This window comes from Vitis vinifera, chromosome 12 (assembly GCF_030704535.1).
Source record: "Vitis vinifera cultivar Pinot Noir 40024 chromosome 12, ASM3070453v1".
NCBI lineage: Eukaryota > Viridiplantae > Streptophyta > Magnoliopsida > Vitales > Vitaceae > Vitis > Vitis vinifera.
In genome coordinates this window covers 15,957,525-16,245,882 of record NC_081816.1, presented here as the reverse complement: position 1 = coordinate 16,245,882, position 288,358 = coordinate 15,957,525, and the positions used below count along the sequence as shown (strand labels likewise).

Sequence of the window (288,358 nt, the reverse complement as noted above, 5' to 3'; positions counted from 1 at the left end):
CCAAACTGACAAGATGATGACCGATCGATATAGGTGCGGTCCCGACTCAAACTGAACATGAAAGTGATAGGAACATGGCTTATCGATATAGGTGCGGCCCCGACTCAAACTGAACTAACATGATGATGACCGATTGATATAGGTGCGGTCCTAGAAACTGACATGGAAAATGACCGATTGATATAGGTGTGGTCCTAGAAACTAAACTGACATGACAAGGAGATGGTCGATCGATATAGGTGCGGCCCCGACTCAAACTGACACGATAATGACCGATCGATATAGGTGCGGTCCTAGAAACTGAACTGACATGAAAAGGAGATGGTCGATCGATATAGGTGCGGCCCCGACTCAAACTGACACGATAATGACCGATCGATATAGGTGCGGTCCCAGAAACTGAACTGACATGACAAGGAGATGGCCGATCGATATAGGTGCGGCCCCGACTCAAACTGACATGATAATGACTGATCGATATAGGTGCGGTCTCAAAAACTAAACTGACATGACAAGGAAATGGCCGATCGATATAGGTGCGGCCCTGACTCAAACTGACACGATAATGATCGATCGATATAGGTGTGGTCCTAGAAACTGAACTGACATGACAAGGAGATGGTCGATTGATATAGGTGCAGCCTCGACTCAAACTGACACGATAATGACCGATCGATATAGGTGCGGTCCTAGAAATTGAACTGACATGACAAGGAGATGGCTGATCGATATAGGTGCGGCCCCAACTCGAACTGAACTCGAACTGATAAGATGATGACCGATCAATATAGGTGCGGTCCCAAAAACTGAACTGACATGACAAGGAGATGGCCGATCGATATAGGTGCGGCCCCGACTCAAACTGACACGATAATGACCGATCGATATAGGTACGGTCCTAGAAACTGAACTGACATGACAAGGAGATGGTCGATCGATATAGGTGCGGCCCCGACTCGAACTGAACTCGAATTGATAAGATAATGACCGATCGATATAGGTGCGGTCCCAAAAACTAAACTGACACAGAAAATGACCGATCAATATAGGTACAGCCCCGACTCAAACTGACCCGATGATGACCGATTGATATAGGTGCGATCCTGACTTGAATTGACATGGAAAATGACCAATCGATATAGGTGCGGCCCTAAAAACTCGATAACTCAAACTCAAACTAATATGATGAATGACTTGATCAAGTGGTCCAAAACCAATGGATAACCCAGATAATGATGCAAGCAAACCCGGCCGGAGGGGATATGCCCCAGTATGACAACTCATGAGGATCGACAACTAGGTCGAAAGATAATGAAGCATGTGAAAGGTCCAATGATCCTAGGGAATGAGGGTATGCCCCAGTATGACAACTCATGAGGATCGACAACTAGGTCAAAAAGTAAATGAAACCTATGAAAGGTCTAGTGATCCAGGGAAGGAGGGTATGACCCAGTATGTGACAGTAAACAAACTGAGATATACAATGTCTCAAAACTACTATACTCTAAAATATGTTCATCCATCATGTAATGAAAATGTCCAACCTCAAATAGGTAAAGCCAAACAGGACCATGTATCGTGACACCATGCTGACACTACAAAACTAACTGATGAATAAAACAATGATGACCAATGCTCGAAATGCAAAGAACAAACAAAAATCAACACTCATCGTGCCAACTGTCAAAATGAAAGCATCATCACTAATAAATTGGCAATTTGTTAGGCCCTGCCATCATGGAAGATGTTGAACCTAAAGTTCGAAAGATGTATGAAAACACAACCAAAGTGATCAAGGACTGATCCACGTCTCCTTCTAATCGAGATAGGGGTGAAGTCATGTGTCACGGTGGGATGTGTAGGATAAAAGAAGGTGATGATCAGGCTCTGGTAAGATAGAAAGTATGAAAGTATCAAGGGTGAAATGTCTGAGTATGAAATGAAAGGTAGGGAGATATCCTAGATCATCCAAGTATGCCGAGAAGACTAAACCCGAGGTGTCGATAACTCCATAACCCATCGTAAGCAGCAATCACAAACAGGAAGTCAAGCCTCAATGTCAAAACCTCCAACAAGGTGGCTATGCCCCAGTATGCAATGAGGACAACATGAAATATTTGATGATCACCATATCACTCGGTAGATGCTCCAATGTAAAGAACAAATCTGATCTCTCTCCAAAAGATGGATATGCCCCAGTGTAAAGTAGTGTATCTGAGTCAACAAAACAATCAATCCCTACTTCTGGTGCTAAAAATGGAAACATCCCAAAATAATCCATATGAACCGGAATCCCCTAGCTCTATGAGTATGAATGAACTGGCTATGACCTAGTATAAACCGACTGAAATGACTATGCTTTGAGATAAATCAAAGTCCATCATTGAGGAGGGGGCTATGCCTCAAAATAAATCGTGATCTCAAAAATCAACCATCAATGAGTAGAGTGACTATCAATGCAAAATATCGAGTGGGGTGACTGTATCTCCAATAAAAGTGCTCTCTGGAATGGCTATGCCCTAGTGTAAGGTCATCCCACAACTCCCAATCCATCATAAACCGAATGAAGAAACCAACTGACTATGCCTCAGTGCAAAGCGTCATCCTACTAAGAAACTGTCATCGATGAGCGAGGTATGCCCCAGTGTAGATAATGTCGCCTCTGAAAATCCATCACTGATAAGAGGGGTATGGCCCAATGTAAATCATCATCTCAACTCCCCATCCATCATGCTCTGAGAAATAATATCTGACCAAGCTCGAGTATTGCCCATGTGGGAGTTGTCAAACACGATGTAAAGTAATGGCCTCAGGGTGGTCTTCAGACATAGGACGTAACATAGGCTAAGGTAATAGGGTGAAAGAAATGAAAGGAAACTAGGCTCAAAGATCCCAATGATATAATCCCCATACCCCTCGTGCATGAAATGCAATGCATAGAAAACGTCATGAGTCCCGAATCTAGGGGTCCCCACACCAAAAGTGATATTAAAGGGATGAACATATCGAATAAGCGAGAATAAAGTGTAGATGCTGAACTCAAGTCAAACATCCAGAAAGATGAGAAAAGAAAGAAATCAGATGAGGTAGAGTGGAATGGAGGAACAAAACAAAGATACAAGAAAAAAAAGAGGCAGAAAAATGAGTGATGGTCAACCTGCATCAAAGCATAGAAAATAGTCACACCCGAAATAGATGGAATGATGAATAGAACAAGGATCCAGAGATACTAAATAAAAGTCGCTCGTCTCTCTCACAAAAATCGAATGGATGACTCATACTCTCACCCAAAATATACACAAAGATAGAAACTCAGAAAGAGGCTCTCATACGAACTCTCTTTGACACAAAAACTGAATGAAGCAAACCGGCACGTCCATACACATGCCCAATGGAGAATGATACAATGAAGAATGCGCCTTTTTTTTTTTTTTTTTTTTTTTGCGCATACTCTGATCAATAATGAATGAACTCCCATGAAAATACATACCCAAATGATCAAACCCTCTCCACATATGAATGTAACATGAATCCTCACTAACAAGACAACCTCTCAAAATAACATCTCTGAACCACTGCCCATGGGGTGAATGATAGGAAAGGATGTGACAATCCTCCATGCAGTGACGTGTGAAAAACCACCACCCAAGGTGAAACAAGGATAATGTCGAGTAAGCAATAATGAAAAAAAAGGCAGAGAACAAATATCACAAGTGGTGATATGTGATATAAGAAAAATAGTGATGAAATGATGTCCAAGTGGAAAATATCACAGTGAAGAGTGAAGAATGAGGCTCGAATATGTATGTCAGGTCTAGAACTCATGACGTATCCAAACATAGCATGCAAGCACTACAGGGTCCCCAACCCGGTGTAATAGGTAAATGAGGTGATGAAAGAAAAGGCTATGTGCTCGTGTGAGGCTCAAAGGGCTAGCAACGGGTAACTCTATATGTGAAGGTGATAAAGTAAATAGGCTCATGAAATGATGGCCACCCATCCTTTGACCAAAACCTCGAACATCGTGCTTTCTCACATGGCCAATACTAAAGACTGGCATCCATCCAACATAGTCATGGCGACTCCTCTGAAATCGTGCAAAAGCTCCCACTGATGCTCTATGACAACCATCAATGTACTCTGAAAATCAACTCACTCTATCATCACAAGCCACTCACCATCATCTCATAAAATCACCATGTCTAATCATCCCGACTCTCTGAAGTCATGTGCAATGGCTCAAATCTGGATGTTCCCTGATAACCCCTCTATCTCAACAATATCGTCAAACAATCAAGCCACTCTCTCATCATGATCCATCTATCATCGTGTAAAGCTCACCTCGGGTCTAACCATCTCGGACTCTACCTAGTCAGATCAAGGAAATGATGGAAAGGAAAGACAATGATACTATAGCATGATAAGGTGAACAAGGATAGTAAAGTCGTGCAATGGTGCCAAGGGGTGGTGTCATGTCAGGCTCAAAATGGGTAAGTCATCAAGTCCACAAAGTCAGGGTATGGATATGGATATGGTACTGCTCTGAACGGAAGGTGAAATGGGTCACAGTCTCGAACTCTCTAGGTCAATCTCCTGATCCTAAGTCAATAGGCTCAATATCCTCCATGATAGGTCAAGCTCAAGTGATCAATGATGCCAAAGTGAAAATATGTCTCATATTGAAAGCATAACACACATCAACACAAAATATGTAAAACGTACTCATGAGAAAAGAGAATAACACATACTCAAAATAAAAGATCATGTCACTGAATGAACCAAATGAGTACATCATGTGTGAAGCGATAAAGGACTACAAACGACTAGAAAAACAACTACTCTGAACCAAACTGGACTCAACAAAGCCACTCTAATGAACTAAAAACTGGACTTGACAGAACGGGAATGACTCTAATGACGACCATAATCAAAATGAAAGGTGCTCTGAGCTAGACCGCTGCAAAATGATGTACCCATGTCAACTGAAACAAAGTCCCCAACCCGAGGTGTCCCAAAATACCATGCGACCATCAATACCATCAACATCCAAATCAATCTACTGAAGACTAGGAGGAGGAGAAACCGCATGTGTAGAATGCGTAGGCAGAGGATTGGTGGTCACACTTGGCCCAACTAAGTTGACCAACCCTGAACAACGCTTAGTATCATGTCCCTGAATCTGATGATACAAGCAATGCTCATGAGAGCGAAAATGTGGAGGAATAGGATGTGGTAAAGGGCGTGGCGCCAAAGGAACGATCAAACCACCATCTCTAAGCTTCTCAAAAGCTCTAGTCAAAGTCATGCCCAATGGAGTGAACTGCCTCGCTGGCCTCTGTGCATATGGTCTAGGTGGCGGGTGAGTAGCAGCTCTCGGATGTGGTGGTCGTGGCTGCATGCTGGTCTGAGCAACGTAAGGCTCCTGAACATAATCCGACTGATACTAATATTGTGGATGAGGGAAATGAGCCCTGTCTGTAGGAGACCTATAAGGTGAGTGATGCGCAAGCCTCTGATGCTAATAGCTAATAGCACCAATCTCCCCAGATCTACTAGGTGATCCAAAAGGCTTCTTCCCCTTACTATCAGGGGAAGTAGCAATATCTACCCATAATCCTCGAGCAATGGCCTCCTCAACACTGAAAGCTGCATGAACCAGACTCCTAAGATCCTGAAATGGGATGCCCACAAGACGCCTAGCAAGCCTCGGTTGTAGGTTCCGAAGAACCATATCAATCTGATCCTGTTCCTTAGGTCGGTCTATCATACTAGCCACTTTTGCCCTCCAACGAGTGACAAAGGAAGAAATAGACTCATCTGGCCTCTGTCTGGTGGCCTCCAACTCTCGTCTAGATACATCAATGTCAGCACTGAAAGCGAACTGAGTCAGGAACTCATGAGCCACATCCTCCCAGGTGCGGAGTCTCGAAGGCTCAACTGAAGCAAACCATCTCTGAGCTGCCCCACTAAGTGACATCGGGAAGAGGGCCACCAACTGCGCATCATCTATACCATGTGCTCTCATGACCGTGCTGTATAGTCTCAAGTGAATCTTGGGACAACCAATCCCACTGTAACGCTCAATGTCTGGTATGCAAAACTTGGAGGGCAAGCTAGCCGCCGGTATGCCATCTCTGTCATCCCAAGTCAAACCTCCGTCCTGCAATCTGATCTGTCTCACCTTGGACTCAAGCCTCTCAACCCTGGATTCCTGCTCGGCTAATCGAGTATCCTCAATAGTAGGAACCATGGGAGGCGGCACTGTGACAGTAGGTGGTGGAATGGTCTCATAATGATCTGCCAGATGGAATGGAGTACCAAGTGAAACCCCAGGTAGACGAGTCTGTGCTATATGAGATGCATGAGGAATCGTCTCATCAGTGACCATGCTAGTCGGATGAGGATCCTGGCGAGAACTCTCTATCTAATCCAAGCATCTACTAACTCCAGCCATGAACTCCTGAATGGAAGCAAGTGTGGAAGCTAGCTCGTCTGACATCTCAACTGAACTGTCTGAACTCAGAGATGAATCTGCTTTGATCAATCGACCTCCAACTCTCCTCCAAGAATATGACTCCAAACTCAACTGACTCTTAAACTGACTCCCTACAATGCAAACAAAATGGATGAAGGACACGAGATAAAACTCTAAAAAGCGACAATACAATCATGCAAGCACATGGTCCTGAGATGGCAATCCGAAATCTGGATACATGACGAAAACTCTAGAGTCATAAAGATATCCACTACGAGATGGCTACAAATGTGACCAAAGAATCTCCATCAATAATCCGAGATAAAAGAGGTGCGAAAAACACACTATCACGAGATCGGTACTCCATCAATAAACATATATCTTTAACTCAACTTTCGACTCGAGCTCCATAAGAGAAAAAATGGTAAGGTAATCAAGGCAACTCTCTCGAAAAAAAGTGTGAATGTAAAAATGTGCCTTTCACCTTTCTGTAATGAAAATATGAGCGTCAAGTCGAAAATTGAATCAAGGATCCAACAGAAAATAAGGTACTGAGCCCGTGATAGGTGTACAATGCAAAAACAAGATGATCATGATCGATGAACATATCCCGAAGCATCAAGTAAGTGTCAACAAAGTGAAAGGATGTGTCGAGCCAAAAAAAGGAAGACGAAAACCCTGAAGAGAAAAAATGCTAAACTCATCGAGTGACAAGAAAAAACTAAAGTGATGTGACAAAGGTGATCCAACTGATACTCAAAACTCAAATAGATCTCCGAGCACTCTCAACTGGAGACTAAAAAGAGGGAGTGTCGAATCCGAACTACGACTACAGAGGCTCTGAAGATCCTCAGATGCACCCACGTGTAGGAAAGGAGTCCTAATCGAAGGATCTATGGCTTAACCTACGAGGTCATGGTGGCTCTAAATGGATATGGGTGGACTTTAAAAGATCCCTAGCAGAAGCTATCGTACCCTCCAACGGTATGCAACCCTCTGCACACCTCCTAAGAGACGGGGCGCTTCCATGCAAGGTGGTCATCACCTCTACACATGCACTACCTCAACATCCCAGGGGGTTTCCTATGGTGAAACCTCTCAAAACTCTCAATGCTCAATGGTCGACTAGAGTGCACAATGAATAGTGTGGGTGCATCCGAAAATCCTATAAAACTAAAAGAAAACACACTATCTACACAAATATCCTGAAATCTAGCTCTGGGCTATACGAGTCTTCAAAGTTCGAACTCCAATCAGGATCAATATGTCGACCACCTCCAGAATGCTCCCAAACATAGACATAGCCCATCGCTAGACCCTATTCCTAATCACTAGCTCGGTCGAAGAGCAAACAAAGCAAACAAGTCTCGTATCAAATATGAGAGCAAGGAAAACAATGTCGACCAAGACTAGGGACTTGGAAATAAGGGGATAAGTGTGTGTTCCACATAGACACACAACTCATGCAGTCACATCAGGATGAGAAGAGTCACGCAACAGACAGTCATGCAAAACAAGTATATATCATCCAAATCTACACACAAGCTAATCGAGAAGAATATCTGACAAATGATAGCATGCTCTATGATAAACAACATAATATATAACTAAGAGAATCAATCATGTCAAATCAAATGATATACAGTGGTGAGTCTATACATGTGAGGTAATCAGAACAAACATGGCAAAATCAGAGTCACTATGCTAAGCAAGGTAAGATGAGCTATCAACATAATCAACATATCAATGTCCCAAACATATATAGCTATGAAGCACGGAAAAAAAAAAAATCGCCACAATCGGAATGCTCAATCAAGATAAACAAGCATCATAATCAGCATGTCCATGCCCTAAATGAATACAATATCTAAGCATGCATCCAATGACATCTAGAACTCTCAATACGCAATCAAGAGACAAGTATCCACTGACCGACCAATCAAACGCCACATTTGCCTCAATTTATGTTCAAGCTTGACCTTCCAGTTGTCCCCAGTAGAGTCGCCATTTTGTGGACCCCGCATTTCGGCTCATGCATTTCCCACTCGATGGCGAAACTCGATTTTTATTTGAAAAATGATTTTATTTGATTAAGAAAATGACTTGGAGTCGCCACTTATTTTTGTTTTATTTTTAAAGGGTAAACAAAATAAGAAAGAAAAACCCTAAGTGTGACTCCTTGTTTTGGAAAAGGTTGGTCTACGAAAAATCAGATCGGGTCTGGGGGTCGGGTTACTTATCGGGAAGGTACGGTAAAGACCGTAGCACCCCTCTAAGCCCCTAAAGTCGGGTTTCTACTAATAAAATGAAACAATTGATTACTACTCAAAAAGTGATATTTGATAGCTTACAATTAATCCTTTTAAACACTTTTGAGTAGTAGTTTTGGCCTTTTAACTCAATTGGCATGTTAAGGACCCTTGAAAGCAATTTTAATCACTTTGTGTAAGTTTTGGTGTTTTTGTTAGTAATTTGATCACCAAAGCAATTCAAGATTGAGGAAAGTTATGTGGAATCGAGGGCAAATCTTGGAAGTCATTTCCCAAGAGTAAATCCGGAATACAAGGAGAAAAAGTAAAGAGAATCTGCCATGAAGCATATTCTTGATAACAGTCGTGGCAGCCACTTTTGGAGCACTTTCTAAAGTCCAATTGATGCATGCTATATACCATTTCAAAGCTCAGGAAGTCAAAAATCCAATGCTTCAAACGGTGCACAATTCGGAGTTGAAAGGAAGAAGTTACAGTCATTGCAAGTAAATCACTCCAAGCTGAAGGAAGCATTTTGCAAAGTGTTGCGAAATCACCCTTTTGTTGCGAAGTGATTTCGCAGCCTTTTTGTACAGTATGGTGTATTTCCTCCTGAAGTTGCCCGATATATGCCGCAAGCTGGAAGCTGGGAACCTCAAGGTGGAAGCCAACTTCGCAGCCCTGCGAGAATAGCCTTTTGCTGCAAAGTGATTTCGCAGCCCTTCTTGAGTGTCTGCGAAATCTCGCAGACGCCATTTTCTCTTGCGAAATGGTCCTTGGAGCATCCCGATATTTGCTACCGACATTGGGAGATATTTTACATCAGATTTTTGTTGTCTAAATCCCAAAATACTCTTTGTAAGCCACCAATTACAAGATTCCTTAGCTTTTAAGTTAGTAAAAAGAGAAAATATCTATGTAATAATTAGTTTTATATTATGTTCATATAAATACCTCTCGGGAGCCTGTTCTCAGAGAGGAGACCCTTTGTAAAGTTTTGAAAAGAAAGTAAAGTTCAGGCCCTTTGTTTTGCCTTACCTTCTCACTTTGTATTATTTATTTTCTTACTAAGTTATGCACTCTCTGAGGAATTTTCCCCAGAGAATGAGTAACTAAACCTCTAGTTCCTTGGAGCTAAGGTTGCCGGGGAAGGTTCCAAGTGCAAGAATGCAAAGCTTTGTGGTTTCAGCCATCAATGAAGAGGAAGTGAAATCCTTTAGTGATTTCTATGTTTTTAGTTAACTTAAAACACCTTAGAGTCACTTGGGCCAACACTTGGTAAGGCAAGTGATTTCCAACCATGGAGATGCACTAGTTTACCCCTTGCGAGCCTTTGGGAGGTGACCTTAAGGTAGGATTTTCTGGAATTGCCAACACTTGGTAAGCTTTTGGACTCCAAGGAGACATCCATTAGTTATCTCTTGCGAGCTTGAGAAAGGAAGTCCAAGGTTAAAGATCACCTTGAATGGTTAAGGCTTAGTGAAAGGCTTGAACCATTGCAAGTTGCATTAGTGAGAGAATTAAAGCTGAAATCTAATTAAAGGATGAATCTGTACAACACCGGTTAGAGAATTGACTATATGTTGATTCTCTCACGCGAGGAAATGAACCAACTGACCTGAGCTATGTCTTTTGCATGAGGAACCACCCTAGTGAACCTGACTTTCCAAGGAATGTTTTTCTTCCTAAGTTATTCCCATTACTTGTTTTGTTAGTTAGTTTAAATCTAAATCTTTACCAATTAAAGTTTGTGTTTTAGTTCTTAAGCTAACCTTGAAATGAAACACTACCAATTCACTTTGAATTGATATCATTGATAATTTGGAAACCCTTCCCAGTGAACGATCCTAGAGCCGCTATACTATAGTAGCTTTGTCTTTGCTACCCTAGTATATGGTGTAATAGGTTATAAATTTTGTTGATTACTCCCTCCATCAAGGAGCACCAGCTGCACATGAATCAGCTGAGACACCAATTGGGCATGAATCAAATGGCGTCGTTGCCGGGGAAGGTGTCAAGTTTATAGTGATACCATTTTTGGGCACTTGTGATTTTCATCACAAGTTGGTAACGTTTCTTTCACTTTACTAATTCTCATTCTTTCTTTATTTATTCATAATCCAAGTTTATCTTTTAAAATTTAGCCTAGTTTAATTTTGTTGTTGTAGCCCTGTTTCTGTTGTTGTCCTTTATTTTCATTTAAGTTGCAGATAGATACTAGTTGTGTATGCCAAAGTGGATACGAGACAGTGGAGGAAGGCTTGTTAAGTGTGATACACCTCAGAACAAAGAATTCGAATTGAGCTTGAATATCATGGAAGCTACACCTGAAGATCAGCATAGTCACCAAGGTCGTCAAGACAATCTCAATGAATTCAGATCAATGAGGGACCGTATGCATCCACCTCGTATGAGTGCACCATCATGTATAGTGCCCCCTATAGAGCAGCTAGTGATCAGACCGTATCTTGTTCCACTTCTACCAACTTTCCATGGAATAGAGAGTGAGAATCCGTATGCACACATCAAGGAATTTGAAGATGTTTGTAATACATTCCAAGAGGGAGGAGCTTCAATTGATTTGATGAGGCTTAAGTTATTTCCTTTTACTTTAAAGGATAAAGCCAAAATTTGGCTTAATTCTTTAAGGCCAAGGAGTATCCGTTCTTGGACTGACTTACAAGCTGAATTCCTCAAGAAATTTTTTCCCACTCATAGAACAAATGGCTTGAAAAGGCAAATTTCAAATTTCTCAGCTAAAGAGAATGAGAAATTCTATGAGTGTTGGGAAAGATATATGGAAGCTATAAATGCTTGCCCTCACCATGGCTTTGATACTTGGCTATTGGTGAGCTATTTTTATGATGGTATGTCCTCCTCAATGAAGCAACTCCTCGAGACAATGTGTGGAGGAGATTTCATGAGCAAAAATCCAGAGGAAGCTATGGATTTCTTGAGCTATGTAGCTGATGTTTCAAGGGGATGGGATGAACCAACCAAAGGAGAAGTGGGGAAGATGAAGTCTCAACTGAATGATTTCAATGCAAAGGCTGGGATGTATACCTTGAAAGAAGATGATGATATGAAAGCAAAATTGGCAGCTGTGACAAGAAGATTGGAGGAGCTGGAGCTGAAAAGAATACATGAAGTGCAAGTTGTTGCTGAAGCACCAGTTCAAGTGAAGTTGTCCTAATTGTCAATCATATGAACATTTGGTGGAGGAATGCCCTACAATTTCAGCTGAAAGGGAAATGTTTAGAGATCAAGCAAATGTTGTTAGACAATTTAAGCCCAATAACAATGCGCCTTATGGAAATACCTACAACTCAAGTTGGAGGAATCATCCAAATTTCTTATGGAAGGCTAGAGCAACTCAGTACCAACAGCCGGATCCACCATCTCAACAATCTTCAAGTCTTGAACAAGCAATGGCTAATCTCAGCAAGGTAGTGGGAGATTTTGTTGGAAACCAAGAAGCCACCAATGCTCAAATCAATCAAAGAATTGACAGAGTGGAGAGTATTTTGAATAAAAGGATGGATGGAATGCAAAATGATATGAACCAAAAGTTTGATAATATCCAATATTCAATTTCAAGGCTTACAAATTTGAATACACTGCAAGAAAAAGGAAGATTTCCTTCTCAACCCCACCAAAACCCCAAAAGTGTCCATGAAGTGGAAAGCCAAGAGGGAGAATCATCACAGATGAAAGATGTAAAAGCCTTGATCACTCTAAGGAGTGGTAAAAAAATTGAGTAGCCAACACCCAAGCCACATGTTGAGAAAGAAGAAGAGATAAAGAAAAAGAATGAAATGGAAGATAAAGAGAGTGAGATCAGTGAAGAAAAGAAAGACTCTGATTCAACAATGAATGCAATTCCAGAGAAGGAACTTCTGAAGGAAGAAATGCTGAAGAAAACAACTTCTCCGCCTTTTCCTCAAGCATTACATGGGAAAAAGGGGATTAGAAATGCAGCTGAAATCCTTGAAGTATTGAGGCAAGTGAAAGTAAATATCCCATTGTTGGATATGATTAAACAAGTTCCAACGTATGCAAAATTCCTAAAAGACTTATGTACTATCAAAAGAGGGTTGACTATAAACAAGAAAGCCTTCTTGACTGAGCAAGTAAGTGCAATCTTACAATGTAAGTCTCCTTTGAAGTACAAAGACCCGGGAAGTCCTACCATTTCAGTCATGATTGGAGGAAAGGTAGTGGAGAAAGCTTTGTTAGACTTGGGGGCAAGTGTGAATTTGCTTCCATATTCCGTTTACAAGCAATTGGGACTTGGGGAATTGAAGCCAACAACAATCACTCTATCTCTAGCAGATAGATCAGTGAAAATTCCAAGGGGGGTAATTGAGGATGTCTTGGTTCAAGTGGATAATTTCTACTATCCAGTAGATTTTATTGTTCTTGATATAGATCCTACTGTAAAGGAAGCTAATTTAGTTCCTATCATCCTTAGAAGGCCATTTCTTGCTACCTCAAATGCTATCATCAACTGCAGGAATGGGCTGATGCAACTCACTTTTGGCAACATGACACTTGATCTCAATATTTTCTATATGTCTAAAAAGCAAACCACTCCGGAAGAAGAAGAGGGACCAGAAGAGCTGTGCATTATTGACACTTTAGTGGAGGAGCACTGTAATCAGAATATGCAAGACAAGTTGAATGAAAGTCTTGTGGATTTTGAAGAAGGTTTGTCTGAATCTCCTACTGTGCTTGCTACTCTACAAAGTTGGAGAAAGATAGAAGAGATTCTACCTTTGTTCAATAAAGAAGAAGAGGCAGCTGCTGAAAAAGAAACTCCAAAACTCAATCTGAAGCCTTTACCTGTGGAGCTGAAATATACATATCTTGAAGAAAATAATCAATGTCCTATTGTGATATCTTCATCTCTGACCAGTCATCAAGAGAATTGTTTAATGGAAGTTCTCAAGAGGTGTAAGAAGGCAATAGGATGGCAAATATCCGACTTGAAAGGCATTAGTCCTTTAGTTTGTACTCATCATATATATATGGAGGAGGAAGCAAAGCCAATTCGTCAACTTCAAAGAAGATTGAATCCTCATTTACAAGAGGTGGTGCGAGCTGAGGTGCTGAAGCTACTTCAAGCAGGAATCATTTACCCTATATCTGATAGCCCTTGGGTGAGTCCTACTCAAGTGGTACCAAAGAAGTCAGGGATCACAGTGGTTCAGAATGAAAAAGGAGAAGAAATTACTACACGCCTCACTTCAGGTTGAAGGGTGTGTATTGATTATAGAAAGTTGAATGCTGTAACCAGGAAAGATCATTTTCCATTGCCATTTATTGACCAAGTGCTGGAGAGAGTCTCTGGACATCCGTTCTATTGCTTCTTGGATGGGTATTCAGGGTATTTTCAGATCGAAATTGATGTGGCAGATAAGGAAAAGACCACTTTTACATGTCCATTTGGAACATATGCTTATAGGAGAATGCCTTTTGGTTTATGCAATGCACCTGCTACATTTCAAAGATGTATGTTGAGTATTTTCAGTGATATGGTGGAGCGAATTATGGAGGTTTTCATGGAAAACATCACCGTTTATGGAGGTACATTTGAGGAATGCTTAGTTAATTTGGAAGCAGTTCTTCACAGATGCATTGAAAAAGACCTGGTGCTCAACTGGGAGAAATGCCATTTTATGGTACGTCAAGGAATTGTCCTTGGCCATATCATATCTGAAAAAGGCATTGAAGTTGATAAAGCAAAAGTGGAGCTTATTGTCAAATTACCATCCCCAACAACTGTGAAAGGAGTAAGGCAGTTCCTTGGCCATGCAGGATTCTATAGGAGATTTATAAAAGGTTTTTCAAGTCTTTCAAAACCTCTTTATGAGCTGTTAGCTAAGGATGCTAAGTTTATATGGGATGAAAGATGTCAAAATAGCTTTGATCAACTGAAGAAATTTTTAACAACAACTCCAATAGTGAGAGCCCCTAACTGGCAACTACCCTTTGAACTGATGTGTGATGCCAGTGACTTTGCTATAGGAGTTGTGCTTAGCCAAAGAGAAGATGTGAAGCCCTATGTGATTTACTATGCAAGCAAAACACTGAATGAAGCTCAAAGGAACTACACAACTACAGAGAAAGAATTGTTAGTTGTGGTATTTGCTTTGGACAAATTTCGTGCTTATTTAGTTGGGTCTTTCATCATTGTCTTCACTGATCATTCAGCCTTGAAGTATTTATTGACAAAGCAAGATGCAAAAGCAAGGTTGATTAGATGGATTCTTTTGCTACAAGAATTCGATCTCCAAATCAAAGATAAGAAATGAGTGGAGAATGTGGTAGCTGACCACCTTTCAAGGTTAGTTATAGCACATAATTCCCATACCTTGCCTATTAATGATGATTTTCTTGAAGAATCACTCATGTTTCTAGTAAAAACTCCTTGGTATGCTCATATTGCTAATTATTTAGTAACTGGTGAAATTCCAAGTGAGTGGAATGCACAGGACAGGAAGCACTTCTTTGCCAAAATTCATGCTTATTATTGGGAAGAGCCCTTTCTTTTTAAGTATTGTGCAGATCAGATCATAAGGAAGTGTGTCCCTGAAGATGAGCAGCAAGGGATTCTATCTCATTGTCATGAGAATGCATGTGGAGGCCACTTTGCCTCTTAGAAAACAACCATGAAGGTATTGCAATTAGGGTTTACTTGGCCATCTCTTTTCAAAGATGCCCACATCATGTGTAGGAGTTGTGATAGATGCCAAAGGCTTGGAAAGTTAACAAAAAGAAATCAAATGCCTATGAACCCCATTCTAATAGTTGAGTTATTTGATGTATGGGGTATTGACTTCATGGGACCTTTCCCAATGTCTTTTGGTAATTCTTACATCTTGGCGGGGGTGGATTATGTTTCTAAATGGGTTGAGACAATCCCCTGTAAACAAAATGATCACAGGGTGGTTCTCAAATTCCTTAAAGAGAACATTTTCTCGAGATTTGGGGTGCTCAAAGCCATAATCAGTGATGGAGGTGCTCATTTTTGCAACAAACCTTTTGAAGCTCTATTATCCAAGTATGGAGTGAAGCATAAGGTAGCTATACCTTATCATCCTCAGACTTCCGGGCAAGTTGAGCTAGCTAACAGGGAAATAAAGAACATATTGATGAAAGTGGTGAATTCTAGCATAAAAGATTGGTCTATTAGGCTTCATGATTCATTGTGGGCATATAGAACAACTTATAAGACTATTCTTGGCATGTCTCCCTATCGTCTTGTGTATGGTAAAGCATGTCATCTCCCTGTGGAAGTTGAATACAAAGCTTGGTGGGCAATAAAGAAGCTGAATATGGACTTGATCAGAGCCGGAGAAAAGAGATATCTAGACCTTAATGAGATGGAGGAATTGAGAAATGATGCTTATATCAATTCCAAAGTTGCAAAACAGAGGATGAAGAAGTGGCATGATCAATTAATCTCCAACAAGGAATTGTAGGAAGGGCAAAGAGTTTTACTGTATGACACAAGACTCCATATCTTTCCTGGGAAGATCAAGTCAAGGTGGATAGGCCGTTCATTATTCACCAAGTATATGCCAATGGAGTGGTGGAATTATTGAATTCCAATGGCAAAGACACCTTTAAAGTCAATGGATATCGTCTCAAGCCATTCATGGAGCCATTCAAACCAGAAAAGGAGGAAATCAACCTCCTTGAGACACAAAAAGCCTAAGCAAAGAAGGGTTTGGTGGACGTGGTTTTACCACAGTCCAAAATTTTTGTAAATTTTGTAAACTTTCAAGTTTTTTCCATGCTTTTGATCTTAGTTTTTTATCTTAAATCATGTTTTTATGTGTGTTTTAATCTTTTTGAATGATCCTAGGGGGAAGAGATTGCAAAGAAATTGAAAGAAAAAAAATCGGAGCGAAATCGGAGCAAAAACGGAGTAAAAACATAGCAAAAACAAAGTTCTACGAGATTTCGTAGCCTAAAGAAAACTTCTGCGAAAAGAGCATTTTGTTGCCAAACCATTCCGCAACACTTTGGGATTCTCTGCGAGAATTTTCGCAACTGCGAAGGCGAGTTTGGCACACGTGTGCCACTTCGCAGCACAGGAGCCCCCATTTCGCAGTTGCGAAACGGCTGCGAAGCGATAAAGCGTGAAAATCCCTGATTTCGCAACAAAAGTCCCATTTCGCAATTGCGAAAGCGGTTTTGGCACACGTGTGCCACTTCGTAGCACAGTGACATTCATTTCGCAACTGCGAAACGGATTGCGAAATAGCTGCGAAAATGGCGTTTTGCTGCGAAATTGTCATTTTTCTACGAAACTCAAATTGACCCTTAGGCTTCCATTATTTTTATATATACCGATCATTTGAGCTGCGAAAAGGGTTTCAAAATAGAGCGCGCTATTCTCGTAGACTGTTCATCTCCTTCCTCAAGCCTCACCGCGCAAGCCTCCGGTCATCTTCTCCGATCATCCATTCCGGCCAAATTTCGGCAACCCGAAATGGCGCGAACCAGAGGGGCCAAGTCTTCCTCTCCTTCAAGCCGCAAGAAAAGCCTGCGAAAGGAGCCAGTTCCAGATCCCGTTTCTAAGCCTCCGCGGCCAAGAGCAGTTTCTCCTCCAGTGAAGCCCGCACCGCCAAAGCCTCCGACGAGGCGTTACTTTACCAGGTCAGGGGGTCGGTCACTACAAAAGAGACCCAGGGTTGAAAGCTCAGAACCCATTGACTTGACTGAGCAATCTCCAGAGCCTTCGCCGGTTCCATCTCCGGTATCCTCTCCAGTATCCTCGCTAGTTCCATCTTCGGTGCCATCTCTGGCGTCGCAAGCAGAACCTCAGGAACCTCAGGCGCCACTTCCCGAGCCCCAAATTCCATCTGAAATAGCCCTTAAAGCAGTAATCAGGCGACCGATGCTGACGCAGCCTCTAATTGAGGGGAATTTGGACTGTAGAGCCAGGCCATTCCACTCCGAGCTGTGCTTTGACACAGCCACATTCCGATTGCAGCCGGAGCTTGCACAGTCATTCAACCTGCTGAGAAGATACCACATGGAGCACCTGTTGACTCCGAGAGACTTTTTCTACCCAAGAATAGCCATGGATTTCTATCAATCCATGACAACCAACCAGGTCAGGGATCTAACTTTAATTCATTTCACCATTGATGGGAAGCATGGCATATTAGGAGCGCGCCATATAACTGAAGCCTTGCAAATTCCCTACGAGCCAAGCCATTTCGATAATTTTAGAGTTTGGACCAGTCCTACTAAGCTGGAAATGATGCACACCCTATCCAAAGGAGCTGCCACACGATCACATTTATTGAGGGGGGAGCTTCCTCCAATCATGTTTCTGATTGATGCATTTTTGCGTCATAACCTCTACCCACTGCAGCATTGGACTCAAAGGAGAGAAGTCCTGTTAGAAGCCCTGTTCAAGATGTCTGAGGGATTTTTCTTCGGCCCTCATCATCTAATTTTGGCAACCCTTCTCTATTTCGAAGAGAAGGTACACAAAAAGAAGCTTCAAAGAGCTGATACCATTCCCCTTCTCTTTCCAAGGCTGTTATGCCAAATTCTGGAGCACTTGGGGTATCCTTCTAAGCCTCAGTTGGAGTGCAAGCGCATTTGCCGTGAGATATTTACTCTCGACAAATGGAACAACATGACAGCCTATAGAGTTGACTAGCCTGAGCGCCCACAGCCAGCTACTAGGAGAGCATCACCACGACACATACCTGAGGGCATAACTATTGCTGCTCCTGCCACTCCCAAAGCTCCACCAGTTGCTCCAGCTTCATCTCAGCCATCCACTTCAGCTGAACCGAGGATGGCCATTCCCATTTCTGAATACAGAGAGTTGTGCCGTTCATTGGAGACCCTCACAGCATCTCAGAGCAGCCTTGCTTAAGAGATGGCAGCCATTCGAGCATGCCAAGAGCAGATGTTGGCCACTCAGGCTCAACACACTGCCATCTTAAGGCAGCTCCAGCTTCATTTCGACCTGCCACTAGCTGTTGAGCCCTCCACTTCTACTACAGCAGTGTCACACTCTCATCCCATAGAGCCTCAGGCCCCATCTGGAGCACCAACTGAAGAGGCAGACCCATCTGCTTAGCCCCAGCACCACCCACTCATCAGATCATTATATCTATATCTACTGCTTTTGTTTTATGTATTTCGTTTTTTTTTAGTTTTAAAGAAATCCCATTATTTTGGTACCATATTTGGGATTGCTTGTATTGCTTGTATTGCTTTTCTTTTTCATTGTACTCAAATAGATTCAAAGTAATATAAGTCTAATATTTCTTGTTAACAGTTAGCATTAATTTATCCTTATTTCCTTTTCTCACATATTTTATTCTTTTTGAAACATGTGGTTTCTCCAATCAATATGCGAAATTGATATCACTCAGGAGGTACCACGTCCTCCCTTTAATTACAATCACTCATATCACATTGAGGACAATGCTCAGTTCAGTTGGGGGGGGGGGGGGAATGAGGAAGGAAGTATGCTAAATCTTTTTGATAATGCAATTAGGTTGGTAATCAGTTGTAGTTTTTGCTTTTTACTCTTTTTACTCTATTCTCCATGAATTTTGAGGAAAAATTTTCAAATTAAACCAGGAGAAATTGAACTGTTGCTCTTCATTTGACTTAGAGTATGGATTATGCTCACTAAAGTGGTTCAATTGTTGAAACTTCTATTGAAATTGAATTTAGTTCTTCCACTTTAAGCTATTCACACACTGTGCACATTAGATTCCGATTATAAGATGAAAAGCTATTTCCCTCTTGACTTAGGATAATTTTGGGACTTGGTACATTTGACCTCATTTGATAAAATTGAAACACCCTGCAAAAGGCCAATGAGCCTTTGAAATAAAGAAAGTTGTTTGCTTGCCTTAAAACCCGAGCAAGGTCTGAGGGGTATATGGTGAAAATCTTTAAAACCTGGTGCCCTAAGCCTTAATTGGTTGGGAGTCACCGACCTCAATGCTCGTTATAAGGGTGAATAGGTAGAGTTAGCATATGGTAGGTGCTTGGGTATTAGAAATTCATTCTCAAAAGTCCAGGGAAAAATCCGAGGAGTTAGTGGTTGAAATATCCTTAAAACTTGATGCCCTAAACCTTAATTGGTTGGGAGTCATCGATGGACCCCCATTACATGGACAATTCAGAAAGAGTACCCCATAAATCCTCCTTAAAAAAAAAAAAAAAAAAAAAAAAAAAAAAAAAAAGTGTGTTCTTTCTTTATTGATTTTGGTCAGTTTGCTAAGTGTTAAAAAGAGATAGGTTGGGGTGAGAGATTAGTTTAGCATATTATTCTCAGAAGCTAAGGAACCAATACACATAGATTTTTTAGGAAGAATAAAGTTTGGTTCTGCGAAAGTGGAAATGATTTTAAAACTTCAGTTTGCATAATGCATTCCCTTGTTTGACAGTGTTTAGCATAGTTTGTTATAACTCTTGTTGAAATTTGGGTTTGTATTTCTTTAATGTTTCATGAGAGAATGAGATCATCATGCCATTTGAGAATTGTTTTTTTTTTATCAGCATGATGTTGTAAATTTTAGTATAGGTTGCTTTTTATTTTCATTTTTCTCTCCTTCATTGCTAAGGGACTAGCAATATGTCGGTTGGGGGGACTGATTACTACTCAAAAAGTGCTATTTGATAGCTTATAATTAATCCTTTTAAACACTTTTGAGTAGTAGTTTTGGCCTTTTAACTCAATTGGCATGTTAAGGACCCTTGAAAGAAATTTTAATCACTTTGTGTAAGTTTTGGTGTTTTTGTTAGTAATTTGATCACCAAAGCAATTCAAGATTGAGGAGAGTTATGTGGAATCGAGGGAAAAGCTTGGAAGTCATTTGCCAAGAGTAAATCCGGAATGCAAGGAGAAAAAGTAAAGAGAATCTGCCATGAAGCATATTCTTAATAACAGTCGTGGCAGCCACTTTTGGAGCACTTTCTGAAGTCCAATTGATGCATGCTATATACCATTTCAAATCTTAGGAAGTCAAAAATCCAATGCTTCAAACAGTGCGCAATTCGGAGTTGAAAGGAAGAAGTTACAGCCATTGCAAGTCAATCACTTCAAGTTAAAGGAAGCATTTTGCAAAGTGTTGCGAAATCACCCTTTTGTTGCGAAGTGATTTCGCAGCCTTTTTGTATAGTATGGTGTATTTCCTCTTGAAGTTGCCCGATATATGCCGCAAGATGGAAGCTGGGAACCTCAAGGTGGAAGCCAACTTCGCAGCCCTGCAAGAATAGCCTTTTGCTGCGAAGTGATTTCGCAGCCCTTCTTGAGTGTCTGCGAAATCTCGCAGACGCCATTTTCTCTTGCGAAATGGTCCTTGGAGCATCCCGATATTTGCTACCGACATTGGGAGATATTTTACATCAGATTTTTGTTGTCTAAATCCCAAAATACTCCTTGTAAGCCACCAATTACAAGATTCCTTAGCTTTTAAGTTAGTAAAAAGAGAAAATATCTATGTAATAATTAGTTTTATATTATGTTCATATAAATACCTCTCGGGAGCCTGTTCTCAGAGAGGAGACCCTTTGTAAAGTTTTGAAAAGAAAGTAAAGTTCAGGCCCTTTGTTTTGCCTTACCTTCTCACTTTGTATTATTTATTTTCTTACTAAGTTATGCACTCTCTGAGGAATTTTCCCCAGAGAATGAGTAACTAAACCTCTAGTTCCTTGGAGCTAAGGTTGTCGGGGAAGGTTCCAAGTGCAAGAATGCAAAGCTTTGTGGTTTCAGCCATCAATGAAGAGGAAGTGAAATCCTTTAGTGATTTCTATGTTTTTAGTTAACTTAAAACACCTTAGAGTCACCTGGGCCAACACTTGGTAAGGCAAGTGATTTCCAACCATGGAGATGCACTAGTTTACCCCTTGCGAGCCTTTGGGAGGTGACTTTAAGGTAGGATTTTCTAGAATTGCCAACACTTGGTAAGCTTTTGGACTCCAAGGAGACATCCATTAGTTATCTCTTGCGAGCTTGAGAAGGGAAGTCCAAGGTTAAAGATCACCTTGAATGGTTAAGGCTTAGTGAGAGGCTTGAACCATTGCAAGTTGCATTAGTGAGAGAATTAAAGCTGAAATCTAATTAAAGGATGAATCTGTACAACACCGGTTAGAGAATTGACTATATGTTGATTCTCTCACGCGAGGAAATGAACCAACTGACCTGAGCTATGTCTTTTGCATGAGGAACCACCCTAGTGAACCTGACTTTCCAAGGAATGTTTTTCTTCCTAAGTTATTCCCATTACTTGTTTTGTTAGTTAGTTTAAATCTAAATCTTTACCAATTAAAGTTTGTGTTTTAGTTCTTAAGCTAACCTTGAAATGAAACACTACCAATTCACTTTGAATTGATATCATTGATAATTTGGAAACCCTTCCCAGTGAACGATCCTAGAGCCGCTATACTATAGTAGCTTTGTCTTTGCTACCCTAGTATATGGTGTAATAGGTTATAAATTTTGTTGATTACTCCCTCCATCAAGGAGCACCAGCTGCACATGAATCAGCTGAGACACCAATTGGGCATGAATCAACAATCATGGCATCTAATAAGGAAATCAATGGGTACCTGAATCTATCATGCACGTATGAGTATCAGAATATGCATAGAGAATAACCAAAGTGGAAGTGGATGCATACCTGATCAACAAACGGCAACGTGCTATCACAAAACAGGGTTAGTGCATAGTAATGAACATAAAGTATGTCACTCATATCACCGAATAGAAAGAATCACCAATAGCACGCATGACATTTCGTTCAAATTCGTTTTATTTTGAAGAAAATTTATTGATGTAAGGCACCCACCAAAACCCGTTTATTTTGCATGAATTAATTCCGTAAACTCCATCACTCGGAATTACAAAATTTAAATTCATGCTTATTTTAAATCATGAAAAATCATGAAAAATTCGGAAGTTGCTCGCCGAAAAGAAAATGGCGGCCAAATTTATTGAAAATGGGATCTTGTGAACCTCAAGAAATGCTCTAAGGATGAAAAAAAAGGTGGAACGTCGGCCGGACAGAATTCCGGATGCGAGATATCCGGGGAAGGTGGAACGTCGGCCGGACAGAATTTCGGATGTGAGATATCCGGAGAAGGTGGAATGTCGGCGGGGAAGAATTCCAGATGTGAGATATCCGGGTGGAATGTCGGCAGGGAAGAATTCCGGATGTGAGATACTCGGGTGGAATGTCGGCGGAGAAGAATTTCGGATGTGAGATATCCGGGTGGAATGTCGGCGGGGAAGAATTCCGGATGTGAGATATCCGGGTGGAATGTCGACGGGGAAAAATTCCGGATGTGAGACATCCGGATAAGGTAGAACGTTGGTCGGACAGAATTTCGGATGTGAGATGTCCGGGTGGAATGAGTGAGAATTTCCGTCCGGGTGGAATGAGCGATGCCACGTGTCGTAAGGGGCTGTCCGCGTGTCCAATGGAGAGGGAGTCACGAGTCAATTTTTAGGGAGGATCCCACATACACATGGTTATTGATGATGAGTTAAACGGGCATGAAAGGTGAGAATATGGTAGTGATTAATTCCCCTTCTTTCCGCAAATTCAAATACTAGCTTCCTACATCCTCTTGAGACATCACCTCCCGGTATGAGATGCGTGGGGGTTTACACATGATGAAGATAAACGGGTATAGGAGTGGAGTGATGGATGGGGGTGTGGGCATGTTGGATAAAACAATGAATAATAAACGAGAATGGGTATGGGGATGCTGATGAGGTGAGCTTTGCTGCCATGACAACTACTCCAGATTTCCTAGGATCTCTTTCAAGCAGGAATGAGAAAATGGATGCGTACCATGGACGGATATCAAGAGCAAAGGAGGATAACAAAATAGAGCACAAAGAGTAGATACAAGAAAATGAGCCCGACAATCTATGCTTCATATCATACCAACAGACTTAGATGATGGTGGGTAAGATTAAATGAGTATCAAATGAAAGGTAAAACGTGGTTACAAAAATATCTCATAGAGAAATCAAAACCAGAGCAAACTAAACCACTACAAAACCATTAGCAAAAATATGAACGTATTCACTCCCAATCAACAATCATCATCCGAGAATCAGTAAAAACAAAGTAGAAAAACACACCATTAGAAGCTGACGAAGAATACACAATAAACGTACCTTAAAAATAACTCTCTCCAGCTAGGTGGGCAAAAAATTGGACAGCTATCCTTCCTCTCAAGCAACCAACTAAGGAATTCCTCTTTCCCACCAGTCTTCTCAAGTTAAACTCTCTCTTCTCTTCTTTTTCTCCTTTTCTCTCCTCCCCCTTTTTAGAAAACCTCCTCTGTTTCCCGAATTTGCTTTCCCAACGATCTCTGCTGCAGCCACCTTTTTTGTCACCTTTTCTGCCCCACTCCTTCTGCAGCCACCTAACGACCTACGGGACCCCCCTCCAAAAAGTTCCTCCACGTGTCAAAGTCCTACCGCAACTTCAACAAGCGAGGTTGATTCCTTATGGCCACTAAGGATGTGACATGTGGCCCGCTGGGATAGTGACACCTGGCTAAAAATGTGATATGCAAAAACAAATAGAGAAAAAGTGACCCATGCCTAAATGGGGGTCTACACCATTTTGCGCAGTGTCGCGGTGTTCTCTTGAAGCTTCTCGATATGTGCGACTGACATTTTGAGATATTTTGCTTTAGATATTTGATGTCTAAATTTTGCACAGTGTCGCGGTGTTCTCCTGAAGCTTCCCGATATGTGCGACCGATATTTTGAGATATTTTTCTTTAGATATTTGATGTCTAAATCCCCAAAATCTCCTTGTAACCCACCTATCATAGGATTCCTTAGTCTTTAAGTAAGAACAAAGGGTGAATAACCCCTTATATATAGTTTGTAATCTTTTTTAAAAAAGGGAGTCGGGAGCTTGTTCTCATATCATAATGTAATCCGACGGGAGGAAGATATATATTTTACAAAGCACTTGCTCTGTTTTTCCTTCATATATATATATTTTTGTTTTCTCATTCTTTTTCTTTCTAGCCAATCAAACTCTGAGGATTTTTCCTCAGAGGATGAGAGGTTAGGCTCTTCGTCTCTTGGAGTGAAGAAAGCCGGGTAAGTTTCCAAATGCATAAATTGGAAGTTTTGTTGTTTTAGTTTTTAATGAAGAGAAAGTGTGACCCGTTAATGGTTTTTATCTTTTTAGTTAACTTAAAACGCCTTTAAATCACCTGGGCCAACACTTGGTAAGGCAAGTGATCTCCGTCTATTGAGATGCACTAGTTTATCTCTTGCGAGCCTTTGGAGGGTGGTTTAAAGGTAGGATTTTCTAGAATAGCCAACACTTGGTGAGCTTTTGGACTTCAAGGAGACATCCATTAGTTATCTCTTGCGAGCTTTTGACGGGTAATCCAAGGTTAAAGATCACCTTGAATGGCAAATGCTAGGTGAGAGGCACGAGCCATTGCAAAATGTATTAGTGAGAGGGATTTAGTGTTTGAACCCATTAATGGGAAGCATCTGTACCACACCAGTTCGGGAAATAACTATATGTTAAATCCCCAATGCGAGGAAAAGAAACAAGTGACCGGAACTCCCTTTTTGTATAAGGAACCTGAGCCTAGTGATCTAAACTCCAAGAAACACTTTTCTTTGTAAGTAAAATCAGTTACTATTTTTGGTTAGTTTAAAACCAAACCTTTTTCATTCAAACATCTTTATGTTTTCTTTTAAAACTAACCTTGAAATGAAAAGGCACCAATTCATATTTGAAGTAATATCAATTGTGAAGTGAAAACCCATCCCAGTGAACGATCCTAGAGCCATTATGCTATAGTAGCTTTGTCTTTGCTACCCTAGTTCATGGTGTAATAGGTTATAAATTTTGTTGATTACTCCCTCAATCAAGGAGCACCAGCTGGACATGAATCAGCTGATACACCAAGTGGGCACGAATCATATCTCATGTTCTACCAAGGTTTTATTGATGAAATAGATGGGCTTCTGATGTCTATCTTATTGTTTGAGCAAGACTACACTTATCAAGAATGAAGAAACAACCAAATACATGAACAGATCATCACCAGGCACTGACTAACTTAGTATAGGTGGGTGGTTAAGTACTTTTTTTTATGGCCATGAAGGCTTACTCACATTGTTTCGACCATCCTTTACTCGAGGATCCTTTAAGTACCATGAAGAAGGAACGCAGCTTATCTGAAGATCATGAAATGAATCGATTGAGTGCAGCAAGTTGCCCTGTGAGTGCTTGGATTTCCTTCTTTATGGTAGGTGAAGGCATATTTAAGATAGTCTAAAGTTGTTCAATGTTTGCCTCAATACCTCATTTCGTCACTAGAAAGCTTAAGAATTTTCCTTATTGGACTCCAAATGCACACTTTAAGGGGCTCAATTTTTAGCTTGTATTTTCGAAGGAGTTTGAAAGATTCGTGCAAATGGCTCAAATGTTCTTCTTGTTTCTACGACTTTACCAACATATCATCTATGTACACTTATATTATTTTGCCAATTAAGGATTAAAAGATTTGCCATGTGTTGATAGGTTGCACTTGCGTTCTTCAAACCGAATGACATAACATTATAGCAGTAGATTTCATATGTTGTAATGAATGTTGTTTTCTCTGAATCAAGGGGATGCAAGGGGATTTGGTTATACCTTAAGTACGCATCCATAAAGGACAACAGATCATGACCAGTAGTCACGTCCACAATTTGGTCGATTCAGGGTAGAGAAAAATAGTCTTTGGGACAAGAAGCGTTTAGATCTGAATAATCTGCACAAACCCTTCATTTACCATTCTTCTTTGGTACCACCACAACATTTGAAAGCCACTCAAGGTATTGTATTTCCCAAATGAATTCGGCATTAAGGAGTCGTTTAACTTCTTCTTGAATTATTTCCTATCATTGAGGATGAAATCTCCTTATCTTTTGTTGCATAGGTCAATTGCTCGATTTTATGCTTAATCGGTGCTCAGCAACCGAAGGGTCGACCCCGACCATGTCAGAGTGTTGCCAATAAAATACATCCAAATTATTACGAAGGAAAGCAAAAAACAAAGCTACTTCAAAATTTGATGGATGAGAGCCAAGTAGTACTTGCGTATTCTGATCTAAGTCGAATAGCTAGTGAGGGGGTAAAGGTTCGGTTGTATGAGACTCGTTTTCTAGGCCATCCCAAACTCCATTTTGTAATTTCTGTTTGGCTTCATTTACGGGGGTCCTCTCTCGTCTTTCCGAACCTTCTCGTGCTATGTTGTAACATTCTCGTGAGGTTTTCTTATTGCCAAATAGATCGATTTGTTCTTTCTCCGTTAGAAAGCTTATCTACTAATAATAAGTAGATAAAATGGCCTTCATTTTATGGATTCACATTCACCCAAGTATGACATTAAATTAGAATGGGTCACTTACTACACAAAACAAAATGAACTTAGTAACCAGGCTTTTTGTAACAGATAAGACGATTTCCCCTAAGGAAATAGTTTCGAACCCATTAAAGCCAATTAGTATTCTTCTTAGAGAATAAAGGACGTTAGCTTTGAATCTCATTTAGATAAGTGTGGGGAAATGCAACAAATCTACAAAGCTTCCTGGATCGACAAGAATGTGTTGTATTGTATGTCCTCCTATTGTTAGAGCTAAAACCAAAGCATCTTCATGCGGAGTTCTAATGGTTCATAGCATCGAAGTCTGATGCTATTAGTTGTAAAAGTGTATTGGATACTGGATACCAATGATCGAGGAATGATATTAGAGACCCCACTCCAAACATGATCTTTTCGCTTACTTGAAGGATGCTCAGGTTTTCTCCCAAAAATAACTTTGATAACTGGTCATTGCTCAACTGTGTTTTGGGCTACGTTGTCAAGTACTTCTTGAGCCAACTTTATGCTTGTTTTTTTTATGCACTATGCTAACTTTCTAGTCTGGATCATGTTTTCAACCAGATGCTTCAAATGTCTACATTGATCCATACAGTGCCCATTGTCACAGGATATTTCAAATGAGTTTTCCTATGGGTTTATATAGAGCCCAAGAAGCTTCTGGAGACTTCTACACTTAGCCATTAGTGGGAAGAGTGTGGAAGGTTCTAGAGATGCCTAGAGAAGTCCACACAACTCTACACTATGGTGGAAGGCATGAAAGGAGTCCAAAGCTTTCTAAAGAATTCCAGAGGTCTCTTATATATTATTGTACATAGGTTTGTACATAGAATGGAGTAGGGTGTTCTAGAATATTCTTGAATTGTAAGGAACCCTCCAAGGTTCCAAAGAGTTCCATTGGTACCAATAAATAGGTGAAGACCTCATTTGGCCAAGGCACCAAGCAAGTGAGTTCTTAAAGCACTTGTAAAGGCTTTCTTGAGTAATAAAAGCTTTCATTCCTTAAGAGTTGCCTACTACGCCTTCTCAAGCTTCCGAGTTGTGAGCATCTTAGCCTAGCAAGCTAAGCGTTGAGAGTAAGGCTGAATTAGCAAGATCAAACATCTTGACTTGTCTAAGTGTCGCATGAGCTTAGGAAACGACTAAGTCTGTGACAAGTGGTATCAGAGCGCGGCTACGAAGCGGGCATAGTAAATGACGCATGTCGGGCTCTAACGTGGAGGAGACTAGCGAAGAAACCCATGTGAGGGAGATTGAGCCTACTGCACGAGGCAGGGACAGGAAGGATAAGTCTCGGGACGCCATAACCAACATGGAGGCAAGGCTAGCCAAGGTGGAGTTAGCCATGGCAGACACTCGGGAAGGGGTGGACTTGATCGAGCAAGGCATGGAGAAGGGCTTAGAGGATCTAAGGGAGTAGATACAAGACTTTCGTGAGGGAGTGCTAGGCTCGCAAGTTTAGTCGGTGTCACACAAGGAGTTCATGTCCTTCCAAGACAAGGTCATGAACATGTTCGCTAGCGTGGAGTCAAGGGTGGAGGCCCTGGCTAAGCGTATGGAGGCCCGAGACCAGGAAATTTGATAAGAGCTAACCATCTACAAGAATGCGGTATCAGCACGAGTCATGGCCACTCATGAGGCACCAAGGGTGGAGGTGCCCAAGCCACACATGTTCAGTGGCAAGAGGGATGCCAAGGAGCTGGATAACTTCTTGTGGCACATGGAGAGCTACTTTGAGGCTATCACACTGACGGATGAAGCCACTAAGGTACGCATCGTAACCCTTTACCTCAATGAAAATGCTACTCTATGGTGGCATCGAAGGTTTGCCGACATAGAAAAATGGACGTGCACCATAGACACATGGGATGCCTTTAAACGAGAAATCAAAAGGCAATTCTATCCTGAAAATGTGGCTTACCTAGCAAGGAAGAATATGAAACGTCTCAAGCACACGGGCTCGATCCGTGAGTTTGTCAAAGAGTTCTCTATGCTTATGCTTGAGATAGCTAACATGTCCAAGGAGGAGCTACTATTCAACTTCATGGACAACTTGCAAAGCTGAGCCGAGCAAGAGTCAAGGAGACGTGGTGTCCAAGACCTAGCCACGGCATGTAGATTATAGAATGGGAGACTCCTCCAAGCCCAAGCCACCATCCAAGGGTAACTAGGCCAAAGGTGGGAGAGACAAGGGATCACGAGGCTACACTTCTAAGGAATGATCAAGCAAAGGCCCTAGTGGCAAGGATGGCAAGGGTAAGGATAAGCGGAAGGAGTTCACACCCAGGACCAATTGCTTCCTATTTGATGGTCCACACTAGGCACGAGACTGTCCCAAGAGGAAAAACTTAAATGCTATGATTGAGGAAAATGAGAAGGAGGGCGATGCTCATGTGGGATCGTTACAACTCCTAAATGCCCTCAAGGCCAAGCCGGTACCTAAGACGCCTCAAAGCAAAAGGCTGATGCATGTGGAAGCCCTTATAAATGGGAAGGCCACCAAGGCCCTAGTGAACACTAGTGCCACTCATACTTTTGTCTCGGAAAATGAGACAAAGAGGCTGGAGCTCCAAGCATCCAAGAAGGTTGGCTCAAGGCAGTCAATTTAGCTGCCAAGCCATCACATGGAGTAGCTCGCGGGATAACTATGCACATCGACTCATGGGAAGGAAGGGTCGACTTCACAGTGGCATCCATGGACAACTTCAAGATGGTACTAGGGATGGACTTCTTACAAAGGGTCAAGGTTGTGCCACTACCTTTCCTACACTCAATGGCTATCCTAGAGGAAGAGAAGCCATGCATGGTCCCTACAGTCACCGAAGGTATGCTCAAGACCCCTATGTTATCAGCTATGCAAGTAAAGAAGGGCTTACAAAGGAAAGAGATGACCTATCTAGCCACCTTTAAGGAAGAAATGGATGACGGGTTGGGAGAACCCATACCTAAGGAAATCAAGGGGGTCCTTGATGAGATCAAGGGGGTCCTTGATGTGTTCAAGGACGTGATGTCGCCCAAGTTGCCTAAGAGACTTCCTCTTAGGAGAGAGGAAGATCACAAGATTGAGTTAGAGCCGGGAGCCAAGCCCCATGTTATGGGGCCATACAGGATGGCACCGCCTGAGCTAGAGGAGCTAAGGAGACAACTTAAGGAGTTTCTAGACGCAGGATTCATCCAACCATCCAAGGCTCCCTATTGCACCCCGGTCCTGTTTCAGAAGAAACATGATGGGCCCCTATGGATGTGTATTGACTACCGGGCACTCAATAAGGTGACGGTAAAGAACAAGTACCCTATTCCACTCATTGTTGACTTGTTCAATCAACTTGGTAGGGCGAGATACTTCACAAAGCTAGACTTAAGGTCGGGCTACTACCAAGTAAGGATTGCAGAGGAAGACGAGCCAAAGACTACATGTGTGACCAGGTATGGCTCATATGAATTCTTAGTGATGCCCTTCGGCCTCACCAATGCCCTAGCAACGTTCTGCACACTCATGAATAAGATCTTCCACCCATACTTAGACAAGTTAATGGTGGTGTACTTGGATGACATAGCCATCTACAGTAACACCCTGAAGGAGCACGTAGAGCATTTAAAGAAGGTCTTTAAGATCCTAAGGCAGAATGATTACTACTCAAAAAGGGCTATTTGATAGCTTGTAATTAACTCTTTTAAACACTTTTGAGTAGTAATTATTGCCCTTTAACCCAATTAACATATTAAGGACCTTTGCAATCACTTCTAATCACTTTGTGTAAGTTTTGGTGTTTTTGTTAGTAATTTGATCACCAAAGCAATCCAAGATGGAGGAGAGTTATTTGGAATCCATGGCAAAGTAATGGTAAGCTCAGGAACATGAAGAATCAGAGCTTTGAAGCCTTAAAGTCCTTTACCATAACCAATCCGGAATGCAAGGAGGAGAAGTAAAGAGAGAATCTACCTTGAAGCATTCTTGATGACAGTCATTTCAGCCACTTTTGGAGTACTTCCTAAAGTCCAATTTATGCATGCTTTATGTCGTTTCGAAGATCGGGAAGTCAAAAATCCAATGCTTCAAACGGTTCGCAAATCAGAGTTGAAATGAAGAAGTTAGAGCCAATGGAAGCAAATCACTCCAAGCTGAAGGCCAATTTCGCAGGGCTGCGAAATCAACCTTTGGCTGCGAAATCAGCCTTCGGCTGCGAAATGATTTCGCAGCCATCTTGTTCGTCTGCTAAATTTCGCAGCCATTTTGTGCGCCTGCGAAATTCTCCCGAGTGCTTCTAGATATTTGCGACCATCGTTTTTTGTTATTTTGCCTCAGATATTTGTTGTCTAAATGCCAATTCTCTCCTTGTAATCCACCAATTAGATGATTCCTTAGCTGTTGAGCAAGGATGCAGGGGTAAACAACCTGATATGTATTGTTTTGTAATTTTTCACTTTAAAAGGTCGGGGAACTTTCCCCAGGAGAGGAACTTATGTAAATTTTACACTTAGTGAAATACGAAGTATCTTTTGCTTTCTTTTTCTCTCTACTATTTTCTATTTTCTTAGTAGCCAAACATCCTTGGAGGATGAAATCCCCAAGGATGAGAGGCTAAAACCTTTTAGTTTCTTGAAGTAATGGATGCCATGTGAAGCTCCCGTGTCAGGATGGAGATTTCCAAGCCATGAATGTAAGTAGCTGAGCGTCATAAATGTTTTCATTCAAAGTAAAGCTTTTAATCCCTCTGACTTGCTTTGAATGGCCAATACTTGATAACCTTTTGGTCTCAGTGGATTCTTATTGTTAGATCCACTGACGTTCATTAGTTATCTCCTACGAGCCATTGTATTGCAAGTCGAGGTGATGACCTATATCATTAAAAGAGCATTTATGAGGTTCAGCTACCCTTTTTGTAAGTTTTGAAGGACTAAAACTCAGTTGTTAAACACATACCGGTTCGGGAAGTAAGCATCACCTAAGTTGCTTCCCCAACTCGAGGTGAAAAGTTCCAAAATCTCCATTTTTACACGGTGAGTTAAGCATGGCTATCCAAAGCTTTGAGAAACTTCTTTTTCCATCTTTTAATCTATTTGCATGTTAGTTTAGTTTACAACACCTTCATCTTTTTATGTTTTCATCTTAACCTAATTTTTATTAAGAAAAGTTCACTCCATCCTCCGAACTTCATCAGTTAAAGTAAAAACTCTTCCCAGTGTTCGATCCTAGAGCCACTATGCTATAGTAGCTTTGCTACTTTAGTGTAAGGACGTTAGGTATAAATTTTGTTGATACCCTTACATGCCAAGCTACCAAGAGTCGGGTTATCACAGAACGAGTTATATATAAAGATGGAGAAGTGCTCATTTGCTAAGGAAGAAGTAAGCTTCCTAGGGCATCGTATCAGAGATGGCAAGCTAATGATGGATGACAGCAAGATGAAAGCCATCCAGGAATGGGATCCACCAACCAAGGTACCTCAACTCAAATCTTCCTTGGTTTAGTTAATTACTAATGGCGGTTCATCAAGGGTTATTCGGCAAGGGAAACTCCACTCACTGATCTTCTTAAGAAGAATAAGGCATGGGAATGGGACGAAAGGTGCCAACAAGCCTTTGAGGATATGAAGAAGGTTGTGATTGAGGAGCTAGTGTTGGCACTACCCGACCACACCAAGGTTTTTGAGGTACACACGGATGCCTCAGACTTCGCTATAGGAGGAGTCCTTATACAAGAAAGACACCCAATCGCCTTCGAGAGTCGCAAGCTAAATGACACGGAGAGGCACTACACGATGCAAGAAAAAGAGATGACCGCCATCGTCCATTGCTTGCGCACCTAGAGGCACTATCTTCTAGGGTCTCACTTCATAGTGAAGACCGATAACGTGGCCACTAGCTACTTCCAGACGCAGAAGAAGCTAAGTCCTAAACAAGCTAGGTGGCAAGACTTTTTGGCCGAGTTCGACTATACGCTGGAGTATAAGCCAGGAAGTGCTAATCATGTGGCCGACGCCCTAAGCCGTAAAGTGGAGCTAGCATACATGACGAGTCAGCCCCAATGATACATAATGAATCTTCTAAGAGAGGGACTACAACATGATCTAGTGGTTAAGAGCCTTATTACCCTGGCTCATGAAGGAAAAACTAAGCGGCTCTGAGTGGAGGACAGCTTACTCTACACTAAGGGAAGATGAATCTATGTGCCTAAGTGGGGGAACATAAGACGGAATCTGATTAAGGAGTGCCATGACACCAAGTGGCCTGGGCACCCTGGGCAACGACGCACGAGGGCACTACTTGAGTCAACTTACTATTGGCCTCAAATATGGGATGAAGTTGAGGCCTATATGAGGACTTGTCTTGTGTGCCAACAAGACAATATGAAGCAACGACAACCTAAAGGCTTGTTGGAACCACTATCGATAGCAGAGCGCCCATGGGATAGCGTCACCATGGACTTCATCATCAGGCTACCCAAGTCGGAGGACAACGACTCTATCATAGTTGTAGTGGACAGGTTCTCTAAGTATGCAACCTTCATAGCAGCCCTGACTGACTACACTACGGAGGAGACAACAAGGCTATTCTTAAAGCACATAGTCAAGTATTGGGGGTTGCCTAAGTATATCATTAGTGATCGTGACCCACGATTCATTGGGAAGTTTTGGATGGAGCTCTTCAAGCTTATAGGTTCGGAGCTTCACTTCTCCAAGAGCTTTCACCCACAGACTGATGGTCAAACTGAGAGGGTGAACGCCTTACTGAAGCTATACTTGAGGCACTTCGTGAGTGTCAACCAGAAATATTAGGCTAAGTTGCTAGACATAGCCCAGTTCTCATACAACCTGCAAAGGAGTGAGGCAACCAATAAGAGCTCATTCGAGCTAGCCACAGGGCAGCAACCGTTAACTCCTCACACTTCAACGATAAGCTATACAAGGAGAAGTCCAGTGGCTTTCAAGTTCGCGAAGGGGTAGCACAAGCAAGTTGATATAGCACACTCATACTTGGACAAGGTCGCTAAGAAAATGAAGAAGTGGGCTGACAAGAAGTGATGTCACACAGAGTACAAGGTCGGAGACATGGTACTTGTCAAGCTTTTTCCTTAACAATTCAAATCCCTAAGGCCGATACATAAGGGCCTTGTGAGGAGGTATGAAAAACCCTTCCCCATACTTGGAAAGGTCTGCAAGGTGTCCTATAGAGTTTAGTTACCACCAAGGTTGAAGATTCATCCCGTCTTCCATGGAAGTTACTTGAAACCATATCACAAAGACAAGGATAATCCAAGCCGAGGGTTTTCTAAGAGGGCACCTACAGCGATTGTGACCTCCTATGACAAGGAGGTGGAACACATCATTGCATACCGACTCATCAGGAGACGAGGTGTGCCTCCTGCTACGTAGTACTTAGTGAAATGGAAAAGACTACCAAAGAGCGAGGCTAGCTAGGAGCTAGTAGATGTACTATGGCAGTTCCAGGAGTAGATTGAGCGGTTCCAAGCAGAAGGCGCGACGAGGACGTCTGCAACCTAGGTGGGAGAAAGTGTCACAGGATGTTTCAAATGAGTCTCCCCATGGGTTTATATAGAGTCCAAGAAGCTTCTGGAGACTTCTACACTTAGCCATTAGTGGGAAGAGTGTGGAAGGTTCTAGAAATGCCTAAAGAAGTCCACACAACTCTACACTATGGTGGAAGGCATGAGAGGAGTCCAAAGCTTTCTAGAGAATTCCAAAGGTCTCTTGTATATTCTTGTACATAGGTTTGTACGTAGAATGATGTAGGGTGTTCTAGAATATTCTTGAATTGTAAGGAACCCTCCAAGGTTCCAAAGAGTTCCATTGGTGCCTATAAATAGGTGAGGGCCTCATTTGGCCAAGGCACCAAGCAAGTGAGTTCCTAAAGCACTTGTAAAGGCTTCCTTAAGTAATAAAAGCTTCCATTCCTTAAGAGTTGCCTACTACGCCTTCTCAAGCTTCCGAGTCATGAGCATCTTAACCTAGTAAACTAAGCGTTGGGAGTAAGGCTGACTTAGCAAGATCAAACATCTTGACTTATCTAAGTGCCGCACGAGCTTAGGAAACGACTAAGTCTGTGATACCATGCTCTTTATGGAATTTGCAGAACCAAGTCTAGACCATTTGTTCTAGATCACTTCTCATTGGTTGAGGCCACCCAAATCCTACGACTGCTTGAATCAGAAGGAGCAACTAAAGATAAGAAAGTGTAATGAGAGTGAACGGGTGTCCTCTTTTGACTACGTGATCATATTTCATTCAGCACCATTCATTTGATATGGATGAACTTCTACTGCTACCTCTTCTTGTACCATGAAAATCGTTGCCATGCATCATAGTTAAAGCTTGATGAGAGGTTGCATGGAGATCATCTTCCAATATAGAATATTTGTTTGCTCTTTGAAACAATTTGTCCATTGACATAGGAGGATCGAAAGATATTGAATTAAAAAAGAAGTGTTCAGGAAGATTGCTTTTTTGATTGCCTGCATGATTGTATCCATGCTTGCTTCATCTAAACGAAGGATAGGTTCCCCGAATCGTTTCATGAAACTTCTGATCAACTCTTCCCATTCCATTTTTACATGGAAGATGGTTGTTACACTCTACTTTCTTCTAACTGAACATAATTAATGAGTAGTAAAAATTTCGAACAACATTCTAAATGATGGGACCAAGTTAGTTGGTAGACAATGAAACCGAGACAAAGCGGGCCCTTGAAGGCTAAACAAAAAAAATTTGCACTAAGACGAGCCATTATGGCTTTCTAGAGTCATTTCCTATCGAAAATGCATGAGGTAATCCAAAGGATCTTCTGATTCATCGTACATGTTGAATTTAGGCATAGAGAAGAGTCTTAGAGCCTCTTGACATAATATAGGGTGCATGAACGGTGTTTCAGCTAAATCATCTAAGATGCGAAAAGTGGTATTCACCTATTGCATACCTTGCTGAAAATCCAGTTGCCTGATAAAACTCGAGGCTCAAATCTTAGAGGTAGTTTTGGTAGCACTCTCATACTCTTGTTCATCACTTGAGTAAATGTTGTCAATTGTCTCCACTAATGGTGATTGCGGCAGGACCAACTCTGCCATCGGGATAGGTAGCTGAAAAAACGATAGAGAATCTGGAGCTGATGGTGCCATTGGTGTACATTGAGGAGTATGAACAATTGTGGCCTCTCAAAGAGTTTCATTTTCCTATTGGAGTGCTACAGTTGCTGCAAGAATTGCTTCAATTTGTTGTTGATGGTCTTCTTGCTATTCTTTCATCCACTACTCCATCGTGGATAAATGGTCCTCCCATGACCGCGATCCTTCTCCTTCCTTCCTATTTTCCATGGCTTTCTAGCTTTTTTGTTCAAATGGTTCCCATAGACAACACTGAATGTTTTCGTTATAATTTTGCTTGATCTTTTCCCTGGATAAGGTTTCTTATTTATAGTTTTGTAAATTGGACACACGGATCACCTTGGAAGGTGTGCTTAAATAATAGAAAAAGATTCCCTTTCATGTTGATCCAATGTTCAAACTCTCGTTTCCTATTAGAAATGGTTGCCTGGGTTCTCAAGGAAACGACAATTTTGATCATCCCAGTTTGGTTGATAAACGGGAACATTAGTATGTTTTGATTCAATTCAGGTTGATCGAGTTATGTAGCCGAAATTCCTTAACCAATACAAGGAGGAGCTTGTGTGGAACAAGTCAAGAGCTTGTGAGCTGCTAAGAAATTTAGGGAGGATGCTAATGGAGAACATCAAATTTCACAAAGATAACCAGAAGGTTTTGGAATCACAAAGAATGCTATATTATGTGAGCTTTGTTATTATTTATATGCAATCTATATACTGAATCTAGACAAGAAAAACTCTATTACTCTATTACAGTTTGTTAGAAATTATATTATCTTAAAGATGCTAAGTTGTATTCTAACATATTAAGCTTAACCAATTAACTAAAATAGCTAACTAATTCTATCACTCCCTCTAAAGTTGAATGGGAATAGAGTCACTATCAACTTATTTTGAAGTTGGTCAAACCGTGCTTCTGAAAGTGGCTTAGTGAGCACATCTGGAATTTGCTCTTCAATGGAAATATATCTAACATTTAACTCTTTAGCCAATGCTTTTTCACAAATAAAATGCACATCTATCTTGATATGCTTTGTCCTGAAGTGAAACACAAGGTTGAAAGCTAATGAACCTATTCCAATACTATCGCACCATAGTACAGGGCAACCTACAATTTTAATTTCCAACTCATGAAACAAAGACTGAAGCCAAAGAATCTCAATGGTATCTTGAGCTAACAACTTGTATTCTAATTTTGTGTTAAAGCAAAAAACAACCTTTTGTTTTTTTCAGGTCCATTGAATCAAATTTCCACCTAAGTACACATAATAGCCAACAGTTGACCTTCAATCATCTAAGCTACTGGCCCAATCTACATTTGCAAACCCTTCAAGAAATAAACCTTTAATTGGTTTGAAATGTAAGCCATAACCAACTATCCCATGAAGATATCTAAAGGAATCTCTTGCAAGCCTTCCAATGATCAATGGTTAGAGTATGTAAAAATTGACTTACTTTATTAACGAAAAATAAGATGTCTAGCCTAGTCATAGTTAGATATTGTAAAACACCAATTGTGCTATGGTATAGGGAATGATCTTCAAATAGCTCTCCTTGAGATAAAGATAATTTATTTCCAAAAAGCATAAAAGTAGAAATGCTATATGCTCCATTCATAGCAATTTTCTTCAATAAATCTGTAACATACTTGGTTTGAGTAAGGTAGAGACCAGAAAAATCCTGATAAACTTCAAAACCAAGAAAGTAATTCAATGACCCAAGTGTCTTGAGAGCAAACGTTTTGTTTAATTCTTTAACCACTTGATTGACCTGAGAAGCATTAGTGCTCATGATTAGGATGTCATCAACATACAATAGCAAAATGATAAGTGTGTTACCTTTCTAGTGAATAAATAAGCTAGTGTCAGATACAACAGTTTGAAATCCCCAGTCAAGAAATGCATTCTTTAACTTGTCGAACCAATCTCTTGGAGCTTGTTTTAACTCATACAAGGCCTTGTGTAATCTGCAAACATAACTTGGTTTGGTTGCATCAACAAAGCCTATAGGTTGTGCCATGTATACCACTTCTTGCGAATCACCATTAAGAAATGTATTGTTGATATCAATCTATTGAATGTCCCAACCCTTTGTAACAACCAATGTTAAAATAACTTTGATGGTAGAAGGCTTAACCACAAGACTCAAAGTTTCAAAATAGTCTAAACCATGTGTTTGTTGAAAACCTTTTGCCACCAACCTCGCTTTATCTCTGAATGGTTCCATCTGGTTTGTATTTAACTTGAAACACATATTTATTCTCAACCACATTCATTCTTGTTGAATAAGGCACCAAACTCCAAGTCTTATTGATCATAAGAGCTTTATATTCATCCGTCATTGTTGATTTCCAGTTTGGATCATTTAGGGCCTGAGTAATATTAGTTGGTTCTGATCAAGATGATGGCTTACATGTTGGTGTTGTGGTAGTGGAGTTAAAGACCTTGGGTTTGTAGATACCAATATTTGACTTTGTTTGCATGAGATGAATGGAGGTTGAAAGAGGATGGGATGAATTAGAAATAAAAATAAGCTCAAAATTAGGTTCAAATGCAGGAGAAGAAATTCTGATAGTGGACAAAACAAATTTTGTATGCTGATTGTGAGGAACTTACTCATATATATGCAAGGACTTCTCTTAGAATGGTTGCTTTAGTTATTGTACCAGTTACACAATTTGAAAAATGAGATGTAGCTAAATGGAAATTATGAGAATAGGTTGGAATTATAAAAGGAATCTGAGATAAAGATGTATCATGTTTGGGAGTTGATGAAGAAATGAAGAGACTAGTGGAAAAAGGAAATTCAAACTCATTAAAATTAACATTCTTTGTAATGTAAAGATGACCAGATGAATGAAGGTACTTATACCCTTTGTGGTTTGAACTATATCCTAGAAAGATACATTTGGATGTGTGAAAGTCAAATTTATGTTTGTTGTAAGGTTAGAGGAATGGATAGCAAGCACAAACAAAAGATTTTAGGAAATGGTAATTTGGTTTTTATTTAAAAAAGACTCAAAATGTGAAAGATGGTTGAGAACCAGAGTTGGAAGTCGGTTTATCAAATACACAGTAGTTGAGAATGAATCCCACCAATATTAAAGAGGCATATGAGCTTGAGCTAAAAGAGTCAAGCCTACTTCAACTATATGTTTGTGTTTCCTTTTGGCTTTCCTATTTTGTTGATGTGTGTGGGGATAAGGGTGTCTAAAAACTATGTCAACTTGATTAAGATAAGGTGATAGACTTCAGTACTCACCCCCCAATTAGTTTATAAACACTTCATCTTTTATCAAATGATTCCATTATTATATTCATTTTGTGGACGATTTTACTAGGTTCACATGGATCTACCCCTTACATACAAAATTTGAAGCAAAAACAACCTTCTTGCATTTTATACCATGCTAAGAAACTTATGGATGATGTTAATGGAGAACATCAAATTTCACAAGGACAACCATAAGGTTTTAAAATCACAAAGAATACTCTATTATGTGAGCTCTATTATTATTTATATGCAATCTATACACTGAATCTGGACAAGAAAAACTCTACTGCTCTATTACAGTTTATTAGAGATTATATTATGTTAAAAATGATGAGTTGTATTCTAATAAATTAAGTTTAACCAATTAACTGAACTAGCTAAGTGATTCTAACATGAGCCAACATGTGTATTTTTTTAGTTGTTTTTTTTTTAATTAATTTTGTTGATTAGTTTAACATTTATAGGAGAGTCCTATTGAACTCTGCCTATAAAAGGCAAACCCCTTTTAGAGTTTCACATTGCTTCTTCTCAGCCACTATTGCTCTCTCTGTAGTTTTCCCTTCTCTTTGCATTTCTACTAGCAATCCCTTTTTGAGGTTCATTAGTTGCAATAGCCTTGTCATGTACCCTTCACCAAGTTGCCATCCCATGCTATATCCACCATGTTGCATCCACTAGTGTTGGTGTTGCTGCCATTCACTCACTCATCTTTTCTTGTGTTGTAATTTGAAATTAGATTTATGTCACATACTTGAGAACAGTTTGGTACTTCCAACCACACTATAGTAGCACTCTCATACTAAGTGTTTTCTACAACTATTCACTTGTAGCTCAAGGCAACACCTATTACTGTACTTCCTTGTTGCATCCACTTGTGGTGCATGCTTGCAAACTCTCTACATTCTTGTTGTAGCCCTAGTGATCTATCTGTGGAGGTATATATTTTAAACTAAGTTGTATAACATCTCGTCTACATTATATAACATCTCACCTATGAAGTGCACCTAAGGCAAGATTTCTTTGGCTATTGAATCTTGGAGGTAGAATGTTGGTTTCCTTATGCATCGAGTTCATATTCGAGAAGAGCAAATCTACTTTAAGGATAGTGTCTTGTCACGCCTCAACCAATTTATTTTGATAAGTATTCTATTTATGCTTTTTGATTCCTATTTGTTGGTGTTTGTTTGTTTTAGGTTAAGTCAAATTTGTTTATTTATTACATCCTTAAACTAACAAGAGTCACTTAGGTCATCTACTTCACTCATGTTGTTGGCCTCTTCATACCACCTCTTTTCTTAACGTACAATTGTCCATTATAGTTCTTTTTTGTTTTTCTTCTATTGTTGTCTTTGACACTTGGTGATCATACACATTTTGGACGTTTTTTTTCTTATGCACCAGTTATATGTCGAAAGTAACATGTAGAAAGTTAAGCGAGTGGCACACCACCTAGAAATGCAACTCTCTGTATTAAGATCATCCTTTAAGTGACACCCCTAAGAGAAGGATCCAACTTTAATCTTCTTCTATCATTTTTAATGAAAAAAAAAATTCTCTTTTTAGTTGGTATTATTTATGGGAAAGTCCAAGTTTTTTTTTTATGGAAGCACCGCAATTTGATTATTTTATTTACAAATTTTCTACCTCAAGTCATGGATGAATAATACTAATACAAAAATTATTCTAATTTTTTTCATAGTATAAAAGCTTTAATCTTCAAGTCATGAATGAAACTACAAATATGAAAATTGCTCTAATTTTTCATGTCATAAAAGCTTTAACCTTCATTTTCATGAAGAAAACTAAAAACTTCAAGAGTTCTTTTTAGAAGAAAAACTATGTTCGTTCTATCATTTTTCAAAGATGAAGACACTTTGTCCTCTTTATATTTCTTCTATATAATGGTTTCCCCATGTTTTTTTCATTTATTGGGTCGGGTTACTTTGATACCCAACTCATTTCCAACATCTTTCACTCATGCAAGATGAATTGAAATAGCTTAATCAATAACATCCAAGTCTATCATATTTTGCTTTTGAAGGTCATTCATACTTATTTCACTTTTAAGGGGGCATATCTGCAATTTAAGAGTTATAAACTTACACGTTTGTTAGAGATACATAATAGCTCAACCCCAAAATTGAAGAGTAAAAAAGTAATAATCATATCTCAATCTACCCCCAAACTTATTTAGTTACATTTTTAATAAATACACTTAGTCCCTCGAAACTATATTCTATATAATATTATAAATGTATTCATAATATATTAACTACAATAACAATATAATATATTGATTGGAAATATAACTTGTCAGTATTACTAAAATATTTTTCATTTTGAGCTCATATCTTTTAGATTCAAATTAATCCCTTATCAAATATGTTTCATAAGAATAAATTATTTCATTTTGATTGAAAACGTGTCAAAATAATAATATTAGTTTGTCACCTCAAAACATAGTCAAAAGCAAGGATGAAAATTTCTCAAAATATCATAGAAATTTCAACGAAATTTTGTATGTCAAACACTAGCCATGCGGTAAATGGTGGAGAAATGTCCACCAAACCCTTTTAATCAATTTTTCTATGGGTTCAATAATTTTGGATTTTCATCAAAATTTGGTGATTTTCATATGGATATATCAGTCAAGACTTTGGCTAAGCCAGTTCAAGTTTGACTAGTCAAGGTCAAAGTTGATAAAACTCCAAAAAAAAGAAGAAAAAAAAAGGAGGATTGAGGCTCAAATAAGAGTTTTCTTTTATTTCGCATGAAAGAAAAAAGAGTTGTTATATATATATATATATATAAACAATTCATATTGGTGGGTCATAGTCTTGTTTGTGTCATGTCAAAACCTTGACATTCTATTATATAGGTCAACCCAAACCCAACATAAATAATAATCTAGTTAAAAACATAAATCTAAACCTTTTATTATTCTATATTATTAATGTCTTATCCAAACATCTTTATGTTAAAAAAATTAAAATGAATTAAATATAAATTAAATGGTTTAACATGATAATTAAGTTAATCAACACAATTATTGAGTCAATTCTAACTGACTTCGTGTTATATAGGTTGATTAAAAAACTATCTATTTATTAAAGGAGTTATATGGTTTGACACAAATTTGACCCAAAACCAATTATACTCAATCCAAACCATAAAAAACGTGTCATGCTCAAGTCGTATTGGTTAATCATATCAAACTTTATCACCCCTATTTTTTAATACATTCAAACCAATTATTTTAAATCTATTTTCAAGTTGTACAAAATTATTATTGAAAGTCACAAATTATATATATTGATTTCTTCAACAAAACAACTTTAATATATATGTTTTTTTTTTGTCATCTTTTTGGAGTTTTATTTTTCAATATTTTTATTAATTAATTTACGTATCATCAAGAATTTTTTTAAAAAAAAAATTTCATTGATAGTTTATGATTTTTATTTTTTTATGTATCCATAAAATCTACATTAAAAATAGAAATAAAGGTAATTTAATAGAAATAAATTCTTTAAAAATATTATCAAGATAAAATATTTATTAAATTGAAATTTTCGTAAAAATCAATATTTTGATCATTTGTCAAAAGTACAAAGAATATTTATATCAACTATTATAATTGTAATTAGACATAGGGATCTTACATAGTAAGGATATAAAGATTAATCAATCACTTTTTTTATCCATCAAGTTCAAACATATGTAGTATGAAATACATGTTATGGTGGTTTTTATTTACTTTGAAAGTATATGTCAAGCTTCCACCACATGAACCTTAATCTAAAACTCTATACTAGCATCTTGCATAACTTCCGCATCTATCACTCTCCTTAAACCTTTTATACTAAAACTCAAGTCTGATTTAAAGAAACAAAAATAATTATAGTTAATTAAATTTGGTTAAGATATCATTTATTTTACATCTCATATTGATATAATTAATCAAGGTGACAATCATCATCTTTGTATACTTTTCACTTATTTATTATTGAGTCTCGTAAACACATTGATTAAGATGCTTGCTCAAGTGAGAGAGTCAACTTGTTCGTAATGACATACTTTTAAGTGTATATTTGTGTAAACACTAATTTCATATTTAATAATATGAATAACAAATACTCATCTCATTTTATCACGGATAGAGTATTGTATATCAAAATAATAATGATCTAATTACATGTGATAAATATAAATTATAACTTATGCAATCCTTATAATTCTATGTATGCACAAATTTCGTGAAGTTTTGCAATATAAGCAAAACAATAGGAAAAATAATGCGAAACAAAAATTTTATTAAAATTGATAAATTGTCAAGTACGATCTTTATGGTTATATTCTTTTACAAAAGAATATATCCTTATAATTCTTTCACCTTGATCACAATTTGAATAACGATGAAGAAAATACTTCATTGATTTTAGAGATCAATTGAAGACTACAAGTGGCTTATTCTTGAATGAACTCATTGAAAGACGAAGATTGCGTGTGTAGTACTTTTATCGTTTCTTAGACTTGAAAGAAGATTTTGTGAGGATTTTTCTTCTTTGTGAAGTCTCTTTTCCCATGTAGAGTCATTTTTTACTGATCCCAATAAGTCCCCTCACATAAAGAAGTTACCCCTATTTATAGGCGAAATTAAGGAATTAAATTTCGAAATTCCCTAAGATTTAGTTATTTAATTCAAATAATTTGGTTCCTTGAATTTAGAAATTTGTCTTTTCCATTAAGAAAATTTATCAATAAAAGAATATTCATATTTTTTTTTTCTTTGGACTTCATTGGGAATATTTATTTCTTTTATAAATTTGTCAATGAGAAAATATTTATTTATCAATAAAATTTTGATTAGTTTTGATCATGGGTGAAAATTTCGATAGCAATTGATAGGATATTTCAATGGAAATATCTAATTTGTTGGTTTTTGTTAATTTTGACCAATATTTCGTTTTTTTCACCAATATTTTGGGATTTTTCAGCATGATTATAAAAAGTGCTTTTAATCTAAAAAGCGTTTTTGAAAAGAAAAAAAAAATCGATATTTGACAAAATTTAGGAAACACTTTTAAAAATGTGAAAAATCACCCATAATATTGAAAAATCACTTCTAATATTTTCTAAAGAAACATTTGAATAGAAAATATACTTCTATTACAAACACTTTGAATAGAAATACTATCAAACACATTCTTAGTGTGATTAGTTACCATATATATTAATTTTCACCTTAATCAGTTCCATTCACATATCCACAAGATAAATAAGCTTAACTTGCTCATTTCTGGTTTGTACCGGCCTGATCGCCCATTAATATTTCTTTACCAAATTAATCAGGGCACTAAAAGCTAATGTCTTGATAGCAACTCAAGAAGCCACGCTGAAAAGTTCACCTTCATGACTCCTATAAACTGAATATGAATGATGAGCAAAACAAAACCCACAACTTCAACCAAAGTTCATACAAAAACATTCAATCCTAAATGTATGAAAATATAAAGATCTGACTTAAGAGACAACCTATACATACTTGTATACTAAACACACATACATGGTAAGAAATCAGAGAATTTATCAGAGTTGTGTGAAACAGCAAAAATCACACTAAAGCAGAAAAGAAACACTATTCTTCACCTGCCCTCTCCAATAATCTCATGGATTCAGTTTTATTGACAGTTAATGCAGAACAGTCTGTATCAACTGCCATGCTGATACTTGGTGAACTCAAATCACTATTTTCACTCATAAAGCTGGATGCATCATTGAACTTCCAATCCGTTAAGTATCCGGGCTTTGTTGTAACTCTGGACACTTCAATATCTCCTGAAAGCATTGCCACCACATGGGACATTGGTGGGCGTAGTGTCGGTGATGTCTGAGTGCACAGAAGAGCGACTCCTATCATTCTTGTTGCTTCTTCTTCACTAAATTCTGATAATCCTGAGTCTACCAGTTCAAGTTCACAGTTGGTTTCATGTAGCTGCCAAGCCTATGAATAAGGAAAAGAACTAGTTCTTACATCCTAATAAATTTGAAAAGGGACTAAATTCAAATGATCTCTGAACCAAAATGGAAAGATCCAATTTCCACAATCTGTCTAGAAATGACCTTAACATGTCCAAGAGATCTAATGAAGCCTAATTTTCTTTATAAAATATCAGGGAATCAGAACATGTATGCTTAAGTACGGTAGAGCCCCTAATCAGAACATGTATACCATAACGATTACTGGTATGAAGACATTTCATAAGATAAAACAGAGTCCAAGGGGTAAAAATATCATACCCATTCAAGAAGATAAGTCTTTTCTTCTTCCAAGCTTGTATCAGAATTTGGCCTTCCACTGACAATCTCTAGAGCTACAACACCAAAACCAAACACATCGGCCTTTTCTGTGAGGTGACCACGCATGGCATACTCTGGTGCAAGATACCCACTACATCAGTAGCATAAAATCTCAGTTTTAAAACTTTGATGATACCTGAAAAAAGAATTCAAAAAAAAAAAAAAACAGAACAAAAAGGGGACTAAGGGCCTTGACTCTCAAGGATCTTACATTGTGCCTGCAACACGGGTGCTTATGTGAGTCTTCGTGTCATCATACAGTTTGGCCAAACCAAAATCTGAAATCTTAGGGTTGAGATAATAGTCAAGCAGAATATTGCTGGCCTTCACATCTCTGTGTACAATGCGAAGTCGCGATTCCTCATGAAGATAGGCTAGACCCCTGGCTACACCCAAGCATATATCATAACGGGTTTGCCAAACAAGGTCCAAATTTCCCTCTCCTGTTCATGAATAACAACCATAACTGTATTCATTTTGTTTTCTTAAGAAAATGTCACGATGGCTAGAGCTGCTAAGGTGCTAACTCTTACCAAATAGTGCTTGATCAAGGCTCTTGTTTTCAAGATACTCATAGACAAGTGATCGGTTTACTCCTTCAATGCAGCACCCATACAATTTCACAAGGTTACGATGCTGCACAGCTGATATGGTTTTAATCTCTGTTACAAACTGATTCTTTCCTTGGTGCGATGATACAGATAGTTGCTTTACAGCAACAACTCTTCCATCAGAAAGTGTCCCCTAACGAATTGAATATATATATAAAAAAAAAAAGAATGATTGAGAAAAATCCCATGTTTGTAATCATACTCATAATCATAAAAAAATATATAAGCTCAACAGGATAATGACCTACCTTATAGACAGGTCCAAATCCACCCTCTCCAAGCTTATTAGAAGGACTGAAGTCTCCAGTGGCATTTTTTAGTTCAGCATAACTAAAAGTGTATGGCCTAGCCTCCATACCTAGGAGCTCTGCAAATTCCAAACAAAGCACAATCAATTGTGAATCTGTTCACTGATTTCTTACCTAATCAACATGTCTTTGCAAATGCAAAATTATCTTTGACAACTGGATGTTGATCTGCAAGAACTTGTATATTCTTTGGCAAGATGTTTGGATGCCTCTTTTTAACATGCATCAGAATACACGTTATTGCAAAATATTTTAATTCTAGAACTGATCTTTAGCTTAAATGTAGTTCAATAGGAGTTAAATAGATAGAAGTAACTAATGTCCCTCTCTAACCGTCAAAAAACAAGTGGGTTCTTTAAACTGCCTTTTATCTCCGACTTTTGGTATAAAAAAAAAAATGTTCCACAAAGACAGCAGTGGTTTACACCTCTGTTTTATATCTAAAACGATAATTAGAAAAGAAAAAAAAAACATAGGTATACACTAGATGTTAAATGTCCTATGCAAGCATCTATACACCAACACCAGTGAAAACATGAAAAAGCACTTGCAAATAACGGGCATCTATACACCAACACTAGGGAAAACAAGAAAAAGTACTTGCAAATAACGTCAAAGTGGGCTTTGAAACCCAATTCAGAAGTCAGAGCACCAACAATATGAACACAACATAACGTTTTGCATTACCTTCGTCTTGGTTTTCATATGGCTTTTTTCTTCTTAGAACGAAATAATAAACAGAGAAAACAGCTAGAAAGCACACAAGTCCAAGGGCAACAGCAATTCCAACTATCAAACCAGTCCTATGCTTCTTCCCATTTGGAGCAGTGTTAGGCACAGTAGGCTCAAAATCTGTGTAAATTTAGCAATCATTCAGTATCAGTATGAAAGTAGATCAACATTTTAGTTACTGATTTGCATCAAATAGTTTCTAATTACATTACTTGGGGTAGCACTGATTGCTGAAATAGAAGGTCCATATGTCCCTTGAGCAGGTACACAGCAAGTCCCTTTTCCAGCCCAAAAGAGATGGATTTCAATGTAATTTTCCAATACCTGAGCTGTGAATTCTTTCTTAACAGCTTGGAAAGAGACCCCCCCTGCCTCCTTTCTTATGTCAAAATCTTTTAAAATTAAATCTCCCTGGAATAAATGAATTAAAACATAGATAAAAAAAAAAAAAAAAAAAAAAAAGGGAAACATATTGGAGAATGTCTTCTTAGGAATTTGGGAATAGAAGAATTCATTTAAGTTTCATTCATTATGCCACAACCTGAGATTATATCATGAAGGAATCAGGATATTGATGGTTGAGGGAACATATTTTGTATAAGAAAGAAGCTGGAATTTTCATTCTATAATTGTTATTGTTAAGAAAACTTTTAGGAGTTATTCTCAATATTCTGGCACTTTAAGTACCTATTGAATCAATAAATCACCAAGAAAAAGATAAATAAATAACAATAAATTGCAATATCAAGATCTGTCGAAATTTTTCAAAATAATTACAAATTGATTCGAAGTAATGATGAATTACAACCTACTACTAGGAAATAATCACAATGTTGGTTACTCTGAAGCTTGAGTTTAACAAAGAACAGTCAAAACACAGTTTCTTGCACAAGTCCTTGTTTCAATACTAACCTGGATATAAATATCGAAGACACGCCTTCCAAGAGTCTTCCAAGAATTTGAATTAACAATTGCTGTCTCTGCAAATTGGAGGGTCAAAGTATAGTTTCCATTCTTAAGGCCTAAGCCATAGTATCTTAACGATCCAGCAGAGATCCTTGCTGTTTGGAACAGCTCTGAGTCTAAAGTATTTGTGAATAGAGATGAGGACGTGCTTGTGTAATTGTTGCTTCCGGAAAACTTTCCAACATTGCTAAATGCCCACCTGTTTGTGTCAGTCACATAGTATGTAGCTGGACCAAGAGTTTCACTATCCCTCTCAAACACGATCTGATCAGAAGATGTAATCTGAGGACCACCACACTTGATTGCGAAGTTGTAATCTGTACACCAATATAAAAAGCAGCATTTATCAAAGTTAAAGAAGTGATTTGATTTTTTCACTAGACAAGTTAAATTCACCTCTATCCTTTTGTTTTTAAATGATTATACTCAAGAATATTGACGATTAATGAAATAATTCATACTTGAAGGATGCATAAAGTCATTTTTCAATGCTCAAAACTGACATGAATCAGCAGCAAACCTTCATATCTGTTTGAGTGGCAATTCCAAAAAAAAATTCTGACATTTGTTACTTCATAATATCATTTTACAACTCTCTCATCCCAATTCACCCCTTAAATTGATAACCTGTGAATTTTCCACTAAAGGAGAAACTTGTGCTATGATATCTATTACAAGGCTCTCCCTGGACCTAACTAATCAAATGTCTTGACCCACAAGAAACAAACCTCATTAGTTTCCCTTTCTTGAGTCTTTGAACAAATGTGTCCTGGAGAAAGAATAAAACCCAAGGCAAGAACACCAATCACTAGCATGACTTGCCCAGTCTAGATTAAAATCGGCACTCGAGTAAAGAAACGATTTTCCTACTCTTAACTCAACACAAGTTTATAGAAATGAGAAATACAGTTTACAATATTGACTGTATTCTTTTTGGTGACACTGATACTATAGTATATTTCTCTCCTTTTCATGCCATAATACCTAATAATATGTTCCACCACTGAAATCATGAAAAAGGGAATGGTTCTGCATTGAACTTACAAATTCCGGAACCTCTATTGCAAGGAAAATTTTGTTGAAGGCAGTTCAATCCTGAAGGAAGAACACTGTAAACACAAGAAGAAGAACATACTTAGTTAAGCCAGAAATGTAATGAAATTATTGGAGCACCATACATTCACTATTTTAGAATATTCTGCAATTTTCAGACATTAAGCATTGAGAGAAAACATTTGCATATTTTTAATGAATAAGCATATCTTCATGGGTTAAAATATGGAATTGAAAAAATCACCTGCTGTTTGAACTGTCTAGTGTGAAGTTGTTGGCGACCAAATTACTGCATATTCAACCCCATAGAGAATCATAAAGTACAATGTTAGTTTCAATATCAATTGATACAGAACATAGCTCATGTTACAAAATGCAAGTTTCATATGATCATTGAAGAAGCAACGAAATATGCCAAACCTGAAAGCTGGTTGGTTAAAATATTACAGGCTTTACAGCATTGCAATTTGAATATCAAACTAGAAACTTTTGAGCTACAAAATTTTGGAAAATAAATAAATAGGAAGAATAGGATTTTCAAACATACAGTTGTAAATTCTCTTCATCAACCCAAGAAGGAAAGCTCCCTGATAGTCCATTGTATGACAAGTCACTGCAGGCATAACATAATGGGAATGTTAAGTATATAGTCCACCAACTGATAGCCAAAATTGTGGTCAGTCTTAAATTTAGATATTGGAAAATGTTAATTTAGTCAGTGGAACTATATAAAATTGGTCAAATTGAGCTTAAAGCAGTGATTTTTTCACACTACAATAATCTCAATCCAGAATCCTCATGTATGTTTCTCCATTTTTCTTCATATGCATAAAATATTTAAATGAAAACAATGGTACTGTACTATTCTTCTGGGCTTGGTCTTTGATCTGTTGCCCACATCGTGACCCCTGATAACCATCTGTATGCACCATAATTCTTTCAAACTAGCAAAAATGACACCTAAACCTACATAATGCTACCTTACATACTGAACGAGATATGAACGCTCAAACTTTTGAGAGGGGGAAAAACCAAATCAAACAAAAGGATAGACCTCAGGACTAAAATTCTGTCCTAGGGGAACTTGAGGAAAAGAAATTTTCTAATAGATTTGTAACTGATGAAAAAGCAGGTACCACCTTCTTATTGGAAGAAGTAGCTTTAAATGTTTCACCTTCATAGTTTAATTTCAAAGACATAACATTAGATACCACATATAATTGAAGCAGAGGTCTTTTTTTTTTTTTTTTCTTCTCCAAAGTTGCTTCCACATCACAATACAAACAATATATTTCAGCAGCTAGTAGGATCCTGATTCTTATTTTAGTATCACCACATATCGGCAGCTAGACTAGTTCTTAGTGCACATTGGGAGAAGTACTAAATGATTTTTGGGGCCTACAATATATAGATCTTTATTGTTTCACATAAGATATTTTAGAAATGAAACTTGCCATTCAACAGAATTCATAGCCCTAGTCCCTAGACTTAGCATAATAATGAAATAAGGAATGAAGATATTTGCTAGATACATCGATTTTGAATACATTTTAATGATTACGGACATAAATATGTTGAATATACTTACATATTGAGAAGAGATGTACTTTTCAGTGAAGGTAGAGTACCAGTTAACTGATTATTTCCCAGGAACCTGATAAAAAAGACAATAATACATGCTTCACAATGCGAAGGAATATCTCTTGGAAGCATATGAAAGAACTAAGGAGGCAGGGACCATTACAAGTAAGTGAGTTGACTCAAATTGAAGAGAGATTCTGGAAGTTGTCCACTTAGATTGTTGAAACTCAAATCCCTGCATAAATAATCCAAAGGCTATAACAAATAGGAAGTAGCTGTCATTGAAAAAATAAATATAGATAAGAAAAATGATCTCCATGTGGCTAAAACTAATAAAATCTCCGTCACCCCAGCTGAATCAAACCAAGAAAAATGGGCTTCTGTTGATGGCTAACTTTTTTTTAATGCAATCACAAACATGCTGAGCTCTACTTAGACCCTGGATTAACTTACCTGGCAAGTATTTACTCATTTAGAATTTACTAAAATTAATTGTATTATAGATGGATTGTTGGGTTGGTTCCTTGTGACTATAAAATGAGTTGTGCTCCAGAAAGTTGGTTGTTTTGGAGCCAATCCTAAATTTAACCTGACATGTTGTTAATGCACAAAAGCAACAACTATAATCGTGAATAACTTACAGCTGAGTCAAACTTCCATATTCTCCAATATTTGATGGAATAGAATCAGAGATATTATTATTCCTTAGTACTCTGCAAACAACAACCATCTTGTTATATTGAAATCCCATATCAGAAGCTTAAGAGCAAAAGGAAAAAACAAAATCCAACTGTTTTATAAGCTAGAAGCATGTTGCCTTACAAGGTGCTTAGCAACTTCATATTCTTTATAAATTCCAGTGAAGAAGAGCTCGCATTAGATATATCACTTACTCTCCTGAATTTTATATAGCACGAGAAAAGGTTAATCATACAGATCTGCTACATATGAATGGAAATAACTGACAGATTCTACACTTACAAATCGGTCAAAGAGGTTAAATTGGAAAATGATGAGGGGATGGGACCTTCAAAAGAGTTCCCCTGAAGCCTCCTACAGAAACAGTTTGAAGAAGCAGATTATAACTATGTGGAAGTACTCTATAAAGTTGAATATCATGGTAAATATGAAAGGATCACATCCCTTAAAAGATGTACAGTTACTTTGAGTTTATAGCATAAAGTAAATTCAGGCATGTAATCTAAGCATAAGTGAAGGAAAATAATGATTAAAAAACTGATAACATTGCCTTACAAGACAGTGAGCTTTGACCAATTCCCAATGAAATCAGGTATGTTTCCTGTGAGTTCATTATCTGACGCCCACCTGAGAGCCCCAAAAATTCTTTTAGAAAATTATATGAGGACACCTTTTTCTCATCAAGATATAGTACAACAATCCCAAAATGTGCAGACAGAAGGCCAAGAAAACTCTTACACTATAGTCAGGCTCTGTAGATTAGCAAATGTTGAAGGAATCTCACCACTTACCCCAGAGCTATCAAAGTAACTGTCAAGGTAAACAGCATTCATTAATTTAAACAATATTGAATTTCTTTTCCTTAATACCAGCAAAACTTTTCTTCAAAGATGATCAGTCAAGTTAATGAAATATGGTCAGTGTACCCTAGAAACAACTCAAATTTTGTACCCATGCATGTGTAGACAAATCTACCAACAAAAGCCAAGGAACTTCTGCATTTTGTGTGAAGCATATCTCAATATTTGTTTGTACTCCTCTTTTAGAATTATACTACTTTTAGCCTTTGTGTTGTACTAAGTGATCAACAAACCAATAATACCCCTTCAAAATCAGCCATATGATAGAAAGAGATCTATTCATCAGTTGCATCTGAATCAATCTAAACCTGTAATAATAAACCACTGAAATTAGGTGGAAATGATAGAAATAGTTACCCATCCTCTACCTGACCTAATTCAGAAGGAACTTCTATTAGTTCAAACAGGTGCAATTGTTTCCCAAACTTCTTACCAAATTATGGTGTGAACCAAGCATTTATTAACCTTTAAAATCTCATAAGAGGTGCAAGCACTTCAGCAGTTATAGCTAACAAAATGTGGCCTATAATTTTTCCCTTTCTTGCTTTTGGTGAAGAGCTATATATGGAAAAACAGAGAGCAAAAAGAGAAGGAAGTTCCAGACCAGAATCATTGAAAGACCAAATTTATTAGTGCCAAAACCACCAGGTTCAATTGACTTGATAATCATGCGTATGGAAAAACCTAAAACGAAACAAAGTATGTCTCATGGAAGAAGAATGCTTCATCCCTTTCCCAAATTTTGAAAACATTACCATAGTGAAACCATTGATTGGTTAAACAATAATAACATATCCTGAACATTTGTGGAAGCTACACTACTAAGATCCTATTAAGCTGTCACCCTATCTACAGCAGCTGTCTTGTTTTTCCATATCATAGGTTGTCATCTATGTGCTTATTAGTTCAAACCATGTCCATTTTGTCATCCTTCCCTCCACCTCATAGTCCTTTCAATTCAAACTGAACATGTCTCTACTACTATTGTTCTTCGGGTCTATGTTTCACACAAACAACCATCTCAACCAACTTTATCTAATCTTCTCCCCAATAGGTAGTTGGTGCTACCCATCTGACTGAATATGATCAATTTGCCGTACATCCTTTTATCACAAATCATCTTTAGCCTTAATTTGGTGGTAGGTCTGAAAAAATTGCATTAGACCAAAAAAGAGAAATATCTCCAGTTCAACTATAGCCCTACAAATCCATAGGCAAATTCCTATCTTTATCATCCTTCCTTACATCTAACTAAGATTACAAAATGGTCATTCCTCAATATATTTTGAATACCAATCTTCATTATCATCTCATTTCCACTCCTTACCACAAAAACGGTATTCCTCATACCTTGTTTTGATCTTGCTTGTTTGAAAGCCTATATATAGTTCTATATCCCCAGCATGTACATTACTACATTATGACTAAAAATCCCCTTCTAACCCTACCAAATATCTTATGCCTGTATTATGCTGTTGATCATGACAATATATTAGTTTGATGCTAAATTACAGTTGTCACAAAGGATTATCTTCTTTGGCTAGAAACAATAGCACTGGAAACTCTCAAGAACCATTTCCAAAATGTGAGACCAAATAACTAATGTAACCTAACAAGATTTTCAGCATGTATGATAGACACATGATAAAAAATCAAAATTATATTAGAACTTACAGTTGCTCTAACTTCACCAAATTCCCAATCTCAGACGGCAGGGAACCAGAGAAGTTGTTTGTCCCAAAAGCACTGCAAATTCAACAAATAAATGGCTTCAAGTTAACTCCGATTGGTAATATTTTAAAGATTATCTTCTTATAGGTTCATATCATCAGCAAAAAGTACATGAACATGGTTTTTATAACTTGACAAAGCAACACCTTGTTCTGACATGGTGGCACCAAGCCAATCAACATGTGAAATATAAAGAAAAAAAAAAGTGGGGGGGGGGGGCATGTAAAAGAGTTGGTAAGACTAGCATCTTCCTAAAATGAAAGTTATATGGTGTTGAACAGGGAAATTTGGATTGAAGAATAGTACCCGAGGATTACTAAAGAAACCTAGTATAAGAGGATGGAAAACTTACAATGATCGTAAATCAGTAAGCTGTCCAAGTTCCTTAGGAAGCTCCCCTGATAGTGCATTAATTCCCAGGCTCCTAACAACATGAAATTAAACACCAACAAAGATACCAATAAATTTCAGTGTACTAGGAAATTTCAAATAAAAATTTCTAGTGATGGGCTTACAAGTACTGCATGCTTGTTAGATTGCCAATGGATGCAGACAGGGGACCTGTCAAATAATTTTGACCCAAATTCCTGTTAAAAAAAATGGAGAAAAGTAGTGTTACAAATAACACAGAATGCAATTGGAACCCTAGTAAAACATTTCAATGGGTTGATTTTCTGCATTAATAATATCAAAGAAAATGAAGAGATAAAAATGCACAACCATAACTACAAACAACGAATAAGTGAAATATGAACTCATACAGACTGGTGAGGAAAGTCAAATTCCATAGCTCATCTGGGATTACACCAACAACGTCCAATGCATAAACTTTCCTGTAAAGAATCATTAAATTAAGTCTTTTAGTATATAGTAAAAGCTTAAGAAGCTCTAGAAGATGAAAAAGACCCAGACATGGAATATAGATTTGAAGTGTTGGTTTATGGGAACCAACTTGAATGCTGTGGTCTAAGCATCAGATTGAGCCTCAATGTCACTTGGGCAATGACCACTAAAAACCAAATATCAAGCAGAAGGATTGCATTTATAGGAAATATACCAACAATGTTCAAAATCAAACTGAGTAATATTCAACAATCCAAGCACAAAAACATGTACATACAGTTGAGTGATATGGCAAGTAGAGGCATTGTCGTAGGAACAATCACATTTGATTCCAAAATTATAGTCAGCGCTATCAATGCTGGTCGAGTCAATGGCAGCGCCGGTGCATGGTTCCCCAATTGTTCTCCATTGGCTCGATGCTGAGATTCCCCATTGTCGAAATATAGAATTCAAAACTCTCACTGCAATCAAAATTCAAAAGCTAAGTACAAATTTGGGGTTTTGATCTTTCTCATGTAAAAGTCAATTGGTGCGGGTAGGAAGCCATCAAACCCTTCCCAACATGAGACTCCAGTGACTCACCATGACCCTGTTGGACAACAATTTACTTCAAAATCATTTCTTTATAAGTGTTAAAATCAATTATTTGTAAGTGTGGATGCACAAACTTTTTATATCAAATATTGGAACAAAAAAATCAATCAAATCAATATAAATTAGCCATAATTTTAATGGAAAACCGAATCAAACCGAATCATTTAAGGTTTTTGTTTGATTAGATATTTGTTATCAGTTTTTGGCTTAACAACAAAACTCATGCTGGGATTTAGGCCCAATTAAATTTTAAAATGGATTTATTTTATTTTGAGTTTGTCTATTGATTTAGGTTTAGTTAATCAAATTGATGTAATCGATTTTGCTTTTCATTAAACCAAACTAAACATTTTCACAATCTAAAAACAATCCAATTTGATCAATATGAATTGATTTTTGATCTAATTTGAATATTTGACTTACACTCCTATAGTTTGTCACCTAAAAAATTACATAGATGTACATGTCAAGCTGTCAAGTTGAATTTATATATATAGAAATTAATTTGATTAAGTCCGTCCTAATTCGAGTTATTAAACAATCTAACGGCTAACAGCATAACAGTATAACAGCTCCTAGAATGCTTATCATTAATCAAGTTTTGAGATTTTTAATCAAAAGCTATGAGAGAGAGGTGAGACCACAAGAGAAAAAACTAAGAGAAAGAGAGGTGTAGGACTGACAGAAGGGCACCTTCAGACGGATCAGTGGTAGCATTGGCTTCAGTGGTTTGAGCAGCAGCTATGTGAAAAAGCCCAGTCACATAGACACTACACAAGGCAACAAAGACGCAGCTGACTGATTGAACTCCGGGTACCAACTTCATGATCGACCTATGACAACCGATAACCGAGAGGGAAAGAGAAAAAGGGAGGCGCAATCAGACAAAGGAGCAGAAAGTCTTATGAAGCTCTCTCCTATTATAATAATATCTCTGCAACTTTTTAATCATAGACACCTCCCGCAGAAAGTCCACCCCGCAGGCTTTTACACGGAGACGGGTACCCCAGATTTCAATGCTAAACAACGGTTTTGAATGACATTTTAAAAGTCAAAATCTGTCTTTTTCTCCCCTTTTTTATTATTTTATTTTCATATTTAAAAAGAAATTGATTATGAGATTATATTTCCTGAACTTTAGTGAAAAACCCACCTACTCAATCAATCATTTATTTAGATGGGTAAATTTTCTGATTCTTAGAAAGAAATCAATTGTATATTTCCCAGTTGAATGATGAAACGAAATTGAGCTTCATGATTTCAATGAATTAAAAACACAGTGTTGAGACGGATGTGGACGGCTGTTACAGCATCAGCGTTAGATTGGTTATGAGGAAATGGGGGCGAAGGAGGCTGAGGATCAACATTCAGCTTCGGCTCTCATGTTGTGGGCGACAGAGAAAGCGTTGTAGGAAGAGTGCATGAGCTTCAAGTGTCAACTCTCTTAGACTGATTCTTTCTTTGTTGGAGTCTCAGACTTAGTCTAATCGAGGAGGAGCCTATGTGGAACGAGTCAAGAGTTTGAGAGCTGCTAAGAAACTTAGGGAGGATGTTAATGGAGAACATCAGATTTCACAGAGATAACCAGAAGGTTTTGGAATCATAAAAAAATCTCTGTTATGTGAGCTCTGTTATTATTTATATGCAATCTATACACTGAACTGGACAAGAAAAACTCTACTACTCTGCTACAGTTGGTTAGAGATTATATTCTTTTAAAGTTGCTGAGTTGTATTCTAACAGATTAAGATTAACCAATTAACTGAACTAGCTAACTGATTCTAACACTCCCTCTCAAGCTGAACGGGGGTAGAGTCACTGCCAGCTTGTTTTGAAGTTGTTCAAACCATGCTTCTGAAAGTGGCTTAGTGGGCACATCTGCAATTTGCTCTTCAGTGGAAATATATCTCATGTCTAAACTCTTTAGGCAATGCCTTTTCAGGGAACAAATGCACATCTATCTTTATATGCTTTGTCCTAGCGTGAAACACAGGGTTGGAAGCTAAGTAACCTGCTCCAATACTATCTCACCATAGTATAGGGTGACCAACAATTTTAATTTCCAACTCATGAAACGAAGACTGAAGCCAAAGAATCTTAGTGGCAGCTTGAGCTAACGACCTGTATCCTGATTCTGTGTCAGAGCGAGCAACAACCTTTTGTTTCTTTAAGCTCCATTGAATCAAATTTCCACCCAAGTACACACAATAGCCACTAGTCGACCTTCGATCATCAAAGCTACTGGCCCAATCTGCATCTGCAAACCCTTCAAGAAATAAACCTTTAGCTGGTTTGAAATGTAAGCCATAACCAACTATTCCACAAAGATATCTAAGAACTCTCTTGCAAGCCTTCCAATGATCAATGGTTGGAGCATGTCAAAACAGACTTAGTTTATTAACAGAAAATGAGATGTTTGGCCTGGTCATAGTTGGATATTGTAAAGCACCAATTGTGCTACAGTATAGGGAAGGATCTTCAAATGGCTCTCCTTGTGATAAAGACAATTTATTTCCAAAAAGCATAGGAGTAGAAATGTTCTTTGCTCCATTCATGCTAGTTTTATTCGATAAATTTGTAATATACTTGGTCTGAGTGAGGTAGAGACCAGAAGAATCTCGATGAACTTCAAAACCAAGGAAGTAATTCAATGACCCAAGTGTCTTGAGGACAAACACCACCTAAGTCTTTAACCACTCGATTGACCTTAGAAGCATTAGTGCCTGTGATTAGGATGTCATCAACATACACTAGCAAAATGATAAGTGTGTTGCCTTTCTTGTGAATAAATAAGCTAGTGTCAGCTACAGAATTTTGAAATCCCCAGTCAAGTAATGCATTCTTTAGCTTGTCGAACCAAGCTCTTGGGGCTTATTTTAATCCATACAAGGCATTGTGTAACCTACAAACATAACTTGGTTTGGCTACATCAACAAAGCCTATAGGTTGTGCCATGTATACCACCTCTCGCAAATCACCATTAATAAATGTATTGTTGATATCAATATGTTGAATGTCCCAACCCTTTATTGCCAATGTTAAAATAACTCTAATGGTAGAAGGCTTAACCATAGGACTAAAAGTTTCAAAATAGTCTAAATCAGGTGTTTATTGAAAACCCTTTGCCATCAACCTCGCTTTATATCTTTGAATGGTTCCATCCGGTTTGTATTTAACTCGAAACACCCATTTATTCTCAACCACATTCATTCTTGTTTAATAAGGCACCAAACTCTAAGTCTTATTGATCATAAGAGCTTTATATTCATCCATCATTGCAAATTTCCAGTTTGGATCATTTAGGGCCTAAGCAATATAAGTTGGTTCTGATGGAGATGATGGCTTACATGTTGGTGTTGTGGTAGTGGAGTTAAAGACCTTGGGTTTTTAGATACCATATTTTGACCTTGTTTACATGGGATGAATGGAGGTTGAAGGAGGATTGGATGAAGTAAAAGCATAAATAAGCTCAACATTAGGTTTAGATGCAGGGGAAGAAATTCTAACAGTGGACGTAACAAATTCTATATGCTGATTGTGAGGAACCTGCTCATATGCAGGGACTTCTCTTGGAATGGTTGCTTTAGTTATTGTACCAATTACACAATCTGAAAAATGAGATGTAGTTGAATGGAAGTTATGAGAATGAGTTGGAATTACAAAAAGGATTTGAGATAAGAATGTATCAGGTTTGGAAGTAGATGAGGAAAGGAAAAGACTAGTGGAAAAAGGAAATTCACTCATTAAAATTAACATTCCTTGCAATGTAAAGACGACCAGATGAATGAAGGCACTTATACCCTTTGTGGTTTGAACTATATCCCAGAAAGACATATTTGGATGTGTGAACGTCAGATTTATGTTTGTTGTAAGGTTGGAGGAGCAGATAGCAAGCACAACCAAAAGATTTGAATTAGGAAATGGTAATTTGTTTTTTGTTTAAACAAGACTTCTAAAGGTGAGAGGTGGTTGAGAACTAGAGTTGGAAGTTGGTTTATCAAATACACAACAGTTGAGAATGAATCCCACCAATATTGAAGAGGCCTATGAGCTTGAGCTAAAAGAGTTAAGGCTACTTCAACTATATGTCTATGTTTCCTCTTAGCTTTCCCATTTTGTTGATGTGTGTGGGGACAAGGGTGTCTAAAAGTTATGCCTACCATTACTACACTTTCCCGTTGCATCCACTTTTGGTGCATGATTATTGTAGACTCTCTACATTTTTTGTAGCCCTAGTAATCCACCCGTCAAGGAATATATTATAAACTGAGTTTTATAACATCTTGCCTACATTGTATAACATCTCAACTACGGAGTGCACCTAAGGCGAGATTTCTTTGGATGTTGAATCCTGGAGGCTGAACGTTGGTTCCCTTGTACACCGAGTTCATCTTTGAGGCGGATGGTTCTACTTTAAGGACGGTGTCTTGTCATTGCTTAGCCAACTTATTTCAATAAGTATTCATTTTTCGTTTTTTTGATTCTTGTTTGTTTGTGTTTGTGTTTGTTTGTTTTGGGTTAAGTCAAATTTGTTTATTGATTATATCCTTGAACTAACAAGCATCACCCAAGGTCATCTTGGAATCACTCATGTTGTTGGCCTCTTCATACCGCCTCCTTTATTAACGTATGATTGTCCATTATAGTTGTTTGTTGTTTTTTTTTTATTATTATTGTTGTCTTTGACACTTGGTGATCATACACATTTTGGGCGTTTTCCTTATGCACCACTTATATGTCAAAAGTAACATGTAGAAAGTTAAGCGAGAGGCACACCACCTAGAAATGCAATCCTCTATATCAAGATCATTCTTTAAATAACACCCTTAACATCCATGGATTATGAATACCCAATGAACTATGTGAAGGGGATCTAACTTTAATTTTTTTTTTTTCTCATTTTTAATGAAAAAGAAATTCCCTTTTTAGTTGGCGTCATTTATGAGAAATTCCAAGTTTCTTTTTTATGGAAGCACTGTAATTTAATTATTTTATTGACAAATTTTCTACCGCAAGTCATGAATGAATACTACAAATACAAAAATTACTCTAATTTTTTTCACTATATAAAAGCTTTAACTTTCATTTACCTCAAGTCATGAATGAAACTACAAATATAAAAATTACTCTAAGTTTTCATGTTATAAAAGCTTTCACCTTCATTTTCATGAAGAAAACTAAAAACTTCAAGAGAAGTCCTTTTTAGAAGAAAAACTATGTTCTATCATTTTCAAAGATGAAGACACTTTGTCTTCTTTATATTTCTTCTATATATATAATGACACTATTTGGGTAATTTTAAAACTCTTGTTTCCTTATGATTTTTCATTTATTGGGTTGGGTCACTTTGACACTTAACTCATTTCCATCACTCGTGCAAGATGAATTTAAATAGCTTAATCAATAACATCCAAATCCATCTTATTTTGCTTTTGAAGGTCATTCATACATATTTCACTTTTAAGGGTCATTTATACAAACAAATAGATCATGCAATGAGCACATCTACAATTTAAGAGTTATAAACTTATATACTTGTTAGAGATATATAATAGCTCAACCCCAAAATTAAAGAGGAAAAAGTAGTAACCATATCTCACTCTACCCCCAAACTTATTTAGTTATGTTTTTAATAGATACACTTAGTCCCACAAAATTTTATACTCTATAACATTATAAATGTATTCATAATTATATTAACTACAATAACAATATAATAGATTGATTGGAAATATAACTTGTCAATATTACTAAAATATTTTTCATTTTGAGCTCATGTCTTTTAGATTCAAATAAATTGCTTATCAAATATGTTTCATAAGAATAAATTATTTCATTTTTATTGAAAACATATCAAAATAATAATATTAGTTTATCACCTTAAAACATTGTTAGTTTATCACCTTAAAACATAGTCAAAAGCAAGAATGAAAATTTCTTAAAATATCGTGGAAATTTCAACGAGATTTTGTATGTCAAACACTACCCATGTGGTAAATGGTGAAGAAATGCCCACCAAACCCTTTTAATAAATTTTTCTAAGGATTTGATAATTTTGGATTTTCATTTAAATTTAGTGATTTTCATATGGATATTTCAGTCAAGGCTTTGGTTAAGCCAATTGGAGTTTGACTAGTCAAGGTCAAAGTTGATAAAACTCCAAAATAAATGAGAGATTGAGGCTCAAATAAGGGTTTTCTTTTATTTCGCACAAAAGAAAAAGGAGTTGATATATATATATATATATATATAAACCATTCATATTGGTGGGTCATGGTCGTGTTTGTGTCATATCAAAACCTTGACATTCTACTATATAGGTCAACTCAAACCCGACATAAATAATAATCGAGTTAAAAACATAAATCTAAATACTATTTAATTATTAGATAGGTAATACGCTGTGTAACCCCTTTAACCCATTTAATAATTAGTCTCTCCTACTTAATAATCAAGTTGAGTTATATCTTTTATTATTCTATATTATTAATGTCTTATCCAAACATCTTTATGTTAAAGAAAATTAAAATGAGTTAAATAAGTTAAATAGTTTAATGTTGTAGTTAGGTTAATCGACACAATTATTAAATGAGTGAATTCAAGTCGACTTTGTATTATATAGGTTGATTCAAAAACTATCTCTTTATTAAACAAATTATATGAGTCGACACAAATTTGACCCAAAACCAATTATACTCAACCCAAACCATAAAAAAAACATGTCATTCTCAAGTCATATTAGTGAATCATATCAAACTTTATCACCCCTACTTTTTAATACATTCAAACCAAGTATTTTAAATCTATTTTCAAGTTGTATAAAATTATTGTTGAAAGTAACAAATTATATATATTGATTTTTTCCACAAAACAACTTTGATATATGTTTTTTTTTTGTCATCTTTTTGGAGTTTTTTTTCAATATTTTTATAAGTTTCAATTAATTTACGTATCACTAAGATTTTTTTAAAAATTCCGTTGCTAATTTATGATATTTTCTATATATCCATAAAATCTACATTAGAAATAGAAATAAAGGTTTAAGCAAACTTAGGAATTTAATAGAAATAAACTTCTTTGAAAATATTATCAAGATAAAATATTTATTAAATTGAAATTTTTATAAAAATCAATATTTTCATCCTTGGTCAAAAGTACAAAGAATATTTATATGGACTATTATGATTGTACTGAGACCTAAGGATCTTACATAGTGAGGATATAAAGATTAATTAGTCATTTTTCTTATCTGTCACATTCCAACATATGTAGTATGAAACACATGTTATGTTGGTTTTTATTTACTTTGAAAGTATATGTCAAGTTTCCACCACATGAACCTTAATCTAAAACTCTATACTAGTAGCTTGCATAAGTTTCGCATCTATCGCTCTCCTTAAACCTTCTATACTAAAACTCAAGTCTGATTTAAAGAAAAAAAAATGTAATTATAGTTTATTAAATTTGGTTAAGATGTCATTTATGATACACCTCATATTGATATAATTAATCAAGGTAACAATAATCATCTTTATATATTTTTCATTTATTTATTACTGTGTCTCATAAACACATTGACTGAGAAGCTTGCTTAAGTGAGAGAGTCAACTTCTGCCTAATGATATACTTTTAAGTGTATATTTGTGTAAACACCAATTTCATATTTAATAAGATGAATAACAAATATTCATCTCATTTTATCATGAATAGAGTATCATACATCCAAATAATAGTGATCCCATTACATGTGATAGATATAAGTAATTTTAAAAAAAGAAAGAAAGAAAGAAAGAAATCACTTTAACACTTGATGAGGAATTTTTAATAAACTTAAATATCCATAAAAAAATATATAAATATTTAAAGTTTGACCCTTAAGTAATCAAGTTGTAGCCCTAACGCAAATTGATGTCATATTTTCGGCATTCGTGTGCTAAAGTCTTTACCCATGCAAATTAGTTTGATTTGAATGCATAGTGGTATCCAAGATTTAACATTTAATTAAAACTGAAATTATATTTAATACTTACGCAAACAAGTCATGACTTTAATGTTGCGTGGTGTTGGACTTTCGACACTTAATACAACTTAAGTGTTAAGGTCTTTACTCATTCGAATTAGCTTGACTTAGGTGTATAGTGATGTTTGAACTTTAATATTTAATTAAAATTGGAACCACACTTAATACTTATTGATTACTACTCAAAAAGAATACATTTTAAAAAATAATTCTCATGAATTTCATATATTTTGAGTAGTAATTATGCCTAACATACCCAATTAATACATTGTTGCCCTTGCAAGAGATACTAATTATTTTTGTAAAGTTTTGGAGCTATTTCAAGGTGATATTGATGCATTGAGTGACAAAAGAAAGAAATGAAATTGAAAAGGAAAAATAATCTTTTGAGGAAGAGGCAATGTAATTGGATTGGGATTTGGAGTCAATTGGAGGTAGTTAAAGTGGAGTCAAAAGAAGAAAATGAAGGAAGTACCAAAGAGGAGCTTAAAAATCATATGGTGCAATTTCGCATGATCATGCGAATATTTTGCATGATTGTGCGAAATGGACTAGAAGAGAGATTTGTGCTATAAGCTAAGGAGAATTTGCAAGTTGATTTCGCACGACCATGCGAAAGTTTCGCACAATCATGTGAAATGGTCCAAAAAGTTGTTGTTGTTACTCCTCTTATTTCACATGACCATGTGAAATTGCTAAGCTCCTGCGAAATGATCATTTTGTTGTTAAACTCTAGATTGCTTAATAGAGAAACTTCTAGAAGACTTTTTAGATGATGTCAAGTGTCCACTTGACCTTGGCCTATAAATAGAAACTTGAATTTCTCATTAAAAAAATAATTTTAGACACTTTTGATTGTAGAATTTTCTATATTCTCTCTTAATAGAATTTTCTATTTTTTCTCATTTTCTCTTATTTTCTCACTAGCCAAACATGCCTTGTGAGACTAAATCTCCAAGCATGAGTGACTAAATCTCATTTTTCTCAAAGGAATGAGGATCTAGAGGCAAGATCCATGGTGAATTAGAAAAATAAGCTTTAATTGTCAAAGTAATTTGATCCAATTGATTGATTACTTGAATTTTGAGGATTTTTCTCTTCAAATTATCTTGAATGACTATTACATTGCAAACTAAATAGATTCATTAATTTCTCAAAGCTAGATTTAATGAGATCGAATAGTTGCATTGTATGAATCATTGGAAGATGATTTAAGATTAATTGAATATATAGTTTAAATTGATCTCTTGGATTAAATAGTCTAATTTGAAGAGAAATTAGGTCTAGACTTAAAGCTAAATCTAAAATCAGTTTAGATGAGAATTTAGGTTTTTAATCTAACTTGATGAAAAATAGATCTTTACATCTAATCACCATGGAAATTGTTTTTTAGAAAATCCTAACTTCGAGAATTCCTTTTCCTTCTTAATTTTCTCTTATTTTACATTCTTTTGTTCTTCTCAATTAGAAATCATTGTTATTTTGAATTTTCACCATGAATTGTCAAATCAATTTCACTTTATCACAATCATTTCTTTTCCCTCATTCAAGCCTTAATTACCAAGAATAATCCATCCTAATGGACGACACTTAAAAACCATTACACTATGAAAGTTTGTATTAAAACCATTTTTTATCAGGTACAAGCTATTATAGAATAGTGAATTAGCTTATAAATTGTGTTTTGATGTGATAAAAGATGACAAAATCAATCAATCACCTATGTAAACAAGTTATAACTTGGATGCTACACAGTATTGTACTTTTGGCACTTAATGCAGCTTAAGTGCTAAGGTCTTTACTCATGCAAATTGGTTTGACTTGGAAGTGTAGTGATGTCTAACTTCTCAAAACTTAATTGAAATTGGAACTACACTTAACATTTATGTAGGCAAGTCATAACCTTGATGATGTGCAATGTTGTACTTTTAACACTTAATGCAACTTAAGTGCTAAAGTTTTCAGTCATGCAAATTGGTTTGACTTGGGTATATAGTGATGTTTGAACTTTAACTTTTAATTAAAATTGGAACCACACTTAACACCTATGTAGACAAGTCATGGCTTTGATGTTACGCAACATTGTAGTTTTGGCACTTAATGCATCCTAAGTGCTAAGGTCTTCACTCATGTGAATTGGTTTGACTTAAAGTGATACCTATATCTCAAAACTTCATTAAAATTGGAATTACACTTACACCTATGTAGGCAAGTCATAACCTTGACAATGCATGCTATTGTTACCTGCGACACTTAATGTGGCTTCAGTGCTCAGATTTTCACTCATGCGAATTAGCCTGACCCTGATATATAGTGATATCCAACTTCGTAATTTAAATTATACTCACATTTTTTCTTTTCCTATTCATTTTTATTTATTTATTTATTTATTTTGTGATAGTAACTAAACTAAGGTGGTTTCCATAAATTGCCTACATGCCTTTCAAAGAAAATGGATCATGTCAATCATAGTTCAATTTTTTTTTTTAAATGTTCTAACTATTACCAAGACTAAAAATTAATCTTACGAGCATATGTCATAACTTTTGCCTAAGTCACTATTTCAAGTTTTCAATTTAGTGGATTTTTTTTTTTTTTTTGTGTTGTAAACAGTTTAAGCTCATGCAGGTCATGAGCGATATGCATTTTAGGCTCATAATTTAAGGAGCATCACTTATCTTGATTTTGATTAAAAAACAATAAATGCATGTTCTTGGAACAAAGTTTAACTAAGGATCAAAGTTGATTTATTTTTAACCAAACTTGTGAAGATATTTTTTAAGTATTTTGGAAAACAAAATAAGGATTTTTGAATATATCTTGATTTTCAGCCTTGAAGGTGGATGAATAACACTTTTGTTTCATGTTTGATACTCTTTCATAAGCTTGTTGAAGAATGTACTGAGTTTATACTTGATTTTAATCCAATGATGGTAAACATGTGTTCTTCGAGTAAAGTTTAATCGAGGGTCAATGATGACTTGATCTCAATTAAACTTATCTAAAATCTCCTTGAGTGTCCTGAAGAACCCGACTTTGTCTTCTTTGGCTTTGAAGATGGATGAATGACACTTTTGATATTCTTCCATGAGTTTGTTGAAGAATATTTGGAGTTTGATCCTGTCTTTTAAAGCTTCATTTTGTGGATTTAGCTTTTGAGTTACATCTTTCTTTTGATAATGCTTCATGTTACAGAAAAACACTTACATTTAGAGAAATTGGAGATTTAAATTTAGAATCTTTGAATTTGACTTCTCTAATGCAAAGAGTTTGTTCCTTAATTAAAGAAGTTTGCTAAAAAAGATTTTTTTTTTTTTTTTCCTTTGGCATAAGTTTGATTATTTTTTTCTTTTTGTTACAATTTAAGCTCTTATAGGCTAGGAGCAATATGCAATTTAGGCTCATGCTTTAAGGAGCAACAATGAAGTGCCAAGGTTTGAAAACAAATGTAGTGAAATTTGATGACACACTCCCTTTATAATCGTTGGTGATGTTTTTGCCCCCATTGATATCATCTTCAAGTTCTTCAATAGACATGTTTTCACTTACTTTTGTTTTTACAACAACCTTTATGTCATGTGCTCATGTAGCCAACTCTTCGAAGGTGCGGGGTCATATCCCTTAGAGAATGTACAAAAGACCCTAATGCATGCCTTGTATGCACATTTCCACACCCAACACCTTGGACAATTTATACTTGCAATCAAGGTTTAAGGAACACCAATGATTGACGTGGTCAACAACTAGTTTGTCTTTCTATTGTTTGGTATTGGTAAGATCCATCATGCTTATAGTTCATCGGGTGCTATAGAAGCGGTTAGGGAATTCACGCTCCATTTGGTCCAATTCTAGTTGGTGTTTAATGGTGTTGTCTTGCAGCCGAGCTGGAACTTACGTAGGTGGATGAATGGGCTTATGCAAGCCCAATCCAAGTTGTTAGAGATATTCCACTCTTGGTCAGTTTTGATTAGTTTTCATCATGGATTAAAATTTTGAAGGAAATTGATAAGATATTTTAATGGAAATACCTAGTTTGTTGGTTTTTTGGCATGATTTTAGAAAGCACTTATAGTCATTTGATGATGAATATAGAAAACACTTTTTGCCTAAAAAATGTTTTTGAAAAAAAAATTGGTGTATGACAAAAATTTAAGAAACACTTTTTAAAATGTGAAAAATTACTTGTAGTATTAAAAAATCACTTCTAGTGTTTTCTAAAGAAACATTTGATAGGTTATTCTTCTAAAAACACTTCAAAAAAAAAAAAAAAAAACACTTCTACTAAATACATTTCGCATAAAAATACTGTCAAACAGACTTTTAGAGCGAGTTTGAGAATGATTTTAGAAAACGTTTCTAGTCTTTTTAATACTTGAATGATAAAAATTTTCAAGTATTGAAAAGATTATAAACACTTTATAGAATCAGTACCAAACAGACTCTTAGTGTGATTGGTTATGATTTATTAATTGTCAGCCTAATCACTTCCAATCACATATCCAAAAGATACATTCAGCTTAACTAGCTCATTTCTGGTTTGTCCCAGCCTGATCTCCCATTGATATTTTTTCACCAAGTTAACCAGGGCACTAAAAGCCATACAATGTCTTGATAGCAACTCAAAAAGCCACAGTGCAAAGTTCACCTTCATGACTCCTATAAACTGAATATAAGGTGCATTTTTGGCCACTGCATGGACCACTTCATCACATGAATGATGAGCAAAACAAAGCCCACAACTTCAACCAAAGTTCATACAAAAACATTCTATACTAAAAGTACGAAAATATAAAGAACTGACTCGACAGGAACAACCTATACATACTTGTATACTATACACATATACATGGAAAGAAATCAAAGAATTCATCAGAGTTGTATGAAACAGCAAAAATCACACTAAAGCAGAAAAGAAACACTATTTTTCACCTGCCCTCTCCGATAATCTCATGAATTTTCGTTTTAGTGGCAGTTACTGGAGAACGGTCTGCATCAGCTGCCATGCTGATACTTGTTGATGAGTTGAAATGGCTATTTTCACTCATAAAGCTGGATGCATCGTTGAACTTCCAATCTGTTAAGTATCCGGGCTTTGTTGTAACTCTGGACACTTCAATATCTCCTGAAAGCATTGCCACCGCACGGGACATTGGTGGCCGTAGTGTTGGTGATGTCTGAGTGCACAGAAGAGCGACTCCTATCATTCTTCTTGCTTCTTCTTCACTGAATTCTGATAACCTTGAGTCTACCAGTTCAATTTCATGGTTGTTTTCATGTAGTTGCCAAGCCTATAAATAAGGAAAAGAACTAGTTCTTAGATCCTATTAAATGTGATAAGGGACTAAATTCAAATGATATCTGAACCAAAATGGAAAGTTCCAATTCCCACAATCTGTCTAGAAATGACCTTAACATGTCCAAGAGATCCAGTGATGCCCAATTTTCTTTATAAATTATCAGGGAATCAGAACATGTATGCTTAGGTATGGAATGGCCCTGATCACTACGAGTACCATGATGATTACTGGTATGAAGACATTTCACAGGATAAAACAGAGTCCAAGGGGTAAAAATATCATACCCATTCAAGAAGATAAGTCTTTTCTTCTTCCAAACTTGTGTCAGAATTTGGCCTTCCACTGACAATCTCTAGAGCTACTACACCAAAACCAAACACATCGGCCTTTTCTGTGAGGTGCCCACGCATGGCATACTCCGGTGCAAGATACCCACTACATCAGTAACATAAAAGCTCAGTTTTAAAGATTAGATGATACACAAACAAAAAAAAAAAAAAAATCCCAAAAAAGAGAATAAAAATGGGACTAAGGGCCTTGACTTTTGAGGATCTTACATTGTGCCTGCAACACGGGTGCTTATGTGAGTCTTCGTGTCATCATACAGTTTGGCCAAACCAAAATCTGAAATCTTAGGGTTGCGATGATAGTCAAGCAGAATATTGCTGGCCTTCACATCTCTGTGTACAATGCGAACTCGCGATTCCTCATGAAGATAGGCTAGACCCCTGGCTACACCCAAGCATATATCATAACGGGTTGGCCAATCAAGGTCCAAACTTCCGTTTCCTGTTCATGAATAACAAGTATAACTGTATTCATTGTGTTTTCTTCATAAGAAAATGTCATGATAGCTAGAGCTGCTAAGGTGCTACCCTTACCAAATAGTGCTTGATCAAGGCTCTTGTTTTCAAGATACTCATAGACAAGTGATCGGTTTACTCCTTCAATGCAGCACCCATACAATTTCACAAGGTTACGATGTTGCACAGCTGATATGGTTGCAATCTCTGCTACAAACTGCTTCTTTCCTTGGTGGGATGCTACAGATAGTTGCTTTACAGCAACAACTCTTCCATCAGAAAGTGTCCCCTAACGAATATAAAATTATTGCAAAAAAAAAAAAAAAAAAGGAGAATGAGAAAAATACCATGTTTGTAATCATAATTATAATCATAAAAAAAAAATATAAGCTCAATAGGATAATGACCTACCTTATAGACAGGTCCAAATCCGCCCTCTCCAAGCTTATTAGAAGGACTGAAGTCTCCAGTGGCATTTTTTAGTTCAGCATAACTGAAAGTGTATGGCCTAGCATCCATACCTAGGAGCTCTGCAAATTCCAAACAAAGCACAATCAATTGTGAATCTGCTCACTGATTTCCTACCTAATCAACAAGATGTCTTTGCAAATGCAAAATTATCTTTGACAACTGGATGTTGATCTGCAAGAACTTGTATATTCTTTGGCAAGATGTTTGGATGCCTCTTCTTAACATGCATCAGAATAAACATAATTGCAAAATATTTTAATTCTAGAACTGGTCTTTAGCTTAAATGTAGTTTAGTAGGAGATAAGTAGATAGAAGTAACTAATGTCCCTCTCTAACTATCAAAAAATAAGTGGGTTCTTTAAACTGCCTTTTATCTCTGAACTTTGGTATAAAAAAAACATGTTCCACAAAGAGAGCAGTTCTTTACACCTCTGTTTTATATTTAAAACAATAATTAAAAAGAAAAAAGAAAAAAAGGCATAAGTGCATCACTAGATGTTAAATGTCCTAAGCAGGCATCTATAGACCAACACCAGTGAAAACAAGAAAAAGTACTTGCAAATAATGTCAGAGTGGGCGCTGAAACCCAATTCAGAAGTCAGAGCACTAACAATATGAACACGACATAGCCTTTTGCATTACCTTCATCTTGGTTTTCTGATGGCTTTTTTCTTCTTAGAACGAAATAATAAAGAGCGAAAACAGATAGAAAGCACACAACTCCAAGGCCAACAGCAATTCCCACTATCAAGCCAGTCCTATTCTTCTTCCCATTTGGAGCAGTGTTACTCACGGTAGGTTCAAAATCTGTGTAAAATTTAGTCTCAGTACCAGTATGAAAGTGGATCAACATTTTAGTTACTGATTTGCATCAAATAGCTTCCAATTGCATTACCTGGGGTAGCACTGATTGCTGAAATAGAAGGTCCATATGTCCCTTGAGCAGGTACACAGCAAGTCCCTTTTCCAGCCCAAAAGAGATGGATTTCAATGTAATTTTCCAATACTTGAGCCGTGAATTCTTTCTTAACAGCTTGGAAAGAGACCCCTCCTGCCTCCTTTCTTATGTCAAAATCTTTTAAAACCAAATCTCCCTAGAATAAACAAATTAAAACTTAGATAAAAAAAGGGGAAACATATTGGAGAATGTCTTCTTAGGAATTTGGGAATAGAAGAATTCATTTAAGTTTCATTCACTAAGCCATAACCTGAGATTATATCAGGAAGGAATCAGAAGGACACGGTTGAACTGACAATTTGGAGTAGAATTTCATAACTAAGAATAATATTGATGGTTAAGGCAACATTTTTGAATAAGAAAGAAGCTGGAGTTTTCATTCTATAATTCTTAAGAAAACTTTTAGGAGTTATTCTCAATATTGTGGTACATTAAGTATCTATTGAATCAATAATCACCAAAAAAAAAAGAAATAAAACCAAATTGCAATATCAAGATCTGTCCAAAATTTTCAAAATAATTACAAATTGATTCAAAATAAACACAATGTTGGTTACTCTGAAGCTTGAGTTTAACAAAGAATAGTAAAAACACAGTTTCTTGCACAAGTCCTTATTTCAATACTAACCTGGATATAAACATCAAAGACACGCCTTCCAAGACTCTTCCAAGAATTTGAATTAACAATTGCTGTCTCTGCAAATTGGAGGGTCAAAGTATAGTTTCCATTCTCAAGGCCTAAGCCATAGTATCTTAATGATCCAGCAGAGATCCTTGCTGTTTGGAACAGCTCTGAGTCTAAAGTATTTGTGAATTGAGATGAAGACGTGCTTGTGTACTGAGGATTGTTGCTTCCGGAAAACAATCCAACATTGCTAACTGCCCACCTGTTTTCGTCAGTCACATAGTATGTAGCTGGACCAAGAGTTTCATTATCCCTCTCAAACACAATCTGATCAGAAGATGTAATCTGAGGACCACCACACTTGATTGCAAAGTTGTAATCTGTACACCAATAGAAAAAGCAGCATTTATCAAAGTTAAAGAAGTGATTTGATTTTTTCAAGCGAAAAGTTAAATTCACCTCCATCCTTTTTTTATCAAAGTTAAATGCATAATTGTTTTCAAATGGTTATACTCAAGAATATTGACAACTAATGAAATAATTCTTACTTAAGGTTGCATAAAGTCATTTTTCAATGCTCAAAACTGACATGAATCAGCAGCAAACCTTCATATCTGTTTGAGTGATAATTCCAAAAAAAATTCTGACATTTGATACTTCATAATATCATTTTACAACTCTCTCAGCCCAATTCACCCCTCAAATTGATGACCTGTGAATTTTCCACAAAAAGAGAAACTTGTGCTATGATATCTATTACAAGGCTCTCCCTGGACCTAACTAATCAAATCTCTTGACCCACAAGAAACAAACCTCATTAGTTTCCCTTTTTTGAGTCTTTCAACAAACATGTCCTGGAGAAAGAATAAAACCTAATGCAAGAACACCAATCACTAATATGACTTGCCCGGTCTAAATTAAAATGGGTACTCAAGTAAAGAAAGGATTTTCTTATTCCTAGCTCATACAAGTTAATAGAAATGTGAAATACAGTTTCCAATATTGACAGTATTCTTTTTTATGACACTGATACTATAGTAGATTTTTCTCCTTTTCATGCCATAATACCTAATAATATGTTCCACCACTGAAATCATGAAAAAGGGAATGGTTCTGCATTGAACTTACAAATTCCAGAACCTCTATTGCAAGGAAAATTTTGTTGAAGGCAGTTCAATCCTGAAGGAAGAACACTGTAAACACAGGAAGAAGAACATACGAAGTTAAGCCAGAAATGTAATGAAATTATTGGAGCAGCCTATATTAACTATTTTAGACTATTATGGAACTTTCAGACATTAAGCATTGAGAGAAACCATTTGCATACTTTTAATGAATAAGCATATCTTCATGGGTTAAAATATGGGATTGAAAAAATCACCTGCTGTTTGAACTGTCTAGTGTGAAGTTGTTGGCGACCAAATTACTGCATATTCAACCCCATAGAGAATCATAAAGTACAATGTTAGTATCAATATCAATTGATACAGAACATAACTCATGTAACAAAATGCAAGTTTCATATTATCATTGAAGAAGCAACAAAATATGTCAAACCCGAAAGCTGGTGGTTAAAATATTACAGGCTTTACAGCATTGCAATTTGAATATAAAACTAGAAACTTCTGACCTACAAAATTTTGGAAAAAAAATAAACAGAAAGAATAGGATTTTCAAACATACAGTTGTAAATTCTCTTCATCAACCCAAGAAGGAAAGCTCCCTGATAGTCCATTGTATGACAAGTCACTGCAGGCATAACATAATGGGAATATTAAGTATATTGTCCACCAACTGATAGCCAAAATTGTGGTCAGTCTTAAATTTAGATATTGGAAAATCTTAATTTAGTCAGTGGAATTATATAAGATTGGTCAAATTGAACTTAAAAGAAGTAATTTTTTCACACTACAATAATCTCAATCCAGAATCCTCATGTATGTTTCTCGATTTTTCCTCATATGCATAAAATATTATGGTGTAACACAAATATCAAGAAAGATTTTACATGAAATAAATGGCACTGTACTATGCTTCTGGGCTTGCTCTTTGATTTGTTGCCCACATCGTGACCCCTGATGACCATCTGTCAATGCACCATGATTCTTTCAAACTAGTAAACATGACACCTAAACCTACATAATGCTACCTTACATACTGGATGAGAAATGAACACTCATACTCTTGAGAGGGGGAAAATCCAAATCAAACAAAAGAATAGACATCAGGACTAAAATTCTGTCCTAGGGGAACTTCAGGAAAAGAAATTTTCTAATAAATTTGTTACTGCTGAAAAAGCAGGTACCACCTTCTTTTTGGAAGAAGCAGCTTTAAATGTTTCACCTTCATTGTTTAATTTCAAAGAAATAAAATAAGCTACCATGTATTATTCAAGCAGAGATTTTTTTTTTCTTCTCCAAAGTTCCTTCCACATCACAATACAAACAATATATATCAGCAGCCAGTAGGATCCTGATTCTTATTTTTGTATCACCACATATCAGCAGCTAGACTTGTTCTTAGTGCATATCGGGATTCATAACCCTTTCTTCCATATGTAAACTTCTATTTTAAGAGAAGTACTAAATGATTTTTGGGGCCTACAATATATAGATCTTCATAGTCTCACATAAAATATTTTAGAAATGAAACTTGCCATTCAACAGAATTCATAGCCCTAGTTCCTAGACTTAGCATAATGGGGAAAAAAAGGAATAAAGATATTAGCTAGATATATCAATTTTGAACACATTTTAATGATTATGAACATAAATATATTGAATATACTTACATATTGAGAAGAGATGTACTTTTCTGTGAAGGTAGACTACCAGTCAACTGATTATTTCCAAGGAACCTGATAAAAAAGACAAACAATACATGCTTCACAATGCGAAGGAATATCTCTTGGAAGCACATGAAAGAACTAAGGAGGCAGGGATCACTACAAGTAAGTGAGTTGACTCAAATTGAAGAGAGATTCTGGAAGTTGTCCACTTAGATTGTTGAAACTCAAATCCCTGCATAAATAGTCCAAAGGCTATAACAAATATGGAGTAGCTGTCATTGAAAAAATAAATTTAGATAAGAAAAATGATCTCCATGTGGCAAAAACTAATAAAATCTACCCCAAACCCATCACCCCAGCTGAATCAAACCAAGAAAAATGGGCTTGGGTTGATGGCTAACTTTTTTTTAATTCAATCCCAAACATATTGAGCTCTACTTAGACCCTGGATTAACTTACCTGGCAAGTATTTACTCATTTAGAATTTCCCAAAATTAACTTTGTATTAAAGATGGATTGTTGGGTTGGTTCCAGGTGATTCTATAAAATGAGTTGTGCTCCAGAAAGTTGGATGTTTTGGAGCCAATCCAAAATTTAACCTGACATGTTCATGCACAAAAGCAACATCCATAATCGGGAATAACTTACAGCTGAGTCAAACTTCCATATTCTCCAATATTTGATGGAATGGCATCAGAGATATTATTATTCCTTATTATTCTGCAAAAGACAACCATCTTTTTATACTGAAATCCCATATCAGAAGGTTAAGTGCAAAAGATAAAAATTAAAGCCAACTGTTTTATAAGCTAGAAGCATGTTGTCTTACAAGGTGCTTAGCGACTTCATGTCCTTTATAAATTCCAGTGAAGAAGAGCTTCCGTTAGATATATCACTTATTCTCCTAGATTTTATATAGCACAAGAAAAGGTTAATCATACAGATCTGCTACCTATGAATGGAAATAACTAACTGATCCTACACTTACAAATCGGTCAAAGAGGTTAAATTGGAAAATGATGACGGGATGGAACCTTCAAAAGAGTTCCCCTGAAGCCTCCTACAGAAACAGTTTGAAGAAGCAGATTATAAAAATATAGAAGTACTCTATAAAGTTGAATATCATGGTATGAAAAGTTCACATCCCTTAAAAGACATACATTTACATTGAATTTATAGCATAAAGTGAATTAAGGCATGTAATCTAAGCATAAGTGAAGGAAAATAATGATTAAAAAACTGATAACGTTCCCTTACAAGACAGTTAGCTTTGACCAATTCCCAATGAAATCAGGTATGTTTCCTGTGAGTTCATTATCCGACGCCCACCTGAGAGCCCCAGAAATTTCAGAAAATTATATGAGTGCACCTTTTTCTTATCAAGATATAGTAAAACAATCCCAAAATGTGCAGACAGAAGGCGAAGAAAGCTCTTACACTGTAGTCAGGCTCTGTAGATTAGCAAATGTTGAAGGAATATCACCACTTAAACCAGAGCTATCAAAGTAACTGTCGAGGTAAGCAGAATTCATTAATTTAAACAATATCTAATTTCTTTTCGTTAATAAAACATGATCAGTGTGCCCTAGAAATTACTCAAATTTTGTACCCATGCATATGTACAGAAATCTACCAACTAAAACCAAGGAGGTATGTTAAAAACTACACAAATTAGGTGGAAATGATACAAATACTTACTTATCCTCTACCTGATCTAATTCAAAAGGAACTTCTATTAGTTCAAACAGGTGGAATTGTTTCCCAAACTTCTTACCAAATTATGGAGTGAAATAAGTATTTATTAACCTTTAAAATCCCATAACAGCTGCAAGCACTTCAGCAGTTAAAGTTAACAAAAAGTAGCCTACAATTTTTCCCTTTCTAGCATTTGGTGAGGAGCTATATATGCAAAAATGGAGAGCAAAGAGAGAAGAAGGAAGTTTCAGACCGGGATCATTGAAAGACCAAATTTATAGTGCCAAAACCACAAGGTTCAATGGACTTGATCATCATGCATATGGAAAAACCTAAAATGAAACAAAGTGAGTATGTCATCTTAGAAGAAGAATGCTTTATCCTTTTTCCAAATTTTGAAAACATTACCATAGTGAAACCATTGATTGGTTAAACAATAACAACATATCCTAAATATTTGTGTAAGCTACACTATGAGATCCTATTAAGCTATGTCACCCTCTCTACAGAATCTGTTTTGTTTTTACATATCATAGGTTGTCATCTATGTGCGTATTAATTCAAACCATGTCCGTTTTGTTATCCTTCCCTTCACCTTATGGTCCTTTCAATTCAAACCAAACATCTCTCTACTATTATTGTTCTTCATGGTCTATGTTTCACATGAATAACCATCTCAACCAACTTTATCCAATCTTGTCCCTAATAGGTGGTTGGTGTTACCCATCAAACCGAACATGATCAATTTACAATATATCCTGTTATCACAAATCCTCTTTAGCCTTAAGTTGATAGTAGGTCTGAAAATATTGCATTAGACCATCAAAAAAAGAAAAATATCTCCAGTTCAACTATACCCCTATAAGTCCATAGGCAAATTCCTATTTTGTCATCCTTCCTTAAATCAAACTAAGATTACAAAAATGGTCATTCCTCAATATATTTTGGATACCAATCTTCATTATTATCTCATTTCCACTAACTTATCAAAGAAAAAATTATTATCTCATTTCCGCTCCTCATCACAAAAATGGTATTCCTCATACCTTGTTTTGATCTCACTTGTCTGAAAGCCTATATATACTTCTATATCCCTACAACTCCTATCCCCCATACACCTAAGACAAGCATCTACATTACTACATTATGACTAAATACCCCCTTTGTAACCCTACCAAATATCTCATGCCAGTTTTATGCTGTTGATCATGACAATATATCAGTTTGATGCTAAATTACAGTTGTCACATCGGCTAGAAATAATATCATTGGAAATTCTCAAGAACCGTTTCCAAAATGTGAGGCCAAATAACTAATGTAACCTAACAATATTTTCAGCATGTTTCATAGACACACGATAAAAAATCAAAATTATATTAGAACTTACAGTTGTTCTAACTTCACCAAATTCCCAAGCTCAGATGGCAGAGAACCAGAGAAGTTGTTTGTCCCAAAGGCACTGTAAATTCAACAAGTAAATAGCATCAGGTTAGCTCCAAGTGGTAATATTTTAAAGATTATCTTCTTATAAGTCCATATCATCAGAAAAAGTACATGAACATGGTTGTTATAACTTGACATAGCAACACCTTGTTCTGACATGGTCACACCAAGCCAATCAATATGTCAAATGAAAAAAAAGAAAAAGTGGGGTGGGCACATAAAAGAGTTGGTAAGACTAGCATCTTCCTAAATTGAAAGTTATATGGTGTCAAACAGGGAAATTTGGATTGAAGCATAGTACTTGAAGATTACTAAACAATTCTGTTATCTATACAAAATAAGAGTATGGAAACCTTACATTGATCGTAAATCAGTAAGCTGTCCAAGTTCCTTAGGAAGCTCCCCTGATAGTGCATTAATTCCCAGGCTCCTAACAACATGAAATTAAACACCAAAAAAGACACCAATAAATTTCAGTGTACTAGGAAATTTCAAATAAAAATTTCTAGTGATGAGCTTACAAGTACTGCATGCTTGTTAGATTGCCAATGGATGCAGACAGGGAACCTGTCAAATAATTTTGACCCAAATTCCTGTTAAAAAAATGGAGAAAAGTAGTGTTACAAATAACACAGAATGCAATTGGAACCCTAGTAAAATATTTCAATGGGTTGATTTTCTGCAGTAATAATATCCAAGAAAATGAAGAGATAAAAATGCACAACCATAACTACAAGCAACGAATAAGTGAAATATGAAGTCATACAGATTGGTGAGGAAAGTCAAATTCCATAGCTCATCTGGGATTGCACCAACGACGTCCAATGCATAAACTTTCCTGTAAAGAATCATTAAATGAAGTCTAAGCTTAAGAAGCTCTAAGAAGATGAAAAAGACCCAGACATGGAATATAGATTTGAAGCGTTGGTTCAAGGGAACCAACTTGGATGCAGTGGTCTAAGCATCAGATTGGGCCTCAATGTCACTTGGGCAATGACCACTCAAACCAAATATCAAGCAGAGGGACTGCATTTATAGGAAATAGACCAACAATGTACAAAATCAAACTGAGTAATACTCAACAATCCAAGCACAAAAACATGTACATACAGTTGAGTGATATGGCAAGTAGAGGCATTGTCGTAGGAACAATCACATTTGATTCCGGGATTTTTAATGTCAGCGCTATCAAGAGCAGCTCCGGTGCATGGTTCCCCACTTGTGTTCCATTCGTTTGATGCTGAGATTCCCCATTGTTGAAATATAGAATTCAAAATTGTCACTGCAATCAAAATTCAAATGCTAAGTACAAATTTGGGGTTCTGATCTTCTCATGTAAAAACCAATTGATGAGGGTAGGAAGCCATCAAACCCTTCCCAATATGAGCCTCCTGGACACCATTTTACTTCAAAATCAATTTTTTTGGTGTGTTAAAATCAATTATTTATGGGCGTAGATAAACAAACCTTTTATATCATTCGACGTCACATCCCATCACATCCCATCAATTTATCCCAAAAACCGCCATTTATCAGAGGTAAAAATAACATTGGTTTGATCAATTTTAGAACAAAAAAAATCAACCAAACTAATATGCTCAATTTATATGAGGTAAAATTTTGAATAAACTATGATTTTAATAAAAACCAAATCAAACCTAACCATTTAAGGCTTGTTTAATTTGATATTTTTAATCAATTTTGGCTCAACAACAATACTCTTTTTATTTTGAGCTAATCTATTGATATAGTTTTACGTTAAATAATATTTTTATATAATAATTGTAATAAGTTTTAGCTGAATCTAAAAGTCTAACAAGTAATCAATAATAAGTATTAACCAATCAAAATTTTAAATAATAATATGATCAATTTTGCTTTTTCTCAAACGGAACTAAGCATTTCACAATATAAAAACAAACCAATTTGATCAATTTTAATTGATTTGGATTGATTTGATCAAAGTTTGAATATTTGACTTACACTCCTATAGTTTGTCATCCATGAAGATTATAAAAATGTACATGACAAACTACCACGAGGATTGTTTTCAAAAAGGGGACCATCAAATTGGCATGATCAATTTTTCTTTTCCTCAAATCGAACTAAGCATTTCACAATTTAACAATAAACCAATTTGATCAATTTTAATTGATTTAAATTGATTTGATCGAGTTTGATAATTTGGCTTACACTCCTATATTTTACCACCTATGAAAATTACAGAAATGTACATGTCCAACTGCTAAGTTGAATTTATACCCAATTGAATAATATTTATTGTAAATATCTACAAAATGATACCGTATAATATAAGATTTCAATAAAAAAAATAATGTGGAACCACTTACGCGTCAACCATGATGAGTGTGATAGTAAAAAAAAAATGTCAATTTGCATCCTACACGTACTTTTAAAAAGACCAAGAAAAATAAATAAGTCTATCATTGCAACTTTATCTAGTGAGGAGACAACTTGAAATTTCTAATAATTGAGATTAATAATTTAATCTAAACATTATAATAAGAGATGATGACGTCTTGCTTCTCTAATGAGATACATGCCACCCATGTTTTTAATTTCACCAAAATATATATGAAATGCTAATTACTAATGGAGTTTTGAGATTTTTTATCACATGCGATACTTAGACAACCCAAACAGAAGGCATGAGAGAGAGATGGAGACCAAAAGAGAGAAGAAGTATGAGAGAGGTGGAGAGACAAGGAGAGAAGGGCACCTTCAGATGGATCAGTGGTAGCATTGGCTTCAGTGGATTGAGCAGCAGCTGCATGAAAGAGCCCAATCACATAAACACCATACAAGGCAACAAAGACCCAGCTGACTGATTGAGCTCCGGGCATCAACTTCATCATCAGCAAAAGATAACCGACAGCCGAGAGAGGAAGAGAAAAAGAGAGAGGCGATCAGGCAAAGGAGCTGAAAGCCGATTTGGTGTATAGATGCAAATTTACAAAGCACTTTCTTGTTATAATAACATATCTGCAACTCTTCAAATACAGACGCTACCGCAGACAAGTCCCCACAGCCCAAAGACTTTCACAGGACACATGGGTGTCTTTTCTTTTTTTATTATTTTATTTTTATATTTACAAAGAAGTTGATTATGAACACGTTGAGACGGATTTTGAGGGCTGTTACAGGCCACAGTATCCGCGTTGGATTGGTTAGGAGGAAATGGATAAGATAATGAATGGATACAGGATTTGGACGCAAACTTTTTTGACGAGTGCGGGGGCGGGGGGCGGAGGAGGCTGAGGATCAATGTTCAGCATCGGCTCCTGCTGCGGAGGTCAGAGAAAGCGTCGCCCAGGGTTGATCTTGGCGTCAGTCATTTTGTTGGGCCCTTCACACCGCCTCTTTTGTTAATGTACCGCTGTCCATTGTTGTTCTTTCTCGTTTTTCTTCTGTTGTTGTCTTTTGACTCTTTGTGACCGACCGCACGCATTGTGGGCGTTTCCTCATCAACTACTTATATGCCAAAAGTAACATATAGGAAGTTGAGTTGAAAAAGTAATCTTTTTTTAAATAAAAATTTCACATCCAAATTAGTTTTTAAAATATTTATCAAACTAATTTTTTAACCATGTCAACTTTATTAATTTTTAATGATAAAACCATAATCATGAACTATGATTTTATCATTAAAAAAAAATTAAATATAATCATGGATTATGCTAATATGGCATAATCGTGGTACTCGGATGAATATTTTGAAAATAAATCTAAATTTTTATTTTAAAAAAAATTACTTTCATAGCAAACTCTAAAAATTAAGCCACGAGCACATTCATTGGATATAAAAGCCCAATGAACTATTTGAGGGGATCGGTCCTTAATCTTCTTCTCTCATTTTTAATACCCATTGAGATGTCCAATAACCCTAATTTGATTATTTTATTGGCAAATTTTATCTCAAATTATGAATGAAACTATAAATACGAAAATCACTACAACTTTTTAACAATATAAGAGTCTTAACCTTTGTTATTATAAAATAAATAAATAAATAAATAAAAAATAAAAAAACCAAAAACTCCAAGAGTTGAATTCTTTTTTAGAAGAAAATTTGTGTTTTGTAATTTTTCAAAGAGTAAGACTTTGTGTTCTGACTGAACACTCTATCCTCAAACTTATTTCATTACAGTTTTAATATATATACTTAATCCCTCTAATATGGCATAATCGTGGTACTCGGATGAATATTTAGAAAATAAATCTAAATTTTTATTTTAAAAAAAATTACTTTCATAGCAAACTCTAAAAAATTAAGCCACGAGCACATCTATTGGATATAAATACCCAACAAACTATTTGAGGGGGGTCAATCCTTAATCCTCTTCTCTCATTTTTAATGAGAAAAATTATTCCCTAGCCTCTTCTATTGGGCTTGATTATGGGAAAGTTCAGGTTTCCTTTTAATACCCGTTGAGATGTCCAATAACCCTGATTTGATAATTTTATTGGTAAATTTTATCTCAAATCGTGAAAGAAATTATAAATTCGAAAATCACTGCAACTTTTTAACAATATAAGAGCTTTAACCTTTGTTATTAAAAAAAAACAAAAAACAAAAACAAAAACTCCAAGAGTTGACTTTTTAGAAGAAAAATTGTGTTTTGTAATTTTTCAAAGAGGAAGACTTTGTGTCCCGATTGAAATAGCCCAATCAAAAATATCCAAACCTATCATATTTCACTTTCGTCATTCATTCATATTTCATTTTTTAAAAGTCATTCATACAAACAAATGTTTCATGCAATCATATGAGCACAATTGCAATTTGGGAGTTATGAACTCATGTACGTGTTAGAAATAAATAATAGCCTAACCCCAAAATTTAAAAATAAAAAATAATAATCATATCTCACTCTATCCCCAAACTTATTTCATTACGGTTTTAATATACACACTTAATCCCTCAACATTATAAATGTATTCATAATTATATCAAGTACAATTATGATATAATAGGTTGATTGTAAATATAATTTCTTCATTTTGAGCTCATATGTTTTAGATTTAAATTAATCATTTATTAAATATGCTCCATAAAAATAAATTGTTTCAGTTCATTAAAAACATATCAAAGTAATAACATTAGTTTGTCACTTAAAAGATGGTCAAAATCAAGGATGAAAATTTCACGAAATTTTGTGTCTCCTAACTCCTACCAATACTATTAAATGGTGGAGAAATATCTACCTAACCCTTTCAACCAATTTTTCTATGGGTTCTATAATTTTGGATTTTCATCAAAATTTGGTGATTTTTCGATTCGACTTATCAAGGTCAAAGTTCATAAAACTCCATAAATGAGAGGATTTGGACTTGAACATAGAATTCTCCCATAAAAGAAAAAGAGTTAATATATAGGTGAGTGTAAGACAAAGATGGTAGCAAAATGACTTAAGAAAGAAGAATTGCAGTGTGATTGTCAAAAGAAAATGAGGCTTAAGGTTAGGATGTTTATGTAGATGGAAATTGATGTAATTAATTAGAAAAGTGTGAATAATAAAGTAAAACTATATTATATCCGGGATGTGGCCATCAAACCCATTCTCAAGGGATGTTTGATAAAACTTAATACTTAATGACTTAAGTTGACTTTAAGTTAAATTATACTTTAAGTTGTTGATTTTAAACTCATTACTTAATTCTTATTTTATGTATTAAGATTATTTAATAAAATTAACTTAAAATTTAATCTAAATTATTAAATTGACATATTTATCCCCATAAATTATAATTAGAGCAAAAGGGATTAAATAATAATGGAAGTTTTAAATTAGTAAAAGTTGTGAAAGTAACTAGAGTAAATGGAGTTAAAAAGGTAAAATAAAGATGTAAAGTTAAAAATAAGATAATTGTTTTTACTTATCACTTAAAATTATTTTTTATTTTAAGTTATACTATTAAATTATTTTACGAAATATAATTAATTTATTTAATAATTTAAATTAAATTATTAAGTCACTGTTATTAAATTAGTTTACCAAACACTCACTCAATCCTAAATCAATCAACTTTTGCATTTTTGCCCGAAAACGAATTCAAATTCCCCATACTTGTCCTATAAGGGTGCATTATGGCAGGTTATCTAATTAGCTTAAGCAATTGTCATCCCAAAGGAGTGTCTCTAGCAAAGCTAATGTGGATAATTTTATATTTAACAACACATTGATGTCCACGGGGCAAAGAGGGTCATATTGTTTGACCAAAACTACACGGGTCATGTAATTTTAGGAAATAGTGTAATTTTTCCTTTTCTATTATCATCTATGACTCCTCTGTTAAGGAACCATTTTTGATTGACTTATTTCCTATAAATATTCTTATCTTTAAGAAAAATAACCTCTAAAAGATATGTAGCTCTTACATCACTAATATTTTAAGCTATAGATAACACCTTAATCCAAAATTGTAGTAACGATGTTTTTTTATTGAATGAAAAAAAGTTAAATATTTTTATTTTTTTAATTCAATTAAAAATAATCTATTGATATTAACTAATATAATTATATAGAATGTATTAATAACAAGTTCACTTTATTTATATATATTAATATCAATATATTATTTTTAACTTAATAAAAAAAATCAAATATTTTATATTTTTCTATCAAGCAAAAAGAAAAACAGGAAAATCTTCACCAAGCTGCTGAGAGTGTGTGCATGATTTAATTTTGTCTCTTTGTTTGACTTTTCTGATTTGTTGTTAGCATAATGCAGGTACTTCTTGTGTGCTACAGTTCTGCTCCTTTTGGCGTCTCTTTATTATCAATAAGTCAAATTAACAGGATGATTAATGTAGGTGAAGGGCATGACGTATGTGAGTGTGACCCATAATTTGTGATATTAGATACACTATGTACCTTCCCATGTACAGTGTTTAGAATGAGCCATCTATGAACCCTAAATAGTTAAATTGCCTTTTCTTCTTCCAAGCTTGTGTCAGAATTTGGACTTCCACTAACAATCTCTAGAGCTACAACACCAAAACTACACGCATCGGCCTTTTCTGTGAGGTGCCCACGCATGGCATACTCTGGTGCGAGATACCCACTACATCAGTAACATAAAAGACCAGTTTAAAACTTTGAGGATACATGAAAAATATCCCAAAAAAGAGAATAAACAAGGAACATAGGGCCTTGACTTTTGAGGATCTTACATTGTGCCTGCAACACGGGTGCTTATGTGAGTCATTGTGCCATCATACTGTTTGGCCAAACCAAAATCTGAAATCTTAGGATTGAGATAATAGTCAAGCAGAATATTGCTGGCCTTCACATCTCTGTGTACAATGCGAAGTCACGATTCCTCATGAAGATAGGCTAGACCCCTGGCTACACCCAAGCATATATCATAACGGGTTGGCCAATCAAGGTCCAAACTTCCGTTTCCTGTACATGAATAATAAGCATAACTGTATTCATTGTGTTTTCTTCATAAGAAAATGTCATGATAGCTAGAGCCGCTAAGGTGCAAACTCTTACCAAATAGTGCTTGATCAAGGCTCTTGTTTACAAGATACTCATAGACAAGTGATCGGTTTACTCCTTCAATGCAGCACCCATACAATTTCACAAGGTTACGATGTTGCACAGCTGATATGGTTGCAATCTCTGTTACAAACGGATTCTTTCCTTGGTGGGATGATACAGATAGTTGCTTTACAGCAACAACTCTTCCATCAGAGAGTGTCCCCTAACGAATATAAAATTATGACAAAAAAAAAAAGAAGATTGAGAAAAATACCATGTTCGTAATCATAATCATAATCATAAAAAAATATCTGCTCAATAGGATAATGACCTACCTTATAGACAGGTCCAAATCCGCCCTCTCCAAGCTTATTAGAAGGACTGAAGTCTTCAGTGGCATTTCTTAGTTCAGCATAACTGAAAGTGTATGGCCTAGCATCCATACCTAGGAGCACTGCAAATTCCAAACAAAGCACAATCAATTATGAATCTGTTCACTGATTTCTTACCTAATCGACAAGATGTCTTTGCAAATGCAAAATTATCTTTGACAACTGGATGTTGATCTGCAAAAACTTGTATATTCTTTGGCAAGATGTTTGGATGCCTCCTTTTAACATGCATCAGAATATACATTATTGCAAAATATTTTAATTCTAGAACTGGTCTTTGGCTTAAATGTAGTTTAGTAGGAGACGAGTAGATAGAAGTAACTAATGTCCCTCTCTAACTGTCAAAAAATAAGTGGGCTCTTTAAACTGCCTTTTATCTCTGACTTTTGGTAAAAATACATGTTCCACAAAGACAGAAGTGGTTTACACCTCTGTTTTATATTTAAAACGATATTTTTTATTTTTTATTTTTTTTTAAAAAGGCATTAGTGTATCACTAGGAATGGCAACGGGCGGGTTTGGGACGGGTCACCCCTATCCCATTCCCATCCTAAAATATTTAGTTATTTCCCAAACCCGTCCCAAACCAGGGGCGGGGCAAGGCGGGGCATTCCCATCCCCGTTATAGAGTTAAAATTAAATCCCATCCCCGGCCTGTTCCGACCCGGGTATGTGTTGTCGGGGCGGGGCGGGGCGGGCTGGGTTGTGCTATGCTGGGCTGGGCTGTGCTAGGGTTTTCATCTTTTGTTGATTTGAAGATGTACGTCAGATCAATTTGGATAGTCATAGGAGATGAATTTGCATGATATAAGACTAATATACAAATGTGTTCAAAATTCTATGGAAAGCCATTTACATGATATAAGAGCAGGCCCATCCCATGGCTCCATTAGAGCTGAGAAATATTCATACAAGGCCTTTCGATCAGGATCCATATTCTTGTCATTTTGCCATGCTTCAGGTATCATCATCATGACAGCTTCGGGGAGACTTCTGCCTGCTCGAACCAGAAGCTCAAGAACGCCATCAAAAGCTCCTATAAAGCAAACAAAATTCAAACACAAGCCAGTTAAAAAAGGCATGAAAATGCACCTGCATGCTTCCACCAATGATTCATGTATTCATAGGAATTAGATAGTAAAACACATGGGTTCATACTTGTATTGATATATATCAATGACTGTGCATATATATACAAAATGTTGAATTACAATCTAACCTGAATGAGATGAGCTGGCATCTACAATGGGTAGAAGCTTCCTCATCTCATTCTTTGATAGGCCAAGTTCCTTGCACTTCAATAGATCCTCACGTGCCTTCATCCTAAAAAAAGAAAACATGCGGCATCAACCCAACATTTCTTCAATTGTTCTAGAATGGAAAATTAATTAATTAGACTAACAAAAAAATACAAAGAATTGACAAGGTCACAGAGACGCAATGTGCTTCAATTGTTTAGAAATATATGTTTGCTCTTACAAGATAGTATAATATTCTCAACAATTATCTCAGAGAATAAATAAAACAAATTTCATTAGACTATAGCACCGGCCAACCACTAGTTACTCAAGTACATGACAAATCCTCCAATTACTTGAGAACATACCAGTTTACATTGCCTCGAAGTGTATTGATTTCCCCATTGTGGCCCAATACATGCATGGGTTGAGCTCGGTCCCAACTAGGAAATGTGTTTGTAGAGAACCTAGAGTGTATCTGCATTGCAATAAAGGAACAAAAAATTGTCACTGTGAAATTCATCTATCTTTATTCAAAATATGGAGAATTCACTTGGACTACGGACATGAAATTGTGTTCAGGGCACTTCAATAAAGAAGATACTGCAGTGCCAGTACAGAACATCATGAAAACCCTAAACTACCTTTGACCAAACACAATTTCCATTCCACCCCTAAATTGGAAGTTTCATCCTCAAGAACTGATCACTGAGCATTGCACCAAGGTTCTGCAAACATGATTTACTTCATAATGAGGTTTCCCCCATACACCTAAGACAAGCATCTACATTACTACATTATGACTAAATACCCCCTTTGTAACCCTACCAAATATCTCATGCCAGTTTTATGCTGTTGATCATGACAATATATCAGTTTGATGCTAAATTACAGTTGTCACATCGACTAGAAACAATATCATTGGAAATTCTCAAGAACCGTTTCCAAAATGTGAGGCCAAATAACTAATGTAACCTAACAATATTTTCAGCATGTTTCATAGACACACGATAAAAAATCAAAATTATATTAGAACTTACAGTTGTTCTAACTTCACCAAATTCCCAAGCTCAGATGGCAGAGAACCAGAGAAGTTGTTTGTCCCAAAGGCACTGTAAATTCAACAAGTAAATAGCATCAGGTTAGCTCCAAGTGGTAATATTTTAAAGATTATCTTCTTATAAGTCCATATCATCAGCAAAAAGTACATGAACATGGTTGTTATAACTTGACATAGCAACACCTTGTTCTGACATGGTCGCACCAAGCCAATCAATATGTCAAATGAAAAAAAAAAAAAAGTGGGGTGGGCGCATAAAAGAGTTGGTAAGACTAGCATCTTCCTAAATTGAAAGTTATATGGTGTCAAACAGGGAAATTTGGATTGAAGCATAGTACTTGAAGATTACTAAACAATTCTGTTATCTATACAAAATAAGAGTATGGAAAACTTACATTGATCGTAAATCAGTAAGCTGTCCAAGTTCCTTAGGAAGCTCCCCTGATAGTGCATTAATTCCCAGGCTCCTAACAACATGAAATTAAACACCAAAAAAGACACCAATAAATTTCAGTGTACTAGGAAATTTCAGATAAAAATTTCTAGTGATAAGCTTACAAGTACTGCATGCTTGTTAGATTGCCAATGGATGCGGACAGGGAACCTGTCAAATAATTTTGACCCAAATTCCTGTTAAAAAAATGGAGAAAAGTAGTGTTACAAATAACACAGAATGCAATTGGAACCCTATTAAAATATTTCAATGGGTTGATTTTCTGCAGTAATAATATCCAAGAAAATGAAGAGATAAAAATGCACAACCATAACTACAAGCAACGAATAAGTGAAATAAGAAGTCATACAGATTGGTGAGGAAAGTCAAATTCCATAGCTCATCTGGGATTGCACCAACGACGTCCAATGCATAAACTTTCCTGTAAAGAATCATTAAATGAAGTCTAAGCTTAAGAAGCTCTAAGAAGATGAAAAAGACCCAGACATGGAATATAGATTCGAAGTGTTGGTTTAAGGGAACCAACTTGGATGCAGTGGTCTAAGCATCAGATTGGGCCTCAATGTCACTTGGGCAATGACCACTCAAACCAAATATCAAGCAGAGGGACTGCATTTATAGGAAATAGACCAACAATGTACAAAATCAAACTGAGTAATACTCAACAATCCAAGCACAAAAACATGTACATACAGTTGAGTGATATGGCAAGTAGAGGCATTGTCGTAGGAACAATCACATTTGATTCCGGGATTTTTAATGTCAGCGCTATCAAGAGCAGCTCCGGTGCATGGTTCCCCACTTGTGTTCCATTCGTTTGATGCTGAGATTCCCCATTGTTGAAATATAGAATTCAAAATTGTCACTGCAATCAAAATCCAAAAGCTAAGTACAAATTTGGGGTTTTGATCTTCTCATGTAAAAACCAATTGATGAGGGTAGGAAGCCATCAAACCCTTCCCAATATGAGCCTCTTGGACACCATTTTACTTCAAAATCAATTTTTTAGGTGTGTGAAAATCAATTATTTATGAGCGTAGATAAACAAATCTCTTATATCATTCGACGTCACATCACATCAATTTATCCCAAAAACTGCCATTTATAAAAATAAAACCGGTTTGGTCAATTTTAGAACAAAAAATCAACCAAACCAATATACTCGATTTATATAAGGTAAAATTTTGAATAAATTATAATTTTAATAAAAACCGAATCAAACCAAACCATTTAAGGTTTGCTTGATTGATATTTTTTTTTATCAATTTTGGCTCAACAACAAAACTCTTTTTATTTTGAGCTAATCCATTGATATAGTTTTACATTAAATAATATTTTTATATAATAATTGTAATAAGCTTTAGCTCAATCTAAAAACCTATCAAGTAATGAATAATAAGACTTAACCAATCAAAATTTTAAATAATAATATGATCAATTTTGCTTTTTCTCAAACGGAACTAAGCATTTCACAATATAAAAGCAAACCAATTTAATCAGTTTTAATTGATTTGGATTAATTTGATCAGAGTTTGAATATTTGACTTACACTCCTATAGTTTGTCATCCATGAAAATTATAAAAATATACATGACAAACTACCACGAGGATTGTTTTCAAAAAGGGGACCATCAAATTGGCGTGATTAATTTTTCTTTTCCTCAAACCGAACTAAGCATTTCACAATTTAATTGATTTAAATTGATTTGATCAAGTTTGATAATTTGGCTTACACTCCTATATTTTACCACCTATGAAAATTACACAAATGTACATGTCAAACTGCTAAGTTGAAGTTATACCCAACACATTAAATAATATTTGTTGTAAATATCTACAAAATGATGCCGTATAATATAAGATTTCAATAAAAAAATAATGTGGAACCACTTACGCGTCAACCATGATGAGTGTGATGGTAAAAAAAAATGTCAATTTGCATCCTACACGTACTTTTAAAAAGACCAAGAAAAATAAATAAGTCTATCATTGCAACTTTATCTAGTGAGGATACAACTTGAAATTTCTAATAATTGAGATTAATAATTTAATCTAAACATTATAATAAGCGATGATGAGGGCTTGCTTCTCTCATGAGATAATCTCATGCCACCCATGTTTTTAACTTTGCCAAAATATATAGGAAATGCTAATTACTAATGGAGTTTTGAGATTTTTTATCACATGCGATACTTAGACAACCCAAAGAGAAGGCATGAGAGAGAGATGGAGACCAAAAGAGAGAAGAAGTATGAGAGAGGTGGAGAGACAAGGAGAGAAGGGCACCTTCAGATGGATCAGTGGTAGCATTGGCTTCAGAGGTTTGAGCAGCAGCTGCATGAAAGAGCCCAATCACATAAACACCATACAAGGCAACAAAGACCCAGCTGACTGATTGAGCTCTGGGCATCAACTTCATCATCAACAAAAGGTAACCGATAGCCGAGAGAGGAAGAGAAAAAGAGAGAGGCGATCAGGCAAAGGAGCTGAAAGCCGATGTTGGTGTATAGATGCAAAGTTACAAAGCACTTTCTTATTACAATAATATATCTGCAACTCTTCAAATATAGACGCTACCGCAGACAAGTCCCCACCCACAGCCCAAAGACTTTCACAGGACACAGGGGTATCTTTTCTTTTTTTTTTATTATTTTATTTTTATATTTACAAAGAAGTTAATTATGAACACTATTGAGGCGGATTTTGAGGGCTGTTACATGCCACAGGATCCTCGTTGGATTGGTTACGAGGAAATGGATAAAATGATGAATGGATACAGGATTTGGGCGTATATTTTTGACGAGTGCGGGGGCGGGGCGCGGAGGAGGCTGAGGATCAATGTTCAGCATCGGCTCCTGCTGCGGAGGTCAGAGAAAGCGTCGCCCAGGGTGATCTTGGCGTCACTTTGGCCCCCCCTTCACACCGCCTCTTTTGTTAATGCACCGCTGTCCATTGTTGTTCTTTCTCGTTTTTCTTCTGTTGTTGTCTTTGACTCTTCGTGACCGCACGCATTTTGGGCGTTTCCTCATCAACTACTTATATGTCATCAGTAACATATAGGAAGTTGAGTTGAAAAAGTAATCTTTTTTAAATAAAAATTTCACATCAAAATTAGTTTTCAAAATATTTATCAAACTAATTTTTTAACCATGTCAACTTTTATTTTATTAATTTTTAATGATAAAACCATAATCACCAACTATATAAATATAACCATGGACTATGTTAATATGGCATAATCGTAGTACTCTGATGAATATTTTGAAAATAAATCTAAATTATTTTATTTTTTTTTAAATATTACTTTCATAGCAAACTCTAAAAAATTAAGCCATGAGCACATTCATTGGATATAAATGCCCAATGAACCATTTGAGGGGGATCGATCCTTAATCTTCTTCTCTCATTTTTAATGAAAAAATTTATTCTATTTTCTATTGGGCTTGATTATAGGAAAGTTCAAGTTTCCTTTTAATACCCATTGAGATGTTCAATAACCCTAATTTGATTATTTTATTGGTAAATTTTATCTCAAATTATGAATGAAACTATAAATACGAAAATCAATACAACTTTTTAACAATATAAGAGTCTTAACCTTTGTTATTAAAAATAAAAAAATAAAATAAAAAACTTCAAGAGTTGACTTTTTTTTAGAAGAAAAATTGTGTTTTGTAGTTTTTCAAAGAGGAGGACTTTGTGTCCCGGCCAAAATAGTCCAATCAACAATATCCAAACTTATCATATGAGCACATTTGACTTCCGGTCATTCATACAAACAAATGTTTCATGCAATCATATGAGCACATTTGCAATTTGGGAGGTATGAACTCATGTACATGTTAGAAATAAATAATAGCCTAACCCCCAAAATTTAAAAATAAACAATAATAATCATATCTCACTCTATCCCCAAACTTATTTCATTACGGTTTTAATATATACACTTAATCCCTCAACGACATAAATGTATTCATAATGATATCAAGTACAATTGTGATATAATAAGTTGATTGTAAATATAATTTCTTCATTTTGAGCTCATATGTTCTAGATTCAAATTAATCATTTATTAAGATAAATTGTTTCATATTCATTAAAAACATATCAAAGTAATAACATTAGTTTGTCACTTAAAAGATAGTCAAAATTAAGGTCTCCTAACTCCTACCAATACTATTAAATGGTTGAGAAATATCTACCTAACCCTTTCAATCAATTTTTCTATGGGTTTTATAATTTTGGATTTTCATCAAAATTTGGGGATTTTTCGATTTGATTTATCAAGGTCAAAGTTTATAAGACTCCATAAATGAGAGGATTTGGACTCAAACATAGAATTCTCCCATAAAAGAAAAAGAGTTAATATATAGGTGAGTGTAAGACAAAGATGGTACAAAATGGCTTAAGAAAGAAGAATTGCAGTGTGATTGTCAAAAAAAAATGAGGCTTAGGGTCAGGATGTTTATGTAGGTGGAAATTGATGTAATTAATTAAAAAAGTGTGAATAACAAAGTAAAACTATATTATATCCATGATGTGCCCATCAAACCCATTCTTAATGGGGTGTTTGGTAAAACTTAATACTTAATGACTTAAGTTGACTTTAAGTTAAATTATACTTTAAGTTGTTGATTTTAAACTTATTACTTAATTCTTACTATATGTATTATGATTATTTAATAAAATTAACTTAAAATTTAATCTAAATAATCAAATTAATATATTTATCCCCATAAATTATCATTAGAGTAAAAGAGATTGAGTAACAATGTAAGTTGTGAAGTAGTAAAAGTTGTGAAGGTAACTAGGGTAAATGGAATTAAAAATGTAAAATAAAGATATAAACTTAAAAATAAGATAATTGTTTTTACTTATCACTTAAAATTATTTTTTTACTTTAAGTCATACCATTAAATTATTTTACCAAATATACTTAATTTATTTAATAATTTAAATTAAATGATTAAGTCACTTTAAGTTATTAAATTAGTTTACCAAACACCCATTCAATCCTAAATGAATCAACTTTTGCATTTTTGCCAAAAAACGAATTCAAATTCCCCAAACTTGTCCAATAGGGTGCATTATGGTAGGTTGTCTAATTAGCTTAAGCAATTGTCATCCCAAATGAGTGTCTCAAGCAAAGCTAATGTGGATAATTTTATATTTAACAGCACATTGATGTCCATGGGGCAAGGAGGGTCATATTGTTTGACCAAAACTACAAGGGTCATGTAATTTTAGGAAATAGTGTAATTTTTTCATTTTCTATTATCATCTATGACTCTTCTGTTAAGGAACCATTTTGATTAACTTATTTCCTATAAATATTCTTATCTTTAAGAAAAATAACCTCTAAAAGATGTGTAGCTCTTAAATCACTAATATTCTAAGCGATAGATAATACCTTAATCCAAAGTTGTGGTGACAATATTTTTTGATTGAATGGAAAAAGTTAAATATTTTGATTTTATTTTTATTCAGTTAAAAGTAACTGTTGATATCAACCAACATAATTATATAGAACGTATTAATAACAAGTTCACTTTACTTATATTTGTTGAAATCAATATGTTACTTTTAACTTAATAAAAAAAATAAAATATTTTATATTTTCTATTATGCTAGAAGACAAACACCACATGGAAAATTTTCAACAAGCTGCTGAGTGTGTGTGCATGATTTAATCTTGTCTCTTTGTTTGACTTTCTTGATTTGTTGTTAGCATAATGCGGGTACTTCTTGTGTGCTACAGTTCTGCTCCTTTTAGCGTCTCTTTATTATCAATAAGTCAAATTAACAGGATGATTAATGTAGGTGAAGGCCATGACGTATGTGACCCATGGTTTGTGATATTAGATACACTATGTACCTTCCCATGTATAGTGTTTAGAATGAGCCATCTATGAACCCTAACTAGTTAAAATGGGTGCGTTGTGCCCAACCAAGAGGTATAATACTAAGCTAAGTCGTGTTGTTGTCATGGTTCAAAGTCGTAGCATCGGTCACTAACTCGGAGGGTCCCGAGGCATATTAGTCTCGGTGTATCGGCTCGGTATCAGACAATACATAAAATAAGCTAATTAGAAATTTTTAAAAATTATAAAAATATTATGTAAATCGTCAAAAAAATATATACAATTAAATAAGCTCAAAAAATTGATAAAATAAAATTGTCTCACATTTAACATTATTTAAATAGTTATAAAAGTATCTGCTCAAAGTTATTTATGATAATGCTAATAAAAGAAAATTATTTTATTTCTAATATAATAACATTTTTACTAACAAACATACAATACAATAATCAATTCCATGTTGAATGACGAGAGGGTTCAAAATCATCATCATCAATCCAATGACGAGTATACAAATTAGGATGATAATTCTCGTAGTGAGGCTATGGTTAAAAGAGTTGTTCATAAATCAAATATGTTGGCTAAGATGATTGGCTTGATAATCCATAATCAAGAAAATATGGTTTCGAAGGTTGTTCAGGATCAGCACCATCATCTTCATAAACTGTTTATCTACCTTCTTCATTAGGGGGAAACCTTTATCCAACCAATCCAAACTATCAGATGATAAAATAGGCTCCTCTCCTTCTCATATCCACTCATCTAATATATCATCATCATTAAAGATATGATTCAGATCAATTGGATTGTATAAATTTTCATTGTTTCGCTCTTGCATCAAATTCTTAACTCAAAGTCACATATTGTAGTGCACATAAACTAACTTATGCAACTTTTTCATTGTCAAACGATTGCGCAACTTTGTGTGAATCAATGATCATGTGCTCCAATTTCTTTCACAACCTGATGAAGAACAAGTTTGGCTTAAAATTTTAATAGCAATCTTTTGTAGATATGGACCATCATCACCATAGTTGTTCCACCATTCGACTATAATAAATAAAATGCGTACTTATTAATCACTATGATATATTTAACAAAAGATGATGGTAATTTCTTATTAGTAATAGACGTAAATGTATTGAGTACTTGGAAGAGATTGATTTATTGCTTTCTTTGTAAGTGCACTTCCAAATTCTCTTTGGTCGTCAACAAATAATTTCACTTACATCGTTAACATTTTTTTTTTGTTAATGCACATTACATATACAAAATGTATTATATAAAGGTCACAAACTATTATTATACCTCGTTAATAACTTTTGCTTGTCTATCCAAATTTGGCTCTAATATCTTGATAACCTCCTTTAATCCAATTTTAATTTCAGGATGGTTGAAGAAATACTTTGAATATTGGAACATTGGATTTTAAAATAATGTTTCCATAAGTTAAATAATGATAAGTTTATAATAATTTGTACTTGAAATAAATATATAAAGAATTTTTTTATTACCTACAGCATCCAAATGTCTGTGCAATTGACCTTCTCACCTTCTATCAATGACTTCCCAATATTTTTCCCATTGTTTGATCGATGCCTTGACAACCAATTTAGTTCTATCCGTTGCTTCATAAAGGATTGATAGTGTGGGGTTTTTTTTTTTTTTTATCTTGATCAACTAATTTCAATACTTTGACGACAGGTTCCATGATGGTTTGAACTTCCCCTACCTTCTTCCGAAATCAATCAATTAAGATAAGATTGGATACCTTATCTCTTAGACTTTTTCTGCTTTTATCTTTATTAAATTCATACCATTCATTTGTTGTGCACATTCTCTTCAAATCAGCCTCATAACCTATAAGACTCTCAAGTGAAATTAATTTAGTGGCAAAACGGGTTATTCCTGACCTTAACAGATCTCTATCCTTGGTGAACACTTTAAGCAAAGTCACTACTTTCAAGCTATTGTAAATAAATCATATGATCATCTTAGCTTGATCTAATGTCTCCTTAATCTGCATCATGCTTGCAATATCTTCAAGCATTAAATCAATATAGTGGGCTACACATGGAGACCAAAACAAATGATTTCTCTTCTCCATCAACAACATACCAGCTGCTTTAAAACTTGCCTCATTATCAATGACTACTTGAACAACGTTTTCCTTCCAACCTCATCTATAACTTTATCCATAAGGGAAAAAATATAGTTTGCCATCTTAGGTATGTTGGTAGTGTCAACTAAAGAATGTTATTTCATACTTCTATCATAATAAATCATGAAATTGATGATAGGCTTTCTAGTCCTAGAACTCCAACCATCACACATAATTGTGTACCCATATATAGCTCATTTAGCCATCATTGTTGTTATATATACCTCAAGCTCTTGCACCTCCTCTTCTAAATATGTATTTCCAATTTGGTATCCTATGGGACTCTTGATGCTTGGACTTGCTTCTGCTATGACATCAATCATTGATTGATAGTAAGGTCCACTATCAACTGCATTAAAGGGTATTGCATTAAAGAGAAAGAATTTAGAAATAGCTTTACCCACTTTCTTCACGTCTTCAATAGAAAACAAGCTTTTTATTGATTTCTGATTTGATGGGAACATGTAGGAATCAATTCATTTTGGAAATATGCTAGCTCCTTCTCTTACACTGAAGCTACGTGTCAGTCTACGCTTAATCTTAGCTTTAGAAAGTTGTAATGAACTAATACCTTTTTAATGCTCTTGTCTACCTTCTTAAAAAATTTGACGACTTTTCTTTCAAAATCAGTCATAACAACTTCCTCAATTTCATCATCAAAATCACCCTCATCAATTTCATAGAAATTTTCTTTATTTAAGAAACTCAAAAGTTGTTCATTTTTTTTCTTTAATTGTGCTTTTTATTTTGAAGTATGAGACATATGTTGTCTAACACTATGTGACATTTCTACCAGTACACGTGGACATCTTTCCACGTGTCTGGATATATGTGTGATGAGTTGCTTTAATCTTGTTATACCATCATGTATAATTTTCCAACAACATTTACACTTCGTGGTTCTTCTACTACCACCAACAGGTTCTGCATGCTCCCAACCAATATCATGTTTTGAAGCTATTTTGAAATTTTAACCTAACCATGTATAAAAGGAAAACAACTTACTTTTCAAATTAAATATATATAAACACACTTATATAAGAATTATAATATTCAATTTTCAACTCACTTATATGTTTCATATTGTTGCCATATAAAAATAAATTCTACTAAAAAAGCAATAAACACGATCTCACCTAGGTTCACTATATTTTATTTTCCACTTATTTATATGTTTTTTAATTGAAATAAATAATAGTTAAATGAATGAATATTTTTATATAAAAAAAATCTTTTCAAAAAGTTTGTTTTGATAATTATCGATTTCCTATTGTAATTTAATTATAAAATATTATAAAATAAAAAACCTACATGATATAATGAAGTAAAATTGATTCAAATATAAATGTAATTTCTTTATACCATGTAAATGCATACTCTTCAATCTGTATTATTAAATCATTACTTTTATAGTTATGATTATTTGAAAAAAAAAATTATTTTATATAATTATTAATTTTCTAATGTAATTTAATTTTTCAATATTATAAGATAAAAACAAAAATTAAAAATACAATATCTATATCATATAAAGTTTACCATATAAATGTATTTTATATTAATAAATATAATTTCTATACCATACAAAAAATAACTTAGTGAACCAATTTATTGTTTTGATAATTATTGATTTCCTATTGTAATTTAATTGTAGAATATTATAAAATAAAAAATTTACATGATATAATGAAGTAAAATTGATTCAAATGTAAATGTAATTTCTCTATAACATGTAAATGTATACCCTTCAATCCGTATTATTAAATCATTATTTTTATAGTTATGATTATTTGAAAAAAAAATATTTTAAATAATTATTAATTTTCTAATATAATTTAATTTTTCAATATTATAAGATAAAAACACAAATTAAAAATTCAATATCTATATCATATCAAGTTTACCATATAAATGTATTTTATATTAATAAATATAATTTTTATACCATACAAAAATAATTTAATGAACCAATTTATTGTTTTGATATAGTTGATTTCCTATTGTAATTTAATTGTAGAATGTTATAAAATAAAAAAATTTACATGATATAATGAAGTAAAATCGATTCAAATATAAATGTAATTTCATTATACCATGTAAATGCATACCATTCAATCTATGTTATTAAATCATTACTTTTATAATTATGATTATTTGAAAAAAATTGTTTTAAATAATTATTAATTTTCTAATGTAATTTGACTTTGCAATATTATAAGATAAAAACATAAATTAAAAATACAATACCCATATCATATAAAATTTACCATATAAATGTATTTTATATTAAGAAATATAATTTCTATACCATACAAAAATAATTTAGTGAACTAATTTATTGTTTTGATAATTATTGATTTCCTATTGTAATTTAATTATAAAATATTATAAAATAAAAAATCTACATGATATAATGAAGTGAAATTAATTAAAATATAAATATAATTTCTCTATATTATGTAAATGTATACCCTTCAATCCGTATTATTAAATCATTACTTTTACGGTTATGATTATTTGAAAAAAAAATTGTTTTAAATAATTATTAATTTTCTAATGTAATTTAATTTTGCAATATTGTAAGATAAAAACATAAATTAAAAATAGAATATCTATATCATATAAAGTTTACCATATAAAAATATTTTATATTAAGAAATATAATTTCTATACCATACAAAATAATTTAGTGAACCAATTTAATATTATAAAATAAAAAAATCATATAATTTAATAAATTAAAAATATAATCTCTATATAAAATAAAAACATTACATATAAATATGCTTAATATCACCATAATATTATCATTATGAATTCTCCAATTTCATATAAACATTATTTTCTAATTCTTCAATTTCATAACATTACATCTAAACATTACTTTACATTGCATACATGAATTTTATAATTTTACCAATTTAAATACATGTAAATCAATTTAATATTATAAAATAAAAAATTACATAATTTAATAAATTAAAAATATAATCTCAATATAATAAGGTAAATCAAATTTTAAATATATTTTTAATTGATTCAAATTATGTAATTTTTTTTTAATCTAATCTCAAATTATGAATCAAATTAGCCAACAAAATATAATTTACCAATGTATATAATTTGATTCAATAAATTCAAAATATAATCTAGTGTGACTATGACAGTGTGGGTGTGTTGATTTAAATAAGGTAAATCAAATTTTACCTTTATTTGTGGGCTTGTCTTTCCTAAGAACCTAACACATCATGATTTGCCCCCGCTATCTTCCCTAACACACCATGACAACTACGTTTTGTATGTAGGGAATTAAACCGAATTCCCAACCCGTGAGAAACAAAAAAATTAGAGAAAAACACACGCCAAAGAAAAACAATCACACGCACAAGACAGTATTTACGTGGTTCGGCAATTTGCCTACGTCCACGGAGTTGCAGGGATATCACTATTATCAGGGAAGAATACAGAGTACCACATGGCGGCTACAATATTCTCTATATATATATAGCACGGCAACCCTACCATACTAAAAAACCCTAATTACAAAAGGTGGTTCCACAATGGGCTAAACGGGCCCAACAGGCCTCAATAAATCTCCCATTAAAAAGGCCATGCAATATTATTCGGGTCGGGTCGTCAAACCGGATCAAACAAAACTAGGCTCCACAAAGCCCAACAAATCTCCCACTTGGAGACTAGTCCAATCACCAACATCAAACCGCTATCCTCCAAGAAACGATCCCTCATCCCTACAACTCATCCTCCTGTCCTCAAGCTAGAAGACCAATTGAAGCTGCGCACAGCTTCAACTTCTCAATAGTGACACCCTTAGTCAACATGTCTGCAGGGTTCTTAGATCCACAAATCTTCTCAAGTATTACTAGTTTATCCTCAACAAGATAACGGATAAAGTGGTATTTTGTTTGTATATGTTTCGACTTTGAATGAAAAGCCGAATTTTTGGCAAGAAAAATTGCACTCTGACTGTCACTGTGTAGAATGCCCATCTCCTGCTTCTTACCCAATTCATCTAAGAAACCATGTAGCCAAATCATCTCCTTTCCAGCTTCAGTTGCTGCAACATACTCAGCTTCTGTAGTAGACAAAGTAACAATCTTCTGTAGATTTGAAGTCCATGATATAGCTGTACCACCTAGAGTAAAAACAAACCCAGTAGTACTCTTTCTACTATCAATATCACCAGCAAAATCAGCATCTACATAACCCTGCAGTTTCAAACTTGCACCTGTGAAGCAAAGACATGTATCTAATGAACCCTTCAAATATCTTAAAATCCACTTCACTGCCTCCCAATGCTGCTTTCCAGGCTTACTCATGAATCTGCTCACAACTCCCACTGCATGTGCAATGTCTGGTCTTGTACACACCATAGCATACATCAAGCTGCCAATAGCTGAGGCATAGGGCACCTTGCTCATATGGTCCCTTTCTTCTTCTGTCTTTGGTGACTGTTCTTTGCTTAGTTTGAAATGACTACCCAAGGGTGTGCTCACTGGTTTAGCTTCATTCATGTTGAACCTGCTGAGAACTTTCTTCACATACTCTGACTGTGAAAGCTTCAATGTACCATTAGCCTTATCTCTAATGATTCTCATACCAAGGATTTGTTTTGCAGCTCCCAAATCCTTCATTGCAAACTGTTTGGACAATTGCTTCTTCAGATTATTAATCTTCTCAATGTCAGACCCTACAATAAGCATATCATCCACATACAACAGTAATATGATGTAAGAGTTGTCAAAGGACTTAACATAACAACAATGATCAGCTTCACATCTCTTGAACCCAATTCTATGCATAAAATTGTCAAACTTCTTGTACCACTGTCTAGGAGCTTGTTTAAGGCCATACAAGCTCTTTCTCAGTTTGCAGACTAGATTCTCTTGTCCCTGAACAATGAACCCTTCTAGCTGAATCATGTAAAGGTCTTCCTCCAAGTCACCATGAAGGAATGCTGTCTTTACATCTAACTGCTCAAGATGTAAGTTTTCTGCGGCCACCATTCCAAGTACAAGTCTAATTGTTGACATCTTCACAACTGGAGAAAATATCTCTGTGTAGTCAATGCCCTCCTTCTGCTGGAACCCTTTAACAACTAATCTGGCCTTGTAACGTTTGCTACCATCATGCTCATTCTTTATTCTGTATACCCACTTGTTGTGCAAAGCCTTCTTTCCTACTGGCAATTCAGTCAGTTCCCATGTCTGATTCCCCAACAGGGAATCCATCTCATCCTTCATGGCTAACTCCCACTTGCTTGAATTCTCATCTTGCAAGGCTTCATCATAACACTCTGGCTCACCACCATCAGTCAACAGGAGATAATTTAAAACAGGTGAATAACGCTGCGGAGGTCTAGTGTTCCTAGAAGATCTGCGAACTTCAACTACAGGTGTACTCAGATCTACCTGTGAATTTACATTCTCCTTATCTTCTTCACCCCCTTTTTGGACAGTACTTTCAGTCAATTCATCTAAGTTGACAAACTCAGATTTCTTTTGATCTATCTCTGTAACATCTGACGTTACAGTTGACCTATCCTTGTACATAACCTGTTCATTAAATATCACATTTCTACTTCTGATAATTTTCCTGTTTTGTTCATCCCAAAACCTATAGCCAAATTTCTCATCACCATAGCCAATGAAAAAACATATTTTTGACTTTGCATCAAGTTTACTACGAGCATCAGAATCAATATGAACATAAGAAACACAACCAAAAACTTTTAAATGTGAAAACTTCACCTCTTTACCGCTCCAAACCTCCTCAGGAAGTCTGAACTCCATGGGAACTGATGGTCCTCGGTTTATCAGGTAAGCTGCAGTGCTAATAGCATCAGCCCAAAAAGTTTTTGGTAGTCCAGCATGCAACCTCATACTTCTAGCACGCTCATTGAGAGTTCTATTCATGCGCTCAGCCACACCATTCTGTTGTGGTGTCCCAGGAATGGTCTTCTCCATCCTAATTCCCTGTGCAGCACAATACTCACTGAATCCTCCATCTATGTACTTTCCTCCATTATCTGACCTCAAACATTTTACTTTCAAACCTGTTTCTGTCTCAACCATGGCCTTCCACTTCTTAAAAGTTACAAATACATCAGATTTATTTTTCAGAAAATAAACCCATACCTTTCTACTTGAGTCATCAATAAAGGTGATGTAGTACCTTGAACCTCCTAGGGATGCAACCGGAGAAGGCCCCCACAAATCAGTGTGTACTAGTTCCAATTTTTCAGCCTTCGGTGTCCTGCCAGTTTTCAAGAAGCTCACCTTTTTTTGCTTTCCTAAGATGCAACTTTCACACATGTCAAAATCAATGGACTTCAATTCTGGTAGTTTTCCTTTTGACAGCAACATCTTCATCCCTTTCTCACTCATGTGACCAAGTCTACGGTGCCATAGGCTTGTATCAGTACTTGCATCAGCAACTGCAATTGTGTCTCTTGGACATGAGGTCATATACAGAGTGCCAGTCTTCTTTCCACGAGCCAATACCCTAGCTCCCTTTGTAACCTTCCAAGTACCACCAACAAATAGTATTGCATGTCCTTCATCATCAAGTTGTCCAACAGAAATCAGATTCCTCCTCAAGTCAGGAATATGTCGAACCTTCTCCAGTAACCAAACAGACCCATTGGGCAACGATATCCGGACATCTCCCAGACCCACAACATCCAAGGCTGAACCATCAGCCAAATATACCTTACCAAAATCACCTGCAACATAATTCTGTATGATTTCTCGGTGTGGAGTGGTATGAAACGAAGCTCCTGAATCCAAAACCCAATCATCAAGTGGACTGTCTACTGCAAGAAGTAATGCATCCTGTACCTCTTCTGTTACAGCATTAGCAGAATCATCTTCATTCTTCTTCTTAGGGCTTTTGCATTGCCTTTTAAAGTGACCTGTTTTCCCACAATTCCAACATTGTACTTGTTGGCCTGATCTAGATTTGCTTCTGTTCCGATTAGAATTTCTGGAATTTGATCTACCTTGATTTGAATTTCTATTATTACCTCTGCCTCTTGTCTCAAGGTTTAGGGCAGAACCAGATCCTGAGGTTTCACCTGCATCTCTTCGGCGAATCTCCTCAGCCAGAATTAAATCTCGTATATCATTGTACTTGAGCTTTTCCTTTCCCGTAGAATTGCTTACTGCCATCCTCATTGCCTCCTAACTGTTTGGCAAAGAAGCCAAGACGATCAGAGCACGAATCTCATCATCAAAATCAATTTCTACAGACGACAATTGATTTGTGATTGTATTAAATTCATTCAGATGTTGTGCTACTGATGCATTCTCTGCCATCTTCAAATTGAACAATTTCTTCATCAGATGCACCTTATTGTTTGCGGATGGCTTTTCATACATACCGGACAAAGCCTTCATCAGATCTGCTGTGGTCTTCTCCTTTACAACATTGTGTGCAACAGACCTAGACAGAGTTAACCTAATAACTCCTAGAACCTGTCTGTCAAGAAGCGCCCATTCCTCAGCCTTCATACTCTCAGGTTTTGTCCCCAAAAGAGGCAGATGTAATTTCCTCCCATAGAGATAATCTTCAATCTGCATCCTCCAATACGCAAAGTCTGTGCCATCAAACTTTTCTATTCCAGACGCCTTTCCTGCTTCCTCTGCCATTGCTCCCACTCAAACCTAACCCTAGGCTCTGATACCAGTTGTAGGGAATTAAACCGAATTCCCAACCCGTGAGAAACAAAAAAATTAGAGAAAAACACACGCCAAAGAAAAACAATCACACGCACAAGACAGTATTTACGTGGTTCGGCAATTTGCCTACGTCCACGGAGTTGCAGGGATATCACTATTATCAGGGAAGAATACAGAGTACCACATGGCGGCTACAATATTCTCTATATATATATAGCACGGCAACCCTACCATACTAAAAAACCCTAATTACAAAAGGTGGTTCCACAATGGGCTAAACGGGCCCAACAGGCCTCAATAAATCTCCCATTAAAAAGGCCATGCAATATTATTCGGGTCGGGTCGTCAAACCGGATCAAACAAAACTAGGCTCCACAAAGCCCAACATTGTAAACTGTCGAACCTTCCCCAACACACTAATTGCTACCACATAACCACAATCGGAGGAAGGAGGGTTGCCTTGCCGGCGTCTAGTCACTATTGTGGCATTGGCAACGCACCAAAGATGAAAGATCTACACTCTAGCAATGGTAGATTTAGGGTCAAGTAAGTAAATCTTCAACCGTGTCTTATCCTTTGTTGGTTTTTCTATTTTCAAAGGCTTTCGAAAAGGTCACGAGTTTGTTTCAAACTTGTTTTTTTTCTTCTTCTCGTTTGATATTGTGGTTGAAAGATTGGGTTCGTGAATCATAGATTCACAGGTGTTTTCTTTTATAGAGGAATCTCTAATTTCTTTGAAATTTTTTATTCTTGTTGTGATGGGAAAGGATAGGGAATCACTTGATTGTGTCTTTTTTTTTTTTTCTAATCAGTCGAGTTAACTTGGAATATTAGTCGAGTCATCCAAGTCCAACTGAGTCATCCGAGTCTAATCGATTCAAGGCCAAGTGTGGGTATAAATCTGTATCTGGTATTGGATTTGTCGTGGTCAATGTTGAGGCGGATATAACTCGGTCGAGTCCCATTTTTTGAACCCTAGCATATATACAATAGTTTATGCAACATTGTTTATAATAAAATAATAATTATAATTCATCTTTGCACCACATGATAGGTTGACACTTTTTTTGAGCTTTGTTGTAATGGGACTTTATTATTCCCTACTTGATTGGAAGTTAAGATTACACACAACAACCAGGGTTCAAAAAACGGTCGAGTCTGGTATGACTCAGCCGAGTCATATCCACCTCGATGCCAACCGTAATGAGTCCAATACCAAATATAGATTTATACCTAGACTCAACCTTGAATCAGTTGGACTCGAATGACTCGGTTGATATTTCGAGTTAACTCGGCCGACTTGATAAAAAAATGATAATAATAAATAAATAAATAAATAAAAACTAATCAAGAAATTCCCTCTTATTTCCCATCACAACAAGAATCAAAATTTTCAAAGAAATTAGAGATTCCTCTGCAAAAGAAAACACCTATGAATTCGTGATTCATGAACCCAATCTTTCTACCACAACATCAAATGAGAAGAAAAAAAAAAAACAAGTTTGAAACAAACCTCTGACCCTTTCAAAAGCCTTTAAAAAGAGAAAAATCAACAAAAGATGCGCCATGGTTGAAGATTTACTTACTTGACCCTAAATCTATCATTGTCGGAGTGTAGATCTTTCATCTTTGGTGCGTTGTCAGTGTTGCAACGGTGACTAGACGCCGGCAAGGCAATCCTTCTCCCTTTGATTGTGGTTGTGTGGTAGCAATCAGTGTGTTGGGGAAGGTTCAACAGTCTGCAGAACGTGGTCGTCGTGGTGTGTTGGGAAAGATAGTAAGCAAATTGTGATGTGTTGGGTTCTTGGGGACAAGCCAACAAATAAAAGTAAATTTTGATTTGCCTTATTTAAATCAACACACCACACTGTCATAGTCACACCAGATTACATTTTTAATTTATTAAATCAAATTATATAAATTAGTAAATTATATTTTGCTAGCTAATTTGATTCATAATTTGAGATTAGATTAAAAAAATTACATAATTTGAATAAATTAAAAATATATTTAAAATTTGACTTACCTTATTATGTTGATATTAGTATTTAAATTGGTAAAATTAGGAAATTCATGTATGCAGTGTAAAGTAATGTTTAGATGTAATGTTATGAAATTGAAGAATTGGAAAGTAATGTTTATATGAAATTGGCGAATTCATAATGATAATATTATGATGATATTAAACATATTTATGTGTAATGTTTTTATTTTTTATAGAGATTATATTTTTAATTTATTAAATTATGTGCTTTTTTTATCTTATAATATTAAATTGGTTCACTAAATTATTTTTATATGGTATAGAAATTATATTTCTTAATATAAAATACATTTATATGGTAAACTTTATATGGTATAGATATTGTATTTTTAATTTATGTTTTTATCTTGTAATATTGCAAAATTAAATTACATTAGAAAATTAATAAATATTTAAAATATTTTTTTTTCAAATAATCATAACTATAAAAGTAATGATTTAATAATACGGATTGAAGGGTATGCATTTACATGGTATAGAGAAATTACATTTATATTTGAATCAATTTTACTTTATTATATCATGTAGATTTTTTATCAAATTAGAATATTTGTAAACAATTAATATTGATGGATCATCAATGAAAGAACATTAGTTGAAGAAGTTGAATAAGAAGATTAGGAATGACTATCAATTACACACAACTTTGTTGCTTTCAATGATCTCTCGAAATAGATCGATTGAATTGCTAAAGTTAGTAAGATCATATATATTTTCAATTTGTTTTTATTTTAAAGAATAAAATCTTAAACAACATTTATTATAATTGGATTACAGATATTATTGCAGTCGTCTTAGATGTGAAACCTGCTAAAGAACTATAGAAAAAAAAATAGGTCGTCTACAATTTGTGAAATCATCTTAATTGATGAACTATATAAACAACTTAATTTTTTCCTTTTTTTTCGTTAAATAATTATTAGCAACATTTCTACTATATTATAATTTGTGATTTACTAACAAATTGTGATGAGGCTATTTACAATTTTTTAACACTACTTTCCTACTTTCTTTTTCGAGTTACAACCTTTGACTTTAATCATGTGGGATTACTTCATGAACAACAAATGTGCTCTCATTGCAAATATTATTATCACAAAGTTCATCATTATCATAATGCATCTAAAAGTGACTTCATTTAATGGTATATTTTATATAACTCCAACGTTATTAATTTATTTAAATTATCATTATTTAATAATATTAATAATAATTATTATTATGCCTTTTTTAGATTTATCATTGTCAACAAAATTATCAAGCTCTTTCATTATCAACCCAAATAGCTCAAAGGGACTCGCTTTGCGTACTTGGTAAGTTGGATATCTTTTTCTACTTATTTCCTTAGCTTGTATTTTTTTATTTAATTTCTCCCAACTCAAATACTATTGTTAAATAAATAGTCATAGGCAAATCAATATATTCCATTAAAATATTATTTAACAAAAGTTTTTTCTTTTATGTTTCATCATAGGTGTAATGACTTCTAGATAGCTTAAATGAAATTCACCCTTGTAACGAGCATTGAGGTCGGTGACTCCCAACCAATTAAGGCTTAGGGCACCAGGTTTTAAAGATTTTCACCATATACCCTTCTGACCTTGCTCGGGTTTCAAGGCAAGCAAAGAAGTTTATTCTATTTTTTTTTCTTTTTCTTTTTTTTTTCAAAGACTCATTGGTCTTTATGAGGTGTCTCAACACTATTAAAGAGAGGTTAAAGGTGTCAAATTATGATTTCTCAAGCTTAGAGGGTGAGATAGTTTCACATCTTATAACCGGGATCTAATGTATGTGTGTGCGAATAGCTTAAGGTGGAAGAGATAAGTTTGCATGCAATGGGAGTTTCAACAATTCATCAACTTTTAGAAGAGCATAATACAAACTCTAAGACTCATGTAATCAAGTTGAAACTCGACTTCTCTCATTTAATTTTGAGAGTTAATCCTTAATATTCATGGAGTTTAAAGCAAAAATTTTAAAATTTAAACAAAAAGTAGCTAATTTAACTAAGTATGATAAAAATTTAAACTAATACTTACTTCCTCATCTCTCCCCCCAACCGAGATGAACATTGTCTTCAATGTTTGAATCGAAAATAAGGAGGAAGAAAGTGGTACCTCATGTGATGTGGACTTGGAGTTGAGAAGGTTGAACCACCTGTTTCAAAATTCAAAAATTGAATGAGAGAGGAATTTATACTAAATATTTACAAAAATGATGAGTAGACCCCACTTTGAGTAGCTGAGGACAAGGCTCAAAGGGTCCATGCCATGATGGTATACTGATATAAGTTGCAATAACATTTAAATGTAGCTTGCAGGGGTGTTAAAATTGGAGATTTTTGGCTAAAACAGGGGAAGCTTAAAAATTCGCACAAGGGGGGTGTTGTGCGAGTGTTGTGCGAAAATTTCGCACAAAGCACTATTCACCCGCCCAAATGCAAAATTGGATTCTTTCAAATGGCCATAACTTCTTCGTTTCAAATCCAAATCGCACACCGTTTGAAGCAATGGACTCCTGACTTCTTAAGCTTCAAAACGACATATGGTATGCATACTTTGAGCTCCATAAAGTGCTCCAAAAACGTGTCCAACAGTAGCAAAATGGGGTGCGGCTGCAACATTCCCGTTCAACTTTGCACAGTCGTCTTCAAATGGCCATAACTTCTTCGTTTCAACTCCAAATCGAGCACCGTTTGAAGCTATGGACTCCTGACTTCCCAAGATTTGAAACGAGATATAGTATGCATGAAATGAACTTCAGGAAGTGATCGAAATGTTCCCAACAGTTGCCGAAATGGGGTGGTGCGAATTGCTCTGTTTTGGCTTTTCTCCCCTGTTTTCCCTTGTTTTCACCATAACTCCCATTGATATTTTTCACCAAATTAATCAGGGCACTAAAAGCCATACAATGTCTTGATAGCAACTCAAGAGGCCACAGTGAAAAGTTCACCTTCATGACTCCTCTAAACTGAATATAAGGAGGATTTGGCCGCTGCATGGACCACTTCATTACATGAATGATGAGCCAAAAAACACACGACTTCAACCAAAGTTCACACAAAAACATTCTATCCTACAAGTATGAAAATATAAAGAACCGACTTGACAGGAACAACCTATACATACTTGTATACCATACACACATACATGGTAAGAAATCAGAGTTTCACGAAACAGCAAAAATCACACTAAAGTAGAAAAGAAACACTATTCTTCACCTGCCTCTCCAACAATCTCATTGAGTTCAGTTTTCATGGCAGTTACTGGAGAAGGGTCTGCATCAGCTGCCATGCTGATACTTGCTAATGAATTGAAATGAATATTTTCACTCATAAAGCTGGATACATCGTTGAACTTCCAATCTGTCAAGTATACGGGCTTTGTTGGAACTCTGGACACTGCAATATCTCCTGAAAGCATTGCCACCACGCGGGACATTGGTGGCTGTAGCGTTGGTGATGCCTGAGTGCACAGAAGAGCGACTCCTATCATTCTGCTTGCTTCTTCACTGAATTCTGATAATCTTGAGTCTACCAGTTGAATTTCACAGTTGTTCTCGTGTAGTTGCCAAGTCTATGAATAAGGAAAAGAACCAGTTCTTAGATCCAATAAATGTAAAAAGGGACTAAATTCAAATGATCTCTGAACCAAAATGGAAAGATCCAACATCCACAATCTGTCTAGAAATGACCTTAACATGTCCAAGAGATCCAATGATGCCTAATTTTATTTATAAATTATTGGGGAATCAGAACATGCCCTGATCCCCATGAGTAACATAATGATTACTGGTATCAAAACATTTCATAAGATAAAACAGAGTCCAATGGTAAAAATATCATACCCATTCAAGAAGATAAGCCTTTTCTTCTTCCAAGCTTGTGTCAGAATTTGGCCTTCCACTGACAATCTCTAGAGCTACAACACCAAAACTAAACACATCGGCCTTCTCTGTGAGGTGCCCACGCATGGCATACTCTGATGCAAGATACCCACTACTTCAGTAACATAAAAGCCCAGTTTTAAACTTTGGGGATAAATGAAAAAAATCCCAAAAAAGAGAATAAACAAGGAACTAAGGGCCTTGACTTTTGAGGATCTTACATTGTGCCTGCCACACGGGTGCTTATGTGAGTCATTGTGTCATCATACAGTTTGGCCAAACCAAAATCTGAAATCTTAGGATTGAGATAATAGTCAAGCAGAATATTGCTGGCCTTCACATCTCTGTGTACAATTCGAAGTCACGATTCCTCATGAAGATAGGTTAGATCCCTGGCTACACCCAAGCATATATCATAACGGGTTGGCCAATCAAGGTCCAAACTTCCGTTTCCTGTACATGAATAACAAGCATAACTGTATTCATTGTCTTTTCTTCATAAGAAAATGTCATGATAGCTAGAGCCGCTAAGGTGCTAACTCTTACCAAATAGTGCTTTATCAAGGCTCTTGTTTTTAAGATACTCATAGACAAGTGATCGGTTTACTCCTTCAATGCAGCACCCATACAATTTCACAAGGTTACGATGTTGCACAGCTGATATGGTTGCAATCTCTGTTACAAACTGATTCTTTCCTTGGTGGGATGATACAGATAGTTGCTTTACAGCAACAAATCCTCCATCAAAGTGTCCCCTAACGAATATAAAATTATTACAAAAAAACAAAAAACAATAAAAAACAAAAATATTGAGAAAAATACCATGTTCGTAATCATAATCATAATCATAAAAAAATATCTGCTCAAAAGGATAATGACCTACCTTATAGACAGGTCCAAATCCGCCCTCTCCAAGCTTATTAGGACTGAAGTCTTCAGTGGCATTTCTTAGTTCAGCATAACTGAAAGTGTATGGCCTAGCATCCATACCTAGGAGCACTGCAAATTCCACACAAAGCACAATCAATTGTGAATCTGTTCACTGATTTCTTACCTAATCAACAAGATGTCTTTGCAAATGCAAAATTATCTTTGACAACTGGATGTTGTTCTGCAAAAACTTGTATTATATTCTTTGGCAAGATGTTTGGATGCCTCCTTTTAACATGCATCAGAATATACGTTATTGAAAAATATTTTAATTCTAGAACTGGTCTTTGGCTTAAATGTAGTTTAGTAGGAGACGAGTAGATAGAAGTAACTAATGTCCATCTCTAACTGTCAAAAAATAAGTGGGCTCTTTAAACTGCCTTTTATCTCTGACTTTGGGTAAAAATACATGTTCCACAAAGACAGCAGTGGTTTACAACTCTGTTTTATATTTAAAACAATAATTAAAAAAAAAAAGCATAAGTGTATCACTAGATGTTAAATGTCATACGCAAGCATCTATACACCAACGCCAGTGAAAACAAGAAAAAGTACTTGCAAATAATGTCAGAGTGGGCACTTAAACCTAATTTCAGAAGTCAGAGCACTAACAATATGCACACAACATAACCTTTTGCATTACCTTCATCTTGGCTTTCATACAGCTTTTTTCTTCTTAGAACGAAATAATATACAGTGAAAACAGATAGAATGCACACAAGTCCAACACCAACAGCAAGTCCCACCATCAAACCAGTCCTATTCTTCTTCCCATTTGGAGCAGTGTTAGGCAGAGTAGGCTCAAAATCTGTGTAAAATTTAGTAATCACTCAGTATCAGTATGAAAGTGGATCAACATTTTAGTTACTGATCTGCATCAAATAGTTTCTGATTGCGTTACCTGGGGTGGCACTGATTGCTGAAATAGAAGGTCCATATGTCCCTTGAGCAGGTACGCAGCAAGTCCCTTTTCCAGCCCAAAAGAGATGGATTTCAATGTAATTTTCCGATACCTGAGCCTTGAATTCTTTCTTAACAGCACGGAAAGAGACCTCTCCTGCCTCCTTTCTTATGTCAAAATCTTTTAAAACCAAATTTCCCTAGAATAAACAACTTAGAACTTAAATAAAAATTAAAAAAAAAGGGAAACATATTGGAGAATGTCTTCTTAGGAATTTGGGAATAGAAGAATTCATTGAAGTTTCATTCACTATGCCATAACCTGAGATTATATCATGAAGGAATCAGGACACAGTTGAACTGACAATTTGGAGTAGAATTTCATAACTAAGAATAATATTGATGGTTGAGACAACATATTTTGTATAAGAAAGAAGCTAGAGTTTTCATTCTATAATTATTAAGAAAACTTTGAGGAGTTATTCTCAACATTGTGGTACTTTAAGTACCTATTGAATCAATAAATCACCAAAAAGAAAAAGAAAGAAAAAAAAAATTGCAATATCAAGATCTGTCAAAATTTTTCAAAATAATTACAAATTGATTCGAAGTAATGATGAATTATAACCTACTACTAGGAAATAAACACAATGTTGGTTACTCTGAAACTTGAGTTTAACAAAGAAAAGTCAAAACACAGTTTCTTGCACAAGTCCTTATTTCAATACTAACCTGGATATAAACATCGAAGACACGCCTTCCAAGACTCTCCCGAGAATTTGAATTTCAATTGCTGTCTCTGCAAATTGGAGGGTCGGTCAAATTATAGTTTCCATTCTCAAGGCCTAAGCCATAGTATCTTAACGACCCAGCAGAGATCCTTGATGTTTGGAACAGCTCTGAGTCTAATATATTTGTGAATTGAGATGAAGACGTGCTTGTGTACTGAGGATTGCTTCCAGAAAACAATCCAACATTGCTAACTGCCCACCTGTTTGTTTCAGTCACATGGTATGTAGCTGGACCAAGAGTTCCATCATCCCTCTCAAACACAATCTTATCAGAAGATGTAATCTGAGGACCACCACACTTGATTGCAAAGTAGTAATCTGTACACCAATATAAAAGGCAGCATTTATCAAAGTTAAAGAAGAAGTGAATTGATTTTTTCAATTGAAAAGTTAAATTCATCTCTGCCTTTTTGTTTTCAAATGGTTATACTCAAGAATATTGACAATTAATGAAATAATTCATACTTGAAGGATGCATAAAGTCATTTTTCAATGCTCAAAACTGACATGAATCAGCAGCAAACCTTCATATCTGTTTGAGTGGAAATTCCAAAAAAAAATTCTGATATTTGATACTTCGTAATATCATTCTACAACTCTCTCATCCCAATTCACCCCTCAAATTGATGACCTGTGAATATTCCAACAGAGGAGAAACTTGTGCTATGACATCTATTACAAGGCTCTTCCTGGACCTAACCAATCAAATGTCTTGACCCACAAGAACAAACCTCATTAGTTTCCCTTTTTGAGTCTTTCAACAAACATGTCCTGGAGAAAGAATAAAACCTATGGCAAGAACACCAATCACTAGCATGACCTGCCCAGTCTAAATTAAAATGGGCACTCAAGTAAAGAAAGGATTTTCCTATTCCTAGCTCATACAAGTTTATAGAAATGTGAAATACAGTTTCCAATAATGACAGTATTCTTTTTTGTGACACTGATACCATAGTAGATTTTTTTCCTTTTCATGCCATAAGAACTAATAATATGTCCCACTGCTGAAATCATGAAAAAGGGAATGGTTCTGCATTGAACTTACAAATTCCAGAACCTCTATTGCAAGGAAAATTTTGTTGAAGGCAGTTCAATCCTGAAGGAAGAACACTGTAAACACAAGAAGAACATACTTAGTTAAGCCAGAAATGTAATGAAATTATTGCAGCATCATGCATTAACTATTTTAAAATATTAAGGAATTTTCAGACATTAAGCATTGAGAGAAACTATTTGCATATTTTTAATGAATAAGCATATCTTCATGGGTTAAAATATGGGATCAAAAAAATCACCTTCTGTTTGAACTGTCTAGTGTGAAGCTGTTGGTGACCAAATTACTGCATATTCAACCCGTAGAGAATCATAAAGTCCAATGTTAGTTTCAATATCAATTGATACAGAACATAGCTCATGTTACAAAATGGAAGTTTCATATGATCACTGAAGAAGCAACGAAATATGTCAAATCCGAAAGCTGGTCAGTTAAAATATTACAGCATTGCAATTTGAATATCAAATTAGAAACTTCTGAGCTACAAAATTTTAGAAAAAAAAACAGAAAGAAGACGTGCAATTGTAAATTCTCTTCATCAACCCAAGAAGGAATGCTCCTTGATAGTCCATTGTATGACAAGTCACTGCAGGCATAACATAATGGAAATGTTAAGTATATACTCCACCAACTGATAGCCAAAATTGTGGTCAGTCTTAAATTTAGATTTTGGAAAATCTTAATTTAGCCAGTGGAATTATATAAGATTGGTCAAACTGAACTGAAAGAAGTAATTTGTTTCACACTACACTAATCTCAATCCAGAATCCTCATGTATGTTTCTCCATTTTTCCTCATATGCATAAAATATTATGGTGTAACACAAATATCAAGAAAGATTTTACATGAAATAAATGGCACTGTACTATGCTTCTGGGCTTGTTCTTTGATTTGTTGCCGACATCATGACCCCTGATAACTATCTGTCAATGCACCATGATTCTTAGAAACTAGCAAACATGACACCTAAACCTACATAATGCTACCTTACACACTGGACGAGAAATGAACGCTCATACTCTTGAGAGGGGGAAAAAACAAATCAAACAAAAGAATAGATGTCAGGACTAAAATTCTGTCCTAGGAACTTCAGGAAAAGAAATTTTCTAATAGATTTGTAACTGCTGAAAAAGCAGGTACCACCTTCTTATTGAAAGAAGTAGCTTTAAATGTTTCACCTTCATAGTTTAATTTCAAAGACATAAAATAAGATACCACATATTATTCAAGCAGAGATTTTTTTTTCTTCTTCTCCAAAGTTGCTTCCACATCACAATACAAACAATATATTTCAGCAGCTAGTTGGATCCTGATTCTTATTTTAGTATCACCACATATCAGCAGCTAGACTAGTTCTTAGTGCACATTGGGAGAAGTACTAAATGATTTTTGGGGCCTACAATATATAGATCTTTATTGTTTCACATAAAATATTTTAGAAATGAAACTTGCCATTCAACAGAATTCATAGTCCTAGTCCCTACACTTAGCATAATGGGGGGAAAAGGAATGAAGATATTAGCTAGATACATCAATTTTGAACACATTTTAATGCTTATGAACATAAATATGTTGAATATACTTACATATTGAGAAGAGATGTACTTTTCTGCAAGGGCAGACTACCAGTTAACTGATTATTTCCAAGGAACCTGATAAAAAGACAACAATACATGCTTCACAATGCGAAGGAATATCTCTTGGAAGCATATGAAAGAACTAAGGAGGCAGGGACCATTACAAGTAAGTGAGTTGACTCAAATTGAAGAGTGATTCTGGAAGTTGTCCACTTAGATTGTTGAAACTCAAATCTCTGCATAGATAATCCAAAGGCTATAACATAAATAAAAGATGGAGTAGCTGACATTGAAAAAATAAATATAGATAAGAAAAATGATCTTCATGTGGCTAAAACTAATCAAATCTGCACCAAACCCATCAGCTCAGCTGAATCAGACCATGAAAAATGGGCTTGGGTTGATGGCTAACTTTCTTTTAATGCAATCACAAACATGCTGAGGTCTACTTAGACCCTGGATTAACCTACCTGGAAAGTTTTTACTCATTCAGAATTTACTAAAATTAACTTTGTATTATAGATGGATTGTTGGGTTGGTTCCAGGTGACTCTATAAAATGAGTTGTGCTCCACAAAGTTGGATGTTTTGGAGCCAATCCAAAATTTAACTGACATGCTGTTCATGTACAAAAGCAACATCCATAATTTTGAATAACTTACAGCTGAGTCAAACTTCCATATTCTCCGATATTTGATGGAATGGAATCAGAGATATTATTATTCCTCAGTACTCTGCAAAAGACGGACATCTTGTTATATTGAAATCCCATATCAGAAGGTTTAGAGCAAAAAAATAAAAAAAAATCCAACTGTTTTATAAGCTAGAAGCATGTTGCCTTACAAGGTGCTTAGCAACTTCATATCCTTTATAAATTCCAGTGAAGTAGAGCTCCCATTAGATATCACTTATTCTCCTAGATTTTATATAGCACGAGAAAAGGTTAATCGTACAGATCTGCTACATATCAATGGAAATAACTAACAGATTCTACACTTACAAATTGGTCAAAGAGGTTAAACTGGAAAATGATGAGGAGATGGGACCTTCAAAAGAGTTCCCCTGAAGCCTCCTACAGAAACAGTTTGAAGAAGCAGATTATAATTGTGTAGAAGTACTCTTTAAAGTTGAGTATCATGGTAAATATGAAAAGTTCACATCCCTTAAAAGATGTACATTTACATTGAGTTTATAGCATAAAGTAAATTCAGGCATGTAATCTAAGCATAAGGAAAATAATGATTAAAAAACCGATAATGTTGACTTACAATTCAGTCAGCTTTGACCATTTCCCAATGAAATCAGGTATGTTTCCTGTGAGTTCATTGTCTGACGCCCACCTGAGAGCCCCAAAAATTCTTTCAGGAAATTATATGAGGACACCTTTTCCTCATCAAGATATAGTACAACAATTCCAAAATGTGTAGACAGAAGGCCAAGAAGGCTCTTACACTATAGTCAGGCTCTGTAGATTAGCAAAATGTTGAAGGAATCTCACCACTTAGCCCAGAGCTATCAAAGTAACTGAAGATGTGAACAGCATTCATTAATTTAAGTAATATCCAATTTCTTTTTTCCTTAATACCAGCAAAAAAATTTTTTCAAAGATGATCAGTCAAGTTAATAAAACATGATCAGCGTGCCCTAGAAACTACTAAAATTTTGTACCCATGCATGTGTAGAGAAATCTACCAACAAAAACCAAGGAGGCATGTTAAAGTTACATAAAATCAAATTAAATTTAGCATTTTGTGTGAAGGATATTTCAGTATTTGTTTTTTGATAGGAAACAACACATGTATATATTGATAGAAAAAAAGTACAATAGAAGGATGAGGAATCCTCCCACCAGAGGATATTTCAGTATTTGTTTGTACTCCTCTTTTAGAATTATACTGCTTTTTGCCTCTATGTTGTACTAAGGGATCAATCAATCAATATTACAGCTTCAAAATCAGCCATATGATAGAAAGAGATCTACTGATCAGTTGCATCTGGATCAACCCCAGCCTATAATAATAAACCACACAAATGAACATTACTACATTATGACTAAAAATCCCCTTGTAACCCTACCAAATATCTTATGCCAGTTTTATGCCGTCGATCATGACAGTAAATTAGTTTGATTCTAAATTCCAGTTGTCACAAAGGGTTATATTCTTTGTCTAGAAACAATATCACTGGAAAGTCTCAAGAACCATTTCCAAAATGTGAGACCAAATAAGTAATGTAACCTACAAGATTTTCAGCATGTTTCATAGTCTACATGATAAAAAATCAAAATTATATTAGAACTTACAGATACTCTAAGTTCACCAAATTCCCAAGCTCAGATGGCAGAGAACCAGAGAAGTTGCTTGTCCCAAAAGAACTGCAAATTCAACAAGTGAATAGCATCAGGTTAACTCCAATTGGTAATATTTTAAAGACCATCTTCTTATAAGTTCATAACATCAGCAAAAAGTACATGAACATGGTTGTTATAACTTGACAAAGCAACAACTTGTTCTGACATGGTGGCACCAAGCCAATCAACATGTGAAATGTAAAGAAAAAAAAAGTAGAGCAGGGGGGGGGGGGGGGGGGGCACGTAAAAGAGTTGGTAAGACTAGCATCTTCCTAAATCGAAAGTTATGTGGTGTTGGACAGGGAAATTTTGATTGAAGCATAGTACTTGAAGATTACTAAACAATCCTGTTATCTATACAAAATAAGAGTATGGAAAATTTACAGAAATCGTAAATCAGTAAGCTGTCAAGTTCCTTAGGAAGCTCCCCTGATAATGCATTAAGTCCCACGCTCCTAACAACATGAAATTAAACACCAAAAAGGACACCAATAAATGTCAGTGTAATAGGAATTTCAAATAAAAATTTCTAGTAATGGGCTTACATGTTCTGCATCATTCTTAGATTGCCAATGGATGCAGACAGGGGACCTGTCAAATAATTTTGAGCCAAATACCTGTAAAAAAAATGGAGAAAAGTAGTGTTACAAAAAACACAGAATGCAATTGGAACCCTAGTAAAATATTTCAATGGGTTGATTTTCTGCATTAATAATATCAAAGTAATGAATAAGTGAAATATGAACTCATACAGAATGGTGAGGAAAGTCAAATTCCATAGCTCATCCGGGATTACACCAACAACGTCCAATGCACAAACTTTCCTGTAAAGAATCATTAAATGAAGTCTTTAGGTATACAGTAAAAGCTTAAGAAGCTCTTAAGAAGATGAAAAGGACCCCCAGACATGGAATATAGATTTGAAGTGTTGGTTTAAGGGAACCAACTTGGATGCAGTGGCCTAAGCATCAGATTGGGCCTCAATGTCACTTGGGCAATGACCACTCAAACCAAATATCAAGCAGAGGGACTGCATTCATAGGACATAGACCAACAATATATATGTTAAACTGGATAATATTCAACAACCCATAAAACACGTACATACAGTTGAGTGATATGACAAGTGGAGGCATTGTCATTGGAACAATCGCATTTGATTCCGGGATTATTAATCTCAGAGCTATCAATGGCAGCTCCGGCGCATGGTTCCCCACTTGTGTTCCATTTCTTTGATGCTGAGATTCCCCATTGTTGAAATATAGAATCCAAAGCTCTCACTGCAATCAAAATTCAATAATCATAAAAATTGATTTAATTTCAAAATTTTGAAAATCAATTTTATCAGCTTGGTTTCTAATTTCCTCATCTTCAAATTCATAAAAATCAAATTAAATCGATATTTAGTCGTGAAATAAACAATTAAATAAAAAGATATTGAAATGAAAAGAAAAAAAAAATTTAGTTCGGGTTGAGTACTGGGTTGGGTCAGACCTCATCCGAGACTCTCAACCCGGTCCAACCCGCCGAATTGCATCCCTACAAAACCACCAACTGGAATTGGAGGAGAGCCGGTGGAGAAGCTCTCTGAGGTCTAGGGTTTATCCCTTACCACTATCACCCTCCTTGCTCACAATTTCTTTTCTTTTCCTTTAATCCAAACAGGCCATTAGTTGTTTGTTTTTTCACCTTTCAAGCTCTCTGCGCATCTATTTGAAATAGAGGAGGAACAATCATCGGCAGTGATGCTGACGCGCGCCGGTGGTCTTTCCTTTTTCTTTGCCAAAACCCCAATACTTTGTCATGTCGGCCATACTCGCCTACGCTCACTTCTCTACGGATGTTCTCATCACCATTTTAAACCCACTACCTACAGTCCCTACATCAAAGTTCGCATTTTTATGAACAAATCAGCGCATTTCTCGAATTTAGCTCTCTCTGCAACCAATAAATATATTCCTGAATCATCAGCAGTAGCAGAAACAATGTCCAACAAAGCCAGGAAGAAGGCCAGGCGAGAATCGCCTGAAGGAGTGCTCAGATTTAAACTAGATATGTGTTCCAAGCGCGGTGATGTTGTGGAAGCTCTTCGCCTTTATGATGAGGCTAGGAGTCGAGGGGTTCCGCTTAGCCAGCACCATTACAACGTTTTATTGTATTTGTGCTCTTGTTCAGGGTCGAATGGGGATGAGAATGTGGTGAATTTGGCGTTGAAGAGAGGTTTTGAGATTTTTAAGCAAATGGGTGTTGATGGGATTGAGCCTAACGAGGCTACATTTACTAGTGCGGCGAGGTTGGCCTGTGCGATGGAGGACCCGGAAATGGCGTTTAATTTGGTGAAGCAGATGAAGAGTTGTGGTATTCCCCCCAAGTTGAGGTCGTATGGACCACCACTGTTTGGGTTTTGTAAGAAGGGGGATGCGGATAGAGCATATGAGGTCGATGCCCACATGATGGAATCCGGTGTGGTTGCTGAAGAACCTGAGCTCTGTGCTCTCCTTGGGCTTAGTGTGGAGTCGCGGCGGGTGGACCGGGTGTATGAGATGGTGCACCGCTTGCGAGCATCCGTGAGGCAGGTCTCAGAATCAACTGCTGAGGTTGTTGAACGATGGTTCAATTCCGAAGATGCTGCAGGAGTTGGGGAGGAGAATTGGGATGTGGGGAAGGTGAGGGAAGGGGTTGTCAAAGGGGGAGGGGGTTGGCATGGGCAAGGGTGGCTGGGGAAGGGGAAATGGAAGGTGGTAAGGACTGAGATGGATGAGGCGGGTGTGTGTCAGTCGTGTGGCGAGAAGCTTGTTTGCATTGATATTGATCCAAGGGAGACTGAGAACTTCGCTAGCTCTTTGACCAAGTTGGCTTGCCAGAGAGAAGTTAAGGCAGATTTTGTCCAGTTTCAGGTATGGCACCAGCTTTCTATTTCCCCTAAGTTTCTGAGATTCATGGAGAATTAGTTATTTGTGGTACACATGAATTTGGAAATGCATATATATTGTTGATTAGATTATTAAATCTCTCTTGTTAGGTGCTCTACTATATATTTACTTTTAATTTGCCTATCAAAAAAAAAAAAAGGTTGAGTCTCTCACTTCTTTTTTGATCTAAACTTTCAATTAGGATTCCAGTAATCATCAACAACTACAATTACACTCAAGTGGGAAACAAGCCAAATCCCCAATTTAGATCAACTCTATCTTTGAAGAGAAAAAGAATGAAAAACAACCTGACTGTTGAGACAGATTTGTCTCTTGCTTGGGAGCTAGAAGTTGATTGCCAATTTCCGCTAACCGAGTCATCAAATCAGCATGTGATTTAATGGGGACAAATATAGAATCCAGCTTACGTCTTAGAACTGATTTACGCCACTTCAATGCCCTCCACCAGTCAACCTCTCCAATAATCACCTTCAAATTATTACTAGAAACTTCCATGTTAGAAAGAGCTTCAATGCTTGGGCAATTATAGAAGCTCATCCATTCCAAGTCTGGTGCAATGCGTAAACCACTGGAAATGCTGGCCAATTTAGGTAAGTAATGAAGTGATATCTTCTTCAACTTTGGAAGGTATGTTTTGAAGCGGAGCAGATTATGTTCTGCAGGAACTTCATGAGTCACCAAGCTGTTTATTTTGAGGCAGTTTTCAACCACAAGCTCCTCTAAACGGTTGAGATTTTCAAGCAAAGCCAAAGTAAAAGTGGTCTTCAATTGGGGGCATGCATACAATTCTAGAGACTTGAGTCTCGATAGGCAACCCTTCCAGATTGGCCCCTTCCATATACTGCCTAAATTCTTCATATAGTGAAGCCTCAAGTATCGGAGTGATCCAAGTATGATTTTTTGATGAACATCTCCATCATCATCTTCTTGTCTATGATTTTCTGCTCCATCCACAAGGGTTTGAATCTTGCTACATTCCCCCAATACACAAAATTCTAGCTTCATTATATTTTCAATCCCAAATTCAGACAGTTTGGTAAGAGTTAAATGACGTTCCAAAAGCAGAGCGGTAGCATGTTGGAGAGTATCTTCTTAATTTCCATTGGGACACCTTCACCATTGACATACTTCAAGCATCTTTCTTGCTGTTCAAATTTGACCGCAATTTCTTGTGGTAGTCGAGATACAAAGCGCTTGCGATGGCTGCCAATGATAAACCTGAAGTTCATCAATGATAGGTTTCTGGATGATGTTCCACTCCCCATGAACTCATTCACAAGTATAACCTCTGGTAAGTAAAGTTTAAGAGTCTCCAAGTGTTTGAAGCTGCAGACTTCCTTAACAATATCTTTCATGGTCACATCCCATCGCTCATCATCTGGATTCACATGTATGCCTAACTCTTCCAATTGAGTGATTCTGATAACACGTTGTGGGGAATCATTGTATCTGATGATTGGTTATTTTGTTCAGTTTGGTCACTGTACCCATAGAAGGACACTCTAAGGCACTTGAGGGTGGTCAGCATTTTGATATTCACAGGTAGGCTTATAATTTTGGTCCCTTCAAGATCAAGCACCTCAAGTTTTATGAGATTACCAACTTCAGGTGGTAACTCCATGAGCAGTTGACATCCTCTTAGAAGGAAGATTCTGATTTCGACCAATTCAAAAAGAGATGGTGGTAAAGATCTAAGTGTAGTGTTGGACAAGTCTAAGAATTGTAGGATAGGCATCTTTTCAAAGAATATTGGAGGAATAACTCTCAGACCATGATTGGCTTGTAAGAACAGTGCCCTGAGTTGAGGGCAATGTGGACTCTTCGGTAGCTCAGACAGTTTATTGTTCATCAAATGCACCTCACTGGCTTTTTCCCATGCCTCGTCTCTTGGTGGTTCAGTTAATCCCTTTCCCCCTAGCCAAAGAAATAGCGACTCTCTTTTAAGTCCTAACATATTTAGCAAGACCTCAGGGATTTTACTGTGCATTTTGACAAAAGAAGAATCTCCATTCCTAGACCTCTTGAACAAGAAGGCGCCAACAAGATGCCAAACCATCTCTTTTCCTTCATCCACTTTTCTAATTAAGCCGTCTGTGATCCACCTGCCAATCAAATCTCCTTCCTCTAACTCTCCCCAGCATCCCATTTCTACTAAGTACTTCAAACAGTTCATTGCTGACCCTAAACGTTCACAGACGAATGCTAAGGTATTAAACAAGACATCGTTGTCTCTCAACTGAGTGGATTGTAAGGTCAATGCAAGAGATGCACATTCCCATGTGTGAACCTCATTAATACCTCTCAAGGCTCTTGCCATTAAAACAATGACAAGTGAATGACCCTTGCACTCTTTGACCATGCGTATTGCAAGGCGTTGGATTCCTGAAAAATGAACAACATTGCCAACTTCCATACAAAATAACTTCCATGTGAACAGATGATCCACCAACCTAATCTCCAGATCGGCTTCTGTGTAATCAGCTCTCCTTCCCATAGAGCCAGTTGTACAAACCATCTTTTGAAACTTCTTCGAGTTCCAGCAATTGGTCCCCATGTCATTCAGATTTGTCGATGAAGCAAGATCAACATCGTCAAGAAGGATCAAAAAGCTTTTGCTTTTCAGCAATCCATCCACTTCCTGTCTGCTGGATGTTGAGAGACCCAGTTCTCTTGCAATGACATCTTCAATATCTCTAGCACTTTTACAAGAGGCCTTAACATGAATGACAGGATCAAACATTCCCTTTTCTTGCTGTAGATTCTTCAATCTTGACGTGAGGAGGCCTGCATCATCTGTGCCACAGATCAAAATCCTCTGAAATTTGGGAATTTCTATATCTTGTAAATTTGGCGAACAGCAAAATCAATAGCTAAATTGCACCCTTTTGTAGTAGGTGTTCCACCCCATTTAGTCTCCCTTTGCATCTCCTCAATGATGTCTGGTCGAACATAAGCTTCAATATCATGGATTGAATGATCAAGCAGTAGACTGATTCTAGGAGAGAGCTCTGAAACATCGATTTCTTTCTTCCTGTAAACTGCTTCTCTTAGTTTCTGATTAATCACCAAAACATCAAGAATCCAACCTTCGTGACTCTTTTTGATTGCCGAGCTGAAAGGAGGATATGACAAAATAAGGCATAGGACATCTTTCTTCCTGTTCAGTCTCCGAGCTCTGTCCCTGATTGTGTGTGTGGCAGAAACAAGGAAAAGTGATTATCAGAGGATTAGTTCTAGACCTGTAAAAGTTAGCCTCTTATCATAAGTATATATAGAAGCACAAAGACAAGAATATTCAGCACCCATATGCAAATAATCAATGGGAGAGATACTTGATGGTGATTGTGTTGGAGAAATAGGGTTGATAGAGAAACACAAACAATTACAAAGAAGATAAAATAGGGGAGAATTAAAAATTTATTGTATTTCACTACTTTCTCTTATTCAAATATTACATAATCTCTTATTTATAGATACTCGTACTTAACAAAATAGAAACTCCTAATAATATATGTATATATATACGAACTTGGTAACTCAAAAATAGAAATTAAAATAATAACTCAAAATAAAATATTCACCCTTATCTTTTAGAAACTGAATCTATTCTAATATTTAGAAAGTTTCTAAATCAAGTTTAACTTTCCAACATCTCCCCTTAAAGTTGATTTGTGACTCCAAGTAGCATTCTTAACCTTCTAAAATCTTCAACTTGAGAGGCTTGGTAAAAATATTCATAATTTGATCTTGAGATTTTGTAAATTTTAATTGCACTTCATTTTTCATAATGCACCCTCTAATAAAATGATATCTTGTATTGATGTGCTTGCTTCGGTTATGGAAAACTAGGAAAAAAAATTAATTTTTATAATGCAATCATTGATTTGTTGTCCGCACTCAGTTAGCCTTCCCTCCAGACTTAAACTAACCAACCACTCTACCATATATCTAGTCATCTTCTCCATCAAAGTCTGAATCATCGGTTGGTTGGTCACTTTCAGAGTCACTCAGCACATACCATGTCCGGACACGAATCACCCTCTGTGGTCTAGTCCTAGCTGGTATCACAACTTCATTTGATTCCCCTCCTGAGCTATGTTTGAAGTAGAAGCAGAGCCCCCAAATTTTCTTCGGTCTCAGTTGTCTTGTCTTCCCCAGTACTCCTGCCCAGCACAGATCCACTTTTTTTGTTAAATGGTGATGACCTCATCTTCCTCACCTTCTTCTCTGGAGAGATTCCCAAAGTCTCTGACGGTTTGAAGGCTTCCGTTAGCAGTGTCTGGCACAGTAGCTGAGGCTGCTGCTTGTTGGCTACTCCTCTCTCGTTGTTTGCACCAGCAGCAGAGGCTTAGCAGCTGCTTCCTTGGCATTTGCAGCTGGTTTTCTTCTTCCCTTCTTTTTTGGATCCAGGACAGCTACTTCTTTTAACCTCAAAATATTTGTCATCTTCATCATCATCAGAAATTTCTGTGAGAGGCCAAGGGCTTTTTCTGTGTTGCAGCCCTTCTATTGGGTTCTTTCTTCTTAGCTGCTGGCACTTGAGGCACCTCAGTTTCCATAGCTGCAGATCCATCAGGAGAAGACTCAAGGTTATAAGCAGCAAGTTGTTCCTTCAACTCAAGTACTTCATCATCATCCTAATCCTTCAGAACTGAAGTGGGCATTTCCTTCTTTTTGGCTGGGGCCTTCCTTGGAGTGGCCCTGCCCTTTGGTTTCACCACCTCAGGAACACTCTCCATTTCCATTGCAGAACTAGCTGACACATTCATGGTTTCAGCGGTGGGTGCAGCATTGTTGGCCTTCTTATTGTTCTTTCGGGGGTTCTTCGGCCTGTCTAGTAACCTTATTACCAGTTTCACCCATTACCCTGCTCTTCAACTCCATTCTAGCCTCCTCTGCATGGGCATCATTTTTGTCTTGCTCATCAAGTTCCCTCTCAAGGGCATCAAGATCTGTCATCCATAAAGCCTTTGGAGTTGCCTTCTTCAAATCATCTACTTCTTTGTTTAGCTTATCCCTATCAGCACACAGCTCTTGCACCTTCTCAAGCGTCAAGGTTCCAATTGCCATGGACAGTAGGTATTCATAATCAGTGGCCCTTACTCCTTTGCTGACCACATCTGTGTTTTCGTCATCTTCTTCTGTATCATCAGTTGCCCCAGCAACAGCAATTTCGACAGACTTGGATTTCAACATTGTGACATTTGATTTGAGTCAAATAGGTGCATGTTACTTGTGGAGATTTTAGTGGTGAGCTTGAATTTCTGCGACAAACCTTCCTGTTTGGCCATGAGCAAGTTCTCTTCAGACATTATAATGTTACTGTTGTGCCATCATTGTGCTCTTTGTAATCCTTGATGAAAGGATCCTTGATTTTATCATTCCCTGTCATAATGGACTCCAGAAATTCCTTGTAATCCTGAGTCCATTTCCTGATGGACAACTCTGTAATCCTGAGTGTTGTCTCTTTAACTTCTTCTATTATTCCTTTAACAGTGTAGCCAACTGCTTCTTGCTTTGTTGGGTCCGTTTTCCCAATAGTTCCCCTGAATCCTCTGTACCATGGATCCATAGGCTCCATCATATCACCATTCAACAAGCGTCTCGCATTTGCAATAATATCGCTTGGGTTATAAATTGGGTGGAAGAGCTCCACTCGGTCCAATGCCTTCACTACCATTGACTAGAACCATTGGAATAATTGGGACATACCAAGTGGGTTCAATAGATTGTCCATCTTCATTTAAGTAGTCTAATAGGACGTCATCATCCTTTGGGAACAGGAACCGTGTGATTGGAGAAAGTCGAGTGTATATGTACCTTGCACTTGCATGATCTTTCCCCCCCTGATGAGGAGTTCCAAATTGACCATTTGGTAGAAGAAGGTTTATGTTGTTGCTGCCCACAAAGTCCTGTGCCATGCCAATAATGGTGCTAGCAATAGACTGCTCACCATGATGGTAAGCGGAATGCTCAGACACATAACCAGAAAACTGAGCAATTTTCGCTTCTTTGACAAAGTTACACTTGAAAGAGCAAAAAAGAATCTTCCTTTGACCTGGTTTCAGGCCATCAACCATTGAAGGAATAGACCTCTGAAGATCTGCCATAGAAAACAATATAAGCTCCTTGTTGACAAAGTCACTTTACTTTATGAGTTTCTCCTTCTGATCAAGGTAGGTTGCAGGCTGAAACTGCCAAAGCCAATTCTTCCTTTCTTCTATCTTCTTCTTACTGAATGCAAGCTCAATTGCATCTCCATCCTTCTCATCAACCCACATAAAATCATTTTTTTTCTTTGCAAGATCCTTGAAGTACTCCTTCCTTTCTTGAAGTGCTTGTTCTCATGTAGGGAGTGCGGCAAGTCACTATTGTTTTCTTCATTGGCTTGTTGCCATAGAGTTATGCTAGAGATTTCTCTCCTTAACTGGGTTTGTATGGGGGACATCAAGGGGTATCTTTGATACGATGGCTGTATTTAGCTGATTGGAAGATATCCCAGGGGGGCAGAGTCTTGTGAGATTGTGCTACACAACTAACATTTGGATTGTTTGGATCACCAAGATCTTTTAAGCAAGAGGAAATTGACTGATTAATACGGGATAACATATGTGCTCAGTTTCTTTGTGGTTCTATTTCCTGAGAGTTCTCTAACATCCCTATTGGTGTCAATGGGGTTTTGAAACTTACATGTCCAGTAGCTCAGACCTTGAATATGTTTTCCCCTTACTCTGCCTTGCATTTACCATCTCTATTCTTGTCCTTTTCACTAATGTCTATCACCCTTAATAAAATTTGTATCAATGTACAAACTCATGTTGGTAGAAACACTCTTCTCTGATCTCCATTCAACTCTCACCAGGGTTTTGTGAAGTAGTGCGAGGAAATCCTAGTCCATGACTTGAGAACTGATTTTAGGAAGTCAATTCTAATTCAGTTTTGATGAGTTGTTTCTCTGATCAGACAAAAATATTCCTAGTTTTCTAGCAGTGCTTTGTTACCTAGGTTTTTGCTAGTGAAACTTTAATGATTCAAGTTATCAATACTTAATTCTTATTTTTTTGGTCTTGTGATTAAGTTGTCAATAAAATATTCAGGTTTTATATTGACACGAGCAAACATTTTTAGCTTAGATATATTTCATTGGTCTAATTTAAGAGATCAATATACTCATAGTTCATCATGTTATTGCTGAAAATGTGTTTATTGTCATAGTCGATGGCCGATATTTGCTACTTGTTTATGCTTCAGGTAAGTGATTCATAAAACAATTGCCAGTCAGATCCTGACTAATTTAGAAGGTGAACTCATTCAGGAGTGGCTTCAACGGCATGGTCCATTTGATGCAGTGGTAGATGGTGCCAATGTGAGCCTGATCAATCAAAAGAGCTTCAGCTTTTTCGAGGTTAGCATTTTCTTAGTTTAAGCTGTATGTTGACAATTTCCTTTTTAGCAGCTTAATGATTTCATTTGGTTGCAGCTTAACTCTGTTGTAAATCGCTTACGTCAAATAAGTCCATCAAAGCGATTACCACTTGTTATCTTGCATAGAAGTCGTGTAACTGGTGGTCCTGCTCAGAATCCCAATAACAAGAAGTTGATAGAGAGTTGGAAAAAATCTGGTGCACTTTATGCTACACCTGCTGGTTCAAATGATGATTGGTAGGACCTTGTTTTTTCAAACACATGGTTTGCACACTTTTTCCTAATGCAGTTTCTTTTCTTTTGCTTTTATATTTTTGCATCATCTATATTCTGTCCTTTGTGGATCATGATGCTGGACTGAGTGGGTTTCCTATAAGGATTTGATAAATAAATATATTAATAAACAAAAGCTCAAAAGCGACCATGATTACCCACGTTGGATAAAGAGAATTTGAAAATCAACATGTAAGAGAAATTTAAAAAATCCATAAAAAGCATAATCATTCCTAACACATTGTTCTTTATCTAAAGAAGAATCTTTCAGAGTCAACATGTTTCGGCTTCAAAATGGAGAAGTCATTTTGTTCAGAAAGTTTATTGTTCTTGAACCGAACTGGTTTCTCAGAAATTCAAAATTGTTTACAAAGCTGGACAGCACAACTATTTAAATAGATAGCTAGAGAATAGCTAACAATTCTGCCGCCTAGAAACTTGGAGACTTAATCAAACTCAGCTAACAACCTAATGCCTAAAAAACAGGAGAAAGGATTTAAATATAAACTCTAAACAATAATTTAAAAGAACAGTAACAAGCTCCTAGAATCTGATATAATCAGATTTATTATTTAAACAAAACAGAAATATTTGAATAACAGAAAGTATCTCCTAGATTTCCTACAGTTCCTCTCTTTGCATGCAAAACATGCGTGCACCTCTCCTAGTCCTTTTGTTCTCAGACTTCATCCACCGCCCCACCAAAAAATTATTAGATGTGTGAGCTACAATTCATCAAACTCCATAAATGGAGAACAAAAATTCCAAAACTCCAAAGCTTCTCTACTATGTAGAAATTAGTGATCTACTTATTCCACTACTTCTTTAGACATCATAATGTACCTATTTAGAACATCTAAATAAACATTGAACGACGATTCTAAGTCCTTGCCACCAGCCATGTAAGAAAGTCACCTTCAGTGAAAATAAGGCATCTTTGAACTTTATGCATACCAATTATTTGAAAATACCTTTAATTCCTATCCTGAACTGAATTATTTAATTTTAGAGTTAGGTGTCGTCTTTGGTTTTCATTAAACAAATAAAAATAATTGTTCACTTTTCTTTTATCCAATCCTCAATTATCAATTACTAAAACTCTTTGATTTTCACCTATAATGCACTTAAAATTCCCAAGCTCTCTATTTTTCCCTTTTTCCATATCCTAGCCAAAGTGTGTTTCTCTCAGTCTATTGTGCCTAACTCGCAATAGAGATTATTTCATGCCTTATTAAGCCTCAGTAACTGCCCCTTTGGACTGTTAGTGTTGCACCCCTCATAAGTACATTTTCTCCTCTTCAAAGCATTGGCTACATAGGCTATGAATAGATTTGTTAATATGGTGGCTTAGTTGGCATTTTAGTGGATGTCTGCATGGCACCCATCTGGTGCATTTTCTGTGGTTTGATTTAATTTGTTGTGATTTGAGAAGCAATTATAATTTTTTCTTGAGAGTTATTAATAAATATGTTTAATTTAATAATAACTCTCCAGAAAAACTATTATTAAATATGTTTAGTTATCAGTGTATATGGAGTTACATCTCTTCTGCTGTTTCTAGAAAATTTGTTTGTCTACCTAGAAAGCTGTTGCTGCACAGGAAAGACTCAGTATGCTATGTCACTGGATTTGTAACTTAATATCTATTACTTCTAGTATGGCCATTTCCAAAGAGCCATGTCAGTGCCTCACATGAATCTCTCTCTGAACTCCTGGATGTGTCAGATGCTCTTCAACTTTGTTCATAATTTTATTTTATTTATTTATTTTTGTATGAATGGGCCTGCATGTGTCAAGAATGCAATCAAAGCATCAAAGTATATACATGTCTTAAACAAAGTAATATTGTTCTAATATATAAAACTCTAATGAGACTATGTAGTTGTGTATACAATCACTATATTTGCTACCTTCTTCCAAGTAGGCCATTGTTATTCTAAAACTTTAAATGAACTAGCCACCAGCCAACTCATATGTTATTGCACATGTGTGCACATTGTTGTGCTCTTGCTGTATCTGTGTGCTGCTACACAAGGATTTGTCTTTTGACACATACATATGGCATGTTTGTCTCCAAGCTATCTAGTTTTTGCTACATTATAATCTCTGTAAATATCACATTACTCTTTGTTAGAATATCTAGCAACTTGTGAGCCTTGCTTGCATCATTTATTCATTATATTCATTAATTTTAAAATTTTCAGTTCGAGGAAGATTACAAATCTTGACTTTTTATTTTTTTAAATTAATTTAAATTGTTGATTCTAGTGAATATTCAGATGAGTGTGAGTTGTGTTTTAGAGTTTTAATTGCAGAAAGTGAATAATTAGGTGACTGTGAGTTATGTTTTGCATTTTTCATTGTAGAAATTTCATTTAAATGATGATAGTTAATTTCTTTCAATTTTGTTATATTTTAAAGAAATGAACTTTGAAAAAATATAGTAAATTCATTTCTGATCCAAATTTTATGATTTTAGTATTGTTTTTGTTTTAGAATGAGGAACGTACAGAAATTAAGAAGTAAACCATGAAGGCAGTTCCTAGGGGTGGAAGAGTTCGGTTTGTTGTGGAGTCAAAATCCTTTGAGATTTTGATTAATGAGTCAGGTGATAAACTGAGAGGGTGCATTTGGGAGAGAAGCAAAGGTATAACATCTTGGATCAGATTTGGGGACGTTAGTCTAGGTAGGTTGCTGGCCGGAGTTGAGTTTTGTTGCAGAGGCGGAGAGGATAAAGGCTGGGCCCATGCTTGGGAGGAGGAGGGTAGGAGTTACAGGCTGGAGAAACGGTTAAATGAGGCGGGAAGATTTATCTTTTGCTCGGTCCGTGATGTAGAGGCAAAACGCTTTTGCTTAATCTTCCCAGAAGGGAAGGGGCTGTCAGACGGGTGGAATATTTTGGCAGAGAAGCTGAGAGAGGTGGGAGTAGTTCCCATTGGAAGCTTAAAGATTCCACTGTTTAGAGAGGTGCAGAAGAAGGAATTGGAACTAGAAACAAGGACCTATGCGGATGTAACAAAATCAAGAGTGGGTAAAATAGGAGATAATGTTTGGTTGGAGGTGGGAAGGAGGGTGAAGCCAGAAAGAGTTGAGCTATTGGATCGATGTTTAGTGGGCAGGTGGGAAAATGGTGTGAATCTATCACTAGAGCTGGATTTTCTGAAGCATTGGGCGGGTCAAGCTTGGCTCCTAAAAGGTAATTTGAACATAGATGTTTTGGGAGGAGGGTGTTTGCTCTTTGTGTTTGAATGTTCAAGTGAGGCTGAGCGTGTCTTGTCGAGAGGGAAGAGAAGGGTGAAAGACAATGAATTAATTCTGGAAAAATGGCATCCGGAGGTGGGTTGCTTGGGTAATAAAGTCATGGTTAAAGAGGCTTGGGTGAGAGTGGTGGGCCTTCCCCTTCATCTATGGAGTCGAGAGGTATTTAAATTGATTGGGGATGGCTGTGGTGGTCTGATTAATGTGGATGAAGAAACGTTTTCTATGGCTAATCTTCAATGGGCTAGATTGTTGGTGAGGGTGAAAGGAAGGGATTTCCCTTCCTCAGTTCAGCTGGTGGAGGGATCAGGATGTTATTCAATCCAGCTGTGGTGGGAAGTCCAGCCCTGGTATTCTCAGGTGATGCCGGCGGGAAGCGGGTGCCGGAAAGGTGATACAGAGACTGAAGATGAGGAAGGGAGTGGGTTAGGTGACGTATGCAGAGGAAACGTGTTGGAGAAGGAGGCGCAGCTGGTGGAGCAGATGGGAATTCAGAGTGAGCCGCCCTGTGGAAGCTCCTCGAAAGGAGCTACAGTCTTCTCTATGGAGCCAGCTGCAAGGGGGCCTGGTGTGGAGGAGACGTATGGAGAGGATAGGCTAGTGAATAGGGGTCAGGGAGCAGGTAAAGGGGTCATAAGGGGTGGTGTTGGGTTGGGGCCTGCCGCCATTAAGGTTGGGCCTGATAATGGGGAGGCCCAGTTTAGAAGCTGGCATGGGGTAATGAAGTGCAGTCCAGAACGTGAGGAAGCCCAGTTGTTTGGGCCGGAGGAAGCAAAGCCCATTATATTAAAAGGATGGCAGATGGGCTGTGAGGAGAAGCCTTTTTATATCAAGGGTTCCTTAGTGGGCTGGGCAAGTTTGGCTGAGATGGGCTGTGGGCCCGCGAAAGAGGGGTTAAAAGGTATTAGGGCTTTCTCTCTCACTGACGAAGTGGAAATGGGAGCTAGGGCTACAGAGGAGGATTCGCGGGCTGGTGTTAGAGACGACGAGGGGGTCGCCTGTTGTCACGGAGGGGATCAGAGGGCTTCTGAGGATTCTTCAATGGTGTCGAGGGCACGGTTAACCGACGACGCTTTAGCAGCCGAGGCATCCAGGTATGAGTCAAATATTGAGGAGGTTGGGGGGGTTCGGGATTTCATTTCTTCTTCTTCTTCTTCTGGGTGCGAGAGGGCTTTGGTGGTGAGGGGCACTTCGGGATTAGACGAGAATGTTGTTGGTGGTGTTGGGTATCAAACTCCGTTGTGTGCAGTGATGAAAGATGGCAGCCCGTGGATGATGGACCCGGGGAAAGAAAAGTCTAAGGGCATTAATATGTCAGATGTTGTTGAGGTGATGCAAGAAAGAATGGATCTCGGGAATAAGTGGGATGAATGTAGTTTGGTGAAATTCAGTAAGGCATTGGGGTTCTCGACTGAAGGAGTTGAGGGGGAAATCCTACAGTTACTGCTAAAACTGAAATCCAGAAGAGACCAAGGCAAGAAAAAGGGAACTCTAGGATTGACTAGGTTTGATCGGGAGGTAAAAAAGCTAGAATGTTCAATTAATTATGATGGTGAGAGCAGAAAGAAAGGGTCGGTCAGAAGAGGAGGGGACAGAGCTTTGTGTATTAAATGAAATTAAAAATTCTATCATGGAATGTTCGTGGGGTGAATGACAGAAATAAGAGGAAACTAATTAAAGCCTTAATTAGATCCCAAAATGTGGATTTAGTCTGCCTTCAGGAGACTAAAATGACTGAGATGTCATTAGGGGTGGTTCGGAGCCTAGGGGTGGGGAGATTTCTGGAGTGGGGAGCTTTGGATGCTAGGGGAGCAGCTGGAGGGGTGGTAGTATTCTGGGATAACAGGGTGCTAGAGCTAATGGGACTGGAAGTGGGACTCTTTTCCATTTCCTGTCGTTTTAAGAATGTGGAAGATGGTTTCAGATGGACTTTCTCAGGTGTGTATGGCCCTACGCTGAAAAGATACAGAGAAGAATTTTGGGAAGAATTAGGGGCCATCCGTGGGCTATGGAATGACCCATGGTGTATTGGAGGTGACTTTAATATGATCAGGTTTCCGAATGAGAGAAGAAGAGGAGGCAGAGTGTCTTCTTCAATGAGAAGATTCTCGGAGGTGATTGATGAGCTGGAGTTGAGGGACCTCCCCCTTCAGGGGGGGCCGTTTACATGGAGTGGAGGTTTGAACAGCCAAACTATGTCAAGAATTGATCGCTTTCTGGTGACAGAGGACTGGGAGAGCTACTTTAACGGGGTGGTGCAGAGTACACTGTCCAGGCCAGTGTCGGATCATTTTCCCATCCTCTTGGACGGGGGAGGGGTGAGGAGGGGGCCTGTCCCCTTTAGGTTTGAAAATATGTGGCTTCAGGAGGAGGGATTTAAGGATTTGCTTGGCGGGTGGTGGCAAGGTTTAAGATTCAGTGGTTCCTTCAGTTTCATCCTTGCTGAGAAATTGAAGGCACTGAAAGTCATCCTAAAATCTTGGAACAAAGAGGTTTTTGGAAAGGTGGGAGTGAATAAGAAGTTGGCTTTGGATAAAGTGGATTTCTGGGATATTCAGGAGAAGGGCCGTGTTTTATCCATGGAGGAGCTGGAGGCTAGAAAGGAGGCAAAAGAGAACTTTGAAAAATGGGTTCTCTTGGAGGAAATTTCTTGGAGGCAAAAATCAAGAGAGGTGTGGTTGAAGGAGGGAGACAAAAATACTGGTTTTTTTCATAAGATGGCCAATTCTCATAGAAGGAAAAATTGCTTGTCTAAGATTAAGGTGAATGGAACTTGGTTAACAGAGGAGCAGGAAATTAAGGGAGGGGTGGTTGGAGCATTTAAGAATCTTTTGACTGATCCTGGTGAATGGCACCCATCTATGGATGGTTTGGCTTTTAATAGGATTGATGGTGAGGAGGCAGCCAGGTTGGAGGAGGTGTTTACAGAGGACGAGGTCTTTTCTGCTTTATCAGATATGAATGGAGACAAGGCTCCTGGCCCAGACGGCTTCTCTCTCAGCTTTTGGCAATTTAGTTGGGAGTTTGTGAAAGTAGAGGTTATGGGCTTCTTTAAGGAATTCCATGAGCGTGGCAGATTCGTAAGGAGCCTTAATTCAACTTTTCTGGTCCTTATCCCTAAAAAGGCGGGTGCGGAGGATCTAAGGGATTTTAGACCAATAAGTTTGGTAGGGGGGTTGTATAAACTGTTGGCAAAAGTGTTAGCTAACAGACTCAAAAAGGTCATGGGAAAGGTGGTGTCTTCAACTCAAAATGCATTCGTTGAAGGTAGACAAATTCTTGATGCAGCCCTAATTGCCAATGAGGCAATTGACTCAATGCTGAAAAATAAGGAGAGCGGGGTGTTGTGTAAGTTGGATATAGAAAAGGCTTACGACCATCTAAACTGGAATTTCTTGTTGTCGGTTTTGCAAAGAATGGGATTTGGGGAGAGGTGGACTGGTTGGATATCTTGGTGTATTTCCACAGCAACTTTTTCGGTGTTAATCAATGGTACCCCAGAGGGTTTCTTCAATAGTTCAAGGGGTTTGCGTCAGGGAGATCCTCTTTCTCCTTATCTTTTTGTGATTGGGATGGAGGCTTTTAGTAGGCTTATTCATAGGGCTGTGAGAGGGGGTTTCCTTTCAGGATGCAGGATAAAAGGAAGAAGAGGCGATGGGGCGTTGGTTTCTCATTTGCTGTTCGCCGACGGTACTCTAGTTTTTTGTGATTCATCCCAAGATGAGATGGCTTATTTGAGCTGGCTGTTGATGTGGTTTGAAGCCTTATCAGGATTGAGAATCAATTTGGATAAGAGCGAAATCTTGCCGGTTGGGAGAGTGGAGAATCTGGAGTTGTTGGCTCTTGAGGTTGGTTGTAAAGTGGGTAGGCTGCCAACTTCTTACTTGGGGATCCCTTTGGGGGCGAATCATAAGTCCGTGGCCGTTTGGGATGGAGTGGAAGAAAGGTTCCGGAAAAGGCTTGCCGTGTGGAAAAGGCAATTTATCTCTAAAGGCGGGAGAATGACCCTTATCCGAAGTACCTTGTCAAGTATGCCTATATATTTGATGTCGTTACTTCGAATTCCTAGAGCGGTTAGTTTAAGATTGGAAAGAATTCAAAGGGATTTTTTATGGGGAGGAGGAGCTTTGAAGAATAAGCCTCATCTAGTAAAATGGGATACAGTGTGTTTGGATAAGAGTAAGGGTGGTTTGGGAGTTAGACGTTTGTCTATTCTCAATAGGGCCCTTCTTTGTAAATGGAATTGGCGCTTTGCGAATGAAAGGGATAATCTATGGAGGCGTGTCATTAGTAGGAAGTTCGGGGAGGAAGATGGGGGGTGGTACTCTAAAGAGGTCAGGGAGGGCTTTGGAGTTGGTTTTTGGAAGGATATAAGGAAGGAAGGTGCTCTTTTGCAAAACAGGGTGGGTTTCTCTGTGGGGAATGGTAGAAGGGTGAAATTTTGGAAAGATAATTGGTGTGGGAACTCCACTCTCTGTAATTCATTCCCTTCTTTGTATGCCTTTGCATCTTATAAAGAGGCTTGGATAGAGGAGATGTGGGACCATTCTGGAGGTGAAGGGGTTTGGAGTCCAAGATTCTCTAGGCCCTTTAATGATTGGGAGGTGGAGGAGGTGGAGAGATTACTTGTGATAATTCGGGGGAGGAGGCTTAATCCTCTTGCGGAAGATTGTTGGTTGTGGAAAGAGACAAAGGATGGGATTTTCTCAGTTAAATCTCTTTATAGCATTTTAGATTCAAGAAGAGGTGTTCAATTCCCTATCAATATTATATGGAATCCTTGTGTGCCTACTAAGGTGGGTTTCTTTGCTTGGGAAGCTTTTTGGGGTAAGGTGTTAACTTTGGATCAACTCAAAAAGAGGGGTCGGTGTTTAGCCAACAGATGCTTTCTTTGCTGTGAGGAAGAAGAATCTATTGATCATATTCTTATTCAGTGCTCCAAGGCTAGAGTGTTATGGGAATTATTATTTACTCTTTTTGGTGTTTCTTGGGTCCTGCCTTATTCGGTTAGAGATACCCTTAGTGGGTGGAGTGGATTTAATATGGGCAAGAAGCGCATAAAGGTGTGGAAGGCTGCCCCTTCGTGTATCTTTTGGGCGGTGTGGAAGGAAAGAAATAGGATTGCCTTTGACAATGAGGAGCTATCGTTGAATAGGTTGAAAAATACTTTTGTTTGTAATCTTTGGGTGTGGTCTAAACCAGTTGTAAATGAAGGTTCTCTCTCTTTACTCGGTTTTTTTGATTGGCTAGGTGCTAGGTGAGGGCTGGTATTGTATTTCTGCTTCTTTTTGTGCCCTCGGGCGCCTCTTGTATACTCCCTGTATGCTTTTGGGCCTGTTTTTGGGGCTCCTTGCTAATTTATGCTTCTTTGTGTGTTTGCCAATAAAAAAAAAACGTACAGAAATTTAAGGAGTTTAATTTTATTGAGAATTGGATGAGCTATTAGACAAAAATAGTGACTGCATGTAGTTGATTCTTTGTTTTGGTGTTAGAACTTTGTGGATTTGTTTTAAATTCTTTCTTATCCAAATTAAGTGATTCTGATATTGGTTTCATTATTAAGTATTCTTTCAAAAAAATTAGATCTAAAAATTTGCTTGAGAAATAAGAGAGAAAATGGTCAATATGCCAATTATATTTGGGTTTTCTTGATGATAACTTTGCCAATTTATTATAAATTTACTTCTCAGTCAAATTACATAAAATTTTGATAGTTTGATTTATTTTTAGGTCAAGAATTAATATAATTTTTCAAAAATGATTTTGGTTTTATTTTGAGACAAAAATTAGGTTTGACAATTGTAAAAGTTAAAGTTTGAAAAGATAAAAGAGAAAAAGTGAAATTTTGCATTAAGGTAAAAATAATAAAAAAAAATTCACTTTATCCATGAAGTCAAAATTGTTAAAAACACTCTAAAATGTTTTGAGTTTAAGTAATTTGCTTTAAGACTTTCAAAAAAAAAAAAACCAACATGACTTTATTGTAAGTGGTAACACCCCAATGGAGTTTTTACTGCTCAACAGCATGCATGAGTGGAGTTAGACTACAGCTTTGTTGTATAAACTAAACTATTAAATCTTTTGCATGCTTGAAAAGTTTCAGTTAAAGCTACAGTGGTTGAATGTTTGCACCACCTCTTATCTTTTATGCATGCAGATGCATGTGTGCACTTACAAATTTTTCAGTAAGAATATATATATATATAGTCTTTACACATATGTGAGCACATTTAAGTTAAATCTAAACCCTTCTCACAGCTCAAGTTTGCTTTCACCAAAAAAGTTTCGTTGCTATTTACAGGTACTGGTTATATGCTGCTGTTAATTGTAACTGCTTGCTAGTGACAAATGATGAGATGCGAGATCACTTGTTCCAGCTGCTTGGAACTAGCTTTTTTCCTAGATGGAAGGAAAAGCATCAGGTATTGCATTCCCCCCCCTCCCCTTCTAATTTTAGCACTCTGGAGAGACTTCATACAAAGATGCATCTGCATGACCCTTTCCCTTGGATTTTGATTACTCCATTCTAGAGGAATGAAATGAAAGGGAGTCATTCCCTTTCCTTTGGATTCTGATTTTAGTGTGTACTTGTCTTTTGGAATCAGAACAGGTGTAGATCCCACCTGATTTTGAGGAAACCCATTCCTCTGAACCTGAGTTTAACCTGATGTACTAAGCTAAATCATTTTATTTTATTTATTTATTTCGTTATTTAGTATAACCTACATGTAGCAACCCAACGCACTTAGGTTTAAGCCTCTTGAATTGAGCCCAACCCAAACTCTTTCTCTCATCTTCAACCTTGGTATCAGTCATGAGGAATTCTAGGTAAACACTCTACTGGTAGTCACCTTTATCATCTCTGGCAGCCTTTTAGAGAATTGCTTTGGAGATGTCCAAATTTATTTACCACATACCATTACCATGACTTTGAAAGAAGGCAATGTGTACAAATGAATTGTTGATTACTGACTTCCATCACTGAAGGTGAGCTTTTTGCCCTTATGAACTAACTGTGAACTTCTGTTACTCAGATGAAGTTCTCCATCTGCCAATCCTAAAATCACACACCTCTATGGGTGATGGTGTGTAAATCACCACTAAACTCATCATCCTCGAAGCTGTAGCAAAGCAATGAGCGAATACACCCAATCAGTAGGATTTGGTGGCCTTGTGGATATAATTGCTCAAGCCTATGGACCAAAAATGCTCACTGGCATTATCCCTTTTTGATCAACAGCACTCAGGCATCCTCCTTGAGCCACATTGTATGACTTTAATCCCACCTTCCTTGCTGATGTTCCACAATAGTGTTTTCCTTCCTCTTGATGCAGCCTATGAGGAGAACCAAATCAATCCAATCACACTGCTACTCAGGGAAATCTCTGTGATTCAGTCATGTCTTAACTCTTGTTTTTCACCTATTCTTGAAGCTCCCCTAGCTTTATTGAGCTCAACGTTTCAGAGATGAAACAGAGCTCTTTCGTCCATGCAAAATGTGGTTGGTAATCACAATTAAACAAAATGCGTAATTGTGTCATTCTGTTGATATTTTCCAGGTTAGGCTGACGATAACTAGGCGTGGCCCTGTTCTCCACATGCCACCTCCATATTCAATTGTTATCCAGGTTTGATGAACTGAGAACGTGGTTTTCTGCAGTATCCCATCTATATGCATCTGAAGTTGCTCATAAACTTTTTATGTAAAATGTAGGAGTCGGAACAGGGTAGTTGGCATGTACCAACTGTCACAGGCGACGACCTTGAGACCCCGAGACAGTGGCTATGTGCCACCAGAACCAGGAAAAACCATCGGCATCCTCAGCATTTAGAGTGAAGTCTGAAAAATGTGCATAAGCCAACTCTACAACCTTGAGATCCTCAAGGGAATGGTTAATGGTTATTGCTTCCAAGGCCAGAGAGAGGGGGCTTCCCGGGATATGTAATTCAAAAGACTGCAATTGCTCTCAAGCATTCTTTGCTTCCTTTTTAGCTCAGTTGTAACTAAAATATGTATTTTATTGTGCCATTATTTTATTTTAAATTCAAATTTAAAATTTACTTATTTGAGGCCCAATTATAGTATTTACAAACACGAGTATAAGTCTTGTTCAAAGTGAAATGGTTTCAACCAGTGAATTTTGGGGCAAAATTGTCTCCTTAGCAATTTTGAGACAACATTAAAGTTACAAATGGATCCTCTAAAATTTTAAAACCTACATCTACTAATCTCACTCAATCCAATCCTCATCGAAAACCCATTCAAATCATCCCAAACTAATGTTTCAAAATTTCTTTTCTTCTCCACTCAAACTTATCATTTGAAACACACTTAAAAAACAATAGTTTGTGAAACAAGGAGAAAAACAAAACAAGGTATTTATCTTTTTAATAAAATAAGGTATTTTTACACACGTAGGACTCATCATTGTTTTGATCAAAGCCAAAAGTCTTAACTTCTTGATCAAAATACTTGTTACATAAACGAAATGTTTGTTTTAATCTATAAATGGATTTATGCAACTTGCATACCAAATGGATTTATTGAATGCCCCCTCTTTGCTATGAAACCGTCTAGTTGCATCTTATAAATGCTTTCATCCAGATAGTTGTTTAAGAATGTTATTTTGACATATATTCTTCATATTTCATAAATAAAAAGCATCACAATTTAAAAATATTCCAATGGTTTTGAATATGACAATCGACGAAAAAGTTTCCTCGTAGTCGAAATCATATTTCTAATTATAACCCTTTATGACAATCCTATCCTTATATGTCTCAACTTTTTCATATACTTTTCTCTTCCTTTTATAAATCTACTTGCACCCTATGAGTTTATAAGGTGCTTCTACAAATCCCAAACCTTCTTAAAATACATATTAAATATGACATAAAATGTAATTTTGTATAAACATCTTGAACTCAAAATTTATACAAAAATTATGCAAAAGGTGAGCTACAAAGGATTATAAGTCCACTTAAAGAGTATCTTTTTGATAAGTTACAAAAACATGGAAAAGACAAAAATCAATACCCCTTGGTTTTCATAAGTTCAAAAGTATACCCTATCCCTATTTGTCTTCTTCTAACCCTTGCTTTTCAAGTTCGTAAGTGTACCCCTTGCATGTTAATATTTAATAATAATAATAACGTTTTCTTCTAAATGACTATTAGCTCAAGAGGTTTGGATGATTTGGATTTTAATTTCATTGAACGAGTTTATGGAACAATTCAGCAGGGAGTAGGTGAAGGTCCAAGGAAGCAAGAAAATTTTGTAGACTAACCTTATCTTTCTTCTTCTTAGGTCCATGGCTTGATGATTTTGTAGACAAGGAGTCTTGAAATATTAAGAGTAGCATACCGGTAAGAATCCGACGTAAAATAAAATATCAATATTATAATAAAAACATAATTATTTTTTGTTAAAAAAAGAATAATAATATTTTTATTAAATATAAATATATTAAGTTATAAAGGAATAAATTTAAATTCTTTAAAAAAAATTGATAATGGTTAATAAATAAAAACTATCGGGTTTGTTGATTTTTGGGCACATGGGAACAAGAACAGTTGGACTCTATTTTTTAGGTGCAGGTTAATCGGTCAAGTGAACTTGCAAGTTTGAAGGTCTTCTCTTTTCATGATCCTCATTTTAGGTTTTGGGTTAAACCATTAAATTTTTGGGAGCTCCATGACTGAATCTCTATCATGCCCTCTTATTTTTCCCCACAAAAAGCAATAGCACAAATTTGAGTATTTGAATACTTGAGCTCGAACTAAAGTGTCTAAGACTTGAAATTGTACCCAAGGAAATTCAAATATTTGAGAACTTGTTCTTACAGAAATTCACGTTTTTGGACTCGGATTTAAAAATTTGATAAATATCCAAATTTAGATTTGAAGATGTTAGAAGACAAGGTTTTAAAAAACACTTGAACCACCATTATTTGGATAATCATCATAGGCGGATAGTGATATGCTTTGTAAGTAGTGGAAAGTTAAAAGCATATTTAGGAAAGCATTACCACCTTCAGCTGCATAATACAAAGAATGACAACAATTTAGGCGGGTTGTTTCGGTTAATGGTTAATTGAACCCAATCTGAATTAAAAGATAATTAACTCAAACTCAATCAAATTCAACTTTTAACATGAGATACTGAATCAAAGTCCAATTCAATATTATTTTTTTAAACTAAAGTTGAATTTGGATTGGTCAAACTAAACTTAACTCAAGTTGATTGAATTGGACTCGATTTAGTCGAGTTGATTGATTTGATTTGTATGATTCAAAATTCATCCATAGTGGTTTTTTAAAAACTTTTTTTTCTATATATTTATACCAAAAGTTAAATAGTAAATAATACAAACTTCAAGAGAACAATTAAAAAGTAAAATTAACTTACATATCTTTCTAAAAAAATGAAAAAGTATATAATATAATTGTAATTCGATTTTTTTCTTTAAAATAGCAAAAAATTGAATATTATTATAGAAGATAATAAATATTATAAGAACATTAAATCAAGTTCGACTTAGGCTTAGATTGTCCGAACCTTGGTCCGACCCTAACCCAAATTGAGCTTGAATTAGGAAAACTTAACCCAAGTTCAACCCAAGTATTGAAAATATTTGTCTAAATTCATTCAAACATCGGATTAGATTCAAATTGGGCTATCCCACCCAAATGCACCTCAAATAGAAAGAAGGATTCTCCTTCCCACCTACATTTGCTTCAAACAAAAAAGTCCAATACAACCGAAGGTCCTCCGCCTTCTGCCACTCATCAACTAAGAAAAACAAAATAATCTCTTTAAGAACTATATTCCAAATTCTCTATCTCCAATACTTCAAAGCTCATTTTATTAGAGCTATCAAATAATCTCTTCAATGGCCCACTTCCCATGATTTTGGGCAATTTACGATTCCTTGGACAGTCAATTTGCAGCAATGATCCATCCCAAATGGAACTCTATTTCCTATCGTCTTTGACAAGGTCTGTAAATCCTATGAATAGTGCACAACCAAATTCTATTGGACTTCATATCAAAGGTAGCCTCCCAATCACAATTCCTAACTTGAGTGACTAGCAAACACTAGAGATAGGTGGCGATGACTTGATTGGAGCCTTGCCATCTTCTATTGGCCTCAAGTTTAGGTCACCGAACAACTTTTGCAAGAGGGCATCTTAGCACAATGCAAAATCAATTTCCTAATCCATGTGGAACCTCAATAGTCTTTGGCTTTTCAATCTATCCTGAAGAGTGAGTTTAATATTATCTTTAAAAAGCACTTCTAATCTAAAAAGTGTTTTTAAAGAAAAATTAAGTGCACAAAATTTTAAAAACACTTTTAAAAAGTTGAAAAATCACTTATAATGATTCCGGAGAAACACTGAATATGTTATTCTTCCAAAAATATTTTTAAAGAAAACACTTCTACTAATAACACTTCAAGTAAAAATACTAACAGAAGCATTCCAACTCTATAAACTGGATATCCTCCTACACAGATTGAAAATCTAATGATGGCATCAGTGAGAGTTGACTACTTTAGAATCTTTAGATCTCTATTCTAACAAACTATTGGGCATCATTTTTGAGTCATTGGAGAAGAAGCTTCACTCTCTCAAAGCATCTGAATCTCTCTTTCAACATGCTAAGTGGCAAAGTTCCTACTGGAGGACCTTTTGGAAACTTTACTGATCAATCTTTCATGGGCAACGGTAAATTCTATGGTGTCTTGAAACTTAAAACTCTCAGCTTGCACAACAAATTCTAGCTCGAAATCTGGGAGGTAACATTTTGGCTCAAATGCATTGACTTTCCTATTGCTTCACTAATAGTTTTGGTTGCTTTCTAACGTGATGGACAGATGTCCAATGTGCCACATTGACTGATTACCAATGTTGATTGGGCATTATATGTAGGTTGACATCTACCCTCATTAGCTTAAGCTTTTGGGAGTGTAAGTAGTCCCACATCATTTGGTATTAGAACGAGGTTTGATCACTCATTTCGAGCTAGTTGATGTGGGCCTTAACAATTGAGTGAGGATGTCTGACATAGGATGAACAAAAGTCCAATGTCCCACATTGACTGATTACCAACATTGGTCGATCCTTATATGTAGGGATACTTCCACCCCCTGTTAGCTTAGGACTTTGGGAGTGTATGTGATCCCTCGTCACTTTCCTAATTATCATTATAAAGTATCAAGAGAAGAAGAAACAGCAAGCCCCCTATTTGGTTGAATTCTCAAATGGTGTAGCCACTAATTGATATCAAACCATTAGCTTCTTTGTGCCACCAACAACTTCTCTGAAGCAAACCCACTAGGAATTCAAAGTTTTGGGTCTGAATACAAAGGAACTCTGACAGATGCTATGAGTCTTGGATTTGCAAGTGCTCTTTTGACGGTTCTTGGGGAAAGTGAGAGAAATTTCTAATAAAGAATATGCTTTCTATATACCAAAGCTCTTAAAATTAAGTGAGGGTGCATTGAAATCTATTATCACAGAATGTGAAGTGCTGAGAATGTTAAGACAGAAATATCATAAAAACCATAGACGCTTGCACTAACCTTGGTTTTAAAGCTTTGGTTCTTCAGTGCATACCTAATAGGGACCCTAGAGAAGTTGCTATATTGTCACTACTACTGCTTAGATACACTCCAGAGACTCAACATTATCATTGGCGTGATAACAGCTGTTGAGTATATTCAACATGGTTACAGAATCCGTAGTGCAATGTGATTTGAAGCCAAGCAATGTTCTTCTAGATGAAGAGATGGTTCCATATGTGAGTGACTTTGGCATCACAAAAGTTTTCACAAAATACAAATCGAAGACAAGAACAGCAATCCTTGGCACAATGGGCTACATTGCACCAGGTAAGTTAAAACTCCTACCTTCCTCTAATGCATGTTCTAGCATCTTGATTTGTGCAAACCTAACAAAGTATGGCTCTAAAGGAAGATTGTCAACAAAGGGAGACGCCTATGGCTATGATATTACGTTGATGGAAACATTTACCAAAAAGAAACCAATGGGTGGGTTCTTCTCATGATCTAACAATGGAGATTGTCAATGCTAACCTATTGACACGGCAACAAAAAGCAAACTAGAATCACCAATATTGTCTCTTGTCCATCATGGGGTTAGCCTGGCAATTTTCCTTGGATTCACAAGAGGAAAGGCTCAATATCAAAGACAAGGATAGACTAGCAAAGATCAAACGACAATATATTAGCTGGATGTAAGAAAATTATATGTTCTAGTCTCCCATATCCTGTTAATGTATAATTGATATATATACACAATAGAAATAGATAGATATATCAATTCTCCTTTAAAGGCTATTCCAAACTCCATTGCTTCCTATCCTTGTGATGGCTATTCATATCCTATATCATTGACATCCTATATCAATGATAAACAATGGAGCTTCAAAGAAGCCAACCTTTTAAAATTTGTGTCCCTTTGATCATCATTCACATCCTATATCATTGACAAGATACCATTCAAAACACTCAAACAGTTGCTCAAGAAACATGTGTAAGATATTTTGTTTATTAATTTTATAAATTTCTACCTCCTTCCTTTTTTATATGCTTCTAGTAATTATTTTTATGACCTAAGAACATGATGGTAAACCAATAGATCCTTTTAAAATCAGTTCAAAGGGTAAGGGCAAAGGGACAGCTAAAAGTAAATATTTTGTGCAGCATCTCAAGAACACAGAATTAGAACGCCAATGGAAGATCTAACAATTTTTTTCAGAACAAGTTAAGCATGATCCTAGAAATGTATATCAAGAAACTTGAGGAGGCTATTGAGAATATAAGAGAGAGAGAGGTCATGCCATTTTCTAGAGATGACTTGCCCATGTAAACCAAATTGAACCAGGAATTAACTGTGTAAGTTAGTACAAACAAAGTACCACTTTCATAAAGGCATAGTAGAGTACAGAGTTTGACGTAAACCGATGCAACATTCCAAGATAATCAAAAGAAAATAACAACCCTAAAACAGAAAACGGCACATTTAGTGGTCACAGAGGAAATCTAGTTTTTCCATCCACCATTATTACAAACGAATTGCAAAACACTCATAGGAACTTCCTGTGTGGCCTCCCAGCATCCTCATCTTGCATATGCTGTCACCACAAGTTCCAGAATATGAAGAAATTAACACAATATTTGTATTAATATAATCTCAGAAATTAATTGAAAAAAATACTACATAGTTGCATCCAAACTTAACAAAGAAAGAAAAAAAAAAGGAAAATTATTATAAAACATCAAAACTAGTAGATTTGAAGATGGAATGGAACTAAAGAATATCAAAATTATTATTAAAAAAAAAAATACTAGACCTGCAGGAGGTCAAATTTGCTTCAAATTTTCCAACACAAAATCTAAACAATGGACATTACAGATGCTTAAGATGATGAGATTAAAACACATTAACATTCATTTTACTAAGTAAATAATTACTGTAAACATTCACTTCAGACCTGTCTTTTGTGACCTAAGATTTTAGCCACATCCAGAACTGGACTTGTGCTCTATCATATTAACCGACGAAGTTTTGTGTAACTCAAAGTCTGAGAGTCACTAAAACACCAAACCAAGATGCATACATTTATGCTCCATTTGCATCTCAAGAAGTCTTAAGGAAAGAGAAAAAAACAGGAAGGAATCTCAGATTCCAATTTTTGGTTTGCCATGTAAAACATGAAGGAAAATAAAATGCAATGAAAATTATATGAAAAATCTATACATTTTCAAATTTCTCATTCTCTATTATAAAAGGTAAATAAAATTATAGAAGGATTGAAGAGAACATTTATTAAAAATGAATATAATTTCTATTTTCCTACCCTTTTTCTTTTCTTTCTTTTTCATTGCCCTCACTTTTTCATGAACTATGCAAAGCCTTAAACCCCATTTGGATGACAGAAAAGAATCAATCAAATTTGACCACTTTCTCAAGCTAATTTTTTCCAGCTTGTCTCTTTCCTTTCTCTTGTTCTTTCCCCAGTCCAAACAGAATATTCACTGAACATATTAAATCTGAGAAAAAAGACCTAATTTTCAATACCACAAGAATATAACCAGCAAACTCAAAGCATTGCTCAAAACAGCTCAAATTTGATTACTGAAAATTTGATCCTATTTCAGTTTCCATTCCCTCAATCTTCTCCTAGTCTAAGCATAACCTTAACACGCAGAACATATTTAAAACAAAACAAAAACAAAAAACCATACATTGGAACAATATAACCCAAAAAATTTCAAACAATTACTTGAACTAACCCAAATTTGATTACTTAAATTTGTGCTTTGTCATCAGATACAACAACGTCATTCAAATTGGATAACTTTCTCAAGCTAATCTCAGCATTTTCCTTCCCTTCAACTCGATTTTCCCCCCATTCAAATTGAAGCTTGACACGAGATACACATGTCAATAAAATGCCCATTTCAAATATCAAATCTGCAAAAACAAGCCCTAAATTCCAATACCACAACAATATAAACCAAATAACCAGAAAAAAGAATCATTAATCGGAACAACTCCAATCCGATTCACAATATCCCAAGGGAAAAGAAAATCCGGATAAAAAGTTTCGCTTAAAATTTGAAAGCAGAACCGAAAAATGAGAACTACGGCAGATAGAAGACCAGTAAAACAAACACAAAAGTACTAAATATTGAAAAAGAGACTTGTAATGAGAATGAGAGAGAATTACGAATTCTTTGACGATGCCTCGGTAGACCAAGATAGGGACTGCGACGCCGAAAATTCCGGCCAAAACTAAGTTTCGGCGAGTCCACCGGAAGTTATACTCGAGGTTCTCTCTGGCTGCGCCCCATTCCTCTATAAATTTGTTCTTGTGCGCCTCCATTCCTCCACCCATCGTTTCTCTCTGCTATCTGCTCTCTGCAACTTTCCTCTCTGCCTTGACCGATCTCTCCTGCTTCTGTCCTTCTGGGCTAAGCCGGCTTTTATTTGTGTGATGGAATACCGACTGTTTGGACGCATCGTTTGGTCTTTCTTTCTACGTTATGGGCCTCTCTCAGGCCCTTTCTTTCCCTTTTTTTTAGGAGTTTCATTTTATCGGGGCAACGGGGGAGTTTATAACTTATTTTATCGAAAACTATTTTATTATTATTATTATATATTAAAAAAAATACTAAAATAAAAATTAAATTAAATTATTTTAAAAAATTAATTTTATATATAATTGAGGTGAGATAAACAAAACAAGGTAATACTTGAGTCCCTCTCGGGGTTTTTAAAAAAATGTCAAAGTCGCCAAAAACCCATTTATTTAAATTTTAAACTTGTTCTGATTAGCGGCAAATGGGTACCCGAAAAAACCCATCCTATTATTATCTCTAATTTTAGTTAATTTAATATATTCAATATAGAAAAGAATTAACTATACTTAAAATTTTTAAAATAAAATATAAATATTTATAAAGAAAATGATATTTGTAAAAGAATGCAGTAATTTTTAAGATTATAAAATCGTATAATACAAGTATTAAAATTTAGACATCATTATTATAATTTATTCTTAAATGAAATTTAAAAATATCAATCCGATTTTTAAAAAAATTAATTAAAATTTTACTAATATAATTTTTTGATTATAATGTAAACCCAAATGAAAATATATTTTTTTTCCTAATTGTTAAGTGGTTAATAATACTTTCACACGTGATATTATAATAATTATCATAATTTTTATAAAAAATACCTCAACTTTTGATTTTTTTTTTCATTTAAAAAATTAAATAAAAAAACTTCGTTAGCTATTTGAATATCCTTTGTTTTACTTTTTATATATATATATATTAATAATAAAAAAAAATAACAGTGAAAACGGCTCTCTCCCGTCATCCAATGCCCAAAAACACCCCTGATATTAATCCAACTGCTTCAATTCACAATCTAACGACCATATTTGAATTTGAATACAATCCAGTGATCATAAATGTTTTTGAGCTTCCAACAACCATTTAGGTCCAAATTTTTTCTGTAAGTAGTTGATCTTCTGCTCATTTAATTCACAATTCATTGGAAAGGTTCCTTAATCCAAAATTGATTAAAAAAATTGTTCTCGTTTTCTTCTCAAATTTTCATACTGTTTTCCAATCTCTCTGAAATAAGTTTTGGTGCTTCTGAATGGAAGGCAACAAGATAGATTTGAAGCAAGAGAATAGTTACTTGTTGCCACTGAATCCATTCTTGGCAAGACACATTTTATGCAAGCACCACTCCTTTGGGATAAAGGGCTCTTGTTGGAATGAATTTTGCTAATTATTTCTAAGCATTTTTTTAAAATAATTGCTATACTAATACTAAGTACTTGTTTAACAGCGATTTTAGGAAATATTTTTACATTTTCTAACATTTGAAAAATTTTATTTTTCAAATGTTAAAAAAGTTAGAAACGCTTTTTAAAATTACTATCAAACAGACTCTTAAGTGTTGTTTGATAATTGTTTTTAAAAACAATTTTAAAAAATAATTTTTATATATAGTATTTTATTTTTAATCATTTAACATGTTTGTATAATTATTTCTTAAAGCAACAGTTAGAAAACAAGTAAAAGATGTTATCTAAAAACACTATGTTTTCTACTCTTAAAAACAGAAAATAGAAAATAATTTTTGATTACCAAATGTGTTTCCTATGTATTTTGTTCCCCAAACAGGTCCTAAATTGGTATCCTATCAAATTCCTCATCTTAATCTTTGACTTTGTGTCATACAATCTAAATCGTTATTGTTAAATGAAAATACAAACAAATGACGCTAAGATATAAAACAATAAATAAATGAAATTTAAAGGTGTACTCGCAAAACCATCATATTAGTGGTGATTTTTTAGTACATATTGAAGAGGTACTTTTCAAGGACCGTATTAAGAGCCTCCAAAATATTACACATAAAACATCTGGATTGCATGGTGATTAAGTTCAGTTCAAAGCAATGGTCCTTACCTGGAACTGGTAGAAACTAAATCCACATTAACAATGGCACATTTTTATTTACTCCAAACAAGTACACATGAAGTTGTTACCAAATGTTAAGAGAGTCTAAACCGTATGGTATGCCACACCATAGAAATGAGCTTCCTTCAAGCACCTATAACACAACCTTCCAAGTTTGGCAGCTCAGGACCTGCTCGTTTCTTTGTGGAGACACCCAGCTTCATTCCAACTGCAACTAGGGTTTCCAGGGATTTTGTACTGTTCTCTAGAAGGTCCTCATCTATCTCTATAGTATCCTGCAGCATATTTAAGAGATCAAGTTCCAATAAACAATTGTTGTTGATTGCCACTATTTTGACACACTCACATATGCTTTTGCTACAGAAAATTATACTCAGATTGAACAAACTAGATAAAGTTTGTTTTTTCATTTTTTGGTGATTTTGACCGAGATGCTAATTGTTTTAATCTTTGAATTTCCAATATTTACAAGGCATTATATAGAGAATGTTGCTAGAAGTCACCAAAAGTGAAAAGCGATGAAAGAAATATGCGATCAATATTCTAGTATCGAGGGCATGTGATCAATATATAGGTTGTGCACTAATACGAGTATGGGGACATCATTGAAATTATGTTTGCACTAAATATTAAAACATCTCGAGAAAGTATTAGGGAACATTTTGCTTATGTCATGCTAAAATGAAATTAATCATCTCTTATAATTTCCATGGCATCAAGTACAAATCCATGAAATGAAATGAAATCATCACTCTACAGAAATGATAATTACAAGGAGCATATGTTCATTTCTTCAAAATCCAAAGATAAATCATGGAAAAAAATTGGATGTTTCAAGTCCAAAGAAAAATAAATAGACAATATTTGGCAGCCATTCAAATGCCCCTCAGTTTACAACTAATAGAAAAATAAGATGAAACCATGAAACTATCATTATGTTTCAACTACCAAACATGTCAACTTCTCAGAAGGACATTGTGTTTTTCTCTTTCAAGACAAAATAACAAGGGGCAAAGGAAGAATAAGCATGATTGCTCTTCCTCCGCATCCTAAAGATATACATTGGGCACTAACCTTTTCAAAGACACAAATTACAGTACTTCCACCAAATGAGAAATATCCGAACTGTAAATGAGCAAATGAAGGTAGAATGTTAATTAGAAGCATAGCAGAATACATGGACACCACAATGAAAAATAAAAGAGATAAAAAAATGAATTTTGAACCTCTTCTCCTTTCTGCACATAGTCGCCCTTCTTTTTAGTGAAGGTGATGCTACCAACCATCGTTGCCCCGATTGCAACAAATGCCACCTGCATCCAAATTATATTGGAAGTTTCTCATGTTTCTCTTTTATATGGAAGAATAGAATATTTGATTTATTTGTGACACTTCTCAATTGTCCCCTTTACTGGGGCAGCCACTAAATGGGCAGCTGAGATCCCAGATATGCAGACTTACTTTTCAGGGATTCAGCAGGGCACTAGAAGCAAGATCTGAAGGTGCTATGCACAGCTGCCGCTCTTTGAGTTATCTAGATTAAAAAAAGTATTCAGATACTTGAGTAAAATCTTTTTTACAGAGCCCAGGGCTTGTCTTCATTTTTTGACCTCTTTAGGGGTCTCCATGACCAAGGGTTTTGCTGTCTTGCTAGTTTGATCTCATTGGATTAGGGAGGTGTTTGCTAGGCTCCTATTAGGACAGCCCCTCTTAGGGTCTCTTGTTTGCCATTTCTTGGAATTGTTATAGGGGTGCGGATTTCTGTTGTTCTTGTGTGAAATGGTGATAATGAGCACATGTCCATTTCATGGGAAAAAAAAAATTGCACACAAGATTTGAAGAAATCATTTACTGAAATGATAATGAGAAGCATACATCCATTTCTTTAAGTCCAAAGATAATCAGGGAACTTATTCATGTTGCTGTTCTAGGAAAGCTATTGCATAAAATCTCTACGAATTTCCTCCTACAAGGGAGATTCATTTGCTAATGGATATTAACTTCTCAGATGACTAGTGGTGGGGGAAATCCTCTCAAAAGCTCTTTTCCCTACCTTTTTCATCTTTCATATGGATAGAAGGACCCATCTCTTCCTTCTCTTTCCACTTCATCTCCTTGGAAATTTATCTTCTGCAGCAACCCAGAGGACTGAAGACACCAGTGAATTCGTTTCCCTTCTTTTACCCTCGAATAACGTTTACTTATCTTACTGGATTCCTGAAGAAAGGACCAAAAGGTGTTGGTTTCTGGGAAGGGGTCTTTTCACTCTTAAAGGCTTTTCTTGAATTTCTGTTTAGGAGAGATAATAAGTCTAACTTCTTCCCAGCAAGCTGCCCCCATCTCCCTCCTATCCAAAGTCAAAGCTCTTCATTGGGTGTGATTCTAAAGAAGGCAAACCCCAACAACATGCTCCAAATTAAGAGATCTTACAGAGCCCTTAGCCCTGACAAATGGATGAAAATCACAGCTCTTACAGACTTTTGACTCCAAAGAAGGAACTACAAAATACATGCTCTAAATCAGAAGATCTTATAAAGCCATCATGCTGGCAGATATTGCGTGTGCCTGACTAGCAGCATCCTCTATTGCTCAAGCATGCTAGAGCTTTGGTAGAGAATGTTTGCTTTAGCTAGGATTCATTTGGCTGCCTTTAAGGAAATATCTAAGTTTATGATCGCATCATTTGACCACTTTGATAGGCAGGCAAAAAGTAAAGTTCTGTGGAGTTGTGATAATTTACTCAGAGTCTGGGTAATCTAGATAAAATGTAATACTCCAATTTTTTTAGGACATGTATAATACTGTTGAACTCAAGAGTGGTTAGTTTGGGAAGTCAAAAGGTGTGATCCTATTTTTAGACAATGGATCCTTCCTCCTAATGGAAGTTTAAAGCTGTACTTTGATGGCTGGTCAGTTGGTACCCTAAGATAGATGGGTATTGGAGAATTATTTGAGATCACAGGGAGAACACTGGTGGGCCTTTTCTAGATTAGATAGGACAAGGACACAAATGTAAGCCAAGATCCTAACCTTACTTGAGCACATTAGAAAGGCCCTTTCTCTGGGAATTGGGAACCTGTAGGTGGAAGGAGACTCGGGAATAGTCATTGCACAGGCCATCAGGGGGAATAGAGGTAACCAGTGTTGTAAACATCAGATGAAATGGTCCGATCACACTTTCTTTTTTTCCTAAAGTGCAGTCAGAAAGTCTATTCAAAAGCAGTAGGGTTTCTTCAAGCCAAAATTATGTAGCATTCGCAATTCTGCAAACATGATGCAGGAGTTGTACTTGTGGTCAAACATAAAGAAACTCTCACCCAATCCTTGAATGTTTAGAATATGAAGAGAGTAAGCTACACCAATTATGAGGTTTGAGAGGAAAACATTTTTGAGAGAAATTCCTTTTCCTTCCTTCCCAAACCACAATATTCACTTTGGGATGAAAACTTTGATTTTGAACCATTTTTCTAAAACCTTTATTAGTCATAGACTGTTCTAGACATAATACTGGTGCTACTGACAAGCAGAACTAATGAGGGACTGCAGTTCATGGATTTAAATTTTGAAGAACAGTAGTTTCAAGAAATCATATTTTGAAGAACAGTAGTTGGATCAAATTATAGATATGAGATTTGGTACATTCTTAGATTAAATTTACACCTTAAAACTAATAATTGAATATATCCAGGGAACATTCAAATTATATAGGAACAAATGGAAAAGATAAAAAAATTAAAAAATCATAAATTTAGAAACCAATGATCCCCCATTGGGGCCTTTCTATGGAAAACAAGTTAAAAGGGAGTTGAGATTAAAGAACTACTATGTTTTGGAAAAGAAAAAACTGGAGCTTGTTTTTTTTGTTACATAAAGACAGATGAAATTCAAGAAATGTGAATCAAGCAACATCAAATGATTGAAATCACAGACCTTCCCAAAATCTGATGTTGAAATAACAGATACTACTCGCTTGTTCTCTGTGAATACATTGCAATACTTGCTATTCACAGCAATGGGATTAACCTAGCAGAAAGAAATAAAGTAAAAGATCATGGGAAGTTCTGAAGAAACAAAAAAACAGTTTGCAAAACAAACATGAATTTCAACAGATAATAATTGCACATACTGTATATAAGCATCCGGGTATGTCAACAAAACACTCAATGGTTCCAGAAACTGGAAAATGAAAGCGATGGTAATCCTGCAACAATTTGAAATTCAATAATTGAACCATATAATATGAAAAGTCTTTATCCTACAAAGCAATAAAGACAAGTTGTACTAAATACCTGTGGTGCTAAACGGAATATCACCAAGGATCCATTAATAAAAGAACTAGAGCATATTTCTTTTCCCAAAAGACCTTGAATCGAAAACTTCCGACCCTATGGAGAAACAAATAATGATCCTAGAAAATAAGAGATCACCCAACATATAAAATTTAAAATAAAACAGTGAGAAGGAAAAAAAATAAAAAAACAAAATAAAAACACACAGGAGGATTCAGACTAGAAGGATTCCACCAATTTTTTCAACATGATTCTGTAGGAAGTAGTAAAGCAGTGGATAATGTTTTTTCATCTCACTCGTGAGTTCCTTTTCCTGATTAATAATAGATGGTGCCAGCCAGCAATTGAGGGACCATTGCAGTCTACAAAAAGGTTTTCAAAATAGCAGTTTAAGTAATTGGCCATCTTGACCAATATTTTCTAGCTTTTTACCTTGGCCTTCTGGGACCAATATTCATTGATTTACTCCAATACAGAGACAAAGGCCCATGCCATAACTCCAATTTTCTATGATCACATCTCCAAATAAAAAATAAATATTGAGCATGTCTTTTAGCAAAAAGAGTTATTTAGATAAGTATTCCCTATTATAAATAAATAAATAAGTAGATGAAAATTATCAACTGGCAACGATGAAACCCAACTTGCATAAAATCTGTTACATAAAATCTGTAACATAAATATTATGGAATAAGGAAACCCAACCAGGATCCTTTAAAGGTCTCAAACTTATATAGTTATTAATATATAAAATTCTTCCACTTTTCCGGCTGGATTCCCTATTCTTGATACTGCTACTCCTTTTTCATTTGTGTTCAATAAAGCAGTGAGCATGCAAAAAGGCGTCTGGTTCTTTAAGTCTTGGAAAGAATTTTCAGATTATAATCATGATTGCCTGATGGGGGAAAGCCTTTTAAAGTTTATTCAAGGAGGAAAGGGAAGACCTAAGTAAACTTTAAGTAGGATTAATATTAATTAGAATTGAATTAGGATTGGTATTTGTTGGAGTCTAATTAGGATTAGCTAGTTGAGTTATAATATAATTAGAATTTGAGTCATGATAGGTTATTAGAGTCCTAGTAGACTTTAAATGTTATAATTAGAATTAGAATCATAATAGGTTATTAGAGTCATAGTAGACTTTGGATTTCTTAAAAAAGCCTATAAATAGACTAATCAATGTAAAATCAAAGGGATGATTGATATTAATAATATTATGTTTTTTTTCATTGCAAGGTTGCAACCCTCAATGGTGAGACTCCATTGATTTTCTTCTAGGTGAGACTCCTAGAAGGCCTTAGTGAGACTCTAAGGTTTTCGATCTTTTCTTCGTTGTTTTTTCTTTCTCTCTATTTCTTATCTTATATTTTTCTCTACCATAAAATTCATTCCTTGTTCCTCTTCTTACACCCTAAAAATAACACCCTAGCCCACCTAACCTTGAGTGTAGGCAACCATCATAGGGTTGTCCCACACCAATTTTGGTATCAGAGCAAAAATTCTTGGCATGAAGGCATATGTAATTGAGGAGTGTTAGCGACCATCCTAGGGTTGTCCTACATCATTGCCATTTGCCAATGACCGAAAGAAATAAGAAACAAGTGAAACAAGAAGAGATGCTCTCATCATCAGACCATCTATGTGACATCACATGCACTCTCCTACTTCCAAACTTTTTATTTTTGTTCAGCGTAACCTTTAAGTTAAATGGGGAAACAGTAAAAGGGCCACATCTTCTCTACCATGTGTGCTGACACTCACACAAGCTCCTACTTCTATTTCAGTCTTTTTCTTTTTCTCTAATAAGGAAAAAAAAAAGGAGAAACAAGAAGAGAGGGTGTAGGGTGTTCATGATAGCAGATTTCAAATGGGTCTCTCATGTCAGATATCCTCAACCATCTTGGCTGCTTTTATTTTTGTTTCATGTCACCTTTTGGACAGCCAGTAAAAGGTCACCTCTTCTCTGCCATGTGTGCTGATCCTTGAAAGGATGATAAAAGGGTAAAGAAGAATAGACTAAAATGTTGAAGAACATCAGGTCCTTAAATTTAGGAAATTATGGTATAGCTATGATAAGTCAAACTTTCTATATATTGGGAGTGTTCCTAATTTATAGGGATGGTTAGAGTTAGTTTCCAATGATAGAATCAGTTTCCAATTAAATTTTGAACTTCATAAATAGGATTATGTAACCACATAAATATGCACTATACGTTTTCTTCTTGAATCAGTAAGACAGTTTTAGAATTTCTCACATCATGGTATCAAAGCAGTTTTCTCTCTGGGATCCATTGTCATTGATAACCTGTCTAAATTCATTCTTTGGCTTTAATCACCATAAATGTACTCTATTGTCTTTTGCTTTTTCGGCACTCTTATTTTTTCAGAATTTAATCAAAATCTGTTTCTGGATTTTTCAATATGGGATATGTCAGACATCATACCAGCCCCATCAACCAATCTTACATAGTCACCCATGGAAGCATCCCAAGACCATACGACTAGAGAATTTCATATTATTTAGATTGTATACCGCTTAACAAGAAGGAATTATCTATAGTGGTCACAACTAGTGAGGATGTTTTTAAAGGGCAAGGGACAACTGAGTCATCTCACTGGAACAGGCCCAAAACCTGAAGATCTGCAATTTACTATTTGGGACAAAGAAGATTCTACGATTATGTCATAGTAATGGAATTCAATGTTACCTGAAATCAACAGAACATGCAATTTGGGAAACTGTTTGGCAAAGGTACTAAAAAATACAGGATGCTGCCTGAATTTGTGAATTGAATATTAAAGTCTACACTACAAAACAGGGTACCTGATCGATTATTGAGTATTACAATGTAATGAAGAGTCTATGGCAAGAGGCAGACCATACTCAAACATTCAAATGAAGTGTTTTCTATCATCCATGCTGAAGAAAGCTGTAAGGGGGTGATGCTTGATCCACCACCAGTGGATGGATCAACCATGATTGTAAAGAAACCAAGAGGAGGAGCCAAACCAAATGGCACGAATCATAATGTTAACATGGCGCAAGGAAGACAGGAGTCGATGAAGAACTTAACAAAGAAGAAACTACGGTGCTCGTACAGCAAGAAAGCATGTCACACCAAAGAAAAATGTGGGAAACTTCATGGGAAACCACAAGGTCTCAATCAGAGCGATGGTATGAGGAGCTCATACTTCTTACATCATAACTATTTTTTACTCTTCAACAGAAAGTACTTCTTTCTGACCATTAGTTTCATTTTACCTTATCAACATTGCAAAAGCTGAGACCAAAACAACCTCTAAAAGATGTGTAGCTCTTACATCACAAATATTCAAAGTGACAGATAATACCTTAATCCAAAATCTTAGAGAATCTTCAACAGATTTAAATGCCGTTAGACGACTATCTGCAGCACATACAGCAACATCATCACGTTCCATGCAGGCAATTGGTCTAGCACCAGGTTTCAACTCTCTTATAAAAAATTCATTGAATGTCTGCATATAAAGTTAAAATTCAACTTATTCAGAAATTCAACGATAGTAACTGTTCCATTTCAAGAAATGATACCGAGATCCAACAATGGTAATAACAAAAACCAACAAAACCATAGGGGAAGTGATATTGCTCCATCTCTGTGCAAAAATTTATTTTTGTCTTTCAATTCCAAGCTAAGCAATGAAAATTTATATGTTCCATCTTGGAAGGGGGAACGTCCTTGTTAATGAGGGTATTATTGAGTATGAAAGTTATTACAAAGGTACAGTATACATAGTTTATTACTGTAGAGTATTATTTTTCTAATCAATAAAAACAAGAAGAGCAAACACATTCTCTTCTCCAATTCTTGTTCTTTAACAAGGTACACGTAAAATTTAACACAAACATTATAAATCCTTCAGTAAACATATCGATTAGAAAATTATTAGCATGAAGTTGAAATGAAGGCAGTCTAATGTGCTATAGCAAAATAGAGATAACATAGTCAATAATCATTAAACAAGCACAGAAATGAAAATTCGTGAGTACATCAGGGGGGAAAAAGTATTACCAATCTGTTTCAAAGTACCACCCTACCTTAAAATGTTCCAAAGGGTACTTGACTTCATCCAACTTGATTTGATCCTACAAACCATGCTGAATTAAATTAGAACCGAGAATCATGTTCTTCAATACATGTGATGTCAGCATTTAAAAGTTCGAAGGAATGAAGTTTAATATGCATATCTATAACTAGGCCACCATGAATAATGAACCACATATAGGTATAGACATCTACCAGAGAAAAGGAGGGCAAACATTCTCAGACAACAAACACTGAAGCATGCGATATATATCCAGCACAGCTTCTACTTTAACAAATATTATTTATAAGAGAGAGAGTACTTTGCACATATTCTATTGATCAACATTTTCGCAAATTGTATTTATTGAAAGATCAAATAGAAGAAAAGGGTCATCAAAAATGGATTTGGTTAATAATTATATAGCTGATTATGAATTTATGTGCTTCTATAGAGAACTAGGTCTTACAACATAAATGACGTGGGCATTTAATACAACAGGATGCAATCAAAATATATGTTTTTGTGAGGATTCAATCAAGTTCACATGCGAAAGACAATCAGAGCTAAATCTTAATGCATTTGCATCCTACCTAAGCATGAAGAGCCTACCACTTGCTACAATAACTCATGGACAGCAGTGTAAGTGAAGTGCTTTCCAGATGGCATGACAAATCTATCAAGTGGAAAGAAAGGAAGCAATGAAGAACAGCTAACACACAATTGGCCTGCTATCTTGGGCAGAAGCATGACAGGAGAAAATTTTGAGGGGACTGAATCTGCAGAAAGAAAGCTTAAATAAATTGCACTAGGAGCTTTGTACGGTTGAACAAAGGAGGTTGTAGCGGATAATATACAACCTTTTATACTTGGAATACAGGCTGCTGAGTGTGTATGCATGGTTTATTTTGGCCCTTTGTTTGCCTTTCCTGATTTTCTGTTAGCATAATGCATGTACTCCCTGTGTGCTACAGTTCTCCTTTTGACACCTCTATTAGATTATTATTTTTTTTTTGACAGAAAAAAATATGTGCGTATAAAAAAGTTAATGACAAATTGTGGATAATGGTTCTTTTTCCCAGTTAGTTACATGAATACATTTTCTATGGAATTTAGTTTCATAAGGAATGCAATTCCAGTTTTTTGAAAATTTTTATTATCAATAAATCAAATTAACAGGATGATTAATCTAGGTGAAGGCCATGATGCATGTGACCCATAGTTTGTGATATTAGATACACTGTACCTTCCCATGTATAGTGTTCAGAATGAGCCATCTATAATTAGTGAAATTGGGTGTACTGTGTGTCAAAATATTGTGTGAATGGCCGAATACCTTGACCTTGAGTTTTGTATATTATATATAGACTTTACAAGGATGCTATACATGGAAAGCAAATAAAAACAAATAAATTCCAGCATGATTCTAGCCCTATACATGTAAACTATAATCTGTCAAATAATGTATGCTAACTGTACAGAATAATAAATGGAGAAATAAGGAAACAATTGTGGGCTAAAATAAGGAAAAAAGTGTGGACAGCAAAGCTGTCCTTTGACAGCCCCTCTCAAATTGATGTAGGTTGATCAACAAGCATCAATTTGCTACTTAGCAAGCAATGTCGATGACGAGGGAGAGCCTTGGTGAAGATATCAGCAATTTGTAAGTCAGTGGAAATATGTGGAAGAGTGATAACACAAGCTTCAAAGGCTTCACGGATAGAGTGACAGTCCACTTCAATATGCTTTGTGCGCTCATGATAGACAGGATTGGTCGTGATCTGAATAGCACTTGTATTATCGGCATGTAGAGGTGTAGGATCGGTCTCAAAAAAGTCTAACTCCGCAAGCAAACCTCGAAGCCAAATGATTTCAGAACAAGCAAGAGACATCGCCCAGTACTCAGATTCCGTAGATGACTTAGAGACTCTGTCTTGCTTCTTACTTGTCCAAGATATCAATGCATCACCTAAGAACACACACCAACCAGTGATGGAGCGACGGGTATCCGAACAACCAGCCCAATCAGTATCACTATAAGCAACAAGGCGAGTAGAATTGCCTGCAGGGAAGAACAAACCACGAGTAGAAGTGCCTTGAACATAGCGTATGATCCTACGGACAGCAGCCAAATGAAGATGACTAGGAGTTTGAAGGAACTGGCTGACTTGCTGTACAGCAAAAGAAATGTCCGGTCTAGTAATGGTGAGATAAACAAAGCTACCCACCAACTTCCTGTATAAACTGGGATCAACAAGTAAGTCGACCTCCTCTTTGCGAAGCTTGACATTTAATTCCAAGGGAGTATCAACAGAAGTAGCCCCTTGTAGACCAGCTGTAGCCACCAAGTCACTCGCATACTTATGTTGATTGAGGGAAATATCAGAGGGACTATAATGCACCTCAAGACCAAGAAAATATGTGAGAGACCCAAGATCTTTCATATGAAAGGACTCGGAGAGATGAGTTTTGAGCTGACCAAGTAAAGCAGAATCGGAACCAGTGATCACAATATCATCAACATAAACCAAAAGAACAACAATACCCATGTCTGATTTCCGAAGAAACAAGGAAGTGTCATACTTGCTCTGCCTGAATGAAAATTGTAATAAAGTGGTGCGGAATTTATCAAACCAGACCCTCGGAGCCTGTTTGAGACCATAAAAAGAGCGATGAAGCTTACACAAATGTGAAGTCGGAGAGGGAAACAATCCCAGGGGTGGCTTCATATAAATACACTCTTTAAGATCCCCATGAAGAAAAGCATTTTTTACATCCATCTAATGTAGTGGCCAATCACTGGAAGCAGCAAGAGCTAGAATCGTACGAACAGTAGTCATTTTAGCCACAGGAGCAAAGGTCTCTTCATAATTGACACCATATTCCTGATTATTCCCAAGTGCAACAAGCCGAGCTTTGTAACGATCCAAGCTTCCATCAGATCGGACCTTGACTGAGTAAACCCATTTGCAACCCAGAGGAACAATAGTGGGAGGACAGGGCTCAATGTCCCAAGTGTGATTGGCCTCTAGAGTGGCAATTTCTTCCTGCATAGCTTGTCACCAACAATCATGCTTGGTAGCATGTGAGTAGCATGTGGGAATATCAAAATTGGACAATGCAGCAGTAAGGGCTGAAATAGAATTGCCAGAACTGGAAGAGGGAAATCCATACCTATTCGGAGGTACAGACACTTGAGAAGAGCGACATACTGAAGGTGTTAGAGGTGCTGCAACTGACTAAATCTGGAGCGTGGTAGGATCAGATATCGGGTGAGACACCGAAAAAGACTGTGGGTGGGAGCGTCTCGTATACACAATACTTGGTTGAAAGTGAGAATTGACCGGATGAAGATCTGAGAACTACTGCTCAAAGGAGGGGAGGACCACAGTAGAAGAGGATACAGGAAAGAAATGTTGATTTTCAAAGAAAATAGCATTCCTAGAAATACGTGTACGATGTAATGTAGGATCATAGCAAACAAATCCCTTTTGACACATATTATTTCCCAAGAAAGCACATCGAACAGATTGAGCAGATAATTTATGTCGCTCATGAGGAGGTAAATGAACAAAGCATACACAACCAAAAATACGAAGGTGATCATAACTAGGTTGCTTAGCAAATAAGTGGAAATAGGGAGACCCCATATGTAGGACTTGAGAAGGTAAACGATTAATCAAGTGAGTAGCAGTTTTTAAAGCCTTTACCCAAAACATGGATGGAACAGAAGATTCTAACAAGAGAGTACGTACCACATCTAGAAGATGACAATTTTTGCGTTCGGTAACTCCATTTTGTTGAGTAGAGGGACATGAACGTTGATGAATAATACCCTTAGAAGCCAAGAATGCTTAAAACTCAGTAGACAAATACTCACCATCGGAATCTGTGCGTAATGTCTTAATAGAAGTAGAAAATTGATTGTCAACATATGCTAAAAACTCAGTGAAAGTACGAAAGACCTCAGATTTAGAGCGAAGAAAGTAGACCCAAGTAAATCTGCTATGATCATCAATGAAAGTCACATAATATTTAAATTTCTCATGTGAACTAACCGGGGAAGGTCCCCAAGCATCACTATGGATAAGATCAAAGCAGTGAGATGCTCTACTTGCATGCAAAGGGAAGGGAAGAGTTTTACTTTTACCAAGTTTGCAAGAATCACACTCAAGAGATAAAGAATAACGATCCTTATTACTAGGTAAATCAGAGTTCAATACATGAGATAAGATTTGAGTATTGGGATGGCCTAAACGACGATGTCACACCATACTAAGATCTGAAACATTATTACAAGCAAAAGACTTAATAGAAGAAAGTGGAGAAAAATTTGGAACAGGTAAAAATAGTGGAAACAAGCGCCCCACTTTAGGTCCCTTCGCGATCGGCTCGCCCGTTACCTGGTCCTGCACAACACAACCATTACCAGAAAAATTAACAGCACAATTGTTATCAACTAATTGGCCAATAGAAATAAGATTCGTGGAAAATTGAGGAGCAAGAAACACATCAGTGAACTTAGAAGAGGCATCGCCGATAGTAGCTATGGGCAAAGAGCTGCCATTGGCAGTCTGAATGGAAGATTGACCAGCGTAGGGCCGAACATGACACAAAGCGGTAGGATTATTAGTCATGTGATTAGAGGCCCCCGAGTCCACGTACCAGAGTTTAGTAGAATTGTTACCTTGAAACCCCATTGCCGATAATGCTGAAATTAACATCTGTTGTACCATTTCTGGGGTGTAGTAATCTGGTGCAGGAGGTGTAGGAACAGAGCACACAGCTAAAGGAGAGTCGTGTGCTGCAGAAGTTGCTACAGGAGGGGCAATAACCGAAGTCTGAAATGCTTGGGTCTGACGATTCTGGGGGTGAATACGACATTCTTTGATAATGTGACCCTTCTTCTTGCAATAAGAACAAAACTTCTTAGGGCAAGTGGCAGCAATATGCCCATATTCCTTGCAGCAGAAACACTGCAAGTTTTTAGAATGCATAGGTAGTCCGCGTCCTTAGGCAACATAAGCTACAGTTGTTGTCCCGGAACTGCCATGAGATTGCTCTAGAATAGCTTGAGTACTAAGGCGTTGCTCTTCGCGAAGTAACTCACCAAAACAAATATCAAGAAAGGGAACAGGAGATCTATTAAGTAAAGAGGAGCAGACAGATTCATATTCCGGACGTAGTTTCATAAGAAACTGATCACGTCGGGTAGTCGCGTGAATAGTCTGAATAGTTGAAAGAGCGTCAATAGGAACATCCGTTGTAACCAAATCAGCATATTCATGCCAAAGAGTTAGAAATGCCAAGTAATAGTCCTGGATGGAAAGACTACCATGTTGAAACATGGCAATCGCATGTTCTAACTGAAAGCGACGAGCATCGTTATCCTAATGATAAACTTTCTTCAAATAAGCCCACATAGATTGAGCGGAGTGATGGGGCCGCAAGTGGGTTACAATATGAGGCTCCATTGAACCAAGAAGCCAAGACATGATGCGTGCATCAAGCACAGCCCATGAAGGAGAAGACCTAACATCCTGAGATTTGTCAAAAGTGGATGGTTTTTCAACATCCGTGCCATCAATATGACCCCAAAGGTCTTTTCCCTTGAGAAAAAGTTCAAACTGAAATGCCCAGGTAGAATAATTTGTGCCTGTAAACTTAACACACAGAGGTGCGGAATCCATAGAAAATAAATAGAACCCGAGACAAAAGGATGGACCAAAAAAAAATCTCAGAAGAAAATTGACCCACCATAGCCACAGAAATACCGAGAAAAATGGTTGGTTGGGTGCAGTACGAATCAACATAGACTTGACTGAAAGACACGAGAGGCACCTCCGAAACCAAGAAGACAGAAAAGAATTTGAGGGAAGAAAAATTAGCAACCTTGCTCTGATACCATGTCAAAATATTGTGTGAATGGTTAAATACCTTGACCTTGAGTTTTGTATATTATATATAGACTTTACAAGGATGCTATACATGGAAAGCAAATAAAAACAAATAAATTCCAGCATGATTCTAGCCCTATACATGTAAACTATAATCTGTCAAATAATGTATGCTAACTGTACAGAATAATAAATGGAGAAATAAGGAAACAATTGTGGGCTAAAATAAGGAAAGAAGTGTGGGCTAAAATAAGGAAAGAAGTGTGGACATCAAAGTTGTCCTTTGACACTGTGCACAACAAAGAGATATAATACTTGGCTGAACAGTATTGTTGTGTGTAATTTTGACATGCAATCAGGGAATAAGAAAGTCCCATTACAGAAAAGTTCAGAAAAAGTGTGTCAACCTGTAATGTGATCGGTGTTATCAAAAGCAATCGCCTAGATCGCCTAGGGCGTCAAGCTAGGCGGGGCAAATAAAAGTCGCCTCTTGAAGACCCAGACAAAATGGCTTCAAAGAGGCAACGCCTAGGCAATCACCTTAGGATAAGGCGCAAGGCATAGAGGTGGTCGCCATTAACCATGGGTTAAGATTAAACATAATTAAATTATAATTTCATTCAATCTAACATTGGATTAAACAAAGTATAAGATGAAATATTGTATTATTAATTATAGAGATAATGAGATGAAGGGCTATCAATCCAATCTTGATGGAAGTGATGATAATTTTAATTTCAATGATGACTATGATGATGTCGCTCAAAGCTTCTTTAGGATGTTCATTCTCTTATTTTGGCTTTTATTCTAAATTTTAGATATTTGAAAAATTAGAATATGATTTTAGACAGAATGAATATCAATTAACAATATGATGTTTCTTATGATGTGGGTATAATATTTAACACTTTTGTGAAAAGAGAGAAAAGGGAGAATCCCTAATTTTTGTTATTAAAAAACTGTTAATAATACACATTGGACTTGGGTATATATATATATATGTTAGTGGGACCCACAATACAATAAGGAAAGAAAAGGAAAAGTAAATAACTGAAATAACTACACTATGTAACACTCCCCCTCAAGCTGGAGCATATATGTTATATGCACCAAGCTTGTTACAAATGTATTTAATTCTAGGACCTCTGAGAGATTTAGTAAAAATATCTGCTAGTTGATCATTTGAATTGACAAAACTAGTCGCCACACATCCTGATGCGATCTTCTCTCTAATGAAGTGACAGTCAACTTCAATGTGTTTGGTCCTTTCATGGAAGACTGGATTGGATGCAATATGCAAAGCGGCTTGGTTGTCAGAGATGAGTTTCATCTGTTCATCCTTTTCAAATCTCAACTCCCGAAGAAGATGTTTAAGCCATATGAGTTCACATGTTGCCAGAGCCATAACTCGATACTCGGCTTCAGCACTAGATTTGGCCACTACATCTTGTTTCTTACTCTTCCAAGATATTAGGTTACCTCTAATAAAAACACAATATCCGGAAGTGGAACTTCTATCTGTGGGTGAGCCAGCCCAATCTGCATCTGTGTAACCAACAACCTGGGTATGACCTTTGTTCTCGTACAACACACCTTGGCCTAGTGTGCTTTTGATATATCGAAGAATGCAGATTACAGCATCCCAATGGCTATCACATGGTGACTGTAGGAATTGACTAACAACACTTACAAGAAAAGAAATGTCTGGACAAGTAATAGTGAGGTAGTTCAGTTTACCTACAAGTCGCCGATATCTCCCAAGATCTCCTAAAGGCTCCCCCTGTCCTGGTATAAGTTTGACATTTGGATCCATAGGAGTGTCTACCGGTTTACAGTCTAACATACCGGTTTCTTCCAAGATGTCTAAAGCATACTTCCTTTGGGAAAGAACCACATCGGAACTGGATTGAACTATCTCAATCCCTAAGAAATACTTGAGTTTCCCCAAGTCTTTAGTCTGAAAGTGGGTGAAAAGGTGTTGCTTTAATTTCTGAATACCATTCTGATCACTGCTTGTAATGACGATGTCGTTCACATAAACTACCAGATAAATACACTGCCCCGAAGAGTTATGATGATAGAAAACGGAATGGTCTACTGTACTGTGAAACATGTCAAACTCCTGAATAACAGAACTAAAACGGCTAAACCATGCTCGAGGAGATTGTTTCAAGCCATATAGAGAACGGCGTAACCTGCACACTAAACCAGACTCCCCCTGAGCAACAAAACCAAGTGGTTGCTTCATATAAACTTCCTCAGCAAGATTCCCATGAAAGAAAGCATTTTTAATATCTAACTGATAAAGAGGCCAAGAACGCATAGCAGCCATGGAGAGCAATAGACGAACAGAAGCTATCTTGGCAACAGGAGAGAAAGTGTCACCATAATCAGAACCATAAACCTGAGCATAGCCTTTAGCAACTAAGCGGGCCTTAAGGCAATCAACCTGACCATCAGGGCCAACCTTAATTGTGTAGACCCAACGACAATCAACTGTAGATTTACCAGAGGGTAAAACAACAAGATCCCAAGTGCTATTGGAGTGTAAAACAGTCATTTCATCTACCATTGTCTGTCGCTAGCCTAGATGAGAAAGAGCCTCAGGGGTGCTCTTGGGAAGAGAAACAGAAGATATAGCAGAAACAAATGCAGAATAGGGTGAAGATAATCGATGGTAACTCAAAAAATTGTAAATGGGATGAGGATTACGAGTAGATCGATTACCTTTCCGAAAAGCAATGGGTAAGTCAACAGAAAGAGGCAAAGCCGGGGCAGGAGAAGCCGAAGGGATAGGAAGTGAGTTAGCAGGTACCTCGGCCAAAGAAGGAGGAACAGTGACACGATGATGGCGATGATAAACCTGAAGTGGGCGAGAAGGCACTGCATCAGGTGGGGAGATAATGGGAAAGGGTAAGACTTCAGAAACAAGAAGAGACTCAGAGGTGGAGAAGAATGGTGAGTCCTCAAAGAAGGTGACATCAGCGGAGAGAAAGTAGCGATGAGTCTCAGAGGAATAACAACGATAACCCTTTTGAAGTCTGGAGTATCCCAAGAAGATGCATTTTATGGCTTTGGCAGAAAGTTTGTCCTGTCCAAGAGTGAGAATATGAACAAAGCACATACAACCAAAAACACAAGGAGAAAGGAAATAAAGTGGTTGGCCAGGGAAAAGAAGGGAATGAGGAATCTGATCGTGTAATACAGATAAGGGCATACGATTAATCAAATAATATGCTGTCAGAACAGCGTCCCCCCAAAAACGAAAAGGAACATTACTATGGAGAAGGAGAGTACGAGTTGTCTCAACAAGATGTCGATTCTTACGTTCAGCTACCCCATTTTGTTGAGTATGAGCACAAGAAGACTGATGAAGGATCCCATGTTGGGACATAAATGAAGTAAATGGTGCAGAAAAATATTCCTTGGCATTGTCATTGCGTAACATACGAATAGAAATATTGAACTGGATTTGGATTTCAGCATAAAATTTCTGGAAAATAGAGAATAACTCATCTCAATTTTTCATTAAAAATAACCAAGTACATCGAGAATAGTCATTAATGAAAGTGACAAAATACTGAAATCCTAGAGTCGACGCGGTCCGACAAGGACCCCAAACATCAATGTGGACAAGTTCAAAAGGAGACTTTGCCCGATTATTCAAACGCTTTGGGAACGAGACACGAGTATGTTTCCTAAGCTGACAGGACTCACACGCAAGCAACAACAAAGATGAAAAACGAGGGACCATTTTCTAGAACTTGGATAGACTAGGGTAGCCCAGGTGACTGTGGATAAGGGGGGGAGCATCAATGGAAATGCAAACTGCAAGAATTGAAGGCGAGGTGAGGTGATAGAGGCCTTGAGACTCATGTCCTATGCCAATCGTCTTCCCCGTACTCCGGTCCTGCAAGTCACAAATTTATCAGAAAAAGTAATAGAGCAGTTAAGAGTACGAGTGATTTTGCTAATGGAGATAAGATTAAAGGAACACTCAGGAGTATAAAGGACAGAAGTGAGAGGTAGAGAAGGGAGAGGATGTGCCAAACCAATGCCTTTAGCCACAGTTTGAGCACCATTAGCTAAGGTAACAGTAGGTAAGGCAGAGGTAGTAGTAATAGAAGAGAAAAGATCCTTATTACCAAATATGTGATCAGAAACGCCAAAATCTAGAATCCAAGGTCCAAGAGAAGATGTGTGGGTAAGACAAGCAGAAGCATTACCAGTCTGGGCAACAGAAGCTGACTTGGTGGCCTGATAGCGGAGTTAGTCATCATACTCACTGTCAATGAGGGAAATACCCTAAGATGTGGAGGAACTCGGAGGTTGAGGCGGTTGAGGATCAGATGACTGGGCCACGTGGGCAGTGCGGGAAGGCCACCCATGTAACTGATAACACCGATCACGAGTGTGGCCAAGCTTATTGCAATAGGTGCAATGAGGACGTTGGCCTCTACCTCGGTTACCACTACGTCCTCCTTGAGAGTTAGTTTGAAAAACTAACACAGAAGAATCTGAAGTGTTATCAGATGGCAAAGTCTGAGTGGAGGAGATACGGAGGAGGCGAGCAAACACATCATCCAAGGATGGAACGGAGGAACTGCCAAGAATCTGATCGCAGACGGTCTCAAGATTTGGACGGAGGCCAATAAGCGTAAGAATCATGAAGAACTTGTCAATCTGTGTTCGTTGATCCCCAACATCAATAGTAAGAGGCATCACGGTCAAGAATTCCTCCTTAAGAGAGGCAATCTGTCCAATATAAGTAGATAAATGTCTGACATTGACAATAGAAGAGGCCACCTTATAAAGACGTTGGATATCATTTGTGTATAGCCCTTTTGTCTGATTCCAAAATTTAAAGCATGTTTTGTAGGCCCGAAGATGAAGTAGAATCTTAGGATCAACTGATTGCCATAACACACTACATAACTGTGCATCTATCTTCTTCCACTGTACTCTGTCAACCTCAGGTATATCCGCCTCCTGCATAACAAGGTGATCCTCATAACCTTGACCCATAAACCAAAGCTCCAAAGAGGTAGACCAGGACAAATAATTTTCACTACCAACCAATTTCTCCGAAGTAATCATAGGAGATCCAGATATAACAGGGGAAAAAATGGAACTTTTAGTAGCCATATCTACTTATCTGGAGAACGAAATATATTTGGATCGAAGAGAGCCCTAATACGGCTTCAGATCACGGCTGAAAGAAGAAAAACTGAGGATCCGCGGCTGTGAGAGACCAAATAGTAAAGAAAAACAAATGTGGCACTACTGGAAGGGTAGAAGAACACTTCCTAAGACACGTGCAGGGCTTAGGGTGGAGAGGAAGTCACCGGAAGTCGCCAGAAAGGCTGTTTAGAGGGCTGGTGGAGACAAAAAACCCCAAAAAATGCACTTGTAGGGATCGGATGGCACAAGCACAGATGGAGAATGGCTAGACGGTGTCAGGCAAGGTTGGAGGTGGAAGCGCGTTGCCGGAAAGTGCTCCATGCGCCGATGCGTGAGGTTCAAGCAGCTGGAGAAGAAACGCGCGTGGCCGGCGTGTGACTGAGAATCTCCCTTCGGTGCTTTGACAAAACTTGAAGATCTCCTCCTTGTGCACCTGATGGCATGGTCGGTGTCGAAAAAGGACTTCGCCGGAAAAAGTCACCGGAAAGTGGCGGTGAGGGTTTTCTGACGGCAATACGGTTGACTTCCTCTCCACCCCGAGCATGGGAAAGGTGACCGGAATGAAACACGGTCACTGAAAGGTTTCCCAGAATTGATTCACGGATAAACCGGAAATAATTAGGTTTTTTTTCTCTCTAGGCTCTAATACCATGTGAAAAGAGAGAAAATAGAGAATCCCTAATTTTTGTTATTAAAAACTATTAATAATACACATTGGACTTGAGTATATATATACATGTTAGTGGGACCCACAATACAATAAGGAAAGAAAAGGAAAAGTAAATAACTAAAATAACTACACTATCTAACAACTTTGAATAATTATTATTATTTTGTTAATTTTATAAGATATCATGAGGGATGAAATTAATAATGTTGATTGTTGAAGACAACACTTACATTGGTTAAGTATCGAATAGGTAAATATAAATTTTTTATCACCTTATTATAATCAAGCTATCACTTTGTTTTTCACCTTTTGCCTTAGTCTTATTGCCTTGACATTGCCTTTTGCTTTTGATAACACTGAATGTGATGCCAAGATGAATTATAATTATTATTTTATTATAGACAATATCATATAAACTATTGTTTATACACCATGCATACAAGACTTATATTGCATGATACTACTGATGTATGGAATCATAAGTATTTCTATTATAATGTTGGTATATTATTATTATTATTTTAATTTTTTGCTTGTGTGCTCACCCCTAATTTATTATTGAGCAATAAGTTGGAAAATAAAGATGTCCATGAGTAGAACAACTAGAAGCAATTTTTCTTTTTTTTTGTCTTAATCTTTTTGAGTAATTATGTTGTAAGGATCCAGTTGTGCAAAAGAATTATTTCAAACTCAGTTATCAACCACTTCCTAAGTAATTGAAAATGAAGTTAGAAATCATGGTAACAAGATTATAGTTCATTCATTAAGAGAGATTGTCATGCCTCAAAGAACTTAAGGAACTTGGGTATATCTTTAGCAGATTCAACTGAATTCATTTGCTTTCCCTGCTTTTCAGAAATTCTTTGCAAAAGTTCTTTTGCACCTGCATCCAAATGGAGAAAGAATTTAAGTTGTGCAAGAAATTAAATGGTAAAGGAGAAAAAATAAAAGAAGGAAAAAATTGCAAGTCATTGATTACAACAACATTATGTTGATTTCAGAGATAGTGCTTATGGAAAAGTACAATGTACAAGTTTAATTCCTAATCATTGTTAAATATTGATTATTCATTTCATATATTTTGTTTCCAAATATATATTTAAAATGCATTCAAGGAAATCTATTTACAGTCAGAAGAAAAAAAAACAGCAAAAAATGTGCAAAAGCAGTAAAGCCTCTACTAGAACAATGAATAGTTCCATTATGGTATATAATAGTGTGAATAACAATTTTAAAACTTCAGTCAGAGTACATGTTATTGTTAACAAAATGTCACTAAAAGGTTAGAATGAAATGTATCTCTTTAAACAAAATGGCATAAGATCACTAGAAAGGCGGTTGAAACCAATAAGGAAGGTATGAGTAAGATAAAAAAACATGATTGCTTTACATGGCATGACCGTAAACACAAACCAATGTATCTCTTACTAATTTTTTATCCATAAGACATCAAACCTGTCATTCTGAGCATAATCTTTTTAGACAAAGATGATTAAATTAGTCATCCTTTAAATGTATCTGCCTATTACAGAGAAGTTCTGATCCTTGCAGCCTCTAATTGCATTCCAAAGGATTATGATCCAAGAGAAAAACAAGTAGTTATAATTAACATAAATTTTTGAAACAACTAGTCAATAAATTAGAGTTACAGGAAACACCCCAAGGCAACAAGATGTTAATATGAGAATATGAGACACTCAATAATATTTTGGTCCAGGGACCTTTGGCTATTGTCTTTCTTAAGTGACCTAGGGACTGAGAGGGCATTTTCATGCTTGGAGTCGCAAAATTGTTGAGCTCTTCAGAAGTTTATATTGTTTCTTTAGTTGAAATCCTCAGTTGGTTAACCAGTTAGTGAATCACCCCTTCATTCTAGAGCATTCACAATGTGGGTTCTTTTGTTTGGTTCTGCTGTTAGGTCTTTTGGGGATGTATAAATGTTTTATTTTTTCTTTTCTTGTTCAGACAGCTCTCTTGAAGGATACTCACTGTTGCATGTAATCACTCTCACTTTTTTAATAATTGATTTTCTTGTTTCCTTTATACACAGATGGACAGATAGAAAGATAGGTATACACACACACACATGTTAACATGCCATGGATATGTGTTAGACATGTCCTTTGTCAAGGATGTATTCAAGAAAAAATGCTCTTATCATCACATTAAAATAAAAACAAAAAAAAAAAGATGTAGTCGAGAGACTTGTCTAGCAAAAACAGAAAGATTCCTGTGGCTGGAAAGCATTGCTGCAAGTACATTGTGGTGAAGATTTTTAATGTTGTCATGGCATATGGTACATCCAACCTAACAAGATTGCTACTAAGGGAATGTGCATCATCAACCATAATTTTTCTACAATGAAATTCCTGCTTCCTTCTTAAAATTTTTTTATAATGCAATAGTAAAGATTCACTAATCCTGCTAGGCCGGCAAATATTTCCTCCACAATGGCAAAATTGAACCCACTAGCTTAGAGAAAGCTATCAACACCTATGCCTCTATAGTTTGGGAGAACTTCCCCAATTCCCATCTGCCCTAGGTTACCTAGAAAACAACAATCAACAATAAGTTTGAGGCAACCAAGGAAGGGAACTACCCCCAATTCGTTTTGGCAATGTGATAGAAACAAACATCTCTTTGTTCCCACAAAATCAAACTAATAGGATGCAAGAGAATTCTTTAGTTACAGAAGCTCAAATACAGGAGAGGTAGTAAACATTGTTGACAATTACAATCAAATTAACCATTATAAAAATTTGAAGCTACCTATCTATTAAGTTCAACTACTGGTTCAATGTTGATAGGTGACTATATCATTAAAACTTGGAAAAGAAAAAAAATTACTCATACCTGCATCCATTAGGCCAAGCCCTAATTTTGATTGGTAGATGGCTCTCATTGATAGGACAATTTTTCCATCAATTAATTCTTCAACAAGCCTCTTTGTCCTTCGGTCAAAAACCTAAAGCAGCAAAATATTAATTAGACGATAAAAGTGAATGAGATCTTAGTTTTTCAGGAAAAAAAAAATGCGTGCAATTCAATGGAATCAACAATTCTTATAGCACAAATAAAGAAAAATGCATGAATAATCATAGACACAAATTAATGAAGATGAATCTCTAAGATCTACTAAAAGAAGAAATAAATATACTCAAAAAAGAGAAGGAAAGAAATAAATAAAATTTAAGTAGGATTAGTATTAGTTGAAATTAAATTAGGATTAATATTTGTTGGAGTTAAATTAGGATTAGCTAATTAGGTTATAGGAGGATTAGAATTAAAGTTGTCATAGGTTATTAGAATCCTAGTAGAATTTGGATTTTATAGAGAAACTTATAAATAAGACTAATGACGCAGATCAAAGTATTGGTGATAAAATACTATTAGTTTTTTTTTTTCCCAATTGTTTTAATTCTCAATGGTGAGACTCCATTGATTTTTTTCTAGGTGAGATTCCTAAAAGGCCTTAGTAAAACTCTAAGGTTTCTAGCTCTTCTCCTTCTTACCTTCTTTCTCTATATTTTATTTTTTATTCTTTTCCTGCCATACTTTATCCTTGTTTCTCTCCTTAAATCCCAAAGATAAAAACCCTATCCCACCTATTTGATTGTAAGCAACCATCCTAGGGTTGTCCTACATCACAAATGACATACTCTTTTTTTTTGGATAGATAGGTAAAGATTGTATTGAATGTGTTAGAAATCTGAATTTTCCTATTTGAGGTCTCTTGTATATATTTATGTAATATATAGCTATAAATTAGATTAGGAAAGTGTATATAGTTGTAAATCAGATTAGGAAGAATAATCTCCGATTTATAAGAATTGTCCTAATTTATAGGGTTAGTTTATTTTTTTCCTTAAATTTCTTTGTAAATATAGGATATAAATTAGGATTATAGCAGTTGATTGAATAAGAATTTTTTACCACTTTCTCCCACATGGTATCAAAGCCACTTTGACATTCTTCATCAACCTTCATTGCTGATTTTAGTTCAAGTTTTTCAGACTTCATTACTGAAGATTTCAAGCCTAATTCTTTCAACCTTCATTGTTGTGTGTTTTGTTTATTTCTTTTTTCATCTTTCATCCGTGCTACTTGCAATTTCTAGGATTTCACCATGTCTGATATGTCTAAGACTTCTGCCACACCCATAGTCGTCTTTGGTGAAACTTTGCCTCATCAAACCATTGGAGAGTTACAGAACATCAATTCAGGTAAAACTTTATCTAATACTTGCATGTTTTTTACAACAAAGGAAATTTGGGAATCCTACAGGCAGACCAACTCCAAAGTCCGAGATGCTGCACAAATCTATGAGATTAAAACGAAGATCTCATCTACCAAACAAGGTAATCACTCGGTCATTGAATATGCTCAAATTTTACAAAACTTATGGCAAGAGTTAGACCATTATCACTGTATTGAGATAAAATGTAGTAATGATGCAACACTTCTTACATTTTATGGAAAAAGAGAGGATTTGCACCTTTCTTGCTAGATTGAATATTGAGTTTGATCCTATTTGAGTGCAAGTGTTAAGAAAGGAAGAAGTTCCTTCACTTAGTAAAACAATTGCCATAATTTGTGGAGAAGAAGGACGAAGAGGGGTTATGATGGAGCCTTAATCGACAAATGGTTCAACCTTGGTTACAAAAGATATAAAAAATTATTAGGGAGAAGTTGTCTTAACTGCTACACATTTGATTGATAAACTACCTACTTGAGTGCTTGATTATAACAGCCCCATACAACTATTTTCAAAATATTTTCCTAACTTCAAAACAACAAATCACTTGGTTCGTAGGTCTTGGGTGTGTATCCTTTGTTCATATTCATTCAAATAACCATGGGAAACTTGATCCAAGGGCTCTCAAGTGCGTTTTTATGGGATATTCTTCTACACAGAAAGGGTACAAGAGTTATCATCTTCCAATAAAACAGTTCTTTGTCCCTGTAGATGTAACACTCATTGAAACTGAAAATTACTTTCCTAATCCTTATCTTCAAGAGGAGACATCACTCATGGAAGATCAAAATAGAGATTTGTTTTTGTTTGATCTTTCATCCTTCCCATCCCCACAAAATCAAAATCCTTTGTCTTCTCCATCACCATCCATTTCCATTCCTTTACCAAATGAGTTAGACCCAAGTACTCTTAGTCCGACAGCAAAGGATGAACATATTCAAAGTGCTACTCACCCATTGGAGGTATATTCAAGGAAAAAGGAACCCCTTGTTCAACAAATGCAGGTTCATAATTCAGAACCAATCTCTAGAGTTGATAATATTGAGATAACTCCCAATTCAAAAGATTATTAAAGAAATGTGTCTATTGTTGATAATTATGATCTTCCTATAGAAATTAGAAAGGGTGTTAAGACGTGTACTCAACAACCTGCATATCCATTGTTTCACTTTGTGTCCTATGAGAAGTTGTCCAATGGCCATAAAATTTTTTTTATTCACCTCAACACTATTACTATCCCAAAAACTATCTTTGAAGCATTGAGAATTAAAGAGTGGAAAGACGCTTTAAGATTGAGATGGATACACTTGAGAAAAAAAAAACATGGGACTTGGTACAACTACCTCCATAAAAGAAGTTAATGGGATGTAAATGGGTCTTCAATGTGAAACATAAAGCAAACGGATCACTTGAATGTTATAAGGCAAGATTAGTGGCTAAGGAGTATACTCAAACTTATGGGTTAGATTATCTTGAAGCATTTGCTTCTGTAGCAAAATTGAATACTGTAAGAATCCTATTATCTTTAGCAGTCAATCATGGATGTTGACATAAAGAATGTCTTTTTACATGGTGGTCTTGATGAAGAAATCCATATGAAGGTTCCTCCAAGATTTGACTCAAAGAAGAATAAGGTGTGCAGGTTGAAAAAGACACTTTATGGCTTAAAATAGTCTCCCAAAGCTTGGTTTGGTAGGTTTGCTAGAGTAATGAAAGCTTTGGGTTACAAACAAAGTTAGGGTGATCACACATTGTTTGTTAAACATTTTGCTTTAGGGGGAGTTACAACTTTATTAGTTTATGTGGATAATATAGTGGTAACAGGAGATGACTTGCAAGGAATAGAGGCATTGAAAAGGTGTTTATTGCAAGAATTTGAGATTAAAGAACTTGGCAGGTTAAAATACTTCCTTGGCATTGAAGTGGCTCACTCTCGACATGGGATCTTTATATCCCAACAGAAGTATGTGCTGGATTTATTAACTGAAATAGGGAAACTGGGGTGTAAAACAATGGAGATACCTATTGAACAAAATCACAAGCTTTGTGAGGCCCAAGAAGATGTGAAAGTAGTAGAGAATCCTATTAGAGATTAGTTGGTAAACTAATCTATCTTTCTCATACCAGGCCAAATAGAGTCTATGTTGTAGGAGTGGTGAGCCAATTTATGCACAACCCAAAAGTACATATTCAAGCAGCACACCGAATTCTACAATACTTAAAAGGTACTTTAGGAAATGAAGTGTCGTTTAAAAGAGGCAATGAATTGACATTGGAAGCATGCATGGATGTAGATTATGCTAGATCAATTGATGACAGAAGATCGACTTCAAGCTATTGTACATTCCTTGGAGGTAACCTTGTAACATGAAAAAGCAAGAAGTAAAACATAGTTGCAAGGTCAAGTGCAGAAGCTGAGTTTAGAGCTATGGCATTAGAAGTTTATGAGCTTCTATGGATGAAAATAATTTTGGAAGATTTGAAGATTGCATGGAAAAGACCTATGAAGCTATATTGTGATAACAAGTCAACAATTGATATTGCACATAATGTTGTGCAACATAACTGCACCAAGCATGTGAAAGTCGACAAATATTTTATAAAAAAGAAATTAGATAGTTGATTAATTTGTACTCCATTTGTGTCAACTGAGGATCAATTTGCAAATGTGCAAACTAAAGGATTGAGCAGTACTGCATTTCAATCTATTATTGGCAAGGCAGGAATGGATAATTGGGGAGTGTTGAAGAATATTACAACTAGTAGAAGACATACAACAATAATATACAGCTATGTAAGTTGTATAGCTGTATATATATATATATATATATATATATATATATATATATATATATATATATCTAGGTGTATATTTATGTATATAATTTCTAATTTATAGGGATTTTTCCTAATTTATAGGGATTCTTCCTTATGCTTTCTTTTTCTTCCTTTTTCTTTCCTTTTCGTTGTTGTATATATATTTCATTGGTTGTATACTTCCAACATATGAAAAGAAATACAATTTTTCTCCACATGTAATACTCTTTACCTCAGATTGATCTAGAGTTTGTTTTTGGAAGAATTTGTCATGAGGTAATTTTCCAACCAAAACATCTTCTATCTGAACTTATCTAAGCTTGTTATATACCAAAGTTGCCAATATTTCCAATTTGGCGAACCTTTCTAATGAAGTCCTCTCTTCAATTTGTGACTTCTTCAAAACTTTCCGAATTGTTAGACCTTACATCCCTTATGTTCCTTGCATAAGTTTGAAACCTGACTCCTTGTTGAATGAGAGACGTTTTAGATTGAAGTTGGTACTCCTCCAAATCTTTTTCTAATCAGGCACTTGCCAATGATATCTACCTCTGAACCCTTAAGATGAACCAAAAACACTTTGTCATGTGTCAACTCATTCCTGTCCTCGCATATGTTAATAGGGAATATATCTGTCCTCTTATTTGGTTTGGAAATGACCAAGATGAAGCTCTTTGATAACCATCATTTCCAGCTACAATGTTTTGTATAACCTTCAAAAGCACCAATCTAAATTTTCCCGAAGGTCACTTGCTTCTCTCCTTGAAAAGCTAATAGAAAATATTCTTCCATTCCCCATTTCTTTCCAATGACGATAATTTCTCAACCATATTTTCAGATTTTTATAAACACTTTCTCATCACCTTCCTAGTGTGTTGCAAGGCTTACCCCATTACTAACACCTCTCGAACAGTTCCCTTTCCAGATATCCAAATGAAGGAATTGCAGTGCATCCTCTGTCCACCACAGTCAGCAAGTTGGTTTTATGCTTTCAAGAAATTTCCTGCTCAAAGCTTTATGATCTAACTGATAGCTCTCTTCTCTTATGATCCATCTAATCAAAATCATTACATTGTCAACTGATTAGCATAAAATTGTTTACTAATTAGCATAGTAAATCATACAAACTAATAAAATTTCATGCATAAGAGCACCCCATTTATTATGCTTTATCAATAAAAAGTGTCTTGACCATAAGAGCACCCCATTTATTATGCATAAGGAAACTAAATGAGGCACTTTCAAAGGGTTAATAACATCAAAAGCAAGATAACTAAATAACCCCTTAATTCCTCTTCAAAAACCAAGAGAGCGCAAGAAAATGTTATTTGCTAGGTTACCCACTGAGTTGCCTGCTAAGCTAGTCTAGCAAACACTGAATTTGCTAGGCTAAGAACCTAGCAACCAGGACGACCCATTTTTGCAATTTTAAGCTTCTTCCATATTTTTTTTTTCATTCTTTTAAGCCCAAAAAGCCTTGCATCCTTCCCAAACCCCTTTTTCTTCATTTCTCACTCTCACTCTCCCTCTCTTCCCTTAGCAAAGAATTGAACTTCCAATCACCAAATATTTTTTTTTTTTTTATTGGAAACGACACAAAGATATATTGATAGAAAAAAGAAGTACAAGAAGAAGGATGAGAAATCCTCCCACCAAAGACAACAAAATTACAGGAAAATACACATAAAACAAACGAACTCCCTCTAAGGACCAATCCTTATGGAGTACACACCGCTATCCAATCCAGATGAATCACATTAAGGGGAGTCCCCTTAAATGCCTTGGAACAGAAAGCCCAAAGGGAAGCAAGGAAAACAATAGAGTCTCAAAGGAACTCTGAATTCCTTGCTTTATCCTCGAAAATCCTTGCGTTTCTTTCCAATCACCAAATATTGCTCACTTGTTCCCATTCTCACCTTTCACCTCTCATTTCTCTTCAAACAAAGCTCACAGGACCATTGCAAAAACCTCACTAGGTGAACCAAAGCTGCCACACAAGCTCCGGCTGCCATGGCATGCATAACACCTAACAAGCATGGAAAGTCACCTCATTCTCCAACTGTTCAAAGTCAAGGGGCATTCCAATTGCCCTCCTAGTTGAAAGTCTTTCCACTTTAGCCTTTTCTTCTATAAATAGCAAGCATGACGGGAGCAACATGCATAGATAGGGAGTAGAGAAGAGAAAGCAAGGAAGCTTAGTTAGGATTTTCTCATGAGCAATAAGGCACGATAATCTCATGGACTAAGATGACCACTTAGTTCTTCTATGAAAAAAAAATTGAGCTGTCTATTTTAAGTTTCTTTTTCCTATTCAATGCAAAGTCCTATTCATTTTTAATCAATGCTAGGAGCATTTGGATTTAAAATTTTCGGTGAATGCATATGTTTTTCTTCTTCACGTTTAGTTCACTTCCAGTAGAAAATTCTTTTTCCCTTGAGTTTGCTGTAAGTAGAGTAAATGAGGTGAGTGAGTGATTTTTCTTCTTCACTAAGTCTGAGATACAAAGCCATGATTCTTAAGGTTGATGGTAGAGTGATATCCAGTGTAATGAGCCTTTAGGTAGCTATACCCAAGTGTCCCTTAGAATTGTTTGGATTAACCAAGGGGATGAAAACCCTTCTACTAGGGTTGGTCCTAAACATGGATCACAATATTTGCATTGCGAAGAGACAAGGTAATGAAGGTAATAACTCTCTCCTTCCCTAATTTTCCCTTTGGTTAATTTTCAATCAATTAATTGCTCATTTTCATCACTAAAATTCAGAGAATTTTCCCCTTTGATTTTCTACACCACACTACATTTTCACTCTTCTTTCTCAAGAGTTGACAATGCTATTCTGAGCTGTCAAAAACAACTCACTTTCCCTATGAAAAACAACACTCAAATCCCTTTCAAACTATATTGCAATCATGATTCTTGCGGTTAGTGACAAGGACTCAAATTAAACACTTGGATGGCTTTAAAAATGTCTATTTTTGTGTGTTTGAGGCACTCATAACAAGCCTAGTTCTTTAATTTGATGTTAATGCCTTAGAAAATTCCGTTTAATATGTTTTGTGAGATTTTTGCAGAATTAAGGCAGGTTTGGTGCATTTCCAAAACTTCATGGAGAAAGAGTACCTAAGTGGGGTACACTATCACTGATAGTACACTTCAATCTGAGCAGGACCCCCAATAGCGCACTAGGGAGAACCCTTTGTAGATGGCGCACCCAAGGAGCATCAATCCAAATTGGACACTTAAAAAAATGCGTTTAGATTTCACACCCTTAAGTGACGGTCTGGATTGCGCACTTAGGTGCCTGATTTACATTGCACACTTTAGAGAAGCGCACTTAAGAGACTTTGCTTAGATTACGCACTCCTTAAGGACACCTAGCTGAATGCACACTTCCCTTAAGTGCTTCAACAATTGCGCACTTCCCAAGCATGTTGAGACCAAAGTGCATCACACCACCCCATCCTGCACAGAATTCACAAAGTGCACCCCAACAACTATAAGTGGGCTATTGTTCATCAATAAACCCAGCACACATCAGCAACCTTAAGTATGCAATTTTCCTCAATAAAGCAACGCACTACCCCAATTCATAAAGTGTTTTCCACTCCACCTATGAAGCGCACTCTAGATAGCTTCTACTTCAACGCATTGCCTTTATCGCTCCACCTTGCGCTTGTGCTACACCTTCTGATTATTGCACACTTAAGGCTATGCAACAATTAGGGCCCCTGAAGTTTTAATTGATCTATCCTCATCATCATGTTGCTGTACTGAAAAACACATTAAGTGTAGCCAAACGCTCCGCGCAGTCTTATTACTGATGGCAGCATTGACATACTTAGACCACAACATGGGTAGGAGGCAAAGCTAGATAGGGATGGCTTCGGAGTACTAGGGGAGGAGGGAAATTTTCACTTATAAATACCATAACTGTAAATAAACAAACGGGAGGTGGGATTAATAGGGAAATAAGTTAGGTTGTTTTCGTTATTTTATATTTCTTTTCTTTTTTGTACCTTTTCCTTGTTTTAGTAAATCTTTCTTTTTTAGTTTTATGTTTCAGTGTTTGTTTATGTTTGCGTCTTTTCAATTTGTGTGTGTGTGTGTTTATCAGAAACGAACAAATGAATTAAAATAGAAAAACATGAGAAGGATGAGAAGTCCTCCCCAAGATATGCAAACCTAATAAAAATTGAGTAAACCTCCACAAAATAAGGAGGGCTATACAAAAAAGACAAAGGCCTATACACGTATAATAAATCCAAACCTTGTAGACCCAACTCTAAGGTGTGCAAATCAACAACCAGTTAAGCTAAATTAAACTCGAAGGATAGGGTTTAAAAATGTTTATATAGTAAGCCTAAAAAGAAACATAGAATTGAAGCGAATCCCACAAGCGTCCTCCTAGTATCCTTAAAAATTCTAATGTTCCTCTCTCTCCACATAATCCACATCAAAGAGAGACATGTTATCATCTAGAGAGTTTTGCCTCTATTAGAATTCACAAAACATTTTAAGGAAATCACCATCATATCGCGAATACTACTTGGTTGAACTCAATCCATCCCCGCTTGAGAACAAATCCTATTCCACAAACCCAAAGTGCTCGAACAGTGCAAAAAGAGATGATCAATCGTCTCACTACCCTACAAAGAATGCACCAATCAGGACTAAGGGTTTTGAAAAGTCTTCTCAACTCTAGCATGTCATCGGTATTCACCTTCTTATGTGTCACTAACCAAGCAAAAGCACTAACTTTAGAAGGGACTTTTGACTTCCACAAAAAATGAACAAGGTAGAAAGGGATAGAATTTGAGATATTGGATAAAGCTGAAAAAAACGAGTTTACCAAGAAAGCTCTAAAGAGAATGGAACCCAAGCTTTCGCATCCATAACAAAAGAAGATAAATGAACACTAGAAAGTAGAGATAAAAGTCATTCAAGATCCACAATCTCCGCGTCAAATAAATTACGACAAAGGGTGAAATCCAAAAATAAAAAAGTGTTATTACCCATAGTAGTTGAAATAGGAAGGTTTTTGGTTGTGGTGACTCTGAACAATCTTGAAAATTTTAAGCAAAAGGTTGATCCCCCAACCACAGATCTTCCCAAAAACAAATTGTGGTCCCATCACCCACCATAAAGCTAGTGTGTAAAAAAAACTTGGAGCAGATGTGCAATGGCCTTCCAGGGGTACCAATGTGACTATCTAACTATATTATTGGCATCCCATCCATTTGAATGTGTCCCATATGTACTTAAGATAGTCTGGTGCCAAAGGGCATAACTTTCCTTAGGGTACCTCCAAAGCCATTTCTTTAATAAAGTTTGGTTCTGTTGAATATAATGTATTTATAGTGTACAATCTTTCTTTCCTTTCTTAATATAGGTCACATATATGGTAGTTAGTTCAACCTAGCCTTGTATATATATTTCTCTATTGTAAGAAGTTAACAATATAAATGAGAATTAAGGTTTTCTCTCTCTCTTTTTCAACATGGTATCAGAGTCAAGGGAGAAAACTTTATTCTTTCTGGTTTACCCGTGTAATTAATTCCAAGAATCCGTCCAGTGACCGTGTTTCATTCCAGTCACCTTTTCCATCTCCCAAAGCTTTCCGATCAGCCATATCGTGGTCAGAAAACCCTCATCACCGTCAACATTTTTTCGGCGATATTTTCCGGCGACTTTTTTTCCTCGGCGATATTTTCCGACACTGACCACATCATCAAGAGCGCAAAGAGGAGATCTGCAACTTTTCTCAAAGCACCAAAGCCAAAAACCGATCCAGGCGCCTCCCATGCGCCATTTTTCTCCGACAACCTGAATCCCATGCGCCAGCGCGTGAGGGCGTGTGGCCCACTTTCTGGTGTCGAGCTTCTACCAGCAGGCTCGTCCAGCGCCGTCTTGCACTTCTAAGCCTCCGTCAGTCCTCTCCAAACCCTGTTTCTCCATTTTTTTGGCATTTCAGCCTCTACGGGTCTTCTTTCAGCCTCCGACGACAACTCCCTTCCTTAGCCGAGACCTATGTGTGCCTTGGGAAGGCCTCTTCTTCATCTCCAGTCACTTTTCTCCTTTGTTTGGGTCCCGACATACCAAGTTCTTCTTCCACAACTGTGATCCGACCTCCCTTTAGGGCTCTCTTCGATCCAAACGTGATTCAATCTCAGGTGAAGTGGACATGGCGACTAAAAATCCTATTTTTACATCCGTCATCTCTGGATCTCCTACTATCACATCGGAAAAATTGATTGGTAGTGAGAATTATCTCTCCTAGTCAACGTCCGTGGAACTCTGGTTTATGGGACAAGGTTATAAGGATCATCTTGTTACACCTGAGGATGTTATACCTGATGTTGACAAAGTGCAATGGAAGAAAATCGATGCACAATTATGCAGCATATTATGGCAATCTATTAATCCCAAAATTTTACATCATCTTCGTGCCTACAAAACCTGCTTTAAATTTTGGACTCAGGCTAAGGATTATACACGAATGATATTCAACGATTTTATAAGGTGATTTATGATATCGTTCATGTGAGACAGCAGAATATGGATCTGTCTACTTATATTGGCCGGATTGCGTCTCTTAAGGAGGAGTTTTTAACTTTGATGCCCTTCACTAATGGTGCTGAAGCTCAACAAATACAGACCGACAAGTTCTTTATAGTGTTAACCCTCATTGGCCTCCGTCCAGATCTTGAGTTTGTCCAAGATCAGATTCTTGCTAGTCCATCAGTACCATCATTGGATGATGTGTTCGCTCGTCTCTTACGCCTCTCCTCTACTCAGACCTTGTCGACTGATAGTCCTTCAGATTCATCTGTGTTAGCCTCTCAGACTAACTCTCGAGGAGGACGTAGTGGCAATCGGGATCGAGGACAACGTCCTCAGTGCACCTATTGTAATAAGTTTGGTCACTCTCGAGATCATTGCTATCAGTTACATGGACGGCCTCCTCGCACTGCCCACATTGCTCAATCATCTGATACTCTGCCATCTTGACCTGACTTCGCTGCGAGCTCCACATCTCAGAGTATCACCCTTACTGGCAGTGATTATGATGTCTATCTCTGATATCAGGCAACCACATCAGCTTCTGTTGCTTCTATTGCCCAGATTGGTAATGTCTTTGTCTGCTTTACTTAGTCTCCTTCTCTTGGTCTGTGGATCCTAGATTCTGGAGCATCTGATCATATCTTGGTAATAAACACCTTTGCTCCTCTATTACTACTATCTCTGCCTTACCTATTGTTACTTTAGCTAATGGTTCCCAAACTATGGCTAAAGGTATTGGTTTGGCTCATCCTTTCCCTTCCCTACCTCTCCATTTTGTCCTTTATGCCCTTGAGTGTCCTTTTAATCTTATTTTCATCAGCAAAATAACTCGCACTCTTAATGTTCTATCACTTTTTCTGATAAATCTGTGATCTTGCAGGACCGGAGTACAGGGAAGACGATTGACATAGGGTGTGACTCTCAAGGCCTCTATCACCTCACATCACCTTCATCTCCTGCAGCTTGCATTTCCACCGATGCTCCTCTTCTCATTCACAGTCGTTTGGGTCATCCTAGTCTCTCCAAGTTCCAAAAGATGGTCCCTCGTTTTTCCACTTTTTCGTCGCTTGCGTGTGAGTCGTGTCAGCTTGGGAAACATACTCGTGTCTCATTCCCAAAGCGTTTGAATAATCGAGCAAAGTCTCCTTTTGAACTTGTCCACACTGATGTTTAGGGTCCGTGTCGGACCGCGTCTACTTTAGGATTTCAGTGTTTTGTCACTTTCATTAATGACTATTGAAGATGTACTTGACTATTTTTAATGAAAAATCGAGTTAAATTATTCTCTATTTTCCAGAAATTTTATGCTGAAATCCAAACACAATTCAATGTTTCTATTCGAGTGTTACGCAGTGACAATGTTCGGGAATATTTTTCTACACCCTTTACTTCTTTTATGTCCCAAAATTGGATCCTCCATCAGTCATCTTGTGCTCATACTCCTCAACAAAATGGAGTTGCTGAACGTAAAAATTGACATCTTGTTGAGATAGCTCGTACCCTACTTCTCCATAGTCATGTTTCTTTTCGTTTTTGGGAGGATGTTGTTCTTACAGCCTGTTACTTGATTAATCGTATGCCCTCATCTATATTACATGACCAAATCCCTCATTCCCTCATTTTTCCTACCCAACCTCTTTATTTCCTTCCTCCTCGTGTCTTTGGTTGTACTTGTTTTATTCATACTCTCACACCTGGACAGGACAAGCTCTCTACCAAGGCTACGAAATGCATCTTCTTGGGATACTCTTGACTTCAGAAGGGCTATCGTTGTTATTCCCCTGACACTCATCGTTATTTTCTCTCCGCTGATGTCACCTTCTTTGAGGACTCTCCATTCTTCTCATCCTCTGAATCTCTTCCCATTTCTGAAGTATTGCCACTTCCCTATATATCCCCCCCTTCAGATGCGCTCTCTCATCCTCTTCAAGTTTATCATCGTCGACATCGTGTTGTTGCTCGTCCTCTCTCTTCAATTGAGGTACCTGATGACTCACCTCCTATCCCATCGATTTCTCCTACCCTGACCCTGTCATCTACTGACCATTTGCCTATTGCTCTTTGGAAAGGTAATCGATCTACTTGTAATCCTCATCCTATTTATAATTTTTTGAGCTATCATCGATTATCTTCATCCTATTCTGCCTTTGTCTCTACTTTATCTTCTGTTTCTCTTCCTAAGAGCACTAGTGAGACACTTTCTCATCTTGGGTGGCGACAGGCAATGGTTGATGAAATGGCTGCTCTGCACTCCAATGGCAAATGGGATCTTGTTTCTTTACCTCCTGGTAAATCTACAATTGGATGTCGTTGGGTCTACACTGTTAAAGTTGGTCCTGATGGTCAGGTTGATCGCCTTAAGGCCCGCTTGGTTGCTAAAGGTTATACTCAGATTTATGGTTGTGACTATGGTGACACCTTCTCTCCTGTTGCCAAGATTGCTTTTGTTCGCTTATTTCTCTCCATGACAGCTATGTGTCATTGGCCTCTTTATCAATTGGATATTAAAAATGTTTTTCTTCATGGTGAACTTCTCGAGGAAGTGTATATGGAGCAACCACCTGGTTTTGTTGCTCAGGAGGAGTCTAGTTTAGTGTGCAAGTTACACCGCTCTCTATATGGCTTGAAACAGTCTCCTCGGGCATGGTTTGGGCGTTTTAGTTCAGCTGTTCAAGAGTTTGGAATGCTTCGGAGTGAAGCAGATCATTCAGTTTTCTATCATCATAACTCTTCGAGCCCATAGTTTTAAAAGGCTCAAGGTGCACCAAGGCGCAAAGTAGTCCTGGAGCCTAAGGCGCAAGGCGCATCTAAGGCGCGGGCTTTAGTGAAGTTAGGCGCACCCTAATTTACATATATATTTTTATATAATATAATCAAATTTAACAATCATTTATTTGTCCTAAACACATAAATCATCAAATATCATCCAAAACTTCAATTTAATAAACAAAAAACATAAAAATAAAGAACTCCAAGCATAAAAAAAAATCCAAATCCATATTGCTAATTGCCTAATACATGTCCAAATCCAAAGTTTCCAAGCTTAAAGGTCCAAAACATGAAATTTGTCCACAATTCAAAAACATCATTAAAAAACACTTAAATCACAAATTTGTCCACAACAAGCAATCATCACTCCTCCTCTAAATCAACAAAATCATCATCATCATCATTTCCATCACCACATTTGTAGCCTTCCCCATCTTCTTCATCTGATGAATCAACCATGTCTCCATCTTCATCTTCGTCTATTAGTGAATGAGAAGGCAAAGTTCTAGAACTTGAAGCTATCCCCCTTGTTGGTGGTATTATGCTTGAGCTTGCTCTAGCTCTAGCTCTAGTATCAAACCTAGCCTCCTCAACTCCAGCAGCTCTAGCAACATCACCCCATGTCAAATTGTCATCATCAAATACAAAATCATCTTGTGCACCTCCATGAGAATCCTCATCTTCCATTCTCCCTATCAACCATTCATTGCTATCATCTATATCTTTCAAGGAAATTGGGTCAATGGTGTTACGTTCATTGTATCTTCTCTTCAAGGCTCGATTATACTTGATGTACACCAAATCATTCAAGCGTTGATGATCTAACCTATTTCTCCTCTTGCTATGAATCTGCAAAAATTCATAAGCTCATAAATATATTTTAAAGTTTTAACTTTTAAGTTACATTCAAGACTCAATTATTTTGGATTTGGTCACTCACATTTTCAAAGATGCTCCAATTCCGTTCACAACCTAATGCACTGCATGTTAAGTTGAGGACTTTCATTGCAAACTTTTGCAAATTTGGAGCCGAAGCTCCATATGCAGCCCACCATTCAGCTGTAGTATAGATATTAACAATTTAGTGAAACAATTCACCTATTTTAGCAAAAATACAATCTAATCATTTAAATAAAAAAAACTAAATAACTAACCTGGTGTTTTAGTCTTTCTTGTCCTAACAGCTAACTCATTCCCGAATAGTCCTTGGGCATTTGTGAACAAACTCACTTCGGCCACAACTTTTTCTTGCTTAGCAGGGTCTCTTGTTAGCCTTAAGATGCATTTATACAAATCACTCATAATCTCAGCATCATGCTCTATTTCTGGCTTATCATAGAAGAATTCCGGGTTCAAAAAGTACCTTGCTACATCCAAAGGTCGATGAAGCTGAATCTCCCACCTCTTATCAATGATGTTGAAGATTTCTTTGTACTTCTCTTCCATTAAAACTTCTCACAATTGCATCCTTAGCTCTATTCATGGCCTCATAGATGTATCCCATAGGAGCTTTTTTTTCACCATCAACCAAACGAAGCACACGAACTAGGGGACCCGAAACCTTTAAGCAAAACACAATAGTGTTCCAAAATGAAGGCATTAGAACTATGTTGGCTATAGTTTTCCCCTTCTGCTCTTTTGCCCATTTACTATCTGACCAATCTGAGCTTGTAAACATCTTCCTCAAATTGTTTTTTTGTTCATGCAATCGCGATAATGTGATGAAAGCAGTTGCAAACAGAGTCTTAGCAGGCCTCAGCAATTCCCTTTGTCCAATAAACCGCCTCATTATGTTGAGTAGCCTTGAGCGATTATAAATATACCCATTTAGTGATATAGCCCTCTCCGATGTCCTCTTGATGTTTGGTAGCTTTCCAATATCTTCCAACATCAAGTCAAGGCAATGTGCAACACATGGTGTCCAATACAAATGTGGGCGCTTTAATTCTAACAACCTCCCTATATGAAATTGTAGATAATAAATTTACATAAGTTCTCAAGATAAATAATTTAAATTTTAAAAGTAAATAAAAATTCAAGAAATAGTATTTATCACCTGCCATCACATAACTTGAGTGATTATCTGTTATAACTTGAATAACATTCTCCTCACCAACTTGCTCTACCCATTTGTCAAGTAACTCAAACATCTTTTCTCCCGTCTTAATCATTGAAGAAGCATCAATGGATTGCATGAACATGGTTCCCTTTGAACAATTAACCAAAAAGTTTACCAAAGTTCTCTCTTTCCTATCGGTCCATCCATCCGACATAATTGAACATCCATTTTTCCCCCATTCCATCATATGATCTTTCATCAAATCTTTTGTGAGAGCCAATTCTTTCTTAAGGTTAGTAACTCTTACCTCATGAAAAGTTGGTCCCTTCATACCCACACCATATTGGCCAATAGCCTCAATCATTGGTTGGAAACTCGGATATGTGACTGCATTAAATGGAATAGCAACCTCATACATCCATCTTGTGATAAGCATACAAGCTCTTTCTCTTGCTTCCTTTTTGTAGGCATCATTGATGGTAGTTTGATTCATCTTTCCACTCCTTCGATTTTGAACAACCATCTCTACATTAGGAGTGAAAAAATGATCCATAGGACCTTTTTGTCTTGGTTTTTTTGAAGAAAACGTTCTACCACCACTTCCTCCTCGGTTACTACCTCCACTAGAAATGTTGGTGACATTCGTTCTACTATTAATCTCCTCACCAATATCTTCATCTTCCAAACCAAACAAATCTTCATTAACATATTCGCTCCCCATATTCATTTGCTCTTTTTGATTTTTCTTGGAACTCATATACTCTTCCATTTCTTCTCTAACATGTTCCGGACATTTTCTACACTTTTTAGCATTTCTATATCCACCAACAAGATGTTGTTTGTGTCTATATATGCCTCCTTTGGTTACTTTATCACAAAAAATGCATATGATGGTATTCAAATCTTTTTCATTAACCAAACAACCATATTTCCACCCCGGATCTCTTCTTCCACTTGCACTAGAGTCCACTTGAGTTTCACTCTCATTATCCATCTTGCAAACAAATTATCTATACTCTACAATAAAATAATTATAATTAAATTAAGAAAAAAAAATTGACAAAAAAATGCATATCACATTAACAACAAATATGCATATGAGTGCTTTTTATTTATTTATTTTTATTTTGTAAAATTTTCATGTCAAAAACTCAAAATATAATATTTATATTTAAAAAAAAAAAATTACCAATGAGAGTTATGAGATAAGAATGGAAAAAAATGCAGAAAGGTGAAGAAAAAAGAAAAATACCGAGGTCTGGTAGGTACGTGACTATTTCCCCTTTATTTTTCTCCTATTTTCCTCCTATTTTTCTTCTTCTTCACTTCTCCGGCACGGAAGAGGCTAGGGCAAAGAATGGCAGTGGTCTCGGGTTGAGAAAGACCAGAAAAGGGGGTTGGATGGAAGGAACAGGCCAAAACAGCGTCGTTTTGGCCTATGTTTTTTTTAAAAAGAACAGGGTCCAAAACGACGTTGTTTTAGGCCCAGAAAAAAAAAAAAAAAATTAGGGTTGCCCGCGTCTCTGCAACTCAACTGGAGGAGGAGGAGGAAGAAGAAGAAGAAGAAGAAGAAGAAGAAGAAGGAGAAGGAGGAGCGCGTACCTGGTCGAACCGTCAGAGGCGACTCGGGCGACCGCCTCACGCCTTGCTGGAGGCGAGTGCCTTGCGCGCCTAAGCGACGCCTTCGTGAAAGGGCGTTGCCTTCCTTCAGGTGAGGCACCGGAGGGTGGCGTCGCGCCGCCCCGAGCCTAGGCGTGCCTTTCAGAACTATGTTCGAGCCAGTGCATCTATTTGGTAGTTTATGTGGATGACATTGTCATTACAGACAGTGATCAGGAGGGTATCCAAAGACTAAAGCAACACCTTTTCAACCACTTTCAAACCAAAGACTTGGGCAAACTCAAGTACTTTCTGGGACTTGAAATAGCTCAATCCAGTTCAGGTGTGGTTATGTCACAAAGGAAGTATGCCTTAGACATCTTGGAAGAAACAGGTATGTTAGAATGTAAACCTGTTGACACTCCTATGAATCCAAATGTCAAACTTGTACCAGGAATGGGGGAGCCTCTAAGAGATCCTGGGAGATATCAACGACTTTTAGGCAAATTGAACTACCTCACCATCACTCGGCCAGACATCTCTTTTCTTGTAAGTGTGGTTAGTTAATTTCTACAGTCACCATGTGACAACCATTGGGATGTTGTGATCCGCATTCTTCGATATATTAAAGGAACACTAGGCCAAGGTATATTGTATGAAGACAGGGGTCATACCCAAATTGTTGGTTGCACAGATGCAGATTGGGCTGGTTCACCCTCAGATAGGTGTTCCACCTCAGGGTATTGTGTTTTTATTGGAGGTAACTTAATATCCTGGAAGAGTAAGAAACAAGATGTAGTGGTCAGATCAAACACCGAAGTTGAGTATCGAGTTATGGCTTTGGCAACATGTGAACTCATATGGTTGAGGCAACTCCTTCAGGAATTGAGATTTGGAAAAGATGAACAGATAAAGCTAGTCTGTGACAATTAGGCCGCATTACATATTGCATTCAATTTAGTCTTTCATGAAAGGATCAAGCATATTGAAGTTGACTGTCACTTCATTAGAGAGAAGATCGCATCAGGGTGTGTTTTTACAAGTTTTGTTAATTCAAATGATCAACTAGCAAACATCTTCACTAAATCTCTCAGAGGTCCTAGGATTAAATACATTTGTAACAAGCTTGGTGCATATGACATATATGCTCCAGCTTGAGGGGGAGTATTGAATATAATGTATTTATAGTGTACAATTTTTCTTTCCTTTCTTAATATAGGTCACATATATGGTAATTAGTTCAACCTAGCCTTGTATATATATTTCTCTATTGTAAGAAGTTAATCATATGAATGAGAATTAAGGTTTTCTCCTAACTAATCAATGAAGCTAACAAGAGAAATAAGGTTCATATCTACAGACACCCTAGACCAAGACCACAAATTACATACAAAAGAATTTTTCAATCTTTGGATCAATAACTCCTCATTGTCAAACGCTAACATGTTCATTTCCTTCCAGACTGTCCAAAATATACATAAATGGACCATTGCCAAGCTTTTTAACGAGTTTTACCCACGAAACATCCATGCTACCTAAGAAGAGTTTCCTTCACTGAACAGGAGAGAACTTAAGACACCAAAAAATGAGAAAAGAAAATTCCAAAGAACCGGAGCCTTTGCACAATGTAGAAGAAGGTGATCAACCATCTCTACTTCAGAGAGGCAAAGGAAACATCTAGACCTAGATCTTTGTCCTTGCCTAAATTAGAAAGAGCAGCGAACACCTCTTCTTCCAAAAAATGAAGATCTAGCCTCTCAACCTCACTGCTATCTAACCCATCAACACTGGGTCTTTAGCCCCCTTCTAATGAAAAGAAGTTACAAAACGCGCCAACCACACTAGCTTTTAATTCATTCTCCTCGATATGCCAACAACCATTCACTTTCACCTTGGTTAACCAGTTTTTTCTGCTATGTGTATTTGTTATCCTATGGAAGAATCTGGTGTTGCAACCCCCCTCCTTCAACCACACTTGATTTTTGTCTCCAAGAGATTTCCTTCCTCAGCACCCACTTCTTATAAGTCTCCCTTGCCTCCTTTATGGCTTTAGACTCTTCTAGATTTAGGGTTGAACCCTCCTCCTCCTCATCCCAGTACACAACTTGACTAAGAGCTTCTCCCTTTCTAGCCTTAATGAAACCAAACACTTCTTTATTCCAAGTCTTCAAAACTACTTTTAAGGCTCTCAATTTTGCATCTAAAACAAAGTTAAAGGCCCCATTAAAATTAAAGCTCACCCACCAATTCTTAACCAAATCTTTGAACCCTTCCTCCTTCAACCACATGTTTTCAAATCTGAAAGGAGAGGGTCCCCTCCTCTGGCCTCCCCCATTGAGCAAAATGGGAAAATGATCAGAAACTAGTCTGGGTAAAGCAAACTACACAATCCCATTTTCAAACTTGAGAAACTTTAAGTGGACTCCAAAACTGATAGTGGACTTATAGAATTCAAACCCATCCAAAGTTGGGACTTCATAAGCCTCACACAAATCAAAATCATGTCTAATGGAGTTGAAAACAAACCTAAGGGTTTATATAAAAAAAGATAACTATAAAATCACCTACATAAGTCATCCTAATAAAGGAAGACATCACATGGCATATATTACTCATAGTTTCATACACCATAGTACTAACCATCTTCTCTTACTACATTTTAGTTTAATCTTCTATTTTTTACCTTTATTATATTACATATTCATATGCACAATATCTTCATATACCTAGGTGACTGTTTGCCACTGCAATTTCACATGATTCCCAAGTCAATATAAACATAAAATACACCACATTACAAATTCCCCTACTCATGAATATCCTGACTCCACCTTTCAACCTCTTGAATACTCATGCAAACAATATCCTCATGTAACTTGGAGACTATTTGTCACAGCATTATCCAACATTCTTGCAGGCCAAAGGAACTTGTATACAAGAGAAGAGCCACCGAGAAGGAGTACAGTTTTGTGCAACTGCTCCCCCCCACTAGCTTGGTTCTCATTTTTCGTGCAGATTTATGTTATTTTTGGAGTTCCTCAACAGAAATTTTTTCTCTGATCTTTTCTTTTCTTTAAGAGAACTCTCCCATATATCATCTTCTTGTTCAAAAAAATTCATTCATCAAATAAATAAATTTAAAAGATAAACTCAAATAGACAAGACTACTTTGCCAAGATAAAGTATAATTAGTCTTTCCCTGTTTTCTCTCCCACACTAAGCTCCAATCAAGACTGCAGGCAGCAAGGCAACAAATCTATTACAAGCACAAATAGGACAAATAAGCAAATTCAGCAGCATATTGCTACAGCAGAAGGGCTTTTGTTATTGCTCCTTTTTTCTTCCTACTTTCCAGCTTTCTTTATACCTTCCCTTTTCTACTAATAATGATCTGTTTCCTATAAAAAATACTTCCATAAAACTTCTATAAAATGCTATGACTGCACTAGCAGGTGAAACCAGGAAAGAAAATAATGTTTGGGAGGGGTGGGGGGCACTCGGCTCAGGTGCAGAGTCAGAGGGGAGGGACAAAATATGGCTTTTCATTAATGAGTTTATCCATTCAATCCCCCAAAACAGGTAGAGGATAGAAAGAAGGACAAAAAAAAAAAAAAAAGAGTAAGAAAGGTGCATACCAGAATATGTGAGGCACTTGATCCAGAGTTCAAACCAATGTCATAGGAAGAAAAATGGGCCCACTCACTCAGTTTAAACATCCATCTAGAGAAATAGAATTTTACTTTTCAGTTCATAATCATGACATTATGATAGATAATCCAAAAGATCAACATGAACAAAGTTTTTACCCATATGAAGCCTGTTTATCAGTCAAAAACCCTCCAGTCATAACCTGGTTTCCAGTCCCTTCGTCAAAACATAGGTTCATATGAATCATATTGTTCAGCTTATCAGAATCTAGAACCTCGCCACAAACAGGGCAGCAACTAATAAGCGGTTCCCTACAATAAAAGGGAAGTAGGATTTAGAATCCAACAAATAGTAGCTCGAAAAGCAAACTACCATTAAATGAGCATTATAAGGTCAATAAAACTGGCATGCATGAGATATTAAAAGTCATAAAAGAAGTGAAAATGGCTCTCAGGGATCCCAGTTTTACCACAAAAAAGGTTACAACATAGAGTAGAAGAAAATAGAAAGATTTAGACCAATCTCCTTATTCTTCCTAATCAAGAAACAAACACAATAGCATCTCTCGTGCGTCCAGTGTCTCCCAATAATCTCTGCTCCTAAAAATCAAGATAACCTCGGTCCAAGTAAAGGAGCCAACCCTTTTTCAGTCTTTTTATCACAATCCTTCAACTCAGTTTTGAATAGCTTTATTTGAAGAGTGCCTACTTTTTAACAGGAAATTAGTCTCTCTTTTTTTTTCTTTTTAAATTGCCTTTCTTTAATTCCATCTTTTTCTTTTGGGACCACAAGAGGGATTCCAAGCCCTCAGCATTATGTTAATTGGAGGAGAGATTTCAAATCTGTCAATGCACATGATGCATTCTTCTGGAGGCCTAGATAAATGCAAGTATAGTTTCTTAGAAAAATTAATAGATAAATAAAAACTAACCAGAAGATAGATGGATTAGCATAGAAGAGAGCTAGGACTTGAGGTGTATTTGTTATTTATTATTGACACCCTTGTTCAGGGGAGGGCAATGTTGTTCTTAATTTTTCTTTAGATAATCTGAACTTTCCACCATGCATCATGTAAAAGGAATGCCTTATCCATGTATAAATCAACATAAATTGTCAGCCCATGCAAGCAAAATACAAAAAATAAAATACACACACACACAAAAAAAAAAAAGCATAACTTTCACAATTAAAAGCTTCCTGCTTCAAAATTTTATAGGGACCATTACTTTTCTTGTTGAATAGCAAGAAGAACAGTCAACTCATCCATGCTAACAACACCATCCTCGTTCTTGTCAGCTGCTTTAAAGAGCTCCTCTTTCTAGCAAACAAGGTAAATATACTGCTAAGATTATAAAATCCACAAAAAAAATTCTATAAAGTAGCATTTGAATCATTGACTTTGAAAGAGTCACTTTGGATTTGAGGCCCAAAGTCCAAATATATTGCTTAGAAAAGCCTTTCAGCAATGCAGATTCAAATTTCCAAATGATCCATGAACTGATACTAAACCCCCATATCCATGGATCTGAAATATCACATGGGAGTTCTCACTTTTTGAAATCTCTAACAGTCAAATACAGGTACTCTAATTTACTCCCAAGAAAATTTAGGAAGCCCGTACCTAATAACAATAAAAGGTGTGAAACAAGGGGCTAAAAATAGAAACCCAAAATAAAACCTTGAGTTTGCACCTTCTCAGCTGCCACTTGATTTCCAAACGCTTTAATTAATTCAGAGAACTCAGAGGATGAAAGCTTTCCATCTTCATTATAGTCCTGTATAAAGTTTAATGGCTTAGGCTTTGCTTTGAAAAACACTATATGGTGTCTGAAAATAAGAATCAGTGAATGAGAAATATCAACATAAGATAATTAGATGCAGTTCCTATTAAACAGATGAAAAAAAAACCCAGATATAACACAGGGCTCTTCCCCGTAATTTTTATGGTCCAATGGATTTCATTAAAGATTGTAGAGCACCTAAGTTCTAAATATTGATAAAAATGATGAATTTCAAGTAAAATTTACCATTTTCCAGGTAAGATATTTTAGAAATATTTAATTTATTTTGACAGACAAGGAGAAAATCAATAATATGGTGGTGTTAAGCATATCAACTACAATTGCTTGAACAATACGATTATACTCAATAATTGAATCTTTTAGCTTGCAGAAAATTATTCAACAAATTGAGGCTTTGAGTTTGCAATGTGCTCCTTATTGTGATAGATTGTAATCATGATGCTTTGAAAGCATAATTCTGCACTAAAACAGCATTTTTCACATCTCATGTTTATGCAAGCGAGTCCTTTGCGAGGATCACCCTAAAGGAATGAACCTATCCCAGATAGGTGTTGGACATTTGTTGAGACCAACACTATTGCAAAGTATTCTTCCTTTACTAAGACATCAGCAATAAAATCTAAAACAAATTGTGCAGTATGCCCAATATTCACATGGTCTGAAAGCGAGTAACATAACCTCATTAAGCACATTAAGCCTTCAACATAATGCAGTTCATGAAATGTGCTATTGGTCAATTCAATTTATTTTGGAAAAAACTGGAAGGCAACATATTTGAAAAGGGAAAAAGAATGGAAACTGGCAAAAACCATTATGTAGCATGTTTACCCTTTTTTATAATAATTTACATATAAAATTGCTATAAAACAGGAAAAAAATTTGGAAAAAAAAAAAAAACCTACATAGATCACTGGACAAATCTTGACACATCTAAACAGAATTACAAAAATCCATACATTAGATTCAAAAAGTAATTACAGAAACTATTTAATTACTGATTGAATAAAAAAGGCTATCTCTCAGGCTGCTTTGATTATGGTTTGGAGAAGATTTCACGGTGGACTGCTAAAATGATGTGAAGTTGGAAAAGATAAAATGATTCTTGTGTCTTGGAAAATGGGTGCAGTGAAAAAGATGATTATATATTTTAGCCATTGCCCAATGGTTGGTCTTGCCTCTTATTGCTGTCTCCAGACATTCTTTTCCACTCTGGCATGAAGAATGAGAGAGACCAATTGGATACTATGTGCTGACACCTGATTTGGAAGACAAAAAGACAGTGTACCAGCTAGTAATGTGCAACCAACTGAAATCGCATTCCTACGACAGAGATGTTATCAATGTATGTTGTTGTTTTCCAAGATAAAACAATAATATAAATGAACATATCCATATCTCATGCCAAAGACTAAGATAAATCAATTTTTCTCATTTGAGAAATTGCTAGAAGTGAGATTGTAGCACTGATTTCAACAAGATCACAATCAAGATATCAATGCTCTCATCATGATTTTATTCATTGGTTCTAAACTATCCCAAAACTGACATAAATTCATAGTATTTCCTTAAACATGACATTTGAGTAGTAAACATAGATGAGTTGATGTATAAAGATCATATGGAGAGAAGATGGAAAATTATTAAGAACATACCACTATAGATAAGATCCTTCTGACAAAACTTCTCTCAGTTTCCGTTGGATCCTGTCAATGTTTTCAAACCAAACGTCATCCATAAAAATGCTCATGAAGGTTTCAGTTATCAACCATCCAATAAGATATGTTTGTAATCTACCACACACCTCAACAGAACATGAAACCTTAATTTTCCCAACGGCTATGCCAGACGAAGATGGATCAAACAGATCAAGTACTTCAGAATCAGACTCTGAATCCTGCGATAGAATTTCAAATATATGTAACAACACAAAAGGAAAATGAACAAATAGATATTCAGCCATTAGAAATTACATACAATATAAAAAATCTTAAGCATGGGGCTACAAAGAGTAAAGCTAATTTACATTGCATATTTTTTTTACAAGGAAACAGACATATTAATAGATAAAAAGGTGTGCACAAGAAAGGATAAGAGATTCTACAATCAAGACGGGATTGGAAGCCTAAAAAAGTGGCTCCCAACTACAAGAACAAAGAAAACCATCAAACAAGTACTCAACAGAGCTGAAGCTCAAGAAATCAAACCATTTTCCTTAACTCTTTAGCAAAATTACCAATATTTAAACAAAATGGCATGTATATATGTATGACTTATTGATGTATGTTTAGAATACATAAAGAGAACAACTAGGATTTTTAGCCCATAAAGTTATGTTGGCAAATTTTGTACCAATATGCATGCACAGATGTCAAATAAAATACCATGCATACATAATTCAAGTTAAAGAAGCCGTGTCATGCTCATGGGTTATGCAAATAGAAAAAGTTAAAAAAAAAAAAAAAAAAAAAAAAAATCAATCAATTCTAGGTATGGAAAGTGGTTTAGAGGCCTCAAGAATACTATTAGATAATTTAACTTAAAAATATAGGTCATAACTAAGCTTCCTCGACTTGATTAATCATGACCTATATTTTAACTTAAAAGACCTTAGGAATACTAATATATGTCAAAGATGAAAGAGAATTTTACAGAAAAATAAAAAACAAATAAATAAATAAGAAAAATTTTCTTGTTTAGGAAATATGAGAGTTTTTATATGCAATTGCAAACCCCTTCTCAAGAAATTTATATTAGAGTTGCTTCCCATAAAAATGATAATGTAGCAAATTTTTAGGCCAAGGATAGGTAAGGATATTAGATTCCTTGTTTTTTAAGATCTTTCTAAGATTGGGAGACCAAGATGGTAAATAACTCTCTTTAGCAAATCTAAGCAATGGTTTTCAAGGGGTTAGTAGGTAGACATTGATATGATGGGGTTGGAAGAATGGGTGCTTCTTTGTCAAATCATTCTATGCCTCCTTAGCTTCAAAGTGTTCATTTTGTTTTCCTACTAGGGAGTATGAGGTTAAACGATGGCCCTTGGGGCATTTTTTGTTGTTTGGCTAACTATTTAGGAGAAAATCCTAACATTTTACCAACTTATGAACAGGGGATAGACCAGGCTTAGTAAATGCTTCCTAAGCAAAGACCAGTAGGAGGCTGCAAACCATATTCCCATTCACTAACAGGAAACCCTCCCTCTACAGGGCTTGTTGTTGGTGAGGGAGTAAGCAAGTGGAGTAGGAAGGTATGGAGAATAGCCCCTTTGTACTTGTTTTGGTGCTTTTTTTTTTTTTTTTTTTCTGTTGATAGACCTTGTTTTGGTGCCTTTGAAATGTGCAGAACTTATGAGTGGCTGAAAGAGGCTTTCTTCAAGTCTCTCTATGTTTAGTCAAGGTGTAGATTTTTCTCTTGTTGGATATTATTTATGGATTGGGTGAGGGCTAGGGGTTATAGCCTTTCTTTATTCCTTGTCTATCTTCTCTTTGTCTCACCCTTGGTCACTCTCTATTTACTTCTACATATCTGACATGTGGCCCCCTTTTGGTAAAATTTATCTTTTTTCTTTTTTGGCCTTAAAAAGGAAAATTACATTTTTCACCATTAGTTTCAATAGGATAATATACATATGTATGTTTCTACAATTTGGAAAATTTTGCACTATTAGTGATATCAATTCCAATGATATTGTCATTACAGAATTAACTTCATTGCCACACAAACAAACCAAAATATATGATTCTATCAACATTGCACTAGAACATGATTTCCAAGTCATAAATGAAGTAACTATTATATACAACTAATTGTGCACATAATGTTGTAGATATGTGCACTCTATTTCTATTATTTTCCTCTCTTTTTTTTCTTTTTACTAAACAAATTGCATGATCATTTGTTGTTACAATTTAGACTAACTTCTCCATTTCACTTTCAAAAAGCATGAAATAAATGAAACTCACCTGAGTAAGAAATTCAAAAAGATCAATCTCACAATGGCCAACGAGATTGCTCTTGGATAATCTGTTGGTCTGCACCATAAGGAAAGGTTTTTATGAAGAAAACCACAATGTACAAATAATATTTTACACTTATTATAATATTGTACAGTTTTGAAAGAAACAGAAAAAAGAAAATAGAAAACTTTGCTTTTAGAACTCTCTTGCAAATAACTTTCTTGATTAGAGGGTATTCTTGCTTTTTCAAACACAAATGCAATTACATTAATTTAGCAACTTCAAAGAAGAGATGAGCAAAAAAAAATCCAGTGAAAAGTTTAAGCAACTCCATTGTTGCTGAATATTATGGATCTGAGTAAACAATTTGTAGGAATTCAGAGAATAAAATCCCTATTAAATAGGGATTAGTTGACCTATTTATCTCCTTTTAAATAAAGAGATATGGATCAATTAATAGGGATTAGTTGATCTGTTTATCTCCTTTTAAATAAAGAGATAAGGATCAATTCCAAATATCATTTTTGTATTTCAGTTTTTTACGTTTTTATCCCTTAGTTTTAGGGATAGCTTTATGGTCCTATAATTAAGGAATTATCTATGGCAAGTCGTTGCCATCTTTCCTATTTAAGTACTATTATTGTTCACGGTGAAAAATAAGAAAACTGGAGTTTTCCTCTCTATCGTTCTTGATGGTATCAGAGCCAAATTTGGCTTCTTAGGGTTTCAATTTTTTCTTGAGCCTTCATCATTGGTTGTTTAGGAACCTGCACAAATCCGGTTTTTGAAAAAATAAAAAATAAAAATTCTGCTCCTTTTTTTAATCTGAAAATAAAGCATTTCTTGTTGTGGCTTGCATTGCTGCTGCCTTTTAATTGACCATTAGATTTAGATTTTCTGTTCCAGCACTGCCTTATAACCCTTCCTCAGCCTCCATTGTCATTTTTCTCTGAAAAATTCAAATGATGAAATACGGCATGAAATAGGCAAGAATCCTGTTCCGAGGTGACCTTTGGTCAAGAAATTTTATAGTACAATAATATGGAGTTCAGTCGGCCAAAAGCAGTGGCTGCTCAGTGGAAAAGGTGTATTCCAAAAGGAAGAACAAAACTTCTTCCGGTGCCCCTAGCTTCCTTTAGTTTTTTGAGTCCTTTGGTGTCTTCGGGGTTTTTTCATTTTTTATGAAAATTATTAGTTGGAATTCTAAAGGTCTCGGTTCCATTAAGAAAAGAAGAGTAGTGAAGGATTTTATTTCTCTTGAAAATCTAGATGTTGTCCTATCACAGGAAACAAAGAGGGAGTCTTGTGATAGGAGGTTTGTGGGTAGTGTGTGGAAGATAAAAAACAAACAGTAGGTAGTTCTTCCAGCTAGCGGGGCTTTGGGAGGAGTGGTAATCTTTTGGGATGCTTTGAGGTTTACGTCCTTGGAGGTTGTCCTAGGATCTTTCTCTGTTGCAGTCAAGTTGGAGTCAAAGGAAGAAGGGTCGTTTTGGCTTTCTTCGATCTATGGTCTTTAGAAATGATTTTTGGTTGGAGCTTCAAGATCTTTCAGGCTTAACTTTTTCAAAACGGTGTGTAAGTGGGGATTTTAATGTCATAAGAAGAATTTCATAAAAGTTAGGAGGCTCCAGGTTAACCTCAAGCATAAGGGATTTTGATGATCTTATACGAGAATGTGAATTAATTGATCCGCCTTTGAGGAATGTGTCCTTCACTTCGTTTAATTTGCAAGAAAACCCTATTTGCAAAAGATTGGACAGATTCTTATTTTCTAGAGAATGGGAGCAAGATTTCCTTCAATGCATCCAAGAAGCTCTCCCCAGATTGACATCGAATCACTGTCCAATTGTGTTAAATACCAATCCTTTAAAGTGGGGGCCAACAGCTTTTAGATCAGAAAACATGTGGCTAATTCACTTAGATTTCAGCGATATTTTAGGTGGTTGGTAGAATGAGTGTCGGTTTGAAGAGTGGGAAGGTCACCAATTCATAAAAAAGACACAGTTTGTCAAGTCAAAATTGAAAGAGTCGAAGAAGGCGACTTTTGGAGACTTAAAAGAAAACTAGAAAATTATCCTTTTAGACATAGTGGGTTTGGATGAGAAGGAAAAAAGAAGGGAATTTTTTGTTTGATCTAGCAGCAAGGAGGACATTAAGGAAAGGGGAGTTGAAAGATGTGCTGCCAAAGGAAGAAGTGTTTTTGAGACAGAAATCTAGAGTCAAATGGATAAAAGAAGGGAATTGTAATTCAAAATTTTTTCATAGGATGGCCAATGGTAGTCGGAATACGGAATACATTAAATCCTTAGTGACAAAAGATGAGGTAATCTTAGATAATATTAAGAGCATTTCACAAGAGATTAAGCACCATTTTGGGAAGTTATTTTCCAAGCCTTTAGGTGGTACTTGGAGGATTGAAGGCTTGAATTAGTCTCTTATTTCAGTAGAGAGTGTCAAGTGGTTGGATCGCCCTTTTTCAGAAGAGGAGATTCACAATGTTGTGTTGCATTTAAATAAGGAAAAAGCCCCTGGCCCAGATGGTTTCACAATTGCTTTTTGTCAAGGGTGTTGAGAGACCATTAAGGATGATCTTTTAAGAGTGTTTTTAGAGTTTCACAACAATGGAATAATCAATCAAAGCACAAATGCTACCTTCATTGCTCTAGTGCCAAAAAAAGAGTCAAACAAGAAGGATCTTAAATTATAGACCCATCAGTTTGGTTACTAACTTGTATAAAATCATAGTCAATGTTCTATCAGGGTGGTTGCGTAAAGTCCTCCAAGACACCATCTTTTTAACTCAAGGTGCTTTTGTTGAGGGGAGGCAGATTCTGGATGTTGTCTTGATTGCTAATGAGTTGGTGGATGAGAAAAGAAGATCAAGAGAGGAAGGGTTAGTTCCCAAAATTAATTTTGAAAAGGCCAATGACGATGTTGATTGGGATTTTTTGGACCACAATCTTGAAAGAAAAGGGTTTAGTTCAAGATGGAAAGAAAAGGGTTTAGTTCAAGATGGAGATCCTAGATGAGGGGATGCTTATCTTCGGCAACATTTGCAATCTTAGTAAATAGAAACACTAAGGGGTGGATTAAGGCATACAAAGGCCTAAGACAAGGAGATCCCTTTTCCCCTTTTCCTTTCACCTTGGTGCCTAATGTTTTAAGCAAATTGATTGTGAGAGAGAAGAAAAGAGGTTTATTCAAGGGGTTTCTAGTGGGCAAAAATAGGGCCAAAGTGTCTCATTTACAATTTGCAAATGACACCATTTTTTTTTGTAGAGCATCCTTTGAAGAGTTGCATTCTCTCAAGTTAATTTTGTTGGTGTTTGGGTGGTTATCAGAGCTAAGGATCAATTTAAATAAGAGCACTCTCTCAAGAATCAACATTAGTCAAGACCAAACCGCAAGGTTGGCTTCTCTACTTGATTGTGCAGTCTCTGATTGACCTTTAACGTATTTGGGTCTTCCTTTAGGAGGGAACCCAAATTCGCTCTCCTTTTGGGATCCAGTGTTGGATATGGTCTCTAGGAGGCTGGATAGATGGAAAAAGGCCTTTTTGTCCTTAGGAGGTAGAATCACCCTAATTCAGTCTTGTTTGTCACACATCCCAAACTATTTTCTTTCTCTTTTCAAGGTTTCAGCTTCAATAGCTTTGAGGATTGAGAAATTACGAAGAGATTTTCTATGATCAGGTTTCGAGGAGGGTAAAAGAGATCATTTAGTCACTTAAGACATGGTCTAGAAGTCTAAGGAGTCTGGCGGGTTAGGGTTTGGGAAAATCTCTCTTAGGAACCAACCTTTATTAGGGATCAAGTTATCTTTAGTATCTATGGGACACATCCTAATGGATGGGACACCAACAATATAATTAAATGGTCACATCGTTGCCCTTAGAAGGCCATTGCTCATATTTTTCAAGTCTTTTCCACACACATTCGTGTTGTGGTAGGTGATGGGACCAAAAACTCGTTTTTGGAAAGATCTATGGTGGGAGGACCAATCTTTTTGTTTACAATTCCCAAGACTTTTCAGAATCACCACTACTAAAACTTGTCCTATTACAGCTATTCCGGGTATCAATACTTCTTTGTCTTGGGATCTAATCTTCAAACGCAATCTAACTGATGAGGAGATTATGGATCTTAAAAGACTAAAGTCCTTACTTTCCCTTGTTCATTTGACTCTTTCTGTTCCAAATGCAAAAGCTTGGATACTATCCTCCTTTTGAATTTTCTAAATTAAATCATTTTTTTCAACCTTATCCATTATCTCAAATTCTATTCCTTTCTACCCAGCTAATTTTTTGTGGAAATCAAAAGTCCCCTCTAAGGCCGTGGCCTTTGTTTGGTTAGTGACACTTAAGAAGGTAAATACCAATGGCATGCTACACTTGAGAAGGCCTTTCAAAGCCCTTAGCCCTGATTGGTGCATCCTTTGTTGGAGCAAAGAGACAATTGATCATCTCTTCTTGCATTGTCCAATTACATTGAGATTGTGGCATAGAATTTTTTCACAAGTTGGGATGGAGTGGGTTTAGCCTAGCAATATATGCAATATGTTGGTGATTTCCTTGAAGTGTTTTGGGAATTCTATCGAAGGTAATACTCTTTGGAGGATCGTGTGTCTCTCTCTGTTGTGGATTGTGTGAAGAGAGAGGAATGCTAGGATTTTCGAGGACATTTGGAAGATGTCGGAGATAATGTGGGATCAGCTTCATTTTTATGTTTCTTTTTGGGCTTGTTGTACAAACATTTTTTAAACTCCATCATTTGAGTGTAATCTAGCTTAGTTGGCTTCTGTTATGTACACCCTAGAGTTGGGTTTATAGGGTCAAGATTGTTTTACTTGTATAGGCCTTTTGTTCCTTTTGTATAGCCCTCCTTGTTTTTTTTTTTTTGATAAGCAAACGAAATATATAAAAAAGGCAAATAGCCTCAAGGCATACAGGAAGTATACGATGCTACCAACCCTCAAACAAAAAACAACACGACCCAAACCCTATTTGGAGGCTAACCATTCCAAGAAACCTATTAGAACCTATTAGGGATTTCGAGTCCATATCAATGTACACTTTAGCCCATCCCCAAATAATGTATACAAGCGAAGTTTTTAATTTCTGATAAGCCAACACCCCCCCCCCCCCCCCCCCCCCCCCTTAAAAGCTAGCCTGTTCCTCTCCTTCCATATAGTCCAGAAAATGAATAACGGGATGGACTTCCACACTTTTTTCTTTTTCCTCCCCACAAAAGAGCCTTTCCAACTACTAAGAATCTCCTTTACAGAATTTGGAAAGACCCACTGTACACCACACAACACAAGAATGATGTTCCACAACCCTTTTGCCACTGTACAATGTATTAATATATGATTGATCGTTTCCTCTTCGCACCCACACAAAAAACACCGATTAGGTAAATGCCACCCTCTTCTCTGCAGCCTATCCAAAGTGAGGACCTTCCCCCAAGTAGCTTCCCAAGCAAAAAAGGCAATTTTGGTTGGGACTTTGTCCACCCAAACATTGCTATGAGGAAAAACCAGCCCTTGAGAATTTACCAACACATTATACGCTTTCTTGACTTTAAACAGCCCGTCCTCACCCTTCTTCCAAAAAACCGAATCGTCTTCCAAATTTACACTATAATCCCTCAACTCAACTAAGAGATTGCCCACCAAGCCCAACTCCCAATCATTCAAGTCCCTTAACAGCTTTAAATTCCACCCTCCTTGACCTACATTCTGATCCCAACATTCCTCCACTGTGACATTCCTATGGACAGCCATGGAGAAAAGGTTCGGGAAGCCTTGGGACAGCACATTGTTACCGCACCAAAGGTCAGTCCAAAACCTTATTCTATTGCCTTTTCCCACCTTGAACCCCATATTTTCCCAACACCAAGTGGACTCCTTCAGAATCTCCTTCCAAACTCCAACACCAAACACCCCATTTGCCTTCCTTGTCCTCCACCCAAGCTCCTCTTTCCCATACTTAGCCTCAAGCACTTTTTTCCAAAGCTCCTCCTTAGCACACGCAAATCTCCAAATCCATTTGCCTAGGAGAGCTTTGTTTAAGAGAGTAATTTTCCTTAGGCCCAGCCCTCCCTTTTCTTTATCCGCGCACACCACCTCCCATCTGACAAGGTGAACCTTACTCCCCCCATTGGCTCCACCCCACAAAAAGTCTCTTTGAAGCTTTTCAATCCTTCTTGCCACTGACTTAGGCATACGGAAAACCGACATTTGATACAAGGGAATGCTGGACAGCGTACTCTTTATAAGAGTAATTCTCCCTCCTTTGGATAAATATTGACGTTTCCAAAAGGCGAGTCTTCTCCTCATTCTCTCCTCCACCCCATCCCAAACGGAGGAGGCCCTATTTGGTGCCCCAAGGGGCAGCCCCAAATAAACAGTAGGCAGCTCCCTGCACCCAATTTCAGCCGCCATTTCCAGCACCCCTTCCACCTCCCCTACCGGAATTACCATACTTTTGTCCAAGTTAATCTTTAAACCTAAAGTTGCTTCAAACCAAAAAAGGATCCAGCCCAAATGCAAAAGAGCCTCTTTCTTAGCTTCGCAAAAAACAATTGTGTCGTCCGCGAATAGAAGGTGAGTAATATTAACAGCCTGCTCTCTTCCTCTCCATATCCTGCAGCCATGGATGAATCCCCCTTCAACGGCCCTTGTGATGAGCACACTTAGGACTTCCATACCCATGATAAATAAGTAGGGGGAAAGGGGGTCCCCTTGCCTTAACCCTTTTGTGCTTGAGAAAAACCCAACTGGGACCCCGTTCACCAGCACTGAGTATTTGACAGTGGAGATACCACATCCATCCTATCCATTTTGACCCAAAACCCATCTTTTGCATGACCTTTAGCAAGAATTGTCAATTGATGCTATCATACGCCTTCTCAATGTCCAATTTACAAACTATACCTTTCTCTCCCCTCTTTTGCCAAGAATCTATTACCTCATTTGCAATTAGGGAACCATCAAGAATCTGTGTCCCTTTGATGAACGCATTCTGATCAGGAGATATGACCTTGCCTATAACTTTTTTGAGCCTATTGGCCAGCACCTTAGCCAATAATTTATAAAGGCCCCCAAGCAAGCTAATTGGCCTATAATCACCTAAGTCCTCCACCCCCCCTTTCTTCGAAATCAGCACCAAAAAGGTATGATTCAGGCTCTTAATGAAAGAGTTCTGATCATGGAACTCCTTGAATAAACCCAAAATGTCCTCCTTGACAATCTCCCAACTATTTTGCCAAAAGGCCACTGTGAATCCGTCTAGGCCCGGGGCTTTGTCCCCATTCATCCCCATTAATGCTGCGTAGATTTCAATCTCGGAGAAGGAAACCTCAATGTCATCCGCTTCTGAGGGACTGATCTGTTTCAATAGGAGACCCCCTATATCCGCCTTCCAGCCCGGATTTTCCGAAAGGAGCTGCTGATACGCATTTGCTATTCCTTCCCTCATATCTTGTTCCTCTGTGAACCTCACCCCATTTATCTTAATTTTAGCCATGGCATTGACTCTCCTATGGGCATTGGCCATGCGGTGAAAAAACCCCGTGTTCCTATCCCCTTCCCTTAACCATAGTTCCCTAGAAAGTTGTCTCCGGTGCACTTCTTCCATCGACACCCACTTTGCATAACTCTCCTTAGCTTCCTTTTTTTGGCCTAGCTCCTCCTCTGTTAAGTTCCACTCTTCTTCCACTGAATCCCATCGCTCCACTTGCTGAAGGGCTTCAGCTTTGTTTTTCTCCAATCTTCCAAAAACCTCCTTATTCCATGTTTTTAAGCTTTGTTTCAACCCCTTCAGCTTAGTCGCTAATCTGTAACTCGGCCTGCCTCTAACCATTATCCCTTGCCACCACCCCTCTATCAGCTCTTGGAACCCTTCAGCTTTGAGCCACATATTTTCAAACTTGAAAGGAGATGGGCCTCTCCTTATCCCTCCACCCTCTAGCAGAATCGAGAAATGATCCGATGTTGGACGAGGCAGTCTTCTTTGAAGAACCCTACTGTATTGGTCTAGCCAACTAGGAGTTGCTAGAAATCTGTCCAACCTGGCCCGCGATTGATTATTGAGCCCCCCACTCCAAGTGAAGGAACCCCCTTGCAATGGAATATCAACTAGCCCTAATTCGTCTATGATCTGGGCAAACCTCCTCATAGCTGAAGTAATTCTCCCAGTTCTATTTCTTTCAGCTTGGTACAACGTTGTGTTGAAATCTCCTCCTAAGCACCACGGCTCCTCCCACAGTCCTCTGATTGCCCCAATTTCCTCCCATAAGCACTCCCTATCTTCTCTGGAGAAAGGCCCACAAACCCCCGTGAAGACCCAGATTGCACCATCACCCTCATTCCTGAATCTACAGGAAATGGAAAACTGGCCCTCTTCCACCCCCAACATCTCCAAAGACCTTTTGTCCCAACAAATCATGACACCTCCTGCTGTCCCCTTAGCATTCAAAACCTTCCAATCAAGAAATCTCCCCGGCCCTAAACTCCTCACCATCTCTTCAGACATCACTTGCACCTTCGTCTCTTGAATACAGAACAAGTCCACCTTTTGATTCCTGATAACTGACTTAATAATTTTCCTCTTGGCCCTATCATTCACACCCCTCACATTCCAACTCAAAATTCTTAAATTCATTGGACACTTACTTTCTGGTTCCCTCTACCCTGCATAGGGCCTTTCTTCTTAGATTCCCTCTCATAGTTAACAGAGCACTCCAGTCTCTTAAGCTCCCTTTCAAACCTTGAGACCTCCAGCAGGCCTTTACCTACAATCTTTTCCTTTCTTTTTCTAATTTTGCCCAAGAAGCTCAAAATTTCCTCCTCCAAGCCTTCCGTAGAAAAACCTAAGAAATGACTGAATTTAATCAGATTACTCTCCTCCCAATTCAGCTGATCTTCCTTACTACCCTCTTGGAACTCCGTCTGGTCTGCAATCCACCCTGAGTTTCTTCCCAGAGGCTCGACACTGTTGATCTCAACCAAGTCCCAACAACCATTCCTTTTCTCTGTTTGTTCTTCTGCATTTGGTTTTCGTGACCCACTTCCAATCAATACCCCCTCCCTTCGCACCCCAGAATGGTCGTAACCCTCCCTCTCCGGAGACCGACCAAAACAAAAGAAATTAGAGGAAGAAGCCCCTTGTGCCCTAAGACCCCCCAAATTTACATCTAAGCCATACCTTGCAGCTTCTTCCTCCAGCATCCTTTCTGCTCCCTGATATGTTAGGGTTGTCTACTGTCTTCTCCCCATTTCTTCTTCTCCGCATCTGATGAACTCATGCTCCATAATGGTATTTTTATTATTACCGTTGAGGCCAGAGGAGTAGGTTTTTAAAAGAGGCCCATTGTCCAATAAATGGGCCTGTGTTAAGGTGGTTTTCCCCTTCTGAAGGTGGCCCAGTCCAACGTCTGCAGCCCGCCCCAAGCTTCTAATTTGCCGCGGCCCGATCTGATCCCCCTTTGGATTTTCGTATCCTGATTTTAATGAGGGCCCAACAGCCCAATCCAACATCCGACCTGGACCCACGGACCCAGCAAGCGAATTGGGCCCCCGCAGCAAGCCCACTTGCGACAGAAAGTCCATTTCAACTGAGCCCTCATCCTGCGTCAGGCGACCCGTCCCATCCTTTGACTGGCGCTGCACCTCGAACCCCGCACCCACCATCTCCTCCACTCTCGACCCGGCGCGTGGAGCTTCATCACCACTAACCTCCCCTCGTGGACGATTGCACAGGCCGCGCTTCCATCCCTCGTTCTGCCTTAACACCGGCACCGCCTCCCACCATAGGGATAGGGAGTAAGACATCTCTTCAACCCCTATCACCAGCGATCCAGGGATGTTCACGCCGTCCGATCTGATCAGAATCCTTGTCCACTGTAATTCCTCCATGCTCTCCGTCTTTGGGTCAACATCTAAGAACCCACCACAAGCGTCTCCCACCCTTCTCAACACCGATGGGACCTATAGCGAAACTGGTAGCCCCAATATCCTCACCCACACTTCCCTTCTTACCTCTCCCTCTTCCATACACCCCGATCTTGGATTCCACCGCTCTAACCCCATTTGAACACCTCCCACCACCTTATTATCAGAAAGGTGAACCCTTCTTGCTTCTTCCACGAACTCAAATTCCAGTAGAGCTCGTCCTTTACCCATGCACGCAATCCCCATTTTGCCTTTCAATCCCCATGCCTTTGCCATTTTCCAACCCAAATTTTCCAAGTCTTCCCCTTTTTCGTTGCTAGGGTTCCAACTTCCAATCAAGCAATGCTCTAGCCTGCTAAAGTTTCTGCTTAACTCCTCCCGTCCCACCTCCACTCAAATGGTATTGGATTCCTTATCCCCCCAACCCTTCACCATGTCCGCGAACGACCTTCCCTTCACCATTTCCGGACGCGGCCTTCCCAAAGCCCTCACTTCTTCCTGTTGTACCTTTTTGCCAACAGTGATATCCATCTGGCACAACGCTTCCACCATCGCCGTCCAACCCCCCTTATCCCCTTTGCCCTTCGGGATACAAATATTGCATCTCTTCGACACCACATCGACAACCCCTAACCGCAGGAAGCAACTCGCCCTGTTAGATACACGCACCATGGAGAAGCTTCGCCCCTTCTCCTTCCATCTCTTCTCCCAGCTTCCAACCCTCATATCCTCGATGCACTGTTGAAGGCCTTCCATGAACAGCCCTACGCTGTTCAAGCCCATTCGCACCCAAGACGATACCCCTTTCTTACTTTCCGTTATGGTTAGGGTTGTTCCTCCCCTTTCCACCATTTCCAACTCAAACGTCTTAGATTCCACCCCGAAGCTGCTTGCCTTCCTTTTCCTCCTGTTCTCCGCGCGTCGCACATTCCCATCGCTGTCGATCTCTCTCGTTCTCTCGCTCTCAGTCTCTCTCGATCTCGTTCTCTCGCTCTCAGTCTCTCTCGATCTCTCTCTCTCGCTCTCAGACATCTTCGATCCCGAGTAGCCTCCCTATACTTTCATCCAAAGCCACTTCCTTTTTCTCACCTCATAGCCCTCCTTGTTTTAGTGAAGGTTTACTTAGTTCTTTCGATTAGGCGGCCTTTTGCACCTTTTGTATAGCATTCCTTGGTTAGTGGAGGTTTACTTAGTCCTTTTGATTTGACTTGTACTTCATGGGGAGGATTTCTCATGTTTCTTTTCTCTTTTAATACATATATTTTGTTTCTGATCAAAAAATAAATAAATAAATAATCATGGTGGTTCAGAGAATTTTGTTCTTCCCATCACTGGACACAAACTCAATGACCAGAATTATCTTAAGTTGTCGAAGTCAGTAATGATGTTTTGTGTGTGGAAAAGGAAAAGATGATTACCTCACCGGAGCTGTCACCGTGCCTCCATCTGAAGATTCAAAGTTCAAGACATGGAAATCAAAAAATAGCATAGTCATCTCTTAACTTATAAACTCTATGACCAATTATGAGACGGCTAAGGAAATCTAGGATGCTGCAAAGGAGACCTACTCGGACAAGGAGAATACATCCGAGTTATGTGAGATAAAAGGAATCCTTAATGATCTAAAACAGGGAGAACTCATAGTCACATAGTATTGGCAACACCTAGACCTGTTTGATGAGAATAACCCTGGCTGTCCAAATTGTTGCCGAAAATATAAGAAAATTGTTGAGAATGAGAGTCTTCAAGTTCCTGTTTGGACTCAATAAAAATCTGGATGAAGTTAGAGCACCAATCCTCGGAACAAAACCTCTTCCTTCCATCCAAGAAGCGTGTTTCGAGGTAAGAAGTGAAGAAAGCAGGCAGAAAGTAATGCTGGGAAAAACCTCCTCGACATCCAGTGAGAATTCTGCTCTTGCTACTCATGGTTCAAATCAATCCGCCTACGACAACAAGCAAAAGAAAAATGGCAAACCCTGGTGTAATCATTGCCATAAACCTGGGGATACGAAGGACCGTTGCTGGTAAATATATGGCAAACCAGCGGATTGGAAACCTCGTAGCTCATCCAGAGAAGGTCAAGGTCTAGCAGCCAGCTCAGGGGAAAAGAAAGAGCAGCAGACTTCCAATAACTCTACTTTTTTCAGCAAGGAACGAGTAAAGATCATTCAAAAACCGATCACTCAGGCAACCTCTTCCCAATCAACTCTAACAAGAGTAGCGTCCATAGCTCATAAAGGTAAATTTTCAATGACCTTGAACTCCCAAAAGGAGAAGAATAACCATTGGATAATTGACTTTGGGGCCTCCGATCATATGATGGGTAATGTTGATTTATACCACACATACAGCCCATGTTCTGGAAATTTTACAATTCGTCTTGCCGATGGTTCTATGTCTAAGGTGCTTTGAATAGGATCAATAGTCATTACTGAAGATTTAGCCCTCAAATCTATCTTGCTGGTTCCAAATTTGACTTACAACTTCCTGTCAATAAGTAAGTTTACGCGTGATTTGAATTGTGTTACTAATTTTTATCCAACACACTATGAATTTCAAGACTTGGAATCGGGGTGGATGATTGACAATGCTAGGGAACGTGTTGGGCTCTATCTTCTTAAGGTTCCTAATAATCCTGAAAAAAAAAAAAAAAAAAAAAAAAACTCAAGTTGCATGTAGTGCTCCTTTTCTTGTTTCTTTTCATGCTTTAAATAATTATAGTGCAATTATGTTATGGCACTATAGACTTAGACATCCAAATGTCTTGTATTTGAAAAAAAAATTTCCTGATTTATTCAATAATACCAATGCCAAGTTTCTTTAGTGTGAGATTTGTCAATTGTCAAAACATGTAAGAACCAATTTCCTTACTCAAGGGTACAAAGTATCTCATCCTTTTGCTCTCATACATGGTGATATTTGGGGTCCCCCTAGAATCAATAACATTACAAGAGCTAGATGGTTTGTATCCTTTGTTGATGATCACACTAGAAAAACCTAGGTTTCCCTTATGAAAGCAAAATCTGAATTTGGTCCTATATTTTAGAAATTGTGTACCATGATCCAAAACCAGTTCCAAGCAAGGGGAAGATAGAGGGGGTTGGTGCTCTCAAGAAGTGAGAGAGGCGCATGGTGTGGGCCTATGGAAAGGAATAAGGATGGATTAGGAGTTGGTGGGCGATAGGATGTTATTCATTGTAGGTAATGGGCGGAGGGTGAGATTTTGGAGGGATAGATGGTGCGGGGATTCCCCTTTGTGTGTGTCTTTCCCTTCCTTGTTTGCTTTGTCTATTGATAAGGAAGCGTGGGTGGCAGATATTTGGGACCCCTTGGCTGAGGGGGGTTAGGGGGGTTGGAACCCCTATTTTTCAAGAGCCTTCAATGATTGGGAGGTAAAGGAGACGGAAAGATTCTTAGAGCGGCTACATGGAAAGAGAGTACTTGAAGATGTAGATGATATGGTGTCTTGGACTGAAACAAAGAGTGGAAAATGCTCGATCAAGTCTCTACTTTGCCCTAGAAGCGGGTTGTCCGTCTTTGTTTCCTTCTAGCTACATTTGGAATGTGAGTGTGCAGCCCAAGATTAGTTTTTTTGCATGGGAGGCGTGGGCCAAAGCCTTAACCTTGGATATGGTCCAGAAAAGAGAACGGGCATTGGCAAATAAATGCTTTATGTGTCTTGAGAAAGAGGAGACCATAGACCATCTTCTCCTACATTGTTCAAAAACAAGGGTTTTATGGGATTTACTCTTTACTTTATTTGGGGTGTCTTGGGTGTTGTCTTCTTCAATTAGAGAGACTCTCCTAAGCTGGCATGGTTCTTTTGTGGGCAAAAAGTGCAAGAAGGTGTGGAGAGTTGCTCCTCTTCACATTTTTTGGACGGTTTGGAAGGCTAGAAATAGATTGAAATTCAAGGATGATGTGTTGTCAATCCAGAGACTGAAATACTCTTTTGTTTTTTTCTTTTTGGTCTGAGGCTAATTTGTTTATAGTTGACTACCCTCTAACTATAGTTAATTTTATTGATTGGTTGGGCTCGATTAAGGTTGTTTTTTGGGCCATCTAGGTTCTTTTTGGCCATTTTGGAGGTGGGTGTATAGGTATTGTTTACCTTGAGTCGCCTTTTTGGCGTCTCTTTTTATATATGAAATTTTCTTTACCTATCAAAAAAAAAAAAAACTAGTTCCAAGCAAAAGTTAGGGTATTCTGATCTGACAATGCTAGAGAATACTTTAACACAAACCTAGGAAACCATCTTGAGAGTAAGAGAATTGAACATTAGAGTTCATGTGTTGATACTCCTCAACAAAATGGAGTATCTTAGAGAAAAATAGGCACCTTCTAGAAGTTGCTAAATCCATTATGTTCACCATGAATGTTCCCAAACATTTTTGGGGCAAAGCAATCCTTACTTCCACCTACCTTATCAACAAAAAGGGTACAAGTGTTATTCCCTTGCTACCAAGAAATTCTATGTCACCTTAGATGTCACCTTCTTTGAAAATCAACCGTTTTTCACCAAAAGTAACATTCAGGGGGAGAACATACAAGAATGTGATTTTTGGTTTCAAGAAGTACCTAGAATTGAACCTAGTGCTTTAGTTAATCAACCTATACCTAATATACTTCAACCTATCCTTTCTAAATTCCTGAAATTGCTCTTGAACAACCTATCCCTTCAACCTCTCAACCTAAGCCAACTATTCCTACCTCTTTTTCTACACAACATGCAGATTTGACAAACCAAAAGGCATCACAGTCCATTCATAAAGCCCATGTTTAGTTTTGAAAGTTGTTTTCCACTCATCATTTTCCCAGATCTAAATTTGGCGATAGCCATTTTTAAGATCAATTTTAGAAAATACCTTTGCTCCCTGCAACATATCCAACATATCATCTAGTCTTAGGATCGAGTATCAACACTTTATCATTATGCGATTTATTGCAAACTATTGATGCACATTCTCCAGGTACCATCTTTCTTTGGAGTTAATAGTGTTAGAACTGCACATGGACTCGGTGATTCCTTTATACATCCTTTATGCAGCAACTCTTTCACTTGTCTTTGAAGTTCTTCACGTTTTTTTGGAGGCATTCTGTAATGTGCTAGGTTTGGTAGGCTGGCTCCTGGTACTAGATCAATGTAGTGTTAGATGCTTCTTTTTGGAGGCAATCCACTAGGCAGCTCTATAGGAAATACCTTTGAAAATTTTCCAGCAATGTCTTTGCTTCATTAGAAACATCTTGCTGATCTTCTAAGACTTCTTTTTCCTACAGCAAAAATGCAACTCCATTAGTTTCAAACTCATTTAAAAAGCATTGAATAGTTGCACAAGATTGTTCTGGTTCAACCTTGACTTAACAAACTCTTCTTCTTTCATCTGGGCAAGTACTACCTTAAGCCCATTTTTGTAGAAAGCATAAACATTCTTCTCTCCATGGTGGACAGTTTTATTGTCAAATTGTCATGGCCTTCCAAGTAACAAATGACAGACTTTCATTTCTACCACATCACATAGAATCTTATCTGAATAGTTTTTCCCAATTGAGAAGTGAACAAAGCACTGCTGCACTACTTCCACTTCACCTCCTTTCTTGAACCAAGCAATTCAATATAGCTTTGGGTGTGGTAGCACTTCCAATATAGCTTCTTCACCATTTCTTTAGAAACAAGATTCTCACAACTTCCCCCATCAATAATAACATTGCAAAGCCTCCCATGTGAAGAACATCTAGTGTTAAAAATATCATTTCTTCGCCAATCACTTTTTGATGCTTTTGGAGTTAACATGGATCGTTTTACCACTAAATTTGGAAGATCATGGTCTTCATATGTGACTTCATCTTCTGTGATTTCCAGCAGCCCTCCATTGCCTTAAGGTTCCCTTTCTACCTCCTCATTATCATTATTCTCTCCTTCATCCTCATTGATCAGAAAATTGTTGGCTTGTTTTTGGCAATCAGAAGATTTGTGAACCTTTTTTCCACATTTATAACATATTATTTTGTGTCCCGCAGGTGCGATGAGTTGCTACTATTTCCGAGAACATGATTTCTCATTGTTGCACGCCCTTGCCCTTGGTTGCGTGCTTGGAAGTGAGTGTTTGATCTAGAATTCTGCAAATCATCGGTCGCTGCCACTGATTTTTGCTTGACATCTCCTTGCTGCCTATTATCCTCCAATTGATTAGGCCCCCTTGCACTTTTAATCGGGTGGTTATTGGACCATCTTTGTTGATTTTCAACCTTCATTGCCAACTGAACAGCACCGGATAGCGCCCAACAAGACTGTAGCTCCACCAAATTTCTAACCTGCACTTCCGTTTCAGTTAGTTGTACTCTAGTTCGCATTTGTAAAACTCATTAGCGTATTCTCGCACAGAACATTGACCTTGCTGAAGTGCTTGGTATTGCCGAAAAAGAATTCCTTCATAGTTCAATGGAAGAAATTGACTTCAGATTTGTTGAAGCATTTTAGTCCAGCTCTAGATTTCTCCTTTCCAGATTGGACTCTTGTCATCTACACTTGTTGCCACCAAGAGGAAGCATACCCCTTCAATTTTATAGCCACCAACTTCACTTTTTTATTTTCTAGAAGATTTAGAAACTCAAAAACCCTTTCAACTTCATTCAACCAATCTAAGACCTCCTCCAGTTGCTCCTCTCCAGTAAAGTGTGGAATGTCTACCTTAATGTTTAGATTTTGATAACGATTTGTAGTACGATGAAACATTCGTTGCGTTCCCAAAGGTAAAAATCCACCTTCTTCATCTGAAAAGTCCCCATAGTTTGCTGGACCTCGTCCATAGCAGGCTGATTTCTCACATTCCTCTGCTGGTAAGTTCAAAAATTCTGCCTTGTTTGGCCTCCAATGGTGGAATTTTGAGCACCAAAATACCAACTTGCTCCAATCTGGCACATAATTGATTGAGTTGCTGCAAGTTTGCAAACTCTTCTATAGTTGGGTCACTTCCTACTGGTTGTGATGTTGTAGCATTCAAATGATCCCTAGACCCAACATCGATTCAAAACAAGCACAAATCTGGAACAGAGGATCAGATACCAATTGATGAAAACTAAAAAGCTATTATAGCTACTATCCAAGTAAACTTTAACCAAGTCACTCCAACCACCATCGGAGCCAAAATTTCTTGCAGAAAAATCTAGGAAAAACCCTTTGCAGAAAGTTGAAACTAGGAACTTCTGGTTAATCACTTCATATATTTTTTATGGATAATTATCAAAAGTCCTCACAAGAAGCAAGTTCTTTCCTTGTATAATGACAACCCTCAACTACTTTCTAAAGGCTTCCAAGACACCATTAGTAGCCTTTAATAACAAAAAACTGACCTTTTAACTTCTAATTTAATAACAAACTTTTCCCATGCAAACCTTTGATGTTTTCAAACTGCCATAAATTGACTAGTACTAACTGCATCAGTTTGAACTAAAAGGCCTAGGACCTCTCAAATATTCCCTAGGCATGGTTCTGGATTTACTAAAGGAATAGGGGTGCTAGGATGTAAGCCTTCAAATACTCCCATGGAATCAAACTACAAAATAGGACTAATGACAGAAAACCCCCCAGTTGACAATGGAAGGTGCCAACAACTTGCAGGAAAGCTCATTTATCTTTTCCAAACACAACCTGATATTTGGTTTTCAGAAGTGTCGTACATCAATATATGAACAATCCTAATGAAGAGCATCTTGAAGTCGTGTATCGAATTTTATGGTATTTAAAGATGACACTAGGAAAAGGTCTCTATTTTAGAAAGGGAACCAACAAAGGGATTTAAGTCTACTTTGATGCTAATTGGGAAGGATCCATTCAAGACAGAAGGTCTACTACAGGCTATTGCACGTATGTTTGGGGGAATCTTGTAACTTGGCGGAGTAAGAAGCAATCTGTAGTAGCAAGAAGTAGTGTTAAGGCAGAGTTCAAAGCTCTTACTCAAGGTATTTGTAAAGAATATGGCTGAAAAGATTACTTAAAGAATTGAGAATTAAAGCTGAGAGAGTAATGAGTGTTTTTGTGACAATCTAGCAACAATCAGTATTGCAAAGAATCTAGCTCATCATGACAGAACCAAACATGTTGAAATAGATCATCACTTCATCAAAGAAAAGATTGAAGAAGGGATACTCAATTTGATCCATACTCCAACTAGTCTACAAGTAGCTAATATTTTCACAAAAGCTCTTCCAAGGATGAAGTTCAAGGAATTGATTTCCAAGCTGGGAATGACAAGCATTTATTCCCCAGCTTGAGGGGAAGTGTAGGAATTCAGAGAATAAAATCCCTATTAAATAGGGGTTAGTTGACCTATTTATCTCCTTTTAAATAAAGAGATATGAATCAATTAATAGGGATTAGTTGATTTGTTTATCTCCTTTTAAATAACAAGATAAGGATCAATTTCAAATCTCATTTTTGCATTCTAGTTTTTTTAGGGATAACTTTATGGTCTTAGAATTAAGGAATTATCTACGGTAGGTTGTTGTCATCTTTCCTATTTATGTACTATTATTGTTCATAGTGAAAAATAAGAAAAATAGAGTTTTCCTTTCTATCATTCTTGACAATTCAACCTTGAAAATGTTATATTTGGAGGTGAAACTCAGAAAAAAAAAAATGAAAAAAGGCAATAGTTAACTCCAATTCCTATGTCCATATTCATGCCAAACATGCACTACGCTAGGGATTAAGGTCTATTCCTTTGTTCCATAGGGCATTAAGAATTGGTTCATCTTTCATGTTTTTCTTTCATATACAAATGCATTATAAATATCAAACCTCTTCATCCAGAAATTTTCTCATTTTGTTCAAGGAAAATGCATAGAAAAGAAAAAAAAAAAGGGACATTTTGTACACTCAAATTTAGCTCATTACACACCTCAAATATAGATATCCTTGCAATATGAGGCCCATTTCTTTCCATTAGAAATTTCTTCTCCTGTAGAAGAAAAATGAGATGAATATTCAAAAAGATAATTAGAAAGAAATAAATAAAATAACAACCCACCATATTTTCCTTGGATAGGTTACCCATTCTCAAGTGAACATAAAAAAGAAAATGATATGCCTAGGCTCACTCCTAGATCAAAAAATACAGACTCAAAAGCATACTATTTTGCACAATTTGAGATTCAAATCCAAGAATCGTTAATGAATTCATGGTCAATAGTAATAGTTAATGGGTTTTTGGTCTTTCTATGTTTCAAGTGCCATTCCTTTGGAGTACTGCAATATAAAATGCTTATCATAAAAAGATGCCCATAACAAGGATAATTTTGTCATAATTAACAAACTAATAAGATAATTATAATACAAAACTAAGTCCTCCACATCATAGTAACAAAAGTCCTCAAACAATACCCATATAAATAAATACTGAGGAAATGGGGGTTGAGCGGGGGCTAGCATAAGCCCATAATTGGGTGTGACTAGGAAAGTCGGTGGGGCTTGTTCAAATGGGGGTAAGCTTGGCAAGAAGGCCTGTAGTGGGCTAGACCTTCAACTTTAGATGATTCAAGCCCCTTCAAAAAAGTAAGGCCTTCTCGTTCATGAATCGATCCAAGCAAAGGAGGCCCACCTAGGTATTAAAAAAAAAATTAGGCTAGAGACCCATTAGGGAGTTCTTTTTAAGTGGGCCAGCTAAGTAGGAGTTTTCGTGATCACCCATCCTTGGCTTCTTCAAATCCAAATTAGCCCTTCTTCGATGACTTTATGCCTTATGCTGTAGAGAGTGAGGACAATAGGAGCGAAGCCCTTCATTTGTTACAATCAACTTTCTTTTCAGATATGAGCTCAACAAGCTTGACAATGCTACTAACAATGACATAGGAGGCCCTTTTGGCAAAGACAACTAGGTTTTCAAGTGAGCTGCTTCCTTCCACTTCTTTGGGGGGTAGGGTCTCTCCTCTCTCTCTCTCTCTCTTTAGGAGAAGTTTTGACTAAGGGATGTTCAAAGAGGCTGTCTAGAAGGGAGTTTCATATGGAAAAAGGATTTGAATGTGTGGAACAAAGAGGTATCTGGAATAGCCTCAATTAGGAAGGAAGAGGCCTTAAAGTAGATTAGTCTTTGAGACCTAAGGAAGAGGAAGATTGTCCTTAATGCTAAAGTGGGAAAGGCTAGGAGACATGTTGTGGAAGATTGTAATAAATGGGCAATGATTCAAGTATTGTAGTTGACGGAGGGAGATAAGAATACTAGTTTTTCCCATAAGATGGCCAATGCTCATGGGAGAAGAAATTACATGGCTAGAATTAGAGTGAACGAGATTTGACTTTTCGACGATAAAGATGATTAAGGAGGGTGTTGCGAACGCTTTTCATAGTCTCTTTTTAAAGGGTAAGGGTTAGAGGTCTAGCATCTGTAGAATGGCTTTTGCTTGTTTAGAGAGTGCAAACATAAGGGGTTTGGAGGCTTCTTTCTTAAAGGAGAAGGTTTTCTTTGCCTTATTTTACTTAGAAGGGGACAAAGCTCCCAAGCTAGATAGATTCACTATGGCCGTTTGGCAACAATGTTAGAATTTATTAAGTTAAAGGTGTGGGCTTCTTTAAAAAGTTCTTTATGCAAGGCTCCTTTGTAAGGAGCCTAAATGCTACATTCTTGGTCTTGATTCCAAAGAAAAGGGGTATGGAGCATTTGAAAGATTTTAGAACCATCAAATGGTAGGAGGGTCATAAAAGCTTCTAGCCAAAGCCTTAATTAATAAGCTTAAAAGGGTTGTTGGTAAAGTAGTTTCCAATTTTCAGCATGCATTTATCAAGGGACTGCAATTTTGAACGTGACCCTAATTACAAATGAGATCATTGATTCAAGGTTAAAGAGTTCCACTCCTGAAATCATCTATAAACTTAACATAGAGAAGGCTTATGATCATGTTAATTGGAGTTCCTATTTGGAAGTCATGGAGAAAATGGGTTTTAGGCAGAAGTGGGTGGGTTGGATGAAATGGTGCATGTCTTCAGCTTCCTTCTCGGTGTTAGTGAATGAAACCCCATTGATTTCTTTCAAAGCTCTTGGGATCTGAGACCTCCTCTCCCCTTATTTATTTGTCTTGGTGATGGAGACTTTTAGTCGACTACTTGTGAAGGCAACAGAAAGAGGTTTCATTTGTGGTTCCTAGGTGAGGAGGGGTAAATGGAGGGTTGAGGTGACTCATCTTTTATATGTTGATGATATTATCATTTTTTGTGAGATTAATGAAGAGCAATTGATGTAGTTGAACTAGAATCTCATGTGGTTTGAGGTGATTTATGGGTTGAAAGTCAATATGGAGAAGAGCAAGCTCATTCCAATAGGGATTATTGATAATTTGGAAGAGTTGGCAGCAAAATTGTGTTGTCAGATGGGGGGCCTTCTACTAAATTAGGTCTTCCTTAGGGAGCCCCTTTCAAGTCAACAACTATGTGGGATGTGGTGAAGGAGAGATTTTAGAAAAGATTAGCCTTTTAGAAACGACAATACTTGTCAAGAGGGACGAGACACACTCTCATTAAAAGCATTTTATCTAACCTACCTTGTCTACTGCATGTCTTTATTAGTGATTCCAAGAAAGGGTGATTTCAAGGCTTGAGAAGATCCAAAGAGACGTCTTACGGGGGTGGCAAAGCTTTAGAGAAAAAACCTCACCTAGTCAATTGGTGTGTACATGGATAAGAAAAATGGGGGTTTGGGCATTAGGAATCTCTCAGTTCTCAACACCGCATTGCTAAGCAAGTGGGGTTAGACATTTGCCTCTACAAGGGACTCAATTTCGAAGCAAGTGATTGTTGGGAAGTTTGGGAAGGAAGGTGAAGGTTGGAGTTTGAGGGTGCTTAGGGAAGATAATAGTGTTAGTTTTTAGAGAAAAAAAGGGAGGTATTTACATAGTTTTAAAAGGGTCAAAACACACCAAGGTGTAAAGTTGTCCTAGAGCCTAAGGCACATGGTGAACTTTAGGTGTGGGCTTTAGTGAAGTGAGGAGCATCCTAGTTTATGTATATAATTTTATATAATCCATCCAAAGAAGTATACTTCTTCTTCTTCATGCATGAGACCTAATCTAGGCTTGGCCTTTTTTTTTTTTCCTTAATTTTGTTAGGTCGAAACGCAACATTTTGAGCTACAGATATTTTAAAGGGAAAGGAGCCAAAACGACATTGTTTTGCCTTTTTCTTAAAATTAAAACAAATAAAATTAAATTAAATTAAATTAAATTAAAAAAAAAAAAAGCAAAAACAACATCGTTTTGGCCCATTTCTATCTAAATATGTTGCAACTCAAAACGTTGTGTTTTGACCCAACGAAAAAAAAAAAATCCCCAAATTAGGGCTCTTGGCTACGCCTCTACAACTTGTTTGTGGTTTGTGGAGGAAGAAAAACAACAACATTAGCAACAAAAGAAGAAGAAGGTAGAAGGAAGAAGAAAAAGCGTAGCTTCTTGCGCGCCTCCTTCAACAGGAGTCACCTAAAGTAAGTCGAGGTGCCAGCAGTTTGCATCACGCCGCCTTATGCCTAGGTGTGCCTAAAATGCACCTTTCACAACTATGGAAATTTAAAATTAGAGTTTCTTTCATTGTTGAGAATAGGAGGGGAGAATTAAGTTTTGGTTGGACAAGTGAAGTGGCAACATTTTGCTAAGACTTTTTCCCCACCTTATTTGTCATCGCCAACTCAAAGGAGTCATAGGTAGTAGATATATGGAAGCAAGATAAGGAAGTGGGTCACTAGAGTCCCTATTTCTCAAAACAGTTTTACGATTAGGGGTTAGAGGCGGTAAAAGCTGCCTTGCGAAAAATTTAAAAGCATTCAATAACATGTGATGCAGAGAATAGAATGGCTCGGTCAATTTCAAGTGGAAAGTTTTCTATTAAAGCTTTCTACTCATTTTTAGTGCCAAAGGGTTCAGAGGCTTTCCCATCTAAAGTTATTTAGAAAGGTTTTAATGAGAGTTAGTTTTTTTACATGGAAAGCAACTTAGGGAAGGATCTTGACAATTGACCATTTGAAAAGAAATGGGGTGTTTTTAGTAACTAGATGTTATATGTGTAAAAGAGAGGAGAAATCCATCGACGAAATGCTTCTTTAATGTGTTATAGCTAGAATTTTGTGGCAATTGGTTTTTTTCTTATTCGGGTTGCAGTGGATAATGAATTCTTCAATTAATTGATGTTGCTAAGTTGGAATAGGGTTCAAGTAGGAAAAAGGTAGAAAAGAGCTTAGTTAACTACCTCGTTGTATCTTCTTTGGACCATTTCGTGTGAAAGAAATCAAAGGGCTTTTGAAGATGTGGAAATCTCGGATCAATCACTTAAATCCTTTTTTACACATGTTTTTATGAATTATGTTAGGCATCATATAGAAAGGAATACTATATCTTTAATCAATTTTGTTGATTGACTAGGAGCCAAGTCGATGTGGCCAAGTGTTGTTTCCTTTGATTGCTCTCCTTTATTTGATTTTTTCACCTGGCACCCTCTATATACTTCCTATGTACATTGGTGTGTCTTAGCCATTTCCTTTTGTATCATCTTCATTTTCCTATTTATAGTGTTTTCTATGTGCTTATCAAAAAGATAAATATTATGGAAAATTGCAGTTACTCAGAAAAGGAGTTTCATACATGAGATACAATTATGCTACTAGTTAAAAGAAAAGACTATCTGAAATAGTGGTTTAAATTCTTAGCATCTTGTAAAAGAATGGGAGGTTACAGACTGCACTTTCACACCTTATCCAAAAACAGAATGATCTCTAAGTACTCCAATCCTTGACAAGAACATTCATCAAATTTAACTTTATAGAACCCAGTGGAAGCGGTATCCCCACAGAGTATGTCTACCAAACAGACCTCTTGGAGCTGCACATCAAGTTCCAGTCCAGAAATATAAAGACTGAAAGGAGTCCCTGCACAGGCTTCAGTAGCAAAGCCCAAAGAGAGGAAAAGAGCTGAACCAAATTCCAAACTGCCTCCACAATCCCCCATCTATTATTTTGGGTGGGCCTCTTCGTAAACCATCAAAAGGAATACGAAACTTTGAATCTTAAATGGTGTACTTCCTGCTCCACCCCAAAACCCCCATTTCATCCCACCCTTTAATCCAGGTAAAAGTGACAAACTAATCAGCACTTCTTTAGAATATGTCCAGTGTGAACCCTTTTCTTCTAGTGGCTAAGGAGAAATCAACTATTTCATCATTGTCCCAACATTTTTTTTCTCAAGTTGGACCTCATTTACCTATATTGTGAACTCTCCTAATTATTCAGCCGCTTCCAAGTCATTAAAGAACAACAGTTCTAATGAATGATATCAATCTAAATCGCCTAACATAATTTATAATAAACTGGATATAAAAAGAAAAGGAAGATAATTTGTGCAAGTGTACACCATTTGATAAGACTGGCATTCACAGTACATAAAGCTCTAAAAGCCTCTGCATTTCAAGTCCAATAAACTACATACCATTTTATACATATATACACCACACATACATCTATATACATTTACAACATTAAGTAAGGCAAACAAAACGAAAACTAATGAAAAGCTCAAGTGAATGACACAAAAAGTTATTGTTCAAGTGTACTCACAGAGTTCCAAACAGGTTTGTCTGTCCTGCATAACCAATCAAACCAAAATCAACAAATGGAAGAAGTACGAATTGAACTTAGAACAGAATTCAAAGTCATTTCCATAAAGTAATTTCATCCTTACAGGGAAGCATATCTTGAGCATGTGTTGATTAAATATTTGTGCCAAGTCTACCAAGTTGGAAATAACAGATGCTATGTATTTTTCTTCTTTTTTCATTTTTTTTCCTCCATTTTTTTTCTTATAAGCAAACAAAAAATTAAATTAGAGAAGCACCGAATAAAAATTGCCGCAACCAAAGTATACAAGATGTATACATGGAATGCTCAAGGGTAAAAGAGAAAGAAAGAAGACAAAAGACTGAAACCCCTAGCCACTACCCAATCCATCAATGAAATCCAAGAGCATAATACTGGTACTCACCTAAAAACAAATGTTGTTATCCATGGGAACAATATTCTAAATATATAATAAACATCTTTCTCACTTTTGTCCTCAATTAGTGTTATTCTTCTTCTTTACATATAAATTACTCTGTTTTCTTAAGCCATCACTCACTTTTTTGCAGAATATAGCACACCATAATTTGAAATTTGCAGAAATCTTTCAGCTATATGTCTGATTTCTCGGAGTTTTACAGCTATAAATTAATTTACCATGTTTGGTATTTCCTATAATAAGGAGATTCTGGTAGCATGTTACCCAATCTCATAGCTATTTTGTTTCCTAAAATTAGGGAATCTTTTTAGGTAAGTTAGTATCCTGTGAATAATGGGATGTTATTTTCAGCCACTCCACTATTTATAACAATGTATCTTCTTCTCTATTCAAGGAATGAAAAATAGGACCATCTTTTCCTTCTCATATTTCTTCATGGTACAAGAGCCTCCTCTAAAAACTTAGTTTCTTGAATGACAAAATATGGAATGGCCATTGAAAGGCAAAGCTCCACCTCTGAAGTCACCTCCAATCATGAAGCTATCATCTCAAACAACAATGAAAGATCATATGGCAATATTCTTCCCATTACAGGACACAAACTGAATGGGCACAACTATCTCCAGTGATCACAATCCGTCATGATGTTCATCTATGGAAAAGGGAAAAATGATCATCTTACCGAGGCTGTAGTTCCTCCCAAGAAGAAAGATCTAAAATTTAAATCATGGAAATCAGAGAATAACATGCTCATATCCTGGCTTATCAACTCCATGATCAATGATATAGGAGAAAACTTTCAGCTCTAAGGAACAACAAAGGAAATATGGGATGCAACTAATGAGACATGCTCCAACAATGAAAATACATCAGAATTGCTTGAAATTGAAAGTATTCTCCATGAGCTACATCAAGGAGACATGTCCGTCACTCTACTTCTACACACTCATATGTCACTAGCAACAGTTGGGCATGCTCAAAGAACATGATTGGGACTCCCCAGATGATGGAATCAGGTACAAGGAGATCATAAAAAAGAGAAGAATATTAAAGTGTTTTACGAGGCTCAATATGTATCCTGATGAAGTTCGAGGGAGAGTGTTGGGATCGAAGCCTTTACCCAATATTTGAGAAGCTTCCTCAGAAGTCTGCAAAGAAGAGAATCGAAAAAAGATAATAGGTTCACAAAATGCCACACCTACCATAGAAAATTCTACCCTTGCTGCTCAAGGGATTCAACACCATAGCAATGACAATCGATAAAACCCTGGAGTGATCACCATTGCAGACTTGGACACACCAAAGAAACATGGTGGAAGACTCATGATAAACTAGCAGATTGGAAGCCTACACATCCTACTAACAACAGACAAAGTCATGGCAATCTAATCTCAATTGATGAGAACCCCACACCATCCGGACTTAGTCTTTTTAGCAAGGAACAACTAGAACTTTTGCAGAAAATGTTCGGTTAGTCACAACAAGCTCCTCTCACCTCTATGACTGGACCAGGTCCTTGGCATAGAAAGGTAATTTTTTAAATGCTTTAAATGTTAAAAGAGAGAAGATGAGTCCATGGATTGTGGACTTAGGAGCATCAGACCACATGACTAGAAATGCTAATATTTTCCATAAGTATAGCTCAGGCCATCAAAATTTTACTATCATGATAGCAGATGGATCTCTCTCAAAGGTGGCCAATGCAGGCTCTATCATTATTTCAAATAATCTGACCTTGGATTTTGTTCTCTTAATTCCAAATTTTAATCTACTATCTATTAGTAAACTCACTCGAGAACTCAATTGTGTTACTAAATTCTTCTCAAACTCTTTTGAATTTCAGAACTTGGATTCAGGGAAGACTATTGGCAGTGCTAAGATGTGTTCAGGGCTTAATATCCTCAAAGTTGATGATTCGCTTGAAAGACAAGCTCACAAGGTAGCTTGTGTTGCGTCAAAAAGTTTATTTCATAAAAGTTCTTTTTCAATTGCTAATTCTAATACTGATAGTGTAGTCATGTTGTAGCATTATAGGTTAGGTCATCCAAATTTCTTACACCTTGAGAAACTTTTTGCTTCATTATTCAATAATAAAAGTCCAAAATTTTTTCAATGTGAAATTTGTCAATTTTCCAAACATGTGTGTAATTCCTATCCCAAGCAACCATACATAGTGATGCATGGGGACCTTCTCAAATAAAAAATATCACTAAAACTCAATGGCTTATATCTTTTGTTATTGATCACACTAGAATTACATGGCTATTTCTCATGAAAAAAAAAATCAAAAGTTGGTAAACTTTCAAAAATTTCAATAGTATGATTCAAACTTAATTCCAAGCCAAAATACAAGTGTTAAGAACTAACAATGCAAAAGAGCACTTCAAATCAATCCTTGGTGATTATCTCTCAAGTTAAGGCATAGTATATCAAAGTTCTTATGTTGATACTCCTCAACAAAATGGGGTTGTTAAAAAAAAAATACATCTTCTAGAAGTTGCTAGGTTACTAATGTCAAATTCTAAGATAGAGGACTTAGAAGGCCTCATGCGGTCACTTGATGGATTGCATCTATCTCCTTCGGTTCCAGATGCCAGATTTTGGCCATTATCTTCTTCAGGGCTTTTTTCAATCAACTCCTTCTTTCTAGCATTATCTCAATTTTCTGGATCTCCTCAAGTTTTCCCTTCTAAGTTCGTTTGGAATTCTCAAATTCCTTTCAAAGTGAAGTCCTTTGTCTGGTTAGTGGCACACAAGAAGGTGAATACTAATGACATGCTACAAGTGAAAAGACCCTACAAAGCCCTTAGTCTTGATATTTGCATTTTGTGCATGAAGCATGAGGAATCAGCAGATCATCTTTTTCTTCATTGTTCCTTGACGATTGGGTTGTGGCACCGGTTATTTTTTTTTTTTTTTTTATAAGTGAGCACAAATTATATTAAAGGGCAAGAAGCCACAAAGCATACAGGGAGTATACAACGCAGCTAAACCCAAAAACAAAAGAAACAAGCAGCCTCACCGGCTCTTAAGTAGCCATTAGCCACTCCAAAAAGACTAAAAGCGAAGAGGACTCCTCTCCCATGCACCCGAATTTCAGTTAGCTAAGATGGATTGGGTCCCCCCGAGGAGCATCTTTGACATGATGTCCATCAAATTTAATGGTTTTGGTTCTTCTAAGAGAGGGATAGTTTTGTGGCAAGCTGCGAGCATCGCTCTAATTCGGATTGTGTGGAGGGAAAGAAACGCAAGGATTTTTTAGGATAAAGCAAGGAATTCAGAGTATCTTTAGGACTCTATTGTTTTCCTAACTTCTCTTTGGGCTTTCTGTTCCAAGGTTTTTAAGGGAACTCCCCTTAATGTGTTACAACTTGATTGGTTAGCGGTGTGTACTCCATGAGGAATGGTCCTTTATAGAGAGTTCGCTTGTTTTACAATGTAATTTCCTGTAGTTTAGTTTTCTTTGGCGGGAGGATTTCTCATCCTTCTTTTTGTACTTCTTTTTATCTATCAATATATCTCTGTGTCATTTCCCATCAAAAAAAAAAAATGTTCTCGACACATGTTCCAAAACATTTTTGGGGAGATGTAGTTCTTACAACAACTTATCTTCCAAACACCTTGCCAAGTTCTTCTCAATTTATATCCTAGAACTTGAATCATTTCCACCATTCCCATTAGAGTGTTTGGGTGCTCTGCATTTGGTCCTTGATTGCATGGTGTTGGATTAGCCTATTCCATACTTGGGACTTCCATTGGGAGGGAACCCAAAGGCAAGTGCATTTTGGGACCCAATGATTGAGAGAGTTTCCTGAAGATTGGATGGGTGGAGAAAAGTCTATTTGTCTTTAGGTGGGAGGATAACTCTTATCCACTTGTGCTTATTTCATATCCCTAACTACTTTATGTCCATATTCAAGATCTCTTCTTCAATGGCATTGAAAATTGAGAAATTGTAAAGGGATTTTTTATGGCCTTGGCTTAAAGAGCAAAAGAGAGACCGTCTTGTCAATTGGGACTTAGTGTGTAAAACTAAGGGGGAAGGGGGATTAGGGTTCGAGAAGATCTCTGTAAGGAATCGTGCTTTATTAGGGAAATGGTTTTAGAGGTTTACTGAGGAAAAGTACGCTCTTTAGCATCAGTTTATTCTAAGCATTTATAAGGCATTGGGCACATACTAACGGGTGGAATGCCAACACTATAGTTAGGTAGTCACATCGCTGTCCTTGGAAAGTCATTGCACAGGTCTTTCTAGATTTTTCAAGATACACTCAGCCAGTAGTGGGAGATAGGACAAGAATTTGGTTTAGGGAAGATTTGTGGTGGAGGGATCAATCTTTGTGCTCTCAATTCTCAAGTCTATTCAAAATTGTCACTATTAAAAACCTCACTATCTCATCAGTTCCTGGGTACACTCATCCTTTCTCTTGGAATCTAAACTTTTGCAACAATCTTTCAAATCTTAAGATAGAAGATCTTGAAAAACTCATGTCATCTTTCTCACACTTGCACTTATCTCCTATTGGTCATGATTCAAGAGTTTAGTCCCTATTTTCTCCATGTTTATTCACAGTAAAGTTGTTATTTTGGGTCTTAACCAATCATATTGATCCAACTCCATCATTCCCTATTGATTTTATATGGAAATCACAAGCCCCATTTAAGGTCAAATCTTTTGCTTGATTAGTGGTACTTAAGGAAGTAAACACCAATGACATGCTACAACTCAAAAGATCTTACAAAGCCCTTAGTCCTAATATTTGTCTGTTGTGTATGGAGAGTTGTAAAATGGCAGATCACATCTTTTTACATTGCCTATTGAGTTTGGGACTATGGCACAAACTATTCAACTTGGTTCATATGGATTGGTTCCTCCCAGGAGTATATGCGACATGATGAGTATTTCATATAGAGGATTGGGAAACAACAATAGAGGCAAGGTGTTGTGGAAGCTTGCTTATCTTGCTCTAATGTGGGTGGTGTGGGAAATGTCAGGATCTTTGAGGATAAGGCGAGATCCTCAAAGGGTCTTTGGGACATGATCTTTTTCGTAACCTCCTTTTAGGCATCTTGCTCCACAACTTTTAAGGGTGTTCCCCTTAATTTGATTCAACTTGATTGGATGTTGGTGTGTAACTCCAAGGGAGTGGGCTAGCAAGGATAGATTATTTTTGTATGTTCCCAAATGGGACTTAGGTTGTGGAACATCATAGTTGTATAGATTCTTAAACTTGGAGATTCTTGCTTTTTGTTTGTGTACTTTTTGGAGGATCTCTCATCCTTCTTTGTACTTATTTTACTCACTTCAATATACTATATTGTTGTTTCTCATAAAAAAATAAAAACATACATTAACAAAATTGGAGAAAACTTATCTCAATGCAATCAAGTGCATATTCATTGGGTACTCTTCAAATCAAAAGGCATAGTGGCATACAAGTGCTATTTCACTGATCACAAAAAGATTATAACTCCATGAATGTCACAATTTTTTAACAACCTTAGCATCCCAAATCCGATATTCAAGAGGAGAATTACACATAGGAATACAAACTTTAGGATGTTGAAACCAATGCTCCAAACTTGTCTTGTAGTCCTTCAAATTCATATATTGATCCTAGTCCTCAAGTCCTTCACACCATCCAAAGTCCACTCAACTTGCAAAAAATAGTGAGCTTATTGTCTATTCAAGGAGAAAAAAGATTGAAGAGAGTATAGAGCAACAAACACTTCCCAAGCAAATCCAAGAGTTTGATCCAAATTCAAGATTAATTGAAATTTCACCAGGTAACACTAGTTGTACATCTGCCAGTATTGAAATTTCTAATGATGATCTTAATCACCCGATTGCCTTGAGGAAAGGTGTGAGATCCTATACAAGTCACCCAATCTATAATTTTGTCTCTTATGAAGGGTTATCACCTAGTTTTCATGTCTTTGTCACCAATCTTGACAAAATACAGATTCCCAACACTATCCAAGAAGCTCTAATGTTACCAAAATGAAAAGTTACCATTGGAAAGAGATTCCTGCACTAAAGAAAAATGGAATTTAGGAAATTTCAAATTTACCAACCAAAAAACATCCAGTGGGATGTAAACGTATCTTCATAGTTAAACACAAGGCAGATGGAAGTGTGGACAGGTTCAAGGCTTAGCTTGTTGCTAAAGAGTTCACTCAATCCTATGGAATTGACTACCAGGAGATATTTGCCCTAGTAGCTAAACTCAGCACAATTTGGGTACTATTATCATTCGCAACAATTTTAAATTGGCCTCTTATCAACTAGATGTCAAGAATGTTTTCCTCAATGAAGTTCTAGAAGAAGATGTCTACATGGAAATTCCTCCTAGCTTTGAGACATAAACAACTATCAACAAAGTGTGTAAGCTCAAAAAGTCATTATATGGTCTCAAGCATCCCTAAGAGGTTAGTTTGACAGGTTTACAAAGGCAGTGAAGAGGTATGGGTATTTTTAGTGTTAGACAAATCACACCTTAGTTGTCAAACACTCACCTAAAGGAAAAATAACCATCCTCATCATGTATATAGATGACATCATTCTAACAAGGGACTATGAGGAGGAAATAAGCAAACGTAAGGACTTTCTAGCCAAAGAGTTTGAAATCAAAGACTTGGTCAATCTCAAATACTTCCTTGGTATGGAAGTTGCTCAATCAAGAAAGGGTATTTTTGTTTCTCAACGAAAATATGTTCCAGACTTACTAAAGGAAACAGGGATGCACGAGTGCAATCCTATTGATACTCTAATGGATTCAACAACTAAACTAGGAGCTAAAGAAGACAGTGCATGAGTAGACAAAACCAGTAGGAAAACTCATATATCCTTCTCACACTAGACCTAATATTGGTTTCTCTATCAATGAGGTAACTCAGTTCATGAACAATCCAACCAAAGAACACATGGAGGCTATGCATCAAATCCTAAGATGCCTAAAGATGACACCAATGAAGGGCCTATACTTCAAGAAGACGTGAAGCAAAGATATTGAAATCTCCACTAATGTTGATTGCGCCAGATCAATAACTGACCATAGATTAACATCTGAATATTGTACCTATGTGTAGGGAAATCTCGTTACATGGCAAAGCAAGAAACAATTTATTGTGTCAAGAAGTAGTGCAAAATACAAGTTTAGAGCCATGGCACAAGGCATGTTTGAAGGAATATGGCTGACAAGGACACTAAGAGAATTGAGAATCTCAATTGAGAAACCTATGAAGATGTTCTGTGACAAGCAGTCAGCCATAAGCATTGCTAAGAACCTAGTTCATCCTGACACGACAAAACCTATGGAGATAGATCATCACTTCATAAAGGAAAAAATAGAGGAAGGGATAAATTCAGCTAGTATACACACCAACATGCCTTCAAATAGCAAATATCCTCACCAAAGCTCTACCAAGGATCAACTTTGAAGATTTGGATACCAAGCTAGGTTTGATCACACCTACAACCCAATTTGAGGGGGAGTGTGGAAATCTTTCAGTTATTGGTCTAATTTCTTGGAGTTTTACAATTGTAAATTAATTGATTGTGTTTGGCATTTTCTATAATAAGGAGATTTTGGTAGCATGTTACCCGATCTCATAGTTATTTTGTTTCCTAAAATTAGAGAATCTTTCTAGGTAAGTTAGTAGATGTATCACGTGAATAATGGGATGGTATTTTCAGCCACTCCATTATTTATAGCAGTGTATTTTCTTCTCTATTCAAGAAATGAAAAATAGAATCATTTTTTCCTTCTCATATTTCTTCAAAATTTTAGCCCAAGATTTCACTCATTGCGCACAATGATTCTCATGATAGTTCAGGGGTGATCAATAAAAAACTGGCTTTAGTTTTACCAAATAAATAGCAAGACGTGACATCCCATCAAATCAACATAGCTGAATTTAGGCAGGATCCTTTCACATCATTTGCACTTGGACATTAACATAAATAATCAAACAACAGAATCACAGGTACAGAGTTTTGGAATGTACAATTAAAACATGTCAACGGGCAAAACATGAGACTAAACAAAGAGCCAGCTTAAAATTCCAGGTGGTTCAATATTTTTGCACTTCTTTGTAATATTGTCATGCTTTCATATTTTACATCATGGATCAGGTGATTGAAAACCAGGCCCTTTTACAACTTAATATCAGCTTCAATTTTTCAAGAACACTGCATTAACTTACTACAAGCAATTTGCAATCACAATACAATGACTGAGCCAAATTCATATATGGTTGTGTCAAGACGGGGACCCAGCTTGGAAGTTTGCTAGTTTCTTAGACATGCTCATACATGCTAGTTGATTGAAACTCAGATTTACTGTAGCATTAGCATTGTGAGTAACCACAGCACTTAGAGCAAGTTATTATAAGTATTGCAGCTACAGTAGCTTGCACTGCTGAAGGTACAGTAACAGCAAAATTTCTCTTTCTGGATTTTAGATATTTGGAAGTACTTCTTTATGCTTATTTTCTTTCAATCCTTCGCAGACAGCAAAATATTAGCCAAGCATGCCTCGACGTTTGCACAAAACTTTTTTATATTAATGCAAGATTCAGAATAATTCTTGAAGTGGTTGACTTCTGAAATCTTTTTGCTTGACACTTTCATAGTAATCTTCTTATCAATGAAGAAAAACAATTAAAAAAACTATCTATATAGTGAAAAAATTCCGTTATAGAGCAAATATTCAAATCTTCCTGCATTGGATTATTTTGAAATTTAAATAAGTCAAAAAAATATATGAATTTGGAAAATGCATTTGAATGTTAAAACAGATGAGAATTTGGAAAATAGATTTGGATATTGCTCTCTCCTAAGGAATAAATTCAAATTCCACTCACTTGATAAAAAAACAAAACGATATGTAATTAATTATAAAAAAAAAATTGTCAAGTTTCCTTTACTGACCATAATATAAATAATATCTAATTAAGTGCCTTTTTCTATTTTATTTTTTTCGCTAGTTGTTTAAATAACAATAACTACTAATAACAATAGAAGTGCAAATGGTCCCAAAAAAATATGAATTAAAAGTTTAACAGATGCGTAACTGATCAGAAGTCTCTGTACGGAACGTTTGTTCTCCCACCGAAACACAAGCAAGCCACTTGTCCTTGAACTTCATCTCCGCCTACAAGGAAAGGAAAAAAAAAAAAAAACATGTTTGGTTGACATGAAAAGGCAGGAAATCAAAAGGTGGTCAGCATCTTTACAGCCCTGTGTTTCCAAGAGAAAATATTAAAAAATAAATAAATTAAAGAAAAGATATTTTTATAATTTTATAATTTTAATAAATAAAAATAATCAATATAAATTAAAGAAAATATATTTTTAGAATTTTCTTATTTTCATAAATAAAAATAATAAACATGTCCGGCTGGGTTTTTAATTGTTGTATATATGTATTTTGAATTTGTTAAAATATTTTCTAAAATAGTTTTGAAGTTTAATATATGTAGGATTTATGATATTAAGAATAAAATTGAATAAAACATAAAGTTTTAAAAAAACAAGTACAGCTCAGATTTCCATCAAACAGACTTTTAGGTTATATTGGTTCAAAAAAAAACATATAGAAAAAAAATAAAAAATAAATTTAAATAAATAAATTACTTTCATATATTATTTTAAACTCATTTCATTTAACCCAAATTTTTAGTATAAAAATTAAATAATTTTAAATTTTAAAAGTTTCTAGCTAGCTCTAAATCTATTTGATTTTTATGATATTTCCAATTAAATGATAAAATAGTCCTTAACATTTGGAATATTTTCTCGGGAACCAAACGGAAATTAAGAGAGAGAAAAAGATCTTTCAACATTTTCCTAAATTTTTATATAAAATGTTCTTAATATTTGGAACATTTTCTCGACAACCAAACAGAAATTAGGAGAGAGAGAGATCATTGAACATTTTCCTTAATTTTTATAAAATAAAATAAAATAAAATAAAAAAAGAAAGAGACTTAGCCAGTGTTTGGATTGGTAAAAGCTTTTTTAAGCTTGATAAAAAAATTTATTTGAACTTAGAACATGTCTTTTAGAAAATTCCTTTCAACTTATATTAAAAAAATATTTTATATTTAATAAAAAATTTTAATCCAACATATTTTAAAATTATGACTTTGACCCGAGTGATTTTAGTTCTAACCAAACCAGTTTCAGGAAGAGAGAGAAATCGTCGAACATTTTCCCCTAATTTTTCTGAGCAACCAAACGGAGATTTGGAAAGAGGACAAATCGAAAAATTTCCTCCAAATAACAAGCAGAGGGTTAAAAAGAGAAAGAAAAACGTCAAACATTTCCCTCCAATTTTTCAGAACAACCTAATGGATACCTAAAGAGAATAAAGATCGTTAAAAAGCCTTCCTCCAATTTTTTCACAACACCACAACCGAAACTTAGGAACAGGGAAAAAGCAAGTCGCCAAAGATTTTCCTCCTATTTTTCTCAAGAACCAAACAACAACACTCGGAAAAGAAAAAAAAAAAGTCATCAACCATTTTCCTACAATTTTACTCTAACAACCAACCAAACTAAAGCCTTGAAAGAAAACGCCGATCAAACATCTTCCTCCAGTTTTTCGCAAGAAAAAATTGGACACTTAAAAGAAAAATAAAACAAAATAAAGGCCGTGAAGCATTTTTCTCCAAAATTCGTCAAGAAACAAAGAAAAGCCTGGAAAGAGAAAAGGCTGACCCCATGGAGCGTGAGAAGAGCGATGCCGGCAAAATCCTCGGCGGCGAGGCGTTTGTTGTGAGAAGAGGAGACATGGCGGTGACTGCTATGGTGAATTTTACGCCAGACTCGGGCAACGCGAGACGAAGACGAGTCTTGCTGGTGAGTTGATTTGGAGCTTCCGTTCCCCATTCTCTCTTTCCTCTCTCTAACCCTCTGGTCTGATTAGCTTGGTATGTTCCGACATTTCACTATTTTATATGATAATACATACAGACATTAAAGATATAAAGTGATTTGAAATATTCTGAAAAATATGTTCAGAAAGTTCAACTACATTCTGGCCTTTCCTTCCGTAACCCTTTTCCCTCACCCTTTTTACTTTTTCTCTTTTACCTTTTTGCCCTTTTATACATTTATGAAAAGTCATCACACTCCAAGGTTATGTTTGCCTCCCAAGACTGTGAGGGAAAATCCTTACATGAAAAAAATTATATATAGAATCAAGGCCAGTTTGGGAATTATTTTCAAGACAGTTTTATGTTAATCAAAATAAAAAAATACAAGAAATACGTTTGATAATCAAAAATTATTTTCTATTTTTTATTTTTTAAGAATATAAAATATGATATTTTTAAAAAATATATTTTAATTCTTTTTACTTATTTTCTATAGGTTATTTTAAGAAATAATTATATAAGTATATAAAATAATTAAAAATAAAACAAAATATATAAAATTTATTTTAAAAATATTAAAAATAGGTCAAAAATATTTTAGATTTCCAAACAAATTTTTGTTTAAAAAAAATAATTTAAAAACTATTCTAAAAAACATTTTCAAAATTGTTTACTATTAAATTTAATAACCTATCTTTTATATAATACTAAAAATAATAAAAATACATTTCAAAGTAAAATAATATATATTATATGTTTGGTTAGGCACCCTTTCTAAGTTCAACCCATATTTAGATGGTGTTTTTCTTTTTCTTTTTTTCTTTTTTTTTACTTAATTCTAAATATAATTTTAAAATAAATAGTGTGTATTATGGCTTATATACATATTTATTGCATATAAAAAATGAAAGCATTATTAAAGAATATTTATATTTTACGTTTTTTAAAATAAAATAAAATAAAATAAAAGAAGAAATGACAAGCATTCAATCTATAATACCAAATATGAGAAAATAATTTTCTTTAATTTTTTTTTTCTTTTCGTTATTACTTTTTGGAAACCAAACATAACATAAGAAAAATTGTTTTCTAATGTTTGATTTCATTATATAAAAAATAAAAGAAAATCAAATATAATTAAAAAAAATTATATATTTTAATATTATTTAATTTTTATATTATAGAAAAACATGAATTAAATGAGTTTAAAGACATATTTAAACATAATTTATTAATCTTAGATATATTTTTATTTTTATTTACTTTTTTTTCCTTACGACTTTTCCTTCCTATTTTATTTTCTTTACATTTCCTCAATATTTTCTTTCATTTGCATTTTTCCTCTTGAATAAAAAATAGCCTTATTGTTTGCCAGCTAGTTTACGAGTCAACCAATCACCATACTCATGATTTTAATATATATAATATGGGATATAGATGGATGATGGATCTTTATTACTATTATTTTTAATAAGAGTTTATGATTGGAAGTGAGTTTAAAAAAAATTAATAATAATTATAAGGAAAGAAAGAAAGTATAAAGTAAGTTATGGTGTGAAATGCGTTGTGAATACTTAAAAAGGCCAGCCGCCATTATGTCATACAAGTTCCGACTCATTTCGTCTCCTTTCTGAAAGTTTCCATCACGGTGTGCGCCCAATGATTTCTTTATTTTTATTTATTTATTTATTTATTTATTTTTGCGTGCATTTATGAGGTACTCCCTCAATAGAAGAATTCAAATCGGAGTTGCTATTTATTTTGGGGTATAGTAATAATTTAGAATTGGTATTCGGAAATTCTTTCAATTTGAAATAATTACATAAAAGAAATACACAAAAAATTATATATTTAGTGCTGGTTTGAATAATTTTTTTAATTTCTAAAAATAAATTTTTTTTAATAACTTTTATATAATATGTATGAACTTGTCTTATTTTTTTTAAAATTTAAGATTAATTTCATTGAGACCTCTAAGATTTAGCATAAATACATTAAATCCACGTAAATTTTAAATCTGGTAAATTAGCACCCCTATAAATGTATTTCATATATAACTTTTATTTTTTTTTAAATATAATTTAGTTTTTAAGGAATTATTAAATACTCCTATCTAAAATATTTTTAGTTAAAATTTTTTAAAAAAATGAATTTGATAAACAAAATAAATTTATAAGGATGTTAATTGACAAAATTTAAAATCAATGATAATTGAGTATATATATCTCAAGGTCTCAATGAAATTTAACTCTAAAATTTATGTATATAAATTATTATTATTTTCCATTTTAAAAAATAGAAAATAAAATATAAAAAATGTATTGGAACCAATCTTTGAAAGAAAGCATGTGTCATTTTACTTTCATATGTGGCATTAAGCTCACATATGAAATTTTCTATCCAAAAATTCTTATAATGCTTTTCTAAATATTTATTTGACAAAGAAAACATTTTATTTTGAAAATGTTTATGTGACAAATCTAGAAATATTTATAGGTGGTAATTCTTTTTTTAACTTAATATTGAATGTAATTTGCTTATGGATTTTAAATTATTTGTTTTTTACTTTTTTTCTTTCTATATATTACTTATATAATTTTTTTTTTTGTTAAATAGAAAAAGACAAAGGTTATTTGATAAAACTTAATATTTAATACCTAATGACTTAAGTTGATTTTAAGTTAAATTATACTTAATTTTAAGTACTAAATTTTAATTAAATAATTTAACTTAAAATTTATTCTACATCATCAAATTAATCTATTTATCCTTATAAAGATAAAAAAGTAAAATAAATATGTAGATTTTAAAATAAGATAATTATTTTTACTTATTACTTAAAGGTTTTTTTATTTTAAATCATACTTTTAAGTTATTTTACTAAATATATTTAATGTACTTAATGACTTAAATTAAGTTATTAAATTACTTTAAATTATTAGATTGATTTACCAAACATCCAAACAATATTTTATTTTTTATTGAATATTAAAATAACATTTTTAAAAGCAACCAAAACACAATCTCCACACCATCTCACTTAATAAAAATAAACAACCATAATACTTAATACCATTAAGTTATATTTAGAATTAAATTAAATTAACTTTTATTTAGATTCAAGTGAAAAAAAAAAATTGAAATCACAGTGTTCTTATTCGAAGTTAGAGAGTTTCAATATCTATTTAGTAATATAGAAAATATATGAATTTATCATGTTCTTAAAAAAATAATAATAAAAAATTGAAGGAGTAAAAAATATTAATACTCCAATATTTTTAAACAAATTTTAAAAGTGTTCTTAGAAAACGTCTCAAAGACTTCTCTTATTATCATTATCTTTTCTAGTGTCATTAGAAAGGTGGCCACTTGTGCGAGTGCACTTCCACAACCTTAGCGGCTTTTGGTTGAAATTGATTAGGCTTGTATGGCAAGTAAGAGGAAAGCCAAAAATATGACAAGATATGCGGAGCGAGCAACATCTGTGAGTAACATTCAGTAACATTGATTAGGCTTGTGAAGCTAATGCTAACCTTAAATTTGGCTAGAGTTTGAAGAGGGGAAACATGAATGTGACTTGTGCTTGTGTGAGGGAAGGGGGTGCAAAAAGAACATGTTACCATGCTTGAACTAAATGATACATAAACCTTATGAATAGCTGGTGGAGATTCTTAATATTGTAGTATTCATTAATGGATAAATCAAATTAGTGACTCACTAATTTTAAAAAAAATATAAAAAAAAGAATTCCAAATTTTATAAATTAGTTTTGTTTTCTATTATTATTGAATTATCACAAATGTATGGTCAAATAATTATGTATAATAAATAAACGAGAAGATAAGTAAATATTGTATCTTACAAATGGTTGATCGATACTAGAGTTTGACTCTATGTCCTTAAGATGAATTTGTCCCGCACTAATGCTTACGGTTTGTTGACAATCGTCTCCCACGATGCAACGATTTACAAGAAACAACGAATCACTTGATGACTTAAACTCTCTTGAATACCAAGCACTTGGAAGAAAGGAGAAGAAGTTGAGAGAATTGATGATGGAATGAATAAGAAATGTCATGGGGACCCTATTTATAGGTTTTCTAGTAACTCTTAGAAGAGATGTGTCTTAAATACTTGACATATCCTTTGACACAAGTTGTATCCATTAGGAATAGTTGTGTCTAATTGAAACGGTATGTCTTAATTTCCATTCACCTATAAATATGTCAACATTTTCATCATTTAAAAATATTTTAAAATACATGTATTTTTTCATAAGCCAAATAATTTTTTTTTTGAAATGATCCTTTTACTTGTCAATTAATAACACTAATCGACAATTTTTTTTTAAATTAAGAATACAATTAAAACTAAAAAAAAGCTTTAAAATAAAATATTAACTTTCACTTCGCTAAAACACATTAGTGGAAAATATAGATATCAAGAAAGAGTTGGAAATACGATGAGAATGAATATTTTATTTCTTTAATTTTTAAGTCTTTTTTATTTTAATTATATATATTTTTAAATTATTTTAGTTTTAATTGTATTTTTAATTTTTAATTTTTTTAATTTTATTGTTAATATCAACTAATAAATTTTTTATTCAATTTATTTTAAAAAATGAGAAGATGAGTGGATTTATATAATACAAGATATAAAATTATTATTAATTAGAGAATTAGAAAGATTTTATTTATCACTTGAGGATTTTGGAATTTTTTACACAATGATTTATATATCATATTATATAATAAAAAATTTATTATATATTTATTTATAAGAGACTTTTATTAAATTAAAATGATAAATTAACTCTTTTGATAATTTTATTTAATATTATCAAGTAAAAGGGTATTTTAGGAAATAATTATTTGTTTTATAAAAAAGTATATATATTTTAAAATATTTTTAAATGGATGAAAGTAAAATTGATTTATAAAAGTTGAGGTATTTTGTTTATGTACATGTATTTTCAAATTAGTGAGTAAAAACCCACTTTTTCAAACAAGAAAAATGATTTTCTCATATATAGTTTTATTTTAAAAAAAATACAAAATAAGATTTAAGTATAATTAAAATTATTAAGAAATTTGTATCTTTTTAAATGACTTCATCAATGTATAAAAAAAAGTAAAATCCATGAATTTTTTTTAAGTAATATATAAAAATAATTTATTAATTTTAAATCTTTTTTTGCCTTCTACTTTTCTTTTTTATTTTCTTTTGCTCATACTTTCCTTTAAATTTTCTAGAAACCAAACACAACCTAAAAGCTGTAAATTCTGATTTTATAATTTAAAAAATATTATATTATTTAAATATAATAGTACAATTTTTTTTTTTACAAACTTATATTTTAGTTTTGTTCACAACAATATACAATATAATTTAATCATCGAGTGGTCCCTCTTCCATGTAGTGAGCTTGAAGTCCGGTCCATGTTCCATGTTGTGAACTCGAAGTCCAGCGTTCAAGTTTTCTAGTCATGTGACAGTGTCTTCTTAAGAATTTTTCTTAAACTCATTATTTATCATCTTCATCAGTCGTGTGTGACAGCCTTTTCTTTAAAATTTTTTCTTATACTCATTATCATCTCCATCCCACATGGTGAAAAATGCAAACAAAAGAAAAATAAGAGGAAAATAACAAATAGATTTAAAGTTAAAAAATTATTAATATTACTTCAAATTCATTTTACTTATTTAACTCTTCTATATAATGATTAAATAATTTAAAAATATATAAATTCTTATTAATTTGAATTGTATTTGACTTTTTTTTTTTTTTTTAGTGTGAAGTAGAATCAAACCAAAATACCCAATAAGTAGTAGCTTTTCTTGAAAATAAGGTGATCCAATCGCACCTTCTAATACGGCTACCTTGTTATGACTTCACTCCAATTATTAGCTCTATATTTGACATTCCTCTCCTTACGGTTAAGGTAACGATTTCAAATATGACTAGCTCCCATAATGTGACGGGCAGTGTGTATAAGACTCGACAATGAATTCACTATTGTATGGTTGATTAGTGATTACTAGTGATTCCAGCTTCATGCAAGCGAATTGCAACTTGCAATTCAAACTAAGGACAAGTTTTTGAAAGTAGCTCACCATTGCGGGACAACAACCCTCTGGCTTGGCTCTGTTCAGATATGATACAAACATATATGATATATATGTATCAACATAATTCGTATCAAGAACAAAAAAATGCGGATATGATTGAATAGTAAAATTTCTTTTTGCCAAGGAGAAGATACAAGTTTGATTCCTGTTATCTATCCAAGGTAAAGAAATGCATTTACTATGATGAAGTATTTGGTATAATTGACCATGATAGTGTAGTTGTTATATCATTCCTTGAGAAAATGAAAAGAAAAAAAAAATATAGGGAAAGAAAAAAAAAATTAAAGTTAATAAATTATTTTTATATATCACTTCAAACTAATTTTACTTATCTAACTCTTAAGGTTAAATAATTCAAAAATATATAAATTCTTATTGAATTTAATTGTATTTAACTCTTCGAGGTTCTAAGGGATCTAATGGGCTGGACTAAAATTAAGACCATATTGGTTCCCAAAAAGTTTAAGGAAAAATACAAAAGAAAGAAAATAGATAAGAAAGAAAAATAAAAGGAAAAAAAATTTAAAATTAATAAATTATTTTTATATATTACTTCAAACTCACTCTACTTATTTAACTTTTCTACAAAAAAAAAAAGAAAAAAAATTTAAAAATATATAAATTCTTATAAATTTTAATTATATTTAACTTTCTTTCATATTTTTTTTTTATGAAAAAATCAAATATGAGAATCATTTTCCTTAATTTTTTTTTTTCTTTCGTTACTAATTTCTAGGAATCAAGCATAGCCTAAAAGTAAAAAAACCATCAACCTAAAACCGACTAGTCTGTCCGCTGTTTCAGCGGTTCAACTGCCGATTCACCCAGCTCAATGCTGGTTTAGCATGTATTATTCCAGGCCAAAGCCCAAATTGAACCGGACTAGACTCCAGTCGATGGTTTGACTAATTGAACTAGCCGGTCTAGTCCAACTTTTAAAACATTGGTATGAAGGTTAACATATACTTTGGGATCTTCAATCATTGAAATGGCAACAAAAGCCTCCTGTTCATCTCTCCGCTGTATTTTCCAGCCTGCTTGTCACCAGTCCCTCCATGAAATAGGTTGACACTCTCAACAAATTCTTCCACTGCCTGCAAAACAGCAGGAACAAAAAAGATAGAAACTCAAAAGCTTGTATTGCTGAAAAAGACCACAAAATTAGGTGTTGCTCACATTTCTGCTCTGCCACACTGTTCCCATCTACTTGATTATATTGGCCATCATTTATGTAAACTTGTTTTATATGAGTAGAACAACTAAAGGCAGACAGAAAAACAGATAAACAGATATCCTTTTTTTCCCCTGGAATGATACTGTAAGTTGCATCTCTATAATTCTTGATCAGGTCAAAGTAGTTTGAGTTAAACATCTCTAATTAGTGATAAGTTGAAACTAGTGTGAGCTCATATGTTGTCAAATCAAATCTCTTTATAGTAATTAAATAATGTATAGGGTCATACTAACTTTCCAAGCAAACAATCTTCTTACAAGCACCAATTGCTCTTGAATGCAAGTAACTTTTAACAAGAAAATCTCAAAGTAAAGACCTTGTTGACTTAATTGTGTTAAGGCAGCATCTTCAAGGTTTTAAGTCTTCCATAAAATAGCAGGTGCTCCCTTCCTGTTAGTGGTTTCTCAGAGAAGACTGCATAATTTGCCCCAAGAAACAAGAGGAAATAAAAAAAAAAAACATTTGATATTTAATAATTAGAGGACATAAAAAAGCTATGAAAATCCTTTTTTGAAATGGTAGAAAATTCTAGCTTACTTGTGCTGTGGGCATACGCCCATGCTAGTATATATTCCATCTATATGAGTTCGTATGTCCAGACCCTCAACAAAAGCTGTGTCAGAGGTTGGTGCTGTGAGCCCAATCAACTATCAACATATACATTTGAACACTTAAATATTGCAGAAAGGACCAAGCTAATGTAATTTCTAATTTTGACAACTCATGTTAATTAAGACTTCTTGCAAGGAAGCAATGAACCTTTAGAACTAGATATCCAAGATATCTCCAAACATTTTCACTCCATTCAGTTCCCAGAAAGAATGAGAAAAAAGAAAAGAAAATGTTTTAAGACACCTGAGGAAGGAACCCGCTTTTAAGCATGTTCGTTTTGTATCATTCTCTTGGGAAACTCCAAACACAGCATTGATATTCCACAAATAAGAAGACATGTACACAAATCTCTGGAATTGCATATTATTTAAAGAGTGAAAGAGCACTTCATACTGACCATACTAATGAAATAGTTTTTGTCTGCACCATTGGGACCAAACATACCAAAGCACTCCCCATGAGACAAAGCAAGAGACAACCCTCTCATTGCAATTTTTTCAAGGGTATCCAAATCACAGATGATGGCATGATCTTCGCTGGATTCAAGTAGCAGCTGTTCAACCCCCTCCCTCTGCAATAAATAAATAAATAACTGAAATCATTAGTTGCCCACATAACTGAGCCACATTCATAAGACATTAAGGAAAAAATGAAGGTACACAACAGGTAAGATCTATTAACATAACAGAGATGAACTGGTCATACACAGGCCGCATTTAAAGATAATGTTTCATGACAGTTATGGCAAAACCTCACAAAGCAATGTTACCAAAATAACCTAACAAAATTGACATTTTTAAATAATCAGTAAAAGCATGCAGCTGATGTTTCTAGATAACATATGATACTGGAATAGTGGAAAACAACAGGAACATAATATACCATGTTATACTATCAAATGATTCAAGACACAGATTTTGTATGGTATAATAGAAATACTGAATGAGCAACAGAAAAATAACTTGCATTGCAATAGCTCAAATCCAAAGTAACAGTCCAATGGTCCTTAAAAACATTGATCCTTGTGGAGAGAATAGAGTTGACACCAAGAGTCCGCCATTTCTATTTTCCTAATTTTGAGGCATATTTGGTAAGGGTATTTTGAAAATTCAAGTAAAAGTTTGGCATCTTTATCAAAAGCATCAATGAGTAAAGATCCAATGAGAAGCTGAAAAGGGGAACTTTTATGATTACTATTTATTTCCTTTTGAGGAGTGAGTTTGTTGACCCTTGTAGGTTTGTAGAGTTTTGATGTAGGGCAGGAGGTTTTTGGCTTTGGCAAGTATAAGGAGATCGTATTGCTGGCAGGAGAGGTTCCAGACTTGGCAATTCAAACATGACCACATTGTCTCAAACAGAATATTGTCATTTTTGTAGCTGTGAAGTCTAAACACATTTTCCTTATATCTCACATTTCGTTACGGTGATGGAACTTCAGTTCATTGTAAGAAAGACCCTACCCCCTCCATTCTGATGTAGGACATGTCCCCATACCTACCCCTTACTGGCATGTGCATCTGCATGCAGCCATGCGAAAGAAATTCAAAAACTTATTTATTGGTCAACTCAGACAAGGACCTACCCTACTACCCATACATCTTTGTGTGGTCCGCACTTCATCCCACATAACTAGGATTTGCTGAGGCAGAATTAGGTGCCTGTTCTGAACCGACCCATAGACAGTTTGACATCTTTAAAATCCTTTTCCTCAGGATTAAACTTGATATCGACATAATTCAGAGTATTTTACTAAGATTAACAATGAAATTGAAATCAGATTAAAAGTTTTACCAATATTTAAACTGAAATTGACATGACTTGGAACCAAAAAAACTTAAGTTTTAGCCACATAGAATTAGAATTGGCCCTTCAGAAAAAGTTAATTAGAACACAAGTTTCTGTCAGGAAAAGATCTACTGAAAGAAACAGGATCAAAGTATATCTAGAAAGCCATGAGAACTTATTGTCAGACTTTCTTTTCAAAATGTCTTCCACTTACTCAGGAATAATGTATCTTCTACAAAGAACTGAAAGCAATCCCCTTAATAGCCCTGTTCGAAGATGCATGCATACATACATACATACATATATATATCCCAATACTACAATCATCAAATTTCCATTTGAACATTTGTTAATTAAGTAAGCTTTTTGGAGACAAAAAATAAGATCCTAAGAGGCCTGTTCCAAAGATGTAAATAAATCCCAACATCAGAACATTTGTTAATTAAGAAAGCTTTTAGGAGACAAAAAAATGAGATCTTGCCCACAACTATATTTGACATCAATTAGCCATGGCCCAACCTGTGGCAGTCTTAGTTTGAAATACTGCAGCTACCAGAAAGGCCAACGAAATTTGCTAAATTTGTATAGATAAAAAGTAAAACACAAGTTGGATGCTGTAGTAATTCAAAGTGAAGAATTTTAAACCTGCAACGAAGTCAAATGCTTAGATCTACTAGAAGCAAAGACGAAGAAAGAAAAGCAGTCAACTGATTATATTATTACCTATAGCTGAGCCAAATATCATAAAACACATGTAGATTGAAGAAATGCCAAGAAATTAAGCAAAGGAAATCATCAATAAGGTTCATCAGCAAGTCCATGCATTTTCATCATGATTCTTAGATTTTGTTGCTTCTCATAAACCAGAGACGTCAACATGACTTGCATCAAAGAACAGAACTTCTAATGATTATGCAACTTTAAAAAGAAAATAAAACAAATATATTTAAAAAGAAAAAAGAAAAAAGAAAAAAAGAAAAAAAAAGAAAGAAGGAAGGAAAGAAACCATTGAACATTACTGCAATGACTGGCTTTTGCCCTCAAACGTATGGGCCTTGAACTCAAGGTGAGGATATTAAAAGATAAAATCAATATCACAGAGATCCTTTTCTCACAAAGATTACATGATGATATCTATATTCAATGGTCTAATCCAATAAATCTAAACTAAGAAGTTGGGGCTTACAAGGAGGATGATTTTGTAAACTCATGAATAAACATAGACCCAAAATTCATATAAATTAGCATAGAGGACCCAACCAGTAAATTAAAATTTAGACCATTTAATAGAGAAAAAAAATCCTGAAAAGAATCTCTGTTTCTACAAAATAAGAGCCAAGTTACATTCACTTGTGAGAAAAGGATTTATTCTCTGACTTGTAGAGCAATAGTGACTAGTTACATTCACTTTTACTTTCAGCACATACAAACTAGATCATAATTCAAGTGATATCTCTCGCATGCTCTGTCAAGTCATGCCCACAAATAGATGATTGAGTACCATTATTCAGGCATCAACTAAATGAGCATTCCATATGCACCATATGAAATAGTTATATATGAGTAATAGTAAATAGAATAGAAAAATCTTCCATTATTAGAAGTTAGCTGAAAAGTACAAGGGTTTTATTCACAGGGAGAGCAATATCACTACATTAAGAATTTATAAGAATATTATGGTTCGCAACATCACACAAGCCTCATATTGTTATGGACATTTAAAGTGAATATCATCAGTTCATATACTTACAGGGAACAGTTGCAAAATGACCTGCATAAAGAAGAGTTTACCAAGAAGAGAAGATAAATCCAGCCTGAGTTGGGTTTCAGGTTTGGGCATTTCTTTAATGAAATCAAGTATCATTTTGACACCATTCCCTCGCACAAGTTGGAGGTTTACCCAATCTTGCCAGAATTTGAGTGGCATGCATTTCAACACAATTTTTTTTGAAAAAGCAAAGAAAACTTAATGAGTTACAACTCACAAGTCACACTGAAGTCTAAGGTTTCATGTACTCAGGAATTGAATTCATGGCAAGAGACCTTAAAACTGAATTAGGATTGAGTTACCATGTGAAAGAATATGGCAGAAGTTACAGGACAAGCTAGTTAAATACCAATAAAGGTCTCACATGGCACAAAAAAATATTAACAAAAATCCACACTGAATTAACTACATTGCATGATCACAACAAACTTTACAAAATTTATAAACAATAAACAACAGTGATAAATAAATAAATAAACAACCTTGAAATAACATAATATAATGTATGTATTATTGAGAACTATCTTCTATTACATTCAGTTGGTTTGTAGGTAAAAAGAAATCCTCCAACTCAATTGCTACAAAACTCCAAGTCTTAGTAAAACTGCTTAGCAATCACTTCATGCTTGCATTGCATCCAAACTTAACTGATGGTTCCAGAGCTCCAGCTCAAAGTCCATGATTACACCAACCATTACAATGGTTCAATTTTTTTAGTTCATCTCATTCCCTTAGAACTTTCCTTCTCCTCGAGGACAACACCATGTCTTCCTTGTAAATGGAGCCACAACCCCTTCAATCCCAAGTAAATATTACAACTGCTACAAAATGCAGCCTGAAAATTTCAATGTCTTCATTTGGTAATAAGGTTTACTTATGTCGGTGAGAGCTTCCTCCATTAGAAAGCCCATTCATCAACCTGTTATATGAGGCAAGATCAGGTATAAACCCCAAATCTAACATCTCATCCAACAAACGTTTCCCCTCCTTCCTTTTACCTTCCCTGGAATACCCATTAACTAGAATGTTAAAGGTCATGCCATCTGAATCCAAACCCTTGCTAGAGGCCAACAACCTCAACTTATTTGCTTCAAAACTTCTCCCCACCTCACAAAGATCCTGAAGTAAACAATTGCAAGTCACACTATCTGGAAGAATGCCCTCTCTCAGCATCTTTTCCATTAATTGAAATGCTTCTTCTGTTTTTCCGAACCTCCTCAATCCTTCTATCAAAGTAGTACATGCAATCGAGCTTGGTGCATTTCCTTTCCTCCATAGCTGATCCAATAGCTCCAATGCCCGATCCACATTTTCTTCACCACAAAGCGCCTCAATGAGACAAAAATAATCAAACCCATTAGGCAATGCTCCTTTCCCTGAAAAATCAATCAAGAGATCAAATGCCTCTAAAACCCTACCTTCCCTGCAGAGCCCATCCACTAGAATTTCACAAGTCACATTTGAAAACTCGCATCCCAACTCAAGCATCTCATATGCCATCCCAACCCCCTCTTCAAACTTCCTTTCCCTGAAAGACCCCTTAATCAAAGTGTTAAAACTAACAACATTAGGACTACATCCCTTATCCTTCATCTCTTTAAACATTTCCAGAGCCAACCCAAACTGTGAATTCCGACAACAACTACTGATCAAGCTATTGAATGTAAAGACATCAGGCTTGACCCTATCCTTAATCATCTTCTCATAAACAGTCATCACTTTCTCATGCTCTCTACATTTAACATACCCATTAATCAAAATATTATGCATTGCTACACTAGGTTTCCCATCAATCATTCTTCGCATACTTGCAAAAGCAATCTCAGCATCCTCCAACCTCCCAACCCTACAAAAAGCATTTAGGGCAAATCTGAAAATGGGTTCAGACCTTGGGCAGGAGAAAATGCCATCGGAACAGGGACAGGGGTTGGAGACCATACCTTGAAGGAGAGAGTGAAGATCATCGAAACGGTCGGTGATGGCAAGAGTTTTGACCATCCACTCGTAGGTGGAGTGGTCGTGGCGGAAGGAGTCGATGGTGGCGGCCCATGTGAAGATGTGGAGGTCGAAGTGGGAAAATTTGGGATGGTAATGGAGCTTGTTCTTGAGGAAGATTAGGAGGTCTTGGGGTGTGAAGGAGGGAGTGAGGTGGGCTTTGAGGAATTGGTGGAGTTGATGGTGGGATGTGTTTGCAAGAGACAGTGTGGGGATGGGAGTGGAAGAAATGAGGTTAGGGCTTGCAGTTGGAGGAGTGAATTGTGACGGAGGGTGAAGAGGTTTTGGTAGGGTTTGACGAAGTTTGTTCATCGCCATTTTCATTTTTCTGAGATGGGAGTAGTGATTTTACCATGCGATTAGCGATTCGGGTGCTGTGCTGTGCCGAGAAGCTGGGCAACCTACCGAATTTCAGTGCCACCCAGCTCTGATTCTATGAAGCACTTGGGAAGAACCAAGAATGAAAGTTTCCATTTTTTTCGCCGAAATTTCGGGTTTCGGTGGCCGGCGATACGAAAGAGGGGGCGAAATGCCGATGGGAGAAATTTCGCCAAATTTCGGTTAAAATCGGCGAAAAATGGATGCAGGCGAAAAATCGGCGAAATCTTCAAAAAATCGCCGGACACTGCAATTTATCGGCGAATTTTCGGTTTGTATCGCCGATTTTTTTTTTTCCGATTTTTCGGGAATTTTCCCGATATTTCCTACCAGTCCAGCCCGCTCACAGGATGCAAAATCTGATCATGAAATGCAGGCAAAGGTTGTGTTTTTTAGCCTGGCTCAAAAATCGTGGATTTAGGGTTCGTGAAATTTAAATCCAATGGCACAAAAGCAAAGCGACCCCTAGAACAGATCCAGAAAACACAGGAAGCAAAAAAAAAAGAGCAATCTTTCTGGTTTTCCTTGGGAGTTTTGCATGGATTTTCTCGGAAATCAAACGAGGATGAATTTTCCCGGAAATCGAATGGGGGATGGATTTTCTTGGGAATCAAACGGGGTTGCAGAAAAATAAAAATAAATAACAAGATTAGATTAGTACATGGGAGGATTGAGAGTGGCAGAGGAAAATAGGGCCTTTTTAGGGATTCTCTCGTCTGGAGGGCAACTTCAGAAAAGGGCTTCTTGATGCCCGAGTGAGAGAAGTGGGTGGCCCTTTTTATTTTTAGATTTAGTAGAGATCAAAAAAAAAAAAGAACAAAAGAAGGAAACATATCATGAGAACAATTTTCCTCTCTATATAAATAATTATTAATTATCCATCTTTATTTTGATTAAATCACTATACAATGGATTAAAATTTCAGTTTTTATTGATGATATTTTATGAATTAAAATTAATTTGATAAAATAAATTATTAATAATTTTAATTATTTAAATAAATTAATATTAATAAAAAAAAATTGTTACCACGTATTTTTAATAAAATTTTAGAAATAAAATCTCAAATAAAATATTTTATTGATATTTTAATTTGGACTCGGTGCATCTGATGGTCCAAATTGAAACTGGATGTGATCCAACGATCAGAATTGAACCTCAAGCTATGTGATAATATGTATAAATTATTGATATTTACTAAAATAAGTTTTTCATGAAACTTATAAGTACAACCGACATAATATAATTATGTCTAATATCGCAAATTATATATATATCAAATTCTTCATCAAAAAACTTTAAATTGTTTATTATACTTTTAATTACATTAATCCAAGGTTTTTTCACATTTCCATGAGTTTTGATCAATTTTTTGCTTATCAATTTTTTTTTTCAAAATATCCGTCGATATTTCTCCGATATATCCATAAAATCAAGTTACCGATATATCCGTGATTACCAATATTTTCATCATTGAGAAAGAACAATTCACATTTCTCGAATGGATTCCATTTCTTCCCGCTGCACCCCCACTCTTCCCATCCGGATTTCAGATTCTATTGAAATCACCAGCAATCATCCAAGGAATAGAAAGCGAGTGAGCGTTTCCACCCAAAGCAACCTCCTTTCTTCTCTATTGCATTTAGCTTATATGAATGATGCACAAAAAATAGAGCATACCTTGAAATTGGGATTGTTGGTTTTTCAATTTCTTAATATTTTCATTATTAATTTATAATGAATTAAAATATTATAAAAGAAAAATTTTATGATATAATTATCTTTTCTTAAAAATATTATAAGAAAAAAAAATTAGTATTTCAATATTACCATTATTAATTTTAAAATTATAAAAGAATATAATATAAAAAAATATTTAAAAACTAACAAAAAGGCCAAAAAAAAAAAAAACATGGAAAGGAAGGTAAATGTCCACAATTTTTCTATTTTATTTCATATTTACTATTTATATAATGATGGGTTTTGAATAGACACCAATATATCTTATTTTTTCTTTCAAATTTATATTTATGTTTTCAATTTTATTATTGACAAAATGATGAATTTTGAGCAAGAACCAATAATTTTTACAATTTGAATTTAATTTTAGTTTTATTGCTATTTTTATATTTTATTATATTTTTATATTTTAATTTTGCTAGTATAAATTTTCATTTTTAGGTGTATTGTGGATGATTGTTAAGGAAACTTTTGTTAAATTTTTAACATAAAAAGATAGGTGTTTTATACAAACAAATCTTTTACGGTACAAATGGGTATGAACTTAAGGAACATGAGCTGATGTCAACATGCATACAAAGAGAATAAATGAGGTTTTTTAGGTTAATAAGGGAATCCATTTTTTTTCGAAAGAGAAATAAAAAATAAATAGATAGTGATTTTAAATATTTATTAACTTAAACAAATATTTAAATTTTCTAAAAAGAAACCATTTGAATTGATACAATAATAAATATATGAATATATAAACAATTGATTAAATAGTTAGAATAAATACATGAATAACTTATTAAACAAATTATTTAGGGGACAATTGTGTTTTGGACCCAGTTGGGCCCAAAAATTAAGCTTTGGTCCATATAAGTTCACTATTTAAGTCTAAGACTTAGAGGAAGTGTGAAAATTGAGTATAATGATATGAATTTTTTATATTTTCAGAAATGACTTTTATTGACTATGAAAAAGAAAAAAAGAAAAATATTCATTTAAATTTTATTTATTTTGAAAACCTCAATAAAATTTAATATAATTTAGTGATTTGAAAAAAAAAATACACCATTTTTCAAAAAAAATAAAAATAAATTATTATTATTATTATTTAAAAATAAAATATATTGGAAAATATATATTTTTAAAATTGTGTATATAAAAAAATAACTGAAAATATGTCAAATTTATTTTTTAAAAATGATATATTTTTAGAAAATGTTTTTAAAAAAATTAGTTTTTTTAAAATAATATATTTTCAGAATAATTATTAAAAAAATTTAAAATAAAAAAGTTTGTCAAACATTATGATAGAAAATAGTTTTGAATGGTATATTGGTTTCTTCATATTTTGATATCATTCTCATCAATTATGCAACTTATATGGATCAAAGTTTAATTTTTAGGTCTAATTGAGTCTAAAACATAATTGTCCCATTATTTAGAGGATGTTGATATATATGAGTGACTGAATGAGGGTATTGTGGAAAAAAATGTTTACAAACACTTCATACTTTTATATTTAATATAGAACTCCTAAATAACTCAATTTGGTTGAATCCACCAAATTACAAATGTAATAGAGTAAAACTTGGATAAATAAATATTTTATAAATTAATAATTTGATTTAAATAATAAAATTTTTTGAACGGAATTCGAACCAATGTACTAAATTCATAACTTCGCTAAATCAATTGAAAAGGAGAAGTGTATTCTCATGACACGATTGTAGTTTAAATAAATTGAAATTACAATGTTGAAACATTGTTTCTTTCTATCTATTTAGTACATGGGTTTTAACACAAGAAAACTTATATTAAGTTAAAAATAATTATAACTTTAAAATTTTTTAATTAAATAGAAATCTAGTTCTTATGTTGTCTTTGAGAGAAAAATATAAGAGGGTGTTTGATAAAAGTTTTAATAATTTATAAGTAGAAAAAAAATGGTAGGTTACATTTTTTAAGTGTATATGATAACATAAATTTTAAACCACTAATAACTAAAGATATTGAATTTTTATTTTTAGTTATTTAATATAATAAAAATTGAATTTGAAATAAACTCTGTTTAATGAAAATATTAAAAATTATAATTGCATTTTTTAAAATGATTCTGATAAAAAAAATGATGAACTAAATTAAGTGAATTGTTTATGTTATATAAGTTTTTTTTTTGTTACAATTTTTTACTTTATAATTTATTTTTATTAATTTAATTTATTTAGTAATTGAAAATTTGATAAAAAGAAATTAGAAAGAAAAAAAATAGAATGATAGAACTTGGTGAATAAAACTTCTTTTGGTTGAATGTTCATAAAAAAATCTGAGAGAAATAAAATTAAATTTCTTAAAAAACCAAAATAAAATTAAATTTCTATTAGTCAAAAGCAAGTATGCCCATTGAGGCTCTTTTAAACAATTTCATTAGTTATAAAAAAACCAAACATGCTCTTGTTAAGCTCTAAATACCTTCAAATTGAAAAATAATTAAAAGCTATAAGTTGTTTGAATTACTAAAGAACTAAAATTTTGTTTTATTAATTTAAAGTTTGGCTTTAATTCAGGATTTCTTTTGACATTCTCTCTCAAAAAATAAACTTAAAAGTTTAGATAAGTTTAATGCATGGAGAAGTACCTATAAGCCATGCCTTGGTTAATCTGTCATAAAAAGAAAAGAGAAGAGATGAAAAGGAAGAAGAAAGAAAGAAAAAAATAAAATAAAATAAATAAACAGAGAATGGAAGAAGGAACAAAAACGAGTCTTCTGAAACCATAATTTTCTTAAAACAGATTCACCTTCTCCGCTGGTGCTTTGAAAATTGCAAGGCGTTTGCCTCCCAGGATAAAACGGTCTTTGAGTGGTAGCAACAATATCTTGCGGTGACTTATTGCGAACTGAACTGTGTCTAACTTTATCACAACGGAAGGAGGAAAGGAAGGTTTTAATGACTTCAATGCTAAAATTTAGGAACTTAACCTCATCGAAAGAGTCAGAGTCTCTCTTTATATAGACTTCAAAAGAGAAGTGGGAAAAAGATTGTTAAACTTCAAGAAGCCAAAACATTTTGGCTTCTTGAGGCTTTTAGGTTTTTGAAAAGGGTTAAATTTATTCACCCATTCAATGTATTCACTCATTTTCCAACAGTACCTACCAAACATTTTATCTCATTTATTAAAAACTTAGATACAAATAATGAGACTAAAAAAAATAACATTAAAATATATAAGTGGAAGTGTATTTGTATGTTGGCAACTCTAGGTCAAAATTCCCATTATGTTCCTCTAAACTCAGTCATTTTAAATCCTTTCTTAGACTCTTACCTTTTCCAAAATGTTTGTGATTGAAGATTGCTAGAGGAGATGGTAAGTGTTTTTGAGGTATTTAAAAGCAAACATTGGTTAACCATGTTTTCAACTTTTATCATTTTATTGAAAAAATGAATTTGAAGATTAAGAGTGTAAAATATTGTGTTTAAAACGTTTGGATCGATATTTGATCGATCAAAATAAAGGGTAACAATTTCTACTAAACCTAGATTTTTTTAGTCTTATTTGATCGATCAGACTTCGATCACACTTGTGAATCTTCATTATTTTCCAAATGAATCTAAACCATTTGATGAGTTTTAAAACCCTAATTTTTAAGCCCTATTTCTAGAAGAGTAAGAGTGGGTTGTGAGAGATGATGAAACCCTCTTTGAGCTTCAAGTTCCTTACCTAATTTGGAGGTGTTTGGTTTGAAAGAAAATTTTATGGGTTTTGAATTGAAAATCATTTTTGAGTGAGAAAATTTCTTTCAAAATGTGTTGATTCAATGTGAGTTTTATTACTACTCTCATACTTATCATTTTGGTGTAAAAACTCAAATTTCCTCTTACATGAATACAAGAGTGAATTACATTGACTATTTTGTGAGGAAAGTGTTGGTGCATTCCTATTGCTTGTGTGCTTTGCTTGCTTATTGTTATAATTGAAAAAGATGGACAAAACAATTGAGAAATCACGAGAATGTTTAGCATTTGTGGGTATTATCTCAAATTGTTTTTAAAACACCTATTCTCTCCCTCTCCAAATATTATCCATAGGTAAGATTCATTTTAAAAAATAATTAGACTACAGTATAAAGTAATAAGTCCAAATTTGCTACAAAGTAGTAACACTTCAAGATACATATAACACGACAAAATTGATCACATTTTTTGATGCTTACCAAATCTATGTCATAAACAAACCCTTGAAAGTTTAGAAATCTTAGAACTTATTTGATTGTAAGCAACCATTCTAGGGTTGTCCTACATCACAAATGACATACTCTTTTTTTTTTTTTGGATAGGTAGGTAAAGATTGTATTGAATGAAAGGAAAGACAGGAAAGTATACATGATATATAAAAAGCAGCCAAAAGGCAAGAAAAATAGCACGAAGGCACAAAAACTAGAAATTGTGCCCGACATAAAGCCTAGCCAATTCACAAAATCTATCAACGACAAGGAATAATCCCCAATATACACTCTAAATCCCAAAAAAGATACAAGAAGGAATTTTTAATTGCTTGCTCTATGCTTTCACAATTATAGAAAACTCTCATATTTCTCTTCCTCCAAATGGTCTACACCAAGTACAATGGAGCAACTTTTACAAGTTTTCTTTCTCTTCTTTCCTACGAAAGACCCACGTTAGCACAAAAGAACAACCCCTAATTGAAGATTTCATCACTCACTGCACACTAAAAAGAGCATAAATTGACACTCAAAAGAAGCCTACTTTCAAACAATGAAGAAGAATGTGGTATACTATTTTTTCTCTTCTTTGCATATGAAACATTTATTAGGAATCTTCCAACCCCTCCTTTTGAGTTGATCTAGAGTCATAATCTTGACCAAAGTTGCTTCCCAAGCAAAGAAACTAATTCTCGATGGCACCCAAGTATTCCATATTGTACCATAAGGAAATGGCTCCGCTCTCTTAGTTGACAAAGAGGAAAATAAGGACTTAACTAAGAAGCTATCATCTTTGTAACAAACCACATTATATTATCTTCAATGCTCATATTTATGGAATGCTCTATGAACTCCCGAAAAAGACTTATAACTCCTCTAATTCCCAATTATGCAATTGTCTTATAAACCTAGGGCTCCAGCTACCATCATCCCAAACATCAACCACATAAGCATTTTTTTAAGGGGCCATCGAATAGAGTTCCAAGAAAGATTCCCTTAAAGGCGCGTCCCCAAAACTTGACCAGATTCTTGAAACCCACCTTAAAATCTATTCTATCCTTAAAAGCCTCCCAACCACCCCTAATTGCCTTCTACATGCCTACTCCATAATCCTCGCCTCTTTAGTACACCACCACCCATCTTCTTGCTCGTACTTATCTACAATTATCCATTTCTAAAGAGGATCCCTTTAACTCACAAATGTCTAACACCACTTTCCTAAAAGAACCTTATTAAGGATGGATAAATTTATGATGCCCAAGCCTTCTTTCTGTTTTTCTATGCAAACAATAGATCAATTCATTAGATGCGACTTAAGTTCCAAAATCTCTTTTCCCCAAAGAAATTCTTTTTAAATCTTTTCCAGTCTAACAACTACCCTTTTTGAGATGACAAAAAGAGACATGAAATAAATTGACAAGCTTGACATAGTACTTTTTATTGATCTGCCTTAAGTACATAATATGAGAAGCAAATTAATTTATCAACACAATAATTGGAAATTTTAAGTTTTTCAACATTTATATAATTTATTTTAGATGGACGAAATTACAGGATGAAGCATTAAAACGAATAGCAAAGTTAGTGAAGACACTTACAAAACTCTAGAGTGGGGTCCTTTGGCATGTTTGGAATCATTGTGCTAGTCTAAACTTCAAGGGAAGTCATAAATAGGCATATATGTGTAAATGGCCATGGAGCTTTCTGAGAATGTCGGGTCTCTATGATAAAAAAATAAATATGGACTTCAAACCAATAGCTAGTATCATAGTCCAATCAAGCTCCTTAAGGTTTCTAATTTTTTCAGCCTTCATTGCTAATTTTCCAACCTTCATTCATTTTCTTTTTGTAAAAAAAAAAAAAAACCTTAGAGAAGTTTGTTTTTTTAGTAGAACTTTTGCTCTATTTTCTTGTTGTGGCCTACATTGTTGCAATCCTTTCTTAAATTTTATTTGATTTCTTCCACTTTTGCTTAAAAACATGTATGAGGTTTTAAAATATATCAATCAATAAGTCTCTAGTCCAACATTAACAAATGATGTCATCAACACCCTAGTAGGGGAGCTGTAGAATATTTAACTAGATTTACATCTCAACGGCAAAAATTATTTGAAGTGGTCTCAATTTGTTCAAGCCTTTTTGAAAGGGAAAGGCAAACTAAGTTATCTTCTTTGGACAAGATTGAAACCAAATGATTCAAAGTTTGCTACATGGGATGAAGAAGACTCCATGGTGAAGTCCCGGTTATGGAATTCAATGATGCCAGAAGTCAATAATACTTACATGTTTTTTACAACAACAAAGGAAACTTGGGAATCCTACAAGCAAACTTATTCCAAAGTCCAAGATGTTACACAAATCTATCAGATTGAAACAAATATCTCATCTACCAAATAAGGTAATTGCTCAACCATTGAATATGCTCAGATTTTACAAAACTTATGGCAAAAGTTAGACCATTATCACAATATTGAGATAAAAAAACAATGATTTTGCAATCCTTCTTAAACATTTTACGGAAAAAGAGAGGATTTACACTTATTTTTTTGGATTGAATATTGAGTTTGATCCTATTCGAGTGCAAATGTTAGGAAAGGAAGAAGTTCCATCACTCAATGAAATAATTGCTGATAGAGCTTTAATCGATAGATGGTTCAACCTTCGTTACAAAATATACAAAAATTATTGGGGAGAAGTTGTCTTAACCACTACACATTTGATTAATAGACTACTTACTCGAGTGCTTGATTATAACAACCTTATGCAATTATTTTCAAAAAATTTTCCTAACTTCAAAACAACAAATCACTTGGTTCCTAGATCATTGGGTGTTTATCTTTTGTTCATATTCATTCAAATAAGCGAGAGAAACTTGATCCAAGGGCTCTTACATGCATTTTTTTGGGATATTCAACGCAAAAAGGGTATAAGTGTTATCATCCTCTAACAAAACGGTTCTTTATCCCTGTAGATGTAACGCTCATTAAAACTGAAAATTACTTTCCTAATCCTTATCTTCAAGGGAAGACATCATTCATGGAAGATTAGGATAGAGATAAGTTTTTTTTTTTTTTGATCTTTTATCTTTCTCATCCTCACAAAATCAAAATCCTCCATCTTCTCCATCACCATTCGTTTCCGTTCCTTTTACCAAATGAGTTAGATCCAAGTACTCCTAGTCCAAAGACAAAGGATAAACAGATTCAGAGTGCTACTCACCCATTGGAGGTATATTCAAGGAAAAAGAAACCCCTTGTTCAACTAATGTAGGTTCATAATTTAGAACCAATCTTTGGTGTTGATAATGTTTAAGTAACTCTTAATTCAGAAGAATATGAAAGAAATGTGTCTATTGTTGATGATTATGATCTTCCCATAGCAATTAGAAAGGGTGTTAGGAAGTGTATTCAATAGCCTACATATCCATTGTTTCACTTTGTGTCCTACGAGAAACTATTTAGTGGTCATAAAAGTTTTTTTATTCACCTCAACACTATTACTATCCTAAAATCAGTTTATGAAGCATTGAGAATTAAAGAGTGAAAAGAAGCTATGAAGGTTGAGATCGATACACTTGAGAAAAAAAAAACACGGACTTGGTAAAACTACCTCCGAAAAAGAAGTTAATGGGATGTAAATGAGTCTTCAATGTAAAACATAAAGCAGATGGATCGCTTGAACATTATAAGGTAAGATTAGTGGCAAAGGGATATAATCAACGTTATAACATAGATTATCTTGAAAATTTTTCTCCTGTAGCAAAATTGAATACTGTAAGAATCCTATTATATTTATCAACCAATCATGGATGGAGTTTGCAGCAATTTAACATAAAAAATGTCTTTTTACATGGTGGTCTTGATGAAGAAATCTATATGGAGGTTCCTCCAAGGTTTGAGTTAGAGAAGAATAAGGTGTACAGGTTGAAAAAGACACTTTATGGATTAAAACAGTCTCCCAAGCCTTGGTTTGGTAGGTTTGCTAGAGTAATGAAAGCTTTGGGTTATAAACAAAGTTAGGATGATGACACATTGTTTGTTAAACATTATGCCTTAGGGAGAGTTACAACTTTATTTTTATTTTTTTATTTTTTTATTTTTTTGATAAGCAAAAACATGTGTTGTATTAAATAAAAGGCATACATAACATATACATATACAAAAACCAATAACACAACTGCTCCTTACGGGGAACCTAACCAATCCACAAATTCTATCAAAGAAGTAATGTTATCCCCCATGTACACTCTAACCCAATCCCAAAATAGGTACAAAAAAGAATTTTTAAAAGATTGATTTAAGTATTCCTTATCCTTAAAAGCTCTCCTATTTCGTTCCCTCTAAATGGACCAAAAATGCAAAGATGAGCAATTTTCCAAGCCTTTTTCATTTTCTTGTCGATTGGGACACCATTCCAACTTAGAAACACCCCACTCACCAAAGAATGCATCACCCACTGAATGTAAAGACGAGCATAAATCAACTGCCACAATGTACTTGCTTTTGGACAATGCAAAAGTAAATGATATCCAATTTCCTCTTCAACATTGCACATGTAACACCTGTTTGGCCTCTTCCAATCCCTCTGTCTAAGTTGATCATGTGTCAAAATTTTAACCCAAGTTGCTTGCCAAGAAAAAAAACTAGCTTTAATAGGGGCCTAAGAATTCCACACTGTGCCATACGGGAAAGGCTCCATTCTCCTACTTGCCAAGGAGGATTAAAAATACCAAACTGAAAAATCACCATTCTTAGTCTCCAACCAAACCATGGTATCAAAAGTATTTGAACCGATGGAGTAGCTATGCAACCTCCTGAATAAGGCATCAACCTCCTTTAACTCTCAATCATTGAATTGTCTAATGAACCTTGGTCCCTAACTACCCCCATCCCAAACATCTACCACCTAAGCATCCTTAAAGGAAGCTATAGGATAAATACCTGGGAACTCATCCCTTAAAGACATATTCCCACACCATCTATCTTTCTAGAATCTTACCCTATTCACCGAGCCAACCTGAAACCTTGTTTTATCTTTGAAGACCTCCTACCCAATTATAATTGAATTCCATACTCTTACATCATCTCTCTTTCTCTCTCACATCTTTAGTGTACCACTTACTCTCTTGCATTTTATACTTAACAACAATTACCCGTTTCCAAATAGGGTTCTTTTCTTTCAAAAATCTCTAGGACTATTTACCCAAGACAACCTTATTGAAGAGATGAAGACTTTTAAAACCCAATCCCCCATTATGCTTTTCCAAACACACAATTGACCAATTAACCAAATGAGACTTTTTCTCCAACTCCCCTTCTCCCCATAAGAATTCTCTTTCCAATCTAGCTGCCACTCTTTTAAGGATAACAAAAAGAGACATAAAGTATATGTGCAAACTAGATAAAGTGTTTTTAATCAACGCTTGTCTTCCACCTTTTGACAAATATCATCTCTTCCACAAAGCAAGCCTTTTTTGGAACCGTTCCTTCACACCTTCCCATACCCTACTAGACTTGGAAGGAGCACCCAAGGGGAGACCTAAGTAAGTGGATGGAAAAGAACCCACCTTACACCTTAAAATCTCAACGAACTCCTCCAAATTTGGAACCTCCCCAACATGAATCAATTCACTTTTCTCTAAATTAATCTTAAGACCCAAGCATGCCTCACACCACATAAAAACCCGCTCAAATACTCTAAGTTCTCCTTACTTGCATCACAAAAAATGAGAGTATTATCTGCAAAGAACAAATGAAATACCACTATCCCCACAAGATTCTTCTCTTTAACTCGGAAGCCCTCAATAAAACCACCATCCTTTGCCCTTGAGATCAAACAGGAAAAGATCTCCATCACCAAAATAAGTAAATAAGAAAACAAAGGATCTTCTTGTCTCGACCCTCTAGAATTGTTCAAGAAACTAGGAGAGCTGTTGACTAAAATAGAGAAACGGATTGTAGAAATACACCATCTAATCCAACCCAACCACTTGGAGCCGAAACCCATTTTATCCATCACCGCTATAACACAATTCTAGTTAACATGGTCATATGCTTTTTCTATATCCAGTTTTCAAAGCAAGCCTCTCAAGTTAGCTTTGAGTCTAGAATCTATGGCCTCATTAGCTATCAAAACTGCATCTAAGATTTGTCTCCCTCCACAAAAGCATGCTAAAAATCCAAGATCGAAGAATCCACCACCATCTTGAGTCTATTAATTAGAACTTTGGCTAATAGCTTGTACAAACCCTCAACCAAGCTGATAGGCCTAAAGTCCTTTAACTCTTTGATTTCCCATTTCTTAGGCACCAAAACCACAAAAGTAGCATTTAAACTTCTCTCAAAGCAACTCGACTCATAAAAGTCACCAAAAAAACCCAAGATCTCATCTTTTACAACATCCTTGTAGTCCTACCAAAATGCCAAGTTAAAACCATCTAGACCCAAGGCTTTATCTCCACATAAGCTAGACAAGGCAAAAAAAACCTCATATTTAGAAAAATGAACCTCAAAGGTTGCTGAATCTGCAAGTGACAGAGAATTAAATGTCAACCTCTCCATACTCGGCCTCCACTTCCCTGTCTCAAAAAGCAACAATTGAAAAGCTCCTGCCACCCCCTTTTTAATACTATTCTCCATCTCTAGACAAACACCATTTACACTTAACTTTTCTAGAAAATTCCTCATTCTATGAGCGTTTGCCATTTTATGGAAAAATCTAGTATTTTTATCCCATTCTTTTAGCCATAACTCTCTTGATTTCTGCCTCCAAAAAATATCCTCTAACTCTGCCCATTTTTTAAACTCATCTATCGTTCTCATTTTATTCTCAAACTCCTCCACTGTGAGGGCTCTTTCTCTTTCCTTTGCATTCCACTGACCTAATTGCTCCAAACACCCTCAAGTTTTTTGGTAAACACATTCCCAAAAACCTCCATGTTCCACACTTTGAGATCCTACTTCAGACTTTTGAGCTTACCTACCAAAATATGATTGTGAAACCCTTGGGCGCTATATTGTGAGGTCCTTGAACCCCTCCTCCTTTAACCACATATTTTCAAATCTGAATGGAAATTTTCCATTTCTAATCCTTCTCCCATCTAACAATATTGGAGCATGATCAAAGGCTGGGCTTGGCAGGATTTTCAGAACCAGTCCACTGAACTAGTCTGCCCAATCATTGGATACTAGGAAATGATCTAACTTAGAAGTTAAACTGTTGTTTAAGCCACCGCACCAAGTATACTTGCCTTCGGAAAGAGTAAGGTCTTTAATGCCTAGCTCATCTATAACCTCTGAAAAACGTCTCGTTGTAACTGACATTCTCGAACAACCTTTCATTTATGCTGGAAATCTTACCACGTTAAAATCTTCCCCAATACACCAAAGATCCCTCTAAAGACCTCTAATAGCACCCAACTTAGCCCAAAAATCTTCTTTATCCTTAGCAAGAATAGGTCATAAACACCCAAAAACATCTACACAAAACTGCCCTCGTAATTTATAAAACGACACGACACTGAGAAGGCACCTACCTCTATCTCAAGAAGTTCCAACGCCCACTTATCCCTAAACACCACAATACCTTCTGCTTGATCTCTAGCATTCATTGCTCCCTAGGCCAAACATCTGCCAATACCTAGGCTCCTCACCATTTTGGTTGTTATTTGTTAAACCTTCGTTTCTTGAAGACATACCAGATCGACAGAGTACAAGAAAATCAAAGATTTAATCAAGCTACATTCATTCACCTCATAAATCCTTCTAACATTCCATGAAATAATCCACAGCTTCATTGATTACCCTGACTAAATCCCTAAAAATTATCCCCTTTATTCTCTTACACCTAGAATCGATTTTGTAACTAATTGAGCATTCTAATTTCCAAAGCTCCCTCTCCAACTTTGAATTGTTCACCTTAACTTTTTTGGTCCCCTACTTTACTGTCTTCCCTTTTATTCTTAGTTTGAATTTTTCCAAGAGGCCTAAAATTTCCTTTTCATAACTATCCATTAGAAGCCCCAAAACTTTGCTAAAAGCCATTAATATGCTAAAGGCACTTCCCCTCCTCATAATGTAAGCCTCATCCTCCTCTTCAATCGATAAACTCGATTCCATTGCTATGTAGTTTGACTAAAGATTCAATCTCGACCCATCCTTCAAGATCATGGAAAGAAGGTCATTTCTCACATCTTCTACCATCGGTGGGTCTTCCCTATCCATCGGTGACATATCACCCCAACAAAGAAGAAGTAGAAAGATAAAGTCTCCACTACTTCGAAAAAGAAATAGACATTGTATTGATCGATTGATTTTTCATCGTTTATTGGATCAAAAACCTAATTCAACTATGCTCAGGTAACTCTTGCCCGATCAAAAAGGTTTTTTTTAAAGCAAAAGTTATGGTAGTATAGGTGTCGTCCACTGGGATGGATTATTCTCAATAATTAAGGCTTAAATGGGAGGAGAAGAAATGATTGTGATAAAGTGAAATTATTTGACAATTCTTGATAAAAGTTCAAAATGACAATGATTTCAAATTGAGATGAACAATAAAATGTAAAATAAAAGAAAATTAATAAGAAAAAAATTTAGGATTTTCTAGAAAACAATTTCTATGGTGAATTGATGTTGAGATCTATTTTTCATTAAGTTAGATTGAAAATCTAAATTCTCAATCTAAATTAATTCAAATCTCGGTCTAAACCAATTGCATTACTTCTTTCATTATGCATTTGGATCATCATCAACATTATTTGTTTTCTTCAATTCGATTCATTTCCTTTGTCACCAATTTATCAAAATCATACCTTGAAATGACTCCAAAACTTCATAAAGCTTGTTAGTAACTTATTACAATCACAATATATTAATCGAGTGTTTTAGGCATAATTACTACTCAAAAGATGTGAAACTCATGAGAATTATTATCTAAAATATGCTTTTTCTAGTAGTAATCATGTACCTTGAAAATCGCACTGCCTTCGATAACAAAACTCCATTCACAAGTGAGAAAATCTCTTTTGGCTACCTTTTGCCAAGCTCGTCAACAGGAGACACCCCTTGCCACTTAGGGCAAAAATGATCTCCGCTCTTAAGAAGAGAAGAGGGTTGAACCTTGCACTCTTCTATCTCCTTTGTATCTGGTTGGATTGGGCTCAAAAGACTCCTATGGGGTAAATTACTAAGGAGATCTTGGGCCCTTTTAAATATTCAAGCTCTATTATTGGTAGGCTGGCCTACACTCCCATCAATGGGCTGAACCCCCTCAACAAAAGACCTAACAACCTCACTTATGGGCTCCTTAAACCAACTCATGACCCTATTATTAGCAGGTTGGCTTTTTCTCCCATCAATGGGCGGAATCCCCTCAACAATAGGCCTAACAACCTTACTTATGGGCTTCTTAAACTAATATGAGCTTGCTTTCACTTCCAAAGGCCTCTGTGAAGCTATTCTAGTTGTAGACGACTGACCCTCCTCTCACACAATACTGGCAAATTCTTGCTTCTACGCATCCTGTTACAGTCTTCCCACAAAAAGTACTAAAGGTGTTGCCTCATCCACAATCCTCGTCTTACCATGAAACAACATCTTTTCTGCTATGTTTGACCTCGCAATCCCGACGTGACTTGCCTCATGTGTATCATTACTCTTTTTCTTCATTTCATCTTGCCTCTCAATATAGGGAGCTACCGGAGCTACCCAAAGAGGTATCTTCCACCATAGATTCACAAAAAAACAGAGTTCTCCTACCATAGCCTGTAACTTCCTTGGTACATTTTTTTCCATTTGTTTTTATTATAACTCATGCCCATTGTAAGTTTTTGCCCCTTGCGGTCTCGTCGCCCAACCCTACATAACCCCCGCACACATCACCCACTCGCTTAAAGAAATCCTTGTGCCACAGACAAAGCGGGATTCCTACAATCCTCACCTAGTAGCAATTTATTTAAGTTGTCTCATTGAGATAACCTAATGTTAGACTCCATATTTCCAACTTAAGTGGTCTTTGCCTGAAAATACTCAAGGCTTCTTATCGCCCTTTGAGTCTTCTTTGCCAACTCGAATTCAAACAGAATCCATGGCTCTCCCAGAGGAAATAATGACATATTCCTTTTTAACCTCCAATGATATAGCCCAATCCTCCAAAGAGGATATCGACATATCCTTCTCCATGACTTCTCCCAATTTTCCTACCAAGTAACGATTAAGATACCGCAACTTGTTAAATGAGTTAACTTCCCAAAACTAAAGCCACACATTTTCCTTTTTACTCCCTTGTTCAAGTAAGGGAAAAACCTCCACAGGCCCTTGATTCTGCCCATTTTTCATCTTGAATGCCTCGATCCTACTTTCTCGACATTCTACTTCACATGCCCTCAACTTTTGAGCAAGAACATACCAATCCTCCGATAATCCCTTTCCCTAAAAAAAAATCAACACAAACCACTTCATTTCCACAGAGAATACCGAGCATAATAGGTATCTATCCGCTTAATTGTTGCCCAATTAGATCTTATAGTTCCTTCATCTTTCTAACTTAGAGTTTTTGAACTCCTTCAAACTCTCCTTTTTACAACAGTCTTCTACTCGTTCTAAGAGTAAGGATAGACTTCTATCTTCGAATATAATCTAGGTAGAAAATTTTTGACCCCTCTTTGTAATTACCCTAGACAACTTTCTTTTGGATAGTTCCACGAAATCTCGAAGGACTTAGACTCAATCCTAAACCAGGCTCTTCCTCTGACATTCATCCTCTTTACACCTACATCAACTTCTTTAAAGTCCTTTGCCTTGAACTTACAGTTATCCTCATTTTCTGCCTTAAAGGTTGTATATTTCCCTTGTGTTGTTAAGGTTGCAGATGTAGTTTCTATTTTGCAAAGCAACGAGCATAATGGTTTTCTTGTAAGAGTAAGGACTACTTAGAATGAGAAACATGATAGAAATGAGTAACAAACAACTCTCGACAAGGTTTATATAGATAACATAATGGTAATAAGAGATGATTTGCGATGAATGGAGACATTGAAAAGATGTTTAATTCAAGAATTTGAGATTAAAGAACTTGGCATTGAAGCGACTCGCTCTCGACATGGGATCTTTATTTCCTAACAAAAGTATGTATTGGATCTATTAACTAAAATAGGGAAACTAGGGTGTAAACTAGTGGAGACACCCATTGAACAGAATCACAGGCTTTGTGAGGCCCAAGAAACTGTGAAGATAGATAGAAAATCCTATTAAAGATTAGTTAGTAAACTAATTATCTTTCTCATACCAGGCCAAACAAAGCCTATGCTATAAGAGTGGTGAGTCAATTTATGCAAACCCAAAAGAAGTACATCTTCAAGCAGCACACTAAATTCTACAATACTTAAGCGTTAGTTTAGGAATGGAAGTGTTGTTTAAAAGAGGCAATGAATTGACATTGGAAGCATACATGGATGCAGATTATGCTGGATCAATTGGTGAAAGAAGATTGACTTCAGGTTATTGTACATTCCTCGAAGGTAACCTTGTAACATGGAAAAACAAGAAGTAAATGTAGTTCAAAGGTTAAGTGCAGAAGTTGAGTTTAGAGCCACGGCATTAGAAATTTGTGAGGCTCTATGATTGAAAATAATTTTGAAAGATTTGAAGATTTCATGAAAGGACCTATGAAGCTATATTGTGACAACAAGTCAACGATTGATATTGCATATAATGTGCAACATGACTGCACCAAACATGTGGAAGTAGAGAAACATTTTATAAAACAGAAGTAGAGAAAATTAATATGGAAAATTTGAAAACCCCATTAAAGGTCGAGGCATTTACTTGTTTAGTGGCCAACATAAAGGTTGACACAAATGACTTGCTTTAAGTAGGGGTTTAACTTAGGCAAGTTTACCAGATCCAACCCAATGTTTAGGTGAGCTTAGGCAATCATTTTCAACACTTAGGGTGTTGAGTTAGGTTTTTCAACCCAAACTTAATTTGGGTTGGGTTCGAGCCAAGGTTTGAACAACCTAAACCTCACTTAAACTGAATTTAATGTTTTTATAATATTTCTATTGTGTATTTTCCTATATAATAATATTCATTTTTCTTAGATTTTTAAGAAAAATATCAAATTATTTTATATCATGTACTTTTTCATTTTTTAAGGAAAGATAAATAATTTATTTTTACTATTTTGTTGCTATCTTGAAATTTTTTCTTATCTACTATTTAGATTTTTATATACATATATAGAAAAAATATATATAAGAGATGAAATCTAGCATTATAAGAAGCTACCATTTGGAAAACACCTGCCCTTAGGGAAGATCAAAGTGAATATCTTCTCCTTCATTGAAAAAAAATGAGTATTGCAAGAATATTGCTACCTTGTTGCAATACATCTCCGACCTTTCACCATCTTTCCAGTGTTTAAAAGATTTTAGCTTTTTATTATCAATGCATGCTTCTACCCCTTACAATAACAATGCAAGGCCTTTCTCTCCAAATCTCATCCATGAAGAGAGGCCTTACTCCATCTTGAAAACTTTCCCCATCACTTGCCTTTGATAATCTCTACTAAAATCTTAAATGATTTTGAGTCAACATCAACCCAACATCTACCTTCCTTCACTTTTTTACTCTGGATAAACACTTCATTCTCTTCCATTATGGAGGATGCTATCTATAGATTAATGGCATTCCTCTTAACGTTATTTAATTCAATTGAAATTTAATATGAATATCATTCGAAACCTTTTTGTAGGATTTGTACCATAACTTCTAAGGAATGTTGAGTCTTTTTTCTTTATATTGTCTCCCATGGTATGTGTTAGATGTATAATAAAGAAGGTTTCCCAAACTCTATTTTTTTTTTTTCATATTGTCTAAATTTGGAAAGAATATCTTATCTTTCACTTGTATTTTTAATCCATCCTAATGAGTATGATTGTTTTTTAATATATATAATTCTTAACAAAGTGCAAAATGATACAATAGAAAAGATCCTACAAAGCCCTTAGTCTTGATGTTCGCTTATTATACATGGAGTATGGAGAAACGATAGATCCACTTTTCTTATATTGTTTATTGACATTAGGGCTGTGACATAGACTTAACAAATTAGCTAATTTGGACTAGGTTTGTCCTAATAATATTTGTGATATGATGATCATCTCACATAAGGGGTTGGGAAGCTCCATTAGAGACAGAGTTCTTTGGCAAACCACTTGTCTCAAGTTGATTTGGGTTGTTTAGTGGGAAAGAAATGCCAAGATTTATGGGCATTCCCCTTAATGTGGCCTGACTCAACTAGTTTTTGGTGTGTAGATCGAAAGGTGTGGGTTAGCAAGGAGAGATTGCTTGGAAGGAAATTATTCTAATATTAGAGCTATGAACTGTTTTTTATATATTTTCATGTGGTACTTTACTGTTGTATAGGTTTACTCGATAGTTAGTCATTTTGAGACTTTAAACATACTTTTTGATTAGTTCGTTGTATTTTTTGAGGATTTCCCATCATTCTTTTTTATTTCTTTATACTTAATTTAATAAATTTGTTGTTTATTAATAAAAAAAAAATGCAAAATGCTCTATATTAACAAGTCACAAATCAAAATTCAAGATTCGCAAAATAATTTTTTATTATCTCTTGATATCCCTTTACACAAATTTCAACACTAAAAAAAAAAAAAATCAATATTGATAGTTCCACACCTTTACCTTAAGATTCTTAAGATGTTTAGACAAACATTTACATTTTTCATGCCTTTGAGGTGGATAAGGTGACTTGAGGGCCTTTAGAGATAAAGAAAATTAGGCTACACTTGCTAATTTTGTGGAAGATATAGCCCCAAGCCCAGGTGGCTTCTACTGGCCTTTTAGAAAAAAAGTTGCTAGTCTTCGTTGTGTATGTAAGTAATGGAGTTTCTTAAAGAATTTTACAACACAAGGCTTTTAAAAATAAGTCTCAACACTACTTTCTTGGTTTTGTTCCCTAAAAAGGTGGGGTGAAGGACATATAGAAGCTCGGGCTGATTAATTTAATGGGAAATCTCCACAAACTTAAAAAATTTTAGCCAACAGATTAAGGGAGGTCATTGGCAAGGTTATATCTAATTCTCAAGTTATGATTGTGGTCATAGAAAGGTCATTAGGCAAAATGGAAGTAGATTATGGCTATACTCTCAAATCAATTCCACTAACGTCAAACTACTTCTTGCTAAAATAAATATATAAATATAAATAAAAATAAATAAGGTAGAGGTTGACATAGAGCGCTACTCACATGTAGAACATAGAAAAGACGTATGGTTATGCCAATTAGGGTTTTCTTTTATTGATCTTGTACAAAATGATCTTAAGCAAGAATAAATGAGGTAGATCAAATTTCGCCTTTCTAGTATAAGATTCTCAGTTCTTGCGATTAGCTCCTTAACAGGGTTTTTTCCAAAGCTTTAGAGTGACCCTCTTTCACCTTATTTGTTTGTGAAGGTCAATCATGGAAGTTTTAAGTTGTTTTATGGTATGTTGAGTGATTACTACCCAAAAAGTGCTATTTCATAGCTTGTAATTAACTCTTTTAAACACTTTTGAGTAGTAGTTATCACCTTTTAACCCAATTAACATATTAAGGACCCTTGCAATCAATTCTAATCAAATTGTGTTAAGTTTTGATGTTTTGATAGCTTTTTGATCATCAAAGCAATCCGAGATTGAGGAGAGTTCTTTGGAATCCATGGCAAAGCAATGAAAAACTGTCCGGATAGGATATGCTATCATCCGGACAGGGCGTCCGGACACACCATCGGAGGGACGTGTGGCATCGTACATTCCACCCGGATGTCTCACATCCGGAATTCTGCTCCGCCGACATTCCATCCGGATATTTTGCATCCGGCGCTTGACGCCGGATGGGAGAGGAGGGTGTTTCAACTTCCCCGGTCAGACATATCCGGATCCTCTGATAGCGCTTACCCGAAGAGTTTCGCAGCCATTCTGCATAGTGCCGCGGTGTTCTCCTGAAGCTTCCAGATATTTGCGACCGACATTTTGAGATATTTTGCTTTAGATATTTAATGTCTAAATCCCCAAACTCTCCTTGTAACCCGCCAATTATAGGATTCCTTATTTATTAAGTTTGGAAAAATGATGAATAACCTTTTATATATTATTATTGTAATTTTCATATAAATATCTCTCGGGAGCCTGTTCTCGAGGGAGACGCATCTTTTGTATAGTTTTCAAAGGAAGAAAAATACAGAGCTTTGCTCTGCTTTACCTTCTCATTTTGATTGTATTTTCTTACTAGCCAAACAAGCTCTGAGGATGTTTCCTCAGAGAATGAGTGGCTAGACTTTTAGTTCCTTGGAGTTAAGGTTGCCGGGAAAGGTTCCAAGTGCAAAAATTTATAGCTTTGTGGTTTCAGCCATTAATGAAGAGAAAGTGTGACCCGTTAATGGTTTTTATTTAGTTAACTTAAAACGCCTTTAAATCACCTGGGCCAATACTTGGTAAGGCAAGTGATCTCTGTCCATTGAGATGCACTAGTTTATCTTTTGTGAGCCTTTGGGAGGTGGTTTGAAGGTAGGATTTTCTAGAATAGCCAACACTTGGTAAGCTTTTGGACTCCAAGGAGACATCCATTAGTTATCTCTTGCGAGCTTTTGACCGGTAATCCAAGGTTAAAGATCACCTTGAATGGCAAATGCTAGGTGAGAGGCACGAGCCATTGCAAGATGCATCAGTGAGAGGGATTTAGTGTTTGAACCCATCAATGGGAAACATCTGTACAACACCAGTTAGAGAATTGACTATATGTTAATTCTCTAATGCGAGGAAATGAACCAAATGACCGGAGCTTTGTTTTTGCACGAGGAACCTCCCCTGTGAACCTAAACCTCCAAGGAATGTTTTTCTTCATAAGTAATTTCCATTACTTCCTTTGCCGTTAGCTTAAACCTAAACCTTTTTCAATCAAAGTTTGTGTTTTATTTCTTAAGCTAACCTTGAAATGAAAAAGCACCAATTCACTTTGAATAGGTATCATTTATGAATTGAAAACCCTTCCCAGTGAACGATCCTAGAGCCACTATGCTATAGTAGCTTTGTCTTTGCTACCCTAGTTTATGGTGTAATAGGTTATAAATTTTGTTGATTACTCCCTCAATCAAGGAGCACCAGCTAGACATGAATCAACTGATACACCAAGTGGGCACGAATCAAATGGCGCCGTTGCCGGGGAAGGTGCCAACTTCATAGTGATATTATTTCGGTGTACTTGTGGTTTTCATCACAAGTTTGGTGAGTTTTCTGTCATTTTACTAACTCTTTTAGTTTTTTTTTCCTTTACTCGTTTATATTCTAGTATAGTTTTTAATTTAGTTTTAGTTAATTGAACTCTTTTTGGTAGCTTTGTTTTTGTTTTCCTCTGTTTTTGTTTTTTTTTTAGTTATAGTTGATATTAGTTGTGTATGCCAAAGTGGATACGAGACAGTGGAGGAAGGCTTGTTAAACTTGAAACACCTCATACCAAGGAGTTGGAATTGACCTTGAATATCATGGAAAATACACCTGAGGATCAGCATAGTCACCATGGTCATTAGGACAATCCTAATGAATTCATATCAATGAGGGACCGCATGCATCCACCTCGTATGAGTGCACCATCATGTATAGTGCCCCCTACAGACCAGCTAGTGATCATACCCCATATTGTGCCACTTCTACCAACTTTCCATGGAATGGAAAGTGAGAATCCCTATGCCCATATCAAGGAATTTGAAGATGTTTGTAATACATTCCGAGAGGGAGGAGCTTCTATCGACCTGATGAGGCTTAAACTATTTCCTTTTACTTTAAAGGATAAGGCCAAGATTTGGCTTAATTCTTTAAGGCCAAGGAGTATCCATACTTGGACTGATTTACAAGCTGAATTCCTCAAGAAATTTTTCCCTACTCACAGAACAAATGGCTTGAAAAGGCAAATTTCAAACTTCTTAGCTAAAGAGAATGAGAAATTCTATGAGTGTTGGGAAAGATACATGGAATCCATTAATGCTTGTCCTCACCATGACTTTGATACATGGCTGTTGGTGAGTTATTTCTATGATGGGATGTCTTCCTCAATGAAGCAACTCCTCGAAACAATGTGTGGAGGGGATTTCATGAGTAAGAATCCTGAGGAAGCTATGGATTTCTTGAGTTATGTAGCTGAAGTCTCAAGGGGATGGGATGAACCGCACAGAGGAGAAGTGGGAAAGATGAAGTCTCAACCAAATGCTCTTCATTCTAAGGCTAGGATGTATACCTTGAATGAAGATGATGATATTAAAGCAAAGTTTGTGGCTATTACAAGAAGATTGGAGGAGCTAGAACTGAAAAAGATGCATGAAGTACAAGCTGTTGCTGAAACACCAGTGCAAGTAAAACTGTGTCCTATTTGTCAATCTTATGAACACTTGGTGGAGGAGTGCCCTACAATTCCAGCTGTAAAGGAAATGTTTGGAGATCAAGCAAATGCCATTGGACAATTCAGGCCCAATAACGATGCTCCGTATGGAAATACTTACAACTCAAGTTTGAGGAATCATCCAAATTTCTCATGGAAGGCAAGAGCACCTCAGTACCAACAGCCGGCTCAACCATCTCAACAATCTTCAAGTCTTGAACAAGCAATAGTGAATCTCAGCAAGGTTGTGGGAGATTTTGTTGGAGACCAAAAAGCCATCAATGCTCAACTCAGTCAAAGAATTGACAGTGTAGAGAGTACTTTGAATAAAAGGATGGATGGAATGTAAAATGATCTATCTCGAAAGATAGATAATCTCCAATACTCAATCTCAAGGCTCACTAACTTAAACACAGTGCAAGAGAAGGGTAGATTTCCTTTTCAACCTCACCAAAACCCCAAGGGTATCCACGAAGTGGAAACTCATGAGGGAGAATCTTCACAGGTGAGAGATGTTAAAGCCTTGATCACTCTAAGGAGTGGTAAAAAGGTTGAGCCACCAACACTCAAGCCATATGTTGAAGAGAAGAAAGACGAAAAAACAAAGAAGGGGGAGGAAATGAAAGGAAAGAAGAAAGATGTCAGTGAAAATTCCGAAGGGGAGGAGGACCATGGTTCAACAGTGAATGCAAATCCGGAGAAAGAACTTCTTAAGGAAGAAATGCTGAAGAAACCAACTTCTCCACCTTTTCCTCAAGCGTTGCATGGGAAAAAGGGGATAAAAAATGCATCAAAAATCCTAGAAGTATTGAGGCAAGTGAAGGTCAACATTCCATTGCTAGACATGATTAAGCAAGTTCCAACATATGCAAAGTTCCTAAAGGACCTGTGTACTATCAAAAGAGGGTTGAATGTGAACAAGAAAGCCTTCTTGACTGAGCAAGTAATTGCAATCATACAATGCAAGTCTCCTTTGAAGTACAAAGATTCGGGATGTCCTACCATTTCAGTCATGATTGGAGGAAAGGTAGTGGAGAAAACTTTGTTAGACTTGGGAGCAAGTGTGAATTTACTACCATACTCTGTCTACAAGCAATTGGGACTTGGTGAGTTGAAGCCAACATCAATCACCCTATCTCTAGCAGATAGATCAGTAAAAATTCCAAGGGGGGTAATTGAGGATGTCTTAGTTCAAGTTGATAATTTCTACTATCCGGTAGATTTTGTTGTTCTTGATGCGGATCCTACTGTAAAGGAAGCTAATTCAGTTCCTATCATCCTTGGAAGGCCATTCCTTGCTACCTCAAATGCAATCATCAATTATAGGAATGGACTCATGCAACTCACTTTTGGCAACATGACACTTGAGCTTAACATTTTTTATATGTCTAAAAAGCAAATCACTCCGGAAGAAGAAGAAGGTCCAGAAGAGGTATGCATTATCGACACTCTAGTAGAGGAGCACTATAATTAGAATATGCAAGACAAGCTGAATGAAAGTCTTGGGGATCTTGAAGAAAGGTTGTCTAAACTTCCTGATGTGCTTGCTACTCTACAAGGTTGCCAAGCTTTGTATGGCAAGATCATACAAAGCAAGTCTCAAGTGAGGGATGCAAACTTCATATGGGATCTGGACAAGCTAAATCAGGGTCAAATTTTTTGATGGACTTAGTTTTTTTAAAGGCTAGCTAGTCCATAGCTTTTTGTTTTACTTATTACTTGTTTTAATTTTGATTTCAATGCTTTAATTTTCATTTGTTTTGATGTAAAATAGGTTTTTTGAATGATTAAAATCAGGAGGAATTGCAAGAAAATCGAAAGAAGCTGCTCCGAGCTGATGCCATTCCATTCCTTTTCCCCAGGCTGTTATGCCAGATATTGAAGCACCGAGGATATCCATCATCATCTCGGCATTACATCAACTCCTGAGCATGCCATTCCCAGCTCATCAGAGCCATCACAGGCCCCTCATTTTGTTGATCAGCCTATGCCTCATCAGGAGCCTCCTACAGGAGAGGCAACTGAGCCATCATTTCCACAGCATCACTCCATGTCACTCAGGAGGTACCACTTCCTCCCTATTTTTCAATCGCTTTTGTCACATTGAGGACAATGTTCAGCTTGGTTGGGGGGAGAGTTGAGGAAGGAAGTTTTTGTTAATAATGCTAAGTTATTTTGGTAATTTAGTTGCTTTTTGCTTAATTTTAAAATTTTTAAAGTTTTTTTATTCTACTCTCTATGGTTATTAAGGAAAAATTTTCAAACTAAAAAGGGAGAAATTGAATTTTTGTCTTTTCACTTGACTTAGATTTTGTATTATGCTTACTAAAGTTGATGAATTGTTGAAACTTCTATTGAATTCAACTTTAGTTCTTCCACTTTAAGCTATTCACACACTGTGCACAATAGGTTCCGAGTATAAGATGAAAAACTATTTCCCTCTTGACTTGGAAAAATTTAGACTTGGTACCTTTGACCTCATTTAATAGTGTTGGGACACCTTATAAAAGGCCAATGAACCTTTGAAAAAAAAAATGTTTGCTTGCCTTGAAACCCGAGCAAGGTCTGAGGGGTATATGGTGAAAATATTTAAAACTTGGTGCCCTAAGCCTTCATTGGTTGGGAGTCACTGACCTCAATGCTCGTTACAAGGGTGAATAGGTGTAGTTTAATATATTGTAGGTGCTTGGGTATTAAAATTCATTCTCAAAAGTTCGGGGTAAAATCCGAGGAGTTAGTGGTCGAAAGATCCTTAAAGCTTGATGCCCTAAACCTTAATTGGTTGGGAGTCATTGATGGACCCCCGTTACATGGACAAATTAGAAAAGAATACCTTTAAGCCTTGCACCCTTGCAATGAAAAAAAAAAGAGAAAGAGAAATGAAAAAAAAAAGGGTGCGTTCTTAGCCTATTGAAGTTGGTCAGTTTGCTAAGTGTTGAAAAGAGCTAGGTTGGGGGGAGAGATTAGTTTAGCATATTATATTCAGAAACTATCATCTCACATTTAGATTTTTGTGGAAGAGTAAGGTTTGACCCTTTGGGAGTGGAAACTCTTTTAAAGCTTAAATTTGCATAATGCCTTCTCTTTAAGAATTGTGATTAGACAAGTTATTTGATAACTCTTGTTGAAGTTTGAGTTTTATTTCTTTAATGTTCCATGTGAGAGTTAGATCATTGAGGACAGAGAGTGGATAAAGAGGTTTTACAACTTCTTTACACAAATGAAATGCCTTTTTTTTTTTTTTTGTGAGGCTACTTATGAGCAAGTGATATATTTGAGGAAGGTTGTTGACTTTGCACTATTTTCTAACTTTAAAGTTAGTTTTTCAATAGTGCAAACTAATCATGACAGGGAAAGGAACTTGAAGTTAAGAATTTTGGGTCTTTACATGGTTGTAGAATGGGAACCTTGCTTGATAGGTATATAACTCTTCCTATGGGGGCTTCTTACAAATCTTGCTTAGTATAAGGCATGGCAGACTAGAGTTTCAAGAGAAGATTTGGTTCTTGTAAACTTAATATTTTTCAAATGAGAAGACGCTTGAAGCTCATAAAAAGTACTCTTTCGAGATTGTTTATTAAGAATGCAATCAATTTTGGCTATGAAAGATCATTAGTTAGAAAGAGACTAATGTTGAGCCTATATTTCCATTAACAATGAATTTAAGACCAAATTTTGGTTGAATAGGTGTGGTAGTAAGACTCTTCTAAAGGATTGTTTCCCTTCTTTTATTAGACTTGCTTCCCATAAAAATGATAATGTAGCAAATTTTTAGGCGAAGAAGGGCTAAGGATATTAGATCCCTTGTTTTTTAAGATCTTTCTAAGATTGGGAGATCAAGATGGTAAATAACTCTCTTTAGCAAATCTAAGCAAAGGTTTTCAAGGGGTTAGTAGGTGGAAGTAGATATGAAGGGGTTGGAAGAATGAGTGCTTCTTTGTCAAATCATTCTATGCCTCCTTAGCTTCAAACTGTTCATCTAGTTTTCATACTAAGGAGTATAAGGTTGAAAAATGGCCCTTAGGGGATTTTTTGTTGTTTGGGTAACTATTTAGGAGAAAATCCTAACATTTTACCAACTTATTATTATTATTTTTTTAATAAAAAATAGACAAATATATTAAATAAGAAAAGAAAACATGAAAAGGATGAGAAATCCTCCTTGTGAAATACATACTTGATAAAAAAGAGCAAAGTAAATCTCCTTTATATAAGGGGATAAACAAAACAAACAAAAACCTATACAAATGTGACAACTCTTGGTCTTGTAGACCCTACCTTAAGGGGTGTAAATCAACAACCAACTAAGTTGAATTACACTCAAAGGATAGGGTTTAAAATTATTTGTACAGTAAGCCTGAAATGAAACAAAGAAATGAAGCTCATCCCACATCATGTTTGGCATCTTCAAAGTGTCCTCAAAGATCTTAGCGTTCCCCTCTTTCCACACAATCCACAACAAAGAGAGACACACGATCATCCAAAGAGTCTTGCCTCTAATAGAGTTTCCAAAACACTTGAAAGAGATCACCATCATATCACGAATAGTGTCTGGCTAAACCCATTCCATCCCTACCTATGAGAAGATCCTATGCCACAATGCCAAAGTGATCAGACAATGTAAGAAAAGATGATCAACTGTCTTACTACTCCTACAAAGAATGCACCAATCCGGGGTAAGGGCTTTGAAAGGTCTTCTCATCTGTAGCATGTCATTGGTATTTGTCTTCTTATGTGCCACTAACCAGTCGAAAGTTATAATCTTAAAGGGGGCTCTTGATTTCCACAAAAAATGAGTTAGGTAGAAAGAAGTAGAATACGAGAAATTAGATAAGACTAAAAGAAAATATTTAACTGAGAAACCTCTTGAGGAGGACGAAAACCAAGCTTTCGAATCTAAAATAGAATGATTTAAATAAGAATGGAAAAGTAAAGACATTAGACTTTCAAGATCCTCAATCTCCACATCTATCAGATTGCAACAAAAGATAAGATCTCAAGATGAAGAAGTATCATTATCCAAAACGGTTGAAATGGAAAGTGTTTTTAGTAGTGGTTGACTTTGAAAAGTCTTGGGAATTTTAAGCATAACAGTTGGTCCCTCCACCACAAATCTTCCTAAAAACAAATTTTGGTCCCATCACCCACTACGAATCGGGTGTATAGAAAAAACCTAGAGAATATGTGCAATGGCTTTCTAGGGTAACGATGTGACCATTTAATTATGTTGTTGGTGTCCTATCCATTAGGATGTGTCCCATAGATACTCAATATAACCTAATGTTGAAGGGCCAAACTTTCTTGAGGGTACCTCCAAAGCCATTTTCTTAATAAAGTTTGGTTCCTTACAATAATTTTCTCGAACCCTAACCCACCAAACTCCTTAGGTCTACACACTAAGTCCCAACTGACCAAGTGATCCCTTTTATCCTCCCCAGACCTCAACTAAAGAAAATCCCTCTGTAATTTCTCTATCCTCAAAGCTATTGAAGCTGGGATCTTGAAAAAAGAAAGAAAGTAGCTTGAGATATGCATTAAATAAGATTAAATTAGGGTGGTTCTACCTCCTAAGGACAAGAAAGCTTTTTTCCAACCATTCAACCTCTTAAAGACTCTATCTAACACTAGATCCGAAAAAGAAATCAAATTTGGGTTTCCTCCTAAAGGAAGACCTAAATATGATAAGGGCCACTCAAAGACAACATAATCAAGCAAGGAAGCTAACTTAGAGGTTTGATCATGACTAATGTTGATCATAGAAAGAGTGTTTTTCTTTAGATTGATCCTCAACCTAGACAAATGCCTAAACACCATCAAAATTTGCTTAAGAGTTTACAAATCTTCCAATGATGCTTTAGAAAAGAAAATGGTGTCATCAACAAATTTTAAATGAGATACCTTGGTCTTATTTCTACCCACTAAAAACCTCTCAAATAAAGTTATTTCACTGTTCTCACTACCAACCTACTTAAAACATCGACCACAAAGGTGAAGAGAAAAGGGGAAAGGGGATTACCTTGTCTAAGGCCTCGATATGCCTTAACCCAACCCTTGGCATTTCCATTCACTAAGATTGCAAAAGTCATCAAAGAAAAACAACCCGTCATCCAAGAGCTCCATTTAGCACTAAACCCTTTTCTTTCGAGAACATGATCCAAAAAATACTAGTCTACATTATCATAGGCCTTTTCAAAATTGATTTTGAATGCTACTATTTCTTCTTTTTATCTCCTTCTTTCATCTACCACCTCATTAGCAATTAAAATAATGTCCAAAATCTATTTCTCCTAAAAAAAACGGTGGCTTGAAGGACTTTATGCAATCGCCCTAATAATACTTTGGTTATAATCTTATACAAACTGGTAACCAAACTAATGGGTTTGTAGTAAGAGCTTTTATTGGTTTTACTTTTTTTTTTTGGCACTAGAGTAATGAATGTAGCATTCGTGCTTTGATTAATTATCCCATTATTGTGAAACTCTAAGAAAACTCTTAAAAGATCCTCCTTGATTGTCGCTTAACACTGCTAAAAAAACCTAATAGTGAATCCATTTGGCCGAGAGACCTTTTCCATATTTAAATGCTACACAACACTGTGAATCTCCTCCTTAAAAAAAGGATAGTCCAACCACTCAGCACTCTCTGATGAGATAGGGGACCAATCTAAACCTTCAATCCTCCAAGAACCTCCCGGAGGCTTAGAGAATAACTTTCCAAAGTGGCGCTTAATCTTCTCCGAAATGCCTTCAATGTTATTTAAGACTACCCCATGTGGACCCGCATTTCTCACGCGTGCCCCACTCGGTCGGCGAGACTCGCTTTTTATTTATTTGTGAAAAATTAATTTTTGAAAAAAAAAAGTTGGAGTCGCCACTTATTTTATTTTTATTTTAAAGGGAAAATAAAACAAGAAATAAAAACCCTAAAAAATGACTCCATAATTTTTTGAAAAAAAAGGCATGTCTTTGAAAAACCCGAGTCTAGATCCGGGGATCAGGTTACCTATTGGGAAGGTACCTTTAAAAGGTAGCACCCCTCTAAGCCCTATAAAGGTCTCTACTAACTAAGTTAAGGGGAATGTAGCAATTAATCGGCTAATTATGGATACCTAAGTAGGCTAGGTGGTTACAAAAAAAGAGCAGGCCAAACAAGATCAAATTACAATAAAGGAAGGTTAGAATACGTACTCGGACCACTTCTCAAGCACTATCATAAAACATCAGAGTTGGTACAGAAGTATAACACACAACATGTATTTAATCATAGCGAATTTAGCATACATCTAAGCACCTAAGGATTATCAAACATATGCATATTTCACAGTGACATGATTGTTTACAAAATTTAGAAAGTAGGTGATAGGGGACGTACCTGGATAACATGGATAACTTACAATGCGCTTCCATAAGACATGAGGGGTTAGATAATAAATAAAAAAAAAATAGAAATCCTAGCATGCTTGTTATCTAATTAGCATAGCAGAAATTATCAAAGTATATGAAAACACTAATTATCACACTCATCTTGTATACAATTCCTAAAAAAAGATAGACATAATTTCAACAAGTGACAAAAGTGGCAACAAAAATAATTTTTGAAAAGATTTTCTTATGTAGGGGTTTCACCAATTCCCCAATTGATATACACGAATTTAGCTCAAAATTATCCCATTTATGTGGGACCACAAGCTTTGATTCGAGTCTGATTTCAAACCAAAATTTTCGTTAAAAACCAAGAAAGATGCAAACCGATAAAAAAATGGTTGCATATTATTTTAAGAAAATGAGATTTTTTTTATTCCAAGGACTCTAAATGAATTTTTTAAATAGATTTTTAAAGGGATCTTTTAAGGAAAGTGTTGGATTTCAAAATAAAAGAAATTAATTTGAAAATGACAAGACATAAGGAACAAAATACCAAGCAAAACAAAAGTGATTAAAATCGCAAAGTAGAGTTTTTGACAACTGAGAAAATTGAAGTAGTGAGAATGGAGGTCAATCTTCCCTATTTTCCGATGGCCTCCGAAAAGTAAATTTTACTAGAGACTACCAAAGCAATAAACTATTCAAACTTAGATCAAATAAGCTAACGAGATACCCACCAAGAATTAATGATGAATATTCAAGAAACACATCCATTAAGAATAACAATCAAGAATTAGCATGAGATCAATTAAACACACGAACACATCTAAATTGATTAAAATGATCCAAATTAAATCAAAGCAAACAATAAATTGTCAATCATAGAATTAATTTTATTAGTGAGCTAATATTATAGAAAATACCTAAACTGAATAGATGAGTGAAATTAAATCAAAGTAAACTAAAGGCATGAATTTTTAAGTATAGAATTGATTTTATTAATGACCTAAAATTATAAAACACCTAAAATAATTAAAATGAATCAGATTAAATGAAAACAACTAAAAAAATACGAATTCATGGAATCAATTACATTATTAAAATGAAATCTAAGTTTAAAAATATTTTTAACACCAATTATGGCAACCCTAAAATCAAATATTTGACACTTAATATTAACTATTTTAATGAACACAAATTTCTCTTAAACCAAAAATTAAATTAAAGAAAAACTATCTAAGACAAAATTTAAAACTATGTCTCTAGCCTATAACACAAATCTTGTTAATAAATAGATAAGTAGTTAGCATACAGATAAATAGAAATCAAGCTTAACAATGACTTATAATGGCATAACAGTAAATCTACAAAGAACTTTTAACATATTGTATTGATGGATTAAAAAAAAATATAAGAATAGAGAAGCTTACCCAACCGGATGTGTACGGGTAGTAGTCTTCCCAAAGTGGCAGCTGCTTGAATGATTCGACTGGCCAAAACCAGCTGGTTGTGCGTGCTCCAAAACAACCCGTAATGGTGCGAGGTTGACGTGAAAGGGATAGCAAATGAACTCCGGCTTCTATGCTTGATACTAACCTGCTGTGGCGCTATCAAAACTGCCCGGATGTGTGCGTTTGATTCGATGAAGGGCAAGCAAATGACCAGCTGCTGTGCTTGGAGCAAATCTGGATGTGTGCGGCTGGTTCTTCTCTTGTCTTTCAATGATGCGGCTGTTCCGGAAATCCTCCTCTCAATGGTGCGGCTGCATCCTCTCACATTCCAGAAAATAATCTTGCTCCTCTCACCTGGATTCCCCTTAGTGCGGCTGCTGCCACTTTTTCTTTTGGTGTCACCCTTTCTTCTGATGCATGTTGAAAGCGTCTCAAGTATGGTGCGGCTGGTCGTTCTTCCTTCCCCAAAGGTGTCAGACTCTCTCAAAATAAAAAAAATACCTCTTTTCTCTGCCTATTCTTCCAACCTTTGGTAAAGGAAAAGAAAAAGTTGTTGTTTGGCTCCTTTGTTGGTGCGGCTCTCTGATGCAGTAATGCTTTCCGAAACTTTTCTGGTGCGGCCCACCTCTGTTCTAAAACACAGACTGATCCTCTTTGAAAACAGCAGCCCCGAATCACTCCTAAACACAGACTGATTCTCTTTGAAAACAGCAGCCCGCTCTTCTCCTCTCTCTGAAAATCACAGCCTCACCCTTCAAAACACTGACTGATCACTCCTATTCTCTCTGAAAATCACAGCCTTACCTTTCAAAACATGGACTGATCACTCCTATTCTCTCTCTCCCAAAATCAGCCTCGCTCGTTCTTTCTCCTTTGTACCTCTTCTCCCGTGCACCCTCACTCCCCAATCATCTCTCTTCCTCTCCCTCTATCATGTGGAAAAATCCTTTTTTTCTTTTTTCCGTTCTGGTGCTCTTCCTTTTCAGACCACTTTTTTTTTCTTTTTCTTGAACACAACCTCACTTCCTGTCCACATACACGCTGCACCCTCTTTCCTTTCACTTGCCAAAACCTAGCCTTCTTAATCTTCTTCCCATAATCATCCTGTTGACTCCACCGACCACCTTCATCATTCTAATCTTCTTCCCATAATCATCCTTTCCCATAATCATTCTTTTTAATAATCTTTTTTTCAATATGGAGTATGTAAAATCCCGGGCAACAAAACAAAATATAACAAAAAAAAAGAAAAAAGAAAAAATAAGGGTTAGAGTAATAAAAAAAAATGTGACTAATAATTAAAAATTCAAACTATGTCATTTTAAAAGAAATTAAAAAATATAGATCACATGCATAACTAAAATGAATTATCAACTCAAGCAATTCCCTATCAAAATAAATTAATAAATAGATAAATAAAAATGAAATGAATATGATTATTAAGCTCATGCAATTTTCTAAAAATAAGTAAATAAATGAATAAAACTAATAAATAGAGAAAGATAAAAAAAACAAAAACAAAATCAAGCACATGCAAGCCATACAAGCTATGCAACCATGCAAGCCATGCAAACCATGCATCCATGCAAAAAATGATCTAAATGGGCCTAATGGTAATGACTAATGGGCCAAGTGTGCCTAAATGGGCCTAGAGTGCATAAGTGGGCCAAGGGTGCCTAAATTGGCCTAAGGTTACCTAAATGGGCCTTGGGTGCCTAAGTGGGCCTAGGGTGCCTAAAAGCTATCCTAAAAAAAAGCAAGAAAAGCCTAAGTCTAAGTTAGGGCTGCCAAGGGTCACAATAAGAGGTTAGATAATCCCTCAACCAAAGTCTCCGAGGTGGCTTAGAAAAGATAGGCTAACATGAGTATTAATGGGCCACCAGGGAATTGCTATAAACGACATGTGCGAGGAAGACAAAATAGAGGGTCTACACCCCATCTTCTGACACCAAGAAATTAATGAGCTTCCTATTCCGCCTGACATTGGCCACCCTATGAAAAAAATTTAAAATTGCAATCCCCTTCTCTTATCCATTTGACCCTAGATTTTTACCTCTAAGACACGTCTTCCTTTAACAACACCTCTTCCAATTTCTCTTTCTTTAAGGTCCTCCTTGCTACTAGTTTAGAAGAAAAGGACCCCTTTTTCTCTTTCTCATCCAACTCCACAATATCTAAAAGAATACTTTTCTTCTTTTATTTTAAATCTCCTATAAAAACCTTATTCTATCATTTCAATTTTGACTTAACAAATTGAAGTTTTTTCATTGACTTTGTGACTTTCCAACCTTTAACCCTATACTCATTCCACCAGTAACCTAAATTATCCTTGATGTCAGAATGCATTAACCACATGTTTTCAAATCTAAAAGGAGTTGGCCCCCACTTAAATGGGTTGGTATCTAACACAATTGGGCAATGATCCAAAGTCAATTTGGGAAGTGCTTCTTGGAAGCTTCCTAAGAAAAGATCGGTAGGAGGCTGCAAATGCTATTCTCATTCACCAACAAGAAAACCCTCTATCTATAGGACTTCTTATTGTTGGTGAGAAAGTAAGCAAGTGGAATAGGAAGGTATGGTGAATAACCCCTTTGTACTTGTTTTGATCCTTTTTGTCTCTAATGATAGACCTTGTTTTGGTGCATTTGAAAAGTGCAGAACTTATCAGTGGTTGAAAGAAGCTTTCTTCAAGTCTCATTATATTTGGTCAAGGTGCAGATTTTTCTTTTGTTGAATTTTATTTATGGATTGAGTGAGGGCTAGGGCTTATAGTCATTTCTTTATTCATTTTCTATCTTCTTTTTGTCTTACCCTTGGTCACTCTCTATTGACTTCCTATGTACGTGACATGTGGCCCTCTTTTGGTAAAATTTATCATTTTTTGGTTTTTTTTAGCCTTAAAAAAGAAAATTACATTTTTCACCATTAGTTTCAATAGGATAATATACATATGTATCTTTCTACAATTTGGAAAATTTTGCACTATTAGTGATATCAATTCCATTGATACTGTCATTACAAAATTAACTTCATTATCACACAAACAAACCAAAATATATGATTCTGTCAACATTGCACTAGAACATGACTTCCAAGTCGCAAATGAAGTAACTATTATATACAACTAATTGTGCACATAATGTTGTAGATATGTGCATTCTATTTCTGTTACTTTTTTTTTTCATTTTTACTAAACAAATTGCATGATCATTTGTTGCTAAAATTTAAATTAAGTTCTCTATTTTGAATCTAAACGGGTTTTGGTCTTTTCTCACCTTCATAATATAAGAAAATGGGGCAATGATTAGAGATTGGTCTTAGCTGCAAATGTTGCATAGGCCTGGATACAAGTTCCTCCCAGTCGCTAAAGAATATGAAATGGTCCAATCGAGCCACCATGCCCTCCACTCCAAGTGTAACCACACCCCCACCACCTTTACACCCCATCCCCCGAGGCAGGTCTACAAGTTCAAACTCATCAATAAAGTTGGATAATTCTCTCATAGCGGATGTCATCTACCTACAATTACTCCTTTCATTTGGAACACATACCACATTAAAGTCACCTGCTAAGCACCACGACTCATCCCAAAGCCCCCTTATGACAACTGACTCCTCCCACTTCTCCCTTATTTCATTTCCTTTTAAAGGTCCATATAAGCTAGAGAAGACCCAAATGAAGCCCTCATCATAATCTCTAAACTGATAAGAAATAGAAAAAGATCCCACTTTAAATTCCAACCCTTCCGACTTACTCGTAACCCACATTAAAAAAACCCCTCCCATCATGCCCTTTGTATCTAAAGACACCCAACCCAAGTTCCTATTAACCCCCAAACATCTCCAAACCCATCAAACTTCTCCCTCATCTTTGTTTCCTGAAAACAAACCAAATATGGTTTGAGTTTCCTAACCATAGACTCAATTGGCTTCCTTTTATTTGAATAGTGCAAGCCTCTGACATTCTTAGACAAATTCCAAAGCTTCATTTAGGAACTACAAAAATTTGCCTACCTAAATTCTTGATCTCTATTCCCTTTCTGCAACATCGTTATAATTAATAGTGCTAAAGAGCTTTTTTAATTCTCTTTCTTTCCTTGAAATGGACATAGTACATTTTTTACTAGCCTTCAACAAACTAGCATAGCACCTCGTACTCTCAATTTCCATAAGAATTCTCAAAATGACCTCTTCAAACCTTTCCATCGAAACCCCCACAAGCTTACAAAACCAAAGGAATTTTTTATTCACCTAAGGGGATCTCTCCACAGCCACTTCTCTTGCTATAGTGACTCAAGGGGAAGTAATTATTCTTCTAAGATTTCCTTATCATCATGTAAGCGAAAATTTTTTGCACTTCGTTTTCTTAAGTTCTCCTCCCCTATCCCTCCATTCAAGAGGAAAAACCCTTCATGATTAGGAAAAACAATAAACCTTCATCTTTAAGAATCGTACACAACAACTCATTCACTGTCTCAAACTTCATTGGATCATTTAGCATCCCTTCCATCTCCCTTATCTAGGAATCCCACATAGAATCCCCTGACCTAGTAAAATGAGAAGTTCCAGATAGGCCTGCTATATCCTTCAAAGAGCAGAAGAGGGATACATACCTGATTTGTACCCTTCCATGGTAGCTTGAACAAGTCCAAGTGCCTACTTCGCACCTTATTGCTATAAGAAAAAGTGTGAAATCATATACCCAACATCCAATCTCCAATTTTATTTCCTATGACATATTATCGTCAAAATATAATGCATTTGTTACTAATCAGTCAAATATAGAGATTCCAAGGAGTATCCATGAAAATCTAGAAAAACTTGAATGAAGGTAGGCTGTAAGTGATGAAATTAGGGCATTGAAAAATGAATGGGACTTGGGAATTATCTGACTTGCTGAAAGGGAAGCAACTAGTTGGATATAAGTGGATCTTCATTGTTGAGTACAAGTAAGATGGACGTGTCGAACGGTATAAGGCAAGACTTGTGGTATAGGGATTCACTCAGACATATAGATAGACTACAAAGAGACATCTGCCCTTGTTGCCAAACTTAATACCGTGAAAGTATTGTTGACTTTAACAGCTAGTCTAGATTGGATTGTTCAACAATTGGATGTCAAGAATGCTTTCCTCAATGTAGATCAACGGATGAAGTCTATATGGAAATCTCTCCACGATTTGAGAATTAAGCTAATGTTGGTAAGGTTTGTAAACTTTAAAGATCCTCATATGAACTTGAACAATCTCCCAAAGTATGGTTTGATAGGTTAACGAAGGTGGTTAAGAAACATGGGTACATACAAGGCCAGACAGATCATACTTTATTCAACAAACATTCTTTGAATGGGAAGATTTCTATTCTTATTTTCTATATTGATGATATTCTCTTGACTAGGAATAATACAAATGAAATGGACAAGTTGAAGGAAGTATTGGCCAATGAGTTTGTGATGAAAACTAAAAAGTTATTATAACTGCTATCTAAGTAAACTTCAACGAAGTTACTCTAAACACCATCGAAGCCATGATATCTTAAGGAAAAATTTAGGAAAAACCCTTTGAAAAAAGCTCAAACCAGGAACATCTGGTTAATCACTTCATATATTTGTTTTTCTTGATAATCATCAAAAGTCCATACAATAAGCAAGTTCTTCTATTTTATAATGACAACCCCAACTACTTTCTGAAGGTTTCCAAGACACCACTAGTAGCCTTTAATAAAAAAAAAAACTAACCTCTTGACTTCTAATTTAATAACAAACTTTTCTTATGCAAACCTTTGATGTTTTCATACTTCCATAAATTGACTAGTATTGACTGCATCATTCTCTCCTCCTTAGAAGAAGCTCGCCCTCAAGTTTGGTGGTGCTAGAAACCTCTTTTACATTTTCACTACTGTAAGAATATAAATCTCAAATATTGAATATTGGATCTAGTCCCATATGTTTTGGAAAATCAACCACATAAGCATTATCCGCAATCTTCTTGATGTAGGGTCCCATATTTCTTTTACTTAGCTTCAAATAAGAGCTAGCTAGAAATCCTTCCTTGTGTAGGTACACCATCACCATATCGCCTTCTAGAAAGTTTTCACTACACATTTTTTGATCTGCATATTTCTTATACTTGACATTTGACTTCTCAATCTTCAATCTGATTTCTTCATGTAGTTTTTTCATTAAGTCAACCATGTTTTCACCCTTTAAGCTATTTCTTCCCATTTCTAGTAAACGAGCTAAATCATAAGGATGCATTGTCTACTTCCCATAAACAACTTCAAAAAGATTTTTGTCTGTAGTTCAATTCCTGGAATAGTTATAGGCAAATTCTACTTGTGCAACCACAACTTCCCATTGCTTAGGATTTTCTGCAACTGGGCACCTCAATAAATCACCCAAAATTCTATTAACAACCTCAATTTTTTTTATTCATTTGAGGATGATAGGAAATACTATACCACAACTTGGTTCCAAACTTCTTCCATAAATTCTCCAAAAAATAAAGAGCAACTTGGAGTCTTGATATGAGGTGATTGATTTTGGAACTCTACGCAATCACACAACCTCTCTAAAGTAAAGATTTTCCATATTTGATGCATCCATGGTCTTTTTTGCAACAAATGAAATGAGCAATTTTTGAAAATCTATCAACCACCACAAAGATGGAATCCATTTCCCATTCACTTCTAGGCAATCCTACCACAAAGTCCATACTTCCATCTTCCTAAGGAGTTGTAGGAACTGGTAGTAGAGTGTAAAAACCTATATTTTGAACATTTCCTTTTGATTCTTGGCATGTTTGACACCTTTTAACAAATTTGTAAACACCCCTCCTCATTTTTGGCCAAAAGAACTTTTGCTGAATTTTGACATATGTTTTATCTTGCCTAAAATGTCCTCCTAAGCCTCCACTAAGCCAAAATACAAGTGTTAAGAACTAACAATGCAAAAAAGTACTTCAAATCAATCCTTAGTGATTATCTCTTAAGTCAAGGCATAATATATTAAAGTTCTTATGTTGATATTCCTTAACAAAATG

The 288,358-nt window shown here is 35.9% G+C and overlaps 8 protein-coding genes, 1 long non-coding RNA gene, 1 other non-coding gene and 1 pseudogene across 17 annotated transcripts; 1 reads left to right on the top strand and 10 right to left on the bottom strand.

The window, feature by feature from the left end:
* Nucleotides 1–44,971: 44,971 nt before the first annotated feature.
* Nucleotides 44,972–56,866, bottom strand: LOC100255641 (probable LRR receptor-like serine/threonine-protein kinase At1g56140). 3 transcript variants are annotated; one of them, XM_059741256.1, is made up of 24 exons: nucleotides 56,566–56,866; nucleotides 55,556–55,739; nucleotides 55,197–55,268; nucleotides 54,951–55,022; nucleotides 54,788–54,859; nucleotides 54,379–54,450; nucleotides 52,583–52,654; nucleotides 52,400–52,471; nucleotides 52,127–52,198; nucleotides 51,968–52,042; nucleotides 51,787–51,858; nucleotides 51,309–51,380; nucleotides 51,153–51,218; nucleotides 50,112–50,177; nucleotides 49,809–49,853; nucleotides 49,556–49,620; nucleotides 48,458–48,828; nucleotides 47,758–47,956; nucleotides 47,501–47,665; nucleotides 46,754–46,872; nucleotides 46,428–46,638; nucleotides 46,106–46,337; nucleotides 45,835–45,985; nucleotides 44,972–45,538 (listed from the first exon to the last, which is right to left on the bottom strand). In XM_059741256.1, the coding sequence occupies exons 1-24, from the start codon at nucleotides 56,696–56,698 to the stop codon at nucleotides 45,173–45,175; spliced, it is 3,096 nt and encodes a 1,031-aa protein (XP_059597239.1). In that variant the 5' UTR covers nucleotides 56,699–56,866; the 3' UTR covers nucleotides 44,972–45,172. The 3 variants fall into 3 exon arrangements, with proteins under 3 accessions (XP_059597239.1, XP_059597241.1, XP_059597240.1); XM_059741257.1 differs by having other exon boundaries at nucleotides 45,445–45,538; nucleotides 45,835–45,968; XM_059741258.1 differs by lacking the exons at nucleotides 55,556–55,739; nucleotides 56,566–56,866 and having other exon boundaries at nucleotides 54,951–54,996.
* Nucleotides 56,867–68,500: 11,634 nt separating this feature from the next.
* Nucleotides 68,501–80,914, bottom strand: LOC109121540 (probable LRR receptor-like serine/threonine-protein kinase At1g56140). Of its 2 annotated transcripts, XM_019223727.2 has the most exons (24): nucleotides 80,713–80,914; nucleotides 79,083–79,254; nucleotides 78,739–78,810; nucleotides 78,494–78,565; nucleotides 78,331–78,402; nucleotides 77,917–77,988; nucleotides 76,272–76,343; nucleotides 76,092–76,163; nucleotides 75,823–75,894; nucleotides 75,664–75,738; nucleotides 75,483–75,554; nucleotides 74,995–75,066; nucleotides 74,838–74,903; nucleotides 73,730–73,795; nucleotides 73,428–73,472; nucleotides 73,175–73,239; nucleotides 72,050–72,426; nucleotides 71,359–71,557; nucleotides 71,106–71,270; nucleotides 70,404–70,522; nucleotides 70,071–70,281; nucleotides 69,747–69,978; nucleotides 69,474–69,624; nucleotides 68,501–69,180 (listed from the first exon to the last, which is right to left on the bottom strand). In XM_019223727.2, the coding sequence occupies exons 1-24, from the start codon at nucleotides 80,846–80,848 to the stop codon at nucleotides 68,818–68,820; spliced, it is 3,090 nt and encodes a 1,029-aa protein (XP_019079272.1). In that variant the 5' UTR covers nucleotides 80,849–80,914; the 3' UTR covers nucleotides 68,501–68,817. The 2 variants fall into 2 exon arrangements, with proteins under 2 accessions (XP_019079272.1, XP_019079273.1); XM_019223728.1 differs by lacking the exons at nucleotides 79,083–79,254; nucleotides 80,713–80,914 and having other exon boundaries at nucleotides 78,494–78,539.
* A 4,021-nt stretch (nucleotides 80,915–84,935) lies between these two features.
* On the bottom strand, nucleotides 84,936–85,933 carry LOC100853440 (probable LRR receptor-like serine/threonine-protein kinase At1g56140). 2 transcript variants are annotated; one of them, XM_010659269.3, is made up of 4 exons: nucleotides 85,816–85,933; nucleotides 85,493–85,703; nucleotides 85,168–85,399; nucleotides 84,936–85,041 (listed from the first exon to the last, which is right to left on the bottom strand). In XM_010659269.3, exons 1-3 carry the CDS (start codon nucleotides 85,921–85,923, stop codon nucleotides 85,308–85,310), a joined length of 411 nt encoding a protein of 136 aa, XP_010657571.1. In that variant the 5' UTR covers nucleotides 85,924–85,933; the 3' UTR covers nucleotides 84,936–85,041; nucleotides 85,168–85,307. The 2 variants fall into 2 exon arrangements, with proteins under 2 accessions (XP_010657571.1, XP_010657570.1); XM_010659268.3 differs by having other exon boundaries at nucleotides 84,965–85,058.
* A 1,170-nt stretch (nucleotides 85,934–87,103) lies between these two features.
* Nucleotides 87,104–91,233, bottom strand: LOC100853523 (probable LRR receptor-like serine/threonine-protein kinase At1g56130). The gene is made up of 8 exons (XM_010659265.3): nucleotides 90,911–91,233; nucleotides 89,318–89,489; nucleotides 88,974–89,045; nucleotides 88,729–88,800; nucleotides 88,566–88,637; nucleotides 88,151–88,222; nucleotides 87,479–87,588; nucleotides 87,104–87,195 (listed from the first exon to the last, which is right to left on the bottom strand). The coding sequence occupies exons 1-7, from the start codon at nucleotides 91,044–91,046 to the stop codon at nucleotides 87,483–87,485; spliced, it is 702 nt and encodes a 233-aa protein (XP_010657567.2). The 5' UTR covers nucleotides 91,047–91,233; the 3' UTR covers nucleotides 87,104–87,195; nucleotides 87,479–87,482.
* Nucleotides 91,234–109,327: 18,094 nt separating this feature from the next.
* Nucleotides 109,328–119,166, bottom strand: LOC100257146 (probable LRR receptor-like serine/threonine-protein kinase At1g56140; annotated as a pseudogene).
* A 212-nt stretch (nucleotides 119,167–119,378) lies between these two features.
* On the top strand, nucleotides 119,379–139,827 carry LOC100252019 (proteinaceous RNase P 1, chloroplastic/mitochondrial). 3 transcript variants are annotated; one of them, XR_009467143.1, is made up of 6 exons: nucleotides 119,379–120,770; nucleotides 128,122–128,211; nucleotides 128,287–128,468; nucleotides 138,064–138,184; nucleotides 138,797–138,917; nucleotides 139,003–139,315. XR_009467143.1 is itself a non-coding variant. In XM_002267869.4 (6 exons), exons 1-6 carry the CDS (start codon nucleotides 119,619–119,621, stop codon nucleotides 139,597–139,599), a joined length of 1,737 nt encoding a protein of 578 aa, XP_002267905.2. In that variant the 5' UTR covers nucleotides 119,383–119,618; the 3' UTR covers nucleotides 139,600–139,827. The 3 variants fall into 3 exon arrangements, 2 of the variants coding, with proteins under 2 accessions (XP_010657573.1, XP_002267905.2); XM_002267869.4 differs by lacking the exons at nucleotides 138,797–138,917; nucleotides 139,003–139,315 and adding exons at nucleotides 139,322–139,390; nucleotides 139,477–139,827 and having other exon boundaries at nucleotides 119,383–120,770; XM_010659271.3 differs by having other exon boundaries at nucleotides 138,797–139,315.
* A 6,005-nt stretch (nucleotides 139,828–145,832) lies between these two features.
* LOC100258994 (uncharacterized) lies at nucleotides 145,833–147,213 on the bottom strand. Its single transcript, XR_009467032.1, has 2 exons — nucleotides 147,083–147,213; nucleotides 145,833–145,920 (listed from the first exon to the last, which is right to left on the bottom strand). It is a non-coding gene; the product is annotated as an uncharacterized LOC100258994 (long non-coding RNA).
* A 2,389-nt stretch (nucleotides 147,214–149,602) lies between these two features.
* LOC100246885 (phosphatidylserine decarboxylase proenzyme 2) lies at nucleotides 149,603–235,388 on the bottom strand. Of its 2 annotated transcripts, XR_009467021.1 has the most exons (22): nucleotides 235,060–235,364; nucleotides 233,412–233,491; nucleotides 223,898–223,922; nucleotides 218,213–218,272; nucleotides 199,371–199,439; nucleotides 197,210–197,302; nucleotides 197,061–197,111; nucleotides 195,298–195,381; nucleotides 194,833–194,924; nucleotides 193,765–193,917; nucleotides 193,594–193,678; nucleotides 172,750–172,861; nucleotides 170,679–170,779; nucleotides 158,162–158,209; nucleotides 157,435–157,581; nucleotides 154,084–154,179; nucleotides 153,921–153,995; nucleotides 153,725–153,817; nucleotides 151,021–151,107; nucleotides 150,869–150,919; nucleotides 149,863–150,069; nucleotides 149,603–149,788 (listed from the first exon to the last, which is right to left on the bottom strand). XR_009467021.1 is itself a non-coding variant. In XM_002267912.5 (21 exons), the coding sequence occupies exons 1-21, from the start codon at nucleotides 235,228–235,230 to the stop codon at nucleotides 149,920–149,922; spliced, it is 1,923 nt and encodes a 640-aa protein (XP_002267948.1). In that variant the 5' UTR covers nucleotides 235,231–235,388; the 3' UTR covers nucleotides 149,603–149,919. The 2 variants fall into 2 exon arrangements, 1 of the variants encoding a protein (XP_002267948.1); XM_002267912.5 differs by having other exon boundaries at nucleotides 149,603–150,069; nucleotides 235,060–235,388.
* On the bottom strand, nucleotides 187,468–189,403 carry LOC132254716 (uncharacterized). The gene is made up of 2 exons (XM_059740894.1): nucleotides 188,357–189,403; nucleotides 187,468–188,259 (listed from the first exon to the last, which is right to left on the bottom strand). The coding sequence occupies exons 1-2, from the start codon at nucleotides 189,351–189,353 to the stop codon at nucleotides 187,709–187,711; spliced, it is 1,548 nt and encodes a 515-aa protein (XP_059596877.1). The 5' UTR covers nucleotides 189,354–189,403; the 3' UTR covers nucleotides 187,468–187,708.
* Nucleotides 235,389–242,132: 6,744 nt separating the features above from the next.
* LOC100264038 (ABC transporter A family member 8) lies at nucleotides 242,133–248,765 on the bottom strand. Its single transcript, XM_059741239.1, has 3 exons — nucleotides 248,688–248,765; nucleotides 243,592–243,765; nucleotides 242,133–242,442 (listed from the first exon to the last, which is right to left on the bottom strand). The coding sequence occupies exons 1-3, from the start codon at nucleotides 248,709–248,711 to the stop codon at nucleotides 242,329–242,331; spliced, it is 312 nt and encodes a 103-aa protein (XP_059597222.1). The 5' UTR covers nucleotides 248,712–248,765; the 3' UTR covers nucleotides 242,133–242,328.
* Nucleotides 248,766–272,024: 23,259 nt separating this feature from the next.
* Nucleotides 272,025–272,131, bottom strand: LOC132254839 (small nucleolar RNA R71). Its single transcript, XR_009467220.1, has one exon. It is a non-coding gene; the product is annotated as a small nucleolar RNA R71 (small nucleolar RNA).
* Nucleotides 272,132–288,358: the final 16,227 nt, after the last annotated feature.

Coding starts and splice junctions, on each gene's coding strand:
- LOC100255641 (XM_059741256.1), bottom strand. CDS start 56,698: ATGAAGTTGGTACCCGGAGTTCAATCAGTCAGCTGCGTCTTTGTTGCC. Junction 54,451..54,787: donor CTTACTGATTTACGATCATT/GTAAGTTTTCCA, acceptor TTGAATTTGCAG/TGCTTTTGGGACAAACAACT. Junction 52,472..52,582: donor CTACAGAGCCTGACTATAGT/GTAAGAGTTTTC, acceptor TGGGGCTCTCAG/GTGGGCGTCAGATAATGAAC.
- LOC109121540 (XM_019223727.2), bottom strand. CDS start 80,848: ATGATGAAGTTGATGCCCGGAGCTCAATCAGTCAGCTGGGTCTTTGTT. Junction 73,473..73,729: donor GATGAAGAGAATTTACAACT/GTATGTTTGAAA, acceptor TTGAATATGCAG/TAATTTGGTCGCCAACAACT. Junction 69,625..69,746: donor ACCCGTGTTGCAGGCACAAT/GTAAGATCCTCA, acceptor TTACTGATGTAG/TGGGTATCTTGCACCGGAGT.
- LOC100853440 (XM_010659269.3), bottom strand. CDS start 85,923: ATGGATGCTAGGCCATACACTTTCAGTTATGCTGAACTAAGAAATGCC. Junction 85,704..85,815: donor GATTTGGACCTGTCTATAAG/GTAGGTCATTAT, acceptor TATATTCGTTAG/GGGACACTCTCTGATGGAAG. Junction 85,400..85,492: donor CCTTGATCAAGCACTATTTG/GTAAGAGTTTGC, acceptor ATTCATGTACAG/GAAACGGAAGTTTGGACCTT.
- LOC100853523 (XM_010659265.3), bottom strand. CDS start 91,046: ATGATGAAGTTGATGCCCAGAGCTCAATCAGTCAGCTGGGTCTTTGTT. Junction 88,638..88,728: donor CTAACAAGCATGCAGTACTT/GTAAGCTTATCA, acceptor TCATGTTGTTAG/GAGCCTGGGAATTAATGCAC. Junction 88,223..88,565: donor CTTACTGATTTACGATCAAT/GTAAGTTTTCCA, acceptor TTGAATTTACAG/TGCCTTTGGGACAAACAACT.
- LOC100252019 (XM_002267869.4), top strand. CDS start 119,619: ATGCTGACGCGCGCCGGTGGTCTTTCCTTTTTCTTTGCCAAAACCCCA. Junction 128,212..128,286: donor AGAGCTTCAGCTTTTTCGAG/GTTAGCATTTTC, acceptor ATTTGGTTGCAG/CTTAACTCTGTTGTAAATCG. Junction 138,185..139,321: donor GATGGAAGGAAAAGCATCAG/GTATTGCATTCC, acceptor GATATTTTCCAG/GTTAGGCTGACGATAACTAG.
- LOC132254716 (XM_059740894.1), bottom strand. CDS start 189,353: ATGGATAATGAGAGTGAAACTCAAGTGGACTCTAGTGCAAGTGGAAGA. Junction 188,260..188,356: donor CTCAAGTTATGTGATGGCAG/GTGATAAATACT, acceptor AATTTCATATAG/GGAGGTTGTTAGAATTAAAG.
- LOC100246885 (XM_002267912.5), bottom strand. CDS start 235,230: ATGGGGAACGGAAGCTCCAAATCAACTCACCAGCAAGACTCGTCTTCG. Junction 233,492..235,059: donor CTCTTCTCACGCTCCATGGG/GTCAGCCTTTTC, acceptor CTTTCCTTGTAG/GCGGAGATGAAGTTCAAGGA. Junction 195,382..197,060: donor GAAGGATCTTATCTATAGTG/GTATGTTCTTAA, acceptor AACTTTATACAG/GACTATAATGAAGATGGAAA.
- LOC100264038 (XM_059741239.1), bottom strand. CDS start 248,711: ATGATCTTCACTCTCTCCTTCAAG. Junction 243,766..248,687: donor TCTTCACTCTCTCCTTCAAG/GTATGGTCTCCA, acceptor TATTTATTGCAG/AGGGAGGGGGTTGAACAGCT. Junction 242,443..243,591: donor AAAACTATTTCATTAGTATG/GTCAGTATGAAG, acceptor GCTGTTTTGCAG/GCAGTGGAAGAATTTGTTGA.